The sequence below is a fragment of the Copadichromis virginalis genome, linkage group LG7 (assembly GCF_057382275.1).
Source record: "Copadichromis virginalis isolate Kocher_CV1m ecotype Utaka linkage group LG7, C_Virginalis_male_GT1.1, whole genome shotgun sequence".
Taxonomy (NCBI): domain Eukaryota; kingdom Metazoa; phylum Chordata; class Actinopteri; order Cichliformes; family Cichlidae; genus Copadichromis; species Copadichromis virginalis.
Genome location: NC_140624.1, coordinates 15327055 through 15608301, shown reverse-complemented (window position 1 = coordinate 15608301; position 281247 = coordinate 15327055). Strand labels below are relative to the sequence as shown.

At 40.4% G+C, this 281247-nt stretch overlaps 22 protein-coding genes, 4 long non-coding RNA genes and 1 other non-coding gene across 48 annotated transcripts in view; 12 read left to right on the top strand and 15 right to left on the bottom strand.

Annotated features, from left to right (window-relative positions):
• LOC146704742 (aromatase-like) overlaps nt 1-1574 on the bottom strand; it is a 5541-nt gene extending 3967 nt beyond the window's left edge. For both annotated transcript variants that reach the window (XM_085462065.1, XM_085462066.1), the window contains exons 1-2: nt 1476-1574; nt 615-814 (exon numbers count right to left, since the gene is read on the bottom strand). In XM_085462065.1, coding sequence (XP_085318191.1) covers nt 615-762 — 148 coding nt within the window. In that variant the 5' untranslated portion in view covers nt 763-814; nt 1476-1574. The remainder of the gene's footprint in view (nt 1-614; nt 815-1475) is intronic.
• A 2444-nt stretch (nt 1575-4018) lies between these two features.
• LOC146704740 (AP-4 complex subunit epsilon-1-like) lies at nt 4019-12365 on the top strand. 2 transcript variants are annotated; one of them, XM_085462064.1, is made up of 9 exons: nt 4019-4146; nt 6271-6573; nt 7036-7147; nt 7225-7363; nt 7458-7713; nt 8829-9380; nt 9473-9663; nt 9735-9895; nt 10347-12365. In XM_085462064.1, exons 2-9 carry the CDS (start codon nt 6349-6351, stop codon nt 10505-10507), a joined length of 1797 nt encoding a protein of 598 aa, XP_085318190.1. In that variant the 5' UTR covers nt 4019-4146; nt 6271-6348; the 3' UTR covers nt 10508-12365. The 2 variants fall into 2 exon arrangements, with proteins under 2 accessions (XP_085318190.1, XP_085318189.1); XM_085462063.1 differs by lacking the exon at nt 4019-4146 and adding an exon at nt 4428-4486.
• LOC146704741 (uncharacterized) lies at nt 4401-6291 on the bottom strand. 3 transcript variants are annotated; one of them, XR_014921209.1, is made up of 3 exons: nt 5842-6236; nt 5328-5644; nt 4401-4464 (listed from the first exon to the last, which is right to left on the bottom strand). It is a non-coding gene; the product is annotated as an uncharacterized LOC146704741 (long non-coding RNA). The 3 variants fall into 3 exon arrangements; XR_014921210.1 differs by having other exon boundaries at nt 4403-4464; nt 5473-5644; nt 5842-6229; XR_014921208.1 differs by lacking the exon at nt 4401-4464 and having other exon boundaries at nt 4856-5644; nt 5842-6291.
• Nucleotides 12366-12736: 371 nt separating the features above from the next.
• Nucleotides 12737-17560, bottom strand: LOC146704739 (aromatase-like). Of its 2 annotated transcripts, XM_085462068.1 has the most exons (9): nt 17304-17560; nt 15387-15537; nt 15134-15288; nt 14870-15046; nt 14623-14737; nt 14423-14537; nt 14187-14349; nt 13855-14096; nt 12737-13743 (listed from the first exon to the last, which is right to left on the bottom strand). In XM_085462068.1, the coding sequence occupies exons 1-9, from the start codon at nt 17449-17451 to the stop codon at nt 13513-13515; spliced, it is 1497 nt and encodes a 498-aa protein (XP_085318194.1). In that variant the 5' UTR covers nt 17452-17560; the 3' UTR covers nt 12737-13512. The 2 variants fall into 2 exon arrangements, with proteins under 2 accessions (XP_085318194.1, XP_085318195.1); XM_085462069.1 differs by lacking the exon at nt 14870-15046.
• A 1515-nt stretch (nt 17561-19075) lies between these two features.
• On the top strand, nt 19076-31379 carry LOC146704738 (uncharacterized). 3 transcript variants are annotated; one of them, XM_085462055.1, is made up of 26 exons: nt 19076-19716; nt 20385-20436; nt 20546-20563; nt 20652-20714; nt 22804-22896; nt 23605-23676; nt 23770-23874; nt 23983-24054; nt 24290-24382; nt 24831-24917; nt 25030-25119; nt 26995-27099; nt 27188-27265; nt 27367-27441; nt 27690-27782; nt 27872-27952; nt 28241-28312; nt 28394-28486; nt 28569-28643; nt 28725-28814; nt 28911-28991; nt 29594-29674; nt 29821-29889; nt 29999-30124; nt 30216-30363; nt 30449-31379. In XM_085462055.1, exons 1-26 carry the CDS (start codon nt 19252-19254, stop codon nt 30909-30911), a joined length of 2940 nt encoding a protein of 979 aa, XP_085318181.1. In that variant the 5' UTR covers nt 19076-19251; the 3' UTR covers nt 30912-31379. The 3 variants fall into 3 exon arrangements, with proteins under 3 accessions (XP_085318181.1, XP_085318182.1, XP_085318183.1); XM_085462056.1 differs by having other exon boundaries at nt 19320-19716; nt 23770-23850; XM_085462057.1 differs by lacking the exon at nt 25030-25119 and having other exon boundaries at nt 19320-19716.
• Nucleotides 30942-35199, bottom strand: LOC146704737 (uncharacterized). Its single transcript, XR_014921212.1, has 2 exons — nt 34616-35199; nt 30942-33912 (listed from the first exon to the last, which is right to left on the bottom strand). It is a non-coding gene; the product is annotated as an uncharacterized LOC146704737 (long non-coding RNA).
• Nucleotides 35200-35313: 114 nt separating this feature from the next.
• Nucleotides 35314-45953, top strand: LOC146704736 (ATP-dependent clpX-like chaperone, mitochondrial). Of its 2 annotated transcripts, XM_085462060.1 has the most exons (16): nt 35314-35332; nt 36157-36195; nt 36671-36746; nt 37468-37628; nt 37738-37852; nt 39285-39439; nt 39553-39712; nt 40842-40883; nt 41514-41690; nt 41801-41965; nt 42893-42981; nt 43249-43413; nt 43514-43813; nt 44165-44257; nt 44347-44453; nt 44575-45953. In XM_085462060.1, the coding sequence occupies exons 3-16, from the start codon at nt 36692-36694 to the stop codon at nt 44663-44665; spliced, it is 1875 nt and encodes a 624-aa protein (XP_085318186.1). In that variant the 5' UTR covers nt 35314-35332; nt 36157-36195; nt 36671-36691; the 3' UTR covers nt 44666-45953. The 2 variants fall into 2 exon arrangements, with proteins under 2 accessions (XP_085318186.1, XP_085318185.1); XM_085462059.1 differs by lacking the exons at nt 35314-35332; nt 40842-40883 and having other exon boundaries at nt 35965-36195.
• A 766-nt stretch (nt 45954-46719) lies between these two features.
• LOC146704735 (ubiquitin-associated protein 1-like) lies at nt 46720-50429 on the top strand. 2 transcript variants are annotated; one of them, XM_085462070.1, is made up of 6 exons: nt 46720-46836; nt 46916-47066; nt 47580-48227; nt 48325-48495; nt 49587-49688; nt 49774-50429. In XM_085462070.1, the coding sequence occupies exons 2-6, from the start codon at nt 46944-46946 to the stop codon at nt 49906-49908; spliced, it is 1179 nt and encodes a 392-aa protein (XP_085318196.1). In that variant the 5' UTR covers nt 46720-46836; nt 46916-46943; the 3' UTR covers nt 49909-50429. The 2 variants fall into 2 exon arrangements, with proteins under 2 accessions (XP_085318196.1, XP_085318197.1); XM_085462071.1 differs by lacking the exon at nt 46720-46836 and having other exon boundaries at nt 46885-47066.
• On the bottom strand, nt 50187-57758 carry LOC146704734 (protein regulator of cytokinesis 1-like). Of its 2 annotated transcripts, none has more exons than XM_085462061.1 (14): nt 57565-57758; nt 56601-56733; nt 56389-56511; nt 56056-56289; nt 55809-55979; nt 55576-55725; nt 55316-55463; nt 55082-55218; nt 54897-54992; nt 53971-54117; nt 53747-53857; nt 52066-52173; nt 51502-51678; nt 50187-50640 (listed from the first exon to the last, which is right to left on the bottom strand). In XM_085462061.1, the coding sequence occupies exons 1-14, from the start codon at nt 57573-57575 to the stop codon at nt 50569-50571; spliced, it is 1818 nt and encodes a 605-aa protein (XP_085318187.1). In that variant the 5' UTR covers nt 57576-57758; the 3' UTR covers nt 50187-50568. The 2 variants fall into 2 exon arrangements, with proteins under 2 accessions (XP_085318187.1, XP_085318188.1); XM_085462062.1 differs by having other exon boundaries at nt 51569-51678.
• A 550-nt stretch (nt 57759-58308) lies between these two features.
• On the bottom strand, nt 58309-61148 carry spi1a (Spi-1 proto-oncogene a). Of its 3 annotated transcripts, none has more exons than XM_085462074.1 (5): nt 60975-61148; nt 60437-60560; nt 60189-60361; nt 58995-59127; nt 58309-58895 (listed from the first exon to the last, which is right to left on the bottom strand). In XM_085462074.1, the coding sequence occupies exons 1-5, from the start codon at nt 60999-61001 to the stop codon at nt 58585-58587; spliced, it is 768 nt and encodes a 255-aa protein (XP_085318200.1). In that variant the 5' UTR covers nt 61002-61148; the 3' UTR covers nt 58309-58584. The 3 variants fall into 3 exon arrangements, with proteins under 3 accessions (XP_085318200.1, XP_085318198.1, XP_085318199.1); XM_085462072.1 differs by having other exon boundaries at nt 58995-59160; nt 60975-61144; XM_085462073.1 differs by having other exon boundaries at nt 58995-59160; nt 60437-60530; nt 60975-61143.
• A 1023-nt stretch (nt 61149-62171) lies between these two features.
• Nucleotides 62172-64694, top strand: tmem276a (transmembrane protein 276a). Its single transcript, XM_085462054.1, has 4 exons — nt 62172-62895; nt 63318-63431; nt 63534-63671; nt 63807-64694. Exons 1-4 carry the CDS (start codon nt 62493-62495, stop codon nt 64052-64054), a joined length of 903 nt encoding a protein of 300 aa, XP_085318180.1. The 5' UTR covers nt 62172-62492; the 3' UTR covers nt 64055-64694.
• A 4510-nt stretch (nt 64695-69204) lies between these two features.
• Nucleotides 69205-70442, bottom strand: fibina (fin bud initiation factor a). Its single transcript, XM_085465142.1, has one exon. It carries the CDS (start codon nt 70294-70296, stop codon nt 69667-69669), a length of 630 nt encoding a protein of 209 aa, XP_085321268.1. The 5' UTR covers nt 70297-70442; the 3' UTR covers nt 69205-69666.
• Nucleotides 70443-72837: 2395 nt separating this feature from the next.
• Nucleotides 72838-75749, top strand: LOC146704730 (uncharacterized). The gene is made up of 4 exons (XR_014921207.1): nt 72838-73403; nt 73761-73913; nt 74284-74369; nt 74973-75749. It is a non-coding gene; the product is annotated as an uncharacterized LOC146704730 (long non-coding RNA).
• Nucleotides 75750-87370: 11621 nt separating this feature from the next.
• ano3 (anoctamin 3) lies at nt 87371-135670 on the bottom strand. 3 transcript variants are annotated; one of them, XM_085462049.1, is made up of 25 exons: nt 135445-135670; nt 118162-118368; nt 110834-110964; nt 110554-110709; nt 110362-110462; nt 110193-110237; nt 106045-106179; nt 105363-105469; nt 104690-104745; nt 101563-101684; nt 100624-100758; nt 100446-100542; nt 99877-99937; nt 95551-95633; nt 95300-95440; nt 94752-94916; nt 94538-94574; nt 94315-94426; nt 93908-93965; nt 93504-93601; nt 93086-93240; nt 92792-92944; nt 91541-91691; nt 91268-91457; nt 87371-90790 (listed from the first exon to the last, which is right to left on the bottom strand). In XM_085462049.1, the coding sequence occupies exons 1-25, from the start codon at nt 135488-135490 to the stop codon at nt 90608-90610; spliced, it is 2925 nt and encodes a 974-aa protein (XP_085318175.1). In that variant the 5' UTR covers nt 135491-135670; the 3' UTR covers nt 87371-90607. The 3 variants fall into 3 exon arrangements, with proteins under 3 accessions (XP_085318175.1, XP_085318178.1, XP_085318177.1); XM_085462052.1 differs by having other exon boundaries at nt 106045-106176; XM_085462051.1 differs by having other exon boundaries at nt 110834-110961.
• On the bottom strand, nt 112977-116421 carry LOC146704729 (uncharacterized). Its single transcript, XM_085462053.1, has 2 exons — nt 114498-116421; nt 112977-114379 (listed from the first exon to the last, which is right to left on the bottom strand). Exon 1 carries the CDS (start codon nt 116357-116359, stop codon nt 114785-114787), a length of 1575 nt encoding a protein of 524 aa, XP_085318179.1. The 5' UTR covers nt 116360-116421; the 3' UTR covers nt 112977-114379; nt 114498-114784.
• An 11457-nt stretch (nt 135671-147127) lies between the features above and the next one.
• Nucleotides 147128-152945, top strand: svip (small VCP interacting protein). The gene is made up of 4 exons (XM_085462048.1): nt 147128-147795; nt 148067-148117; nt 149064-149180; nt 151453-152945. Exons 1-4 carry the CDS (start codon nt 147733-147735, stop codon nt 151465-151467), a joined length of 246 nt encoding a protein of 81 aa, XP_085318174.1. The 5' UTR covers nt 147128-147732; the 3' UTR covers nt 151468-152945.
• Nucleotides 152946-153835: 890 nt separating this feature from the next.
• Nucleotides 153836-153922, top strand: trnay-gua (transfer RNA tyrosine (anticodon GUA)). Its single transcript is given in 2 exon segments — nt 153836-153872; nt 153887-153922. It is a non-coding gene; the product is annotated as a tRNA-Tyr (tRNA).
• A 1780-nt stretch (nt 153923-155702) lies between these two features.
• Nucleotides 155703-174318, bottom strand: gas2a (growth arrest-specific 2a). Of its 3 annotated transcripts, none has more exons than XM_085462045.1 (9): nt 173670-174318; nt 171526-171589; nt 169232-169382; nt 166361-166491; nt 163519-163660; nt 162204-162267; nt 161877-162087; nt 161683-161790; nt 155703-156191 (listed from the first exon to the last, which is right to left on the bottom strand). In XM_085462045.1, exons 3-9 carry the CDS (start codon nt 169374-169376, stop codon nt 155982-155984), a joined length of 1011 nt encoding a protein of 336 aa, XP_085318171.1. In that variant the 5' UTR covers nt 169377-169382; nt 171526-171589; nt 173670-174318; the 3' UTR covers nt 155703-155981. The 3 variants fall into 3 exon arrangements, with proteins under 3 accessions (XP_085318171.1, XP_085318172.1, XP_085318173.1); XM_085462046.1 differs by lacking the exon at nt 173670-174318 and adding an exon at nt 171702-173525; XM_085462047.1 differs by lacking the exon at nt 171526-171589.
• Nucleotides 174319-174364: 46 nt separating this feature from the next.
• fancf (FA complementation group F) lies at nt 174365-176223 on the top strand. Its single transcript, XM_085462044.1, has 2 exons — nt 174365-174427; nt 174681-176223. Exon 2 carries the CDS (start codon nt 174733-174735, stop codon nt 175762-175764), a length of 1032 nt encoding a protein of 343 aa, XP_085318170.1. The 5' UTR covers nt 174365-174427; nt 174681-174732; the 3' UTR covers nt 175765-176223.
• A 4057-nt stretch (nt 176224-180280) lies between these two features.
• On the bottom strand, nt 180281-191526 carry LOC146704723 (vesicular glutamate transporter 2.1-like). The gene is made up of 12 exons (XM_085462042.1): nt 190950-191526; nt 189296-189551; nt 188776-188894; nt 187760-187874; nt 186685-186772; nt 186402-186488; nt 185767-185909; nt 185529-185678; nt 183923-184055; nt 183726-183836; nt 183500-183627; nt 180281-183151 (listed from the first exon to the last, which is right to left on the bottom strand). The coding sequence occupies exons 1-12, from the start codon at nt 191033-191035 to the stop codon at nt 182822-182824; spliced, it is 1746 nt and encodes a 581-aa protein (XP_085318168.1). The 5' UTR covers nt 191036-191526; the 3' UTR covers nt 180281-182821.
• A 222-nt stretch (nt 191527-191748) lies between these two features.
• Nucleotides 191749-193484, bottom strand: LOC146704722 (succinate receptor 1-like). The gene is made up of 2 exons (XM_085462043.1): nt 193452-193484; nt 191749-193205 (listed from the first exon to the last, which is right to left on the bottom strand). Exons 1-2 carry the CDS (start codon nt 193470-193472, stop codon nt 192153-192155), a joined length of 1074 nt encoding a protein of 357 aa, XP_085318169.1. The 5' UTR covers nt 193473-193484; the 3' UTR covers nt 191749-192152.
• A 196-nt stretch (nt 193485-193680) lies between these two features.
• ano5a (anoctamin 5a) lies at nt 193681-213962 on the bottom strand. Of its 5 annotated transcripts, none has more exons than XM_085462036.1 (22): nt 213626-213962; nt 211027-211094; nt 210363-210500; nt 210028-210069; nt 206807-206914; nt 204917-204985; nt 203521-203805; nt 203217-203336; nt 202970-203085; nt 202386-202520; nt 202177-202282; nt 201985-202045; nt 201227-201378; nt 200858-200938; nt 199638-199866; nt 199344-199519; nt 199131-199228; nt 197422-197552; nt 196959-197164; nt 196675-196868; nt 195772-195877; nt 193681-195676 (listed from the first exon to the last, which is right to left on the bottom strand). In XM_085462036.1, the coding sequence occupies exons 1-22, from the start codon at nt 213693-213695 to the stop codon at nt 195446-195448; spliced, it is 2922 nt and encodes a 973-aa protein (XP_085318162.1). In that variant the 5' UTR covers nt 213696-213962; the 3' UTR covers nt 193681-195445. The 5 variants fall into 5 exon arrangements, with proteins under 5 accessions (XP_085318162.1, XP_085318163.1, XP_085318164.1 ...); XM_085462037.1 differs by lacking the exon at nt 200858-200938 and adding an exon at nt 200430-200504 and having other exon boundaries at nt 213626-213961; XM_085462038.1 differs by lacking the exons at nt 210028-210069; nt 210363-210500 and having other exon boundaries at nt 213626-213960.
• Nucleotides 213963-221951: 7989 nt separating this feature from the next.
• LOC146704720 (uncharacterized) lies at nt 221952-223170 on the top strand. Its single transcript, XR_014921669.1, has 2 exons — nt 221952-221984; nt 222390-223170. It is a non-coding gene; the product is annotated as an uncharacterized LOC146704720 (long non-coding RNA).
• A 188-nt stretch (nt 223171-223358) lies between these two features.
• LOC146704719 (anoctamin-9) lies at nt 223359-243286 on the top strand. Its single transcript, XM_085462035.1, has 25 exons — nt 223359-223551; nt 223665-223783; nt 224457-224531; nt 224649-224771; nt 224859-224995; nt 225315-225364; nt 225458-225516; nt 226357-226436; nt 230866-231000; nt 231071-231164; nt 231258-231318; nt 237022-237104; nt 237200-237304; nt 237478-237642; nt 237730-237766; nt 238850-238961; nt 239472-239529; nt 239630-239727; nt 239820-240016; nt 240109-240261; nt 240343-240493; nt 240599-240712; nt 240815-240908; nt 241715-241827; nt 242592-243286. The coding sequence occupies exons 2-25, from the start codon at nt 223763-223765 to the stop codon at nt 242605-242607; spliced, it is 2331 nt and encodes a 776-aa protein (XP_085318161.1). The 5' UTR covers nt 223359-223551; nt 223665-223762; the 3' UTR covers nt 242608-243286.
• Nucleotides 243287-245405: 2119 nt separating this feature from the next.
• On the top strand, nt 245406-256612 carry sigirr (single immunoglobulin and toll-interleukin 1 receptor (TIR) domain). Its single transcript, XM_085462034.1, has 10 exons — nt 245406-245665; nt 247162-247425; nt 247657-247864; nt 247956-248083; nt 249177-249317; nt 249406-249549; nt 254457-254559; nt 254765-254915; nt 255558-255735; nt 256167-256612. Exons 1-10 carry the CDS (start codon nt 245596-245598, stop codon nt 256334-256336), a joined length of 1557 nt encoding a protein of 518 aa, XP_085318160.1. The 5' UTR covers nt 245406-245595; the 3' UTR covers nt 256337-256612.
• Nucleotides 256613-257119: 507 nt separating this feature from the next.
• Nucleotides 257120-270580, bottom strand: pkp3a (plakophilin 3a). Its single transcript, XM_085462033.1, has 13 exons — nt 270218-270580; nt 265430-265521; nt 264268-265013; nt 263230-263344; nt 262594-262798; nt 261631-261832; nt 261238-261355; nt 260643-260804; nt 260369-260548; nt 259555-259711; nt 259180-259375; nt 258981-259068; nt 257120-258145 (listed from the first exon to the last, which is right to left on the bottom strand). The coding sequence occupies exons 1-13, from the start codon at nt 270438-270440 to the stop codon at nt 258104-258106; spliced, it is 2526 nt and encodes an 841-aa protein (XP_085318159.1). The 5' UTR covers nt 270441-270580; the 3' UTR covers nt 257120-258103.
• A 10319-nt stretch (nt 270581-280899) lies between these two features.
• The window catches only part of LOC146704716 (CD81 antigen-like), an 11225-nt gene continuing 10877 nt past the window's right edge, over nt 280900-281247 (bottom strand). For both annotated transcript variants that reach the window (XM_085462031.1, XM_085462030.1), the window contains exon 8: nt 280900-281247. This exon is cut by the window's right edge and continues 336 nt beyond it. The gene's annotated coding sequence lies outside the window, so the exon portion shown is untranslated.

Genomic DNA, 281247 nt, shown 5'->3' with positions numbered 1-281247 from the left:
TTTTTTCACATTCTGTCTCTCACAGTTGAAGTGTACCTCTGGTGCAAATTACTGACCTCTGTCATCAGTTTAAGTGGGGGAACTTGCACAATCGGTGGCTGACTAAATACTTTTTTGCCCCACTGTATATATATATATATATATATATATAGTATACACACACACTCATATTGATATAATGTTGATATAATGGAATAATATGTTCCTTATAGAGAGATATTTAGGATGAATAATAGGATTTGATAAATAAGGTAAAGATTTTTTAATTGTAATTTGAAGTGTATTTAGAGTGTAATTACTGTAATTACTGTACTAACTATAAGTATTTATATACCATATTAATTAAAGGCTCCCTGGGGCACACTCTGTCAGTGCGCCCCAGGGCAGCTGTGGCTACAATGTAGCTTGCCATTGCCAGTGTGTGAATGTGTGTGTGAATGGGTGAATGACTGAATGTAGTGTAAAGCGCTTTGGGGTCCTTAGGGACTGAGTAAAGCGCTATACAAATACAGGCCATTTACCATTTATTTATATATATATATATATATATATATATATATATATATATATATATATATATATATATATATATATATATATATATTAGTGCCTACCTGGTATGTGTGACTGTTTTCTTTGTCTCCAGGTGGTGAAAAGCAGCAGCAACAGCAGCAGAAGTAGCAGGACAGCAGTGACTTCTGACGCTCTATCAGCCACCATGGGGCCAGCGATGAGCTCCTCTACCGGCAGCATCCTCTGCATTTCTCTAGCCAGGTACACCCAATGGAGCACTGTGTTTGCAGTCTGCAGCAGACTAAACAGAAGATGATCAACCTGTGGGTTTCCTCCTCTCTTATCTCCTGTGGAGCCTGTCCTTCAGTCTAGGACGTAACATAGCACTGAGCCACATTCAAATCAAAATACACCCACATCAACCTTTATCATTAACTGTTTGTATTACTGAAGTAGTTAGCATCAAATATACAGTAATTACAGACATCATTATGATTTTTTTTCATGATGATCTCTGTTATCTTACAATTATAGGGTCATTAGCCCTTATCTTACTTATTGTCTTTGATATTTTCTAAACTATTTATACCTTTATAGTTATTTTACAATTACAGTATTTTGTCATGTATCTTAAGTTTTTCATCACTGTGCTGCAGAAAATTGAACAACATGAATTTGCTGCTGTCAGACTGCATCAGAAGGACACTGATGAGCAGCGAAATGTGAGCTCATTATAAATAAATAGACTAAATAAGCAAGATGCCAGACGCAGAAACTGATTTAATATTAAAGTCTAATATCAAACACAGTGTCTCAATTCAAGGTCAACATACAAATATATATATATATATATATATATATATATATATATAGAAAATCTAAATTTAAAAAAATTAACAGTCTATGTGAGAGGTTTGCTTCATAAATCTTTGTAACAAAAAAGGTTGAATAATTCTACTTACTTCTCTTTCCTCTCCTGCTCCAGTCCAACTTAGAGTATAATTTGAAGAGGTGCAGTACTTCCTCTACTGGTTTTAAAGGTGACCAGCATCCTTTGTGCAAATAAATCCAGTGTTTCAAGTGTTTATAAATCCTTTGGCTGAGCTTTCACTTTAACAGTTGCCTGGAGACGTGGTCACTTGAGGGTTACAAGCACCATGGCAGAGGAGTGAACCTGAGACACAGCAGTGCATATCTGAACCACAAAGCAGTTTCCAGCAGAACAAAGGAGGTGCTTTTTATTCATAAGAATGGAGAACCTGCAAGGCTTTCACTGGTTGTGCTCTGCATTAGTGTTTAGATGGGCTTACTTCACATTTAGCTTTGTTGCACCCAGAGAAACCCCACTGTCCAATTCATCAACCCGGGAGGCTTTTGAAAGGGAAATTAATTAGCTGGGTCAGACTGACCTGTGTCAAAGGAGACAAGGACTTACTCAGGAGTTCAGAAAGGGAAAAGAAGAATTAAAAAATGTCATAATTATATTCTTAAAAGCTCAGTTTTAATAATTTAATCTAAAAGTGCTGTCAAAGGGATTGATTGATTGCATGTTAGTTAGTCCAGTGTAAGAAATCATAGTTGCAAAGTTGAAAGGAAAAAACACTGTTCATGGAAAGCTTTTGTGAATGAGCTGGCTTTCATGCTTGGTACCTGTGAATAGCTGGTATGCCCTGTTTAAAGATACTGGCCACACATCTAGGGGTGGATGTGTTGGTCTTGCTCTGAAATTAGCAACAGAAGCTACAATGACCTCTTCCCCCCACCCCCGAAAAAGCAGCAAATCAAAAATCAATCAAAAAAAATGTAACATTGACTATTTACGAAACTTTCAATTTCGAAATTCATATTGCAATGAATAGAAAAAAACAAAACCCTTTCATAAAAAGGATATTCTGACACCCACACATGTACATCCGCACACTCGCAGACATTTGCTGAAAGCTCTCTGAAAGTTCTTTTGTAGATCCCAACAATGTGTCCCTTGTTCGAAGCTTATTTATTCCACTTCCATGTAATTTTGAGTAGGACAAGCTAGTGAAAATGCTGAGGAAAACAGGCACCAGAATGATGGGAAGCCCTATGCTGTCTGGAGGATGTGTCATTCTGGAAATATGTCCATTAGCTGCATTTAAATCATGCAAGCCTACAGATTTCAGCAGTCTTGCAGATGTTTGTTATTATGCAATGCATCACGTGTCTCTCTCTCTCGCTGTAGTTCCAGGCAGATTTTGACATGTTTATTCCTCTCCAACTGCTCTACTGTGGTTTCTCTCTGACGTGTCATCTGCTGGCAGGTGTTCAGAAATGTGCTGTATGTGCTTCTGAATTACACAGCCCAGATCACTGTGCAGCGAGGACCAAGGAACGGGGCACAAACATGAAAGAGGGAAGTGTTGTTTCTCCCATGTGGAAAGTGTTGCTGGTGGGGATGTGCGTGCTGCTGCTCCTGAGCACGGCAGGTTTAGTGTTTCTGCTGTTTCGGCAGAAAGAGTTGGCAGATGAGCTGTTTAGGCTGGAGTCCCAGATGCAGGAGCTGACAGAGAGCTGCAGGTTGCGGACGGGAATCCTGCCCATCGACCCCGGAGAGGCCCGAGAGTTCAGGAAGCTCCACCGCCGCAGGAGAAACCAGGAAGAAGATCCAATGCAAAGCGAAGATCAGAAGGATATGCTGATGCTCATGACATACTCTATGGTTCCTGTAAGACATCAGCATGCTTGGATGTTTCTGTAGGACTGTGAATACTAATGCTAAAAGTTGTTTACTCTATTATGACAAAAACTGAATTTTTTTATTTTTCCAGAGTTTGGTGTCTTTAATACGATCACGTGAGGCATCTCCTTGCAATCTAAGAAATCCAGGAGTCTGTTGTAACCATTAACAAATTTCTAGTCTTGAGTGCTTCCTGGAAAAGTACTTTGTGCTGTGAAGAGTGACTGCTCCTTCCTCGGCTCCACTTTCTTCCACTACAAAACTGGCATTTCTTCAAAGCCGTGCTACTGTATATTTTGTGAGGGAGCCGGGGGCAGTATCATTGTTTTTATTAACAATTAATCTTCACTTTCAGTTTGTTTCATCTAAAGCCTAAAGATTAAAAGAACAGCAGACATTTAAGAAGTGAGAAAATTTTAGGGAATTTTAGTTGTTGTTGTTGTTATACTCTAACTGCTTCAGCTCTGTTAACGAGAATGATTCTTTTGCTGGATTTTGGGAATAAACACTGAACATGGCAAAAGATTAAAATATAGACCTTTAGAAAACACCCTGTCCTTTCTGTGTTAACAGGGCCTAACTCAAATGGCCCTATATGTGGTTAACTTACACCTAAATCAAAACTTTCCTCATGCCTGTCTTTTTCTTTATTTCAGGTCAAAGCCTTCACAGACATGTGCAGGAGCTCCAAAGGAATTTGTTTAACAGGTGCACATCATAAAAACATGCATCTCCACTGTTTTCATTTGCGTATTTACTGCCCATAGTTGTTGTTGTTGCATGTCCTCCTCTTGTTGTGCTTGGTATGCAAAGAAGACGTGTTGAACTTTGTTGTCTTCTTTTCACAGCTCCACCTGATGCAGATTTAAACAGTGACTCCTCTAATGGCAGCGAGACCTTCATTAAAGCAACTCTGAAAACTGGTAAATTCAAGCTGTTTAAAGTTCAGTGCTGTTTTATGTTTCTGTAGTAAATGTTTTGGGGTGGTAAGAGCTTTATCTCTTAAACATCATTAATTATGAAAATATATAGTTTAGGCTTTTTATTTTTTTTATCTCATGAACAGTGAGATTTAACCAGGAGTGAGAAACCAATTTTTATATATTACTTGTATACAAATCTAATGTGTGCAGCAGAAATTGTAGTTACATCTTGTGTTTCTTCCTGAAGAATCACCAACAGCGTATCCTCTTCAGAAAGCCACCATAGATGCTTTGAATGTCTCTGAATCTGAGAAACATCTGAGCATGAAAGTGAAAACTGGTAAATCAACCAAGACTGCAAAAGTCTTGAGCTGGCTCAAGACTTTTGCACAGTGCTGTATGAAAACAGGATCATAACCAGGAACTGTTCTTTAGAAATAGGTGGAGAAACTACTTGCTTTGGGTATCACTACAGAAGGTGACACTAGTTTAAAAGAGAGACAACAACAAGTTTACAGCTTTCCTTTGTTGCAACTAAAAGCGTTCTACAGAACTTCATTAATATTTATGTGTAACACCCATCCCACGTTCTATTGAGAGGGGCCCTGGGTTCCTGTTGTTACTTTCCTATTGATACTCCCTTTTTAATCAGAATCAGAATCAGAATACTTTATTGATCCCTGGGGGAAATTATTTTTTGTTACAGTGCTCCATTTTAAACCAACATTAAGACAAGACAGACAATACGCTAACTAAGAATAGTACAATATATACATATATATATATACATACATACATAAGTCACTTATAAATAAATATTTGGAAAAGAAACATGTGTAGCTGTAGCAGCAAACAGTGTGTTAAGTGGATGCGTTGTACAGGGAGATGGCCACAGGCAGGAATGATTTCCTGTGTCGTGCTTATGGTATTAAATATGCAATAAAACTACACTATATGGAAATAAATCACACACAAGCAGGTCAATTATAAAGTTAACTCCACTTTAGTGAATGCTGAATTAACAACACAAAGGAAATAAGTAAAATCAATAAAGTTTGTTAAACAATGGTAAGGTATCTACCTCAACAGAAACAAAATAATCAAATAATATTGTGGGCCCTCACGCGCTCTCACCAAACACACACACACACACACACACACACACACACACACACACACACCTCAAGTGCTACAGTCTTTCTGCTAGCAAACCCCTCGTTGCAGGCCTGAGTCGTGGCTCGGGTGCGTTGGGACCTAAAACAATATGGTCGCTTCACTTGTTGCCAAGCAGTAAAAATAAAAGCACGTGCAAACAACAGTACTCACACTTCCAGGCAGTTCAAGGGGATAGCGGGGAAACTGGGTCACGGCTACCAGCAGGCCATGGCAGCAGCACTCACAGTCGTCCTTTCCACGTGCTCCCACGTGAACACATAACTTCAGCACACCAGCAGAAGGGGCCTCTCTGACACGCCAGCAAGACGTCCGTCTCCTCCTACTGAATCACACAACCCCGCTAAATGCCAGTTCACACGCGTTAACATTCAATCTTAGCATTAGCTTAATAAATAAAAACAGAGCAGAACAAGAGCTTAGCGAATATGCTAGGCTACGCTAGCGGCTAGTCGCGGTTAGCAGTTAGCCTGTTTTACACAATAACATTGGGTTCAAGTGTCAGACAAAATTCACATTTACCTCACAGTAGGGTACAACAGTTCTCGACTCCAGTTAACTATCCGTCAACCCGAAAATGCGTGTCGCCCTTCTATGAACTCTGCGTTCACTCGACACTGTTCAGCTCTCGTCTCTCTCGCTTCCTGCAGAGTGCACACGGCTCCCCACTTACTCCCACCCCTCTACCTGAGACTACTTCAGGGTTCACTGGAGCTGTAGTACATATCAATACCATATCAAAAATAATGACATAAACCTCAAAATACAAATAAAAAGGTTGTGCATTTAACTGACACACATCACATACTTTGCAGGCATTTGTATACATTCTTGAACACATTAAACATTTGCAATTAACTATCAATATTAATGAACAAATTTAAATAATGAGCTACTTATACAGCCAGGGCTACATATGCTAAACCTTTACTTACTCTCTGTAATTCCCAGGTGCTTGGGGAATACTCTCATTTGAGGGAGGATCTTGAACCTGCTGAAGTCCTGAGCCTGCTAGCCAAACTTTTGGACATGAAAAACAGCAGCAGTGAAACCAAGAGCTGGGTCCTCATGGCCATGACCAAACTCTGCAAAGGTGGTGCTGATGCTTCTGTAACTCAGGAGGTTTCTGAGACATACAGCAGCTCCTTGGATACAGTGCTGAGACAAAGGGCGCATGAGTTGCAGTACCTCAGCCAAGACCCTGAACTAAGAGCCAGGGTGTTGCCACGAGGTGCCAAACCAGAGACTCTGGAGGTAACGTGTTTAACTTGTTTGCAGTGAGCAGAGAACCCGGCCACATTAATAACATTTAAATATTAACTCTGTAGCTCTTTTCACAGTAAAAGCAGGTTAGTTGACGGTTGTGAAAACCTGCAAACACTTTATGGAAACACCCCTCAGGGTGCAAAATTGATTAGATTGATGACAGCCTTTACCGTAATCACATTATTCATTTTATGAGTAATCAAACCTGTAACATGTCTGGAGAAGTCTGAAGGGCGGAGCTCTCCAGAGAACTTCATTCAGTATCGGACTCACTTTCATTCATTTAGAGAGCAAGAAAACCAATCTCTCTTCTTTTGGCCAAGAATTTTATTTTAAACACATAAATGAGTAATTATATGTTTTTGTGTAGCTGAGCAAAGCACACAGAGCACTCAGGCGCAACGTCTTCAGTCCTGCGGCAATTTTGCGTGACTGTTTGATTGTTTTTAGGTGGATTCCTCGCTGTCATTTCTTGACAGATTTGTGTCAGAGGCGTTGGCTGCCGGCGCTGCTCCATACAAACCTCCCCACCAACGGCAGGAGGAATTAGATCAGTCAAAAGGTAAAATGTAGATAAATATCTTGGCAGCACATTCGGCATCTTGTTTGGATTTGTTCTGACTTTGTTGTCTATCTCAGCCTTGAGCCTGGAGCCCTATGGCCTTTCTCTGCCTATCAGCATGTCCTCCTGCAGCATCACTGACAGACAGTCTCCTACACTGTTGTCCATGAGCTCGGGTCTGTCAGGGGATAGCGCTGACCTCTCACACAAAGGAGGGTATGTGGACACCACATGCATGCATTTGTTGGTGTAATCAAGTTCCTAGTTTTAGTGTTGAATTCACACTTAAGACTTGCTGTTTGTGTTTCAGCTCTTCAGCTTTGAAGCTGGATGGCATAAAGAGGGTGTGGGGAAGGGAGGGCTATCTGGCCCAGAGAGAACCTGTAGAGGAAGCTGCACAGGTTGAGGTTCCCAGTCCCATTCAGTCTCCCGGCCGGCAGGGCGAAGGCGACAGTTTGCACAGCCAAACTCCAACTCAGACACCGACCCCAGAGCCTGAACAAGAGAAACAGCAGCTGGCTTCTTCGCTGTTTGTTGGCCTGGCTTCCCAAAGCTCTGTGTCTCTGGTGAGGTTATCAGTCCATATACCATATGTGCAAAGAGCAAGCATCAGCTTATGGTTCAGACTGTTCTGATTTTTATGTGGAGGATCACCGAAAACACTTTAGCCACAGGAGTTTTAGGGCATCAGGTCAGAGTTTAAACTGTCACCGGAGTCAGTTATGCTGTAAACAAGCTCATCACTTGTACATGTCATAATGTGCCTACTGACAGCACATTTAACATACAATTAAAATGAATTTTTTTTTTTTGGCCTCGACAACTCAGTCTGTGCTTATCACCCAACTCACCAGATTTGCCTGCCTTTAATTCATTCATTCTTTTGAAGGGTCATCATTTTGAAATGAGGAGGAGATAAAGCATGCATCACCCACAAGGGCAGTGGGGTAGAACAGGAGTTCCTCTGATTCAAAAATAGCAGCCACACTGAAAACATTGGAGTGTTGCCAAAGGAGATGATCTTTAAGGAGCATTTAAATCAGTGACGGTTTTTGATATTTATGGCCAGAGTTGTGGAACTTTATGATCGCACTTCATCCCTGAAGGTAGCCCTGAATAAAATATGTGTTAATCTATTTTTACATTTTTGGCAATTTCAACATAGAGGGCAACAAAGAGGACCGGATGAACACTCGTCTGTTTTTATTATCAAAATTAATGATGATGAACCAAACATTTCTTCCATTTTTGTGAGGCCCATTTAGCTACTCGGTGAGTCTAAGATGAGACAAAAGGTGTTGCTTTTTAGAACATATTCAATGATTGGCTGAACATTTTCTCGGGTGGTAGGATCTACTAATGCTATTAATTTAAGGATGTCAAACTCATTTTACATCATAGACCACATGCAGCGCACTTTGATCTTAAGTGGGCCAGATCTTTGAAATTACATGATAAATGCATAAAAAGTTCTAGTAGTTCTTTCATTTAAACTTTCATTTAAACTTGCATAGGTATGTCTTGAACACGTTTCAAAGTCCATTGGAGACCTTGCAGGGCCAATTCTCATTTAAAACCCCTGCTATAAGTGAAAGTGCTTAACGTGGAGCTATTTGTGCAGCTATTTGCATTGCTGATTCTGAACATTTTTCCTACATATATGTGTTTTTGCTTCTAACAGATGGGAAAATCTGAGCCGATGCCACAGCGATTCCGAAGAAAAGCCAAAGGTCAAGGTCTGGGCTCGTCCTTTATCGCAAACGAGCAAATATCCAGCTCCCTCATCTCTCCTCCCAGTGCTGTAGATAACCTGCTGTGTAACAACCTACTAGACTCCAACAACGCCTCAGAGCTGGCCGAACAGACATCTCAGCTCTCTCAGAGCCTCACTACTGCTAATGGCACCTGTCACGCAGAGGCAGAGTTAACTGAATCTGACACAAAGGGATGTAACCCTGCTCTCCGCAGGGATAACTGTGTGGTAGCTGCTGGTCCTGGTCCACATAACGACCCAGGCAGACTAACAGAAGTGTGTCTGGATTCTTATCTTCCTGCAGAGCTTTCTGGCCTTTCACACTCAGAAATCGCTCCCTTGTGTGCCAACCAAAGCCTGAATCTCTCAGCCTGTCATGTGCAAAAGGAAGATTCATTAATATTAGTTGTTTTTATTATGAACTCCTCCGAGTCTGCCATACAACAGATGCTGCTTCAGGTCGACTCTGAAGAACTTGAGGTAAATTATTCAGTAGAAAATTATCAATAGAGTCGTTTGGTGTCCATTAGTCTTTTATAATGAGGTTGCTTCGTTGTATTGTTTATTTTTAGGTATCCTGCCTATGTGATAGTCCAGCGGGGGAGGTGACAAGCTACAGTGTAGCAGTGGGCCAGTATTCTCTAACTGTGAAGAGGCCTGCGGTTCACGTCGAGGTGGTCGGGACGGTATCTTACCAGCTGCCTGCTGGGACGTCTCAGTCATTGCAGTTTTCATATAAAGTCCCTTTAACCAGCTTCATCAGGTGAGATATGTAGTGCTCGTATTTGAAGTGCAGCATTTAAGTGACATAAAATTAATCCAAGTTTCCTGCAGGCCTTTTGTGGTGTCCACAGAGGAATATGGGACGATGTGGCTTTCCTTCTCTCACGACACAAAGCAGAATCTGACGTTGATAAATGACAACCAAGAACCTCTCACAGCCACTCTGAATGCTCTGAAGAAGAAGCTCCAGCTTCATGTTGTGGAAGTTATAGGTGAATGAACATTTGTTTCCTGCTCGTATTCAAGCTGTTCAAACTGAGAGTATCATTTTATGCTTAATGCATATAAAAGCAGCATTCACATCAACATGTGTGTGTTAGAATATTCACCAACTCATCTGTGGTAACTACTGTTTATTTATTCTTAACATTAGGAATAACTGTTTTAAAAAACTACATTAATTAAAAAGATGAGATAATGCAGCTTGACTATACGTCAAATATGCCTCTAATGAGGTGTACTTAGGAGTTTATGAAGAAAACTTACAACTTTAACTTTCGCTTGTATGCAGCATGAACATCATTAAATAACACGGCGGTACCAATAAACAGCATTACAAAGGGGAAGAAGAAGAAGATTTTAAAATTGCATATAGAAAAGGAGACATAGATATTAATGTGTCCTATACTTTTTGCTGAGTAACCTTCATTGTTTTCTGCTCAGGCATGGAAGGAATCGTAGCTTGCCGTCTCCTTCAGGATCTGCCGTGTCTGATGCATTGCCGGGTGAATGCCGGCTGGCTGGCTGTCTGGCTGCGGTCGCCGGTGCCCGACCTGCCCGACTGCCTGATCTACCACTGCCAGAGAGCTTTACAGAGCCTCTGAGACTCAGAGCTGCAGCACCACTCACCACCACTGAAACCACTGAGGAACTAAACCCACTAGACCCTCACTGAAGAGGAAGGTACACAGAGCTGAAGTGCTGAACAGAAAAGGAGAAACCTGCTGTTGTGGCTTTTGATCTTTATTTTGCGGTCTTTATGAATTTCACTCAAAGTTATTTAGTAAGATTTGGTTTTATTTATTTGGCAGAACTATAACTCATTGAAAGACATGGCAGGTTAAAAGCTCAGGGTCAAATGATGGTGTTTAATCATCTGTGGGTGTTTCATTATTGCCTTTTAGTCGTGAAAGAGCTCCATAATCACTAAACAATTGAAGCCTTCTTCCTGGTTAAATTCTGATGGTATGCTTTGTATAACAGAAAATTCTCAAAGTGTAAAATAATGAAGTTCTCAGTTGTTTCTTTTTCCTGTACACCAGAGAGAAGATATATATTTTTTGTGATCTGAAATACATTTTCTAGGCTACAACAATCATAACAGTGGAGCGAGTAAGTCCACAGTCACTTGTCCCTCTTCCACTTTCACATTTACAACAGATGCATTGAAGAAAAGATAGTGTAGCAACTTCAGTGTATGAATAACCACAGACAAATCAGAAGGATTACATGACGGCCACGGCAGAGAAACTGAAGGATCATGTCATCACTAAGCCACTTTCTATTAGTTCGTTAGCCAAGCATGGTTGCTAAATATGCAGCACTAACCAAAAATGGCCCCTTGAGGCTGATTGATTGCTTCTCTCTCCAAAAGACCAGCACGGTGGCTGATAAAATGCAAACGTTGCGGTTTCAAAATTAGCAGCACCACTATATACATTCTACACCTTTAACATATTAGCCCTATTGAGCTGTGATGGCTAATGCCCAGTAAATGTAAAGCATGCTAGCTTTAATATTTAAAGACGCTTAATGGAGATTATTTCTACTTGATCTAATCATGATCTAGCGATAAATCTCATGGTAAAACCAGCCCAACCACCTTTTCCTGCTTACAACTGAACCTCGGATTTACAGAATTGCTACACTTTTAATTTTTTTTTGACTTTCACCATAATAACAGCAGGCTGAAATGCAAATAAAACTGAAGAAAGATGCTCTCTTGTTCACTTTTTACAGACTTGTCTCATGAGATGCTAAACAGAAGTGCAGTGTTTGATTATTTTCCAAGAATCAGCAGCTTGTCCTCTGATTTTGATTTAGTCTCTTGAATGGATGAGCGCACAGTATATTTGCACTAGTTCATTTTATTTGCAGCTCTTTTGCTCCTTTATTGAAAAAGCACAGGACGATACTGACAACGACTCCACGTGGAGGTTAATAAGAAATTGAAGCATTTGATCGGTCATGTTTGGCATATTCATGAAATTTAAAGTGTTGTAAATATTTGTAAAATATCCAGTTGGCCTGCTCGCGGCTGACGTGAACTTCCCCTTTTTTCTTTCTGACACGTACAGTGAGCGGTCTGTCTTGGACGGTATGGACTGATTATTTAAGCACTCATGTTTCTCATTAGGTGGATGTTAAGGGTTGTTATATTTTTGTATGACTGCAGTATTAAAAGAACATATTTATGCGTTTATATTCTTACAAAATGTTTACATGCATTTCACTGAAAGAAAGGGAACCATTGTTCTTCATGTGCTGTTTGACTGGTCTGTGCCAGATTACACCTGTATGTTTCTTTGACATGTTTTGGCTTGTTTTAAGTAATTCAGCCTGAAGGGAAAGTTTGCTTTCTGCGTTTCTTCTATGCCTGTGTGCTGGTTTGAAGCACAGTGTGATGCTAACAGTGTCTCTAATACTCAGTTTTAACCCTACGCCTTATGTTTTAATGCCAGTACGGCACGTTTGATTTGTGCCTGTGGTACAGAGGAAAAAAAACATCCTTGTTTCTTGGAGTGCCTGTCATTACATTCAGTTAACTTATGAATAAATTCAACATGTGAAAATGACCCTTTGACTTTGACTCATTGGTTATTTAATAAATTGAGGCTCTCATGGAGTTTATGCTTATTAACACATGTATTGGGTGTGAAACAGGAAGTAATAATACGAAAATTTATATGAACTACTGATTCTGCACAATAATGAAAATGAATATTTAAAATGAGCTTTTTTATGTGAAGTTGTTTGCATGGTGAAGCTGAAGTATATACAGCATTATAGCATATTTCTACACTGATTATATAACATAGAAATACCCACAAAGGCAAAGTAAATGCAGATTTTATTTACGGTAAATCATTCATGAAAAGGGTTATTGTTCTTAGCCATAATGTACTTTTTCTATAGCTTTATTTTTAGTTATATAAACTAAAAAACCTTTTTTTAAAATCAGGCATAATGTTGGGTAATTACAAAACCACAGAGTAAAAAGTCTCAAGTTAATTTGACCAAATTTGTCAACACAGCCAAAAATGAGACTACACTGAGTACCCGGAGAGATCATGCCCAAGCCAGGTGGTGGAGTTGAACTCAGGACCAATCACTGTGCCACCATTGCAACAGTTTACTGTAGTTTGAGAAATTTTGAGAAAGCTTCATAGCGTGAGATTCTGTAGCTGAGCAGCTCCTGTAGTAATGTAATGTTTGGGTGACCCACTTACAAAACAACAGATGCTAAATGAGATGAGAAGAAACTGATATCAAACTGAAAACATAATACAAATAAAACTAATGTAAATACAGAACCATTGCTCCTCTGCATGTGATTTTTTTCTTCAGTTATTTCAATCATTGTAAATGCATCTTTATTAAATGTATGAGCTGTGTACACTGTCAAAACATTAATCAGAAATCTATACTTAACAAGTGTACTTTGTTAAAGATTAGTAAAGTTTAATTTGGAGTACATGTGCTGTTAATACAAATTTACTGTGAGTATTTCCTAGTACAGGACTTCATTAAGGCCTTTAAACCCATTTCAAGATGTTTTCATCTGAAGTGTAAAAAGCGCCGTTATGTTTCGCAGCTTGATATTGTGGGGTTATGTCATTCGTGGGATGAAGCGCATGGCCAGGATGTGCTCGTCTTTCACTGGCTGCTGTGACAGGTTGTTGGTCTGCTTGATGCTGTTGAACGTGCAGCCTTGACGAGGACACACAGTGTACCGAGACAGGAGAGTGACCAGGATGGCCTTCATCATCACCATGGCGATGTGTTTGCCCACACAGGAACGAGGCCCGCAGCCAAAGGGCTGGAAGTAACGATTGGGTACCTGCCAAAGAGAGAAAGCAAAGACTCAAATGTGTATGTGTGTGTGTGCATGTTTTTTTTTTTAGTTTAAACCATTAAACATTTATTGCTGAACTACACTCTGCTCACTTACCGTTTTTTCAAAGTTCGTGAGGTTGAACTCTTTAGGCTTGGGGAAGAATTCGGTTTTGTGCATGAGGCCAATGTTGAGAATGATGTTGGTGCCTTTCTTGATTTTTGTACCTGCGATGTCGTTGTCCTCCAGAGCTTTCCTCATTGTGAAATCGACCACAGGATGAAACCTCAAAGACTCGTTGATGAAGCTCTCCATCACTTTCAGACTTTGGTAATCGATATTTTCCACGTCTTTTTCATCTGAAAATGAAAGATGTGTCAGAATACTTCTACTCACCAGAGTGAAACTGTGAATATGGAATATTGGAAACACTGTAAAGCTGCACTAACTCAAGACGGTGTTCATCTCCTCCACTAGCTGCAGCTCTAAGTCCGGGCTCTGTTTCAGCAGCATCAGCATGAAGTAGAGGCTGATGGAAAGTGTGTCGGGGGCTGCGATTACCATCTCTAGCACACACTGCCTGACATTATCTGCTGATAGCTCTCCGTAGTTCTGTTAAACACAACAGACGGGAATAAGAAAAGACAATTGGGGGGACGACAAAAATCCCTCCAAAGAGACCGACCTGGGCAAAGATGAGCTCTGTTGCAAAGTCGAGCTCGTTGTCCAGTTTCTCGGCTTCATGAATCATCTTTTTCTTAACTTCAAGCAGGCTCTCTATCGCATCTTGCAGCTCCTGTCTGTTGGCACAAAAAGCAACACAAACATTAGGTTGAAGAAATCGCAAACCACAATACTGACTTACTGTGAGATGAGGTGTCTTACGCTGCTCTCTTATGCTTGTTGTACAGCCATCCAACCTTGAAGAATATATCTGGTTTTATTAGAACTGTCTGCCAGGTCTCAAAGTAGTTGTGAATTTTCATCAAGAATTCTTTCTCTGAATTATTAAAAAGAACAACAACAACAACAACAAAAAATCAATAGATGCAGCGCCAGAGCTCATGCGTCACAATTTCTTGCAGATAGTATGCGGTTTTAGGAATCTATGTGCAGTAAACACGCAATTGACCATTTAACGGCACTCCTAGGAACAGCCTGTTGGAGATGTCCAAAATGATGGCTCTCAGGAGACTGAGAGTATCCACATGTCCAGAGGGGTCAGTCATATCCTGTAAGTTGTCCAGGTGTTTGGCTGTGGAGCTCACACCGATTCCTACGGTCCTCTGCAGGCCGGGTCCAGTCAGAGCTGCACAGTAACATTCAGTAGCTCCACAGTTCAAGAAAGCAATAGTCTAACCACAGTATGTGCTGTCAGTGTGTGGTAATCGCTCACCTTTAGAAAAATATGTTCTCACTTTTTTCCAAAGCAGGACATCACTGTTGAAAATGATACCATTTCCGTACATGCCGATGCACTCGAGTCCTTTTTTGGTCCCAAATCTGGAGGTGTAGTGGGCACTCCTCAAAACGTGGTACACTTCAGAGGACCTGCAGAAGAAACCAGGCTTTACCTTTATCTGAAAATTTACTGTAAAACAAGTTCGGTTTACTCTAAAAAACAAAAACAAAAAAAACAACCCACTTGCCTGCTCAAAATCAGGGTCTCCTCTCCGTTTATCCACACCCGCACAATGCTCCCATATTTGTTGTTGTAGTAGTTACACGCTGTTCCAATCCCAGACCAGATGAACCTGCTGTAGGAGAGAATGGGACCGAGTCCTGCTAAGAAGGAAGGGCCTGACAGAGAGAAATAGGTTATGATAGTAGACTCCCACTTCTACTGCAAATTAGCAAGAACCTTGTCTGTTGAGTTTAATTTGAGAAAGATAGTGTATTTTTTTGGGATAGCTGCCAGGCTCTGATCTTAGTATATAGGAGAGTGGCAAGTAAGGACGGCACTCTTTGTTCTGTGTGTAACTGTTATTTGACTTCTGCATGAACCATTTTCATCAGTATACAGGAATTTGCACCTGGAGCTGCAAAACAGAGACTGTTTGTGATAGTTTTAATAGACAAGGAACACGCTCTGTGATGGTTGAGTAAACCTTGTTTTGTCATTGATGCAGACCTTCTGTGTATATGAGGGTTTCCCTTTCTTTGTCATTAGATGCTTGCTGACTTTACTCTGTATCTGATTCCTTCGCAGTGGATGGCTAAATGATATAAAAAGACACTTTGGAGCCTTTAATTAATATGGTATATAAATACTTATAGTATATAGTATATATAACTCTATGTGTATGTATATATATATATATATATATATATATATATATATATATATATATATATATATATATATATTATAGTTATTTAGGATGAATAATAGGATTTGATAAATAAGGTAAAGATTTTTTAATTGCAATTTGAAGTGTATTTAGAGTGTAATTACTGTAATTACCGTACTAACTATAAGTATTTATAGTTAGTACATTTATATATTTATAGTTACATATTTATAGTTAGTATTTATAGCTGCTGTATCATCCATGTGCTCTCTGGCAAACTTCAGACGGGCCTGGACATGCACTGGCTTCAGCAGCGGAACACGTCTGGCACTGCGGGATGTGATTCCCTGCCGTTGTAGTGTGTTACTGATGGTGACCTTTGTTACTTTGGTCCCAGCTCTCTGCAGGTCATTCACCAGGTCCCCCCGTGTGGTTCTGGGATCTTTGCTCACCGTTCTCATGATCATTTTGACCCCACGGGATGAGATCTTGCGTGGAGCCCCAGATCGAGGGAGATTATCAGTGGTCTTGTATGTCAGGTGCCATTCATACAGGTAACGAGTGGGGGACAGAAAAGCTTCTTACAGAAGACGTTACAGGTCTGTGAGAGCCAGAGATTTTCCTTGTTTGAGGTGACCAAATACTTATTTTCCACCCTAATTTACGAATAAATTCTTTACAAATCCTACCATGTGAATTCATGGATTTTTTTTTCACATTCTGTCTCTCACAGTTGAAGTGTACCTCTGGTGCAAATTACTGACCTCTGTCATCAGTTTAAGTGGGGGAACTTGCACAATCGGTGGCTGACTAAATACTTTTTTGCCCCACTGTATATATATATATATATATATATAGTATACACACACACTCATATTGATATAATGTTGATATAATGGAATAATATGTTCCTTATAGAGAGATATTTAGGATGAATAATAGGATTTGATAAATAAGGTAAAGATTTTTTAATTGTAATTTGAAGTGTATTTAGAGTGTAATTACTGTAATTACTGTACTAACTATAAGTATTTATATACCATATTAATTAAAGGCTCCCTGCTGTGGCTACAATGTAGCTTGCCATTGCCAGTGTGTGAATGGGTGAATGACTGAATGTAGTGTAAAGCGCTTTGGGGTCCTTAGGGACTGAGTAAAGCGCTATACAAATACAGGCCATTTACCATTTATTTATATATATATATATATATATATATATATATATATATATATATATATATATATATATATATACATATATATATTAGTGCCTACCTGGTATGTGTGACTGTTTTCTTTGTCTCCAGGTGGTGAAAAGCAGCAGCAACAGCAGCAGAAGTAGCAGGACAGCAGTGACTTCTGACGCTCTATCAGCCACCATGGGGCCAGCGATGAGCTCCTCTACCGGCAGCATCCTCTGCATTTCTCTAGCCAGGTACACCCAATGGAGCACTGTGTTTGCAGTCTGCAGCAGACTAAACAGAAGATGATCAACCTGTGGGTTTCCTCCTCTCTTATCTCCTGTGGAGCCTGTCCTTCAGTCTAGGACGTAACATAGCACTGAGCCACATTCAAATCAAAATACACCCACATCAACCTTTATCATTAACTGTTTGTATTACTGAAGTAGTTAGCATCAAATATACAGTAATTACAGACATCATTATGATTTTTTTTCATGATGATCTCTGTTATCTTACAATTATAGGGTCATTAGCCCTTATCTTACTTATTGTCTTTGATATTTTCTAAACTATTTATACCTTTATAGTTATTTTACAATTACAGTATTTTGTCATGTATCTTAAGTTTTTCATCACTGTGCTGCAGAAAATTGAACAACATGAATTTGCTGCTGTCAGACTGCATCAGAAGGACACTGATGAGCAGCGAAATGTGAGCTCATTATAAATAAATAGACTAAATAAGCAAGATGCCAGACGCAGAAACTGATTTAATATTAAAGTCTAATATCAAACACAGTGTCTCAATTCAAGGTCCAAATACAATATATATATATATATATATATATATATATATATATATATATATATAAATCCAGTGTTTCAAGTGTTTATAAATCCTTTGGCTGAGCTTTCACTTTAACAGTTGCCTGGAGACGTGGTCACTTGAGGGTTACAAGCACCATGGCAGAGGAGTGAACCTGAGACACAGCAGTGCATATCTGAACCACAAAGCAGTTTCCAGCAGAACAAAGGAGGTGCTTTTTATTCATAAGAATGGAGAACCTGCAAGGCTTTCACTGGTTGTGCTCTGCATTAGTGTTTAGATGGGCTTACTTCACATTTAGCTTTGTTGCACCCAGAGAAACCCCACTGTCCAATTCATCAACCCGGGAGGCTTTTGAAAGGGAAATTAATTAGCTGGGTCAGACTGACCTGTGTCAAAGGAGACAAGGACTTACTCAGGAGTTCAGAAAGGGAAAAGAAGAATTAAAAAATGTCATAATTATATTCTTAAAAGCTCAGTTTTAATAATTTAATCTAAAAGTGCTGTCAAAGTGATTGATTGATTGCATGTTAGTTAGTCCAGTGTAAGAAATCATAGTTGCAAAGTTGAAAGGAAAAAACACTGTTCATGGAAAGCTTTTGTGAATGAGCTGGCTTTCATGCTTGGTACCTGTGAATAGCTGGTATGCCCTGTTTAAAGATACTGGCCACACATCTAGGGGTGGATGTGTTGGTCTTGCTCTGAAATTAGCAACAGAAGCTACAATGACCTCTTCCCCCCACCCCCGAAAAAGCAGCAAATCAAAAATCAATCAAAAAAAATGTAACATTGACTATTTACGAAACTTTCAATTTCGAAATTCATATTGCAATGAATAGAAAAAAACAAAACCCTTTCATAAAAAGGATATTCTGACACCCACACATGTACATCCGCACACTCGCAGACATTTGCTGAAAGCTCTCTGAAAGTTCTTTTGTAGATCCCAACAATGTGTCCCTTGTTCGAAGCTTATTTATTCCATTTCCATGTAATTTTGAGTAGGACAAGCTAGTGAAAATGCTGAGGAAAACAGGCACCAGAATGATGGGAAGCCCTATGCTGTCTGGAGGATGTGTCATTCTGGAAATATGTCCATTAGCTGCATTTAAATCATGCAAGCCTACAGATTTCAGCAGTCTTGCAGATGTTTGTTATTATGCAATGCATCACGTGTCTCTCTCTCTCGCTGTAGTTCCAGGCAGATTTTGACATGTTTATTCCTCTCCAACTGCTCTACTGTGGTTTCTCTCTGACGTGTCATTTGCTGGCAGGTGTTCAGAAATGTGCTGTATGTGCTTCTGAATTACACAGCCCGGATCACTGTGCAGCGAGGACCAAGGAACGGGGCACAAACATGAAAGAGGGAAGTGTTGTTTCTCCCATGTGGAAAGTGTTGCTGGTGGGGATGTGCGTGCTGCTGCTCCTGAGCACGGCAGGTTTAGTGTTTCTGCTGTTTCGGCAGAAAGAGTTGGCAGATGAGCTGTTTAGGCTGGAGTCCCAGATGCAGGAGCTGACAGAGAGCTGCAGGTTGCGGACGGGAATCCTGCCCATCGACCCCGGAGAGGCCCGAGAGTTCAGGAAGCTCCACCGCCGCAGGAGAAACCAGGAAGAAGATCCAATGCAAAGCGAAGATCAGAAGGATATGCTGATGCTCATGACATACTCTATGGTTCCTGTAAGACATCAGCATGCTTGGATGTTTCTGTAGGACTGTGAATACTAATGCTAAAAGTTGTTTACTCTATTATGACAAAAACGGAATTTTTTTATTTTTCCAGAGTTTGGTGTCTTTAATACGATCACGTGAGGCATCTCCTTGCAATCTAAGAAATCCAGGAGTCTGTTGTAACCATTAACAAATTTCTAGTCTTGAGTGCTTCCTGGAAAAGTACTTTGTGCTGTGAAGAGTGACTGCTCCTCCCTCGGCTCCACTTTCTTCCACTACAAAACTGGCATTTCTTCAAAGCCGTGCTACTGTATATTTTGTGAGGGAGCCGGGGGCAGTATCATTGTTTTTATTAACAATTAATCTTCACTTTCAGTTTGTTTCATCTAAAGCCTAAAGATTAAAAGAACAGCAGACATTTAAGAAGTGAGAAAATTTTAGGGAATTTTAGTTGTTGTTGTTGTTATACTCTAACTGCTTCAGCTCTGTTAACGAGAATGATTCTTTTGCTGGATTTTGGGAATAAACACTGAACATGGCAAAATATTAAAATATAGACCTTTAGAAAACACCCTGTCCTTTCTGTGTTAACAGGGCCCAACTCAAATGGCCCTATATGTGGTTAACTTACACCTAAATCAAAACTTTCCTCATGCCTGTCTTTTTCTTTATTTCAGGTCAAAGCCTTCACAGACATGTGCAGGAGCTCCAAAGGAATTTGTTTAACAGGTGCACATCATAAAAACATGCATCTCCACTGTTTTCATTTGCGTATTTACTGCCCATAGTTGTTGTTGTTGTTTTTTTTTAAATATGTGAATTGTTTTTTTCTTTCCAGGCCCACCTGGACCCCCAGGTAAAAACTGAAATTTAAATTTACTGAGTAAATTTACTCAAATTATGCTAAATTCCTACTGCATTACAAAGTGTTTTTGTTCTGTCAGGTAAACCTGGTTCACCTGGACCCCCAGGTCCACCGGGGCCAGAGGGGAGACGAGGTAGAAAAGGTGAGAACTTTTATATGTCTAAGAAATCTGAGAACCCATCTCCTCTCCCATTCAGCGAAAAGCTGTATGAAAACAACCAAATTTGCAGAACAGAAGCTTCTCGTGCATTTCAAACAGTCTTTCATTGTTCCTGCTGTGATTGCACAACACGAGCATCCCACTCACTGTCTGCAAGAAACTTGTATTTAGCTGCCACATAGCTGTTTACTGCAGTGGGATAAGTGTTTGCTGCACTGATTAGCACTGATTAGCCCAAATTATAGTATTTTTGTTGTTTTGAAACTGAAAATTGCAGTGTGGGCAATGTTTTTTTGTTTTTTTTTAACTTTCACTCATTCACTGTATCTTTTTACCAACTCTGCATGGCTTAAACTCTGAGATTAATCTGAGATTCTGAAGAAATTTAGGTTTTTGAACTAACATGAAGCTCTTGATGAATACTCAGGGAGCCTGACATTACCTTAAAAGACTGTTAACTGTTATTGGTTCCTTTTCCTTCCTTCAACTCTTCAGTCTTTTTGTGATGTGTTAAATTTATGCTAAGTAGGGCTAATCCTTACTTCTCTTTTCTAAACTGAGTAGCTTTTGTCATTTTTCAGGCCTGCTTCCAGAACAAAATAACTGGGTGTGCATCAAATGTTAATGAGGGTAATCTCTGCCCATACAGCTCACTAGGGCTACCTGAAAACCCCAGTGTTCTAATTTCCATCAAAAAACACACCTTTAATATGTCTTGTGTCCTGTTTCCCTTCACTCACTCCCAAACCAGTCATGGCAGAGGCTGCCACTCCCCGGTAGTAGTTTTTCTTTCCCACTGTCCCCAAGTGCTTGCTCATATCACCTGATTTTTGTGGCTTTTTCTCTGTTATTGTAGCATCTTTACCTTACAATATAAAGCACCTTTATTGTGGTCGTTGGTTGTTGTGGTTTAATACGATAAAAATAAAATGTAACTGAACTGAATACATTTGAGGCATCACAAGTCATTACTAAGGTTAAAACAGTCTTATATGAACAGTTAATAGGGTAGCCCACATCACAGCATTCCTTTTTCTTTTATTGTTTTTGTTACTTCTGTGCCAGACTTCTGTACTTACCATACACCTTATAACAGGATGCAGCTGTTCTAAAACTCTGCAGCAAGAGTACTTACAGGGAGTAGAGAGAGGTGATATTTCTGTCATAATAAGGCCCTTTCATTTGTTTCCTGTTAAATCTAGAACCGAATTGCAGTCCTGCTTAATCACACTCTGACACATGTTATAGATCTCATGGTACCATATTCTGTAGATAGCACCAGAGGGCAGACTTACTTCTGATCCTCACATTTTCAGCATTTCAGTGGGAGGCAGAGCCTTCAGATATCATGCTGCTCTCATTTGAAACCAGCTCCCAGTTTGGGTTTGTGAGGCAGACACCATCTCTACTTTTAAGATTAGTTTTAAAACGGTCATTTTTGATAAAGCCTGTAGTTAGGGCTGAATCAGGTGACCCTGAACCATCACTTAGTTATGCTGCTGCGTCAGAGGAACCTCCCATGACGCATCGAGCACCTTTCCTCTACTCTTCTCTCTTTTACTCCACAGACTTCAAAGGGCCATGAACATTGCATGCCATTACCTCCCTGTGCTTTCAGCAGAGGTCTCTGGCTCTGGAGCTGAACATTTCTGACTCAGCCAACCTTCTTTGTTTTAATTGTCTCCTTGACCTATTTTCTCCTCTCTCCCTTTAACCCAACCAGTCAAGGCTGATGTGTGCTCTTCATAAGTGTGGCCCAGGCTGATCTTTCTTCATGTTAAAGTCACTCACCTCATATTTATGCATCCAGTGATATTTATGAAAGTGGCAATAACTGATAACAGCTTCTTTGGCTGGTAACATTCAAAATGAATATAGAATCAGAGCCCCCACCCACCCACCCACCACGTGAAGTCTTAGCCTTACAGTGTAAAAATACTCTGAGATGACTTATGTTTTGACTTTTCACTATATAAATATAATTGGGTTAATATTAAAGAGTCTATATTAGCAGTATTGTTAATTTGGTCTGTTCTGCACATCATATTTTTAATAATCTGTGTACATAAAGGTCTTCCTGGTCCACCCTGCTCCACCTGTTGTTCCAGTGACATGAAAAACAAGATTACTGAAGGAAGTAGTCGTCAAATTTACGCATGGAGAGGTAGGAATAATGCCACAATGAGCCAGTGGACCAAGGACCGCAAACATGATATGAGAAGCTGTGTGATTATTAAAAAAACAGTGTTGGCTGACCTGAAGAGTGTTCAGTTGCTTTTGTTCACTCTATATTCGATTTCAGTAGTAGTTAAAAATCACTTGTTTATCCACTATGATATTAAGCAGTGTAACATTCACAGTTCTAGTTGTTTTACCACAAAGTAAAATCTTTTCACGTCTCTCCTCACAAATCAGACTGGTCAAAGGCATGATTAATGCCGAGATTTTAAAAGCACAGAAGCCATTCTCCTACAGAAACAAGATTTAAGACTGTTATTTAGATTTTAATTGAAACTCTTTGATTGTCTGGATTTGTCTCTATTTTATTTAGTCTCTTAGTTTCAGTCATGTTGATCTTAAAGATAAGTTCCCAACACACTGGTCATAGAGGTGTCCATTAGCCTGATCGACAACTGTTCATCCATTCATCCATCTTCTGATTGTTTAGAGTTAGAGTCAGAGTCAGGGTGATCACTGATGATGACTTAGACCTCACAGGGTTAAAATTAATAGCTAATAAAACAACACAGAAAACAACAAGTTGCAAAGTATATATGTATGTCTGTATGGGTGGATGTTATGGATGGTGTGTGCTTCGTAACTGCTCTGAGATAAGGGTAGCAATTTATGTCTCTTTTTTTCTTCTTCACAGAATCACCGACACCACGTCCAGCTGATAACACAACTAATGTTTTGAATGTTAGTGGCACAAATATAAAATTAGGTTAGTTACCACTCTGAGCGATAAGAAGTCTTGTTTGGCAGACTAATATTTGACTAAGAAAAAGCATCAAACTCAACATCTTTTATTTCCTAGATTTTGGTTCTTTTTATCCAAACCACAGTCAAGACGCCTTCAACAATACCAAAGAAGAAAATGTCACAGAGGTCCCAGCAGGTGAGAGGTCCCAATCATCAGCAGGTGAGAAGTGCTGAACTTCAACAACAGTCAGCGCAGCCACGATCATTTGTTTTTTGTGTCACAACTGAAAATGCTGCAGAATTGTAAATGTCCTCTTTTTCCCTCCAGGCCTGCTGAGTGTAGCCTTAGACAACAACAGCGACTCCTTCAGAAATGTTACTGTTACTACAGTGGAAAGTGGTAAGAAAATGTCTGCTGTGCTTGCTATCAGTATTGCCACATCACTTCAGAACACAAATAAAAATGGTTGAATAATTGCATTTCCCACTCAGTTAAACCTTAAATGCGATCTTTTCTGCTTATTTCCATTTTGGCTCAAAAGGATTTGAAACTTTGGCCACATATACAGTATAATAGTGTATCTGGATTCATTTAAAACATTTATGGTTATGCTGATCATGTTTCTTTTCTGCAGACTGGATATCACCTCACCCAGATTACCAAAGTGACAACCTGACTGAAATCGACCCAGAAAATGTTACAGAAGCACCAATGAATTTATTAGCAGGTTAATATTGGTACTCATTCATTGTACACACAAATCTTATTTCACACTATACTCATTGTACTGGATTTCCTCTTTGATTCCACGGTGTTACCAACACCAGGTGAGCCGCATGATGCTGGAAAAGCTCTCTCTGATGAAACTTTAGACACATATTTGAAAGCTGGTAAGAAACCATTTGAGTGTCAGAGTGTCTCTGCTAAGATATTTAAGAGACGGCTGAATGTTTTAGAACTGACGTTAACAAATTCATTTATATTTCTGCAAACGATACATTTACGATCACCTAATAACTGGAGACACAAAAACTGGTGAATTATGTGATTTTAAATTACACACGATATGACATAAAGATCGCTTGCTGTTTGTAATAAACCAGCAAGTTTCTTCTACAATTATGATAAATTGTGTGTCCAATCATCCAGTGACATCTTCTACGTTCCTTCTGCAGAATCACCAACAGCACATCCATCTGAAAACCTCATAGATGCTTTGAATGTCTCTGACCCTGAGAAACTGGACAATAAGACAGAATCAGGTAAATGATCAAAAAAACTAAATTTGAATATATGAAAAATGTATTTAAACCACACAGTTTAAACCCCCCCCCCCCCCCCCCCCAAAAAAAAAACAAAAAAAACCCATTCTAGACCGTTCACCGTTTTATGAAGATTACAGCTACAGCACAGCAATTCTTAGAAACCCTGAAGTCATCACAGAGGCAGCAGGAAAATTAACAGGTATTAAACTCTAAAACATCCTCTTTCTGTCACTTTAGAAGTGCTTTCACTGTATAGACCCCAGTGATGCAGATCTAAACAGTGCTGCATTTAAGGGCAGCAGAACTGTCAGTGAACAACAGTAAAAACTGGTGTGTTTTAAAAATGCTCCTGTTGTGAGTGTACGGGCTCATACTTGGTTTGATTAGTTTTACTGGCTGCAGATACTTTATTCGTTCACAATCATTCACAAGCTGACGTTACAACTGACTAACAGACTGTGCACTAATATCTTTTAAATGTCTTTGAATACTTACCTTAGTTATATAGTATTATATTATCACTTCATATTTTTAATCCATACTTATTTTACTTCATTTGCTTTCAGATTGTTTTTTAACACTTGTTTTTAATCCTAATGTGATCATACTGTATTCTATGTTATTGAGCTCTATTTATTTAAGCAACTTAATCATGTCTGCAGTGTTTAACTTGATTTTAACTTCTATGAAAAAAGATTTTTCCAATTTTGGGATTAAAATAAACTGCAAATTAAATTTTTCCTAAGAATGAAAAACTGTTTAAAATACTTGCAGCAGAGTATGAAGTTGAGCTCCAAATTGAAGCAATTAACTATTCGAATATATAATTTTTCTAATGTGTGGACCAACTTCTCTTTCTTACTGAAGAATCACCAACAGATGGTCCAGCTGCAAACACCTAGTGATGGGTCGTTCGCGAACGAAATGGCTCTTAGAGCCGACTCTTTGACGTGAACGACGCGAGCCGGCTCCTTATCGCGAGCCGTCACGTGGTTTTTTTTTTTTTTTCTTTCTCTCAGCCTCTCTCTCGCACTTTTTTTCCGTTTCACTCTGCACGCGAGCCTTGTGCTTTACGCTGGGCAGAGGGGGGAGGGGCGGTAGTTACACTCAGTAGCACAGGAACAGAGCCAGAGAGAGAGAAAGAGAGGCAGGGACAACAACATTAGAAAGGTATAGTAATCATCCACAACTATTTTCGGTTGCAGATGATAAAGGATTGAGAAAGTTTATTCATGCAGGTCCATATGACAGAGAATATGCATGTTCTTTTAGTTTTCATATTATAATTTATATTTAATTGTGTTGTGGTTTGCAGTGTTTTGTGTTCTTTTCACTTTAAATTTGTGAAAGGAAAAAGCTGAAAATGTAAATAGTTAAAACTTGAAATGTGAATAGTTGATTTTTGTATTAGATGATTTATTTATTACATTTTATGTGGAGTGAATAAATAAAAGTATATTTACGGTGGCCCCTAGAGACAAAGCACATACAAACTTCAAATCACGTACGAACTCTGAAGCATGTACAAACTCCAAAACACGTAAAAACACGTACAAACTCCAAAACACGTAAAAACTCCAAAACACGTAAAAACACGTACAAACTCCGAAGCACGTAAAAACTCAGAAGCATATAAAAACTCAGAAGCACATAAAAACTCAAAACACGTACAAAAGAACAACAGAAGTGCTCCAGGATGCTGGGCGCAGTGTTGAGCCTTTGTTATCTTGTGGCTACACAAGCCAGCAAGTACCAATGACCGGATTTGGTGTGTGGTAATAACAGGTAAATGAACTTTTTTTTAAATTATTTGAATATATATATGAGTGCCTGTGTATAAATACACAAACAATACACACATGCTTTCAACTGTGTAATTTAAGTGATCTAGTAGCTCTGCTTTGGAAGTTCAGTTCATGCTAGAAATGTGTTTTGGAGTTTGTACGTGTTTTGTCTCTAGGGGCCACCGCATATATTTATATATAAACATATATAAATAAAACCACTTGTTTTTACGTTAGTAATTCCTTTTGTGCATAATTTTATATTATTGTTAATAATAAATTAATTAAAGCAACAAAACAACCTGAAGAGCCGGGAAAGAGCCGAAGGAGCCGGCTCTTTTTAGTGAGCCCAACCGAAAGAGCCGGAAATCCCATCACTACAAACACCAGAGGAGGTATGAACATTTGTAACCCTTCTGACACAAAAATCCAACACAAAAAATTCACCAGGACTGATTAATGACAACATTTTAATTCCTCTAGACACAAAACCATTTATGAACAACTTTAATGATGCCAACACTGAAAATGTTACAAATGGACCAGTACAATTATTACCAGGTAATAAACCTTGTGCTTTGAGTTATTAACTGCATGTCCTCCTCTTGTTGTGCTTGGTATGCAAAGAAGACGTGTTGAACTTTGTTGTCTTCTTTTCACAGCTCCACCTGATGCAGATTTAAACAGTGACTCCTCTAATGGCAGCGAGACCTTCATTAAAGCAACTCTGAAAACTGGTAAATTCAAGCTGTTTAAAGTTCAGTGCTGTTTTATGTTTCTGTAGTAAATGTTTTGGGGTGGTAAGAGCTTTATCTCTTAAACATCATTAATTATGAAAATATATAGTTTAGGCTTTTTATTTTTTTTTATCTCATGAACAGTGAGATTTAACCAGGAGTGAGAAACCAATTTTTATATATTACTTGTATACAAATCTAATGTGTGCAGCAGAAATTGTAGTTACATCTTGTGTTTCTTCCTGAAGAATCACCAACAGCGTATCCTCTTCAGAAAGCCACCACAGATGCTTTGAATGTCTCTGAATCTGAGAAACATCTGAGCATGAAAGTGAAAACTGGTAAATCAACCAAGACTGCAAAGGCAAACATAAGTTTGAATATATTAAAAAACAAAATTCAACCTAATACTTATTTTTTAAAATCATAGAACCAGTAACATTTGATGACGATGAAAGCCAGGGGACCTTGAATGACACAGAAACTAAAGGACCAGTAATGCTGTTAACAGGTATGAAATCATTGCTTTGGATTATGAAATATCCTATTTGACTTTGGTTATTATTTATATAAAATTCTTGAACTTTATCATTTCACTCTAATCTTGAATAAATATCCAAAATGATGCCTGAGCTGCTGACAAAATCAGGAGCTATGCTGACTCAAGGTTCAATATTTAACTAAACCTTAAATATCTTAACTTTTTACATTTAGTGACAAGAAGCTCAAGCTTATAAGGACTGGTTGATTCTAGTTGGTGTGCCAGCTCTTCTAGTAAAAGTTTTCTTTCTTTTTGTAGAATCACCAACAGAACATTCACCAGAAAAATCCAGAGGTGCTTTGAATGTTTCAGATGCAACAACAGAACTTGGTAAACCTCAGATGAGACAAACCTTAGTCTGACTACATGAAGAGAAAATGCTAAAGCCATTTTTTTCTTTAAATTTTCCAGAGTCCTTAAATTTTGATCAAAATGACAGCCAGGGCTCCTGGAATGATACAGACACTGCAAATGTCACAGAGGGGCCAGTAAGAGTATTAATAGGTAGGAAATCATATGCTTTGAATGGTTAAGTTACTTCTTTCATAATAAAAGTTCTGAATGTGGCTCCAATTTCACTCTGCAGCCCCACGTGATGCCAACATAAAGAGTGATACATTTAATGGCAGGAGAACCATCATTAAAACAAGCACAATAACAGGTAAAAAACTGCCATACTGTATCTGATTCTGGTTATACTGTTTATACGTGTACTAACTCACTTGTATCTTTGTATCTGCAGTAACACCAACTCCACATCCAGCTGAAAACACCAGAGATGCTTTTACTGTTCCTGGTTCTAAAAAGGATGCAGATAAAACAATAGAACCTGGTAAAACATTAAGACACTAGAGATAAACTGAAGTCTAAATATATGAAAAAAAGAGAAAAAAAAACAAGAGAGTAAGCACTCTACTTTGTTTTCTAGAGCTAAAAGAGGCTGATAAAGATGTTGCCTTCAATGTTGCTATACGAAATGCTACAGAGGCATTAGTGACACGATTTATAGGTAAGACTAACACACTCGTTACTCTCATAGCGTTATTTATTTATATGGAATATTTCATCCTATTTATATTGGAGTCTTGATTTTTGCTGGAACATTTGGATGGTATGGTTAAAATTTTACGTAAACACCATGTGACAGCATGGATTTTTGGGCCCCTAAGTACAAGTTAAACATCATTAAAGACCGTGGCCTACCCGCGTATTGATCCTGATCATGTCCATGTGCTTATGACCACAGTGTACACGTCTTCTGAATGGCTGCTTCTAGCAAACTGGTTAATTGACATGACTCCTCAAATGGGCTCCACATTCACCAGAACTCAATCCAATGGAGCACCTCTGGGATATGTTGGGTGGGAGGTTCACATTATGGATATGCAGCTGACAAATTTGCAGCAACTGTGTGTTGCTATCATATCAATATGGACCAAAATCTCTGAGTGTTGTTTACAATACCTTGTTGAATCTATGCCAAAAAAATCAAAGGTGTGAAGGAAAAAGAGGGCCCAACCTGGTGCCAGTATGTGCCTAATATGGTGTTTTTGAAACTATAATATCATTAGAATCTCTATACACTCTTTCATTTTTTTTTTCAATTTAAAGGTTCACTTTCTGAAGAACTGGATAAAAACAGAGACACTTTCAATAACAGTGGAAACGTCAATGATAAACCCATGACAACTGGTGAGGAATTGCCACGTGTCCCATTTTGACCTCAATACTGACACTTCACTTCACACCTCACACAAAAATACAAAGTAATGATCACTTGCTATGACTCAAACATCATTAATATTTACATTAAAAATGATCTTTCATTTTTTTTTCAGATTCTTCAAATAAGCTCTGGTCTGATAATAAGATCAGTGTGACCACCGGTGACAAATCAACAGAAAGTGGTTAGAGACTTGCTAATTAAGCTTCAAATCATGCCATTATCTAATTACCTTCTACTGTATAGTTTACTGAAATACAAAAGTGTGTGTGTGTGTGCTTTTTTTTGTTTAGAGTGTATTATTAAAAACATAAAATGCTCAGAGAAGCCCACTGAAATGGAAAGCACCTATGGAGCCTGGATGTCAGACGCGTCGCAGCTGGATGAAGATCAGTACTGGGTGGCCGATCATTTTTCAGGTGACTTACACAACATCCATGAATTCTCACTTCATAACAGACTTTTGAGAGTTATTTGATTGGATTTAACGCAAGAACTTTTTGTCACCAGGTCGACATTTGTGGGAATATCAGGACCTTTCAACATCGCAAAACACTAAAAACACTATAGACACCAAGAGGTTCTACCAGGGGTGTGGCCATGTTGTTTATAAAGGATCATTTTACTACCACAACGGCGGAAAAAACAGACTTATAAAGTAAGTGCTGCACCATCTGCACCTGTCTTGAGGTGTTTGATGCCTGCAACATTTATTTAATGGTCAATCTTTTAAATTTTTACAGATTTGGTCTGAAAACGAAGAGAACGCAGATTCTGACCATGCCAGACACCAGATATCACAACCTGACTTATCTTTTTCGAAACTCAAAGACATACTTCAAGTTTGCTGTGGATGAAAGTGGACTGTGGGTCATCTTTGCCTCAAACGCAGATGACAGCACACTGGTCGCAAAGCTCGACGATGACACATTCTCTATAGAGTCTGTCATAAACACCACCTACCCGACAGCTAAAGCAGGAAATGCTTTCATTGTGTGTGGGGTGCTGTATTTCACAGATGACAAAGACAGAAGGGTGACATATGCCTATGATTTAAAGAAAGAGAGTCCTGTGGATGCAGGTTTTGACATAAGATCAGGTAATGGAATCTTAGCTATGCTGTCGTACTATCCCAACAAAAAGATTTTGTACGTGTGGGACAACAAAAGTGTGAATACCTGCAGAGTTAAATTCAAAAAGACCTAAAAATAAATAATCAAACTCTATGACATCATGCAGTTGGCTTCACAAGGCATTGTATGATTTAGTTTTGTCACAATATACAGGTAAATAATTGCGCAATTTTTTTTAAATTTTTTTATTTTTTTTTGTGTCCCGTTTGGATCTTTAGCCATCAGAATTGTTGTCTTAAGGCCAAGAAAGATGCCAAGCGGATTTATTTTACCAAGTGGATCATCATGGCCTTGCCATATTGGTCCATTTGATTGACCTTTATTATAATTAGGAATTTCTTTTATTTTCAGTTGCTACAAAGCGCAATTTTTCTTGATGTGTGCTTTTCAGTTTAATTTGTTTGTGAAAAACAACAAAAAACCAAGGATGAATAGTATTCATAGCAACGTATATTTTTGTATTTTTCTGTAGACAGACTTCTGTACTGAAAGTCTTATAATCCGGTCAAATAAAAGGTGTGTGATACCTCTTTAATAATAATCAGGTTCTGCTGTGTCAACGTGATATTTAGCATTTTTCACTTCTCTCGAGAGCCTGCCTTAATGAGTATGTGCATGTGATAAAGCTATCTGAATACATGATGGTGGTGTACAGGTGGTGGTGGACGGCAGAAGCTCACAAGCCAAGTTTTGTCCAGGAGCCTTAAGAGATGACACACTGGAACAGCTTTTACAGCTAACTGTGCAGCTGGGTTGAGACATTTGAAATCAGACTTTAAATGTAAATTTATATGAGTCGTTTTTGTTTGCATGTCTTACTTTGTACAACTGACTGGGAGAAAAGTTGTAACCTTACACATACACTCATTGGCTACTTTTATAGGTACAATTTGCTAGTACCGGGCTGGACCTCCTTTTGCTTTTAGAACTGCCTTAATTACCATACAAATGTTGCAGTATAAACTGAGAACCATTCAATCAGGTAATGTTTTTTCAGATCTTCTGTTGTCCAATTTTGGTGAGCATTTGTGAATTCAATGTAGCTTTGGTTTCCTGTTCTTAGCTGACAGGAGATGCAGTCTTGAGTGTTATGTTTTGCTGCTGAAGCTTCAAGGTATGCTCTTCTGCATACACTTGGATGTAACAAGTGGTGATTTGAGTTACTGTTACCTTCCAATCAGCTCAGAGAAGTTTGGCCATTATTCTCTGACCTCACATTCATTCACTTATATTTAACAAGACATCTTGTGACAGCCGTCTGTTTGAATGATAGTAGCATACAGTATTTCTGATGAAACATGTCCCTAAAATTAGTAGTTTTTCCGTTATCCATATAACATCCATGACAAAGTGTCATGGCCCCTTCTTAAAACAAAAAAACAGCTTCTTGTTTGTAGCATACAGTATATTTCTGATGAAACATGTCCCTAAAATTTGTATTTTTTCTGTCATCCATAGATAACGGGCATAACTTCTGATTTAAAGTTCTGTCTGTCTTTTATCAAGCTGCTTTAACAGGGTGAAGAATTAGCTGTGCAGAAACAGCATGACATATGAAACGGTCAAGATAATCATACACTCTTTTTTTTTCACTTCACAGACTCGATCTCATCAAGTGTCCCAAAAAACCTTGTCAGCAAAACAGTGACACAAAGACAACTTTATATAGGACTGCACAGTATTTTTTAACCCTCGGGCCCTTCCACTACATATAGACAGACAAATGGCCCTAACTTTGAGTGGCTCTGGGTTACAGAGGCGGACACATATCACAAGAATCCATAAGTGATGTACTGAACTATAAAATCGCAAACACTATTGGATAGCGCAACAGGAAATACACAAATTAACAAGAACACTGCACAGTATCAAGAACAAAGACAAAATAGTGCATATTTGCCAATAACACGGGTGATGTCAAACCTAGCCCATATTTCTGAGAGTATTTCTTCATTTCTTTCTTTGTTTAAAGTTACATGCATTTGGCTGCGGTCGTGAGGTCTCAGAATCTGCTATGTGAGCAAAAAAGAGTGACAAGACCACAGAATCGACGGCTAATAACATCACGGAGAAGCTCGCAGCTATTAACGGGAGATTGAGAGACCAGTGTCGGAGTGTTAAAAACAGCTTGAAATTCTCAAGTACCATCATAATGCGGCTACCCCTTCGGCGCCAGCTGTGGGCTCAAGGCCGGAGCTCAAGGCCAGAGCTCAAGGCTGGAACCGAACAAAAACTCCCTGATAACGACTTGGTTGAGTCTGTTCCTTCCCATTCCCTACAAGGCCACCTGGGTTGGCTGGAAGACTGTTTACTTAGCCTGGCAGGGCGAAGGACACTGTCTCAGCTGAACTATGGACACGCACACACATACTGATACTGATAAGCACTCACTGATGCATCACCCTCCCCAGAGGCGGAGCCAGACATTTGAAACACCCGGGGCTTAGCCCAAAGAGTAGTATGCATGTGGGATTTTTTTTTTTTTTTTTTTTTTGGGGGGGGGGGTAGAAATGACTAAAAGATTAATAGGCTCTGTTCAAAAAAGAATGACTTCATATAGGGAAAAATATATATCACATGTGCAGGACACCTTAAACTAGTTTTTTAATTAAGCAGCAAGGCAGAACAAGGTCAGGGCTGTATCAAGACACGAGGACTAAACCCCAATTCAACCAGACCCAGAACTGATCCAGAATTAAAACAGGACTACAACAGTTCAAAATCAGGACTACTGAGGACTTAACCAAGACAGAACCAGAATCAGAACTAGATGATAGCACTAAAAATCATCATAGACCTGCACTACACTTATTTTTTAATTCTACCAAAGTCCACTATTTAGATTGAGAAAAGTTTATATAATTATTTAGCCTTGTTGTGCAAACAAGCCTGCAGAACTTAATAAATACAGAATTTGAAAAATAACAAACCTAAAAAGAAACACTAGGTACGAGATACATGAGGACCTATGATACGGTGATACTTTTGGTAAACAACCATTTGACTAACATGTGTGTCTCACCTGCTCTTGTTCATCTGTTCTGTCCTCGTTCTCCTCTCTCTCCCTCTTTGTGCTGACAATCATCAAATATACAGTTGAAACCAGATATTTACTCTTCAGATAAAAACACTTTTTTAATTGTAACATCAAATCAGACTAAATGTTTATTTTTTTAGATTGATAAATATAAAAACATATTTGTTAACTTTAAGAGTAAAGAGAGAAACTATCTGTATTTCTTAATTGCAAATGGCACCAAATTGTATTCAAACTTGAGCCACATTTATGGAGCTCCACAGTTCTTTTCCTGGTGTTTTGGTTGATATCTCTTGATTTTCCCATGTCAAAGAAACAGGCTCTGTGTTTTGCCTTATATGCATCCACAGCTGTGCCACCAATTTACTCACATGGACTCTACTAACCTATCAGAAGCTTCTTCAGCTCAGAATGGAATCGTCTGGAGTTTTCTTATTAATTAACAATAAACTTAGTGTACATGTACTCCTAAATTTGATGAAAGTGATAATAAATAGACAGTTCTGTCTCTCTTTATTCTGAAATTTAACTAATTCAAAATATATTTCAATATTTATCTAAAACAAAAATTTACTCTAAATTGATGTTGTACAGTAAAAATGTTTTATGTTTTCTCCCTAAAGTGTATGTAAATATCTGGTTACAAATGTGAATATCCTGCTGTGTACTGAAATTCCTCTTGTTTTGCATAGAAATATACTGAACAACATAGTAAGCATAATATATAAAATAACATTTACCTGAGTTTTTTCTTTGAAAGAACCCTCGAATGTCCATTCTTATGTTTCAGTACATAACTGAAACCGATTTAGTCGGGGAGGGTAAGAACTGAAAATATGAAATAAACACACGTAAGCTAAGACTCTCTAAAAAAAATAGCATTTGTTCGGCTTTTCATTTCGCCATTTGTTGATTCACTTGAAGAGCAAGTAACGTAATATTGGTCAAGTGATCAGTTTCATATCAATCTTTCGTGATGCACCGTCATATTTACATTATTTGTACGGTACGAATGATTTGCTTTGGTACCTGGTCAAACTTAAGCTCTCCTTAGTATGGCTGGCTCCGTCTCTCCAACAGCGCACTCACGGGCAGCAGCTGCCCCGCCCCCTCGCTCAGTCGCTTAGTGCCTGAGCTTGGATCATACCAATATCAGGGGGGGATTCACGCACAGTCGTAAATTCCCACAGTGTGCACTATGTGCTTCGAATATTGTGTGTACTTTTTGTTTTATACAGTTGTCAGCCAGGCATCTAACTATGAAAAAATTACACTCCAAAATACCCCGGGCTTCTGACAAAACAACCCGGGCTTAAGCCCCGTAAGCCACCCCCACGCTCCGCCCCTGACCCTCCCTACCCCGGATCCAACGCCACCTCCAACGCTTACCTCCCCCATGATGTGGACATCGGGTCAGCTGGAGGCGCAGTCGAGAGATTGCAGCGGTCCCAGATCAGGTGTACACACTGGAACTCTTTCCCATGTTGCTTGTCTGTGTTTATTGTGTTATGGTGTGTTGATACCTGTGCATTCCTGTATTATCCTTTTGTGTTGCACATTTCAATGTTTTTTTTCCCTCGCTACCTGGCCTGACCTGTCTCCCCAATGTGATGTTTGTATTGTATGTACGGTCGGCAAGGTCTGTCATCTCGGTTGTGGGCAAAAGACCTGCAACTGACAAATAAAGGCTATCTCATCTCATCTCATCACATGCATTAAAATGTCAAACTAACTCTCATGAGTACCAAGGCTGTGTTAAACTTCTACATAATAATGCATACTGAATCTGAACTGAGCCTATCAAATAACAAAGTGTGACTGAAACGACTGTTAACAGGTTATAATGCTAGATGTGATATGTCCCTTAACTACCAAACGCAACTTAATTTCACAATATCTTTGTTAACGTTGCATATTACTATGTTGTCATGAACGCACCACGAATCGCGCTATGTTTGAGCAGATCTCAAAATATCTGGATGGGTTTTGAATGCTCTGGCACGAATGAATCCACCATGCTGCTGACACCTTGCACACTGTTTTTAAACGCTTCCTTTGGGGAAGGCTAGTTCGCTAGCCGGGTAACCAACCTAATAACCTAGCTCATAACAGCAGGCGTTACATCACTTTAGTTCGTGTCACACCTGTGAAATAACGGTCTAAAGAAGTTGACACTTTTCAGTCCATGTAACAGGCACTGTGGCATTAGCATGACACACTGACCTTTCTAGCTGTAACAAACGTGCAGAAGCTTTAGTGATTTATCAAATTTGTGTTTCAGAGAGGGGCTGTCAAGACGCGACTGCTTTCAACGCGCACTGTGAGTAAAACTGGAAAGCTAGTTAAATGTTGCTTTGTGTTTCGTAGTTAGTAGTTTTAAATAAGCTGGGAACGATACCTGCAAATTTGTTTTTCTTAGGAGTCACTCTGCCTATTAGCTCTGCAGCGTCGGCTGCTTGTCATTTCCTCTAGAAGAAAACGCTTAGTGAATTTTGTTAAGGCCTAGCATGCGAAGCTAACAGTTACCTATTTACGTAAGCTAACTAGATAGAGTGTTCATAAAGGGTACCTTTATAGCATTAGCATTGCGTGATAGCTTAAAATACCAACACCTTTTCGTGTGGTGTACAGTGTAAATATTTAGACTGTAGTGGCGACTATCTAGTCTCGTCAACGAGCTGCTGTGCTAATGCTAACTGTGACGTTGGAGTATTGAGGCGTTAAACCGGCCTGTCTTATTCAGCGCAGTCTGTTAGCTGCACGATGCTAACTTGACACTTTTTTGCTTGTTTAAGGAGTTTGAGACAGAAGAAAAGATGTCCTGTCCATGTGCTTCGGCTGCCAGGTTGTTCCTAAACACTGCTAACAGAGGTACGAAAGGGAAGACGCACACACTCCCTGCCCTACAGCTGCGTTAAGCTGCATGACATTGAGCTATTTGCTTCAACTTGTGGAATCAGGGCCCCAGCTGACCTAGATTACTGTTTGTTATGACAGTTCTGTAGCTAACGTCAACAGGAGGTAAAAAGGTAATTCATGACAGTTTAGAAGCTAAAGTTAGGACAATGTTGTCACATCACCTACGTTTTCGTATTTCAGATTTTAGACCAACAATACATATGATTTCATGACAAACAACAAAAACATAAGGAGCGATTTTACCCCATGTAAATACAATGCTTGCATCAGACCGTGAAGTACTGCTCTTAATAATATACATGAAATAGAAATATGGTCTTTGGTATTATGGTATTTATGCATTATGTAGCCTTATAACATGTAATATTAGACATGTTGTTAAAATGCCCCTTTTTAAATCTTTAAACGTTTCTAAAAAACATTTTTGTTTTACTTTTAACCTTTATTTGCCCATTTCCCAGACACACGTGAAGCCTAATTGAAAACTAAAAGAAAATTTAAGTGAAAATATTATGCCCTCTTCCCCCAAAATTAATGCTAAGGACACTATGCATTGTATAGGAAAACACAATTAAAATCATATGTAAATGTCATTAGTTTTCAGACTTATGGCTGATAGAAATCTAAAGGGATGTTGCTTTTTTTTAAAATTTTTAAAAAAATTTTTTAACAGGACTGTCGTGCTCTCGGATTCAGTTGTTTTTTCTGAGTCGTCACGGGTTTCGAGAAACTCATTTGCCTCCTCGAGTACGTGTGAGGTCGTTTTCAGAGACCTCTGTCTGTTATGGCTCTAAAGATGGGACAACCAAGGATGGTGGAAGTGATGGTGGAAAGGTAATCTTTATTTGCAACATTTTGTAAATGTGGACGTACACAACCTAGTTAAAGCAGTGGATGATAATACTTTAATTTAACACGTGCTAACACAGTTGTTTTTACACAGAAGAGCCTCAGTGAGGGGAAGAGAATGTCTGGCTCCGGAGGATCGGGTAAGGGTGGAAGCCAGCTACGCTGCCCTAAGTGTGGGGACCCCTGCACACATGTAGAGACCTTTGTATGTGAGTTCACATATTACTCTTCAACAATTATTTACAAATGGTCTAACTGTTGAATGATGTCATGTCATGTTGTGTCAGTTGTGGAAATGTTTGTGTCCCAGATGTTTTCTTACGATATAAAGTTGTTGTTTACCAGTTGTTAAAAAAAACAAACCAAAGTAAATAAACTGATTATAAATAAATACATGGTATTATCACTGCTAGAAAACTAATGGTTGCTGAATAAATGGTTGCTGTTACTGGATTCCTCTCAACATGGATGATGAGCAGGGAGAAAAAAAGATGAATTAGACGTCACTTAAATTCATGATTTAGTGTTAAAACATGTTAACATCAACTTTCATATTTCTCTGTTACACAGACCTTTGTGCATGGAAATAACTATAAACACTAGTGTAAACACAGGAGATGAATAGTGCACCACAAACCACCACTTCAAGTATTTTCCTGGCACAGCTTGTCAAAATAAAGATGTGGATATAAACTGTGTAATGTCGGTTTTATTGCTGTCTCAGGAATGTTTTAGAGTTTGCGGTGCCACATAAACATTTTGACTCATTGCTTTAAACCAAGAGGGGCTGGTATATTTGTTTTTACGACTTTCTGACTTTAAATCGGCCAATCATAGTGAGTACTATCAATTAAAAATCACATTTACATCAGCTGTACCTGCTTTATTAATTTTTGCCAATCTAAATCTACAATACACTTTCCAGACAGAGAAGTGGTTTATGATGTACAGTTCGTGAGCTGTTTAACAATTTATCCTCTTATAGACCACAGGGAAAAGGTGGAGGTTTGTTTTGATGCTCAAATTAAAACAAAAATAAAAGCTTGAGAATCAGGTGTTCCAGTTAGGAGGATAAAACCTGAGTTGCAGGTAATAAAGGTCTTTATAAACAAAGGCCTAAGAAAAATCAATATCTGGGTTTTCATTATTTCTCAGTAAGACAAACAAATGCAGAAAATGTTGAGCTTTTCCTGTTGTCTAGGGGTAGATGGTCGACACCACACTAGTCAGTCAACACATCTCAGAAATATTCATGAACTATCTATAGCTTACAGAGGAAATGAATATGAGCAGCTACAGGAAATCTGATGGGGTTATTGGGGAGTTTATTTTCTTAAGCCTGTAATGCATGCGATGAAGAGAACTGCTTGTTATGTGTTAGATTGTGATTGTCCTTAACTGGATCTTAAATGAGCATGTGTTGACTGTTATTGGTAATCAAAGCTGAACAGTATTCAAAACAACGAAGGATCAAAAACATAATAAGGTGCAGTTTTTCACTTTTTCCATATTTAGTTTAGGTTTCAGCATCAGTGGGATTAATGCATAAATTTATGTTGAAGTGTCTTTAAAAATTACTTCAGCTTGGTTTAAAAATGTCTTTAATACTGTATGTGGTGTTTTTTTTGGTTTTTTTTGTAGCATCAACACGATTTGTCAAATGTGAGAAATGTCATCACTTCTTCGTGGTGCTGTCTGAAACTGACTCTAAGAAAGGGCTAAACAAAGAGCCAGAATCTGCTGCGGAGGCAGTGAAACTGGCATTTGCACAGAAACCTCCTCCACCTCCAAAGAAGGTAAGAAACTGAAGCAGGAAACAATTTGTCAAAACAAGCTTTTAACATTCGATTGGGAATTTGATTGTGTTTTTCTCCTGTTGTGAAAGTTTTTTTTTTTTTTTCCTTCCCAGATATATGCCTATCTTGACAAGTATGTGGTTGGCCAGTCCTATGCAAAAAAAGTGTTGGCAGTTGCTGTGTATAATCACTATAAGCGCATCTACAATAACATCCCCTCTGGGAGCCGACAGCAGGTGGAGGTGGAAAAACAGCCATCTTTAACACCTCGTGGTTAGTGTCAGTCTTCTCTGCAGACACGGCATCATTCTGCATCTAAGGATTTATTTCAAATAATATCGACCATTACTGTCTGATGGAAACCATACTTGATTTTATCTATTTATTTATTTATTTTTTAAAGCTTATGAAAGTCCTTTTTCGGTATTGGTAGATAGTGCCGAGCTTAGTCAAATTTTGTGTGAAATTCTTGTCTTCATTTAAAAGCAGAAACACGATCCATAAATGAACAAGAGCTGAAATGTAATATGAATCTTTAAAAAAAATTTTTTTTTTAATGATTTCAAAACTAAACCTCAAAGTGAAAATAGGCTGTGCTGAATGTCTGTCAAACTTGGAGTAGAGAATTGGTGAATTCTAAGTTGAATTTGGACACAGCAACAGTATGTCCTAAAAGCAAAGCTCATTTAAATAAGCTGGTAATAAATTAACAAAATATGATCATGCAAGTTTTCACTTTGAAATGTGTTCATGCAAATGCCAAAATAAATAAGCAGACTTTAATGTTTGCCACATTGAAAACAATAATGGTAAATGGCCTGCATTTGTATAGCGCTTGTCTAGTCCCTAAGGACCCCAAAGCGCTTCACACTACATTCAGTCATTCACCCATTCACACACACATTCACACACTGGCGATGGCAAGCTACATTGTAGCCACAGCTGCCCTGGGGCGCACTGACAGAGGCGAGGCTGCCGGGCACTGGCGCCACCGGGCCCTCTGACCACCACCAGTAGGCAAACACGGGGTTAGTATCTTGCCCAAGGATATTTGGCATGCAGCCAGGAGGCAGCCTGGGATTGAACCACCAACCTTCTGATTAGTGGCTGACCTGCTCTGCCACCTGAGCTACAGCCACCCCCAATATTAAGTATTGAAAACAATATTAATATTTGCATGTTAAGAGTATCAACGGTTCCTCTTGAAACGTCCTTACAAATAACCGTAGAGAGGTTACAGCTGTGGCCTTAAGTTATAATCTGTATTATTTGGCATTTGTTCAATATTTATCATATGATTTCATAAAGCTCTTTTTCAGCAACTGCATTGATAATGTTATAATGGTAATATAGCAATATTAGTATTAATATTGATTTAAGCACTTTCACCCTCTCCCTGTAGAGCTAGAGATGAGAAGACGAGAGGATGAATACAGGTTCACAAGTAAGTGACTGTCCTACTCGCTGTTGTCTTTTAGCACTTTTGAAGTCACTTAATCAGCAGTTTGTTGTTTTTAAATTGTGCAAATGCCAAAGTGTACAGACCGCTGTGACAGTCAAGGGTTTGTTTTGCCTTTTTCAGAGAGATTACATTTTTTATGCATTTATGGCCGTGTCCAATTTAAAAAATGATGAACTTTGAACTAAAATGATTAAGGCATTTTGTCAACATCAGATAGTAGGGTATATTTCCAGTTTGTAACGGTGACCTTTTGTATAAAATAAAACCTAGAAATTGAACCAGTAAAATTACACTTTTCAATGATTGACAGACCAGACAAGCAGATGAAGTTGACCTTTGACCGACTTTCAGATGTTTGCTAATTTTAGTTGAGCTGTTCTCAGTAAGTCACAGTGACACTGAACAGGGTGTGTGTATTTTTAGCCCATGTATGGGAACTGTTACTCTACACAAATGGTTGCATTCATGATCAGTGAATGGCATATTTGTCTAACAGTGACTCAAAGGAATCCATTACATCATTGCATTGCATTTTAGTGATTTATGAAGCATAGAGTTTTTACAGTTCTTTTTAGTAATGAGGTGACCTGTCCGGTTGGCTTGTTGTTCCAGAGCTGTTGCAGATTGCAGGAATCAGCCCTCATGGAAATGCTCTCGGGGCGTCCATGCAGCAGCAGGCGAGCCAACAGGCACCTCAGGAAAGGAGAGGTGGGGAAGTGTTGGACTCTACACACACTGAGATTAAACTGGAGAAGAGCAACATTATTCTGCTTGGTCCAACTGGTTCAGGTAAGTTTGGTTTGTAATACTTTTAAGCTGATTCTGTCAGATACACTGTGCAATGTGTTTGTATTATGTCCTTCTCCAGACAATTTTATGATTCACATAAATTTTCACAGGAAAGACATTGTTGGCGCAGACACTGGCACGTTGTCTGGATGTTCCATTTGCAATTTGCGACTGCACCACACTAACTCAAGCTGGATACGTGGGAGAGGACATCGAGTCGGTTATTGCCAAACTCCTGCAAGATGCCAACTACTCAGTGGAAAAAGCACAGCAAGGTGGGCAGAGGGACTTTATTTACAGAAGGAGTTTCCAGTGTCAGAATGATACGTATGTTTACTAAGTAAGAAACTGCCTGTTTTGAAAACACTGAGCACAAGCAGCAAGCACCAGCAGTATCTAACACAAACATAATCTCGTTCCTCCCCCTCACATCCACCCAACTGTTTCTTTAATGTTAACATGCAATTAATAATAATATTTCATTTGATATAGGAAGTCTCAAATCATTACCTAAAATTAAGACAAGTGTTGGATTAATGAGAAAATATTTGAATGTCACAATGTTTACCATACAAACCATTGTTGTACAAATTAATGTACCTGATTATTTACAGATTCATTTATGGTGACCCTAAAAGAAAGCAATCACAGTGGTATTTTATAAAAACAAGGCCTCAACTGCGAGACCAAAACTCAGTAGTAATTAGATTAGAGGACTGGGAGTAGATAAGATTAGAGTATAAACAAATTAAAATGGTACCATAGGACTCTTGTATGGAAAATCACTTTGTGAAGCTTAATCATTGAGAAGATTAATGCTGTTTCATTTTCATATACATTACTGAATTACTCTGCTACAACACATCTAAAAACTAGAATGCTTTTTTTCATGTTGCATCCTTTACTGTGCTAAAGAATGTGTTTATGGCTTTACTATGTTGAATATACTGACAAGAAGAGGAACAGGTTTAAATTAATTGGATTTCAGGTTAAATTAACAAGTTAGCTTACACATGCACTGTACTCTGCACTGCATGTTTCCAAGCTTTCAGCATGAATACTGGTGAGGTGTATGCACCAGAAAGCATGAAATTGGAAGAAAATACTAAGCAGTTATCCACAGAAAGCTCATCAAAGACAAGAAGTGTCTCAGGCAGTGTCTTTGTAAGACATTAAGCTTTGTTCTCCTGTTTCATGTGCAGGTATTGTGTTTCTGGATGAGGTTGACAAGATTGGCAGTGTTCCTGGAATCCATCAGCTGAGAGATGTGGGTGGTGAGGGAGTTCAGCAGGTTAGTGTGCAATCTTTATGCAGCAGTTTGTTTAAAGGCTGCAACAAATTATTTTTGATTATACTTTTATTTAATTTAGAGATCATATGTTCGATTTATTCCTCCTTGTTAAAGTTTTAGGACAGTCCAGGTTTTTTTTTTTGGTTTGTTTTGTGCGAACACAGACAGATTTTGTTTACATTTATGACCTTGCGGTTTTCTGTTTGTTGTCCTTTTCATTCTGTATTGGTCAACTGAGACTTACATTCACTTTTTCTGCTCTGTCAGGGTTTACTTAAACTTCTGGAGGGTACAGTTGTCAACGTTCCTGAGAAAAACTCCAGGAAACTGAGAGGAGAAACTGTGCAGGTCGACACAACAAACATACTCTTTGTTGCATCTGGTGCCTTTAATGGACTTGACAGAATCATTAGCAGAAGAAAGAATGAAAAGGTAAACTTGACAAGGCTCAGATGTATTGCACGCCAGCAGGTGTTCAGCCTGTTTGTTATTCCTGCCTTTAAAATGTTCCTTGTGTTTCATATCTGTCCAGTATTTGGGTTTTGGAACTCCCTCTAACCTGGGGAAAGGGCGCCGCGCAGCTGCTGCTGCAGATCTGGCAAATACCAGCGGCGAGACAGACACCGTAGCAGAGATCGAGGAGAAGGACAGGCTGCTGAAGCACGTCGAGGCCAGGGATCTAATTGAGTTTGGAATGATCCCAGAGTTTGTTGGCCGTCTTCCCGTTATCGTTCCTCTGCACAGCTTGGATGAAGACACGCTTGTCCGGATCTTGACTGAACCACGCAATGCTGTAGTGCCCCAGTACCAGGCTCTGTTCAGCATGGACAAAGTAGGAGTTCTAATATTGTAGTTGCTGCAACGCTGTGTGGGTGGTGGAGGTAGACATTCTCATATTTGGGCTGCTGTGTTTGCACAGTAAGGTTTTCTTGAGTCAAAATACAGCAGTGTCCTCTCAAATATCTGCACACAGTCCTTTTATTTATAATACAAACACTTTCCAGAGAGTAATCTGATGCATGTACTTTCTTGTTTCACTGGTACCAAAAAATCATGTCTCTCTAAACACAGCCTCTATTTCTTTTGTTAGATCAATGTACAGAAACATAATACATTTGTGTTTGTGACTTAAATGACTTGATTTTTAGAATTAAAATTAAATGGTCAATATCTGTTGTTTCAGTGTGATCTCAATGTGACTCAGGATGCCTTGAGGGCAATAGCAAGAATGGCTTTGGAGAGGAAAACTGGAGCTCGTGGCCTCAGATCCATCATGGTATGTGATTTTTACAGAAGGTGCCAAACTTAGGTTTTTATTTTTTTGTTGTGGTGTGGTGTAAAGTGAAAACTTGTCTTTATGCACAGGAAAAACTCCTCCTTGAGCCCATGTTTGAGGTGCCCCACTCTGACATCATGGCTGTTGAGCTGGACAAAGATGTTGTCCAAGGAAAATCCCAACCCAGATATGTCAGGTCAGTACCTCTCCTCACAGTTTCGGGGTAGATGGGTCATGCTAGAGATCAGTTTTCTTACACAGAGTACATGGCGACTCAGTAACTGAAACTCGACCTGCATCCTTTATTTGAATTTCAGAACTCCTGCCAAGGATTCGGCAGAAGAGGAATACGACTCTGGCATCGAGGAGGACAACTGGCCTAGGCAGGCAGACGCTGCTAACAACTGAACCATTTTACCCTAAAGGCCACGCTGTCGCAAATCATTAGATCACTATGAACCTTTTGGATACCAAGTTTGGTACCAACTCTTTTATTAAAGCCCCTGACGAATAAGCTGTGGACACTGGTGGGGAGGGTTTTTGTGATGAAGTTAAGAGAGTGTAACAGCCTTGGGTCCTGTGCATCAGATGTAGATTCTATAGTGGTGCACTCACAGGGTGGACCTTAAAATATTTCAATCTCTGGGGATTGTTAACATTTTATCTATATAAAGATAATGAAATTTTATTCATGGAAATATTTGTAGCTAGTTTGTTTTTCCTTTTTGTAGTGAGGGGTTGTAATGGCAAGGGAAGCAAATGGAAATTATGGGATCATACTGTACACTTGCAAACATGGGATGCTGAGAAAAGAAAGACCCGATATGATGTTAACATGTTAGCTGATGCCTCATCAGGGCATCATATTCCATGAGCACATCAATATTTTTGATGTTTTCTTTTTCCTTTACCACCATTGTAATAATGGTGCTCACAGTGAAATCAGCTGTAAATGTTTAGGCACGCTGCTTAGGTAGCATTTGTAAGCAGTTTGTATGACATGACCTCTAATTATTAAAACATATTGTGAGGTATAATGCACCAGCACACTAATTACAGCAGGTGAGACACAATGGTGACCTTTTAAACAGCCAGAATGGTTATTTTCAGTTTTTGGCTTCCTCCTTTAGCACACTTTTTAGGGAATGTATAAGTGTTTACTTACAGACCTGTCTCACAGAGGGCTGTTTCACAAAGCTGGTTAGCCGGGTCACTTTGAAGTATCAGTGAAATAGCTTCTGAAGTTTTGTTTTATAAAAACTGAACCGTGTTCAGATGCTCTCTTTCCTGTTAATGCTGGCTGCCTCTCCAAACCTGCATTGTCAAACACCCCTCAGAGCAGCATGGATATTTTTTATTTTCCTTGTGGTTGCCTGGTTGGTTGTTGGAAGCTCACCTTACCTTTAGTGATGTAATATCCTGTTACTAAATGGTACCTCAGTACACGTCTGTAATCAAGCCTCTACTTAAATGCTCTGACTGAACCATGCTGCTGCGGTCTTTAAAATGCTGTTTGTGCTTTCAAACTAGATTAAACTAGATTTGTTCCCCCCTTTGCTTGAAGCTTCATTTTATTTTACTAAAGTTTTCAGAGGTCTGTTACAGAACCTGTACCCCCCTACCCCCAAAATATTGTGAATCTTAAATTTATTGTGATTGTTTAAAGTGTACAAATAAAATGTATATCTCGGTACAATTTTTTTTAATTGTTCTTTCATTCTCATTTAAGTTTGAGGTGCGAATAAATGAATGCAACAGACATCACAATGTTGCGATGCACTGTTAGGCTGTCACCTTTATGTAATCAGCTAATCTCTGGAAAGTATTGTGCTGTGCTTTGTTTCCTGATACCTCAGCATTTCCCTAATCCTCCTCCTAGTACACAGGAAAGTCACAAAGTGTCCGTACAAAGTCTTTAGTGTGGCCTTGAATACAGATGGAAAATGATACAATCTGCTGAAAGGGATAAAATAGTGAAGTTTTAATAATAATACTTATAAATGTTAGACAACTGTATTTGTTTTTCAAAATATAATATGTATAATATGTTTTGGTGTTACATGGTTTAATTTTGATATGTTTGTTTGATATATTTCTAATGGCTGTATGACTGTGGGATTAACCTCCTAGGACCTGGCGTCCACATATGTGGACATCACATTTTGGGTTATTTAGACCAACATACTCAATTTTGCTCTACAAGGGCCTGATATCCACTTACGAGGACATTATACTGCTACTGTTCTAAAATTTTAAACGAATATCTTCATTTGTGGCTCTTATTTTTCTAAAAACAAAAATAAGGTTAAAAAAAAGAAAATCTGGTAATTCTTTGTTTTTACATTCATCGGGCCCTAATATGCCCAAATATCAAAGAGAAATTAAAAATGCATGCCGTTTAAGAGTTCGGGTCTTAGGAGGTTAAAGCAGGCACCTGAGGTATTGGTAAACAAACTCAATGATGTCAGAGGCTTAGTGGCGAAGGGGTTTATCGCGTCTGCTGTCTGTGAGTCATTTACTCCAAACACTTGCCGATTGTTTCAGAGGACCGTGGACCTGGAAGAACATATCTGACCAAGGTAAAAATGTCAAAAGGTAAAACTTTCTTTTAAAACTTAAAGCTGAAGATACAGGAGATCTTCATGTCTTCTGATGCAGGTTGGTGATTTGAAACATTTTGGTGGTGATGAACATGCTGGAAGATGTCCCGTTTCAGACCGAGCTGGGTCCACTGGAGGAAGAAATGCAGCTGTTGCCTGCTCCGGACATTACTCTACCAGACTGCCGACAGATAATGAAGGAAACTGAGGTCAAACATTAAAAAAACATTTCAAAAAATTTCTCAATATAGAGCCTGTGTGTTCTTTCTTGTTCAGTATCTGCTTGCAATTTTACTTTCTCAGTTTAATTACTTTAAAATCCAGGGTTTGAGTTTTGGAGTTTAGCAAAGCTTTTTTTTTTCTTCTTCATTTTAATGCACTTCTGAAGTTACAGATTCTAATAAGAGTTTAAACAGTGCTGAAGACAATGTTCTCCTGAAACAATATGCACACTGTAATGAAGGATTAAGTTCAAATAAAAAAGCTAGATTGGGCTTTTACTGTGAAGTTGAAAATGGTTTTTATTGCACCTTATTAACATTACTGGTATAGGTCTTTTTCCCCTGGAAGAAAAGCACAGGTTGTATGATAAAATTTGTATATTTAGGGTCATGTCCACACTTGAATACTACACAGTTATTACGGTTTTTAGTAACCTCCACACCTGTAAATGTCAGCTGTGGAAAAGGCTAATGCTCCAAATCTTTATAATTTTTCTGCAGTACGGATTCAACCTGGAGAGATGGATTTTAACTGGCCAGCAGCCAGTCTGCCAGGCTCCATCCTGCCCACCTTACTGGTTGATGTTCAGCAGCCCTAAGGAGAGTCACAGAGTCACTCCCAGGAGCAGCGATCAGTGGGTCCCCAACCCTCGGCCCCGCAGCCACAGCTTGAACTCTGCAGACGCTCACTGGCTGCGCCATCGCACCGTCAAGTTCCTTGTATCTGACTCTGATGATGAAGATGGTTATCATGAGGACAATGAAATGTCCTCTACTGAAGATGCCCCTCACCTCATCAATTGCAGGGAGCGGCCCCGGAGCGCTTCACTCAAAGGCCCAATCTCCAGAGTCAAAGACATGCACTTTGTTGCTTCCCCTCACAACTGTAAGACTGGCTCAGCTCAGTGTTTCAGAGGTCACAGGGGCACGTCTTCTCCCCAAGAGTGCAGACAGCCTCTGCGTGTGCTCGAGCAGCACAGATCACAGCAAGCCAGCCCGCTCCCTCAGGGCCAGAGGAACATCAAGAAGAGGCAGCGCTCTTCAGGCAGGAAGTTCTCCCAAAACACACCACCCGCTGGACCTTCCCCACCAAGGCAGCAACAACGACCCTCCTCTGCAGGGCCTGTTTTAAAAAACCGCAGAAAGAAGGTTGGTTTTTCTGAGAGCGTCACATAACAATATAATACTTGAAGCAGGTAAAGCTGTTTTCTATTATTTGTGCCTGGTCTTCCCTTGTCATCATCAGGTTCTGACGAGCGGTGTGTCTCGGGGGGTTTTCTTCGACTGTGCAGCAGAGCTTTTGACAGCCCTCAGCCAGGAAGAGAGAGAGTTACTTGAAACAATCACTGAGAAAGGCTACCCTTTAAGAACAGCTATTCTGGCGCTGCAGAAGACAGGCTATAGGAGCCCTGAAAAGGTACGTAACACACTGGGGCTAGAACATGCCGTTTAATGATTGCATTTTTCTACGAAACTGTGAACTCTTAAGTCTGACTGAGTAAATTCTGACTCGAAATTAAAACTTTTAGGATAGAGCGGCACAGTGATACAGTAGTTAGCACCAAGAAGGTTCAAATCTACTAGCCAGCTGGAGCCTTTTGTGTTGAGTTTACATGTTCTCCTGCCTGTGTGGGTTCTCTGGCTTCTTTGCACAGTCCAAATACCTGCATGTTGGGTTAATATGTGAATCTAAATTGGCCATAGGTGTGAACGTGAGCATGAATGGTATCTGTCTCTTTGTTAGCCCAGCATCACAGTTATGAGTGGTGGGATAAGATATATGCTATTGTATTTTAATTAAAGACACTGGGCATCAAGTCTGGCCTCAGGTGCTCTTACTACTGAAAGGCCCCAAGGTATATGTCGAGTCCCCAATATGCTTCAATCAATCATTCAGTCCAGGTTTGGAGGACTGTGTGTTTAAAATCTGGAGGCAGAAGGGTATAAGTTAGTTGGGAGACATCTATAGAGGGCTAGCTTGCCCCTTTCCAAAAATTACAGAAGACATTCAAGCTTTCCATTGAAAAACTGAAAGACGTGCGCAAACTTGAGACATGTATCCTTTTTAAAGATGAACAGAAGCCCAGCCACGCGGTCTTGGATGGTCTCCTGAAAATTAAGCTATTTTCCAAATGAGCTGTGTCTCAACTCTACAGCATCCAACCAAATGTAAATGATCCATCCTCAGTCATTCCAGGCAGATTGGCATGTAAAACTGGATTGGTAAACATTCACAGTATCTCTATAAATGCTCAGCACACCTCAATTCAAAGCTGTCCATACTTCTATCCAATTAGATTAAGTAAAATATTCAAAGGCACTTCACCTCTGTGTGTAAATTTTTGAACAGAGCAAGGAACCCTATCTAATGAGTTCAACAACATCTGTAAAGTAATAGTATGTAGGTCAAGCTATATCCTGTATTCACATTCCCAAACGTTAATGAATAGACTTCATAAAATTATACACAGAAATGGATAAAATTCATGCTTTTTCTGCTATCGACAGGTGTTAAAATATCTGGTTACCTGTGATCGTCTGTGTCAGCTGGGTTATGACCAAGCACAGGTGGAAGAGGCTTTGGAGATGTTTCAGAACTGTGAAAGCAAGGTAAATCCAGTTTTTCCAAGTCAGCACCTGTCACACACTATTGTACCTTGACGTGAAGGAGCAAAACAATATCTTCTTTTTCCAGGCTGCTGAGTTCCTACGCCTGTTGGCTCAGTTTAACGAGATGGGCTTCCAGCAAAGCGCAATCAAAGAAGTGCTGCTTGTTAATGAAAATCACCGTGAGAGGGCTCTTGAGGAGCTCATGACACGCATGGCTTAAATAAGTCATCACATTTCCAGTGAAAAGAAGGGAAGGACTTTTACATCCACTCACTAGAAGAGCACTCGTGAGAGCTCAGTTCCTCCAGACCAGTCCCCTACCTATAGTTTTATAGAAAGAACAATACTTTACAATTACAATGATAACTCTGGCAAGGATTTACCTCTGGCTGAAATCAAATACTGCGTTTTGGCTTACACTCAGCTGAAGTAAAACCATGTTCAGCTGAAAAATTAGGGGCAGGAATGATGGGAAAATAATAGCCACAGAGAACAAACTGCTTTTAAAACGTTTATTTACAGGTTAAAGAAAAGAATAAAACCACCCTATGTTTGGTTTCTGATAAGCAAAATTAGCTGTCAATCCAGCTCGAAAAAGAAAATCATGGTGCCACTTTCCAATTTAGTAAAACAGTAGTGCCGTAGATAACAGATAATATTTAATCTAAGCCAAAATAGGATCAAATAAAAAGACATCGTAAAACTTTTAAAATGCCAGAGAAATGCAAAGAGCAGAGGAAACCCTGGAAAAAATTCTAATAAAGAGAAATGTTGACAAAATATTTACAGTTTTTTGTAAGAAGTTCCCTCTTGTTCATTGTGTCACCAAACTACCCCTGAGGTGGGCGACCCTCTGTGCCAGAGCAGCTCTGTTGAACCATCACTGATGACTGACAGTCGAGTTCAGCAGTCCTGACTTTACATTCGATTTAGAAGACTTCGTGAGGTCCCTCTGTAAGAAACAGTCCAAATTAATGTTTTCATATTTAAAAAAAAAAAAAAGAAGAAAAAAAAAAGATCAAAGGTAAAATATTTGTGTATCAACATGGTTTTCTCACATGACAAATTAAGTAGATGTATTCACTTTGGAAACCTTTAACCTCATGATGACCAGATTTGAGTCATGTGGTGGAAAGTTTTAGCTGCAGCTCAGACAAAAAAGTCATTGAAACTTTGGCATGACAGGATTTTTTTATTTTTTATTTTTTATTTATTAGTTATAGCACAGGGCCGTAGCCATTTCAATATTTTTTTTCATAAGACCTAGTGTACTTTGACTTTTTAAATTTATACATTCATTGTAGACAGATTCTTTTGGCTGTCCCTTTATTAACAGGGGGTTGCCTCAGTGGATGAATCAGTAACTTTGATTGTATGCCGGCTGCCCCTTCTGACGCAATCCCCCTGCCCGCTCTCCCAGTGGATGTGTCAAACACTATATGTATACTTATATGTAAAAGGTGGTGGTTCGTGTAAATCTCAATACAAATAATCAACATTTTCTATATATTAATTACTGCTGACTGTATGACGAAATTTGGAATAAATGTATTCAAACATTAAAAGATGGCAGACAGCTTTGTTTCTTAAAGTCTTGTCATCATGTTATAAATGATTTTTGTAGCTTTTTCTTTGCATCACAACTGCATAATGTGGGAATTTCATCTGCATTATAAAATACATGTACACCCACATAGCAAGAAATTAAATAAGTTGTACATTTGGTGGTAAACTTAAACTGTGAGCCAAATGTTTAGTCTTACAATAATCTTTACCACTGAGTTGACTAAACAGATGTAAAAACCCCATTTACCGCAAATTCCGAATAGGAGCCAGCAATAGAGTTAAAGGTGAAGGTGTGATCTTGAGTATCCTGAGACCTTAGTGGTGTGCCACTTGGAGTGTTTCTATTAAGGTGGGAGATATTTTCCTTGTTTCGCTCTAGCGCACGGGGTGCCTTTCCATGTCCAGGGGTTCGCAGGCCAAGACCCTACAATGAGACCAACTAGAATGATGATGTGTTTTGGCAAGCCCTTTCATTTTAAAGACTATATAGGACATTATGACAGATGAGCACTTTCACCGTGTCCAATATCTTGACATACAAAATAATGCATTTGATATTATGTATATTTATCTTAGTTAACGACACTGGACTTGACTAGTTGGGTAGAATGATTATCAGTGTCAACGTCTGCATCATATTCAGAGCACACTAAACTCAAACGTTGACCAACATTGAGTCTAGATACAAACTAATGTAAGAGGTTTTACCGTTTCAATATGAAAATAATGATGATCAAACCTGTCTAAGATACTGAACAAGCCAATCTAATCCTGATGGTTTGACTGTCAAAAACAACATGAAGCACAATACCTTGCTAGCAGACAACGGTGGTTTCTGGGTGGACGACAGGCACATGGTCCCACTGAGGCCTGAACTCAGGAAGCTGGTTGGAGTGGAGAAAGTTGAGGTGCCATTGAGCTGAGTGGACAGGGCACACAGGCGTTTCAGTCAGTGCTCACGTTTGACATTAACACAGTTACAGAAAAACCACAGAAATATTTTTCTTCTTCAGCTCTCAGCGAAGGCGGTCGCACTTTTCTCCTCTCCTCCTCACCCTTATCTTCCCTACTTAGCCTATGTCCTTGTCTTGTGTGCATTACTTTCCCTGGAATAGCCTCACACTGTCGTTCTCTAAAACCTAAAAGAGAATTATGGATTTGATCAACTGGTCTCTGAATGCTATTGACACCCTTTTCTCAACGAGAAATCTGGGCTCGGGAGAGCCTGAGTGCCCTGGAGGGACTTTCCCTGCCGGATACACGATGGACGGGTGGCAGAACTGGAGGATCATGTGCCTGGCGGGACTGTCTATCGAGGACGCTGAAGATATCCATCTATTCGGAACCGTGATAACAGGGTTCATGCTGATCGGAGTTGGCTTAGCCCTGGTTTATTGGAGAAATAAGAGAGCGGAACCAGCTGTTCAAACCCCCCCCAAGGCTGCCCGCTGGAATCGAAATGGAACGAGGCGCAACCTCTCACAACGAACGTAATATGGTCAACACCTTGGAGACGCTTGCAGCTGCTGTGAAGGCTCAAACAACACCATTGAGCGTATGGGGGGAAACATCAGAGAGAGGCCTGCTCAAAATGAGACCCTTGAGTGACAGTTGGAAAACATCGCGGAACGGATCACTGCAGTTGTGAGGTCTCAGAATCAAAAGAATGATAACACCATGGAACAGAAGTTTGATACCATCATGGGGAGGCTCGCGACTCTCCAACGGGAGATTGAGAGACCAGCGTCGGAGTGTTAAAGAGCAGCCTGAAAATTCTCCTGGGCTGCTCGCATGGAAATTAACAAAATCAACATGAACATTGCGGCGCCAGCTGCAGGCCCAAGGCTGGAGCCGAACAATCACTCCCTGATAACGACTGTGTTACGGCTATTCTTCCCATCCCATGCAAGGACACCTGGATTGGCTGGAGGACTGTTTACTTAGCCTGATAGGCCGAAGGACACTGTCTCAGCTGAACTATGGACACGCACACACATACACTTGCACTGATAGGCACTCACTCATCCCCCCTCCCTTTCCAACGCCTTGTTTCCTGCGAGGGAACACGGCGGGTCTGTGTGCCGCGCTGGAATGGTAGCGCTGTGCAGGGCGGCTGCTGTGTTCGCTTCGGATTACTCCTCACCCCCCACCCACCCCTGTGGCTTGTCATGTCTTCACAATGTTGTGCTGTGGACATTTATGTGCTTTTTTGTGCAGAGGAGTTTTTTTTGTTTCCTGTTCTCATGCTGTCCTACCATGGAAGCACAGCATGAGTAGGGGTCTCTTTTTTCCCCTCTTGTACTTTCCCCACTGTAGTGTACATTTCAATGTTTTTTTCTCTGATTCTACCAATCTCCGACCTGTATCCCCATGTAATGTTTGTGCTATATGTGTAAGGTCGGGGGGGTCCCATTTCACTGCAGGGCAACCTGCATGTGACGAATAAAGCTTTGATTGATTGAGAAAAACCACAGAAATATCTACCCATTTACCTTTTTCATTTTTCCAGGTGTTGGAGTCCCTCCTATCCGCCTTTTAGACGGGGTTTTCACCATCGTTCCATACAGCATTTCCTCTTGCATCTGCTTAGTTTTCTTCATTTGCTATTTTCCAAAGAACAATGCATTTAAAGAAAAAAAAAAATGCACTGGCAAAACTACTGCTACAGGGAAGTGAAAGTCACGACAGAGTGTGTCACAGCAATAACCTCACATACCCTTTCAAGCTTCTCCTTCTCCTTTTCATTGTGGTGTTGATCCCACTGCTGCTGCACATAATCGAGGAATTTCTGTCCATTCACCAGAAAATCTTTGCCATGCTCCTGCTCCCAAACGTCGATTTGGGCTTTCAGACTCTTTTCCAACTGAAAACAAGCATAAGTTTTTATGTTGTCACAAAAAGGGGCCTTATTACACTTACTTCTCTTATATGTACACTTTAAAAAACAAACAGACACCACTGTGAAACAATACCAATACTTAATAATGAGGAGGGAGTCTAATGTGAGAAAAATCCCTGTGAGCCAAAACTCAAGGCTTCAAACTGCACTCAACTGGTTTTTTAAAGACCGTGTGGGCCTGAAGTAAGGTAGGAAAGATTACATCCAGTCATCACGGACATAATGTCAGAGTAATTTTGAGCATTTAATGATTTGCTCTGAACTGTTCTTTTTCCAGAGAAAATCCCAAAGCAGTTGAACTCACACAATATACAGTTGACCATAGATTGCAAGGCAGAAATGCAGGGCCACCCACCAGAGGCCCTTTGCTGCATGTGTCCCCTGACTAGGCTATCTAAATAAAGCCCATTTTGAACAGCAAAATGTGCATTTTTGGATTAGTAGAGCTCAGCCGATTCCCTTTTAACAGCTTCTGCACTGACAGTGGACTTTCAGATTACATCAATTTCTGAAATGCTTTTGATGAACAGACATATGCACCTGAACCAGAGAGTGACAGTCATTTAATATCCCCATCTGTTGGACAAAACCTGCAATACAGCAATGGAGTTTTTCTTCATCTCCTTTTATTTGCCAATTCATCCAATATGACATCTTTGAAATGTCTTCTAAGAGAATATCTTACAGGCTGGCATCTGCTTACAGTAATGCTATTTTTACTGAAGCAGCATAGAAATTCTCACCTTAGGCAAACTTTTCTGCAGGTCAGTTCTCTGCTTCTCTTCTTTCAGAAGGTTCCCACCCCTGTTGTTGAATCTTGAAGGGTCATTAGCCTTTTTCTAAAAGGGGAAGCATACAGCCACATGTCACCATGCCCAGAGATAAGCATTTTAAAAGCTTCCACAAAAAACTTAGAGACAGCACTCACGTCAAGCTCCAAGTACAACGTCCAGTTGTCCTGCCATTTAGTGACTCCCTCAAAGAGATCTTTGTGGTCCTCATAACACTTCTTCAAGGTCGTGATCTTAGCCTCATGTAGATTGAGGAGCTCTTCTGTGAAATCATCTGAGTAAAGAAAAGATGTACCAGAACAGTAACGCCCTCTGTGACCTTTGGTGCATATGTTTGAAATAAAGCAGTCGTTATTAAAACAGACATTCACCATCATGGAATGGAGCAAAAGCTTGTTGCTGTTCGGGGCTGTAGAAACATTTATTCCATAGGAGGGCGATCTCTGCTCGGATGGCCTCAATGACACTTTGCATGCTCTGCATTTTCAGCACCTCTAGACGCTGGACCTCAGCCTGGAGCTAGAAACACAGGATACACATTATCAGAACCTTTTACGAGGGCTTAGAGGATCTGGGTGGAAAGTAAACAGACACATTATTTAAAATTATAAATCAAAAGGTAGGTTTGTACCACTTCCATGTTTCTTTTCTTTGTGTTGATCATATGCTCTGAGAAAATTTCCCTGTCCTCTTGGGGAATCTGAAGCCGTTCCCAGAGCTCCTGGATCTTAGTGCGGTAACCTGAACAAAGGAGCTCATTCTCAGCCTTGCGGTTTTGCAACTGGAAGAAGAAGAAATCACCCACGTTATTCTATGCAATACCATAGACGGATCATATTAGAAAAGGAAAGATCACAAACTCACTTGACCGAGGAGGAGTTTGAGAGCAGCAATGTTGTCATTCGACAGGCAAAATGCCTCTTCATCCTCACAAATCACATCAGTCTCAAAACTCGTCTCTGGCTGCTGCTCCAGATCATCCATGCATACAATGATCTCCTTTTTGATGCTCACAAATTCTTTGCGACGATGCTCCTGCAGTGACGAGACAGGTTACAAACCAAAAGCAAAAACTGTAATATTAAAGAAACAAACAGAAAATCAAAAACACCTTCTCTTTGGTGAGATCATCAACGTAGGCCCGATAGCTCTCTAGCTGTGTCAATGATGGAACAGAGTCCTGGTTGATGCAAAATGGGGTAGTGCACATAACATCACACAGCTCTCGGTCTTTGACAACGAGGCCTTTAAGCTCTTCCATTCTTTGCTTTTTGTGCTCCTTCATCACCTCCAGATGTGTGCGGCAGTTCTTCTCCATCTGCAACATGCTGCAGCCATCCTCCTCCTGCAAAGAAATCCAAAAGGTAAGGCCTAACACAGATCGTCTTGTTGGTTATAAAAAAACAAAAAAAAACACTCAGACACACTTCTCAAATGTAAATACCTCAAAAGGGGCCATCTGAAGCTCACTATACAAAATACTGAGTTCCTTGCGACAAGACTCTATACTTTTGAGTACTCTCTTCTTGAGCTCCTCTTCTTCTGCAATCATGAGGTCCAGCAAACCCTGAAGGCAAGAACAACCAAAGAGGCAATTGTATGATTAGTCCTACAAGGCCAAAAGGTACCATAATGTACACCAGTGTCAGAACTCACTTTAATGTGCTTGTGAACATCATTGGTTCTTTGTAGGCGCTGCTCTTCAGGAATCCCTATCTCTTCCCAAATATCCTGCAACCTGACCAGGGCTCTGTTCAGGTAGGCAACAGACTCAGCAGCGTGGACTTCACTGGAAGAGAACCAGATCCTCAAGTTTGTTAAGATACACTTTACCACAAAAGTTGAGCAATTCCTTTGTTGCAGCAGTTCAAAAATAAGCTAAATACAAAAAACATAACAAAATGGCATAAAAAAGTAGAAAGGTATACATTTCAATGAAATAAAATACAACATGACAACGCAATACAAGTAAAATTTTAATTTCATGAAGTAAAAATAAAGTTCAAGAGCTCATCAAACGGAAAAACGTATCCGCTCACAGGTTCAGGGTAACCGAGTGTAAAGTGTGGTGGATACTGTAATAAAATAAGCTGGTGTACACAGAGGTTACGGGTGTGTATTCGGGGCTAACAATCAAATCAGACAGGTTTCACTGGGTTTTTCCTGACTCAAAGTGGCCCTCGGGGTGGGTGGGGGGCGGCCTGTACGTTAGCAGGACTTTGATATTTTAACTAGTGTTTCAATTACTCAAAATGTAAACAAAAAAGTATATTATTTTATACTACAGTAAGCCAGGGATTTTAAAACCAGACAGGAAACAGCTGTGTTAGCACCCGCAAAACCAGACGCAACAGCCCTTCCACCATCGACCGAGCAAACTAACATTTAAATAGTTGCAGACGGCGTAGCATATCCGTGGTATCCCTAATCCTGAACAATATGAGTGACCAAAAAACCCCAAATAGTAATGACAGCATAACCTAACGACTGCTCCGTCTCAATGTGTGAAACAGGCTGTGCGACCTTTGTCACAATTAACATTAAATGCTAAAGCTAATCAGCAAGTTTAGAACACAACTTACATAAACCGCTAAGAATTATATTTATATTCAGTACTAACCTCACTCTCATTTCGCCACCGCAGACAATTGAAATGTTTTAAAAAGAATCGTCCTGTTCCTGCAGACGGTCTTTTGACTCCTCAAATAAAAAAATCTAGGTTAAAGTCAGTGTAGTTGCCCGACTGCTCGTTCGTTTGTCGAGTGCATTTGAAATTTGGACCGAAACAATGCTTGGACTCTGATTGGCCGGTGAAATGACGTAAGCGGAAATAGCTGTGGAGCGGAACCAGAGAACTTGTAAAATAAAAGCTTATGCTGTACGTGCAACTTCTCCCACTTGTCCAAACGCGGGGCTGCAGCAGTCTTCAGCAAGAGGTAAATGGGGATACATTGCTTTAATGATTCATACAAAAGTGTTTGAAATGTCTGCAACAAACAAAATAAAACAAAACAAAGAAAAATAAAAGTCCTTCCTCTTAAATAGCCAGGTATAAGGACTATACTGACGAGTGAAGAAAAAGTTTTGTCCAAGGAAGGACGTTACATAGGTACAGACTAAATACACCTTTATAATTTACTCGCAGGTCATTTCGTAGCAACTATTGTACTTAATCTTTTGCACGAAGAGTGTTGTTGCGACATCTATTTAATTTAATATTCTAATGAGTTCTCTATCTTTCCAGAGAGGGACAGCTCTATTCTGCCTTTTTAACAAGGCTAGGAAGATTTTTATTTTAAGGAGTAAAACACATTTTTTGTTTGTTCAAAGACAGACCCAGTTCATTTGAATAATTTGACAAAAATAGCAGAGCATTATATTTATTTACAGCATTCAGAAAATTACAATATGCATTTTTAAAACATTTATTTGCAGCTGTCACTGATCTTTTACTCTTAGTTTTGTTCTTATTCACCCATAATTTGAGTTTAAAATTAAGCTGTTTATATAGACATTAGCAAATGTCACAGATTACAAATAAATAAGGAAGGAAACATGGTAGAAAAACAAACTGAAATTGTAAATCTACAGACAAAATTTGAGTAGTTTAGCATGATTAAAGACAGCGTTTGTTCCCTTGTCATTGAGGGTACTGACGTGAATATAAGTTTCTCAACACATTCTCACTGAACTGGTAGGTTAGCTTCTTCTTCACTTTTTTAATCTCTCCGGTTTTACCATAGTTTCTCAGAGCTCGAGCCATTTTCTGGTAGGTCATTTTTTTGCGGTTTCCTTTCTGAATACCCCAGTGGTTCGCCAGGGCTTCCTTGTGTTTGGTGGAGAACTGGAAGATGCCCTTGTCCTGGTCCACCCACCAGATACTCTCACTCATGTCGCCGTTTCTTAGCATGTCCAGGAGGAACTGGTACAGACGGATTTTCTTCTTGTTGTCTGGAGTGGAAAGTATAAGAATTGCTAAAGCAATTTTATTCAGTTTACAAGGTTTATGACTGAATGTAAGAAAAAAAAAAGAGGTTTGAAAATACCCACTAGTGTCTCTCCTGAAGGAAGAAGGGTTATGACCTTCATATTCATCCTCGCCCTCTGATACCTCAAGCGGTGGACTGATTCCTCTCTGGTCCTCCTCTGAGTAGTACTGTCCAGGTGAGGCCGAAGGCGGGTACTGGTAGCACAGGGGTGAGGTGTAATATGGGATCTTTAGGGGAAATTTAAAGCATGTTTATGCACAGAAGTGACAGACCGGGCAACATTTTTTGTTTTGCAGTTATTCATCACCTGACATTTTCATTTAAACTCAGTCATTGTGTTAAAAGAGGAAGTTGCCGTGCCAGAATTAGAATTCAGTGCTCAGCAGTACCCAACAGTGCAGATGACATTTCAGAGGAAATATCCCAGACTGTCCACATCATGTGCTGTATTTGTGTAGATAAAATCACATTATAATCTTCTAAATCCCCGATTCAGTTCACAGCAGCACAGTTTGTTTTCATTTCTTGGCAGCAGTTGAATGATTCTGAAAGTCAGGAGCACGTACAGTTTATATACACAGTTATGTGTGAAATGGCTAATCCATTTGTTGATTAATCTGTCAACTAAATATGTTCATTACAAGTGTGTAGTAGAAAAATACCAAATATTGTCTGGTCTTCTTGGCCTGTGATTCTGCTTGGAGTATAGAAAATTGTTATAGGCAATTTTCTGACATTATGTAGGCTTCATAGTGAACGTGACCCTTACATGAGGAACATTTTAATGTCAAATGAATCAGAGTAAAGTCAAATAATTTACTGTTACTTCAGACATGGCTGTGTTCAAGACAGTGAGAATAATTACCAAAGCTTTAGGGTTTGTTTTTTTTTTTTCTGAGTTTCTTTTAATGTTTGAGGTCTTTTTAAAGACTCCAGTAAATGTATTCTCCCTCAGGGAAGAAATAATGAGCAATCAGACTGATGTGAGTCACGCAGTGTAGTAACAGTTGAGTAAATGTTTTTTTCATCACTGCCTAACATCACTGCTACATGTTAATACCTCAATCACAGTAAAACAAATAAAAAAAAACAACCCGGCAGTACACTTAAAAGGATTTCTCTACTTTAGAATAGTAGCTTGGGCAGTGAGTGTATCCTAATAGAAGGGGGTTCGTTACTTGTCAGGCCACTTGTCAGTAATTCCAATCACATCAATGGAAACTGTGTTTTTTCAAGCTACCATACATGGACTTACTTGTGGTGATGCAGACAGAGGAACGAGTGGAGGATCAAGTTGGAGGTACAGTGACTCACTGCCATAGCGGTAGGGTGGTATCAGCTGTGGGGGAGACACGGCCTGAAGCTCCGTGAGGGGATTCTCAAAGTCTGACGCCTGGACCCGCTCAGATTGGAAGGTCCATCTACGTTCTGAAAAGTGACCGAGGTTTAAGCACATGGCCGTATGATGAGTCACCTTCTAACACTGAAATCCAGTCTACTAACCATCGCAAATCTCCCCCACGCCGGTGAGGTAAGGGTACAGCTCCACAGACGGTCGATAGTTCTCTGCCTCATTTGCAATAACCTCCTCTGAAGCCTTTTGGGGGGGAAATATGAGATGTTGTTTCTGAAAAATTAAAAGTTTGAGTCTCTTTGTCTTTCCAAAATGTTTTCAGATATGATTTTAGAAGAACATAAAAGAGACAAAACAATCAAATCAGCTGAATAAAGCAGGAGTGCAGATTATATACTGGACTTTACCATATGTTAACGGTTAAAATGCAATGAAATAAGTATATCCTGTTTAAACACAAACAAAAATTATCTTTGCAGACATTAATAACAAATAAAGTACCACCTCCAGTGTCTTAAAGCTCTACTTTGGTCACTAGAATAACCTTCAAAGGTAACTGAAAACTCAATCTAACAGAAACCCACATGGAAAACAAAATACCTTCACGATGTCGCAAACTGAAATCAAAGCCTTATCTCCTGGTGTATGACATATACATGGTAAAAAAATCAAAAGAGATCCACTTACAGATGATATAACATAGCCATCCATCATGTAAACAAGGCTTCATGAGCTTCTTGGTTCTTTAAGCTTGTGGTAATTTTTAACTTTTTCTTATTGCTTCACCGATAAATACGGAGTGTCGCCAGGCACTGACTGCAGCACGCAAATGGGAACTGAAAGTGAGAAATAAGCTGGAACATATACAGTCTGCATTCATATCCAGTTGCTAGGTTCATATGGTGAGTTAGTTCCTGATGGCCATACACCATGTTTACATGCATGCATTAAAAGTCTAAAGCCCAGTGTGCTTTTTTTGTGTGTTATAGCACACTCTGAGTGCAAAACATCTCCACATGTCTGTGAAAACATTCACACCCTTAAAGAAGACGCAGTGAGAGGAGAAGGTTATCACATATTAAATGACGAGCCCTTCCCTGCTTCAACTCTTCTCTCTCATCAGTTCAACTGATGTGATTAGAGAGACATTAACTCTAATCTTTGCACTCATTCCTAACATGATTAAACTTAAAGATAATGCAACACTTATTTCATTTAACACATCATAATTGAAGAGGAAAGCAGGCTTTATGAGATTCTAACTCTCAATTACAATGAGTATGGTTTATTCACACAGGAATTTTTTAATCGCTACTGCAGGCAGCAGTCGAAACCAAAAGTGAAGTTTGGACCAGCCTTGTTCCTCTTTTTGTTTGGCATTATGGTTTCAATTGAGGAAGTTCTGACCATGAGATGAAACCAGTGAAAAAAAGACGGAAAGAGCTGGACTCACTTTGTCCCTGTAACTTGTCTACGTTTTTATACATACAACACTGAGATTTTTATAACCACCTTCTGACTTTTTTTTTCTGGCATGGAGGTGGATTTTTATGACTTCTTTTAAAATAATCGAATGAGTCAAACATTATTACGCTGTGCTTTGACATCTTTGCCTCTGTTTAATGGAAACTTACCAGAGGCAGTCTGCTGGCTGTGATGAAACTGTTTCCTGTGAGCACACCACAGGGAGAAAAGCAGGTTGTTTGTCTGCATTTTTGTGTTTCACGGAACACATCAGCTGAGGTGCCTTGAGACATGGTCTATTAAAAGACGGCAAAGGTTCCTTTATTTTGTTTAACCCCAGAAAATCGTGTTTATGACGACTGCAAACCGTGACCCACGGTGCGTAAAGTGCAGGTCTGGGGCTTCTCGTGCTTTCAAATATTTGCTCTGTCTCCATCTACTGGAAAGAAACGTTGAACTGGCCAGTATCTAGGCTAGACTGAGTTCAGAGGCATAGAGGAGACAACCAAAATAGCACATCGAGGCCCAAATCTATTTATCCTCCGCCCCCGAATATGGCTCTTTTAGGGGATGCTTGACAAATTAGAGAAATGAGGGCTTCGCCGATTGATCAGCATTTCCGATTTCCAAGTATTGCCAAATTTCCTCCCCACCTTAGACACTGACATCAGCAGCAGCCAGGAGCGGAGTCCCGCTGTCCCGTGGAAATATCACGGCACAGAGGCGAGATACGCATGGAACATGGCTGCTATGAGGACTTTAACCGTGGCAGGTCTGTTTTTGGCTTTTTGCGCTTTGGGACTGATCGCGGTGGCGATCAGCACCGACAACTGGTACGAGACTGACGCCAGGAGGCACCGGGAACGCTGCAAGAATTACTCAAACAAAAGAAACGACCCCGGCTACATTTACATCTCCAACAACAACCTTCCGCTTCGGATGCTGCCAAAGGAGAAAAACGTTGAAAGAAAGGGCTCCAGTGTCAGCGGCGAAATGCTGCTGCGGGCTAAGCGGCACTTCTTGCCTCCTGCCCCGGCAATGGAGTCTCTCTGCAGTCGGCATTTCAACTCCACCGTCACCGGACTGTGGAGGAAGTGCCACAGAGAAGGGTTTGACTTGGAGACGGAGGATTTGATCTTTAAAGGTTTGGTGTCGGGCTTCGTGTTTTTGTGCTGTAACGTGTTTGTTTCGGAAGCTTTGTGTCGAGTGACAGGCGCTGTCGGTAACAATACTTTGTGCACGAATGCGCTATCCAAGGTGCTGATGCTGAGCAAAGACCCTCGAGGCCTACGCAGTATCGCACGGAGTACAGTTACAATGCGATCGACGTGCTGTTTTTTTCTCTCGCCCCAGCACAAAAGGGCAGCCTGTAGTAACAGAAGCCTCGGGATGCGTACAATAAGCTACTCCACAGTGGTGTGGGTGGATGGGTGGGCGGTGGTGGAGTGGGGGCTGGGTGCGTATTTTTGGGAGGTGGGGGGTGGCAGGAGCGAGCCTTGTGATATCCTCTTCATCTCGTCTCAGTGCTAATGTGAGACATCCTTTTTGTGTTGTTTACATCCACAGGATTGGTTCCACGCTGCACACCAATAAAATACTACTACTCATCATCAGAGCTCCCCAGAAATCTGCCAATCAATCTGACGAAGACAATAAGGCAGGATGAGTGGCACGCGCTTCGTGAGTTACCTTTTTTTAATCTGATGAATTAATGTAGAAAAACTGAGCACGCCCCCTGACATACACGGTGTTTTCTGCTGTGCCTTTTTTTTTTTTTTGCAGATCTCCAGAGGATGACTGCCAGTTTCATAGGAATGGCCATATCCATCATCATGTTCGGCTGGATCATAGGCGCTCTGGGCTGCTGTCAAGACCACGATCTGATGCAGTATGTCGCCGGACTTCTCTTCCTCATGGGAGGTAAGAAGTTCTTTACATAAAGAGCACTGCCCCGACTCACCGCAGAGGGGCGGTGTGGTCTTTATTAACCGTGGCGCATCAAAACGGGGGGATCAAATCGGGTTGCTGACTTGTTTCATCCTCGCTCTCTGGCAGGGACGTGCTGCATAATCTCCCTTTGCACGTGTGTGGCCGGAATCAACTTTGAACTGTCCCGCTATCCGCGCTACATGTTTGGCATACCAGAGGACATCAGTCATGGTTACGGCTGGTCCATGTTTTGTGCGTGGGGTGGACTGGGCCTCACGTTGCTGGCTGGCTTCCTGTGCACACTCGCTCCCTCCCTCTACCCCCCACAGGCCAGTGCGGTGCACAAGCCCAGACAGGAGAACGGCTGTGTGTGACAGGCCGCGGGCATACCAAACAGACACCTGTCTCATCTGTGAAACAGTGACGAGCCCTGTTCCAGAGACAGCTTCACCCAGGGACTCAGAGAGAAGAGAAAGCCTTCACTTAGCCAGGCACAGAGAAAGCATGGGACACTTGCTCGCACTCACATGGGAAATGATAAAGAGGTGACATTTGACTGAAGACGGTTTCAGTTCCTCTGGTGCTTTTTGATTTTTTTCTTCTGTCCCTCTTTATGAATAAACTGTTGAGTGTCATTGCTTGCTCTTCAAGAGGAGAATATAACAATTTCTTCTTGTAAAATCTGCTAGTTTGAGAAGAAAAACAGAATAAAAAAGAGAAAAAGATGCACTGGCAGGAGGTCAATAGCACAACTTTCAAATGGGAACTGAAGATCAAACCATGGACTTGTAATTCACATTTCAAAGGGCAACTGTGTATCATTATGTACCCATTCAAAACAAGATATGTACATGTACTTTATGAATTGTATGTATGCAGATGCATTTGTGTTTATTCAAGGAAAAAAAATAATGAGCATTAGACCAAACTGTGTTTGAGGGAAGTGTTTTGTTGTTCTTGAGGTCTTACCCCTGTCGGAATATTTTTGAAAAATAAAAGAGCCATGCAAAAGTATTTTTTTCCCTCCCCCCTCATGTAATGCACTGAACAGACATCATATAAAAAGAAACAAAAGCAAAAAAAACCTTTGTGGTTGTCTTATGTCTTAACATGTGTTCACTGTTATGCCAGCAGGCAGAAGAGGCCTGCTAACCGAGTCAAGGCGTTTACAGCATTGTTTTAAAACTGCAGCTGAATTTATTTCTCTTGGTGTTGGAGCTGCTTGCAGGCCACCGTTTTATGCAACCACTTCTAAATGCTTAAATGTGCAAATGTCAGTGGCCAAAATGTGCATCAGTGACCAAAACTGAGTGACAAAACTGACAGAAATAAATCAGTCCAAATTTAATAGAACATGAAAGTGAAGTAATTTTTTTTCCGCCTGCACGCTTCAGTGGAAATTCAATCTATGTTTATAAACAGCAGGGCCACATAAAATGAGGAATGTCCGGATAACTTCATCCAAAGCTCTCGGATCACAACATGCTGACAATTCACAGATTAACACACTGATGTTGCTGATAATTTTTCAAGGTGTTTTTTTTTTTCATGCGTACTAGTTTTAAGAAAAAAATTAATCGTTCTGACAGCTAATTCAAATATTGGCTTCACTCATTTCCTGAACTTTTGCTGCTCATCCGTGCTATTCTGTTGCTCAGATTGTGGCAATCTTCATCTGCAGTCTTCAAATAAATCCCTGTTGTTGATTAGGCACAGTGTTTGTTTACTTAAGTCACTGGAGATTTAAGTAAACAGACACTCTCCATCATAAATGAACAAAATATATTCAGTGATAAAATCATTTGCCAGAGGATGCACAGACTCTCTTAGTGGACCGTTAATTCATTGCAAAGAGCTCCTTTTTATTCCGTTAACAGCCCCTGGAAACATGAAAACATTTTTCATGTAAACAAACAGTAGTCCTCTGTTGTAAATGTATCTAACTGTTCAAACGAATTGTGAAGACTGGTTTGTTTTGCAGTGTTACAGTGTCTGGTATCAATGATACAAAGGACTGTGTGGTTAATGAGGAGGAATCATACATGTCCTACATGTGCCCACATCATTAAAAAGTCATCCGGTGCTGTAGGTGGTCTAATTATGCTACATACCCATGGCTTGTTGGCCAAAGTGCATTCAATTGCTTGAACTTTAAGTATGCTTTGCATTAAAAACCCCAACCCCAACAGTGACTAATACCATGTCAGATAAGTGGAGTAAAAAGCGTGTATGCTTTTCTCTATATAAGGTCAAATGGGACTCTGTGGAGTCTTGTGAAAAGAAAAGCTAAATGCAGCCCATGATTCAGTAGCTTGTAGCCAACTTTTCTTTACAGCGTGGCTTCAGTTCACTGAGGGACTCATTTATGCACAGCTCTCTTAAGGTCCTATCACAGCATTTCAAACAGGTCTGGACTTTGGGCCATTGCAACATCTTTGTTCAGCCATTCTGTTGAAGATTTGCTGCTGCGTTTGGGACCATCGACCTGTTACATAATGCAGTTTTACACCAAGCTTTAACTGTCAGACAGATGGCTTCACATTTGACTATACAGAAGAGTTCATTGTCGACTCATGACTGCAAAACAAGCCTAAATCATCACTTTTCCACCACCGTGCTTGACAGTTAGTATTAAGTGTTCGCTCCAGGATGAGTGCTGTGTATTATGGCCAGGCATCTCCACTTTGGTCCTGTCTGTCCAAAGGAAATTGTTCCAGAAGCCTTTTGTTTTGTTCAGATGCAGTTTTGCAATCCAAAGCTGTGCCGTCATGTTTTTTTCAGAGAGAAGAGGCTTTCTCCTGGCAACCATTCCAAACAAACCACATTTGTTTTCCTGATTGTGATATTCATGAACTTTTACATTTAACATGCTAACTGAGGCCTGCAGAGTCTGAGATGTACCTCTTGTTTTGTTTTTGGCAGTTTCTCCGAGCATTGCACAGTCTGAGCTTGAAGTGTCTTGAAAGCTTTCCACGTGTGAATAATCTTCCTCACTGCACAATGATGAACTTCAAATTGTTTGGAAATGGCCTCATAACTCATCTCAAATTGATGGGCAGGAACAGTTCTTGGTATTCCATTAACACCCACCTGAATGCTGCAGACATCAAACTGCCAAAACATCTGGTTTTACAAGGGTGCTCACACATACAGATGATTAATTAATCAAGTGTACCGGTAATCAAGTAATTAGTAGCACCTCACTGTGCCTTACTCTTTGAATTTCAGTGGAAGCAGTAAGAGTGTACTTAGTTTTCCATAGGCCTGGATGCTGAAAGTAGCAAGGACTATTTACTAAAGTACAGTTTGAAGGCCATTGTACTTAAATGTTGGTATTTTATTCTGGTTTATACTAAAATATATTTTTGAAAAAAATATTGTACTTTCCATTTCTCATCAATTAAGTAATGACTTTACAAATATAAAAAAATAAGACAGACTGATATACATAAATAGTTATAGTTGATCACCAGCTACTATAGAGTAAGGAATCAACTTTTCCACTTACAGCAAAGTAATGCTTTTTCATTGCAATTAAGCAGTGAAAGAGGTCATCCGTCCCTTCCGAATGGGCTATTCTGCATTTTGTTTTCTTTAACAATACTTCCTATACTAAAATTAATTTTAAATGTAGGATTTTTGCTTACATCCCTGCATACCACACTGGTATAAGTGTTTCTTTTTTACTGAAGTTAAAGCTCTCACTTCTTTTCGTCTTTGACTTAGTTATGTTGTCTTGTTACATCAGCAACATTTGTTAAGGATGTAAATTAATTCTGCTCCTGAGTATGTGAAAGGGGGGGGGGGGGGGGTTGGCCTTCAACACAGCAATCTGAAAAAAAGTCTTATCTCAAGGTTCACTTTCCTGCTCTTTCAAGAGTCTTTAGCAGAAGGCAGACTTTGCTCAGTGGGAAATTTCTCTGTTGTCATGGAGCTGGTCCACTGAGATGTGTTTAACACACTGAGATGTGTTAAAAAACTTGAGAAGTTAAACAGTATCTCTATTTTTATTGAACAAGAGCTCCTTAAAAGAGCGTCAGATGCAGTTGAATCATATTAAAACGATCAGTCGTTTCATTGCAGTAATAATAACGGTAAGACTAGTAGCAGATGGAGCACTTAACAAATCTCTCCTTTCTAACAATAGCACCCCAGAGGCCTGTCATTTTCGGGTCAGAGTAGTTTCAGGTCGACTGTGGTCTGCATTCTTGACCTTTCTTTCTTTTTCTTAAGGAGAATAAATTCTTCAACAGCATGCTTAACGCTCGGGCAGTCGTGCCTCTAAGCAGCGTGGATCTGAATCTAATCTTGCGGGAAAAAAATATTTTCCTATAGGTGGATTTATATCAGAGCCAAAAAAGACAAATTAACTATGATGGGCAGGTTGCTTATGAGAGGTTTTGCGAATAGCTCCACTTTTACTAACACAGTGGAAATTTTGTCCAAATATTTTAATCAAATCTTGGAGCCCTGTACTGTGCCCCTGGAAATTAAGAGCTGTATAGACATATAGGGTTTCTCAGGAGCTCCTGCAGCTCTGGGTTTTTGCTGTGCTGGTCTGCACTGTGCTAAGAAAGAAAGAGCTGTTTTTTTTAAAAAGGGGTCCCTCAGGGGAAGCTGGACTGTGAGGAAAACCAGACAGAGGAAATCACACCCAGTTGCGCCCATTGCAGCCCATCTGGTTCACTCACATCTGCATAGACATCATCTCTGTTAACAAAAAAAAGTAAGAAAGAAAAAAAGTGGGCATGCTTGTAGCTGTTACTTTGTGGTTGTTGCAGACGTTGGCTGGAATAAGAACATTTTACGGTAGTCAGAGAAAGAAAATACAGAGATTACCACCAAAGGCATTTGTGATATTAAATCCAAGGCACTTCAAATGAAGACTGCCTAACAGATGTGTTTATGTGTGACCCTGTTAGCCAGGGTTAATGCTTATTTTGGAAATTCAAAACAATTTTCCATCCATAAACAGTGTCTCTGAAATAAACTCAAGAGCAAAACAGGGCTTTTTTTATAGGCATATAAACAACTTGCCAGTTAAAAGCCTATTTTTAGTAAAAATGACATAATCCAAAACAGCTCAGAGTTTAAACACAGTAACATCTCATGTCAACCTCGAACTGCGTGGATTATGACAGACAAAAGACTAGATAATGATGACAGTGACGGCCTTTGAAGAAGCATATTTCATACTCGAGCAGATTACTTCCAGATGGAAGTGGGAGGCAGTGACAGACTTCAGACGCCAATTAACCACGGCCACTTGAAGGGACAGTCGAGCCTGCCACTTGTAGTGCCAACAGCAAACACGGTGATGTCAAGACATGAGGGAGGAGGAGGGTCACATGAAAGTGATGAAAGTGAAAAAAATTACAATTTCAAAGATTTCGAGTTCTTATTGCACATCGCAAATTTTAAAGGATGGGAGACGTCTCACATTGAAAAAGAAAATACCTGAAAGTCCTGATGTGGTGAGAAGAATGAAGAACATTTTGTCTTGCTTGAAAGAAAGGGAGAAATATCAGATATTTAATATTTATTTGATCAGTTATGACAACCTAACAGCGTGAACAGCATAGTTAAAATCATACAGAGTTACATATTTTACTGACAATAAATCCATGTTGGGGGAGGGGGGGGGGGTTGTTTTCACACTCTCTCTTCTGGATAAGATTTCTCCTCTGGGGTGGCACTGAGGGTTCCTTGCAGACATAACTTATGTCCACATTTCTTTGTTCCCTCCTGATTCAGAGGAATGTGCTAATATTTCTGTTAGAGCTCCTTCAGTGACACAGCTCCAAGGAATGGGAACAACCAAAGGTCAGAGACGTTCAAATGCTTAAGAAGGATATTCATAAGCCACAATAAACTTTCCAGTTGGTTAATGAACTGGAGCGTCCTCGCTCTTTCTTTTTCCTCAGTCTCTCGCTCTCTCTTTCATACACACATACACAAACACACACTTAAAGCTCCCACAGCCCCACTAAGAACCAGCATTAAGATACTCAGTCTTTAGGCGGCTCAGCCTGGTACCGTGACTGCGAATTATGAGAGACAGCAGCTCATGTTTATCTTTCAGGCCCAGCGAGATGTCGGTGGTTTCCTTCAGTGCGTCCCTAACGTCACCCACTTGCTTCACCACATGCCCGTTCAGCTGTTGCTCTTCCCTTAGCTCAGTCTCTTGACTTTGTTTAAACTTCACCTCCAGCTCCACCAGGGACTTGTCCACGTTTGAAAAAGCCTCGCCGATCTGGGAGATCTCCCGCCGGAGGAACTTTCCGTAGCTGTCCTCTCCGTCCAGATCCTGGGCCACAGTCCGGCCGATGCCCTCGAGCAGGCGCGCCGAGTCCTCCGCCTGCAGCTTCGTGAGGACGAAGTCCTCCCTCACTACAGAGTCACTGTCCTCTAAGGCCGCGCATGGATACACGTCTGAAAATTTAAACAGCATCTGGCACTTCTCGGGATCTTCTGTCTCCTCGTAATCTCCATCCGGGACGAAGAAGTGATGGAAAGTGCCATTGGAGATCTCGGGCTGCAGGGGCCCAGTGTAGACTGCCGAGCAAATTGGCAGAGATGTGACGATGATGAGCAGCAGTGGGACGGGATCCATCATGCACCTCCTCTCTCTCTCCAGCGAACAGCATCTGGACTGGCAGCCGGATTCAGCGCGCAGTTTTCATCCCGACTCATATTACACAGTCCCCCGTCACCTAAAAGGCGCAGACTGCCTGTTTTAAGGCAGAAGGGCCCCTCTGCGGTGGCTCCAGGGTCAGGCAAAGCGCGCAGCACCAGTGCAGAGTCATGCGGCTGATCTTTGAGCGTCTGTGTTTCCGACCGCAGAATTTTAAGGCATGGTCCCCCTTTTGTTACAATCAGAAACCTTGCTAGACACTTTTCTGGGCATATTTGCACTTTTAGGTAGAACATTTGCACACTGAGAAGCATAAACTTACACACGAGAACCATTAACCATTTATTGATTTGATATTGATCCTTTTAATGCTCTTCTCTCAGGCCCTTGAGCCGCTACTAAGTGCATAGTGAACAGACGCTTTAAGATAAAGAGACAGCATTGGCCATAAATGTAAGTGATTGTCATATGATTAGAAAAGGGTGCAGGTAAGTGTATTTATGCAGCTCTTGTGAAGAGCAGTGCTTATTTCAATACAAGTGCATTCCCACTGTTTGCTTTTTGTCCTTTGTGGGGCGTTTTGTGGGCCTGAACATGATTTAAAGGGTCCAGGAAACAACAAGAGCAAGATTTTTGTGGGGAAAGTTGCATGTGATGTTTAGGTGTTTAGCTGGTTTTTACACGGATATAATACAGACACAGTTTTTTGTGGCAGCTGTTGGTAATAAGCCATAACATGCAAAATTGTTACATGTCTTAATTGCCTTTTTGGAAGCATGGAAACATCCATGGCATATAATAAGCAAAGCGTGGCTCACCAGCAAGAGGGTACAAAGTGCTTCCTTCTACATTCACAGTGACACTGTGCTGCTGAGAAATTGTGGGTTTTGGGATTCAGATGGATGTGACTTTGACATTTACTAACTAAAGGCACTCCTCAATAGAACAAACCTCCTACAGGAGAATAATTTCACACACCACGTGACAAATCCGGTGTCAGAAATATCAAAAGGAAAATGACAAAGAGCCAAATACAGCGATGGAGCATTAGACTTAAATTGGGCGAGCACACTCAAAAAAATAACTCTTTGAATGAACATAAAAAAATCATGGAAAGAATTTCCACATAATTAAAATTGCTTTATTTTAGCATTATGCAATTCTGTTATTCCAACTTAATGCACTTGATTAATTAATGATGAATCAACTGTTTCACTACATTTGAGTCCAACTTAATTTAATTGAGTTGATCCAACCCATGCAAATTACGTTAGTGTGACAAAAATGCTTAATCGTAATAGAAAGCCATTTATTAATGTGCAAATCCTTTCCATGATTATTTTAAGTTCATTAAATGAGTTATTTTTTTGGAGTGTTCAACAGTCTAGGGTCTGGCTAACATAAAATGTTAAGGCATTTATCATAACTTCCACTCCATCCATCCTCTTATCTTTACCAGGGTTGCAGGGAGGTTGGGGCCTATCCCAGATGTGATAGGGTGACAGTCAGAGTACTGGACAGGTCACCAGTCTATCACAGAGAAACAAACAACCATCTGCACTCATGTTCACAGATATTTTAGAAACGACAATTAACCTAATCCTAATTACTGCGTGACTTTTAACTGTGGCAGGAAACCAGAGTACCCAGAGAGAACCCACTGCAAACTTGGCCAGATTACAGATTTATACCCAAGACCTTTTTGCTGCGAGGCAACATAGCTGGACTGGCCATCGGGCATGCCTGGCATTTGCCCGGTGGGCCGATGTGATTTTTCGTTTTTATGGGCCGATCTTTGTTTGTTTTTCCGTAACGGTATAAACACTGAAAGGTGGTGGATTGGCCAGATGCTGGGAGATGTGTAAAAATAACTCAGTTGTTTGGTGGTGGCTATCGCGGAGCTTCCACAGATTCAGTAACATTAGCAAGTGGTGGAGGCCAGTAGGTGGATGAGAGAAAGGGGAGGCAGGAGGAGGACAGACCCGAGGCGGCCGCCAGTCCGAGTGTCAGGTGAACTGAATTTCAGGTAAGAAGTTATGAAAAGCTTGATCAGCTGTTGTTAGAATTTATTTGATATTAATTTCTAGTATCAACTGATGTTTGCTGGAGCCACAGCTGTAAAAGCTGCTGGTCATGATGTCGGTTTGGATATGTGGTGAGAGGGAAACATGAAGATGCAACCAGGAGATGTCCTTACTGGATCATCAGAGCTGAACAGGTGATGGAGAAACAGATTTACCTTTTAGGTGACATGAATGAGTTGAAGGGAAGTTATGAACTGTTTCTGAGAAACAAATAACACCAGGATCCTTTTCTAAGTACACTGAAAAAAAGGGACTGGCCATCTCTTGGATTTATGTAAGCATCTTGCATGTATTTAACACAATTACCTCATGTTTTAAAGATAAATGTAACTATATAGTGTAAAAACTACATGATATGCAGAAAGGGTGTATTAAATTGTTCATATCATGTTCAGGTGAAGTAAGTCAATAAGATAGCAACGTTGAATCTCGTGAAACCACGCGTGATTTCATCTCGCGGGCTTTGGATCGTGGTTCAAAAAAGGCATCCATCTCAGTTAAGTCGAGCAGCCAACTCTACGTTTTTGGTATGTCTTGATTTTTTGAATTAATATTTACCATATTTCAGCCAAATGTAGTTAAACGTCTAGAGTGTCGCCATGTAACATGCTAAAAAAGAGCCATTAGCTTATTTGCTGTTTTATCTGTTATCAAAGAATTGGCGCTTTTTCATTTGAATTTGTCTTTGGCACAAGAGCCGTAATATCACATTAAACCTAATTACGAGGCACTCATAACATAATTTGGTTTTCTGTGTGAATAGATTTGCCAACTGACTCTTCAGTTACATTGTGTATTTACTGCACCGTGGTGTTAGTGAGATTTTGGACATTGAACAGCTTTAGCTAATATCATCAGTGGCATTATGCTAGCTTACATCCCTACCCCTCCTGCCCTCACCTGCTGTCCTTTTGTTTTTGTTTTTTTTGCTGCACATTGAGAGACCACATCTATTCTGCATTTCACCAGGAGTCAGCTGATGGATTGTGGGTTCAAGGTGTTATGGTAAGAAAGTATATTCTATTTTCGTTTCTGTAACTTAATTATAATAGGTTTTTTATAATTATTAGGTGCATGCATACTCACCCTATTAATACAACTGAGAAATCCAAAATCTGCCATAGGTTTAACTTATACCTGTATGTATTGTCAGAAAGGTGATTACTGGACTCACATTAATGCACACTTGAACTAAAATGAGGTTGTAACTTGTGGGTTCTTGGGTTGCAAATCAGAAACAAACATCTTTGGATTTTTTTAATCCCATAAGATCTGGAAACACAGTTTTTATTCAACAAAACATTACTGATTAACCAAGCACAGTGCCTGCTGTTATTTCAAAATAATTTTATGTCATTTCAGATAAAATGCAGCATTCCAGTGCATCCCAACCATGCCTTTACAGTCAAGGTTTCTGACGGAGCTGAGTTTCTCTCTGACAGTCTGCTGAAAGTGTTTGCAAAGTGATCGGGGGAACAGTGCACAAAGCTAAAGGATGTAGCTGCCATGATGACAGTAAGAACTTTAAAATTCTTTAACTACAAAGTGTATATGTATTGCATTAGGTCAGTAAAAGATTTTTATGCTGCATCCATTGAAACAGTCAACTATTACCTGTGAGTAATGATTCCACTAAAAGGATGCCATTCTTTTTCGTCATGCATTTACTGGCCCACTGAGAAAAAATTATCTTTTTTTAAAAATATATGTTCTGGAAACTATATATCCATAAAGTTGATGTCAAACAGGAACTTTTGATATTGCTTTGTAGATGCTGGTGTTGCATGTTGACTGGTTTAAAAAGTCAAGTTTTTGTCTGGGATCATTTTCTTCTGTGCTACTGAAAAGTTCACAAATCTCTGTTTTCTTTGTTATAATACTTTAGGATGACATTAATGCTTGAAGTCCCTCATCAAAGTGCTCCGCATCTGTGTGAAAGACAATTGCAACATCTTGGTGCAGGAGTTCATGGTGAGTGTTTTATGAGTAGATTGTGGCTTTGCAACATTTAAAAATGCATTTAGTTATCCACTTGATCCTCATTGGACTGGTTAGGACCAGTAGTCCTCTTTAATAATTTGAAGTTCACATGAGGCCTGGTAGTGAACTCGGCCGCCGGCCCTTGAGGCCCCACCCCTACCCCTGTATTAGGGGTCACATCAGTGTGAAAAAACTTTAAATTTGTCATTCTAGTGAACAAAGAAAAATCCCCCCAGTATTTACATTAGCTTTTGTTTGAAAAAAAAAAAAAAAAGACCAACTGACCAACAGCTAACCAAATTGTGGGGCTGAAAGTCTAAATTCTAACATCTTCTGAGTGACATAACCTGGATTTCTGATGGGCCGGTGTCTTTCTAACAAAAACTAATGTAAAGCATTTGAAATTATTATGTTTTTCACCCTCTCTTAGAAACTCTGTTAGACCATGAATGGCAGCATGGCAGGCCACTCTTTGGCTATAGCTATTTACTATGTTGCTTGCATTGGTTTAAATTACTCTAACATTAGAACTGGTAGATTCAAAAGAGATGAGTTTAAAAGGGAATCTTAAAAAAATGTTTTGTGTTTAACCAGGACTTGACTGAGGCCACTGCACAGATTGAGAAAACCACAATGAACATCTGTCTCCAGAGATGCGCCAGGCAATGACTTTTCTGATGTTGGCATCATCATCGAGGGTATAGTAGTTCTTCAAGATCTGGATAACGTGACCTTTGCAGTAGCCATGCTGTTTGGACCTTTTTTATTCCTTCAATATGAGTTACCCATCACAACTCTGCTACACTTTTGAGGTGATTCAATGGGTGGTAATGGAGTTGGATGCAACTCAGCTCTCAAGAAAAGCTCACAACTAAGACAAAACTGCTCCTGCAACGAAGCTCACTGTTATGCATGTGAGGTGATCAGCTCTAGGTGAGAGGACATTTAAATCTCACACTTGTTCTGCTGCATTTTTGAAGCTCAATTCCAGGAGCAGATCGCAGGGTTCATTTTTATATACTCTGCAACTGCCATGAGGACGAGCCGTTTTTTGTTCTTGTTTGTTTTTCCTTTTGCTCTGTACAAGTTCTCTGTTTGTCTGTTTGGCAGCATTTTTCAATTTCTCTTTGTATTTTTTCTTTCTTTTACTAGTGAAGAGATGTAGCATGAACAGTTATACAGTCTAAATATCCCATATGGGTCGTGTGAAATGGTATTTTCAGTTTCATTCAGTTGAAGTAAGGAACGTTGAATATTTCTAAGTGTGCTGTTTTGAACCAAGATGTCACAGTATGATCAGTGCTGTAATTTTTGACAGTCACTGTATCAATGTTATTTTTGTGTCTCTTGAATAAAGGTTTTGACCTGCAAGTGCTAATTTCTTTAGTTATTGGGGTAAAATGGGTAATGTTAATAGGAAGGTGTTTGCCAATTCAGTAACCTAATTTAATGTTAATGGAAACTAACATTACCTCAAATTGTTTAGTTATAATTGTTGTTTAACTGAATCTTGACGTCAGAGGCCTTAAATAGAATGTTTTGTATTGTCCTGTAACATTTTTCAAAAGAAACAGTCTAATTTCTTTGCTGTGATTGATTCCAGAGAACACGGAAGAACTGACATTATTTAACTGTTGATTTATATAGATTCAGTGGAGGAGTAATGTCAGTTTAATTCTTTACCTACTGCAGTGAAATTAGACATTTTGTTTTGAAAGGTTACTGGTGGATGCCAGCAACCATCTTGGAAGAGAACAATACAATCTGTTATAAGGCCTCCATTTGAAAATTGTGTATTTGATACTAGAATATAATAGCAAAATGTAATTTGAAGATAACATGTAGTATTTAAGTGACCAAGTAGTATTGGGTAAAAGTTATTGAATGGTGTTGGGATAAAGTGAAAAAATTGTGAAGGATTAAAATATTCCAAGAGCTCAAATTACTTCATCAAAACATGTTTAAGTCACATTTTATCAACACAAATTGCACAGGTTTATTGAACATGAATAAATTGTGTTAATTTAACTCAATTGTTTAAGTTGCTGCCAAAGCAAAACATCTGTGTGCAACAAATGTCCACCATTGAATTAAGTAAATCCAACAACATATTTTTTTCAGTGTAGCTGACAGCTGGTAACTGTGCAGGGGCGGGTCTAGCAACGTTTGTCCAGGGGGCCAGGTAGGGCATTAACAGGGAAGGGGGGCACAAAGAAATACTTTTCTTTGTTATGTCATTTAAAAACTTTGAATACATAATTATCTGAATCTTACAACAAAAGTGGTCATCTGACTAAATGTATAGAAATCCATTATTGTTCATAGTAATTTTTTTTAGGGTCCCATCATAATTTCTTCAGAAGTAGCTAAGTACTGTATATGATGCCAGTATTTTCCCACATTTTCTAGATTCTGTACCAGTACTGTGTGTAAAATACCATCAAAAAGTCAATTAAGTTTTATTCTTTCTCACCTGTCTTTCTATCTCCTTTCACTTTTTAAAGGTTATGTTAGAAAAAATATCTTGCCCTGCCATGCTGATTATTGATGTGGTAAATGAATAGTTTATGAAAATATCCTTAAATCTGTCATTTATTATTTTTAATATTCACTAATGGTCATGTCTCACCTGTAGTCTTCTCTGTCTTAATTTCAGGTTTCCACCATGTGTTTCCACCATGTGTTGTAGATATATGCCAACAAGACAGTGTATATCACTGTGACAACAGCGTTTGTTTTCATTCAAAGGCTTTATGGTTTTTCCTATAATACCTGGTGGGCGGGTCTCTAGTCAAAATGCCCGGGCTGATTTTTTGTCCCAGTCCAGCCCTGCGAGGCAACAGTGCTAACTACTGTGCCACCGAGCCGTCAATATAGACTTCAAAAAATAGGGAGGCTATGATTACAAGGCTTGATGTAGAATTTTCTGTGCGTTTTTGTCCTTTACAGGTTAAACCACAATAAATAGTAAAGGCATGTACATAGTGTGTGTATGGTTGTCTGTCTCTTCTAACCCCAGTGATTTTCCTGTGGTTTGAACTCTTGGGTGATCTTGTGAATTTTGTGAGTCCAGCTAACTAACCACTCTTAGTAGATTGTATCATGTCAGCTCAACAAGAATAATTTAAGTTGCTGAATTTCATGCAGATCCTACATGATTTAATTACATTCACCACCGAAACATGAAATTATTTTGTTCACATTACAAGCTTGAAATTTGTAAATGTAACAACCACCCAATTTCATTTTTTTGAGTGCAATGTAACAAGTCCGATCCACGGAGGCATCACCCCACCACCTACTGAATCCAAAGGATCAACTGTCATTTTCCAGGTGCCACACTAGCAGGGGTGGGCAACATTTTTTAGAAATGTATTTGCTAAAGTGAATGAAGAGCTGCATTTTGAACAAACTGAGTAGAAGCATTCTGTACATAATGCTCAACTCTATGAACATTTGTGGGGAAAAGAATGAATTCTTAATTCAAAAACAAAAATCTTTGTGTTAGAAATTGTCTACTTTTCCTCAGTATGGTGTATTGTGGCACAAAACAATCCATTTAAAAGCTATATCAATTTTATTTTTCACAATATAATTTTAATCTTTAGAATAAAGGTGCTGAAGTTTATTGCAGAAAAAACATTTGGATTACCCTGTGCTAAAATCAAGTCATAGGGCAGTACAGACTTGCTATAGTCAAAGACGTCACGGTCCATTAATTGGAGGCTGTGTTTTATAGATTTTTTAAATGTTAGCGGATGTTTAATTTCCCATTGAAGACATTAGGGGTCATATTGAGATAGCGCATGGGTCAGTTCTGGCCCTCTGGCTGTATGTTTTCTACATTTGCACTAGAGGTTACCTCCAGAACCCCCCTGTCTATACACTGATGGGTTAGAGCTGCTGTGGTGGTGGGGGGGCCTCCAAATTAATATGTAGTTTTAATGTTGTGCTGTGCCTCCATGGGGATAGGAGTGTCTCAAACAGATTTAGTAGTTAATGCATTTTTATTATATTTTCAGACTGTGAGAATATAGTGAGCAGTGAGCACTCACTCTGATGACTTTAGTCAGGTGATTACATTACTGTAAAGGGGAGAGTCCCCTGGGCTTCGATCCCCTCTAATGCACATCCTGTCCAAGATAATTGCATCATCACCGGGTGGCCTCAAATATGGCTCACAGCTTGTCAGCAATAGTCACCCAAATTGGAAACATATGGTGAGTTGTAAACACAAGGCTGGAAATGTCTTGTTTGGTCCTGTGTTTGATCCATATAGTATTTGCTATAGAGGGGATGCATCTTTGTCACTAAACAATGAGGTAGAGCGGTTGGAAATGCTTTTTTTTTTTTTTTTACAATAATACAAAACAGACTGGATTTATTCATGAACTAGGACCATGCAAAAATATTCAGTGAGCTCTAAATTTGCAGTATTTCACATTCAGCATGCAGGAGTTGCTGTTCCTTCACTTGCCTTTCTTGACTGACACCAACAAGCAGTTTAGAGCAGCAGGATAAAAGCAGGATTTATAGGATTTGTCAACAGGAAGGATATAGGTCAGCAAGATGTAAGCTGACAGCAGCAGCAAACAAAACCAAAAAAATAAAAAAAAAAGGTAGGAAAACAACAGTTGAATAGAGATTGGGGTTACTCTTATGGACAGAAATGGACTGATGGAAAAGTGGAAATACAGGGGGGGCAACTGCTGCAGAAAGAGGTAATGGGCTTTTCTGCATTCTGCTTTTTATTTAATAATTAATGCTAACACAGTCTAGGCTCCTTCTAAGAGTATCAGTAAGCCATGTCAGCATACATAATGGGAGGTTTCCCTCTCTATAATGTTAAAGCATCTCTTAAAACCTTGTGGCAAGGCAGACTGATGCTTGGATAAAGAGGATGATTAATCAGAAGCAGATGTGCTGTTTAGTCAGAAAACCCACATTTGAGATGATTTATGGCCCCAGAAAAATATAGTTAGAGTTCCCCACAGTTATGTCACATATAAAAATCAGGGAGCCCATACAGGTGGATGTTGAGGTGGTGGAGGGGCTGACACAGCTGGTGTCATTATAGGGCAACAGTGGCAAAGAGATTGAACATATGGAGCTTAAATGCACCCCAAAAGTGGGGTGGGGATGATGGGAGGGGACAGAGATATGATGTATATGACACAGTGCAGCTTGAGATGACTGGTTGAACTAGCTCACAGGCCTCCCTCCAGATTAAGCTCATTGCTGTAACTGTTCTAATGCAGGGATTTCCCATAAATGAAGTGTATTCTATCTCATCTTAGTCTTCATGGAAATATGTTTCAATTGCACTTTGAAATACATGTGAGAAATGCTACAAATGCACATGTTTTTCATTTCCCGTCAGCTCTGGGTCATCGGAGTGTTGCTTGTTTGTTTGAAACTGCTGTTGCACTTCTGAACACACTGCTGAATGAGGGAAACAAGCAGAGACAGCTTGAGGCTTCTCGGCATGCAGGCCCTCTCTGTTTCTTCTTAAGTCACACACCTGAATAAATACAGCGTCTCTCAATATAAACACGAACAGAATAAACTGTCCTGCTCGCAGAGGCAGAGCGGGGTACCATGGGGTAAAATAAAGCCGCCCAAAAGCAGATGTAACAACACATGCAGAAACAAATATAATTTAGCGGAGTTGGAAGGGATGTTCTTGTTGATCCACTATTGTTGACTTTGTGAGTGTGTACGTGTGCAGTGCATGTGAATAAGAAGGCCCAGAGTCTATTGTTTCTAGCAGATCCCTATTTGATGGTGATGGGCTTCCTCATGGTGCATAGGTCGAGGCCCTGCGGGCTGCGTGGGAGACTGCAGAAACAGCGAGCTGACTCACTGTGAGACTGTGAGTCAGCTCGCTGTTAATGACTTCATGCTCATTTCATTCCATCAAAAGGATTATTTTGATGTGATCATTCATATCAGGCTCATGCTCACATGTTTTATTAAAGCAGAGGATTTAAAACGGTGACCTCCGCTAATCAGCAAAAAAGTTTCCAAAGCACGCAGAGAGGACAAACCTCAACGCAACCCTCTAAATCTCTCTATAGCCACTTCAAATCTGTACAGGACCCCCTCAGTCCAGAAAGCATGCATGTTGGGTTAGGCAGTGATTCCAAATTGGCCACAGGTGTGGATGTGAGGATGAAGGGTTGTTTGTCTCCCTGTGTCAGCCCCGTGACAGTCCTGGTACCAATCTGGCCTCCGCACCCTCTGGCTACACACTTGACTCCTTTTTTTTTTTTTTTTGTTTTTTTTTTGTTTTTAAATGACATCAGAAACAGCAGTATGCGACATTACGTGATGGCAGAGCTTCAGTTCATCCTTTGTCATTTTTTTTTTTTTTTTTTTTTTTTTTTTTTAATAAATAGGACAGGGGGAATGAATGAGAGAAAGAGGGGGAGAGAAAGAAAGAAAACCAAAGGGGAGAAGAGACGGTGAGAAGGGGGGGAAGAGAGAGAGAAAAAAAAAAAGAACTCCTGGGTCACCTGTATGGAGAAAAAAAAAAAACAAACAAAAAAAAACAAACAGAGGAGACAGCAAACAACAAAGAGCAACATAATAATAGAGAAAACAAAGCACCATCACAATAAACTAGCTAGTCATAGATATCAATATTTACTAAATAATAAACGATATTGTGCAGCACGCAAGATAGACAGCGCACAGTGTGCTTTGAGGTAGCAGCCAAGAAAGCTTTAGTCCGCGTCTGTGAATACCCATGTGTACACACTTGACTCCTTTTGCAAACCAAACAGCCTCAAGCAGAAGTGGGTTATGAATCTTGCTATTGTTAGCTGATTACTTAGCACGCCACCTTCTCATCCGAACACGATCACTTGTGGCATCAAAAAACATGTTAGCAGCCAAATTGATGGATGACATTATGTGACTCCATCTATTTGTTTTTATACAATCTATGAACTCCATAGCAGAGACTCAATAGAGTTACACCATAGTGGAGTAGGAGAGGGATTGGATTTGAGCCTGTGGAGACCTGTCTACTGTGAACTGGGAAAGGCTCCAGCCCCTCTCACCGCCCTAGTTAGATGAAAGATTAATGAAGGACTGTTGCTGCAGTTCTGTGAGAAAAAATGCTATCTTTGGAGGACTGCATCAGACTGGCATTTTGGCCATATGCCCTTAAGTGTTTTTTCATTAAATATTCAAGAGAGGTAGTTTTGTAAAATGAGCTAAATTTGGCAGCAACATACAGGAAAACAAATCAGGGTGTTGAAAAAAACAAAAGTGCCAAACAGAAGTGTAAGAAACTTTGGTGAAAAACTGGAAATAAATGTAACATTTTAAATGAAAAAAAGATTGTTTTATATCTCATGCTTCAGTAAAACAAGTTGGATCTTCATAAACACATGGGTAAGCCTTTCAGTCTTGACTGTGCACCACCACAGGACAATCAAGTATTTGTTTCAAGCTGTGTTGGTTTGATTTTTGCAGATCACATGCCGAGTCAGATCAGTCAGATCTCACTGCAGCTGCAGTTGAAATTGATTAGCATCCAAAGCGTGAACTGTAAGGGGTTTGGGAATTAACCGTAAAGTCAGAAGGCTTTTCTCTGGCTTGCTATTGATCCCAGTTTGACAATCTTACAAGCAAAAAGAAGAAATCCACTGAAGCCAATCAAATAATTGTTAAATAATTGTCAGCAGCCCCAATAGACTATTGTTATAACTACAAAACATGCCACTGTCAGCTGTAGCATTATGATCAGTCACAGTAGGGTTTATGCCTTTATGTTATGAACTGCGCATACTCATCACCGAAAGCAACAAGGTCTCCAGCCCATCTGTGATGAAGGAGCATTAAATTATTAATCCACTGGAAATCCACCTGCTGAAGGTCACATTTATATTCAAAAGTCTAAACGAGGGAGATTTTTCTCACACTGCCCTTCCCTCCTGTGCACTGTCTCTCTGTCGTCTCCCCGTGCTCATCACTCGTTTCCTGCGTTGAGTCGCCCGCTTTAATGATGACTTTTCATGTGGAAACTCTGCAGATTTCACCTCCCACGCAAGTGTTGACACGGAATTAAGTGCCCCTAGTTCCACACAGCTACACAGCTTCCACTGCTTGCTTTACTAGAGTGTGCTTTACTGAACTTCTTGTAAAAGTTCACACATTTTTCTGGACTGCGTTCACTTTTCATAGATTTTCTGAGCATTGTGTTGCAGCTTGCACCTTTAAAACATAAAGAGAACCAGTTTGCTAATGATTATCACACCGGCATTGAGACCATCAACAGCAGCGCAACAGTGACTGACATCAGAGCTGTGCGGTATGACTGTCTTCAGTGCTACCAGCATAAAAGTTTGTATAAACACACACGAATGAGAATAATCAGGATAATAATCACAAACATGAACCAGTAATATGTTAAAGTGGCCAAGCAGATGCAACATAACACATTTTTACAAGGTAGGACCAGATGTTGGATTAATCTTTTCATGTTTACTTTGAAGCAGCATGCACTTCACTGTCAGTTTTCATGTTCTCTAATAGGAAACGACCAAAAAATGCTTTCAAAAGTAAAATGAGTTCTGGTGTGGGAGTACACCCACTCTCCTAATACTATTACTGCTAACTCTATTATGAGAATAATAGCATGATGGCATAAAAAGATGGAGTCTGCTCATTAAGGTCCTGGTGCTTCAGAGACGCAGGTTTTGCTTTGTCCCTCTGCACAGCCGCCAAATCGTTCATCCATTGAGCTCTGTGAAGTAATTTGAGGCTGCTTCTCTGTGCAGGAGGCTTTACCTAGGTCCACTCATCCATCATCGCTGTTATTCACGCCTCATATCTGAGTCTCACCTCTTTACACCCAGCTCATTTTCCCAACGTGCGTGCTGCACATCTATCTTCCCCTCGTATGCTCTGCAAAATACCAAATTATATTCTTATAAATGTTACTCAAAGTGGTTCAGCTGCGTGTCTAAAATTGTCTCTCTCTGATAGGTATTATGCCACCAGATAAGAAAAAAACTTGCTCACGATGACAAAAATGGCTACCATGTATCCATTTAGAATGCGTGTTGCTAACAAAAAACCCCAAAAAACCAAAAATGAAGCTGATGGGAACGCTGTCTGGATTGTTTGGGCTACTGCATGACCTTTAGGAGCAAAAAAAAAAAAAAAAAAAACCAGACTATGAGCCCCAATTTTTCTAATGGTGTGACAGAAGAAAACTTGTTACTTGATGGAAACTCTGGTGAGCACTTAATCAGAAGGTTTGGGGTTCGATCCCCTGGCTCCTCCAGTGTCGTTGCTGTGCCAAACAGTGATTTCAAATGTTTCTGTATATTTTCTGTGTAATACTTTTGCTTACACTGGCACATAGACTGGAGTCAACAGGAATTATGAAGGGCTTATATATAAAATAAACAAATGACCTGTTTTGTAAGTATATTCATGACTGCATTATTGTGCCTACAGTATAATCAGTCCAGTCGTTTTTGACCACAAAGAATATCTTTGCAGAGCTGTGATGTTATATTTTTTGCAATTTCTGCTGCCCTCCTGGCCACATCTCTCTGGAAAAAGACATTTTAAATGTCAATTACACTTTTAGTCACTGATTGCAGCTTCTACATCGTGACATGAATGTTCTTTCTGGTTCAAAATGGCTTGATATCATTCATGAGAGATATGTTTGACAGATTATAGGCCAACAAGTGATTTGCAACAGTTCAAATATGGGCAATCATTTTTGGCAGATGGTCACGTTTCGACACAACAGTTGTCGCCGATGCATTCATTAGCATGTTAGCTTCTGCATTAAGCACTTAAACTGCATAGAGCGTGTGTCAATGGTTGAACACAATGTAAAAGGCTTTTGAGTGGTAAGCGAAAAGCCAGACCAGTAAATACCAGTCCATTTAGCTGGTGAGAAAACTCACTCGGAACATCCTCCACGCTGACGCAGAGGGTGCAGAGAAAAATGTTAGTGGGCTTTCAACCTGTGAGGATCATGTCTGCACAAAATGTCATGGCACACTGACTAAAAGATTGTGAGATCTCTTTCTGGAGAACGACCATGAATCATCTTTGAATCATCTCTCTAGGACAACTAAAACTTAACTACCAGATGAAATCAGTGGAAATTCATAAATATTCTGACTTGCTTGTGAAAACACATTTTTCCATTACAAATCTCATTAAGTACACATTATGGAAGAGTAAACACCTCCCTACATAATGCTGAGAGCATTTTCCTGCACTGAGCTATCTCAGTGCTCTGATTTGTTGCTGCTGGTCTTTATTTACTCGCTGTCCTGTTTACACATCTGTGCTGGTGGATTTATGACGGCAGTCTCAGGGGATCTATTGATTGCCTTTCTAACTTGTAGTGTAGATCTGTGTTGTATCAATAACGTCAGTCACATGGCGCTGCTCTTGGAGACCAAGAACTGATGTCTGCAGTCAGGGGTGGAAAGATAGTTAAATCATTCAGTATATGGTTGCTCAGCCTAAAATGTGAATAACCTTTCTGTTTTAGTGGCAGAGCTACTAACGTGCTTCTCAGTGGAGAATAAATATTGTATTGAACCAGAGCATCTGTCGTTTTGTGGGGAGCAGACATGTGAAAAGATTGCTTGTCTCTCTGGAGCCTTTTCATCCATTTGTTTGACTTTCTTACATTATTCATTCATTTTTTTCCTTCTTTTTTTCAGCAGAATCAGAATGTTCTCAGTTTGTTTTATTCGATATATGACAACAATAATAATATAAATGATAATCATGGCACCCATCACAGCAATATTTGGACACCGAGGGTCTCTTTTGTCTTTTATTTAATCCTCAGTTTGAAAACAGCCACAAGAGCCTCACAGTAATCGGAACTGGTTTATATGGTCAGTGTTTTCCATCAGACTTGGACGTGCTTTAAAACTGAACAGTGAAACTTTTTGTGGCTAAAATATAAAATAACAAGTCGAGCTTCTCAAGGGTTGACTGTTCAATCAAGCCTTGAAAAAAAATAACTATGTATATAACTTTTTTCAAAATGTGAGAGAGCCACTTTGTTAGGTACACCTTCATAGTACTGGGGTGAACCCCCTTCTGAAGCAGAAGCTATCTCCTCTTCCAACACAGGTTCTCTATTGGATTGAGAGCAGCTAAGCATTTGAGCAGTGCACAGTGTATTCTTTGTTATGTACTGTATATAAAACACAGTTTGAGACCTTCCTGCTGTCAGAAGATGGGTACACTGTGGTAATAAAGGAATGGACATGGTAAGCAACAATACTCAAGTAGGCTGTGAGGTTTAAATGATGGTCAGTTGGTACTAAGGGGCTCAAAGTGTGGCAAGAAAATATCTCCCACACAATTACACTGCAGGCCTGAACATCGATACAAGAGGAGTGGCACTGCGCTTCTGCTGTAGCTCATCTGCTTGAAGGTTCAGCATGTTTCAAGTTTTATTTGTCATGTACAGGTAAAATGGCACATTACTACTGGAAATGAAATTCTTGGGTTCAGAGCACTCTCAATATCGCACATAAAAAGGTAAGTAAGTAACACTTGGATAAAAATAAGATGAGGTATATAAATAAAGAAAAAAATATAACAGAATAAAATAAATAAATACAGATTACTAAAACTACTGTAGGCTCTCGTGTAGAGGTGTAGACTGATTGTACAAAATAAACTGCCCAGTGTTTCAGTAGTTCAGTAGACTGATGGCTCGTGGGTAGAAACTGTCCCTGAATCTGCTGGTGCGGGTCTTTATGCTTCTGCCAATACAGGAGCATCCAGAGTGTAAGATCAGTGCATTCATGTTGTGCCTACAGACATGCTCTTCTGCATATCTTGGTTGCTTGAGTTGCAGTTACCTTCCTCTCAGCTCAAAGCAGTCTGACTATAATAATTGCAGCTCACTGAATAGTTTCTCTTTTTCAGACCATTCTCTGTAAACCCTAGACACACTTGTGTGGAAAAATCACAGTGGATCAGCAGTTTCAGAAATACTGAGACCAGCGTGTCTGGTACCAACAACATTCAAAGTCACTTACATCACCCTTCATGCCCCATTCTGATGCTCAGTTTGAACCACATGGTTGTGTTGACCATGTCTACATTGCTGACATGTGATTGGCTTTTAGATGTATGTGTTAATGAACCTTTTCACAGGTTTACCCAATCAAGTGGCTGGTAAGTGTATTATTACTACTCAAATGTATTTAGAGTGCTGCAGGATAGTAGATATCTGTTACTGCTACATTGTTTCAGTCGCTGGTTTTTCCCTCGTCTATAATTTGATTCTGTTTTTGGGTGTTTTGCTTCCATTTCATTAGTTTTTTGTCCATTAGTGGCATTTTTTTTTTCCTTCTATAGATCTGAGGCTTTAAAGTTTTTCCATTACCACATGGTCTAGCTCCTCCCACATGGAGCAACAGTACTAGAAGATAAAAATATCTGTATCCACTTTTGAAATGCTATTCTCCCTGAAAGGCTCAACACTGACATGAAAGTCAAACCACAGCTTTCTAAGTCAAAGAGGTGAAAGGATATATGTCAGTGTGGGCGCCAGAAGAGAGGAAAATACTCAGAGTATAGAATATCAGTCATCGGGGCTCAAAGTAAACGAAATCGTACCATGTTTCTTCTGGACTGTTTAGATTTCATTGTAAAAAATGAAGCCTAATGTTAACCAAGACGACATAAACGGAAAAGCAGATAGAAGAGAAGCAGCATTTAACAGTAACATAGTTGTGGGGGGAAAATACCCCTGCCATACTCAAATAGTGGGTTTGTTACAGAAATGCAATCTTTTTTAACAATATGTTACATGAACACTCTGTGGCCAGAGGCTTGGTGGTTTATGATAATAGTGAGGAAAAAAGAAAGAAAGGGGGAAAAAAGCACCCTTTGGTGTGTGAAGAATATCAGCTATAGGCACAAAGGCCTTTTCTCTGCTGTTTATAAGAGAGACAAGAATGAAGCGAGCAGAATTGATTTAAAAGATACAATCCATGATTTATTACAGAAAAGAGTGATATCCAAATTAGTTTATGTTACATTGTTTCTTTTTTTACATGTAAACAGGAACAAAGTAAACAATGTTATTGATACACTTCATGTCACGACTGCTATCGTCCTATTATACAAATAAATCTACGGGCTTACGTCACTGGGCTTCAAGTACATCATTGCTCAAGCACAATCCTATTAGGAGGCATAGAACAGAAAGCTTAATCCCCCTCCAGACTGCTATATTTTCAGAGATGCGCAAGGTCACGCTATTATTACTTATTATACAATACCCAGATTGTGCTATTGCCAACAGTAGAAAGCATGAGAGACACCTTTCCACCACTGTACAGCATTAGTATCAGTGAGGTGAACTGATGAAGATCCACCCAGAAACGATTAGTAACTGGGCAAGCCAAACATCCAAGGTCATGTAATTTTTCATTCATAAAGTGCCCCTATTCCCTTCGGTTAAATGCTTCAGCTGTTAGAGTGTAAGCGTGATTATATGTCCAAGCGGAGGAAGTCTGAGGTTTCACATGTTTTATCAGACTCTGCGTAAAATTCCCGGACATATTTTTTAAATGAATCAGTCTGGAGATCATGCTGTTATTTTAGAAAATACTGCACCAGTATAAAATCCTGCCACATCTAGAAACACACCGGTCCTTCCAGAAACGATCAACACTAAAAAAACAGGGAAGTGATATGTTTAAGACGCAACTTTACAGAAGTTAGCTCTGCTCAAAGCAGTAGTTAAGTCATGCATACTCCACAGCACAAATGTACCAGTACATTTATGACTGTTCAAAATAAACATAGCATTCAAGGATAACAACATGCATAGATTTTAGGTGTTCACATAGCAGGGAGGATACTCTGAAAACACTGACTACTTTCCTAAGTATTGGAATAAGATTTGAAAGCAAATATCTCTCTCTCTGGTGAATGAAATCGTGAATTGTTGGACTGAATGTGACCCGAAAGGAGTTTTTTGACCAACAACCTGGAAAAAAAAAAAAAAGCCAACTAAATGAAGTATGTGAGTGCGTTCCATGATCTTTGATCTGCTCTAACATACAGCAAAATAATAAAAAAAAAAAAAAACATGCTTATTATTGTGAGTGCGCATTTGAGTCATGCAAAAACATGGCAGTGCAAAAATATATATCTAAAAAAAGCAGAATACCTTTGATTGCATCTTAGAAAATATGATAAAAAAGTTGATCATTGCAGACATTCAGAGGACACCTGAGACAAGTGGACGTAACGTTTTCTATCTGAGGGTGAGAACAAGTGAACTTGCACGTGATAGCGCAAAATCAAATGTATAAAAACATTACGTATTTCATTAAATGTATATACAAAAAACAGGCAAAGTAAAATAAAGAAAGGAGGACAATCCTTGCAAAATGAAGAATGTTGTCATTGTTGTGCAATGCATTCAGGGTAGAAATTTTCCCTTCAGATGTTAGATTGGTGCAGCTTTTACCTTTACAGTGCATAACATTTTTACATTTAACACCACATGATCAATATGATGCATTTAAGTGTTTGAAGTCCCCATCTCAGTTCACATCACACACCCTTTAACTCTTAAACTCAACAGCACAGAGAAAGGAAATTATCCCAACTCAACCTCGCAGGTCCAACTATACCTGCCCCGATGCCTATTTTCCTGAGTTCATTAGGCAAAAACACACTTCTCTAATCCATGACATCAAATCTGATCACAATATAAAAAAAAGGCAATGTCACCAGTCTGCAACTGAATAAACTCTCGCGTCCGTTTGATCAAAGATCAGACAGCTGCTGAAACCGTGTGTCTCACTGTGTGTTTAATAAAAGTCTGCAACAGAAGCTTGTAGCGTATTATGCGAGCGAAGAACAGTGGATAGAAGTTCGTTTCAAAACTGAACATCCAAGCCACAGGTATTTCTAAGTGATCCAAGTTTTCAACCACGCTTTGGGGCTTCCAGCAGCAAATGAAAACCAGACTGCGAGGGTCAGAGCGGAAGAGCAGATTTGTGGATCCTGCATGCGAGCGTACACGTTATGTTAGGGCGTGCGCTGCTGACGTCAGCCGAGATCCGAGTAGGTACACTGCGGCGTGACTCATGTCCAAAACAAATCCTAAACGGAGAGTTCAGAGAGTCTGCTGCAGATCAGGACAACAGGATGAGGAGAGAGAATATTTCTTGCACTTCAAAGAAAAACAAAAAAAAGCACGTGCTGCACAACACAGGCACACGTGATGTTCGGTGACACAAACTGTGGTACGCGGCCATGTTGTTACACTGTAGGCACAGTCAAATTGCACAGAGTTCACATTTCCTCAACTCGAGACAGTCAAGCTCAGCGGTAGCACAGAGATTAACACACAGCTCACACTGAGTACAGACACGTGAACCAGGCCTCGAGACAGGAAGTTTGTCTATCGAAAAGGTACAAAGCAGGATTACCATGCACTTCTTGTGATGTCTGAGGGAATACTTTGTCAGATGTACTAAATGGATGCTAACATCCTTTACAAGGAGTGCTTTTCAGTTTTGTTTTGTTTGTTTTTTTTCCTTTGCAAATATTAATCAGCATGCTTCAACAGCAAATATACATTTAGGAAGCAAGAACAGAGTCATTCTTATTTGGTAGCCACATCACCAGAATCACTTTGCAACAATAAAAATGCCACTGTAGTTCTGTCACACAGAAGTGGCTCTGCTGATGTTCACGAAGGGTTGGGGCGGTGGCGGGGGAGGGGATACACGGCCATGCTGCGAGCTGCACTGGACTGCAGAGTCAAAGCAAAGTGGTAGCTGCCACACGGAGAGAGAGAGAGTGCAGGATGGGACAGTGAACAGTGCTGATCTGCAGCCCTTGATCTGCATAGTAAACATTACAATTGCAAAGTTGTTTTGTTTTGTTTTTTCCCAGCTAAGCCACAATGCAGCACAGACCCAAGGGCACCCTGTTGGGTGAAGCCAGGTAAGGGATGAGGGCGGAGGCAGAAAGGGTCAGAGCCAGAAACCGGGAGGTGGAACAGATGGCAAGGGAGTGGCCAGTGCCAGATCTGGAGAGGATCTCGAGAGGGTGTCTTTGGTGTACAGAATCAGCCATCAGTGAAGCTAGACTCTAAAAGCTAACACATAAATAAGCAGGCAGGGGAGGTGGAGCTTGTGAGCTGAGGATCGCGTAGCGGAGACAGGGTGAGGGGATTTAAGCTAAGGCCACTCGTGGTGATAACGCTTCCCATTCTTCTTCCTCTCCTTCTGCAGATGCTCGAGTTCTGCTTCATACATCATCTCTTGCATCAGGTACTTTTCCCTCCTCATGCGATCGCAGAGATCCTTCGGCATGTCTGGAATGAGGTACGCTATGAAGGACTTGATCCCAAACACCAGGTGCTGAGGGAAGATTAAATTATTCATAAGTCAACATCCAGAGAAATCACGTGCTTTAGATGCCAATTTTGTTTTGGTATTAGTGGCGCATGCAAGAGTAAAAGTAAACCCAAGGAACTTCATATGCCCTTCTATCTTTTATATGTAGTGTAGTGTAGAATGTGCAAGGCAGTGTTGTCAAGGGAATATCTTGCATGGCAACCATGTAATTTGTGATGGTTTTTATTTTATTTTTTTCGAATGGTAGAATTTTCTCAGCCTTCTCCAGGACCTTGATTTAATTAACCCATGAAAATCACTTAAATTGCTGCTGTGAGGTTTCGGTTTCAGTCTCAGCACATAAAATAATTAAAATAAAACATTTGCAAAGCTACAAAAATATTGAGGCTGACTCAAAGTGGCACAGCGTAAGAGGATTTAGCTTCAGCTGTTTGTCCTGCTTGTAAACATACAGAAGAGAAATGGCCAATGGTTACAAACCTCAAAGACGATGATGAATGCCAGCCTGGCAGCCAAGACATGCCAGAACTGCAGAGTGAATTCGTATGGCACTGTGTTCCAGGGCGGCGCTCGGTAGTCTCTATACCTGCAGTATCCCGAGTGGTTTCTGTTATTCAGCTCACCCATGTCAAACACGGACAGGCTGCTGTTCACGTAGCCTTGCAAACACCTGCGAAAGCAGACGGCCATCACGTAAAACGCATAGGCTACATACAGGGCACTTAAAGGTTACACGCTGTTTTTAAGGCTTACTCATTGCCATGGTGGTGCCTCTTGTTCACACATGGGCCATATTTGAAGGCGTAAACAAAGCGGGGGATATAGTCTGAGGTTATGGCAATGACGAAGGCGTTAGTGATGACTGCCAGCACACCAATACCTTCGAGAATCCCGTGCCAGATCCCTGACAGACAAAACAAAGAAGAAAGAAAAACAGCTGGTATGTTGGTTTAAACCTGGGTGCCTTTATCTGCAATGGCTGACATGACCAGCATACCGTATTTTGCTTTATAAAACACAGACTACATCAAATACTGTAGGCACCGATAAATTGATATGCTGATTAAACATTCATGCAGTGAATATGAGAATGCAGCTGATAGATTTATAATAATAAGGACGAGGCCATCTTATTCAGTTGTTCTTGCTCCCTTTTTAACCAATAAACTAAAGTTTAAATTGCAGTAAATTTATAGGTTGCACAGGTTTTTGTTTAAAGCTTCTCCCGGGGTGAACAATCCTGCTCCTTCTCCACCTACCGATCGTGCGCATAGTAAGTGTCATCTAATTGGCTCGCTTCTGATCAGAGAAACTGAAGGTGTGACAAGACTCCATATTAGCGATAAGGTCACAAATAACAGAAATGAACCTTTTATGGTCACAGTTGTTAGCAGTTCCTGACATGTGTAGCTCAAGCTCTATAAGTAACAATTTTCAAGATGCCATTTTCACTTCACTGCACTCAATTTACTTCTGCCTTAGTTAATAATGTCCCCGAATGCGATTGAACAGCTTCCGGTAATGGAGCATATTGAATTACACAAAATGTTTTGTTTTGTGGCAGTTGAATGAAGACAGAGACAGTAGATAAAAAGAATCTCTCCTCCTTATCTGCCTTAGATCTGTGTGTGGATGATCAGGAAATGTCAGCCTAACTCTTCAAAGGAGCTTAGCTTGCTGTGTGACTGACACATAATGTGTTCATTACAGCGGAGGAATTTCTAAATGTTTCAGGGTGGATTCCTCCTTTAATTACAGGGAAACATGCCACATGAATCACTGGGTCATATGGCAGTTTAAGGATGCAGTTTGTAATCGTATGGGGAGATGGGCTGATGAGAGGGGAGGTGCAGCATATGGAGTTGCAGAAGGACAGGATATGGAAACATATCCATCACTGTAGGAGAGGTCATGTTAAACTAACACAACATTTTACTGCTGGAAGAAAAAACAATAATTAAAAGTGACTCTGATCCAAGAAGATGTCGTGTGAGCCGCACAGACCTATATCAGTGGCTCGAGCAGGCATGGGTCTCCTCCACTGAGTGACAAATTTGTAGGCGTCAAGACGAATCTCAATGATGTTGTTGAGCAGAGCGAGGAGAGGAGCCAGCGGGAAAGCTGCTACAAAGATGGTGGTGAAGCCAAACTGAAGAACTGCAGCGGAAAGAATCATTCGGATGTCAACACTGGCACGAAAAAAAAATGCTGAGGTTTGAATAATAGCCTGCATTTGCATGGATTATTTCCTTCTCCAGAAAGTCAAAACACAATTCTTAGTAGGAGTGCATTTTTTACCCATTTCGAGATATTCATCCACAAGCCCATGGGCGTTCATCGGCTGCAGATTCCAGTCCTTGTCCCACTGAGGAAGCTGGGCCTTATTCTCTACATTCTGCCCTCCACCACCTCCTTTCTTCATCTTTCTACGAGACCACCAGTTCTGCAGCAGACTGAAAACATAGAGAGTAGCGATAAACCCTGGCAAAGCACTGTGCTCTGCAAGAACTGTTTTACTGAGCCACATGCGAGAGGATTTGATGTGCTTCTTCAGGAGAAAAATCTTTTCACATGCAAATGAGCTGAAAGAGGAAAAGCCATGCAGAAACTACATACGGCCTGTTAATTGCCATCACTTGAATTCACGTCATTAAGCTTCATGTCATTTCTAATAGTTCATAGACAAGAAGGCGTGCGATTATAATGAGGCACTTACGGATAACCGAGCTCCATGAAGTTGTTCCAGATTTGCTTGAAGAACATGATGACTCCCATTTGCAGACACAGATCAATCAAACACCCACTTGGGTGACACTGAGAAAAATAGATTTCAATGAAAAATAATAATAATACAAAAACCGTATCATTCATATTTCGTGCCTAATAATTCAGAGCTAGGAGCAAACTCTGGGACACACTTGATCCGATTCCATTTTTTTAATCATTAAAATTGAAAATCACAGTAATTATGTGGTGAGATTAATGGTTCACATGCAGGCGGATCATTAGAAAGATGAATTACTCGAAATTTCTAAATATATCCCAAAACAGAAGGCACTAATCAGCCCAGTCACTGCTGACATAATCACCTACTTACGTTTGATGGCTAATTGCACTCACCTCCTCCAATCTCCATCGACTAAAGAGTTTATTGTATTTTCCAGGCCTGCCAGCAAACCTGATCAAATTAAGACGGCCAACATTAGCTGTTGATTCAATCAATGTAATAATAATAATAATAATAATAATAATAATAATAATAATAAACTTAGAGTAGAAAAAAAAGACACTTAGAGGTGCTAATTATGTGCAACAATCCGTGACCTAGTTACACTTGTAGGCAGGGCAGCATTTTGTAACTGCTGAAAGATGAAACACCCAAAAAACACGATTTCCCCGGCTGAGGAGGGGAAGGGAAGGAGTCTTGGCTTGGTCATGACTGGGAGTTTGAAAGGAAACATCTTTGCACAATCCCTCATTAAAGTCGGTGTAAACAGTCACTGTAAAGTTTATGGCAGTTTGCCTACCTTCCAAGGAAGAAGGCGATATAAAACGTGGAGCTGTTTAAATTCACAAACTGGAACAGAAACATCTTCAGAGCAAAGCTGTTCTCCCACTCAGACTCCGTCCGTGGGTGCTCTAAAAGGGGAGGGACAGGGGTTTGTTAGGCAGATGGGTGAAGAGAATAAATAATGTTCAACCAGCTGGGAAGCCAAAGATAATGAAGGCATAAATGCATGAAACACTCACCTAAATTAGTCAGCAGATAGGCCACCTTTTCATACACCTGACAAAATGATAGTACACATCAGTGTCAACAGGAAAAGGTTGAGGAGGGTAATGATTATGAGAAACAGAGGAAGGCTGGAATGAAAAAAAAGTCTTAAATAAGTGCTGAGTGAAGTATTTATGGGATAGAAAATGCGAACGTGGGATGTAGGATGATGCTCGTCCGGGCACCCACCACATTGAGAGACATGATGATCATAAAGTTGATGCAGACACCGGTGCCAGAGGTGGCGAACTGCCAGTTCTTCTTCACAAAATACCAGTTAAAGGAAGCAAACTTCTCCATCGCAATAAGGCGGAAAACCACTACAGCAAACACTGCTGTCAGAACAAGGGAAATCTAAGCAGAGGTGATGGAGAGAAGACAAGCACAGCAGAAAGGATGAAGAACCAGTACGATTAACAGGGTGAAAAAAAGTTTTGAATTTATCCTATAAGGAAGAAGTGTGCCATAAATATGAAAAAACTGTAAGTTTAGAAACATTGAACTATTTAGATGATAGATAATCAGAAGCAACTTATATGTAAACAGGAGAAATTAGGCCATGAGAAAGGGCTAATACACCATTTCCTTTGAGTATGGTCTTTGTCCAGCAGGGGGAGATGTTACACCACTGCAAACGCATCACACTGTTCTAATAAAGATGGCACACAAAATAACTGTGAGCTTACACCGAGCCCGATTCCCAAAAAGACAGATTATTCAAAGGTTAAAGGGTTTACCATGAAGAATATTCCGGACACAGACACCATGAGCCGACTAAGCTTGTCTGAGAAAGGCTGGAAAGGCTCGGGCTTGCCGGAGATGGGGTTAACTCTCTCCATCCTGGAGTACTTGGCTTCAAACTGTGGCCTCAGCTCCTCCTGATTAACAACACATATTCCAGCATTGTCTACTGAACTGTAGCTCTCTTACAGCATGAACACCTTAAAACTGTGAGGTAATCATATATTTGAGCATATGTCTAACATACCTCTTCCTCCTCCCAATCAATAAGATCCCAGTCATAAGTCAGTTCTGCCCTTCTTCTTTTCCAGAACTCAAGGAATACAGTGGCTGCAGAAGGGATCATGAATCAATCACGTTATTGATCATTTTTGATGTATACACTATAGCACAGCTAACTGCAAAGAGGAAGAGGCCATGCAGAAGCAAACAGCACATCATAGTCAGATATCCTGGGTGAAACAGGCTGCAGTGATGTGCACGGCCCAAGATGGAGACTGATTACAGTCATCAGTTCACACTCACACTGTGGATGTCAAGTTAAAGGAGACTGGCAACAGCAAATAGACTTTTTCTTGTTCAGTGCACATCCTCAAACTGTGTCTTTGTCGAGCAAGATCCATTTTGGGTTGAGAGACTTCTAAAGTAAAGCTTTTTGTGGGATGACTTCAGACTGGAGGCATTGTTTCCTTTGTGTCAGGCTCTGTTGTGACTTGAGGTAAAAAACAACGTCGGAAATGATGTTCTCTTTCTGTCAAGGCTTTTTATGTTTTCCGCCTTGAAAATGTGACAAATGTGTAACAGAGAAACGGGGGCTTTTATAAACGTGCACACAAAGGAATCATTTACATAAATCCACATGTTGGAAGAATTTGGCTTCAAAGTCAGTAAAAAACTGAAACTTTATCATGTATGATGGAAAACACAATGTAATTCTATACATTAAGATGCACAATTTGCTGGATTAAGACGCAATTGTTGCAGTTTTACCTCTGTTAACATCACAGTGGATTTTAAATAAAATAACTAAGACTGAACTGCAGACTTTCAGTTTTAATTCAAGTAGTTTAACAAAAGTGTTGCACTAACTGTTTAGGAAATTTAAAATATTTTAGACAGATGTCTCCATTTTCAGAGGCTCAAAATTAATTCTACAAACTAATGTAATTTGAAATATAAGGACTGTTTTTATTATTTTGGTGAAAATCCTGTACACTCAACGACTGCATGAAGTCTAGAACCCATGGACATCACGCTGGATTGAGATGGGTCTCTCTGTCGTCAGTTTTGCATTCAGCAACTGAAAAGCGCCTCGGCTGGGTTGAGATCATGTCACCTATTTCGCCATTGAAGAATATCCTATTTTTATAAGTATTTGGCTGACTCTAGGCAGAGAGTACAGCCCTGCACACTTCACAGTTCATCCTGCTACTTCTACCTGCAGTCAGATCATCATGAAACACCAGTGTCCCAGTTCCAATTGCAGCCATACATGCACATGCCATAGCACTGCCTCTAACATGTTTGACAGATGTGGTATGCTTCAGATCATGAATTGTTTCTCTCCAGCTGTATAATTTTCTGTTCCCATCATTCTGGTACAAATTCATCTTTCAGGTTTCACCTGTCCAAATATTGTTTCCAAACTGTGAAGGCTCTTTTTTAGATGTTTCCAAGTCTTTCGAGTCTAATCTGGCCTTCCTGATCTTGAGTGTAACTAGTGGTTTGCACTTGTTGTGGTTTGCACCTGTTGTAAACACTTTTATTTCCTTTTATGAAGGCATCTCTTGAGTGCAGATCTTGACAGTGATAGTCTTGCCTCGTTGACAGTATTCTTGGTTGGATGTTGAGAAGTTGTTTTTCTTAACTAAGGACAAAAAAAAGTCTGTCATCACTAGGAATGGGTACCGGTATCGGTTCTGACATAAACGGTAGTAAACAGACCGAAAAGCAGCGCACATTTCGGTGCTTTATTTCGGTGCTTTATTTCGGTGCTTTTCTTTCCTGAGCTGTGATACATTTTGGATTCTAGCCAATCATTTTACGTTTCCAATGATAGTAGGCGGGCCCAGGTACGTACGTTCTTTTAGAGCAGAGCTACAGAGTAAAAATGCCCAAGGCGAAGCGGTCAAAAGTCTGGCTGTACTTCACAGCAAAAGATGCAAACTCAGCAGCCTGCAACAAGTGCTTTAAGGTGATACTGTGCAAAGGAGGTAACTCCTCGAATCTGACGACGAACCTGGCGACCTATAGCCTTTTGTTAAAAGCCGAGAAATGCGCCGTATTTGATAGCTTGCTGCGAGACCTCACACCGAGCACATCTACTGCGGGTGTGGTGCCTGTTATCGGACCCGGAGTTAGCAACATCCCCCAAAAACCCGAAAAGGAGAGTCCTGGCCCCTAGCCCTGCCAGTGTAGCAGAAATGATGACGGATGATGATGGCAGCAGCAGCCGTTCTTCTCTGCGTGAGTAGCTTAATGTTGTTCGTGTGTAATTTACGTTGAGTACGCTAACCGCGTGATTACATTAATGCACGTAAGGTGAACTAGCAAACACCGTCGTAGTTACACGAGGCTGTCTTCTTGTTTGATGGCAGATACTCCCTTCACCCTGGCCAAAAAGGCTAAAATGACCAAAGGAAAAGTGAAAAACAGCTAAAAATGAGAGGTTTTTGGACAAAGTTTGTGTTTTTTCCATTGATTAAGCACTGCTTCCAGCCAAGAGTGATACCATAAATCCCCTATAGCTGCAGAAAAGGCTAACATTGTTATCTTTTTACAAAAAAAACAGCTGCACATGAGAGGTTTTTGGACCAATTTTGTGTTCTCCATTCTTTAAGCACCGGTTCGAGCACCGTTTAAGCACCGGCACCGTTTCAGAAGTACCGGTTTGGTACTGGTATCGGATAAAACCTAAATGATACCCATCCCTAGTCATCACAGCCTTTAGTAGTCTTCTGGGGTCTTTCTTGTTATTTTGGTGTTGCTGAGCTGACAACACCATCTGTTCAAGTATGTAAGATTGTTGATTTGGCTGCTCCTGAAGTTTTTGTCTTTTCAGTCCTCCCTCACTTGCCCTGAAATCTCATCTCATATTTAAGAAAGACAAAATACAATATTTTCGAATGAATTTTGAAAATTATTTGTCATGAAAGAACAAGAAAACCGATCTTGTCCAGTTTATATTGTAAAAATGAGCGATGCTTAATTCAGTGCTTTTGTTAAACCCCTTGAATTGAAGCTGAACGTTGGCTCTTCAATCACATCTCGATTGTTTGATTTAGAAGCCACTGTGCTGTAGTGCAGAGGCAAAACTACACAAATTGTGTCTTTGTCCAAAATATTATTGACCTCACTGTAGCAGTGATACAGTTTGTGTATTAGTTTGCATTAGATATGCACACAATGTGGTTTTTATAACAGATTTCCAATAAAATATATAAATATGTGGTTGGTTCTTTGTAGCCTCACAATGGCTCTCATTTATCTATTAAAATGTTTTATCCTTGGGGATTTTTTTAAACCTCATGTGGTTTGTTTTGCTTTTTTTCCGGCACTGTTTTAACTCAAATTATTAAAAGCCTGCAGATTAATAAGTGATAAATCAAGCAAACAAAGCAACCAAACAAGTGATATATTTTCTGTGAACTTATTTAATGTAGAGTAAAATGAGAAAGACCAGAGGCAAAAAATGCACCAGAGTTTGAATCCTCAGTCAGAACAACTTTAGCCGCTCGTAAAGATGTTGAAGTTTAATATAGCTTGACCCACTTTTGTTTAAAGAGAGAGAAAAGCGGCCTTCTCTGATGCCTACATTCAATCCCTTGGGCTAACCAATTTTTCATGTCTATCTCACACACACTCACTAACACTAACTCCAGACTTTGAGTGCACTCACTCAGTGGTGCAGTGCTGCTAACTTTGGTCCAGATAGCCAAAAGCTTTTATGCAGGATTTGGAGCTACAGACCTCAGTTAGTGCAACTGTGTGGACATTCTTTGGCTTTTGAGCTCTCATTATCCTTCACTTAGTCCAAATAAAGAACAAATTGTGTCAATTGCTCCCTCTGGCACAAGTGATTATTTACCTCCTTGACAGATAGATGGATCTGGGCCAGCCGATGCACTCTAATGCTCACACTTCACGTTACAAAGTTATTATAGCTGTGGGAAACGTAGCTGCAATATATGAATATCACGGTGCAATTCTACAACCTTGACAGCCGAGTGATATTCTGCCCCTGGAGAAATCTTTAATTATCAAACTAATTACATCAGAACTGCACTGGAAGTACAAGTGTGGAGTCAGAGAAGGCGGACTGAGATTTACTTACTGAAAAACACATTACAGACTGACGATCTCTTGTTTGTCTTGTTTGTGTACTGCAGAGTGTCTTGTGGACTAAATTCTCAGTTGAAAAACTTAATACGTTTGGGAGAGATGAGTGGTGAGTGGAAACACAAGCACTCGAGTATAAATAGAATCAAATTCCAGTAGGGTTGGTATCAGGCAGAGAACAAAGCTTATGTGGAACAACAAGAAAAAGCCACCAACACAAACTGCTTCTACGCACCCCAAATAGCCATGAAGATAGCGAAGAATACAGTGCCACCGTTGTCAAACAGATAGGTCACCTAGAAGCACAAGCACACGGAGCGCTGCTCTTAAAAACACAAAAGTGAAACAGAATACATTATCAATATCCACAGCCCCAATTTTACCCAAAAAGATCTCCAGGCTCTCTGACAATCAACATTTTTGAGTTCAGGTCCCAACGCAGGAGATTTGTTAAAGAAATCATGGTTTTAAAATAGCATCAATAATAATGATCGTACAGCTACAGCTACCAACTGATTAGCTTAGCTTGGCATGCAGACTGGAAGCAGGTGGAAACAGCTCACTGGTTATTGTCAAGTGGGAATAAATCCACCTAATACTTACTAAAAAAAGACCTAATTTATTTAATCAACATTAAAAAAGTCAAATAAAATAATAAACCTAAGGTTTCACCTGAAGAACCAGGTTCACTGTGCCCCCGTTTCTAGTCTAGATACATGTCTGCTGGCATCTTTGTAACAGTTTTGAGAAACTCTAAGATCATGTAATGTTGTGCATATGGAGAAATACCAAAGCTGCACTGACCTTTGCATATACACAACTGTCACTCAGCGTCCAAGGCTCACAGTTTTCCTCACACATGGGACACATGATGGTAGTGTTGGCCTCGCAAATCTCTTTACTGGGGAGAGAGTAAACCAATAAATGCCATCATCAACCGACACGATGTTCGGACTTACATGGCATAGTTGTGTGAACTGACCTGATTTGGCTCGCGTCCATGGTTAAAAGACCATAGAGGAAGACAAAAACCCCAACCAGGGCAGCGGGGATTAACATGCCCGTGTACCAGCCCAACCACGCAAAGTACAGACCGATTTTCTCACCAAAGTATCGCCTGGGAGAGACACAAAAAAATAGAGTGGAGAAAATTCACCAATTAACTGTGACGACTTAATTAGACTTGACCGTGCCCGTTCAGCGTGGAGTTGTGGGCGTCAGTGGTGCACTGTGAGATGATCACAGCGGCTTAATGGATAGAAGGTTGAACGCTAAGGCTGGAAAATAATCGATGATCCCAGCAAGCTTAAGCAAGACATTTATTTCAAAACTGCTCTCGTAAAGATCCAATACAGTGTAAAACCAAAAAACCTCTCCAAAGTACTTACTAGAACCTCGAAAACCTAATGACTTTCACGCTGTCTGTCACCTGTTTAATGCATACAAAGCTGTGAATGTGAAAATGACAAGGTGTGCTTCAGAGACAGTCATCATTTCAACTCCCTCTTGACAAGAAAGTGAAAATAATATTTCCCTAAATATGAAACCATTCCTTGCCACTCTCATGTTCCTCGTAATAAGATGGATATGACAGACTTGACAGATGGTGATGAAATGCAGAGCTACCAAGGAAGCCGGAAACTAAAGCGAGTTCATCATCAGCTGTTAAAATAGCTCCATCACTTCAGAAATAACAGACGTGCTGCGATGTCAAGGAGTTGTAGATGAGACTGCTCCTCGTGAGAAATCTGTGATCGTGCAGACTTCAAACTCCATTTAAACAACATATCTTGACTGTGATCAAAGAAAGGATCGGCAACATAATCAGGACGCGGTATCTCGCGTACGACGCACACACGTACACAATGTATGTGTACGAAAACAGCTCGTGATTTGTGTCACCTGCTTCAAAGCTGATTACCTGATGAGATCCAGAGGCTGGTATTTGTACCACATCCCCCAGCGGGCCCAGCGCTCATACAGAAGATGCCTGTGGTTCTGGGCACCGTGCGTCTTGATTGAATGTCTGCTCTTGTAACCGCCCTGATGAGACAAGAGAAGAAGAGTCTAGACTAAAAAATTTTTTTATATCCTTCAGATATAATCAGCCGATAAGAAACACAAAACATACCAGATTTGAATTTTCACACTATCCCCTGCATTGTTGTTTTTTGTGATGTAGTGAAGTACTACCAAAGCTACTCCTATATTTGCTGCCTTTCATGGAAAGTCAGGTTCTCTCCACCTGCACCTCTGTGAAGGGCACCGGAAGTCTTTCACAGTGTAAAAATGATGTACAGTACTGTGTAATAATCTTGAGCCGCACCTCATTTCTTTACATTTCGATTCAGAGGTGCCAGACTTGCTCGTAATTTTGAAAGTGGTCTTGAGCAATTGTTTTCCAGGCTTTCTGAAGGTCGAAGGTTTTCTTTGTACATTATCTGCTTTTTCAAATATCTTCAGTCCAGTTTTCGTACCTGACTATTTTCAGAGGAATGTTTTGTTTGTTTTGTGTCTACATACAACAGCCAGTTAGCAAAGAACCAATTTCTTTAGGTCTCTTTGGTGAGCCACGTACTGTCCACAAAGGCCTCATCAAAATCAGTGTCAGTGTACAACACTTAGTGTCTACAGCTAATTGTAAACTGTGGCGGAGGCTCTGTCTTGGTTTGGGGCTGCATTTCAAAATTGATGGATTTATGAACTCAAAAAGTATCATCAGATTTGATCCACCATGCAATACCATACGGAAAGCATCTTATTGGCAGCAGCTTCATTTTTCAGCATGACAATAGTTGTAAACATAGTGCCAATGCAGTAAAAGAATGCCTGGACAGAAAAACACACAATGTCTCACAAACTGTGTAGGATCACCTTTACTGAAAACAAAACAAAAGGCAGACAACATTCAAAGAAGAGATTTGAATGTGATCTGAAAAAAAATCTGTAGCAATATTCCTGAAGATGGGACAGCACGGTGGCAAGGTGCTGCCTCACAGTGGGTAGGTGCTGAGTTTAATTCCACCATCAGGCCAACGTCTCTCTGTGTGGAGTTTGCATGTTCTCCCCGTGTTTGCGTGGGCTCTCTCTGGGTACTCCACCTTCCTCCCACATTCTCTTGTCCAAAGTCAAGACATGCAGTTAGTGGGGTTAGGTTGACTGGTAACTCTAAATTGCCCATAGCTGTGAGTGTGAATGGTTGTTTGTCTCTATTTGTTGACCCTGCGACAGATGGGTGACCTGTCCAGTGTGTACCCTGCCTCTTGCCCTAAGACAGCTTAAGGCAAGAGGCCCTTTTCAGCCCCCCTGTGACCCTGAAAAGGATAAGCAGAAGAGAATGGATATTCCTAAAGATGACTTTATGGAAAAGTCATCTTCAGATAGAAATTCTAAGAAAGTTTGACTAAGAGTTCAAACTTTGAAGTAAAGGTGGTTATGCCAAATACATATATATATATATATGTATTTCTATGTATTATTGTGAGTACAAGAAAATAATTATTATAATATGATGTGTTAAATTTGTTTAGATCAGAGGAATAGGGAAGGATTTGTCTGCGTTTTAGTTTGGCTTAGCTGTAGGCCTGAGAGTGTGTATTTGTTTAGAGAAAAAGGAATTTATGGACACTGGGGGTCTGCCTGCCATAAAAGGAGACAGGAAGCTACAGTTGGGGATTGCTGATGCTGATGCTTGTACCTTTAATAAAACTCATAATTGTTATAAACTTAGAAGTAGGTTTGTAGGAGACTCTCCACCTTATCTGTAAATGTAAGACAACAAGAGGCCAATGGCCCATCTGACCCATGCAGAGTGGGGGTCTCAGTGTTTGTAATATGTTAACTCTGTTTTCTATGTTGTGTAGAGGAATTTGGTGTAGCTTGGGTGAGATTACTTTTATGACCCCCAGGAAGTCACGTACGCAGAGACACACACACAGTGCTTAAACTGTTACACTCACACATCCACACGCACATTCACTCACGTGCACTCACATAGACATACAGGGTACACGCACACACAGGCACTCACGTGCTCGTGCATACACACAGACACAGAGTTTGCAGCACACCATGGGGGTTTTATGATGGGGTCACTTCTACAAAATTGTGTTTCACAGACAAAGGAGTGGAAGATCTGCAGAGGGACACCGGCCTTGCACGTCTTCCCTTCTAGAAGATGCATGCGTAAATGAAGATGAATAAAGATGAATAAAGGTTTTTGTGAAAATGACTACTGAGTCCGGTGCCGTCTCTGGATGCTTCGAGGAATAAAAAAGAACCGGGGTGAAACTGATTTTGTAACAATGTTTAAATAAAAATTAACTGCTTTTCACTTTCTTAGCAAAATTTAAAGAAGTGAGGGACTGAGCTCAAGATGTTTGCACAGCCTGTGCAAGCAATCTGAATTTAATTTTAGCCAAATCTGGGACTCGCGTCAGGGTTTGAATCCACCAGCCAGCCAGTCAGACAGCCAGGACATTTCTGTGTGTGTTTGCGTGTTCTACCTGGGCACACATTGGTTCTTTTCGGGTACTCCAGCTTCTTCCCAGAGTCCAAAGGATAAGTTAATTTCTGAATTAGCTTTTAGGTACAACCCTGAATTGGAACTGAACTGGAACTGAATTGGAGCCACAAGTTTAGGTTGTTTGCATTGATCATTCTCTCAGACACCTCAGTTGTAGAGCTCTGCATCGATAGTCTGACATCAAATGGTAAAATTGCAATTGTGAATATTCATGTAGTAAGTACAAGACCTGGCATGAGTATGCACAGTCTTATAGCAAGACTTCTGGATGAGGTGCATTACCTTGTGAGGAGCGAACTTGGAAGAGAATAGCAGCCAAATTTATATCAGGTATCTCATTTGCTCTTTATGGATTTGTAATCAAACCACGTAGTTTAAAGACTTTCTCTCTCTTTGAATGAATGAATCAATGCAAAAGGTCTCTGAATGCCTTTAAAAACTCTGCATGAATAAAAATGTGATTACTCATATTAGTAATTTGTGAGTCTCAACATCTTTTCAGTAGGAATTAAAATCATCTCACCTCATGTGGAGGAAATGCAGCCTCATACGTATTGTTGCCCAATAGCCGGTTGATTCCTACAGTGGAATAAAGAACAAGGACGCCACATTAAAAATTTAAACCCACTTGTAATTGAGAGACAAATCCACAGAGTGGCTCATTAAAACCGTTATTTCTGCAGGACAAAAGCGCAATTATTGTCATCCATTTACTGAAACACCAGACAGTGCGATAAGGTGGAGTATGGATTTGAAAAGGGTTGCTCCATCTTGTGACTGAGCTGATCTGATTTCTTGGAAAGTAAAGTGGTCAAAGCTATTAAAATATTAACGTGAAACCCATTCCAAGATGCTGAGGCCAAACTTTAATCAGCAAATAATGTTGGCAGTAGACAGAGAAGATGCTGAGATAAAAAGAAAAAAAGAAAACCAATTGCCCAGAAGGAGAAGAGAGGAGAGGAGAGATCAGACACAAATTAGACTGTACCACTTTTGCATCGGCAGCTCCCCCTATCACTCTGAAATCAAATTAACAGAAACTGACGTTTTCCCTTTTAAAATAAATGTAGGCTCCGTTCCTTTCTCAGTGGATAAATTGTCCTAAATGGATCATTAAGATGGTTATACGGAATGGCATTTGTGCGATGCTGCGGGAAACATTGTTCTGAACGTGAGGAGAAAGCACGGTGATTTACCCATCTTTGATTTTCCGTCCTCATACTTGGTGCGCTGCAGGACATGATGGACTATTCTACTTCTGGTAGAATTGGAGAAGAAGGTCTCTCTGTTGTTGATCGTGAAGCTGGGAGGAAATAATGGCACACTCCTTCAGTTATTCATAAAGCAACAGTGTATCAATATCACTCAGCAGAGGCCTTTAATGAGAGCTGAGTCGATAACGATGGGAGGTTATTAAAACACAATTTATGGTGCAAAGCTTGTATTCATCCCAACATTATTATCCCCTTTCCCCTTAAAAAAAACGGCCCAGGCTGACAAGCTAAGGGAAAGTGGAAATGATTCACTGATAGACGAGATTAGATGATGCCTTTCATCACAGGGAAGTGTTGAAAATATGGAACAGCAAGCAAGTTATTTCACGCACATCTGCTGCTGTATTTCAATTTCTTATTTATGATCAACTTGTCTTTATCATCATGGCTCCCAAGTTCAAATGCAAAACTATAAAATATACAAGACTTTAAAGTGCAAACTTCATCGCGTGGTTTCTAAATTCCACATTAAGACTTCAGGACGTGAGTGGAAGTGATGGTTAAAAAGAGGGGTGGGGGGGCTAGGAATGCTGTTGCCCGGTAAAAACACTGTGATCCTGTTTGTGTGTCCTGGCATGCACGAGTGTGTATACATCCTCCTTACTGATGCATGCGTGCTCTGCTGAAGGGAGCTGTGTAGCAGTCGGTTTCCTCCAGGTCAGGCAAGGCCTCTTTGTCCAGCTTCATGGGATTTCTGGGAAGCCAGCTTTTGATTTGGCGACATCTCAGATGAAACCTGCTGCACAGGCGCACGCAGAGAAACGAGATTAACAGCACAGATTAAATGAAGATTGTTTACTTTGGTATGAGACGGAGTTCCCTGACCCTTTTCTCCTGACCTACCATGACGACTTCGCGCTAGCACAAAAAAGCATGTTTGCACACACATGTACATGCATTGCTGGACAGCACGTCTGATTATCTTTTTTCATTCTCATTTCCATGACCCGTGAGCCCGAGAGAGACTGATCCAGGATAACAGCTAGCTTAATCCAAATCATAGCATCACTATATTTTTGCTTATGCTAACAAACACCTACCCAAGTCAATTGAAAAAGGAAAGTTTTTGTTGAACTCCATGCGGTCTCTATACACACAAACTTTTTTTTTTATTGTTTATTTCATGCCAAATGTTTTCATTTGGTGAAAGGTGTAGGCCATTACATTTTACAGCGTCCACAACCCCCTTTAGCAGCAATAACGTGAAGCAATCATTTTCTATATGACTTTATAAGTGTCTCACTTATAAAGAATTTTAACCTACTCTTCTTTAAAACGTTACTTTACTTCATTGAGGTTTGCATGCAGCTAAAGCATTTCAGTTTGGTTGAGCTCTGAACTTTGGGTCATTGCAGCTCCTTGATTGTTTTCTTTTTCAGCAATTCTGTTGTAGCTTTGCTGCTGTGCTTGGCATCATTGTCTTGGTGTATGACCCAGTTTCAGGCCAAGCTTTAGCTGTTGGGCAGATGGCCTAACATTTGACTCTATAATACACTGATATACAGCGGAGTTCATACTCGACTAAATGACTAAGCTGCCCAGGTCCTGTGGCTGCAAAACAAGCCCAAATCAACTGTTCCACTGTGTATTATGCCAAACATCTCCAATGTGGTCCAAAGGACACTGCAAATCTAAGCTGGGCTGTCAGAGAGATGAGGTTTTCCTGGGTATCTAATTGCAGACATCTGGCACCAACTTAGCCTCTGAATTCCTATAGAAGTAGTAAGTAGTAGGGCGATCGTGGCTCAAGAGTTGGGAGTTTGCCTTGTAATCGGAAGGTTGCCGGTTCGAGCCCCGGCTCGGACAGTCTCGGTCGTTGTGTCCTTGGGCAAGACACTTCACCTACCGCCTACTGGTGTTGGCCAGAAGGGCCGATGGCGCGATATGGCAGCCTGACTTCTGTCAGTCTGCCCCAGGGCAACTGTAGCTTGCCTCCACCAGTGTGTGAATGTGTGTGTGAATGGGTGAATGACTGGGTGTGTAAAGTGCTTTGGGGTCCCTAGGGGGGGGACTAGTAAAAGCGCTATACAAATACAGGCCATTTAAATGTGCACTAGTGTCTATCTGTATGACTGTGCCATATATACATATATTCACCATTCAGGAATAACCAAATGTATAGTATTACGTTAGCACTGAACCCAGTTCCAAGTATGGTCATTTGTGGCGCCCAAAAAAAGAGAGTTTAAAACAGAATTTAACAAACTGGGTGATACTGTTGGATATCTTTTATATCCTGTCTGAGTTTTACATTGCACACTATCTAATTTTAGGACATTAACTTGTCATAAAAAAAATACAGTGAAGCATTAATTTTCAGATATTTAGTCAATAACAAGTTAACTGAATTATCATTTTCATCAATGCAAAGAGTACATTTGAAGATATTTCAAAGTTTAAAAAGGTGAAAATCTCAGAGCTGCTGCCGATGCCTTGGTCTGTATAAATGTAAAAATTTGCATATAAAATTTAACTGTAGTCGACTCACAATTATAAAGAAATTTAAGTTAAAATCTAATAAATTGAAACCTAATGGTGATGACATAAGTAGTAAGAAGCTGCAAAAAGAAACAGATGTAAGGATCTAAGGGTAGAGAGGACATCACAGTTTTTGATACCAGGCTTTATTAATAAAATGTATCTGACTTTAATATCAGTCCCAGCAGGAATTATCCTCAGGCAGCCATCAGTTTCTGTACAAAATGTCCTGACAATCCTTCAGTCTGGACAAGTGTTTGATCAGCCTTCAGACAGACACTCTTTCAGTGACTCTGCTATGCAGCTAAAAATCTGCTCGCTTGGCAATGCATCCTTCTCCAGATTTGTTGGAGAGGCCTCCAGTAATTTGTGAGGCTGCTGTTCTTGTATGCATTAAATAAATACAAATAGCAATTCTGCTGCAAAACGTACTTGCTGACAGATAGTGTTTAATGTGTTGTTATGAAGGCTCCAGGTACTGTATGTAAAGATACTGATATCAAACCAACAAGCAGTCGCCACAGCCCATTTGTTCGGCATTACAGAAATGTGAGTTAGAGACAAACCATTAGTTAACACATAAAGCTCATTTACTGCTCGGGTAGATTTTTCTTTTAAGAACAACAGCTTAGCGAAAGCCTGCAGGAGCGCTGAGGAAAACATAATGATCCTCTTTCTTCACAATGACTAAGATCGCTCTCACACAAGATTTAATTTAGTTCCCTGAAGTGCTTTGTTCTCAGTTGGACAGGTGGGCGAGTGATTCTTGTCTGTCCGTGTGATATTGTCTGATTTTTGTGCGTGCGGTTAGTGTGTATACACGGTATGTGAAAGCGTAACAAAACAAGCCTGCAGTTATCAGACTACGGTCAACCTCTTTAATTTTCTACTGACTACAGTCTGTCTATCATATGTCATTGTGTTAGTTTATGGCTACAACGCAGTCGGCATTTAAGTAGAATAAAACACTAAAGCGGGCACTTATACTGCAGTTAGTGTGTCAGGTCCACTTAGCCTTGTTCAGCTATGCTAATAAGCTGTGTTCAAAACAGCAAAACAACAGCAACGACAACACTCCCAGCATGTTCATAGTTTAATGGATTGAAGCGAACAGTCCTCCACCACCAGCAGTATCACACTTCACTAAATGTTACCTTTACAGAGCTTAACAAAGGCCCTTTCATAGCTCAGACATTAAGTGTCCACTTTGCTGTTGCTCAAGTATCATTTTAGTTCTTTCTCATCAAGTGAGTAAAGCCATTGAAAAAATAGCTTTCAAATTTTATGCATTTCTCCATAATGTTAAATAATTATAACAAATAAGCCATGACTAAAGTTATCAAACATTTTGGTGCATGAGTGAGTATATATTTTAAAGAAAATATTGTAAATCAATATATTTGACCATCAGTTGAGAATCATTTGCATTTAATGAAAACTATGGCTGTGCACGACTCATTCACGAGTGATTAACCACATACTGATGATCTATCCAGCAATTTGATGCGACCTTTACATGACTGGGAAAATAAGTTTGGTGTACAAAAATCTAAGAACCAGGTGTTTTGATTTTTAGTATGGTGGTTTTTAAAACAGTGTTCTACCACATTTTCTTTCAGTTTCTGGTTATTTCTGTCTGCTTTCCAGTGAGAAGAGGAAATGGAAATTTGGAGTTCTTCAAAGAACTTGGACAACACTTGAACACCACATCAAAGCGCAAATGCGGCTCTCTAAAAATAGCATGCAAATAAGTCTGTGGGGCTCCATTTTATCTTTTATGAAGAGTATTTTATAGAAAAGCAGTCAGAACTGGGTGAGCTGCTTTACTGGACCTTTAAAAACGTGCTGTATCGTAAACTCATTATTTTTTAAATAAATAAAAAAGGCCATGTATTTGGAAAACCCTGAAAAATTAAGTACCGCACTTAATCAGTTAAGAATAGTAGTTGATATTGTTAATTATTGTTAAAAGCTTTCCTTTTCAATTATTTATTGCAACTCATCTTTACTGCATACCTTCCAACTTTAAAATTCCAATGTTTATAAATACTCTATATGTACAGTACACTCAACTTTCACATACTTTATCACTATGAGGGCTGCAAAAGGACAAAAACAGGCTTACTCAATCTTCCACCGTCTCTGTTCCTCACAGACTCATAAATTCAGTCCATCATCCAACTTACTACTGAATCCCCCAGACACACCTATGCCTATGGATTTGATTAGAGACACAGATGTATTCAGAGTAAATTATTCCTTAAATCGACTTACCTGCCCAAGGTTTTGCTCTTCCAGTCTGTAAAGTAGCATTTTTTTCTTTAATAACAGACAAGAATATAGGTTAGAAAGACTGTGTAAAGTTGCTTGTGGCTTAAAAAACAACAACAAAAAGATCTACTTTTATGTTTTTTCAGAGTTAAAAGGTTCATTCTTTATTTACCTGAAAGGCATTCGGATATTCATCTGCTCAGCGTACTTGCAAAGCGTGTCCCAGGTAGCATGGATCTTCACAAACATGATGTCGTTGTTCGTCAAGGAAGGCTTTCGAAACAAAAAAGGAGTGCAGGGAACTGAGAACAAGGGAGATTTAAGTAAATAATAAAGCAACTAAAAGTCTCCCAGGTATATTTACCTCTTTCTCCAGCATCAGACCTTCAGCTCGTAAATTCTTCTCAAACGTGCACCTCTTCTCCACCTGTGGACTCGACTTCTTATAAACCAGGATGTAGTCGATGCGCTTTTTACCATCTCGGAAAAAGAGCCCGGATGAATCCGTTGGTTTCTTTCTCTGGAACAACAAAGTTTTATCCAACACAAAGGACTGCTTCTCAGTGTGCTAATGCCAAAATAACTTGGAACATCATCAGTTTACATTTTGTGATGATTCAGGTGGATCAGTGAAAGTGTGTTACCTGAACTGAATCTGTGCGGGCCTCTAATTTAGCACGGGTGACAGGCTTTTGCAGCAGAAATGACTCGTCTGCCCTCGTTTCACACGTACTCACTTCAGACTCCTCCACAAAGTGATCCTTGCCATCCTCTGCTGCACACAAGTCACAGCAGGACCAATAAAAACACTACTGAACTGGTAAGAAACAACTAAGAGTACCTGAAGTGCAATAGGTCTTTGTTCTTGCTAAAGTCAATATTCTCCCTAATCTGGCTGCCAACGCTGACATTAGATTTTTATTTCGCTAAGAGCTAACTTATTTAAACGTGGGTGTCAGGTTGAAAACGGCACCTTGATGCAATTTAACAGATCCGAGCACCGACGTTTAAAAAGCCCCAATCTTATTTCCTGCCTTGATATGTGCAAACCAAATAACATTTTGTCCAGCCCACACAATATAAACAGTAAATATTGTGCCATAAATTCATTTTCTAAATGTCCCAGCATTGCTTTTTTTTTTTGCCTTGCTGATTATTCATCTGGAGCAAAATGTGTGTTAGCTTTTCAGCTCACCATTTTATGAGGGCAAATGTGTTTGCTGTGCAAAACAAAATGATTTATTAGTCTCAAGAAATACTTGTTGTGTGGGTTGTTATGACACAATCTAAACTTCATAATACAAGCTCTGTAATTGTGTGACATGGGAGATGAGGCATTTCACAGCACAGCACAGCACAAGTTATACTTTCTCAGGTACATGTGACAGCTCATTAGCTAATTTCTTCAGGCAGCTGTATCTTTACCTCCTTATCAGTGTAGTGTATTGTTTGATACTGATGTGCAGAAACCAAGTATAAGAAATCCATATTAAGAGAAGCAATGCTGCTGTATGGGTTCTACTTATTTTTCTGTAGCTAACCTTGCTCCTGTGACCTGGAGTTTTCGTCTGGATTTTTATAGCGATCAGAATGAGCCAAAACTTCAGTGTTTGGAAAAAAAAAAGAAGCATAGGGTTCATTTATACCTGCTGTGGCTAACAACCTCCACGTTTTCAGCTCACCTTCACATGTGTCAGATGTCGAATGCAGGGAGGTTATGGAAGGAAATATCTGTTCCCCAGCACAAACAGGATGAAACTATAATAGTATTAAAGCATTTCTTCCCAAGTCTACAAATCTAGTCCAGAAAGAGGAGCTAAATTGACAACCTTCTTTACACCTACTGGTGTACACAGTTTGTATACAGTTTGTTTTAATTCTCTATTTATACTCACTTTATTAGGTACACCCGCTCAACTGCTTGTTAATGAAGTGGGGCAGGTGTAGAGTGTGCCTTCTGCTGAAGTTCAAACCAAATAACAGAGGGAGGAAAGGTGATTTGAATGTGGCATGGTTGTTGGTGCCAGACAAGGTGGGTTGAGTATTTCACAAAAAGCTGATCTAATGGGATTTTCACATACAGTTGTCTCCAGGGTTTACAGAAAATGGACCGAAAGAGAGAAAATATTTAGTGAGCAGCAGTTCTCTGGGTGGTGATGACAGAAGAGAATAGCCAGACTGTTTTGAGCTAACAGGAAGGCAACAATACCTGACATAGCCACTCGTTACAATCAATGTATGCAGAACATCTCTGAACACAGAGAAGCAGATGGACAACACAGAAAGTCACTGTTGTCAGCTAACAACAGGGAACCAAGGATATAGCTTGCACAGCCTCACCAAACGTGCACAAGAGAAGACTCGAACAACATTGCTTGATTTGATGAGTTTCAATTTCTGCAGGAGTGTTGGGAAGGTAGGCTCTGAATTTATCATAAACAACATGAAAGCATGGATCCATTCTGCCTTAAATCAGTAGTTCACGATCATGGTGGCATAATTTTGTGGCACACTTTAGGCTCCCTTAGTACCGACTGAGCATTGTTTAACCACCACAGCCTGCCCTTTATGACCACAGTGGATAATGCTTCCACCAGGACAACACATCATGTCACAAAACTCAAACTGGTACAACGAGTTCACTGTGCTCAAAACGCCCCCACAATCACCAGATCTCAATCTAATAGATCACCTTGGGGATGTGTTGGATGTTTCCAGCACCTTTATGAATATACGCAATAATGAATTAAGGAAGCTCTGAAGGAAAAAGGGGGTCCACACTCAGTACTTTGTAAGATGTACCTAACAAAGCAGCTAGTTTAAAGTTTCCCCACAATTAAAGTTAATATTTGTAGTTTTTTTATCATTTAGAAATAAAAGTATTGTGCTGAAAAATGACTGACGTCTGGCTAATATTTGGTAGTAAAACAAATCCAAAAGGAGACGAGATGTCCAATTACACTGTGAAACTAATATGAATATTTGAAGCTGATCAGTTGCGATGATTCATGAAGAGGCTCAGAAGTAAAAAGCGAGCGGATTTATCTATTTTATTTCACATCTGGAAAAAATATCATTATAATACAGATGAGCAGAAATACTTGCTACTTAATGTGACGTTAACTGTCAAAACCTTTTTATCTTTAAGGGGGACCGGTTATGTTTCTCCCTGTTTTCTGTCAGGTGTACTGTTACAGGGGGAAGAGAGGTAAAATAGCTTCTTTCTGTGAGTGTATTAACTGAGGTGTTGCACCAAGAACCAGTCTGAGATAAGTAAGGATTACTTTGGACTGTTAATAATGCGGAGTAGAGTCAAACAATAGACTTAATGTAGAAAAGCCAGTGTGTTAGTGTGAACTACATTACCCAGTGGCCTCTGGGCAGTGATGGGATTCATGGGATTTCTGAGCTAGATGGTCTTCGTTCGTTCCTGGGCTAACGATTGAGGAGAGAGCTGCTGGGAAGGAAAGCAAATAGCCCATCCTGTATTTGTTGGGGATGGTGTGCGTCACATAAACAAACCACACCATATTACCCCCCCACATCCTCCTACTGTATGCCATACCTCCCTGTACCATCCATCTGACCACCAATAAACTCCACCTGCGGTAATCTAATCCCTGGATGTCAGCCTCTCCTTCTGACCGAGGATAGTTACTATTGCAGCACCACCCAGCATTAAACTGACGTACACCATTCTGTACAAAGTGGATAGCCCGCCTTCTCCAGTTTTCATAGCCGACGCTCATTGGCCCTCAGAAGAGCCATGACAGCTTCTTGAGGTGCCTTCACCTGAGGAAACTCCGTGCGGCGAAGCAAGGGAGTAGCATATCGGTGGACTCCCTCTACCTGTACGCGGACTGTCCTTGATTCAAGAATGTCGATTGCCTGCTGGTCCTCCTTTGACCTGGTGGCCTCCTTTTCATTCCTAAACGGGAGGACGTCAAGCTGCCATAGCCTCTAAACATCTTTGGAGAGCTCTGAAGTCTGTGGGATGAATGATGAGTGCAAGCATGCCTGTCCAGCCGCTGGATGAGGAAGACTCTTGGCAGGTCCCTGCAGCATCAACCCCAGCTCTGTGCAGACTGCTACTGTCCCTCCAGGTGGTCCACGAATCACCGGGTATACTGGAGTGATAAGGTGCGGGTGATCTGATCCAATCAGGATCATAGGTTTCACCTTGCTGAAACCTGTGAAGGGAAGTCTTTGTAGATGACTGTACTTCCTTTTGAGTGTTTCCACTGGGCTAGATTGCTCCGCCCGAACCAGTTGTTTTGTTGTGAATGCATTTAGTATTTGATGCCTCACCTTCGGCTTAGCTTTAGTGGACACCTCCAATGATATGCTTCCCCCATGCAGCTGCAGGACATCCTGTCTGATGGTTCGGAGGGCCAGAGCCTCGTCTGTTGGGGCTAGGCCGAGGAACTTCACAGCAGCAGGCAATATTATGGTTCTCTCTGAACCGTCATCCAGCACAGCATAGGTGTCCATGGTTTTCTTCCCATTGTGGAGTTGAACTCTTACCACCTTCAACATCACTCTCCCAGAGTGACTGGGATGGTCAACATAGATGACACTGGATGCTGTGCACATGGTCAGGATACTGAGGTTCTGCTCTTTAGCCTTGGCGAGGCTATGTAATACAAGGAGGTGTTGCTCACCACAGGTGCTACAGGGTTTCTTGAGCGTGCAGTTGTCAGCAGAATGGTTCCGGCCACACCTCCAACATTTATTCTTATCTTTGATCCAGTCCAAACCGCAGCCACATCCAGCCGGGAGAATTCATTACATCTACTCCAGTAATGCTCTGTCCCTTCACAGAAAGGGTAGTAAGGCTTGAAACGTTCTCTTTTCTTCTGCATCGCAACAGCCTTTGGACCTGGATGGGCCACAGCAGGTGGTTTGGTGGCTGTGGTTTCAGGTCCATAATAAACAGAGGCCAACTTGGGTTTGCACAGGATATCGCTGAGTTCACTCTGTACCAGTTGTCTTGGCTGACCATACTTCTGCTCAAGAGCCCTCATTGCACTAGTATATGGAGTTGGGTCATGGATGTAGCGTTTAGTCACTTGGAATGCACTTGGGAACTTCAAGTGATCTAGCAAGATCTGATACTTATAATCCTCGGACAAGTGCTTGTGAGGCCCAAGAACACTATCCAGTCCTTTCTTCAGTAAGGCAAAGTCACTCTCCTTCCCAGAACTGAAAACAGTGAGCTTGGGCTTAGGGAGGCCATAGAATGATGCAATCAACATTTCCAACATATTGGGTTCTGAACTCACGTGGTTTGCTGCTGGGGGCATACCTGGCTGAGGTCTAAGCTCCTGTGCAGATAGCACAGGCTGGAATGAAGCATATCGAGGCTGTTGAGGCAGAGGGCAAAGTGGGGGGATCCATGGCTCGAAACCCCGAGTGAAATCCTCCTTTGCAGTAGAAGGTTGCATAGTGGCTGGCTCAGCCACTAAGGGAGGGTCTGGTTGAGGTGTCTGCGATGGCACAGGAGGCCCAGACATCTGTATTGCTGGTGGAGCTACAGTGCTGGCTACAGCAGGTGGAGCAGGAGTTGCTGGATGCACTGGTGTGAGAAGATAGTAAGGACATGGCGAAGTGAATCTCGGGGCAGACGCTGATCTATCCATAGAGAGCACTGTGGGTGGCCCAACGTGTGCAGTGGAAGTGCCAGGGACTGGGGCTAAAGGAGCTGACATCACACGGATGGGCTCTGTAATTCTCTCCCCCTCCTGAATTGATTCGGGCTCCCTGGCTGTAGGATTTGGTGTAGAGACAGCTGAAGCCATTGGTTCCACCTCCATTAATATCCCCTTTGGCACTGGAGAGGTGAGCCGCTCAAGTCGCTGCACACGTTTGTTAAGGTCGCGGGACTCTGCTACAGTCACTTGCAGAGATCGCGTCTGATGCTGGATATTAATCAGACAATCCTCCATTCTTCGCCATCTTATCTCCTCCACATCCGGCCTCCTTGTGTAGTGGGAGTCTGACGGTGCCATCATAACCTCCTCTGTTAGATTGGGTGACAGCCTTGGCCCACGGATATGGTAGGACAACTCATAGTCCACCAGATGTCCAGGGATTCGATGGATCCTGCTAGGACTGGGACTTCGTGCATCATCCTGCTCTCTGGAGGCAGCCATGTCATGCAGGTGCGGCATATCCGGCTCGAAGGACCAAAGTGGCTCACCACAGGTGCTGCAGGGTTTCTTGAGCGTGCAGTTGTCACCATTCTGTACACGTAAGGAGGTGGAATAATGAGCAGAATGTGTCCCTTTAAGGTGAAGTGTGATCTAATTGTCTTTATATAATGTGGGCACTGTTCAAGTTCTCATTCAAATAAAAATTGTGTGGATTTTTATGCCTGTAGTTCCTGTTTCAAGGTGCGATAAAATGATAACAATAGCAGTAAAATATAACCCGCTGTACATTTTCAGTTCTCTAGCAGTTTGTCTTCCAGCTTGAGAACCACTGAAAAACATCTGTCACTTTCCACAGGTGGGAAACTGTTGATGGATGATCTTCCTTGTTTACCAGCTCCTGCTTTTTGCTCTGTCTACACTCTCTCCTTCTGTCTGCACTCTGAGCCAAAAAGGAAAAAAAAAAATTCAGACCTGCTCCTCACACGAAGAGACGGTTTACACCAGAATAGAAACACCTCGTGCAGACAGTGTGTAATTCTTATATCAAGTCCCACTTTTGCACACTGCACTCCGCACCAAAATAACAAGTATGCAGACAAAGGGCATTTCAAGGTCAGGAAAATACCAATATGCTGAAGTGCTGCATGCACTAGTTTTCATGCTGTGAAAAAAATAGCACTCTCACCGTCTGTGGCCTCTAAATATTCTTGAAGCTGTTAATGAGACCGAGTAATTTTCGTCTCCAGCAGGCACATCCGTGGTACTGGCCCATAACAATAATATACTGTATTTATATTACCAGCGTTTTCCCATGCTATCGCATTCCCTCGGAACGTGCTCCCAGCAGCTGCGACTTTGCGCAGTTTTCTAAATCCCCTGCAGCATTAACACAATCTGTTCCATCAATATTACACACAAACCTTAAGTACCACCATCAATATAAAAATCCGTGTAGTGACCAGCTCAATTCCTGTTGAACCTAAAGTTCAATACAATCAGTCCACAGGACAGAGAAAATAATTAAACATGCCATTCAGACAATGAAAGGTGATAATGGTGAAAACATTTCAGAGGCTTTTGTTTTTTTGGAAATATTATACAACCTGTGATGTATACAACACAATTACTTCACAGAAAACACTTACACTGGGGGAAATAATTCTTTAGGAAGAGCAATGCTGAGTATAAACCCAAAGAACACTATCCCCATCAAGCATGGAGATGTAAACGTTATGTTTTTGGGCCGTTCTTGTGCTAGAGTACGTGATAACTGTACGTCACTGTGGGGCCATTAGACGGGGCCATGTACCATAAAATCCTGGAAGAGAACCTCCTTCCCTCAGCCAGAACTCTTGGTCTTCTAGCACGACAGTGATCCAAAACATGCAATCATACCACCAAAAAACAAACGAGTGACTAAAGAAGAAGCACATTAACCGGATCAAGAAATTATTTCCTCCACTGTATATTTATTAGGAGGCCCTGCAGACCATGATTGCTGTGGATCTTTAAAAAAATTAAAATAAAAAATAAAGCTTCGTCAACAAAAACAAGAATTTCTTATTTCAAGTTATTTTTTTTTATTTATTTCTTTTTGGCCAGCAAAGAACAGCAGAAGTCACAAATTAAAAGCAAACAAGACACAGTGATTAAACCTACAGTTGTATGATATTGTAATGTTAAAGTGTGCACATACTTTCATGGTGAGCTTCAATATCTCGCAAGATCAATTTAAATTGATGTAGGCGCTCTCTAATAACTGAAGCATCTCGTCCACTAATGAGTATAGAAAACATGTGAGTTACTGACAGCGGACTGACCTGTCTGTGGGGGGAGGAGGCTGCAGGAAGTGCTGATGCTCTGACTCAGACCCTCAACCTCTGGTTTAGGCTCCGGGCTCAGAGGCACAGACAGGAAGTGGTTGAGGTTGGTTGGATGAGTCTGACTCTGGGCCAGGCAGGGCAGACTGCGGCGAGATGGCTTTAGGCTCTTCTCCTTCAGGATCTCGCTGATGCTTGTGTGCATACCTGAGGAAAAAGAAACGGAGGAAAAGTTCATGCCAATAGTTGCTTAAAAGAAAGAAGAGCAGTCAGAAATCTCTCAAGCCCTAGCAGGTCCTCCTCCTGAAGGTGCCTGTGTGGGCGTGTCCCACCACTTCTTCTGCCTGAGGTGCCACCTTTCCCTGTAACGCAGCTGACTCACATCAGTAATTAAAAGTATTTAAGCCCAGGGAAAGGTGAGCTCTGGGCCAGAGTGCCATTTTGTGTGGTGTTTGCAGCTAGTGAGCTGTGTGTGTTTTGTGGTGTTTGCAGCTAGTGAGCTGTGTGTTTTGTGGTGTTTGCAGCTAGTGAGCTGTGTGTTTTGTGGTGTTTGCAGCTAGTGAGCTGTGTGTTTTGTGGTGTTTGCAGCTAGTGAGCTGTGTGTTTTGTGGTGTTTGCAGCTAGTGAGCTGCGTGTTCCTTTTGACTTTTTGCCTTACTGACCGACGCCTGAGTTTTTGTTTGTTTCTTTTATGGTGATAACGGCTTGTCCGTCTCTTTTAGTTGAATTACTTCAATAAAACTGTTTTATTTAACTGTTTTGCCTCCCTGACTCCTTTTTCTGACCCGGTCGATTTTGTTACTTCCCCCTCACCGCCTAGACCCCTGCAGGGGAACGTAACAAGTGGGGGCTCGTCCGGGATCGTTGAAAAGGGAGTTTTGAGTTGGAATTGGTTTTTGATTATCTGGCTGTTTTTTACCTTTGGAGATTCAACTTCCCAGTTTAGTTAGGTGAGTGCCCAGCTGAGCTTTGTTTTAAGTTCTTCCTTCGGGCACTCTTTTGTTGTTTTGCCTTTTTTATTTTCGGAGTAATCCTGGGCGGGGATTAGTTCCCTGTTGGGGGTAGGCAATTCAGGGCTCCGGTCGCTGGAGTTCTGCCTTTCAAGTTGCCTTGAGCCCAGCACGCTCCAGAAGATAGGTAGGTAAAGTTTGTTGTGCTTAGGAACTGGGTAGGTTGTATTTGTTAATGTGTGTGTAGCAAAAGGTAAGTTGGTCAAGAAGAGTAAGTTGTTCGGTTACCATTTATTGTTGGCTAGCCTGTGAGAACTGGCACAGGTGTGTGTGGTGGTTTTCTTCAGGCTGAAATGGCGTTCCAGTTGAATCAGCTGGAGCTGACGAGCACTGGGCCTACATCTGTTGGTGAACAGGTGTCTAGAAGCTCGTTTGTAAGTAATAACATCCACCTGGTTCCCGTTTTCTGTGAATCCAGTGTTGAGAGCTTCTTCAGTGTATTTGAAAGCATAGCAACTGCATTACAGTGGCCTGAAGATGTGTGGGGGGTGATGTTGCTGTGTAAATTCACAGGTAAGGCTCAGGAAGTTTGCTCTGGTCTGTCTATGCAGGACAGCCTAGTTTATGAAAAGATTAAAAGTGCTGTCCTCCAAGCCTATGAACTTGTGCCTGAGGCCTATAGGCAGAACTTTCGAGGTTTGGAGTTGGCACAGGGTCAGTGCTACCTTGACTTTGCTCGGGAGAAGGCAAAGCTTTTTGGTAGGTGGTGCTCTGCAAGCCAGGTTAAAAGTTTGGGGTCGTTACGTGAGCTCATGCTTGTGGAGGATTTTAAAAACTCTGTTCCTGAGTGTATTGCTCTTTATTTAAGTGAACAGAGGGTTTCCACTTTACAGCAGGCTGCCATACTGGCAGATGAGTTTACCCTAACTCATAAAACAAATGCCGTAGAATGTGACATCCCTTCTCACTACAATACATCTTGGAGAGCTAGGAGTGAGCCAGCTAACGAGGCTGAAAAAGTGGTGGTTTCAAGTTCCAAAGCAAAACTGTGTTTCTTCTGCCACAAGCCTGGCCATGTGGTTGCTGATTGTGTGAAACTGGCACTTAAGCGGAAAGCGTATCGAAAGGGAAGAAGGCCTGATTTGAAAACAGTCACTCATGGTTCTCAAACTAACAAGGTTGTCAGGCCCAGCAAAGGACCACACTTGGGGCATAGTTGTTTAAGGGGCTCCTGTGGTCAGTGTAAGGGATCAATTAACCCTGAGTGGCTGCTGGTTGACAATTTCCCAGGTCCCCAAAATGACCTGCAGGGGGACAGGCTGTGTATAAAACCACCAGTAAGACCCGCAACCCTGGCTAACAAACATGCCTGTACCGGTGACTTGAGGAATCGTCTGCAAAGTGTTGCAGAAAGGTCTTCTGACTGCCTGTGTTCTCCACATGTGATGGCTCAAAAAAGCCCTAGCCATCACATGAGACATTGTTTTGAGGGTCTGGGGCCACCTTCAGTAAGTATTTTGAACCCATTGAGATGGGGTTGGCAGCTTCCGCTGACAATGCCTAACCGTTGCTATGGGGTTTGGTAGGTGGAAAACCTGCAATTTGGTGATGCAATGGTTACGGACTTGATTAATCATTTTGGTTATCGAGATAATTTGACAAACCACGGGTTTGTATTTATGGGAGGGGGTGTTACGGCCCTAGCAGGGCCTCCTCCTGAAGGTGCCTGTGTGGGCGTGTCCCACCACTTCTTCTGCCTGAGGTGCCACCTTTCCCTGTAACGCAGCTGACTCACATCAGTAATTAAAAGTATTTAAGCCCAGGGAAAGGTGAGCTCTGGGCCAGAGTGCCATTTTGTGTGGTGTTTGCAGCTAGTGAGCTGTGTGTGTTTTGTGGTGATTGCAGCTGGTGAGCTGCGTGTTCCTTTTGACTTTTTGCCTTACTGACCGACGCCTGAGTTTTTGTTTTCTTTTATGGTGATAACGGCTTGTCCGTCTCTTTTAGTTGAATTACTTCAATAAAACTGTTTTATTTAACTGTTTTGCCTCCCTGACTCCTTTTTCTGACCCGGTCACTTTTGTTACTTCCCCCTCACCGCCTAGACCCCTGCAGGGGAACGTAACAGCATACCTGAGGAAAAAGAAACGGAGGAAAAGTTCATGCCAATAGTTGCTTAAAAGAAAGAAGAGCAGTCAGAAATATCTCAAGCCTAAAAAAATTCCATGCATGAGTTTTTCAGAATAGCTCATGGAGAAAAAGAAAGTGTTTTATACACTTAGTTTTATGTCATATTGTACAATTTATACACAGATCCACTGTGAAATTTATATTTCTATATACGGCAAATAGAATAATACAAATATGTTTTAATCAGATGCACTTGCATTAAAGGATGGATTGGCTTTGGCTGCGCTCGTTGATGAAGCTCTCAAAGAGACATCAAAAAAACAAATTATGCAGAGAGAACTACTCACCACTACATCAGCACTTCATTATAAGTCAGCAATACTACAAAAGTGGTACTCTAAAGTCCATGTGGTATGTGATGGTTACACGTATTACCACGAAAGTCTCTGAAAATAATCAGGGAAGAGGTCTGCTCACAACTCACACCGTTAGATTACATGTTGACAGCTGGTAGCATAGTAGCTAATGAATGAGAAAGTGATAAGAAAATATGAAAGGCGCAGAAAGTAAGCTTACTTGTTATGGCTAAGTGGACAACAGTCATGTAATGCTGTTCTCCAATTTCAATGCTTGTACAACATTGTGGAAATCACCACAATGATGGCATTTCAGTTTGGACATTTGATGTTGCATCAGTTTGGATAATTCTTTAATAAATCCAGCTCTTCTGGGTCAGCCAGTTTTATATAATATAATAAACACCGCATGACTGGATTATCTCTTCAATAAAGCAGCTGAAGTCAATAAACAGTAAAATAACACCCCTGGTAAGATGTTAAAGTAAGAAGAACTTGACATGCTGTACATCAATTATAGCATTAATGAGTTTCTTTCCGCTGTTTCCTATCAGGTTTCCATCCATTTTCTTAATCATTTATCCAACCAGGGTCACAGTGGGGCTGAAATCTATCCCAGCTGACATTAGGCAAGATGTAGGGTTACACCTTTAACAGCTACATCACATGACTAACAGCCCAATTCAGAATCAACATTTAATTAAAGTGTTTGTCTCTGGACTGTGGGAGGAAACCAGAGCACCCATAGAAAAGCAACACCAACACAAACATGCAAACTCCCCATGGAAAGCAGATCATGAATCATCACTGAGGCAACACGAGAGTTAGTCAACCTGCTACAAGTTTATATAAAATATTCATCTTATCATTTTACTTCCTTGCTTGTATCTGCTTTGCATTCACCATTTTTATATTTGCTTGTATCTTACAAAACAGCATATATGACCAGTAATAATAACAACAAAACATAAAAAAAAAAAAAACTGAGTGCCCTGAAATCATGAGAGGGGATGAAAAAAAACCCAAAAGAAAGGAGAAATCTCTGTCAAAAGGTCCACTTTTAATGTCTGTCCTTCATAGTGCATTAAAACCATCAGCACTCCCTCATTTCCATCAAATGACGCACTCCAGTACCTCGAGACCAGCAGTGCCTTAGCACTCCAACCGCCTGAACAAATAAACATTTAATAACATTAACTTGTTCTACACCCCGATTAGCTTTGCGCTAACAGAATATTCATCACTGTGACGATGAACTGTAAAGAGAGAAGTTAATGAGAATAATGAACGACCATCAGTTGAAACAGAACACTGTAAATGACCTTCAGCCTCAGCTCTGCAGCTCCTGACTTATTTATTAACGAAATTAAGGCGTTGTCTTTAGACGGGAACGTGACTTCTTTTCACATCCAGTGATGAATTCACTCACTGACCTTCCTGAAACATTCAAGTGAAACATGAATTGATCATTTACTCTCTGTACAGTGAGGGCCCGAGCTGCAAGCTGTTCAATAATTCATTTTCATGACATTGAGCTGAATGGGATTGTCATGGGGAGGCCCTGTAAATTAAAGAGGACGTGGCACGCAGTGTTCGTCGACCGCAGTCATCCTCATCCTTCCATCGTGCTGAAGGTTAAGCATTTAAACCTGTGAGTGTTATGCTGAACACAGGGTCATATATGAGATCTTGAAGAAGATTTTAATTCATTTTCGTGTTTCTCACCTGTCTTCTAGGCCGCACTTTCTCTGGTTTAAAAGCAGGAAGGACCAAACTGACCCCCATGTGGTGTGGGCTTTCCTTGATGACATAACGAGGAGGAAAGCTTGGAGGCAGCTGGAGACCAAGTTTCCACTATTAGCATGCTTAGTATTGTTTAAATATAGTCTGTTAATGAAAGAGCACCGCTTTAAGTTAATTGATTCTTTTTTTCTTCTGGACTGGTCTGCACAATCTTAATAAACAGATATTTACATGCGAATATGCAGAATTTACAAGATGCTTGGTATCAGACCTGGTTTCTGTTTAGAGTCTGCTTGTAGACTAAATTTAAATCAGTGATGAGGTTTAAGAAGGATTTACTTGTAGTTTTTATGGATGAAATAGAAAAATGTAGGAGTGTAAAAAATAAAAAGTTTGAATGGATTATTCAGAGTTTGGACTGAAGCGAGTTATGTAGAAAGCAAAAGAGGGATTGAATTTGCTGATATACAATCTGAAATCCATTTGCTGCTGCATGACAACAGTTTCGCCTCTTATAAGATTTTTGAAATCATCTGCATTTGTAAACAATGACTAATGCACGCGGCAGGATGTCTTGAGCCAGACATCCATTTTTTAACTATCTGGAGATATGCTGGCAACACTGGAGTCTGAAAAATTTGCCTTTGCCCCGTAGGCTAAGGCAGCAGACTGCTTTATATAAACAAGGGTCATTTTGGTAAATCAGGCCACAGTGGCTGCTCTACCAAGGGCCCAACTTTAAAAGGTTATAGCCCGGTGCAAAGTTGTATGTTATAGTTTCTCCTTTTAAAGTTTAAAGCATCCTGTTGCTCTTCATTTTTTACAGTTAATGAATTTAACTGTAAATGTGCAGCATTAATCCCCAGCTCCAAAGACAAAGGGAAAATAAAACAAAAATGCAAGCTTCGAATCGGAAACAACTTAATGACCCCTGATGCTTTTAACATTCAGCCAACCATCACGGGATCTTTCAGCACTGAGTGAGAATAAAGCCAGTTTAATATGCAAGCTTGTCGGCCAATCATGGTGTTCGTTCCCCCAATAACCCCGCAGATATGAAATGAATGAAAGTCGTAAGCTCTAGCTAACATCTACAATGAATTATTAAAGTGAAAAACTTCAATGCATTAAAGAAAAATTGTGCTTACAGCTTAAAATCCACTCCATTCAAGAGCGGGGGATTTAAAAATAACTCTGAATGGTCAGCAAAAACACGACATGGGGGCTGGAAATTATTTTTTTGTTTTCATCATGTAATTTGTCCTCAGGCTCATAACAACATGGGATCACAAAGGTTCCTCCTTGGCACGCTTAACGTTTCAGTCAGTTTCATCAGAGGCATTATCAGAGAGAGTCATTACATGCAGAGACTGAAATCTGTGGGATAAATCAATTCAAAAGACAGTTGTAGAGGCACAACTTCCAAGTTTTAAAACATTATTTTGGGGAAAAGTTTTCAAACTTTTTAAGTGTCAGATATGACTGGTGATCCTATACAAGTTGTCCCAGTGGCCACTAAAAGGCAATGCTTCAAAATAACTGAGCAACTAAGTTCCCAGAGGCATTTCAAGATGGCAAGACTAGTGACAAGACTTGTTTCTGGAAGGACTTTTGATATTTCTAATCAACTCAGAGCTGTAGGTTGTCAAGCACTTTTTTCTGTGGGGAGACTTCTTGTGACAATTACATCTGCACTAACATTTAAAAAGAAAACAGAGCTTTTACGGTCCGGTTAGCAAAAAGGCTCAGCGCGTGTTTTGCTTTATGACTGGAGTAAATCATTGAGAGCTTAAGTGGCTAGAGGCCTAAAGTGTACTGGTCACAGTGGATTAGATTAAAGAGTGGCTGTATCCTTATACAATGTAACTGTCCAATAAGCTGACTCTGTGTTGAATCGCTTATGTTTATGCATAAAGGTTAAAAAAGTCAAACAATGTCCCGATTATTTTAAAAGACAGCAGCAAGACTCAACATGTCTGAGATGATACGTCAGAGCAAAGTGAGCTAATTGGTCTGCGGGGGCACTGCTTGGTGGTCTCGATGGGTCCTCAAAGTTTAAAATAGACCCACAAATTGGAGTTGGTGTTGTGTGAAATTGCTTCTGTGGAAATTGAGATGATTTAGAGATGATAAAAGCACCATTCAAATCAGACTCTGTGGATATTAGGGATATGATAATAGTTATCTGACAATCACTGGCCTGATCAATAATATTGGCCCAATTTTGTCATGCAGGATGAATCTATGTACTCTGTTGTCAGAGCATCTGAAGACGGTGCACTGTGTAAGACATAAATATAAAAGGGGTTCATCTAGTAATGCTTAATCTCGCTGTGTTCTGGCTTAAACTGGTTTGTGAGGAGAAAGTTAATCCCATGTGCATGCTCAGACTGTGCGTGCATGTGTGCACGTCCGAGTTTTGTACGGGACTCGCCCACTATTCAGAGAAAATGACGCTCGCTGTGAGGTGATAAGGTTAAAAAACACCTCCAAATTCTCTCTGCATCAGCATACAACAAAGTCTCTAAGACAGTTTCTGTGCACTCTCGCAAACACCCACTCAGGCTCATCTGACGTGAAGCTGGACGAGCTTCAGGGAGGGTCGTGATCTGGGATTTGGATCTCTCCTGTGCAGCTTGTCCATGACGGTCTTTTAATGTGAGATTAAAAGGATTTTTCAGGTCTGTCCATGTGTGTGGGTATGATACCGTATACATGTGACTGTTTGATCGTATACTGTGTACTCTATTACTGCCTCCAAATGTTAGTGACAAATGCTAAAGCCAAGAAAGGAGGATGATTATCAGATCGTTATGCTCCTCTTGATTAATTCTGTCATAATATGATAAGTCTGGCGTACGCCTGACAGCTTCACAGCACTGTGTCTAGGTGTGAATGCAGCGATTCTACTCTGAGCCAGCTGGAAGAGCAAGCGGTTGATTTGAAAAACAGCAAGGATTTGATGATCAGGTACAAGCAGTGAGATATTAAAAACAGTGCGGTGAAACAGACGTAAAGTTCTGCGGGATGTCACTTTGAGTCACTTTTGTCCGCTATCACTGAAAAGGGCTATGAGGCATTGAGGCTTTATGTGAAAGGATGTTGCACAAAGAGAATTCAGGTCAGTGGGCTGTTTCCCATCATGCCTCTAAGTTTCCTTGCTTTACCCTTTGAATTATTCATCCTTGTTCAGCTTATAACACTTTCGCTGTCACAGCTTTCAAATTAGGAACACTGCATCAAGGCCTTTTCAAACAATGCTGGGGTTAGGTACTTAAGGATTAAACATCACTTGGATTGTGTCATCAGATTACAAAAGAAAAATATTAATTAGACCAAATTACATTTAAAAATTCGATTTTTTCATATTGATTAGTTTACATTTTCATTGCATCCTAAGATAACACTTTTTACATTATCAAAGCGAGTCACTCCTCCATGCTGGATCACCATTATTTTCTTCATGATGTTTAATTAATTTTTTTTTTCAAGACGTGGTGATTTATAGATAATTGAGTTTTTCATTATTTTTTTCTCTATTCACATTTGACACACAATCACTTTGGTTAAGTGCTATGTGTGGCCTCCGATGAAAAAACAGCAGGAGTATCTCAAAAGGAAAATACACTTCACCCGAAGGCACTTCTTTTATTTCATCTCTAAAAGCAAAACAAAGTAAAACTCAGACCAGACGTCAGGCACTGGATAAATGCTGTCAAACCCTCTCTCTCACAGAGAGTTGGTCAGAATAGAGATTGAAAATGTGACGTCATTCAGGGGTAAAACCGCAAAGAATTCTGGGAACTCGTGGCAAGAGGTACTAGCGCACGCAGGCTTTCAATTGAAATCAGTTATACAGCGATAAAAAGAAACACAAAAAATGGCAAGAAGCTGTTGTATTATTAACTGCAATAGCCGGTCGCATGACAGCCACGGAAAGCCGACGGGTAAAGAGATCGGTTGTTATCGGATTACGTCGTTGAGGAGAAATTGTTCGAGCCATGTTTCCGAAGTAACAAAGAGGCGACAGATGGCCTGGATTGCAGCCATTCAAAGACCAAATATAACGTCTCAGAACCCTCCAGCTCACAGGTTAGTCTGCTCCAAGCATTTCCACAAAGGTCAGTGTTTTGTAGTAGTTAATACGTCATTTTTCTTAACATAATTGGTGATATAGGTTACAAGCAAGTCTGAAATTGTCAGATATGACTGGTGATCCTATATAAGAAATTGTCGCGCTATGCTCCTTTGTTTATTGTGCATAAATAGTGAATTGTCCTGACACAATATTGTGTTTCGCTTCTGTTATTATGGTACATTGACAAAAACATATACTTTTATTCACAGGATAAAACAGTTTTTTTGTATCACTAATTGTCCAGTACGATTACAGCATACAATATTATTGTCACTGTTACATTTCTGTGATGCTACCAGAAATTATTTCCACTACTAATTAATTACCGTTGAGCTCAAAGGTCCTATTAATAAACGGTTAACGAATGTGTATTTATGAAGACGATTTGTGAGACTGGTAAACTTATGATACGTACGATGGTCTTTCGTTCTACACAGTGTATTTCAAGGTCCGTACCTGGGCTTGTTGCAGTGACCTGAAGTTACTAAACTTCATGAGTGTATGCACTCACTCCAAGAACCGTGTAATTATAAATATGAGCGTGGTGAAAGTTGGGCAGCACGCTAACGTATTTTGTCCACTCTGTGTGCTCGTAAGGGTCTAACCCTTTCACTCCTTTGATTTTTTCCTCGTATCTTTTCTTTGACTTTTCATCAAGTCTGTCTTTGTACGGACCGGCATTGTTCTCCTTCGTTTTGTACATACCTTTTTTGGGGGGCAAAGAAAAACCAAGAATTTATTGGAACCGGAGAATGAATGTTTTGCGGTGCTGCAAATGCTTGCATTTGATGCGGTACTTGGATTGTTTCGCCACGAGTTCCCGGCATGCAACGCGCGAAAGTCACGTGGTCTGTCAATCTCTATAGATCACTGCAACTGTGAACATGTAACCTTGTTTGTGTTTTTTTTATGATGAAGCTTTTTTCTTCTTCTTCCGTGAACGTCCACATTTATTTTCTAGGATGTGAATTGTTTTTAAATGTCAACTCAATGATTTATTGGTCAAAAATGGATAAAAACCCTGAATAACCAAGTGTGGTGTGTACTGTTATTGTAGAAATATTTAAAATATCATGTCACATTTGACCTTTGACTTTTCATCTGAGGCCACTAGATTGATGTGATGGTCAAAGTGATAATACTGCTATATACAGCTTTTCAAAACTATGTTTCTTACTGCCGTTCAACAGCATAACATTACTTTGGACCTCTGACCTTTTCTTCAAGGTCAAATAAATTCAAATCTTCATAAAATGTCTTTTATCTTTAAAGCTATGCTTGAAATTCTGCTGCCTTTGCTTGTTTGGGAACATTTAGAAAATGATGTTGGTATATGGTGTTTCTAAATATCACATTCAAGGATGCATTTTATACACATTTGACCTTTGACCTCACTTTCACATCTGCGTTTCTTTCAAAATACATTATTTTCCTGCACTACCACAAAGAAAACAAATATTCCCTTAAAAGTAAAGAATACCCAGAGAGTGAGCTGCCCGGGGGAGATTTGCACTCTCGGAGTGTTTCTTGTTATCATCATCACCATTAATGTTATATTTCACTGTACTTTCTGGGTGTGTAATACTTCATGTTTTTCTTATATAATAAAATCTTGACAGAATCAGTTCAGATGATAATAATGTGACCTGAGTGCTCTCTCTGCTAGCTGCTGGGACAGACTTATTCAGAAGTCTGTGTTAATGTGACTGATGTTGTCTCTCGAGAGTTTGGCAGCGTGTTTCAAAGCCCACGTGATTCTTAACTGTAGCGTTTAGCTTGGTTTAACTTCAAGAATAGAATCCCTCCATAAAACAGACATACGGAAGTGGGGCAGCAACGAGAAAAGCTCATGTAGTAAACCATTCATCAGTTTCATTTTTTAGAAACTAATTGCATTTATGACTGATGACAAACACAGTTTTTTTTTTGATTACCATAATAAAATGACTATGAAATAACAACTATGGCCTCTCCCTCACCACCACTGTGGCCTGGATTAACGTTTGTGACCAACACAATTAGCTTTTCCTCCAAACACCTCACAAAATAAACAGTACGGTTCTAGATGACTCAAACCTACTCATGCATAGGTTTGCAGGATCAAGCACCATCAGACTTGACATTTGCAGTAAAACGCCGAGGCAACAGCACATGGGAATGAACAAATGCACCTCCTCTAAGGAGCATTAAGTATGTAAAAAAACAAATATGATCGAGGTCAGAAAATCTGCAGGCTCAGATCAAGTACGGGCCTGTGCGCAGACAGAATACTCCAATACTCCAGCCAAGTGGGGCCTCTGTCTTGTTTTAAAGACTTCACGAGGTTCAAAGAGCCTTTCAGGGTGAGCTGTGAAGGGAAATCACATGTGTTCATTATCCAACTGGTTCTTGTTCATCCACATCCGGTGAGAGGACTTGCTCAGTGTCTGTAATATCCTGTACAAGTCCACATGAAAGTCCACAGTTTCCCCAGGTAAAAGCTTACTTGAACAATACTTGACATGAAGCCTGGCCACAGTAGAATATATTCTGAAATCATTTGAAGCACTACCTTGCCCAGCTGCCTCCATCCTCCTATAAACTGGAAATGATCCTGAGTGCAATGTCAGAGTGTTTTTGGTGAGTAAGACACTGTCGATACTGTAGTCACCTAACTGCCTGCTAAAGTTAAAGGACACAGATCTACAAAAAGCCGTTTTGCTTGTGAACACTGGAACACAATGGGTCGAAGCTCTCTGCATTAGGGTGGATGATGGGTGGAGTGACTGGTAACAGCTTCCAAATCACTGCAAATTTCTGCATGCAGCCCTATTACTGTACTCAGCTATTATTATCATCATTATAAGGTTCACATTATATTTAACCTGCTATAGTTTCATGTCAGCATCCTTGCATATAAATAACTGACACTTGCTACAGAAACCTGTCTGGGCACCCACGCAGAAGTTCAAGCTCACGTCTCTCCTCTTTGAGATGAATGTGCGTCTGGAGAGGAGTTACACTGATCCATCATCATCAGGACAACAGCAGGAGTGCAGTTTGTGTCTGCTGGCTTGATTTGAAGCTTATTGCATTTGAGCCTTTGCAGAAATACACGCTCATCCTCCGTCTTCACCTTCAAAAACTAGGCAGGTGTCAAAGAGTCTGCTGTGTGTGGGGATTGCTCATTTTATAGATATGAAAACAGAGAGGAAGACATGCAGGGACAAAGAAAAATAAAGAACCGAGCAAATGTTATGACTTCACAGGGTTTTAGCTGTCCGGCCGATATATCCATCCACAACAGTAAATTAAATCATTCACCACTGTATGCGAAGGAGGCTTTCCCGCTGGTATAGCCTCTATTCTTTGTTATCATGCTGTGAGTGGGAAATAAACTCCAAAACATGTGTGTGTGTGTGTGTGTCAGCAGTTCTGGTGAGAGTGTTGTTTGCGTTTTTTTGTGATACACCCCCAGGGATGATGGCGACAGTTACTGCTGATCACACAGGGGGGCGATATGATGATCACACTGTGGAAATTGCCCAGACCTCAGGAACACAATGACACTACGACCACAGACACACATTTAAGTTACTGGGAGAATGGCACACTGGTTTGAAGCACAAAATGATGCCATCTTTAATAAACCAATACTTTTTAAGTTTAAAGACCTGCAAACACTGACTGAAGACACACAGATTACCACATTTCTTTTTCATACACAGTTATGACTCCCCACTTCCAGATGATGAGAAATTCAGTCTTAAAACATTGCTGAGTAAAGTCCGGAGAGTCTTCGAGTCTTGTTTTTCTTCACAGTATTTAAGATTGCCTTAACTCTAAGCTTCTAAAGCTTAATGCTTCATCAGGCATTGAAGATGTATCACCTCTTGGAAAGTTCATTTAATTAGAAGGACCTGAACAAGAGCCGTAACACATAGAGCAAGGGCACTTTTCCCATTCATCCGTCCCTTATCAGGCCTAGCCAGTAAAACATGGTGTGAAGGCTATTCTAATGATATGAGTCATATGAGAATTTTGGTGCAAACAGCTTCCTTGAACGATCTTAAAAGCCATTAGATGGCAAAGGGTGGCGGATTGTTTTCAGTGCACACCTGCCAAGTGATAGATTCACAGCAGAGTGCAATAACGCATCCCTAAGCTTGATTTAACACGCAGCAGTATTCAGTGCATTTATTCAGCTGTCATAAAATTGCAGTTTTGGCGACTCTGTTGTGCACTAATAATTGATTCAGCCCTCAAACTTTTTTTGTGTAATGAACCGTGTGGTTAAACAGTGGCATTAGGCTACAATAGCTTTAAAAGCATTTAAAAAACAGGCAATGGAGCTAAAACTATATGTCATCTGTTTGAGCAAGCGACCCATATGCTGAAAGGCTGCAGGGGCCTAGGCCTGCGAGTCCATCACAAAACAATTAGTATTTGCAAAATAAAGGCTCAAATAAGGGCTAAAAATTCTCAAATATCAAACTTTTTCTATTTCTGTATTTTCTGTCAGTGAAGTTTAAAGACTGTAAAAGGCCTCAATCCTAAAAAAAATCGGCAGGTCTTCATAACCTCCCTCCATATTTCTTGCATCTTACTGCTGGTATTATAGCCCAAACAGTGTCAAATGTTCTTATACTGTTCCTGATATTTGGAGAAGAACTTTTGTGTTACCTTTACCAAAAAGGTGGTGATCCCACTTTATTAAATAACTATCAACCCATTTCTGAAGTTTGCATCCCAGCTAAAGTGCTTGAGAAACTGGTGAATGACCAATTAAAAAAAAAAAAAAAACTTGGTCTCTAATCAGTCTGGTTTCAAAGAACAACATAGCACGGTCACTGCTTCGATTAAACTTTTAAATGCCAACAGCAAAACACTTTGAAATACATGAATTCATAAATGGTTTCTAACATTTATAATTAGCCCCACGGACACGTCTGTCAGTCACGTGCAGTTGAGCCGGACAGCCTGACCGTAAACGTACCTCTGCACAGATGGCAAATTTTTACCCACTGTTTACACAATTCAGGATCCTATTATACAAGCCTGGCAGGACCTCTGGGTTGCATCATTATAGGAGATTAAACATCCTCTTTCTCTTCCAATCTGCATCCTCATCGCTTTAACGTCACACTATCCACTTATGCCTCCGATTGCTTCTGATTCCACTACATGACAGGATTTTCTGCAAAGCCTCTGTTGCATTTCTGCATACACACCTGAGGAGGGAATGGATACAAGCTACAGGATACAATATGCAACATCAAGCCTATATTGTACAGAGGTTTGGTTTGGTTTAAAATGCCCAAATGCTCAGACTCTGCGGGGGTTTGTGGATGTGATTAAATATGTTTTGGGCTCCAGCAGAACTTCTGCCTGCATTGTTCTTATAACCTAGCAACCAAACAAGCGCCGACTATTTAAGGACTGTGAAAGTGTTAAAGCCGCTAACTGCCAGACAACACACACACATGTGCGCACACACATTGTTTTTGTTATTTTGTTTGTTTCAGCCAAGCATGCTGAATAAGTCATCGTACATAAAACTGATGTCTGCCTACTATCCTACAGTAGCCTGTTTAAATATATAATAGACAGATAATATTATCTGTTCTGATATTAGTGTCTGTGGCAATAAACTCATCTGCCTGCTTGCATAAGAGGACAGGTGGTCAGCCCTGGACTGTGCAAGCAAAGGTTTATGCACGTGTGCATGCACACACCACAACAACAAATACACAAAAACTTCAACATTTACTGTAGAAAACTGCAAAGAGAGCACAGCCTCAGTCCTACAGATGCCATCTACCACTGACAAGCACTCGCAAACATCAAAGTTACTCCCTTTTAAGCTAATGAGGGCTTCTGGGTTAAAAATAAATAAATAAATAAAAAAGCAACACCCATGATGAAGATGAGCAGAATATCATCTGATATAGAACATACAAACTATAATAGAAGCCGGCTGGAAGGACTACACACCTCTCACCAAAGTGCACAACGCTATGTAGAAGCATGGAGCTTAGACTTAAATCTTTGATTGAAGAACCAGGTTACCTTTAAATTTTTATTCGCTTAAAGCAAAAAAAAAAGAAGAAAAACTTTCTGCAGAGTGTTCAGGATTTCAACATGATCCACCAGCATGCTGCAGACAAATCTGACTTCATGATCAGTCTGCCAAAGAGCATTTGAAATTCACTCAAATCTTTGAAAGCACAAATCAGATGAGTCATTTTTGCCAAAGACTAACTGTAGCTGTGCTTTTTTTGCTGTTCATATCACCCGAGTGAGATATTTTTGAAGGCAAGATGAAAAGGACATCTCTTCTGTTAAATTTCAATTTCAATTTTTTGCTGCAGGAATCCTACTAAAGCTTTTCATATGGATTCATATGGTGAAACAGCATTTCCAGCTCCAAGCCTTTTAATGCATATGGCGCAATTGATTGTGTTCCAGGAAGTGCAATATAATCGCTGAGTTTTGCTTTAGCAGGCCTTTGTGAGCCAAAATTCACCACCTTCGCGTTTATTTTAATGGTGCACTTAACAGCCACTGAAATATTGAGTGGGTCCTCTGGGTTACAAACTTTAACATAAATCTGATATAGTCCTCTGGAGCGCTGACTGAAGTCACGAGGTCATTATTCTGAGCTTATAAAATTGTATAATGTAGGATTTTCTCTGATGCATTAATACAGAAGGAAATAATAACTGAACAGACGAACGATTTGCACGATTAAACAAAGAATCCAAAATAAACAGAGAGGTGAACAAGAGCAGCCTTTCCCAGCAGGGCATCCCCCACTCATGAGGTCGAGGTGCTCAGCAATGTCTCATCAGAAGCCAGGGGATGCACCTTCCCATCTTCAGCTGGGTACGCATAACAAAAGAGGTAACTGTTCCACATTTATTAGCCTAGCTCAGCATGAAAAACAAGATCTTTCTTCATCGTTTTTCTAAATTTAGACAGCAAGAACCGCAAAGCATTGAAGAAGCACTAATTTCCCCCAAGGAACCCTACTTAGGGTGTAAAATCAATACTGGCCCAGCAGTGTAATCAAGCTGCACTTAGAAGCTGTTGTATGTGGCACTGTTTTTTGGGTTTTTTTCCCTCACAGATTTGCAGCAGTGTGCAGACACGAAGTAGTTTTCTTTTACAGAACAGTTTGTCCTGTGTGTAAAAAGAGTACCTGTCCGAAATGCAAAACAACCAACAGCACACCAACATGGAGAAATTAAATCTGACTGTTTTCCCCTCCATTTTGACTGCATTACAGGAACTTTTAACAGCTTCATTAAAAAAAAAAAAAAACAACTGTCAGAAAACGCTGAGGAAGCTACTCCTCGCAGGTTTCAGGGCACAAACATATCACTTTGTCACAAACTATCTGGCATGCTTCTGAACAGATCTAAACAGAATGGTTTTTATTTATTTTTCCCCTTCAAAGCACAGCTGAATATTAAGTTTGGTTATCAGCTTCTTGTCCTACTCATTCATATGAGCATGGATACGAACACAAGTTTAGAAACTGGGCTATTTTTTGTATGAACTGCGCAGAAATGTGTTTTCTCTGAGAACCCGCAGCTTTCCGCTTAAATCTACCAAACGTGCTTCAAGTTTCAAGTTGTTGATCTTTGTTTTGCATTACTGATCATTTTGACCTGTACGGTTTTATTTAACTAGGCTGGACCTTTATAATAAAAACGTGGGTATGACTGTCGGTGCAACGTCAAGTAGCGGACAAAATACCAAAAGTGCAGGTTTCAGAAACAGGCTTCTTCCCAGGAGGACGAGGCTGCAAAGCTTCCAACTCTGCGTCACACTAACAGCAAGTGGAGAGACCATTACCTCCGAGCACCACTTCACACACAAACTGTTCAACAAGAGGAAAAAAAGTAGCCACACTCGTCTAAAAACAACGACAAAAAAGAAAATCACATCTTGACACCTTGAATTTCCCCTGACGTTATCCACAAACCTTTCTGCTGCTTGAAGGACTGGATTGAGCCCGAGTGGTGCACCATGGCGGCGTTCAGTTGGTTCCCAGCGCAAATCAAATTCCGTATTTAAAAAAGCAAAACTGCGGAAAACATGGGAAACTGTGGCGGGGTTGTGTAGGTGTTCCCTCAGCTCCCATCCTGCCAAACGAGCTCACTGGCGATGCGCAAACGCCAGCAACACCTGTCTCCTCTATGCAAGCTCCCACCCCCCTACCCCAACACCCCCCTCCGCTCCCCTATCGCCACCATCCACGGCTGTTGTCATGGCGACCGGAGGTAGGGGAGGTCCTGAGATGGACGCGTCCACCTCCTGTCCTCCTCCGTGCTGATTTACTAAAGCTGCGGGAAATTACCACGGACGGCAAATTGCAAATGGACCGTCGACAAATTTGATTTGCTCTCCAGTTATCCTCCTGCTGAAAGCTGCACTTATCCAAACAGAAAAAAAACCCCACAGCCGTGGACCCAGTATTAAGTTAAATATAATGCAGTACAGGCTACTGCTTCCCAAATATCACAGATAAAAATATGTAATCATGGGGACGTTGTTGTTTGTTCTTTTTAAGTTGAATTCACATTTGAGACACTGCAATCAGCCTTTTTATAACAAAACGAAAAATACGAAAATGTAAAAATACTTTCTTTCCCTCTCTAATTTTCTCAAGCCATGGGACACATGATCATAAAAATCCAAGACCAATGATGGCGTAAAGTTGTTGTTAGGGGGGCGACCGAGGCTCAGGGGGGTTGGGAAGCGTATATGTAACCGGAAGGTCGCCGGTTCGATCCCCGAGCTCTCTGTCCTGGTCGTTGTGTCCTTGGGCAAGACACTTTACCCTACCGCCTACTGGTGAGGGGCCGATGGCGCGATATGGCAGCCTCGCTTCTGTCAGTCTGCCCCAGGGCAGCTGTGGCTACAACTGTAGCTGCCTCCACCAGTGTGTGAATGTGAGAGTGAATGAATAATGGAATTGTAAAGCGCTATATAAATCCAATCCATTATTATTGTTAGAGGAAGCTGCAGCTACAGTCAGGCTTCAATTCAAATTTTTTAACACTAAAAGAAATAATAATAATAATAAAAAAAATAACTAAATGCAAAAGCAAAAGGTCTGTAAAGTCAATATCTCAGCTCACACAGGCCTCACAGAGCCCAGGCTGCAGAGGCAGGGGACCCCTTGTATGACAGTAAATGTTTCATCAGTCATGAAAACTAAAGCTGAACAGGGCACCATGTAGCTGCAGTGCACTTTGATTGCAGACTATTAAAACTGGAGGACTAATAGTCGTGCACTGCACAAACAGAAATCCACTTAAATGAGAGATTTGTTGTTTATTGCAGATTTGGGCAGTGAAATACACAACAGTGTATATTTCATCAGGAAATCATTCTCTGCTTCTGCACGTTAACATTTTTGTTTTCACCTGCACTGCTTTTGACAGTGTTAAACAGTTATATTACAGTTATGTGGAAAATAAAAAGTGCAACCGCACTAATTTCTAGGCTATTACTATCATATTTAGTATAATTTAAAACTTCATTGGGTCCTTAAAATAAGGTCTTAAAATAAGGTGAATACAAAATTAGATTAACAATAATACTTGAGATATTACACTGTGCCATTATTTCTTTAACAAACACTAAAGCAAAATGCAGTTCCTGCATTTTTAGGAATTAAGAGGGTAAGTAACAGCCAACTATTCAAATGCAACTGTTAATTGACAGCAAGTCAAACAGTTAAGTGTGAGTACCTCTATCTAAGCAGATGCTTTGATAGCTGAGTTTGCAACGTTGCTTTTGAACAAATGTGTTTTGGAGAGATGACACCACCGTGGAGATGTTTGCCCATGATGTGCCACATTAAGCACATTAAGGAGTCCTTCAGTTGACCATGATGCCCTCTGTATACCAAAGAATTCTAGAGGCAAATGTGAGACCATCTGTCTGACATTGATGCCAAACACAGTAATAAATCTACAACAGAATGGCCAACAAAGAAAAGAATCACAGTGTTGCAATTGCCCAGTCAAAGTCCTCAACTCAAGCTGACTGAAACACTGTGGTGGGATCCTAAGAGAGTTGTGCATAAAGAAATGCACAAAAACGTCAAAGAAGAAGAAGTTTAAAGAAGTGTGGGTCAAAACTCCTCCTATGTGATGTGCAAGACTGATAAAGTCATACAGAAAATAACTTCAAATAATTGAAGTAGGCGGTGTTTCTGCAAGCTACTAAATCATGAGGTGTGCTTAGTTTTTCCACACACTGCTTCTGCATTTTGGCTTTGTTGTCATGTGCTGAGATTGTATTTACAGAATTGTAAGACCTTCTAAGGACTTAGGACCGAACCTTTAAACTAAGACCACACATGTTCTTTTTAATATAACTTATTGACATTATATACTGGCAAACACGATAATGATATTTAAAAAAAATTGTACATTTAATCAAAGACTGCACGTGTTACCTTTTTATCACAGGTGCCACCTTCTTCCTTTGGCATTCTCTTTAGCAGCTGTAGTCAGAGTCACAAAATAATAGTAATAATAATGGAACAAATCAGGAGATTATTTTTATTATTTACAATCAGGTTGTTAAAAGTGAGACTGTACGATAGATTCAGTTGATATAGTAATAATAATATTTGAGTAATGATGCAATCCTATGTATTTTAACCATGAAGTATAGCAAAATTCAGTGTATATGAATTACCTAACATGTCAATGAGGATCGTGATTATCACGGTTATTAGTAAAACATGCAGGTAGTTTACGGGATAGAAAATAAATTCTTTTTAAGTCTCCAGTTTTATAGTATTAACCAAGCTGCCAGTTCATCGAGGTTTATCTGCAAGGTCACTGGTCTTATTTCAATGTCATCCCCAGAGAGTTACAGCAGCAGACCACTAATCTGGATCATGAGAGGGAAAGCTCTCTCATGGGTGTTTCATGCTGTTTCTGTGCAAGCAGACACTGAACTGACTGCTGTTATCTGGTGACTGTTTGCCTCGGGAACAATAACATAATCTTTATCTTGGTCTTTGGCCTTAGTTTTGTATATTAATCTACGTCTGTGGGGTTACTGAGAAAAGAAGCCTGGCATCTGTCATAGATGCAAATACCATCTGTTTTCTTGCAGCTCGGCATGCTTTTACTCCTCCCACTGTTGTGATGTTTATTAAAGACTGCTATCAGGGCATTGTGTGCCAACCCCAGCGACGCGACATTGAACTAGCAAGCTAATGCATTTCTTCTACTGGGGTGATTAATAAATAAAACTGCAGCTCTTATCAGTGGGTCAGTCCCACTTTAAATTCTATCTTTTCCATTCCTGCCTGGTAGTTAGAGGATGTAGGTCAGATGGGAGCACTGCAAAGGGATGAATTTAGACAAATGATATACTGCCACCGTGTGGAAAGTGTGGCTAACTGTTATTAACCTCAGCTCATGAGCGCAAATACACACAAAAAGAAGGACACCCTTGAATCCTTGAAATTAAATGGCCAGCTGCATGAAATGTTTACATTTTTTAAAAAAAGCAGGTGCGTCATAGTGCGGGCAAGAGTGGAAATGTGTACCCAGGGCCTCTAGAAATCCTGGAATGAAAAGTTTTTATTTGCAGTTTTTATTTTTAAGTAATATGTGTTATAACTAAATTGCCTGGAATAATCAGTTGGGTGACTGAGTGTTGGTTTCTGGCCAATTACATAAAAATGTATGTAAATGGCCAGAAAATGTGGATAATAAAGAGGAAATGCCAATAAAGCCATAATGAAAAATCTGTTAGTAACAGTAGTCGGCACATCAATACATTTTTATTGAGCTGTGATTTGTAGTTAGACCATTATTCAGCCTGTATAGCAGTGGCGTAATATAGAATAACAGATACTCAACTCAGAGAAAACGTGAAAAACAGCCACTCAGAAACCATCAAAGCTATCTAATATTCAACACATTACTCGCCCCTCAGGAAGGATCTGCATTAGCGTGCCATTCGGAGAATCAAAGAAGCTGCTTGAGAGGCTCCTGAATAGTGAAGGCCTCTGGCATCAACACTTTCAGCTAAATTAACTATGATGGTTTTGTTGTAAGGCTTAGCAACTGAGAGATCTGCTGATTAAGTCAGTTTAAAAGTTCATTTGAAGCTCAAAACTTTTCCTCTCTGGACCGAAGTGAAGCCAACCACTCCCAATGTGTGCCTGAACAACAAATGCTTTTTAATTCTCATTGATTAATCTTTAGGCTTTAGACTTTCCTTTTTGAGAAAGCTCATAGTTAGGGCTGGATTGGGTGACCCTGAATCCACCCTTAGTTATGCTGCAATAGGGTGCTGGAGGATTCCCATGATGCACTTAACATTTCTCCTTCTCTCAACCTTTTCACTCACCATGTTTTTATACACCACTCTACATTTAATTATTAGTTAATATTAATCTTTAGTTGTCTTCCACAGCATGTCTTTTGTCCTTTCTCCCTCAGCTCACCCCCAACCAGGCGTGGCAGATGGCCGCCCCTCCATGTGCCTGGTTCTGCTGGAGGTTTCTTCCTGTTAAAGGGGAGTTTTTCTTTCCCTCTGTCGCCAAAGTGCTTGCTCATAGGACGTCATCTGGGGTTTCTTTGTATTATTATAGGGTCTTTACCTTACCTAATATTAAGCAGCTTGAAGTGACTGTTGTTGTCATTGGGAACTATATAAATAAAATAAAACTGAATTGAAATAAATATTACAGTAACTGATCTTTCATATTATAAAAAATATGAAACAATGAAAATAAGGGCTCAAAATATTGACTTTACTGGCTTTAACTTTGGTTCAAACACTTTTTGTGCTGTTTGTGCTGTTTTGGCACAAATGTGTGGAGCTTGCTCTAGACTGACTGAGTCAGCCACTCACTGGGCAACACGAGGGAGACAGCTTCAAATGTCATAAACCGCAAATTTATACACACAATTTAGATGTGGAAAAATATGCTTATCGACAGGAGGCAGTGCTTGGATTGTTTGTAAACATTTGGCTTTCCAAGACCTGCTGGCAGGCTCACCAGACTGCTGGTCGGTGTCTGTGCCTCCAGAGCGGGAACTGCTCCAGGATGGGCTGATGGTGGGACTGATAGTAGCATGGTGTCTGATGCCACTGGAGGAGCTGGAGACCTGACTCTCCAGCAGGGGGAGGTACACAGAGTTTTCCTGATGACATGATCCTGTGAAACAAAGAAAATATCAGAAATCAGTGAGTGGTAGCATCCCGAAGGCTTTTTCCAGCTCAAACAATAATATCACTTGTGTAAGTTGTCCACAGGAAAATTAAGCTTGCATGTCCACATCAGTTAATTTTGTTGATGATCAGAGAAGCCCAGCTCTCTACTTATCCTTCTCAAGTGACTACGCTCATCCATTATTAATGAGTCTGTGATATTCCTTTTTGTCTTCTGATACTTGACACTAATGGGGACCACTAAACACTCTGGCTTTCAAAACTCAACTGTGGGACAGTTAAACTAACAGACAAGTCCAGATGTTTAATATCAAGGCTTTGTTAAGGGATCATTTTCACTCAAACCAGCTTTGGAAAACCAGATTTTAGCCAAACTAAAATAACTGGAAGACACTGATGGTTTGGCCTACACCGTTATGTAAAGTTACCTTTTCATCTGCTCGCATTTTAAATAATGTGGATTTTCACAAATATACACGAGCAGCATTATTAAATCCACTGGCTGGCAAAACAAACGACATCTGTCATGCATTTTCATCTGGCATTTAGCTGGAGCTTCCTTTTGACACAGAAAAATATTGTAACCTCATCCAACCGCTAAGCCAACATGATTTCTGCCAAAAGCAGCTCCAGAGACGACGTGTCCATGCCCCGACTCGCTAGAACTGATTCTTAGAGGGACTCTTCTCCTTTCTAGCACCTCATTTTTAATCTTAGTCTCTACTAGAGTTCAACAGTATAAATGAGGACATCACTTATATTGTCAAACACCTCTATTCTTCTTGTGAACCCACCCATCTGGAAACTAAGTGGGACTGTATTAGAAACCTTAACACCAAAACTTTGAAGCAGGACTCGGGAGAGATGCGTGAGGGGGGCCTCTCTCTTTGTACCCTTGACTCCTCTTACTTACTACTCTGGTAAATGGACTGGTTCTTATATAGTGCTTTTCTACTCTTCTGAGCACTCAAAGCATTCACCCATTAACACCAGCACATTTTTTCTAGGTGCCTTCTAAGTAACAGTCACACACACATACTCCAATGGATGCATCGGAGAGCAATTTGGGGTTAATATCTTGCCCAAGGATATTTGGAATGCAGGAATTGAACCACCAACCTTCCGATCAGTAGATGACCTGCTCTACCGCCTGAGCTAAAGCCACCCCAGAGTAGCTATGCATGATACACAGTGCATTATGGGCCTTAGTTCATGAAATCTACAGGTATTTCTCCCTTGAAGCCAGTTTTATTCTTCTTCCTGCCAGCATTACATTTGAACAGCAGGTGGTGGAACTGTTCCTAACCTCAGCTGTGTAACCGAGATGACCACAGTAAGGATGCGTGCTCTGACTGATCTTATATGAAACAGAGCTGTTAGAGCACCACGAAGTCTGAACTTTTGACTCACTGGAATTATTTCATGTCCACACTGACTGCACTGACCTCTATATTTGAAACTCTGACCATGTTTGATTTGAGCATCCTTAAAATGGGAAAAATGGGAGAGAACACAAAGAAAATTTGCAGATCTAATATTAACAGAAATTTGCTCTTTTTAAAAAGAAAAAGAAAGAAAGAAAAAATAAGACTTGCATAGAGTTAGAGTACTTTCAAAAAAATATTTATCTTTATTTGTATTTTTTTATTTTATCAATTTTAAAAAAAAAAATATGTGGCTTTTAGAAGCAGTAAATAAAACATAGTTCACTATAGTGAAAGTATATACTGAATATCTGAATACAGTAGATAAGAAAAAGCACAATAAGTGACTTTTTAGTGTATGAAAATTGTTTTTTTTTAACTCAATTTAATTGATTAGAATTCTTTATGCTCAGTGTTTGCTCTTCTTTGTGTGAATGTGTTGAATTGAAATAATGAACACAAGGTGAAACGGCTTAAGGCCTCTTAAACATTACACTATATTTAACCAGTTTATTATTATTTATTCTATTTAAACAAGTTAAACTGAAATAATTGCTGTAATCAGTTAATGTGGAGGCTACGATTCATAGTCTTAAACAGGTCACACCAAGGTTAACCACATTTTAATTGTAAAAAATAACAATTCTGTGTGTGTGTGTGTGTGTGTGTGTGTGTGTGTGTGTGTGTGTGTGTGTGTAATGAAGGGAGATGTGTATATTTAGCCTCATTAAGACCAACAGGAAGCTCACAGTCCAAACAACATGACTCAGTAACATTAAGAGTTTTCATGTCAGAAATGACTCTTCACAGATTTAATGTCTCATTTTAATGAAGCCCACAAGAAAAGTAAACTTTGGTAAGCAGACATGTTGAGTACAGTTTGTGACTGAAATGCCAAATGTTAAACTTTCTGCCATTAACGAGATCATAACACTTTGAGGGGATGATCAAAGAAAGTGCAACATCCAGGTCATCAAAGCTCTGGAAAACTAGTAGGGAGAAACATATTGCCAAAATGTGCTTGCGTCCATTAAAGATGTGCGTGCTAAGTGCAGCAGTATGTTCTCCTGAAGGTTTCAAAAACTATAGAGACATTAGGTATCGATTGATGAGCAGGGAACTTCCTACTCAAACTTCCTGGAAGATTGATTATTTATTTAAACAAGTGCGTTTCAAAGCTGACTAAATCCCCGTCTCAAACAGACGCGAATCTGCGATGAGCTGTCGAGGAAAGAGTGACTCCATTAAAAGCTCACAGCTCTGTTCAAAAAAACAATTTGAATGTCTGGCTCATTTTGGATTTTTTTTTTAAGTGTTTTGGTTTATTTCCGTTTTACACGGCAGCCAAACTTTCCTGAGGGCTGGACTCACAAGCATGACCGAACACAACAAATCCCAGAAACACATACTGGACTTTTAACTGCTTAATGTGCTCGCACTCAAGCCAGCTAAAACTTGTCAACGTCAGCAGCTGATAATGTAATTTTTCGTGATAAGTGTAGTCAGGTGCACATCTTCCCCTGCTGTTAATTCAATAAAAAGGGCCTAAGTGTTTATCATTTTAACACATGTAAGCTAAAGGGAGGTGCATGTCCGCGTATGGGAAATTTACTGTGTGGTATTTGCATTACACGATGACCACTCCAAGCTGTTATGAGCCTGGACAGCTTACATTAGTCTGTGTGAATCACTTTAGGCCACATAAATGGCTGTAACATGCGTGCTTCTTTCTCTAATCCAAAGTGACTGAACAATATACTGGCCTTCTTCAGATTTATTAAAAAATGCATTATGAAGCAGCAGGTCTGTATGCATGGCCTGTCAACACTATAACAAAAAGAACAAAAAGAATCAAGTGTAACAAGAGGGCACAGGGGAAACCTCCTGTTGCCTTTATTATCCTTACTTTAAAAAAAAAAAGAGAAGAAGAGGATTTCAGAAAACACCTGCCTATGCTGGGTCATCAGTTTGTTCCTGATTTTTGTGTTTTTCTTTATATAAATTGATTGATATATGTTACAAAAGTCAGCAAGGAATCGGGTGTCCAGTGCTGGAAAGTTGAAAAAATACAAATTGTCAGCAAAAAAGGAAAAAAAATGTTGCATATTCACCTGAACACTCATGTCACTTTAAGCTACGGCCTCGTTTTTCATACAGAAGTTTCAGGTTAAAGTCATCCAGCTTCACTCTGTCATTCTGCAGTATTGTTTTCGTTACAGTTCATTGTTTTCAGCAAGAGATAACATTTTGCAGCGACTCTCGGAGCGTGAACTAACTGGGATTTTAAAACCTGACATTTACAAAATAAGCATCGTGGGCACAGTTACTTGGTCACGTCCCGGGTCGCTCGCTATCAGAAACTGTTTCTGTGACATCTCTGCTTCATGTGAGGCAGTCACAGGGAGAAGTGACCCAAATGGACCAGAATACACTCACAGCTTTGAACTCCTGATGACTTGCGACCACTTCATGACACTTCCTGCCGCGCCACCACGTCACGATTTGGCCCCCGCGCCCTCCCCCTCAAGAGCGCCTGTCCCCTGGTCATACATCGCCCACTCAGCACAGATGGGATAACCACAGCATTTACCATTTCCCCGATTGCCTGTGGCAGAGGTGATTTAGAGCAGCTAATAAAAGCCACTCCACTCGTGCGTTAGTTAGCCGCCTCATTGAACTGAATGACACAAGACATGTTTGTTGGATTTCGCTAGGAAAAAAAGAAAATAAGTTTCTTTACTTTTATCAGTCTGTGGCTTACCACTTAGGTTTTCAGTACAAGATTACAATGAGCTTTCCTGAGTGCTGTGCAGACACTGATAAGTTAGCATGCTCCAAGAAGGCGCATCAGTTCTAGTCAAGCACAAGCTGGGCCACTTTCTCTCTTCCTAACTTATAGAAAATGACATGAAGAACACCCACCTCTCCAAGGAAAATTATTATTGACCATGATGAAACTTCACTTCCAAGTGCTATTCATTTAACATCATGCTTCATTAATAAATTAACCCACCAGTATCAGTGTTCATCAGGAGCATTACCAGCATGTTTCATACATATGAAAGATTCATGCTCTCATCAGATGCTCATGTTGCAAGCACTGTGAAAAGCATGCACTGCTACAGCATGCAATGTTATTGAATGACTGCATAATATTAGCGTTTGTTTATTCCACACAAAAAAGAGCGGGAAAACAGCTGAATATTGAACAGCATATACACGAGAGTATAGCCAGCAAATAGGTTTGTTACCAAAGGCAAAGCCATTAAATAAGCAAGCTGGGTGAAATAAGATAACGTTGTATAACAGATCATATCAAGTCTATCAAGTCAGCTAATATTAAGCCCTTTAGTTTTACAGCTAGCTGCTCAGAAGTGAGCTGAACCTACCTGAGGAGGTGCCTAGAGCTTGTGACGCCTTAACTTCCATTGCATTTGCTTCCACCTTCAGTATAATTCCCCCATCAATAAGTTTCTGAATGATAACTTGCACAAACTGCAAGCGCTGTGCAGCCTCATGGACCTGTCAGTCCCACAGTGCAGCACTTAAAGCTGTGAAATAGCCCAGACGCTGCAGCAGGGATGAATGGGTGGAGTTTGAGGTTTGGTCCGACAAAGAGGGGTACAACATTAAACTCTCAGACTATTGACTGTAGCATATTGAGTGCTTTATGGAACATTACTCATTTCACACACAAAGGTTTCTCGGGAGATTGTGTAAGTTAGAGTGTAAGTGTATTAAGAGAACATACTGTGAATCTATCCACCCCTTTAAGGGTCTTTTTTTTTTTTAAATAAAAACTTTTTAGCGTTTTGTTGTGTTAATTCATTTTTGCTTCAAAACAAGATTTATAGGGAATAATGAACCCTAAACATTTGTTTACATTTTTGTTGATCTGATCATTTCAACATTTACTGTGCAGGTTATAGGGGGTGAATTCTGCTTGCAAGGTAGTTATGTGTACACCACGAGAGTCCTTGTGGGAATGAGAATAAAAGGATATAATATCCTGGTATTATAATATCTTATTACAGGGGAGTATATCCAGCAAAAACACTTGTTACCAGAGAGAATTACAATCTGTGATAAAAATTCTCAAAAGAGCAAAGATGATGTTAAATGCATAACTACCATTGGGAAACAAGAGCTTGTAATACCTTTTTTGAGTGTAAGTCAGTAAACCTTTATCAGATTTCACTGGACTCCATGCAGATGCCCAGATGACAATTGGATTTCACAAGTTAGATAACTAATTTACATACTTTCCCCAGGGATTAATAAAGTATTCTGATTCTCATTCTGACTGACAATAACTACCAAAATAAGTGACCGAAGACATTTTAAAATTTCTGCTAAGTAACGAGGCTTGTTTGTAGATCTGAAAGGACTTTTGTCGTATATTTTGTTATTATTTTGATTATGCGCATCCACATTTACATCAGGCTGAAGTGGAAGATCAGCACAGATGCCATACACAAAAAGGGGATGAGCAAGATCTAATTTCCTGAGATTCTTCAAAGTGTGCAGCAAAATCATGGATATTTTCTGTCACTCAGCTGTGGTGAACACAGTGTACTTTGCAGTGGTCTGCTGGGGAGCTGGTGACACCAGCATACTACATAAACCGATTAGGAAGGTTGGGTCTATGACTGGCTGCAAACTGGACACTTTTGTCGTGGTGGAGAATAGGTCTGTTATCCATCAGGGAAAATCCCAACTGCCCTCGGCACCCCTTACTGGACAAGCAGCAGAGCACTTTCTGTAACATATTCAACTCCACTCCCACCTGCTATCACTTGAATAAAACAGTTTATATATCTAGCAGAAATATACCTGCTAGTTAATATTAGTTATTAGGTTTATTATTATTATTATCATTATCATTACTATTGTCGTTGTAACAAAAGAATATAAAGTATTTCTCATTCGATTCGTTCCACTCTTCGCCACAAGGCGGTGCTGCTGACCTATCTACAAGCGAAGTATCCGCCCCTTGTCAGCTAGTTATGTTCAAAGTCCCGCTACACCTAATTGTTATTCAGAGAGTAAAAACTAAATAAGACTACAACTACTTACTGTACTGTCAACTGTTAAAAACAGTAGTAAATTTTTTGTGTTTTTCATGGTGGTATTGCAGTATGGTTACTCTTGTTTTTATTGGAGGCGAACAGTAAAAGAGTGTTTACTAACCTATCGCTAGTGAACATACTTTGGCTGACTCGTCAGCCAGTTGATCTCGGACCAAAACAAACTCAAAGGAGGAAAAAAAGCATTTGACTGAGGCGTCTGACTTCCACACTGCTGTTTTCCAAATGTCGCGGCGATTAAACAAGAGGTGCGAGGAGGAGTAATTTATCATGCGGCTTGGAGACGCAGCTGGGCTTGTAGTGGTAGCCGCTAGCTAGAATGCTAATGTTCCGTAGCTAACGGTAACGTTATGCCAGATGACCCAACAGCAGTAGTAGTAGTTGGGAATAGAAGCTGCTGCTGCTCCTATTTTATTTGCCTGAACTCTCACCCAGCATTATAAACGGGCCTGCCATCTAGTTAGTTTTGTAGTTAGGCACCACGAAAACAGAGAAAACTAATTTTCAGCGTTGCCTTTTACTGCCTAAATTAAAAACTGAAGTATGGGGATGTGCTTACCGTGCCTTGGTGGAGCAGCGGACGACGTTGTGGTCACTCCAGATCCTGTAAGTTAAGTTACTATGATTGTTATTACACAGCTTTAACAATAATTCGGTCAGCTGTATAGTAGTAATGAGTACGAATTGATATAGGAATTAGCTGAGCCCACGTGAATTTGATTAATCACCATTAGGACACCAATGGGCCCTGGTAGGTAACGCAGAGGAGGCGTTGACTGTATGTGAACAGCGGCATGTTAATAAGTATGCTTCAGGCCCAACATGCTTAGCTCAGAGAGGACAGCTTTAGCTCACAAGTTTCCCATGTTTCCAACAGGAGACCCGGAGACAACAGTTAGCTGAAGCCGCCGAAAAGAGACAAAAAGAGGTAAGTTACGACGAGTCGCGTCTTATTGTCCATTTTTCAAGTACTAAAACATTGTTACACGTGTGTAGTACATTTACCAGGTTACTGGGTGCAGCTCGCTATAGCAGAGGTGTGTTATTCAGTACAAGTACAAACATGAACTCTGCCATCACTCATTGAAATCAGCAGTGAAGTTGAATTGTGTTGTTTTTTGTTTTAGCTTTTTTATAACATCACTAGAAGTGCATTTTTGGTAGTAGAATTAAAATATGAATAAAAGTCACCATTCTTAAAGTGAGCTCTGTAAAAAAACAAACAAACAAAAGTTTCACCAAAAACTGAACTTCACAAAATGTATTATTTACCGGTATTTATGTATTGGACTGTGTCTTTGGCGCCACATACGTACCCAGTAATCTGGTAACTGAGTGCAGTATTAAAGGTGGAGTTAGTTTACAGTGTGGTGAGTATTTTTTATCGCACAGAAAACCCACTTGAAAAAGAGACGCACTAGAGTTCTCTCAAGGTAAGTAGACCTGGACCAGGGTGAAAAACTCTACCTGGCCAGGTGAGTCTTCTGGATTGGCTTAACTACCACAACCTTGTGCTCCCAGTCACCGTTTTCATCCTTAAATCTTCCAACACCATGACAGTTCACACTCTGATGCAGGTCAAAGCACTGGTCTCTAACAACCCACAGTCGTCTCAGTTGAGCAGCACAGCACTGCTGAAAGTAGCTGCTTCAACCTCCAGCTGAACTGCCTTATTTGGCAGTTGAATGCCCCCTCGCTGGTTGTGGTTGAACAAGCCTTGTGTGCACCTGAAAGGTTGTGGTAAAATAATTTATTAAAACCCACATGCATGCTTTTGAGACTGTTTGTATATGCTGAAAATATAGACAAAACAAAACACTTATTATCAAGCTGTTGCATCTTGGCACTTGATTATACCCCACACTTTTTTCCAGACGGCGTACAGGGGTGTTAAAAATCCAGAAGCAGTCGAAAGGAAAAGGAAAAAACAGGAAGAAGCTGAGAAACAAGCGATGAGCACCTCTGTGTCAGGTGGTGGTGGCGGGCTGAAGGTCAGTTGTGTGTTTATCCTCAAACTTAGCGGGTTAAAAACAGAAGTATCTGTTGTAGATAGTGGCAGTGGTGGGCCATAAACTCATGACTCAGAGGGAATCAAAGTGATCAAAAAACGCTTTGGTTATACTGAGAGACACAGGATTGCACATGCTCGATACCTCTCCTTGACCCATCTCCTCAGTAAAGATATTTCAACAAAATGAGACATCCTGCCTTCAGAGCCTCATTTAAAAGTTTGTCTTGAGTGCATCATAAATCTTATAGATGAGCTATACCTGTATTTTATCAACTCAGGTGTAAAAGTCCTTATGGCATGTCTTATTTTTAGGGCTACATTAAATTGAATTCATTAACTCATTAAAAAAGTTTTTTTTGCATCTTTAATAATTGAAACATCATATGATTAAAAAAAGAACAAGTTGCCCTTTTTAATCAACACTGAGATATGAAAACACAAGGCTAGAAAAGCTACGAACACAAAGTGGCACAACCAAGCCAACATAACAACAGGACCAACACACTATCAAACACAGTTCTGAATTATGTATTGGCATATATTTTTGTTCTTTAGACTGTGTGCTTATGCACTTTATCTTCAAGTAACATCATAAAAAATATTCACACTTCAATAAGGGGTAAAAAGGAATGGGGACACTAGGCTGCAGAATGTTTTTATTTATTTTTATTGTTTTAACGTAAATTCATGCACAAAATGTCTGAAACACAGCAGGGAGTTATTTGGAATTTGAAATATGAACTTTGGGTTGACATGGAGTTTATGTCAATCCAAACCACAGCAGTGAAGAAGATAACAGGGGTGTTTATGTTCCGGCCTGTCTGCAGAAACATTCAGCACCAGCATAGTTTCCATTGTTTTACTTTAAGTAATAAAGCAGAAACGCAAAACCTGAACACAGCTGCACAGCATGTAGTTACTAGGGGTGCAACGATACACAAAATTCACGGTTCGGTTCGATACTTTGGTGTCACGGTTCGATATTTTTTCGATACAAAAAAAAATGTTCATGCCTTTTTAATTTGTCATTTATTAAAATTATAAATATATATTTTAACTCAAAAGTACAGTTTTTAAATTTAATGTTGCTGAAACAACAAAGTAATAAAAAAAATAAATATATCTGATTGAGGAATCACTCATCTTTGGAAAAGAGAGTTTATTACAGAGAAATGGCTCTTTCCAAAATAAAAGCTATACTATCCGCTTCTTCTGGGCTATATTCTCAGCAGCATATTAAACATATCAGGTCCCCATAAGGAGAATCATGTGCTAACGGCTGTCTAAATGACTCGGGTATGACTCGGGTTTGTAGCATGCGTGCTTGTTGTTTTTGTCTGCTTCCACTTGTCTTTGCACTAGGATGCTGTCGGAGTAAATGTGCAGTCATATTCGTTGTGTTCCCACTAGCGCTGTCAGCGTTAATCTCGTTGAAATGACGTTAAAGCCACAACACGGCAAATCTCCGTTAACGAGCTACCGTGGATCGCCCCGTGCATGGGGCTGGACGGCGTCAACACGTTAACGAGCTAACTGCGCTAACACACTAGTTCCCACCAATGTAATTGAGCATTGCGTGGTACATCCAACATACTGTTTTACTTTAGTCCATGACGCGCTTACCTTCAGGGTCATACGTCACATGAAAACCAAAATAGTTCCAAACGCCACATCTGAATGAGGGTGGGGGGGGTTCAATTTGCCATGTTGCAAGGAGAGCTTAACTTCTGTCTCGCTAGCTTGCCCTGCGCTCAGTGAATCTGCATTCGACTACTCCGCCTAGGCTGCACTGTCGAGCGCAGATCCACTGAGCGCTCAACACAGACAGCATTGTCAGAAGGAAAGTTGATAAAATAAATTCAAAATTTTGTATTGTTCGATACATATGCGTACCGAACCGAAAGCACTGTATCGAACGGTTCAATATCGATACGAGTATCGTTGCACCCCTAGTAGTTACCCATAAGATGGGTTAGAAATCATTAAACACCACTTCGAGCATGTCTGTGTTTGTGTTCTTTTTTCTGGCCTGAACTTTACCAGTCAGCTTTTTAAAAAAAATTAAACTAGAAAAATCTTTGACATTTGCAAAAGAACTTTTATAATAGTTTTGAAGCTAATTAAAATGTGACTGTATTTTGAAGTGATTGGTTATTCTAGAGGATAATTTCATATCAATGATTGCTATTTATCATTGTGAATGATAAACATTGTTGTAATTTGTTGTGTTGTGTTTTTCTTTTTTCCTGTAGTGGCAGGTGGGCTGAAAATCCTGATGGTAAAGTCTGAACTCGGATGTCTAAATATATAACGTATTGCTGCAAGATGACTTGAAAGATGTTGGAACTGCTGTCCGTTTTTACTTTTTCTTTCGTTTTCTTTTTTTTCTTTTCTTTGCTTGTTATGTATCTGTGTCATGTTATGAGTCTACAGTTGTCAGGTGCAAAACAGTTAAGTTATTCCACACAAAACACAGCAGAATTTGCCAAGTTATACAAACCAGTTTGTACCTTTGGTCGAGTCAGGGGTGACACAGTAATGTGCAAGCAAACACAATTATGTGAGATTTGTGTGAAGATTGATTAGATACAGTGTTGCAGTACAGTGACTCCCATTAGGTAACATGGAAGAACATCGCTATAATATGCAGTTGTACATTAATACAGAGCTTCCCTCAGTGTGTTTGGTTTTCCTAGTCAGAGTATTCCACGTATATCCATTAACAGTTGGATATACCTTTTTAGCATGAACTCACTTTGTGATGGGCTCTGTTATTTGGCAACTCAAAGACTAGTGCAAACAGTGCAAACTTGACTATCTTTACCCAACTCATAATGGGCTCCTTGCTCATCACCGAGGCGAGTCAGTGACACAGACCACATTGGGGTCATTATTTTGTGTGTTTGTATTGGGGGGAAAAATGGGTGTTTTGTGCTGAGAATGTAGGTGAACTCTATGTGGCGCATCTAATGCGGCGATTCCTTGGTAAGCACAAACTTTATACTTGACAAAAACTGCAGCAGCTAATAAATACTGCTGAATAATGTAGAGCACAGGTGTCGAACTCCAGGCATCAAGGGCCGGTGTCCTGCAGGTTTTAGATGTGTCCTTGATCCAACACAGCTGATTTAAATGGCTAAATGACCTCCTCAACATGTCTTGAAGTTCTCCAGAGGCCTGGTAATGAACTAATCATTTGATTCAGGTGTGTTGACCCAGGGTGAGATCCAAAACCTGCAGGACACCAGCCCTCGAGGCCTGGAGTTCGACACCCCTGATGTAGAGCAACTGTAGAGCACTCTCCAGCCAATAAGAATGCCCTAGTTCTTCGCACTAGTCTTTGCCCTACTTTAATAGAGCCCTTTTTTAAATTACTTTGTTTATCACGCACAGTTTTTGAGTTTGTTGCATTGAATTGTAGTGTATGCAAACACGGATGGAATGGCTGCTTAATCTAAATGAGAAATGTTTGTGAATTGCCATACTACAACTGAAGCTTTTGTTACACACTTATTTGCACACCATCAGCCAATATGCTCACTTTCGTTCGAAGGTTCAAGTCCACTACAATGGAAACGAGACTGAAGGAATATGAAGGAGAAAACGGATGTTTTAAGATATTTTCTTTGACTTACTTGGCTGAGTGCGTTTCTTACAGCCTTCCTTAAATGCTTCTGGTGCTCTTGTCATTTTGTAGAAGAAATCTAGCCAATGTTATTTGCTACAATAAATCACATTTCTGCTACCCTTGTGTCAATTTCATGCGTAGAATCACAGTTTTAGAGGTAATACTTAGTGGTAGAGTTTCACTGTTAATATAGTTGACAAAAATATAAGCAAATATTAATATTTACAGTTTGTGATGTGTCTAGAGTCGTTCAGGTGTAGCCAGAGATGTGCAAAGTCTTGAGCCACCCCCAATTTCTTTATATTTAAGGATTTTGTTTAATGTTGTCTGTGCCTCTTTTTTTTAAATGTATCTTTGCTTGTGTTGCTAAATAGACTGATAGTATCTTCTACTTTGTCACAGGAATGTTGTTTGTGGCTCCAAATGACTTGATATCATTCATGAGGGATGCATTTGACATTGTTTCACATATTATTGGCCAACAAATCATTTACAGCTGTTTAAATACGGATAATCACTTTTTGGCAAATACCGGAAATCACTTTTGGTCAGATGATTACTTTTTGACACACCACGGGTGTCTAATATCCTTTTGATAAATAGTCTGCAGACAGCAGGATTAAAACTGGTTATACAAATAAAGAAATAACCTGTTTTCTAAGTGTAATTACGACTGTCTTCTACTTTGTAATCAATCCGGGTCCGTTTGGACGCTTAAAAATATATAACTTGTGTTATAGATGTTGCCGTTTATCCTGCACTCCTGGTCTGATTGCTCTTGAAAAAGACTTTTTAAATGATTTTTTTTATTTAAACAGATTATCACGTTTTGCCACAACACCGGCTCACGTGGCTTCGAATAGCACATACGTCATCTACCCGAACCGCACGCGCTTCACAATCTTGCTGCCTTAAGGCGTAACTAATGACGCAGGCTGACGCAGAAGTATTGTTCCGGTGTGTTCGTTAGCTCATCCACACACATGGATACGCTAACTGTCAGCGTCCCTTCGATAGCTCAGTTGGTAGAGCGGAGGACTGTAGACGTCACAGCTGAAATCCTTAGGTCGCTGGTTCAAATCCGGCTCGAAGGAGACATATTTTCACAATTTTCTTTTCGTCTAACTACAGTAAAATATCCTGAACGTTACAGGTCAGTGTCGTATTGAAACATTAGCTCTGTCTCCCAGAGTATACTGAAATAAGTATGTTCAGACATAAGCAAAGTCACAAACCAACATCATCGTTGCTGTGTTTTTATTATGAATATTATCCTGGACTCTTCTTCAGCTTCTGTGCAGACCTCATTATAACATATGTGCAAACAGCAACATGTTTCTGTATCTCTCCAGACTTAACAGTAACATTTCTTTTTTTAAAAAAAAAGGCATGCCCTTCAGCAACCTCTTATTAACGCCAGATTTTAATGCAGTATTAACCGGAGATGAATTACTGAGGGGACTGAAAATCACACAGTGTTCTTGGCTGACACACAAACTGCCTGTAACATCAGTTCTAGTTCCTACCGGACACGATGTCCACAAAATAAAAGAAACAGTATTAATGAACAAAACCAAAACCTCGTCTCATTAGAACAGCATGAACTCTGTTTTTACCTGATGGACTCTATTTCCACTTATTTTTGCACATTTCACCGAATCTGTGCACATGACGGGCGGCTCGGGTCTTTTGGACGTAACTGTAGGATGATCAGATAAAGACGTACGTACATTTTGTTTTTATACATATGGAACCCCCCCCCCCCCCCCCCCCCCAAAAAAAAGCAGCCTACTCTTAAAGTGATAAGCAAACTAGTATTTCATTAACAATTTAAAATACAACGTGCAAATATCAAAATGAGAAGTTTCAACTTTTCAGCATTTATTGGAAATGTACAACTAAAATCTGGCTTGAAAGTTGCTTTCCACAACCAGTGAATATAATACCAAACCGACATATTTATTCTCCAGGAATAAAAGCAAATTAATATAACATGAGTTATTATGCAGTGATTGATATTTCTCCATTGTAAGAACCCCCCAAAAGTAATCAATAATAATCGTATTTAAATCACTGCACCACCTGTAGGGGTCAGTAATACGACACAGTGAAGAACGTGAGACCTTAAATGAGTAAATCTATTTATAAATCACAAGCTAGTGAAACTGATTCGAACATATGATTGTCGGATGAAGACATTATTACACACAGGATCTATTCTAGTAATGCATAATACAATCAAAATGCTAATATATAAATGTACTGCATAGAACAGTTATGCAAAATGTAAACAATATGAGCATTGCTTTATTTTTTTTAGCCTACTAAGAAATGCACAAAGAAAAAGCTATAACATTTTGTGAATAAATTTAGGTTTTATGAGAGTTTTTACAAGAATTTAAATGTATAAAGTAAAGCATTTAAACTTCATTGGGTTTAAATAATTCTTCTAATGTGGGAGATAAAATCCCATTTGAGCCACAGCCCGATAGGGTCTGTGTATTATTAAAAAATTAGATAAGAAGATCAGTTTGATGGGAAATGAAAAAAAGTGGGAAAACAACACTAGCACAGACAAATCAATAGAATCCACATCAAGGTACCAAGGAATACTGGCTTCATAAAATTGCCGACATCTCCAGCACCCATTTCATTTCATGTAAAAAAACAACTTGTGTTTTTACCTTGTACAAATACAGATATTTATATGAGGAGCTAAAAGATGAAAGTGTTCTACCTACCATATGTGATATTGCTTCAGATGCAATAAAAACAGGAAAATCTCAAATCTCAAGAAAATCTACACCTTCCCTTTCACTAATTATGAAACCAATTATACTGTTACGATAATAATGAGCATGTTTTTCAAAGCTGTTTGCTGTTATGTAAAAGTAAATAACACCCAGAGGCCTACTAACATGTGTCCAGGCCCAATCAAATGAAAACACCCAAGAATGACCTTTAACCAACAAAACAAAATCATCACTATGAGAAAAATGTGCTTTCTGTGAATGGTGTTGCACTACAGCTTTAATATTTACTTCATGAGAACAGGGATATGTTGCATAGCTACGCCCCCTTCTCTACACAGTAAAAAACAGCACGAAGTCAATCTGTCCTTTTATTAATGGAATTTTTTTCAGTCTCGTGTCTTCACTTTTTGCTGCGGTAGTGCGCTGCCACCACCAGGTAGCTGTCAGGGCTGAGGTCCTTGATATTAGGGGACTTGCTGCTTATAGGGGATATCTTGCCCTCCACCCTGGAAATCTGGAGCATGCGGCATGGGTCATGTTTCAGCAGGTAGCTCTCAAAGGTCTCCCAGCCTCCACCGACTCGCACCATCACGTGCTTATTGTGCAGCATCTGCGGAAGAAAATAGGATTATGTTGTGATGCTGGTGTGTCAGAAGGGGTGCTTTAATAGATGTGGGTGAACCCTTCTATAGGACTAATGTCATTACCCTGATTGAAGCTTTGGGTTTTAGCTGAACGAACATGTAAGCGCGGCTTTGATGTCAAAGCTTGTTGATTGATGTGGGTGTCCCAAAAGTGGTTGGTATCCCTGGAGGGATTCTTTATCAACCCTGCTGCCCTAACGTCTAGGTGAATTGATTACTAAGAAACTCTTATTTCTTAACTCTAACAGTGATGAGACTGTGTGCAGATGCAGCACTGCTTTGACCTTATGCTCATATAAAAATAAAAGTAGCCCTAAACACAAATGCTTCTGTTAGTAGCAGGCATTTGATGATAAACTAGGCCCATTAAAATTTCCAGTTTTTGATGATGATGGTGCTACAGGAAACATCAAAGGATTAGGTTATTAAAATTCCTTCTGAGTGGGACCTTATGGTCGGTATGAGAAATTATTAATTAATGAGACATTCCCTCAAATAAGTCTGAGGATTATCTACTGGGTCATATATATTTTGTCATGCAAAAAATGCAATGACAAATAGCTGTTGGTGGTAGAATAAAAGTCAAGAGAACACTGATATTTGTCAAGTGGGAATTTTTGTTTGTTCTGTTACTGTACCTTCTGCTAATTGTGCACTAATTAAGACGTGTCGGTGTGTAGTCCCCCTAGAGTATATGTAACAAGCAAACCAAGCTTGCCAGCATTAGCTAATAGACAAGGTCTTCCAGTTCTAACTTCTATTGTTATTGGGCAGTTTGTTGAATTTGAATGGGTGCTTAATACTGGCTCCAAAACAAGTTAGTGTTCTTTGACACCCATGTTACAATTTACAACTTCAGAGCAGAAGCAGACACTTTTACAGGCTGTTTTTTTTTTTTTTTTAGCTAATTACCCACTTAATGATTGTACAGCAGGGTTGAGGTGCAGCAACTTTATTAACATCCAAGAGGTTTGTGCTTCAGTTTTGGTGAGTGGTGTTCTATTGTTTTATTACTGTTACTTTCCCAATTACACCACCCATAAAGTCTACAGGTTAATCAATAAGTGATAGCTTAGCCCAGTAGTTCTCAAACTGCGGGGTAGGCCCCACTGGTGTCCAGGTGGGACATAGATAATCAGGCAATAAATATGAATGGAAGTTAAGTTGAAGCATGTCTGTAAATATAATCAACCTGCCAAGGAATGCTGAGGAAAATTAGCCTATGTGGCTAAGTCTGACACATTTACATCACTGACTCTAAACAAACATCAGCATTACCGAAAAATTTACAGATGTTCACTTTTATATGGTAAATGGACTGGTTCTTATATATCCCTTTTCTACTCTACTGGAGCACTCACGGCACTTTATTTAACATGTTTCCTACACATACACATCCGTGCAAGCACATTTTTCTACGTCTAAATGCTTTCTATTTACCACACTGTGATGAACACATTTGGACCAACTGTGTGTTCAGCATGTTGCCCAAAGATAGTTTGGTATGCAGGCTGTAGCAGCCAGAGAAGCACCAATCTTTCAATAGCTGCCCGCTCTAACTCCTTAACCACAGCCACCCCAATTTCATCGTACAATTTTGTTGACTGATAATTCATACACATGAATTTGCATACAATCTGCAGTGTTAATGGGATATCTTCTGGTAACACTGAACATTTTATGGGTCTGAGTTGACAAGCTGGAAGATCAACTTCCCAACCTACTAGGATAGCTAATAAATATTCAGGTGATTTCATCACTAAAAAGCATAAAACCTTAAATTATATGTCTGGTTAAACAGACACATGCAGTGTTTTTTTTTTCCTATCCCTTTTCTACAACATTTGCTTGAAAACGATGCCACCTGCCACATCAGGGCACATTCCCAAGGTTGGCTACCATGGCAACGTCACCGGTTATAATAAAGAGACGAAATAAAAGGCGCTGGTATATTCGATGATCAGAAGCCTGCATTCCCCAGAGGCTGCACACATAAAACATGTCTGCCTTGCTATGGAGGCTTTTTGCCCCTCTACCTCATTAACACACCATTACACCTCTGAGGAAACAAGCTTGTTTGCTGAATGGCCCTATCTGAAGAAGAGTAAATCCAAATCAAGTTATTATAAAGATTATTTACTCAACTCAAAAATGATTCAGACAAATAGGAAAGCAATACATAGTTAAAAAGGGCAAATTACATCATGCAATTGTCACCTCAGTTTGGCCAGATATGACGCTTCTTGCCCTGCAGCAGCATAACATACAACATTTATAGGCCTCTTAAATGAATCAATCGTGAGGGCAGGAGCAGGGCAGTAGATCCAATCATCAGCACCAGGCCTCAGGCTTTGTGATTGTGGATTTAATGGACCTGTGTGATGCAGAGGGGTTTTCAATCACGCTGCTTTGGGACGAGACCCTTGCTGGACTCCAAACCCTTCTCAGTAGGCCAGAGAAGGGCAGAGGCCCGGGGCTGAGCTGGGACAGCACTTCTCACAAAACCACTCTGGTGTTTTTCTGCTCTCTCATTCAAGCTACAACTAGCTCATTTATTCCAGCAGAAGGTCAGCCTCTCCAGCGGCCCAGATTATTGTGAAGTGAGATCTGCTGCACGTCACTGCTGTCCTTGCTCCCAGCTGCCTACAGACAGTGACTGGGCTTACTGTATTCATGCCTTTTCAGTCGACCCAGCTGCTGGGGGGGAAAAAGCCATGTGAGGAATTTTAATTAAAGCATGTTCAGCATGAAGAGTGCTGGCTGGGAGACAGAGGAACAGAGGCTTAACACTTGCTTTGTTTGTCATCCTAAGCAGTATCGCACATACTGAAGGTGTGACTAGTATCCACGATGACACATGGTAACGGATGTTTAATAATGTTGTTATAATTTAGCTATTTTTCAGTATGGCTGCCCATTTATATACTATACGGTATATATTCATCCTCTGCTGCTTGTCCTGAAGCTTTTTTCCCCATTTTTGTTTAAGACTTTTTTGGTTTGTTTTTTAAAAACCAACTACTAACTATTAGTAGTTGCAATACAATGGACAAACAGCAGAGGACATCCAAGAGTAAACTCCCTTTTGCTAATGTACACATACCGCCAGCATGAATCACATCTTTGGAGGTGTAAATCCCGGTTGTGGGTTGCCAAGTAACCAGGATCCCAAGGGGAGAGATGCTACTTCTCCGATCTGTTATTCTCCATTTATCTTTCACGAATCGCCTTTATCTCTCCACTCAGAGAAAGCTGAGTAACATTTCCTGAGCTTAAAGACTGATTGTGTGTGATTATGTTAGTACAACAGCCAGTTCTGGGTCAGACGTATTCCAAGTGGTAAGTTGGTTGTGAGATCATAGGTGAATGTGTGGATGTTGCTTTCTCTTTACAGCAAATGAAAGTAAACATTGTCAAGGCAAAGGCCATTTGTAGACACAATGGATGACCTTCATGCCAAAACCAGCCCCACATATCTGCTATACGACTGGAAAAAGAGTTTGCTTTGCAATGTGAGACGTTATTGTTACAAACCGCAAAGTGGAATGAAAATAAAATGAATGGAATAATTAAAAAATAAGAAAACGGTTACTGTCATTTTCCACTGCTAGAAATAGACTATTTACTCTTTTTGCCAGTTTGTAAAAGAAGGTTACAATGTAATGTATGATTTACTTTATTTGAACAATGATTTCATAGAGTCATTATTGTATAATGTGTAATATTTGCCTCTGAAGCTTCAGTGCTGGGACTAATGTCTTCATTATTATTTGGACTGAGACTTTATAGTAGTGCATAACAGTGTAATAATAGCAAACTGAATGTGAAACATTCAGAACAGTGACCTGAAAACTAAGCTTAAGGATAAGCTCACCAGTAAAGAACTATGTCCGTTGGGGCCTTCCCAACAATAGACTTTTTCCACTGAACAGTTTTATGCTAATATCCAAAACCTGATAATTTGATAACCTCATATGAAAGTGATACAAGTGAAAAAACGATTATGTTAAATATTATATACAGTACTGTGCAAAAATCTTGAGCCATCACTCATTTCCTTATATTTTGCAAGGAAAATAGGAAACATTGAAAATAGAATATATAAGGCAAAAACAGAGTTTGTACAAGTCTAACATGATTGAAGGTCAGTATTTGGTATGACTACGTTTATACTACAACACAGCCTCAACTCTCTTAGGGAAGCTTTTTATAAATTTATTTAAGCAGTCTTCTTGAAGGACATCCAAAGATTTTATCTGGATATTGGCCACCGTTTCTTGGATTCTCTGTCAAGATGATCCCAAGCTGCCTGAATAATGTTGAGGCCGAGCTCTGGCAAGGCCAGTCCTTGACTGATTGCATCCTTTTACTGCACTGACAGTGTATTTGGGATCATTGTTATGCTGAAAAATGAAACTGAAACTGTCAGTCAAATGCTTTCCAGGTGGTATTGCTTGGTAGATCAAAATCTGACAGTACCTTTTTGTGTTCATAATTCCATCCACTTTAACAAGATCCCCAACACCACTGGCTGAAATGCACCCCCAAGCAATCACTGTGTTTTTAAGATTGCTGTAGTTGTATCTCTCTTGTGACCTGCCCCATACATATTGATGATTTTGATTTTCAGTTCAGTTTTGTGGCATACCACAGCCATTTTTCCCTGATTCCCTTCCTCTGTATCTCATTGTACAACTGTATAGTGACAATAAAGGCATTCTATTCTATTCTTAAGAATTAGCCACCCTTCCGCTGAGAGTATCTCTGATGCGGCTGCAGTGAATAGTGGATGAATCAGCTCAGGTCCTGCCTCAGGTCTTTGGTGGATTTTCCCCCCCCCATTTCTTAAGGACGGGACTTTCAGAACCTGTTCATATGCTCTAGATATTTTTCTTAGGCCTGCAACTTCATTTCTCCTCTATTTGTCCATTTTCCTCAAAAATTTTAAGGACATATTGCACACCACATGTCAAGTGTTTGGCTAATAGCTCTTTGGGAATCACTTTGTTGTTGCAAAAATACTATTTTATTCATGTAAAATGGTGACATTTTCCTGGATGCAACGAAAGAAATGGGGACAAATTATGTTTTTGTGACAGACTGCTAATAACAAGGTGCCTAAAGATAGACGATTTGCTAAGGTCTCTGTCGCGTGCAGACGCAAGACTGGGCCATCTTTTGAGTTATGTGCGTTTTTTATGCTTCAATGAGTCATAGGTTAGTGTTAAGTGGCATAACAAACCAAAAAAACATTCTCCTGAAACTGGTCGGGTACAAGGACTGGACTCAAAATGAGGGAAAAAACAGCCAATATCCAAAGAAAAACTTGGAAAGACTTGCAAAAAGCCTGGAGAAGTATTCCTCAAGACTGCTTTTAAAAAATCCAAGAAAGTCTGGCTCCTTGGAAGCAAAATACAAAGAAACGAGGACTTTTGTACAATACTGTAACACACTCACCCGAATAAAGAGCATCTTCTCCCCAACACGATATCGACCCTGCGACTGTCTCTCTACACAGAACTTATTTGCACATCTGCAAGGTGGATCATTGGCGATATGTCTTACCTGTTTTGACAAAAACAAACATTGATGTTTTTCCTCTGATAAGTTAAGTAGAAACAGCAAACAGAGGTGAACACTTGCTAACTTACGGCATCATCCAAAAGCTTCCCTGTGCTTTTTTTGATAGAAGTCACTTTGGTAGGAGTTGGGGATGGGGAAGGGGATGGGGAAGGAGATGAAGAGGGTGATGGAGGGACAGGCTGAGCTGGAGATACAGGTGACGGAGGAGGTAGAGGCGCTTTCTCTTCTTGCTCAATCTCTTTCTCCAGTTTTATAAGGCCAGGAGGCTCCACATTGTACCTAGATGAGGAATAAAAGAGACACGGAAATTATGAAAGGATTTGCAAAACAATCCAAAGACATACACAGGAAAATCTAGACAATCAAGGAGGAAAATGTAAAAACCAAGAGCATACCGTGATGCTATCCGGCCCAGCTCTAAAAGACAAAGGCAGACTTCTCGTGGCTGCTTATGAAGAACTGCAAAAAGAGATCACCTTTTAGGATTTGGTGATTAAAATACTGTACTGTATCTGGATGAAGGTGATGAATGAGAATGAGTGGCTGTGTGATGGTGAAATGGACATAAAAACAAGCTTATGAACTTCATGCAATCACATGGTCCTCTCTAATCCTGTTCATCCCAAACCAAATGGAAAGAATACTGCTCACATGTTCATTTTAACCACTTCAGAGGGTAACGGTAACCACGGCAAATAATAGATCAAACCAGACTGTGGACACACAAAGCATGAATAATGTGACACACCACACCATGCAATATAGAAAGAATATATCCACTGCGTGATAGCAAACCTGATGTTGTTACACCTACTGCTGAACTGACAAATCCATCCAGAGAAAGTAAGAGGGAAGGAAAGAAAGAAAAAAAAGACATTCGTCAGCTGGATTGTTCACTGAAGCATTTTATTACAATCACATGTCCACTGGATTCGAAGGCGATTATAGTTCACTGCAGCTAGCTCACTGCGTGTGTGTATATCCTGGAATCCAGAAATGATTTACATAGCTTGAATATTTTTAGCAATGGCTGATCAACCTTTTAGTCAAAAATATGGCAAGAATTTATGACTATTCTGCGTATTTGTGCTCTTGTCAGGGGCACATCTGATTATGAGGGAAATATTTCAGTCCGGGCATATCTTTGCTGCAAGGACACTGCAGTGAAATAACGTGCAAGAAAGCTCTGCGAAAGATCAGAAAGACACAGATAAACACTGAGAGAGCGAATGAGGAAGAGAGAAAAATATCCCTACTGTGCGCTGAGGAAAACATTTGCATACTGTTGGCCTACTTTCTCACCATCTCACACCTTTATGTCCACGCTCCTGTAGTTTTACTTTAGATGTTTTGTGCATGAGTGCATTGTCTGAGATTCCCTTATTGTCAGGTAGAGCTGCTCCCATCACTGTGCTACCCGGACTGTGAGCTTTTTGAGCACGTCAAAGAAGGTGAGGCTCGGTCTGGTGATGTGAGGCTTCTAATCCTCAGAGGGGAGGAGAGGGAAGCAGGCCAACCTGCATGTCACTGTACCTGTACAATCAGGCCATTCACAGAAGATAGAAATCTGAGCCCACTGCCCCAGCAGTGCCAGGGATAACCAAAGCCTGAGAGAACTGAATCTTTGTGAGGAAAGTGATGCCTGTTTATGTACCCGGTCTGTCCTACATCTTGACATTTTCGCAGGGTGAGAAATAAAAACAGACTCACCTAAACCCTCTGACTCAAACAGACATGTTTCTCCAACTCCGACCTCACGACACCAGGCCAGGAAGTTGGCTGTGTTGTCCCGTGCAAAGAAGGAGCCGGATGGAGCGCTCCGCCGACACGGTATCCTCCGATTGGGAATTCTCTGTCACAGACACAGAGAAGAACCCCCTTACTTTCACTTAAACAAGATCGGATTTAAACATCTTATTCTGCAGTTTAACAAAGAAAGGACAAAAGTCCTCCAGAGTGACTTGTTCGAACCAATACCCAGAGCTCCACCAAAACACAGAGCCACATTATCTACATCTACACTGATGTCTGCTGAGGCTCTGATTTCAGCCCAGGATCAAGAACCCTTCCCATTGAGATCAATATGAGAAATGACGGGTTTGAAAACCTGTGCTACTTTACCAGGCTGTCTATGATTTGGGCTCAAATGACATGCTTATGGGTTTCAGCCCCCACACGGTCTGTTCGGGGAGATTTATGCGCTTTGCTGTGGTTTTATACAGGATATGTGTGTCTGTGCTTTGAGAAAGGTGGAATGAGCTCATGCTGGAAATATGCAAGCTTTTGTGGGTATTTTTCTTTTCATTCCAGACTCTCCTTTTGACTTTTTTTTTTAGGGGATCTTTTGTGTTAAATGACTTTGCATTCCCGGATAAATATTCAACTTTGCCAAGGTTGTTTTTTTTTTTTCCATCTAACAATCAGATGAATGTATTATTATTTCTGCCTTGGCTGCCAAATGATCTGCACCTTTGAATGTCTAATGATTGCACAGGAGGTAGGGGACTTCTGGAAAAGATTATCTTTAAACATATGTGAATAATAATAAGGAAAAGGAACTGCTATGCTTGAAATGAGCAACGACAGCTATAATCAAATTATTTCATTCAAAGAATTTAAATACCTCAACATGCACACACGAGATGAGCAGTTTGACACTTTAAAAATACATTTACTTGGTACTTTCTTACTTTAAGAGGTAGATGAGAAGATTATGCTATTATCACATATGTTAGTTGGAGGTTGAACTGTCTTCGACTGACATCTCTGTTTTTGCACTGGTTAAGCAAATATGTGGTGTGCTTTATGGGTGCAAGCGGACAGATTTCATGAACTTTGTACAGAGCCGGGCTACTTTTTCCTCTCCAAGCCTTTCTGCTGAGATAACCAGCAGCTGCGTCTAGCTTCATGGCCCTTCCTTTCCCTGTAAAAAAAATCCCTTTTGGTCAATGCTACTTATTTACGATGTTTGATCTTCTCATCTCACTCTCCTGCCGAAACCAAGTCTTGAACATTGCACTTTTGCTTAAAATTTCAGTGCTATAGCAATAAGTTCCCCCAGTTATTGAAATGACTGTACAAAAATCAGCCTGTCAAAGTGTTATGACAAGAACGAAAACAACCTTTGCTCATCTGGACTTAATACTGATTGATATAAACACATGGGAAGACGTCTGGAGCACAGCATCTGCAAAGTGTGATTGATGGTACCCCTGTGCTGTAGTCACAGGCCCACTTCACACACCACATCGACTTATAACAGGGCTTGAACACAGATGGATGTCCTCTTTTAAGTGGTGAAATCTGATAGCAAACAACTAGAGCTGATCAAATGCCACGACAAGCATAAAGACTCATTGGATGACATACTGTGTATCAGACATGAATAACACGGTTAATCTTTTAATGAAAACCCTTAATTCAGACAAACAGAATCAAATCACGCTCGCTGCACAATATCATAAAGCAGCTTTGTTTCATTTTAAAGCCTATCCAAGGACTCTCTCTCTCCCTCTGTTGGCATTCACAATCAATAGACTCCTCTATTTCGGCAGCTCCTCTGCTGTCTCACGGTCATTGACCTCAAGTATTTCCTCACATCTGTGCTGCTGCGCTCACACTGAGATCAGGAGACCCACTGACATCAGCACAGTAATGCTTCAGTGCAAACATCAACAACTCTCACTGAAGGACCAACAAACATCTTTTACTTCTTGCCTTCCGAACAGAGGCACGAACATGACCCAATCACAGTTTTTGCTGCATGCCACTGAGACCAGCTGTCACTTCAGCATTTAAATATCTGCAATAAACAGATACTGAAGGTAAATATCCATCTTTTAACATATATTTTTGAACTTTTGAGGATGTATCCATGGGGTTTTTATAATATATGGGGCATAAATAGAAACATTTTTCTTTTGCCTAGTTGTTTTTGTTGTTTTAGTCACCAACCCCATAAATATACATCTGGACAGACTGATTGGGTGAAATTACAGGTAACCACTCTCAAGGCACCCGTTTTAATGAAATTCATTAAATCCTCAGTCAAGGCTCACAAGAAAAGAACGTTTAATGCTGTTCTCCCAAATCTCACAGGGGATGTGGGGCCCCATCAGTTAACGTGTCCTTGCTAGCCTTATTTTTTTTTCTTTTTTGCCCTGTTGAAGGCAAGAGGCCCCCATCCCCCCATCCCACTTTATGTGCACTTCTTTCTAAAATTGTGGAGTTCTTTGCAAAGTAGGAATTCACGGGCGCAGTCATCAAGAGCGTCTTTCTGCCTCTGTGCTACTTTCCAAATGTTGTGTTGGGATATCCTTTTGTATTTAGATGTGAAAAAGACCATTACATGTGGAAGTGGTTTTAAATAGTGACTGTCAGTCAATCTGACCTAATAAGTGTCTGCTCAGATGATGTTTTCATACTCAGGAACAATGCTCTGTGAAATCGTTCAAGCTGATAGTCTGGGAAGATTTTCAGCCAAGATTTAACTTTCAGATTAGTGTTTTCACTGTAACCTGTATCACACAGGACTATTGCAGTCTCTCTGTACCTTGCTGTTGCCAAGGGTAGGCAGATCTCCATTACTCTGCCTGAACTTCTCCTGCAGTGTCTCAGCCAGCTGGCACAACAGGAAGCCATTGTCTAAGCGGTCCATGAAGCTCTCAGCAGTGATTTCCAGACCTGAGCAGGAGACACATAAAGAAAGAGCAGCGCCACAAGTTTAAAAAATATACATATAGCGTAAGGAAATAAAATTTAATCTCCACTTCACTCCGAGTTGCGGTCAAACCTGACGCAGTGCTGTTGATTCCTAAAACCGTTTTAATGACCGAGCGTCGCTTTTGCTGCCGGGTTTGTGGCGGCTCTGGAGGAGCCAAAAGCTGAAATAGTACAACATGATTTGAGAGGATCTGGGGGATTTCCTGGTCACACACCGTGGGATGGCAACTACGGGGATGCATAAAAAAATCCAAAAAAAACGTGGCATCTGTTTGTACACAGTAATGCCTCATTATCCTGTGCATTTGCAGAGCTACGTTGGTGATCAACATGTGGTGTCCAGTTGACTGACTTCCAGAGGACCATTCTTTCTTAGTTAGATCATCGTGAAATAGGAGGTGGTGGCAGGGGGGTGTCTGTGGAAAGAAACTGGAGATATTTTTTTTTATCCCTTTTCTCTTTCTTATTGGAGGAGGGGTTTAGGGGTTCAATGTTTAATGAGTTCCAAATGTTGCAATTGAGCCCAGAAAAGAGAGATTGAAATCTTGAGAAACACTCAGTGAGTCTTATACTCTACTCGTACGACCCTCGTTCCACGCTGTGAGAGGAAAATATCTTTCACTGGGCTCCAATAGAAGTATAGTAAAATTAAATATTTAATCATACGAGTTGCCCAGTTCCTTCAATCTGACTTGAGATCATCTTACACTGGGAATATATTAGGATCAGTGAGCTCTGACCGTTTGCAAACTCAGCCTTCTCCTTGCATTAAAACTACAATTAAACACCTGTTAAGTTTCTTGGGTTTTTCTTGCACTGCTAAACAACTGAACAACTGTCCACAGACAAATGCACAAAGACAAACATAAACACCTGCCAAGTGCTTTAAACCACCTTTGTGGTAGTTCCTGCTTAAGTAAGTGTCTTGAGGAGCACATTTTGCCATGATGACAGACAAAAAGACAGACTCGGGAAGTGAAAACAATACGAGCCAAGCTGTTACCGCTTTGACAACAATGACTCATCAGTATAACCAAACATATGCCTCCCACACGGCAGCGGGCCACACGGCAGGTCTCACCTGAAACTGTAATCAAGGATGTCAGCATCTTGTTTCACAGAATAAAAAAAAATACTGAGCAAATACAGAACTTGGCCTAAACCAACAAATTAATTCTGTAGTGTTTATTCACTGGAAACACTTGCATGCTCCTGCTTCTGAACCCTTTAGTTCCATGGCTTTCTGGCTCAGCTGGTTCCAGTGCAAACACACACACAGCCAGAGATAACGCGGAAGACACTGAAGTTGTTTTAAGTTGTTTACACACAGACATGAGAGAGTCTCAGGAACCTTATAGTTGGTTTGAAAAGTGTCTGTTATATGCATCCAGGAGTAACTCCCAGTCATAACACATACAGTAGTTCTTAAGCATATTTTAAACAAAAAGCACAGTCTATGAAGCGTTTAGCACCAGGGCCAGCGGAGGCCCTTGGTTTTGTGTAACAAGAAACAATCAAGCAGTTCATACTTATCTCTTCTAACATATAGGTGCGACCTTGTTAATAACCTAAAAGCAGTACAAACATGATAATTACAAACACAAACCAACATACTTATGACAAAAGCTAGAGTAAACGTGCTGCATGTGTGTATTTTTGTGTGTTCACTCATACACTGGCTTCCTCATTAGCACTCAGTCATTGAAATTTTGAGAACTTGACTCTAACAAATTTAAAATTCTGATGAAACACTGGTTAACAGACAGTTTACATCTCTGAAACCCAACTAACAAATACATAATTCTTACTCTGGTGGCAGCCTTTGTAAGAATATTTATGAGCTGACTCTGGTGAGTCATTGGTGCAAGAATGCTTAAGAAAACATCATGGAAATGACTGTAGGTGTTTCTCTAAGGTATTTCACTAATGATATCCATGTTTAATACAAATTTTTCCCTGGCTCTAGGAACAAACAAAAAGAAACAACAACAAAAAAACCATGCAAAACTCATTCATACACACCCATTCAAATCAGATCAAAGTGCACTGTGCTTTTGTTTTGTGGCTGCGCTGTTAAAGAAGTACAGCGCAGAGAATTGTTTATTATGCAACCACATCCTTGCACAGTGCTGATGCTCCCACCCACTGTGCATTATTTAAGAACAGTTAATGGTGTCCATTATTCATTTAAAGTAAATCTATGAAAGAGCGTTGCAACTGGAACAGGTCCACACAATCTGGGGACTTTAAAATAGTTTGTAATGAGGTGCGGATTGATCACAATCCCCTGCAGAGGTGTTTACATCAGCAAAGACCAGTCGAGTTAATTTTAGACACAAAGCAATGAAATGTGCAGGATTTTTTCAAAGCCAAGCTATTTCTAAGCCTGTGTATCCAATGAATCTACAAACCACACCCTGATTTTTTAAATTTATTTTATTTCGCACAGCTAGCAAAACATCTGAGAAATGAATGATTTAAAACACATTTTAACCACAGTTCAGGAATATAACTGTAACTTTATATATGTAATAGTATTACTACTCCTCAAGGCGATTGTTGTTATGATTTGGCCCTATATAAATATAACTGAATTAAATTCGCTTTGCTTAGCGAATTAAACCATGTTATAAACTATAACTCGTGGTAATAAATCCTCACTGTTAATAGCATGTGTTTCTTGCTCGTTAGTGTGACTTACCAAGAATATTAGTGAGCCACAGGGCCAGGTCTTCCTTCATAGGCAGCAGGCTGGCCTCATGTCGACTGGAAAGCCACTGTTGGTACTGCTGCATGTCTGTCAGGCCGGGCCCGCTGGGCTGTTTGGGGCTCAGGGAACTGCACATGGTTCCCTATTCATCAGCAGGAGAAGGTTAAGACAGTCCAATGATATAGAATTCATGAACATGTAAGATATCTGTAATATTATGCAAGCAGACACAATGTGCAGCTCCAGTGTGCAGTATAGCAGATCTTCAAAACATTAATAAAGGAGGTACATATTATCCAGATACCTCAGCATATTAATTGGACTCCATCTAAGTCCTGCTAATAAATGCTTTGTTGTTGTAGCAGGCAACAAAACCATCATGTTCTTCTCTATACATGCATATGTTTGAGTATGCACCCATGTATGTATGTATATACATACATGAGCCCCAACATTAAAACCATTAAGTGGTGAAGTGAAAAAAACATTGATCATATTGTTAAAAAGCAGCGTTCAGCTGGAAAGAACTGGAAAAACTCTGCCAGACATCAGCAGCAGCCTCCCCCAGCGGGACGATGTACCTCATCAAATGGCAAAAACGGCTCAGGAATGGCTCAAAGAACATGACAAAGAGTCCAAGACATTCCCTCCAACCAAGTCCCCTGATCACACTGTAACGCAGACCCACTCCTGCACACTTCACAGTCAGCATTACTTAGATTACAAAGGTTCTTCAGTTATCTGCACAATGAGCTGATTTTCAACTTTGCTGTTAGCTTTGTGTTAATACTTAAACAATAAAAGAAAGATCCTGTGTCCTCACTAGGATAGGGATTCATGCCAGTGTGTGGCACTGTAGTTCAAGGTTGATACTATTAACTGGTAAATGGGACAATTCATCTCAGGCAATGTTTCTGAGTAATGCTAAAGTAATGTAACAAGTACTGCGAGGAATTACTCTCTCCAGGGAATAATTAGGTGATGCAATGCATCACTTAATTCAATTTAGAGTTGCCAGGAGGTGGGCTGGAACCTATCTCAGCTGTCACAGGGCAAGAGCTGGGGTACACTCTAGGAAAGGGCTTCTTCAATTCATTTGATATCAAAAAGGAAAAAAACAAAAAACAAAAAGAGAAATTCCCAGTGTTATACCCATTCAGTTGACAGTGATGCAAAACAGAGTGAATCGGAGAATTCTCATATGTAATAACCTTAAACCAGAGGTTCATTTACCTTCAAAGTAGTTACACATTTTCTGGAAATATACTAATCCGTCATTTCAGCTCTAGTTAGCATCCTCCAAATATTGTGCAGCTCTTTTGAAAGCTTAAACAAAGTTGGTTACAGCGGTCATGATATGTCACGATAACAGAAGGAACCTCTGAACATGTGTGTGTTTTATACTCGTGATCTAAACGGATCCTCACAATAAAATTCTTCTGTATTAGCTATCATTCATGTTGCATATTCACAAAAGGGGCAGAGGAGGAGCAAGCTGAAACAGGAAAGGAGAGCAGCTTTGTTCTCCTGGTCAAAATCCTGGTATGGATTACAATAAACCTGATGACATTAGAGAGCACCATTTCTTTCCACCCCTTCTTTGGACAAGAGACACTTTTATACCAGCCAGACTGGTACAGTAGGACTTTTATTCAACCAACAAAGAGCTCCTTCAAATTACTCTGCCATCTATTAAGCAGTCTATCCAGCGGTGCATATCAGCCCATCACAGTCAACAGTGCAGCAGGTCTTGCGTTACAGGTTGATGGACAGATTGCATTTGACATCAGTACTTGGAACAATATTTAACTGCTGCTTATTTCCTTGAAAGTGAAGTCACTGAGTAAATTAGCATTTGGCCCAGTCTTTTCCAATACCAGGCTACAGTGCGCCAAGGGTGCACCGCATTAGCTGCAATATGAAAATCTTTCAGATATCAGTCCAGTGTCACTCCATTAACGGATTTGCGGTGGAGAAGAGTGAGTGCCTGACAAAACAACTGGGCACCAGATGCAAGACCTGAGCTGTGTAACAGGGCACATCAGCAGCACTGCAAGCGTCAATCTGTTCTCTAAAGTACTCTGACATAGAAAAACGATGCAATGCAGACAGAAAGGAGACACCCCAACCTTTAGAGCATAGAGGTAGTGGCATAACGGGGATTTAAAGGCTCCCAAAGTACTCAAGAGTTTCTATTTTAAAATAACAAATAAGATATGAGCAAAATGTCTTTTCTCTGTTACATACAGAACAGACATCTTAAGTCTGGTATCATTACAGCTTACCTAACAGCCAATGATGAAGTGACTTTGTTCTCCTTTTTTCTGGTAAAGTTCTTTGTCCGGGGTTCTTTAAAGAAACAGAAAGTTACTTGAAGAGAATTCACATTCTTGAAATCTTGTTGTTGCATTTTAAAGGTTTTGCCTCCACCGCTTCCTCCAAGCAGGAACATTTCACATACCCTCTGGCACGCAAATAAAAACAGGATATCGGATGCAAATTGCAAGAAGAGCTTATTTAAACAAGGAAGCTGCCACGAACAAGTAGTTCAAAGCACGCGGTGGATGAAAATTTCCTGTGAATACTGAGTGAGTGCAGCACGATATGAGGAATCTGACCTTTAAAGCTGTGTAACATTTCAAGGTCCGTCTGGAGTTGGCTGCAACTAAATGGCACCGTGATGCAAAACTGGACATCAGGACCTTGATGTCCGACCAAGGCTGTCAGATCTTTGAGAAGGCAACTTCTACTCGCTTGCATACACACACAAAAGTCTGGAGCTCGGCGCTCACACACAGGTGCTACATTCCCATGTCCACTGGTGAAGGCTGACAGACAGAACAAGGGCACTAGGATGTCTCATGTCTCCCAGTGCAAGAGCTTAACAAGCTCATTCCCTGTGCTGCGTCAGTGGGCAATGCATCAAGCTGCTATTTTACGTATTGTTATTGTACATTTTCCTTATTAAAGCTGTATGGTATAAAAACTTTCTGAAAGATTCTTATGTGTCTTCTCACATGTCACTTTAAATTAACTTAAAATTCACTACAATTTTCTTGCTTTGTTTGAATTCGCACATACTAGTCTCTGTTCAATAAATCTTCATGTCAACCTTGGTTCAGTTTTATTGTTCTTGACAAGATCGTAAACAAACATCAAGCTCAATTTTCACCATTTTTTCCCCAAGAAAATAGCCCGGGCCAGCTGTTGTAAAACATACCTGGTTCCTCTCACCATACTGTTTCCTGACATGTTTTGCTTCAGCAGCCTGCACTCTGCTAAACTGCGTGTATTTTAAGAATCTGGTTCATGATCGAATGCTAGGCTTTGTGCATTCACAAAGAGATCCCACTTTTCAACCCAAAACATTAAAAAAAATATATATAGAAATACAAAATTTACATTCATCCTGAGTCATCTCGTGACTTCACTAAAGCCATGCTAATGTGCCACGGTTGGCTGCAGATTGCTTCGGGAAAGGCATATGGATGGGAATTTTGACTGATGAATCACATTAGAAAGTACAAGAGCGGCTCTGTCCTCGTAACCCTCTTTGCCCTGCGTGCCCTCCTCCACTACAACAGTTAGCCAATCTGGAGGTTGATTTGTCCATCTAAATAAGGACACTCAGCATGTTTCTACTGCTGACAAGTAATCTGTTGTGTTCAGGTATCAGATTGCTTGAGGTGCTACAGTCAATGAAGCACACTGTCTGTATGGGAATCTGCACTTAAGTCTTACAAATGAAATGATTTCATAATGGAATATGCAACCTCAGACCTTTGATTAAGGAAACATTTGAACTGTCAACAAACCAAAGTTCAGGCTGACTGTATGTCAAGAAAACAGATAAAATGAGCTATTTTTATAGTTTCTCTGAATTTGGTGCCAGGGCTTGGTTTTGGGTAGAACTGTATTGGCCTCTCACTTCATTTACAACTGCAATAAGGCTTTTTAGGTTGTCTCCTTCTTTACAGCTGTCACAAATAAAGCGCCCACAACAGACAATTTACCACTCTTGAAATAGGTCCAAGGGAGGACGCTTGATGAGTTATGACTCAAATCCAGCAGAGCGCCTGCTAATTAAAAACCAATGAAGTGACTGAGAGCGGCTAGTACACAAAATATATGATATTCCGTTTAATTACAGATGTCTGGTGTTAACTCTGAAAGGAGTAAAAAGGCAAGCACCTTCCTGTCAACTGTCAAGAAGTAAGATTCAACCAAGCCCCCCTCAACTGTTAAATGAGTTTCATTAGATAGTACTGTTCTGCAAAGCACACAAAAGGAAGAGATTGCAAAGGGTACTTTCTAAAAATGATCTAAACCTAAAACAGAAATGCAAGTATGAATAGTCTGACAGTCATACAGCAACAGTGTAAAAGTAGCGAAAAATGTCCTGAATGAAAAGCTTCTCGTGTGTGCTCACCCTGAGGGTTCAGCTCGCTGGTGCGCTCCTTCCTCTCACTCGTCCTGTGAGATGCTGGTTCCCAATTTTCATGCTTTTCACAGTGGTGCACCGACCCACAGGTTAGCCTCCAAAATCACAAACCAGTGTGTACCGGGGTGATCTTTCTCGCTGCACAAGCTGACTGCACAAGCACACGCATACGCGCGCACACATATACTCACTCACAGCAGGCTACGCTGCTGCTGCTGATCATGATGATGGGAGGAAAGTTTGGTCGTGTTGGCACTGCCTCTTCTTTGTGTTCCCTCTGTAACATTTTTTTCTGGCCTGAGTTTCTATTCTTCCAAACGCTTTGATGTAAAGTTTTTGTCTGTGTGTGCAACTGTGCTGTTTGATCCATCTAGTCGCATTGTTATTATATCAAGACTGGTTCATTTAGGCGTAATTTGACACTATCTTGCATTTGAGAATAAATTGAAATAATGAATGACGATCATTATTAATACATTAATTACGTGTTTCAGGTGTAGTCTTCCTAGTCAGAACACCCTTATGATGCTTTTTAATGTAAATGTGTGTGTAATCCATATAATAAATACACGTAAGCACAAAAATTCCGAGTTTGTGTGTACCGAACTCATTAACTCATTTTGTGGCGCTAAGATCACTTGATGTGCTTTTATTTTGAAGGGGATGAAATTATATTGGCACACTTGCGCACTAACGAGCGGTATATTCAACCGGAAAATCAAGCAGTAGAAACCGGCAACAGATATGTGAGTTTCTTCAACTTTCTCCGTGCTGTCATATTCATTTTTTATTGTAACGTCAGCTGTTATTGAAACCCACGTTACTCAAGAGGAATTATTTATTGAAGTGCGGCACCGGAAGTCTTGTTTTGCCATGCTAGTATGTTGACATCTTAGCTAACATGTAGCTAAACCGCTACATCTCAAATGCTATAGCAGTTTTTCAGCAGCATAGCGAAATTCAGATGATTCAGGTTCAGGCTGTAACCTTTCTCCTCAGTGGGTTTCCGAAGCCGGACTGAAGGCTGAACTCTGAATGCTGAGAGCGCCACATGGAGGCGGTGCTGAAAAACTTAGCTAGCACGGTGGAGATGCTGGCGGTGGCGGCGCAGAGCGATGCGGTGAATCACTGGGATAAACAAACTCTGTCCAGGGCGTTTCACTGGGCCCGGTACTGCGAGCACGTCTTCTCCAGGTTCCATAATAACGCCGCTATTAGGAGGATCATGGAGAAACAGCTGCAGCTCACAAACCAAACTCTGCGAGATACCATCCCCGGATACACCGAAGTCTCCTTCTCGGACCTCCCCCGGTGCCAGCACTTGTTGCTCGTCAGGTTGTTGAACAACCCAGAACTTCCTAGTTCTCTCATGAAGATCCTCTTTGACACAACGCGTCCTGTCAAGACGATGCACGGAGACTATGAGGACGTCACAGGTCTCTGCAGTCACATAGTTCAATGCAAATCAGTTTATAAGGTCCTGAGCCCCCTAGCTGATATGTCAGCCCTTGGTGCTGATGCTGAGGTGCAGGGGGAGATGCTGATGGAGAGGCTGGAGGCTCTGCTGAACCAAGGCAGTGAAACCTGCAGGGCAGAGCAATTTTTAGGCTCTGTTCTCCAGGGATGCGAAGGGGCATTGCAACAATTCTGTCTAGTCATCGCTGCAGCTCTGCTGACATCCAAAAGCTGTACTGCACAAACTGCTGCACATGATTTTCTCTTAGACTGGTTGCAAAAGAAACACAGCCTGCTGCAGTACATGTGTTCTCTACTGTCTCCTACACTTTTGAAAGACCTGGCAAAAGAACATCAGAAACTCAGAGATGCATCTTGTAATGTACTGAAAAAGTGGGCCTCGGAAATGGAATACAGCTTAAGTGACGGCGAATGGGTTCTAACCAGCACGGGTCCCGGAGTGTCCTTCAAGAAACTTACTGAGCTCTTTCTGGCTTTATTCGATGCCAGTCCGTCTCTGAGGGGGGATGTAGAAAAAGAACTAAATGCTTTGAAGATTTCTGATGGAGACTTTGATGTCACAGGGCTGAGTGTGTGGGGAGACCTGCTGTCAGCTTTAAACATGTGACTGATGGTCTTGGAGCTTGAAAGATGATCAAATTGTGGCCAAATTCCTGTTTATATCTTGATATTGTCTATATTTTTCGGTATCAGAAAAAGCATATTAAACAGCTGACATCAGTTTTTTTTCTTAATGGTCACGTTGTTCTAACAATTGTAATGATATTTCTGTCAGTTTTGTTTAATTTTACCAAAGTGTGAGCATGACTGTGGGTTTATGAAATATTTAACATGTGAGAATTTAGGCTGGTGATGAGAAGAATTGTTCTAGCAGAGCAAAAAGTTTTAGGTTCTTCTTGAATGTTTTCCACCTTTGTTTACAGAAATGTGTTTCAGTACAATATTTGACTCATGTTGCACTTTTCCTCAGTTCATGTATCTAGACAAACACATAACTGCTAATTACAGATGCAGTAGAAAGATATAATAAAAATGGTCACTGTGGTGGCTCCTCTCAGACTGAAAATTTGTTGCAATATAGTAATTCTTGTTGAAATGTAAACATGTTTTTAATGATATATTGTGATAATTAGAATATTTGTGATGACTTCACTGTTGGTGAAATTGGCCAGATTGCTTATTATATGAGATTTTAATCTAGAAAAGTGGAAAAAGAGGCAGGACGAAGAACAGGGTGGGGCATATGATACAAGAACAATGGCAAATGAGATCCTGCTCTTGATGCTTCAGGAGTTAATCTCTATCTCTGGATTTATTGTTTTTAGTGTGTGTGTGTGTGTGTGTGTGTGTGTGTGTGTGTATATATATGTATATATATTAGTCAGTCCAGTTGGCTGTTTGTTGAACTGTTGAACTTACTTGTTTGGACACATTATAGCTTTTGTGCTGCTTTGTAAACCGTGTCAGCACACGATCCGACTCACTTAAACTGAACGTACTTGTGAGACAGTAAACAGATGCCATGGGTCTTTGGAAGCTCAAGGTTTCATTCAGCCTCATAAATTTGATCCTAATACCAAGCCATTAGGAGCTGCGTTGTTTAAAATTATTCTGCAGCGGCTGATTTATGAGGACCTAAAAAGAAATTAAAGTTTAATTCCACATTATGCAGATCTGTGGAGAGAGATGGGTTTGATAATAAGCTCGGGGCTATAAGGAAATAGCAATAAGCAAAGCCAGCAAAAGCGCTGTGCAACCACGTACCCTTTCCTAACTCTACACACCTCAAATGATTTTCACTTTTTTTCACACCATCTGTCAGTAAAAGCCTCCAGCAGTGCTTGATCTAAACCTATACATTTGGATTGGCTTAATTCCAGTCATGTGACCTGACTGCCAATTTACACATCTCAGACCTTGCCCATGTGTCTGAGCGCTTGTGCAGCGAGGGATCAATTAGTCAGATCAGGCGTCTTCAATCAAACTCTGCACAATGGCTGGTGTGTGACATAACCCTGTCAGCGAATTAGAGCCCGGGCCACCGTGCGGAGGGAAACACCAACACAGCCACGGCTCATTTAACACACCATGAAAGCAATTCTCGTAGAGACGGACGAGGGTCACTGAGTAAAGGGCAGCGCATACACAACCAGTTTATTTCCAGCCAGTGAAGAACATATGCCAACCAGCAACGACTGCAGAGATCTAACCTGCTCTTGTGTTATAAATGCATGCAAAAATAATTATGAATTTGTTGGGAGTGTGTTTAATTTACAAAATCTACAAAAATGCAGTTTCAGAGCACCATTCCACAAACTAACGAGAATTATCCACCTCTACTCTTTTAGCATGTAGCCATCGGGTGCTTCCACCCACAGTTATTTTCTTGTGTAGACTTTGTGGTTCTCACTCTGATTCACAGCCTTACACGTTACTGGCAGGGTGAGAGAGCTGCCATGGTGATGATTCAGATGTGTTACCATCTGACTCCAATAAGCCTACAAGAAAAGCAGCATTTTTAGTACTATGCCTATGCCAATCTAATATTTAATAAAACCATGTTTTACCCGTTATTTATAACAGTCTAAATCATACCCACATGTCTGGAAACCACTAAGAAGAAACTGCTTCTTTTGGCAGTCTGTAACACTATTTAGCTATTAAACATCCACCTATCCATCTATCTTCTGAATTGCTTATTTTATATTTGACCTCCAGCTGTTTGCAGCAAGCTAGTAAGCCTTTATTAGAACAGACTGAGAGTCGAAGTCAGCCGCTTACATCCAGCTTATTTAATTTAAATGTGTCATGCGCTTTATTAATTCAAAAGGACAAATGAGAAAACTTATAATTTCATACATGTGTATCAGTTCTGTCTGTTATAAAGAACATGCTCTAAGCAAAGAGTTGGATGATTGTCTTATCCTTCCTTATTTTACATTCCATCCGTCCAGCGTCACGTTTGTTCTCCAGCAGCGTGGGGGTAACAAACTGCAGTGAGACGTGCTGAGAGCGACTGCTGTCCTGCAGCTCCTGGAGGGTCATGAAGGATAACATTCATTAAAACTCAGATCCAGCCACCATCTGGTGGTGTAAATAGGGAGTCCTCTGAGGGGGTGGGCGCAGGAGGGTAGAGCCCTCCCTCGGCACGTGCCTAAGCCGCTCCAGTCTGGCCCCTTTTGTGTTTTCAGCGATGGATCACAGAGGCAGGAGAAACCCCTCCGCACACCTGTGTCCCACTCAGAGGATGACGACGATCAGCGACCACCGTCAGCAGGCACGCTGCTTAAATGGGTTTGATTATCATCATAACATCTTAAACTAAACATCTCTGAAGGTTGAACAAAGATAGTGGCAACAAATTTATTTCTTTGAGCGGCATGATGGATTATATAAATAAAGAAAAATTGTGTGCAGAAAAGCAAAGTGAAAATAAACCCTGCAAAATATTTTGTCTCATCACCTGCAAATTCTTCCACTCTCTTATTACGATTTCTTCCAGAGCTGACGGTGCTTTGTCAAAACACGACAAGTATCGTATTGGATCTTATCTTCCTTTGTCTGCTTCTGATACTATATCAGCGTGTATGAAGCTGTCAGTGTAATCCGATATGGAGGGGTGGGGGGTAGGGAAGTGGATGGACCTGTGATGGATTGCTTCAAATGTGACTGCACTTCCGTGGAAGGTGAAAAACAAAAGATAAATTAAATGTAGCAGTCTCTGTCTACTCCTCTCATCCTGGAAAATTCTCACCTTTGCATCCCCGTTTCTCTGACTCATTAGAGCAAATGCTATCAAATGTAATGCTAATGGATACAACTGGAAAGTACAGCAGAGATGATAGCACACCGTTGTAAAGCCGTTTTGCAGAGGGTTTCATTTAAAATCGTTTTTTTAATATAATATCTAAACGTTTAGGAGTCATGGTGGAAACACACCAGTCTTTTTTTTTGTGTGTGTGTATGTTCAAATTACATATGGTTTGTAGTGGGTGCAAAGTAGTGATATATAACATGTTATTTTGTGCAAATCCAATTTGAGCCAGCAAGATCTCCATTAATAAAGCAATTACCAAGAGAGAGGAAGGAGGTGTGTGGAAAAACCACTTGCCCCGGGGATGTGTATTGTCATGTCGGGGGGTGTTGTAAAACAGTAATTACTCCAATCCTGCCTTGAAATTTAGGCCTTAATTAATACCTGATGTTTTGGGGTATGAGGAATGTGAATTATACGTTAGGACTAAAAAAATATTGAGAATGCAGTGTGGAAAAAGAAATTGTCTGAGCTGCAGACTAGACGGGAGGATGGAGCAGGAGGATAATTGCATGCAGGGAGAGTCCCACAGGAGGCGTGCAACCCCGTCATCAAACACTCATTGTGGCTGGGCCTCATCCCATTACAGTCCCCCAGGAGCCAAAGTGCACCTGCCCCACAGACTGACAACTACTCAATCCCCCTCCACTCACCCTCCGGATTACACAACCAGACGAACATCACAGTGACCGAGCCGGAGATGCTGCAGAAATATAAAGAGTCAGTGATGCAGGCAGGTGAAGGCTGACAGACTTTCCACCTGTGAAAGAAATGCTGACAGAAGCTTTTTGCCCAATTACTGTGCATCCTAACGGGCACGTCACTGGTGTAACAGCCATGACGACTCCGGCTGGTTAGGCATGAGAAAACATGTTCCACGTGAGTGGTGACACAATTGTGTTTTCTGTCAAATTAACGTGCGCCAAGCAGGCATGAGGGTTAATGGTTTCCCTCCTCGGCTGGGTGAATAATCAGGGGAGAAACTGAGATTTATTGTAATTGCTCCCCCTCCTGACAGTTGGGATGATTTAGACATGAAGCTGCTTCCTGTGATCCAACCATCAATTAAGGCGGTGAAAGGCTACTGTACTCTGAATGTCCATCACGGGCAGGAAACCAGTGCTTGACACAACCCTTCAGACGTCACGCCTTTCGAACGTTCCCTTCGGGTAAGAGGAGCGCTCCAAAGGTTTCACGTGCACGAGGCTACAGAGGTTTTCCCAGGACATTTTCACCTTGTGCTGCAGTAACAGGACAATGGAAATTCATACACTGCCATTCTTCAAGAAGCTGATCAGACTTCTGATGATGGAGTCAGTCATTCCTTTTATTTTGTGCTTTTCATAGTCTTATACACCAATAAGCTGGAGACGTACATGAATTATTTACCACAGTTATCAAGATTGCTTGCTTTACTTAGCAAACAGTTAAAAGAAAAAAATCTGTTACTGTTCAGTTTATCTTAAGAGAAAGAGAAGATGAGTCAGTGTTTATATTTTTAAAAAGTTGATCTTTAGAGCATTTTTCTTAGTACGAGTTGATTGTTCTAATCTGCATTTTTTTCAGCAACTCTACACAGATTATCTCCATAGATATCAATATGTCACTTGTTCTAATGTCATTGTACATTTTTATTCCTTTATGTTTTTATGCTTTAATTTTCCCTACCAGAGCTACTTATTTTATTGAGTTTTATCAGGTAAATTTTATGACAACAATATAAATATTTTTCAACCTTAAAGCTGCAAACAGTGACTACGACTACTATTGCTCTGTATATATATGTTTTTTTATTCTAACAAAAATGCATTAATAACTACTAAGGCGAATCATCAGTGCTGTTTAAATCTTTTAAACAGGAGCATTTTTTATCTTAAAATGCTAATGAATTCTAGAGCTAAACAATATTGATTCGTCTTGTGATTGGACATAATGAAGGAGCTGGGTCAATACCTTAATGTGCTACAGAGAACAGTGTTGAGCTCAAATGTGCAGAGAAGGAAATGGGTGTGTCTGAGACCGCACATTACAAACATTAAAATGTCATCACCTTTCCTTTCCTTTTTTTGTTTTTTCCTGATCTTTTTTCCTCTGAAACAGACCCAACCTGACTCCACATCAGCTTATTAAAATCAGAAGTCTCTGCAAAGATGTTAAATGGTGGTGGTGTGCATGGATGAAACAGTTTAGTAATGCTGTATCTCTTGCCTCTTACCAATTTCCAGGCTACAGGGTCTAGTGCTCTCCCCTAGACCCCAGAGACCTTTGCCATTGATTTACTAATGAGAAACTTGGAGAGAACAGGAGATGCTTGGCAGTGATTGGAGAATTGGTGGTTAACCGATTTGGCAGTCTGTCTCCCGTCAATGAGGACTAATGTATCATCCCATTTACACACGAGATAAAAATGACAAAAAATTACCTTTTTGATTACTTTTTTTTTTTTTTTATAAAATGATATGAGTATTTTTTTATAACACCTTTTGACATCAACATACCTCTTCATTAAACACAATATTAGAAGCCATAAAATCACATTTATCTGTTTACATAATCTTTAGGCACAAAGCCGTAATAGCATCTTTTGGTCATCATAAACATTCTTAAATATTCATATATTTTAAACATCCTTGCAGATTTTTCATACAGCAAAATGAATCAAAGTGTTTAAACAGCAAATAAAGTCAGGTGGAAGAGCCATCTATTAATCCATGTGGTCCACTCATATGCGACGATATCAATGTGTCAATAAAGTACTTTTTGGTGACAATGACAATAACCAAGGGACACCAGGGGCTCACAAAACGTGGTTGTTCATACACAGCAGTGCATTCCTCCTGCGTCATGAGCACTAAAGCTGGGGATCTCCAGACACTAATTGTAATTTGTTAAAACACACACCTTAATGTTGATCATCACATGACTCCAAAAACAATTACAGTTAAGATACAGCAAGCCAGTGTCACGTTACAAAACAGAATGTAATGGGTGGCAGCTGGTACACAGAATTTATTGCAGTGCACACCAAACATCAATAGTCAATGTTTTCTGAGCAGCAGTTGCCTTCACAACTTTTTTGATTTGTCTCACGTCACGACCGGAACCTGATTACGAAAATTCCTCTTATTATTTATAATGGCGGGAGACGCTTGAATCTAAGAACAAAGAAGTAGGCTGAATGAGGACTATCGGTGGCTGTGAGGCGGCCGCGTCTGAAACATTGATCTGAGCAAAAGTCATGCAACAAACACACACTAAAACTCTACGGTTCAACTTCACTCACGCTATTTTTGTCTTATGTGTTACAGGCCTCACTCGAGAAGAAGAAGACCTTTTTTGCAAGCAGACGTCTCCCTGAAGAGGTACTGTCCATGAAAAATATGGCCTTTTATATTAATGTTCACACAGATCAACGACCCAAAATTCACAATAGTCTCACAGAAACAGTATGCAGGTATATACAGTACATAAAACATATTTGAGAAACAGAATCTTGTTTTTAGAATACTTTCATAGTTTCAGTGCAATCAGAGTAGTATTTCAGAGAAAGACCCTACATGATGGTCGACTGCAGTTTCGTCTGGCTTGTCTTGTTCAAGTAGATTGATGAGCTTTGGGTCCTAAATAGTACGACTGCTGTCTGTATAGTGAAGCCCTACTGTAGGTACATGTGATGAGAAACATGAGGCTCTAATGAGGATTGTTCTGCATTGCAACTACTTCTTTACAGTGGCTTTTGAATCTTCTTTTACTTTAACATACAGAATGGATTTAAACATCTAATATAATGCTTGTGCAACTGGTGATGATGAGTCTGTTTTCGTGGGCAGACTCACCACAACTGTCTGGTTTAAGAGTAGCCGCGCTGGGTGTACATCTTTCCCGCTGGCTCCTGTACGTATTCCTCCGTTTTATCCCAGTCCTGCACCCAGCCTCCGTTCAGCTGCCCCGTGGCCCCGTAGCTTTTAGCCGGACCTCCCATCGCACCGTATCCCTGGGTGATGTCGCCCGTCTCCTCTGCCAGCTCGTCCTCATCTATAAAACCGCACTTCTCTTCGCTGGTTTCTTCAGGGTCAGCCCATGGCTGTTTCTCCCCCGATGCGAAGAGCCCGTAAAATATCACGCCTCCGTAATGCACGAGAGAAGCAATGAGGAAGACATACTGCCACTCTTCACGAGTCTGGGAAATGGACAAAGGTTGGAGCCAGGCTGAGTCCCTTTGTAAAGTTTTAGGTTATATCATAGAACAGATGTGCTCTTCTAACTTGCTCAGATTAGGCAGAACAAATACGCCACAACTGCACCAGTGGTTTGCATTTAAGTAAATAAAAATATGAGGGTAAGGATCAGGCACAGAGGGGATTGGTCATATTTTGGGCATAATGAGAGGGTTTGCTACAGTAAGGAAAGCTCTGTGATCCAGGTTTAAATGATTACACTATTAAACAGTAGACTAGGATCAGGAGATGGCTGTGGGCTTTAAAAACTCAAACAAAAATATGTTTGTTGTTGCCTGATTACGACTCACCTTGTTTTTTGTCATTGCTCCCACTATAAGAGGGCAGACCATCCCTGACAGTGTTCCCACGCCATTGGAAATGCCCATGAGGATGCTGGCATAGCGAGGGGCGATGTCTAGATGGTTCACGTTGAAACCTGCAACCAAACGAAACAAGGAGACTTCCTGAGTCTGCTGCTGATTCACATTGAGGTGGGATCAAATATGAACAATACATCGTTGTTTTAGGACTCACCTGATATTGCAAAACCGCTAAATCCCACCGCCAGAACTAAGAAAGAGATGGCCACCCCCTTACTGTGGGAATACCCAACCACTAGTAAAAGAGTAGCCTCCATGCCAAAGCCTGAAAACAGCAGGAAAAGAGTTAAGTCATGAACTGATGAGGAGTACTTCAAAGAACTGACAAAAATCTCACGATTAAGACCTCACCTCCACAGTTCATGATTTTGCGGACCGTAGTGGTGGACATGATGTTGTGGGTTCGCAGGTAGTCTGCTAGCTGACCTCCTAAAGGCACGATGATGGTCATGACCAAGTGAGGGAGAGCTGACACGATTCCAACCTGGGAAAGCATCAAATACTTTTCTGAAGCAGCTCCAACAGCAGCAGAGCAGCTGTCACAACAAGAAGGGGATTCTCTCAGTCTCAGAGCAAATCTCAGCCTCTGCTGTAACCTCTTGGCTCCTCTATCACATGTCAGCAATAATTCACCACATTAATATCAGAAACTCATCCTCAGCCTGAATTGCATCTGTCAGAGCAGCCTGAGTGATGCTTTACACTCTCGCTGGAGCTCAGAGGACTGGGGTAATTTGAGACTGGCTGCTTTCTTTTTACATGTATGACACATGAGGACAGGTAAAAACAACAAATCACAGCATTTTCTAAAGCAAGTTGTCCCAAAATTGCAAATGTAAATATCCATTAAACTTCAGAATTATTGTTTAATTTTTATATATGTTCTTTTTTAAATATAAAACAAAATATCTTTTGTTTTATATTGTTCTTTTTTTTTTAAATCCATGGTTATACATTTAAAATTAGGAAATTATTTCCATTGAGGTTGAGCAAATATAATAATGGTTCAACAGAAACAAACTTTCTTCATATATTACTTTTTAAGATGATATCGTTTAGCCTGCTGCATTGTATTAGCAGCTAAACGTACAATTATACACGTGGGTCTACCATTCCAGCCTAATTTAACCCTGGGGTGACAATTATTAATACAATCTAAAATGCAATAGTATTTAAAAGAAACCAGGAACAAATGTTGCACCTTGAGGCAACTTTTGTTGTGATTTGATGCTATATGAATAAAACCGCATGGCTTTAATTACATTTATACCATTTAGACCCAAACTTTCTTTTAAACTGAGTTATTATTTACTTAGCTGCCAAAGGGAGTCGTTAGCGGCTGAAATCTAATCAAAGAGGTTGATGTGCCAAGTAGGGTATAATATGTTTTAAGTACTTTATGGCTGCTTTAAACACCTTTGCCCATCTGTGAGTGAAAACTATAATGAGAGTGAACTAAAATAGTAAAAGCTGTGGGTGAAATTTTAAGCTTTTCACCCACAGCTTTGTGGGTGAAAAGCTAAAGGAAGCCAAAAATTCTCTGTAGGTTTCTAAGTATAAACAAAATCTTTATTATTGTCACACTGTTTTAATATTTTCATCCAGTTATGTTACTCGAATAAATTTCAGTTATGGCCAGTTTGGTATGTTTATCCCTGTGGTTCTGAAATCATGGGTTGAGCCCCACTGGTGAGGCATAGGGTCACTGCAGTGGCTGCATGGTGAACCCTCTTTTTGGTTTCCGGAGTTGGGATACCTTTGTTCAGCTAGAAAATGAAAACATTTAGTCTTTAAGAATAAATACATGACATTAGATGGCTGGCATAACAACAAAATGGACCTGTTATGCCTTTTTTAGAAGCAATTATAGCATCTTTTTTTTTGGAAATTTGATGGTGAGATCAGATGAGACATTTTAGGCCTAATAATAGACTTTATGAAGCATAAATTTACTCACCTTGCTGATCTCAAAGCCAAAAACTTCTTCAAAGTATGCAGGCTGACTGATGAGAAGCAGATAAAAGGTCCAGCTTCTGCAGAAGTTGGCCACAATGATTGCATAGACAGGCATAGAAGAGAAGAATTTCCTCCAGGGAGTCTTGAATTTCTGTTGAAGCAACGTGACAAATGCTAAATCAGCCTGAGCAGTGTTTGGTGTGGCATCAGAAATCAGAAGATACAGACTGAGCACCCACCTCCATCGCACCCATGAGCTGGGCACTTTCGCCAATGCTCTCCTCGATGTAACGGCGCTCCTCCTCGGTGATTGTTGGATGTTCTGCCGGGCTTTCATAGGACACCAAAATCCAGAACATGTACCAAAATATCCCAAAGGTTCCTGAACAAATCAAACACATCAGTCATTAAAAAAAACTTCAGATGATACAGATCCACAGAACGTAAAATTCAAGCGGAGATTTAGCTGCTGTCAAAATCAGAATACAAAAGTCTGAAGTTTGGTTAATTCTGTACAAAATAATGGAAAACAAACATATATACTATCTGATTTAATGGGTTAGTCATAATAATGCTTGGGCTTATTTCAGAAGTTTAGAGAGTATATATTAGTTAGATAGTTGCATGCATAGACAGACATGGGAGAGGCAGTGAACTGACTCACCGGTGTCAGTTATATAACATTGACTTTGTAGACTTTGCTAACTTTATCTAATAAGCCCACATGAGACTGTAGCAGCACAAGAAAAATGCACAGAATTGAACTGTATGGCATTTATGGCTAAGAAAAAACCCAACTGTTACATTATTTCTACCTTTACATGGAACAGAGTGTCCTTTTAAGGTGAAGTCAGTCAGATAAAGCAGTACTTACCATACACATAGAAGACAGAGGACCATCCAGTATACTGGACCAGGATCCCAGCCAGAGGCATGGCGATCACTGCGCCGGCGTATGATCCTGAAGAGGACAAATTGTCATGACTGAGCAGAAAGCGATCTGTGTTTGTATTTAGTTACAAAGGTGTTCACTTCTTGTTTGCACACCTTTTAGGCACAGTGGTATGTAACCCTAAACCTGCACTCAAGTGTATAAAGTAACGTGATGATGCATGATAATGACGAGCCAATCTTGCTTTTGTGTGTCTGTTTTGTACCACAAAACGAGATGGTTGCCAGACGACTTCTTTCCAGCGGCGGAGCCCATTTACTCCAGATCCCGTGGCAGGCCGGGTAAGTCACTCCCTGTATGGTGAATGAAAAACACAACATTACAGCAACAGTAAGATCAGACAGCGATTGTTTCCCACCAGCTTTAACATACTTGTTTTGACAGCGTAAAAGCACAACATGCTTAATTTGCTAATTTCATCAAAACTGTAGCTGTTTTCACAATTAATGAAAATATATTCTGCTTGATTGACGCCGTCTCTTCTTTTTTGCCAGAGACTTACAAGTCAAATTGCAGTTAATAACAAACAAACTGACATGCATTGTAGCTGATCTTTCTAATAGAGACTAATGGCTTAGGTGTGAGTCAGTGCAAATTCAAGCTGACTGCCCACTTCATGAAAAAAAAAAAAAAGAAGCCCTGGATTGTTCCCATTAAATCTTCATTACACACTAAGTGGCATACAATCAACTATTGATAGACACAAATTGCTGAGGCTTGCAGTGGGAGACACCCTGAAATGCTAATGTTTAATTTGTAGTAATAAGCCATGGCGCTGAACGCAGGCAGCTCCCTCTCTGAATGGTCATGAGCAGCAACTGAAACTACAGTTTGGAGCTAAACAAAACAACAAAAGAAGATGACCTTCAAACTAATAATAGCGTCTCTCCCTCTGAAATCATTCCCCTTCTTGAGCTGCGGGAGCCGCCCGCATCAAGTGGTTTTTATCTCTTTTGTTCATTGTGTTTCTATGTGAACATGGAGCTCTCTAAGCCAGGCAAGCCAGTACACATAAGCCCTGCTATTCAGGGTTTTACTTTGTTTGACGATTGTGTACTAATATGTGTACAGTATAATGAATAGAGCTTCCTTTTTTTTCAGCAGAAATCCAAATAGAGAGCAGCAGGCTTGAATAGAAACAGAAGATTGCTGTAAAACCTGGCTGAAAACAGAATGTCAGGACAATTTCATTAGGAAGGGGTCAAACTCAGCTCCTGGTTTGATAATGAGGCATCATCCTTGAGTGTTTTAAAGGTCAAAACCAAATTGTGCATCAGTACCTCCACCAACCCTTGTAATATCCTCACAAAGATGACACATCCGTAGTGGACCCGGGCGGCAGAGGGAATGAACATGTTCAGGGTAGATGTCAGCACGATGGCAGCACCAAAAACTCTGGATAAACAGCATTACAAGATTATTTGTCAAATTTGTATCAAAATGAAATCTGTATGTGGCTCAAGGAAAAGAAAAGTGGGGTCTGCATCTTTTTGATCAACTGCAAATATCAGTAAACAGTAGACTGAATCCTATATTTTAAATTTTTATAATATAGTGGAAGAATAAACACTCATAATCAAGACAAACCAGTCCTAATTGGGTGCCACACACAAAAGCGCGCACACAACAGGCTGTTATTCGGTTTCCAGGGGAGTGAGGACAGGAGGTGTTTGCAGCAGAAGGCGTCAGAGGGCTCAGCTGACTTGGTATGATGAAGCTCTTCAAAGATTCATTTAGATTCAGTTTTAACAATCCTGTAATGTTAATGTAATAAGGACCCATGCTGCGAGCTTAGCGCACTTTATTTTTCCTTGCATCTCCTTCTTTCTGCAGTATCTGTCTACACTGCGCTCTAATATTGATCGATAGTTTAACCGTTTTTTTTTTTTTTTAAAGAATGATCGTTTTGTATATTTATCTATATTTCCAGTCAGCTGCTAATGAAATAATAAGGTATAGAAGTGGGACGCGGTGGTTGAAATCACGCTACAATCTTTGCTTAGAAGCACTTCGCACACAGGGCTTTGGCCGGTGTGGTTGCCATGCCTCTGAACATAAAGGATTAGACACGGTGGTCCCGTGGGAGCTCATTAACATGAGGAGGCACGCCTGGCGGGCATCAGCCAAATCCCCAGTTTATCTGCAGGTTTCTCCAAACCTACTGGTTTGCCAACAAGTCTGCACACTAAATTATACATTTTTTGTTCGTAGATACAATGGGAAATCAGTAGGAAACCGATATTTCCTAAATATAATCTCCTCAAAGACCTAACTCAAAAAATGTGTATAGTTTTACCTGTTTGCAGCCAGCCTGGAGGAGATGTACCCTCCTGGAATCTGAGTAACTATGTAGCCCCAGAAGAAGGAACCGTGAATCATCCCCACAGTCTCCGGGTCCCAGTTGAATTTCGCTTTCTTTCAGGCACATAAAAATAAAAACAAAATTACGTCTCTTTTAATTCGCTGTAGTGTGTATCGCAGTGAGATCACTTTTTCGTTTTTTTCCCTAAGTGGTAAGTGTTACAGGAGAGAAATATTTGCAGAAAGGTGTATATAAAATGTAATGCTTCGCAGTGAAATTGACCTCTGTGATTATCTAAAATGATTTTTTTTTAAATCACAATTTCCAATAAATTTACAACAAAAAAGCGCAAACTATACTCATTTTGCTAATTACTCTGTTTAACACATGAAAGGCACTTGAAAGGGACAACAGACTCAGTTCTATCTCACCACCTATCACACATAAGAGGGTGGGGTAGGGTGGGGTGCAGGATGGGGTTCATGGTGAATGAAGAGGCGGGGTTTACAGGCACCTCTTTGATGATTATCTTCCCGTTTTGGTGGATTGTGCTGTTATTGACCATGCTGACGATGGCCACACCCAAGTTACACCGGATACCGAAGGAGATGCAGAAGCCGAGCCCGCTCAGCATAGCGATGATGTATCTGCGCGGCAGCCCGAAGCACGTGCAGTCACACAGGGGCGTCTTCCGCTCCTCGTCCGCTCGCGGTCTCCCATCCTCCGTCAGCTCGATCGCTTCACCTGTTTGCTGCCGCTTTTCGAGTCTCCTGCATTTCGATTATATAATACTCATTTTTTTAGGTGATTCATATGTTCAAAGCCGGCGTGAAGGGATGATAACAAAGTACCAGCCAGATACTGTGTTTAAAGAAAGAAAACAGTATTTTTTTTAAAAAAATATATATATATATATATTTTTTTTTTTTAATGGATTTTTAAGCCAGATCAGCAGAAATAATTCCCCTGGAAATACCCAACACTGCTTCTTCGCGTTTATGAATGAGAATTTCATTTCAACTCCAGGCCCTGTCAGTGGCTCTAATTTATTCTTTAATCTGACACAGGCCTCCAAACGCCTGCACACTCTTCATGAGGGGGGAAATATCCTGTTATAATTTTTTCTTGACTTGTTGAAAGGAAAGGATGAATGGAATCGAGGAGAAAAAGATGACCTTCATACCGCATTGCAGTATCATCTGCATCAGCGCTGTTTGCAGTTAAATTTCGCCCTATATATGTTTTTTATTAAATATTTAATTAGCTGCCATAAATCCGGTGTAGGGATTTCGCTTTGGCTCCAATTCGGGAATTTTCACCGAAATTTAAGGTGGATTTAAAAACCCTGACATGCGAAGGCCTCATCCGGTGAAATGACTGGCCTAGCTACAGCTTAAATCAAACAGATTTGAGTCACGTTTTTTTTTCTGTGCTACAGCTTCTAAAAATCATTTCTGGTTCAGCAAATAAACGAATAAGGCTCAAAAGAGTTCAAAACATATGCAGACCCAGATTAAAACCTTCGTATTTCTTTTGGAATACTTGTCGAAGATTTGTTTTTGCTGCCATAATATAATTTATGTGCATTCCCAATGAGAATTAAAAAGAAAAAATAAATAAATAATAATTCGCTTCTATTCCACCACATCCTGCTTCCCTGCTCCAAATCTAAACGGGTGCTGTTTCCTTTGTAGTCAGCCATCAGTTTCACCCGAGCCACGTTTCATGCAGCTCTTCGTGGCCGTTAAAGAATATAGGAAGTCAGTTGATATGAAGTTCATCTATCTTGAAGTAATACAGATGAATACGTGAGGTAATAGATATCCTCCGACCTTGTGTCACGACTCGTTCTGTTTCATTAATTATTAAAAAACACCCACAGCTGCTGGTGGAGGGGGACCGTCCTCCAGGGAAATATCTGATCCTTAAATATTCGGGCCACACGACTCTGCTCTCAGCACCCTGTTCGTGATTCACCTCATAAAGATGAGATTTACCTTTTTTCTTTAAAAAAAAAAACTGTAATAATTGTAATGCAGTAATAAGCACATTCAAAGCCAGTGCACGTTTTCTTTGTCTGTGTCATCTAATCATTTGGACGTATTTTCTATTTTAATTGATCCTTCCAAAACTAATTCTGCGATTAAAAGAGATGTACAATTTCTTACCTGTACAGAGCCCCGAGGGCCTTTCCTGCCATTTGTTTCATCCCCTCTTTACTGGTGGGGAGAGCTTTCTCCTTTCCTGGCTCCATATCCAAATTATCTTCTGAAAACAATTTCTACAATACTATAACAAATATAAGTGCAGCATTAAAAAGCATATTGTTAAGATATTAATCCAGAAATAAGGCGCCTATTTCTCTTCAGCGAAAAGCATGTGTCCAGTAGAAACAAACTAAAAAATAAAATAGATGCGCCAGAAAAAAAATGGAGAAAGACGAGAGAGGCGTTCAGTCTGAAAGGGTTGCTTTCACAGTCACAAAACAGCAGTCAAATAAGTCCGCTTTTGCCTTGCGCAATGTTAATCCGTGCAGTGCCATCTTAAGATCCAGCCCGCGATAAGAAAAAGGCACCACCGAAGATCACAACTTGGATTTTTTTCTCCTCCTTTTTTATTGTTCTATTATTTGAGAAACTGAGGTGGGATTGTGGAGAGCTTGAGCCGGCGGAGATGATCGGAGCTCAGGTCTAACCTGAGGTGGGGGAATCTCCGGTGTGGGTGCAGCTGGAGGATGTTTCAGCACCGCGGACAGCGCACAGCTCATCTACCTGTCAGCAGCTCCGCGCAATGCCCCTCCTCCCTCCGCTCCCACCGCTCGTCTCCTCTAATTCAATTACAACTTCAGATCTGTTAACAGCTACGGCTGTCAACTGCATAATCGTTCCCCACCCTTCCCTATTTTCTAATTCAGGAGAAGATAGTTTCAAGATGATTCCAGACAACTTATAAAAGGGCAAGCTCTCGAGCACTGGGCTGGTCTTCGTCGGCTTAAATCTGAGGCTGAGATAGTTTGTGAAAAACAAAACAAAACATGCTGAAAGCCTTGCTTTTGCTAAAATCCAACAAAGATATCAGCTCACTATTTGTATTTGAATTCATTTGTTTATTTAAAAGATTTGCTATTCACGCACGCAGAACCAGAAGAAAGTACAGCACGCAGTCAACCACGCAGAGGCAGTGTTGTGTAAGAAGCAGAGCAACCTTCACAGATAACAGACAAGATAAAGGAGACCAGAAACCATTGTTCTTTGCAGTGTATGTATCCGATATTGCCACTTAAGAAAGGGAGGGGAGGGGAGGGCTCACAGCGGTTTGTGATCTCTGACACATTTACACAAAAAAAGAAAAACATTTAATCAAATTCCTCATTAAGGTCTAGGTGCAGGCAGTGCGCGCACAGGTGCAACACTGGACACCTCCTGCCTTTTCCTAAGGTTCATCTGGGTCCCTTTAGATGTTGCCTGCATGCGTGGACAACGTGGAAACATGGCAGCAATCGTGCCGTAAAACTCATTCCTAAACTGGCGTCCTGTAAGGCAGCTGAACAAGGGGTTAACGCAGGTAATGAGGCCGCAAATACACATCTCCAGGACGAAGGCCGTGTCTGCGGGTCGCCAGGAGGCGGGGCTGTCGGGGTAGATCGCCCGTATCACGACGGCAGCGTTGCGGCTCAGGTGATAGGGCAGGTAAAACGACGAAAATATGACTAGCACTGCGCCCAGCAGCCGCCTGAGCCGCAGTTTCTTGTTGAGGTGATCGGGGTGGAGAGGTCGACGGCGAAGCTCTCTGATGCTGCGCAGGCCGCAGTAGCAGATGGCGAGCAGCGGGAAGAGGAAGCCGATAATGGAGCATATGAGGGAATAAGGGAGGCTCTCCCCTGTTTCACGTAGCAGTACGTACAGGGTGCACACGGTGCGGTTGCTTCCGGGGCAAGTCTGGATCAGAGTCATCCGGGCAACAGGTATGCTTAGGAGCAGCGTGGCCGTCCACACGGCCGCGCACAGCAGACAGGCCTTCCGCCGATCGAGCAGCACTAGAGAGCGCAGTGGGTGTACGATGGCCAGGTATCGGTCCACACTGATGCAGGTGACGAAGAAGATGCTGAGGTAGAAGTAGTTGTGGTAAAACATCCTCACAGCAATGCAGAGCGGCAGCCCCTGGTTCCAGTACATGTGGTTCAGATGGTAATGGATGAGGAAAGGCAAGGCCAGGAGCCAGGAGGTGTCAGCTAAGGTCAGGTTGAAGAGGAACACCGTGCTGCGGGTCCATCGCTGCAGCCGCACGGTGAAAACCCACAGGGAGAGCAGGTTGAGGGGAAGCCCGAGGATAAGCACAGTCAGGAAGGAGGCGGGCATAATGTAGAGCTCGACCACAGTTAAACCATGATGGGTGTCCAGATCACAAAGGTCTTCCTCTGGAGTCTGGATGACCACAAGCACAGTGTCCAGCTCATTGGCATTTAAATACATCATCATCTAAACTATCAATCCGATTTGTTTACTGGGCTCATATACAGAATCTAGGCTACACTAGAAGTATTCATCCTCATCGAACAACATGATAGTCATATAAGCCCTAATCACAGAGCTGAAAAATATTTCAGTTGATTCACAGTTTCATCTTTAATTGATACACATTTAAAATCACATTGAGTCTTTACAACCTACCTGAACCGGACTGTTCCCCATGTCTTTGTTACAGTAGGATCTGCACAGTGCCAAGTGAAACAACCCTGCCAACATATTTTGGTGTAAAACACACCCACCAGTGCGAGCAAACACTGAATAGTTATCAGTGCTCTCTCTCCGGCCATCTGTTCTGTGAAAAGCAACTTTGATGTCCTCGGCACAAGAGCTGCTGGTCGGCAGCATCGGTCCAAACGTGTCAAACAAATGCTCAAGTTTAATTAGTACTTTCTTTATTTTTTTGGTACATTACACATTTTGGATATAGGACTGGTTTACAAAAATAACATAAGAAAATAGAAAAAACAAATTTAAACTATAAGGAAACAGTAAACTCCTTCACCTTTTTCTGTAAGCGTGGACATTTGACCTATTATAGCAAAACAAATGAAATACAGGAGGGAAGAAAGTGAGCATGAAAGATAAATAAAGGGGAATTACACACAAAAGGGAAAGTACTAGATGCATTAAGGCATTAACAGGCACTGGTTCAACTAGGAAGACATAATAAGTAAGGCAAAATGTAACAGTAAGGTGGTCACAGGTAAATACACCTCAAACAGAGTCTACAGCACAACCAGTCAGCTACTTAAATTCAAATACTTCAGAAACAGATATTTCTCATGTCTCTATATAACCACATAATGTGAAATGTCCTTCATATCATCTCTAATCTTCTTGTTAACATTTAAAAGAACATTGAACTCCTTACCTACAGCACGACTCCTGTTCCATTTAAAGGAACAGTTACTCGCACACACTTCAAAACACTGCTCATGAATCTGTAGTGTCATGACAAGAATTACATTTACATGTTTATATCTCGGTAGTCATGTTTCATTAAGTGCTTTGTGCAACAACAACCAAAAAACAACCAAAAAACAAAATGTGTGTCTTTCCTTCTCTACAAAGACACTGCTGAGGAAGCCAGAAGCACAAGAAGGCGGTGATGGCTGATGTGCTTTGTGTAATGGAGCAAACATAGTTCAGTAGGTGAGGCCCGGCTTTCATTAGCTCTGTGTTGGTAAACATAGGCACATTAAAAAGGGATCTCTTCACTCCCATCTCCAAGAATGGGGCGGACTGTCAACATTCAACATGCACCAGCTGCTGCTTCTGTGGCTGAAAAACTGGCCACTGCAGGACAAAATCTGTCCATCGCCACAGCGGTAACAGCAGCACAGAGTTCCGTTCATTTAAAGAAAAAAAAAACAAAGTAGCTACTTCACATGTCAGGTTTGGGCCTGCAGAAACTGTCGAGGCCAATGTGAGCATATAGCAAAAAATGTGCTTGGGCCTCCTAACTGCCAGTGGCGTGAAGAACAGGAAAGGTTTTGTTAAAGTTGTGCTGCGACCTTGATGCAGAGAAATAAACAATGCTCACAGTAAAAACAGAAACAAACAAACAATAGAGCTGAACGTGAATTTCTATTGTGTGGCTCTACAAAGCTGCACATACAGTAAAAAATATTCAAGAATAAGCAAACTCTGCCTTAAAACTACATTAGTTATCATTTGACTGACACACCAATGACAACATATGCTTTACACATTAAGGCATCGAATCTTTGGTTACTCATAGTGGCACTTAACAATAAATAGGCTTGTATTTAGAACATAAGAAAGCTCTCTGGTTGACACACAGTGTATAAGATTTTGTCTTTCCTTAAACCAAATTTGTGATCATCCTCAACACCACAATTAGAACACAGAGAGTGAGAAATCATAAATATGCGACAGACGTTTAAAGTCAAGTGTCTCAAACTTTCAGCATGCATGGAGACTTGGTCTTTCACCTGTGTGATCTTCTGCTATTGCTTGATTAGCAGAAGAGGGATGGCTGTGAGTAAAGAACAAGAGGTCTAGCACTTTAGCAAGTGTCATGGCATTGCAGCAAACTGGTGGTCAGTATCAGAAAACACAAGCAGGGAAATCTATGTCACTGTGTTCGACTGACTGACCAGCAGCTTGCTGGGCTAGAGGCACTCTGATAGCACCTCATGTTTGGATAAAGATGGGTAGATCATGGGTGTGCAGGTGCAGTCACTGTTGCTGTTCTGGCTGAGCTGGATCTTCAATTTCTCCACTTCATAGTTGTGGAGGTACTCCTGGACCAGGTAGCGCTCTCTCTTTACTCGAGCCCTCACGTCAGATGGAACATCAGGAATCATCCAGGCCACAAAGAACTTGACCATAAACACAACATGCTGCAGAGGAAGAGGACACAATCAGTGAAATAAGACCAGGTCAAGAAGAAGCTTAAAAATGTGAAGCTTAAAAGGTCATTAAGTGCTGGTGTTACCTCCATGATGATGATGAAAGCCAGCTTGGCAGCCAAAATATGCCAGAACTGCATGTTGTGTTCGTACCTCTTCTTATCGTCAGGAGGATAGCGGTAATCGCGATACCTGCAGAGCAGCAACACATCACGTATTTTGATTTCTTGCAGATTTTTAAACAAACTGTGATTCCCAATTCAAGATTATTTATTGTTATTCACAAAGGAGAATTGTCACACTAACCTCCAGCTTTATATTGTTATACTTTAACTCTCAAAAAAAAAAAGAAGCTTTTTGTGCAGCACTTTAGTTCATTTACTGATTAAAACACATTGTTTTAGCTTCTTTACCTTAAAAACCACATTCTCTTTAGGCCAACTTTGATCTGACTGGCTGCCAGAGTGCTGCACTGTAGATGACCATATAAATGATATCTGCCGTCTATGAAATTACACAGAGTCAGGAGTAGAAAAAAACCTTTCCAAGCCTGGTGTTTAGAGCAGCATAACATCGGACTTTTTGCTCACAGGAGTTACTTGTATATAAACTCAACTCAATATTTGGCCATCTTAAATGTCACTAACGTTCATTATTGTCCCACCATATATCTATATCTATATATCTATCTATAGATATAGATAGATATAAGAAAAATAAGAAAAAAAGAAGAATGAAATAATATTATGGTACAAAGAAGCAGATCACATTACGCATTTTCAAGAATTAAAGGCCCTGCATACCAGCAGGTGTCTTGTATTACTGTCTAAATACAGTCAATACTAACATATCACAGGTATATTGGTAATATTTCTGCAATGTGACTCAACTTTAATTTTAGTAAAATAATTGTAATATTTGAATATATAGATTACACAAAAGACAATAAAGCCACAGTCCTGCTCTCTCCATCTCGTAATTACACACACCTGCATGTTGTGATACTGCTGTTGAACCAGGATGGATATTCCTCAGGCCTTTCTTCTTGGGAGAACTGAGAGATGTTAAACACTGACAGGCTGTTGTTTATGTAGCCTTTCATATTCAGCTCATCGTGTGTACGGTAGGCATACATGTACACTAGCCGTGGGATCATATCAGAGGTGAAGGCCACGATGAATGCCTATAACAAGCAAAGAAATTATGTTAGTCTGTTTAGTTAAATAAACATAATGTGTCTGCCAAAACATTTTGAAGTAAGACCAGCACTCACATTTGTGACTACAGAGAGTACGGCTATCCCACCAAGGATTTCCTCCCAGGCTCCTATGCTGTGGGCCTTGGCTGCTACAGGGCGTCTGAACTGCGTCGTGAGCTTCCAGGCATCCACTCTAACCTCAATGATGTTGTTGATAAGTGCCAGCAGGGGTGCCAAGGGAAAGGAGGCAACGAACAGTGTGATGAAACCAAACTGGATCACTGAGACACAGAGAGGAATGAAAATGGGAAGAGACACAAATGAAACAGCACCATCTGCAGGATGACGTGGATCACTCCAGTCCACCAATCAATCCATACATCCACCCTATTCTTTTACTGAAGGTGAATATATATTTTGTAGAGCTCAGCTTCTTGTTGAGGTCAATACTAACACATCACTGGTATAATAGTAATATTTCTCAATAATCTGTCATTAGTAATGTGTGTAATAGTCTGACTGTGTACTGGATCTTTACCCATTTCCAGGTATTCATAGAAGAGGCCTAGTTGCCCAAAGCCCTGCAGGTCGTAGTCCTGCTCCCAGCGGCTGTACAGACTCTCCGGGTGACTTCGTGCCTTCCTGCTGCCCCACCAGTTCATCAGCCACCTATGCGACACAAGGGGGCGATAGAGTGCTATTAGGAAAAAGTAATCCCTTTCACACAGCCAAATTGGAGGTTGTATTGAACCACAAACAATGGTGGTGAGGAGAGAACTATATTTCTCGAAGTTTCATACAGATATGATTACACTGCAAGGAGCTGAGGTTGTAAATACGTTTTAATATCCTGAGCTCACTTTGGACTCTAAAATAACATTTAAGCATCATGGTAAAAACTTGTCCAGCATTATAAAATGTAACCTACAGAATTTCAAGCAAATCAGACCACTCTTATGCTGACAACACCCAGATTTATCTTCGGCTCAATAGAAACACCTCCACTCTCATGGAATCTTTATTCAAATGCCTTGACGAAGTTAAAACCCAGATGGTCTCAAATTTTCTTACCTTTAATGAGGACAAAACTGAAGTAATTGTTTTTGGACTAAGCTGTAACTTTAATGGCCCAGATTTAGATTTTTGTAACTTATTAAAACACACGTAAAAAACCTGGGGGTTTTCTTGGATAACAAACTTACATTTGAGAAACAAATTAATTCAGTTGTTCAGAGGTCCTTTTTTAAACTAAGGCTCTTATCCAAGGCGAGATCATTTTTATCCTTTAAAAACCTGGAACGAGCAATCCATGTAGTCCTCCACTGGACTGCTGTAATTCGCTATACGTTGGTGTCGTTCAGTCCAGTCTGGCATGGCTCCAATTCGTACAAAATGCTGCAGCCTGCCTTTTGACCCGTATGAACAGACCCCAACATATTACCCCGGTGCTTGCCTCTCTTCACTGGCTTACGGTGCGTTTTAGAATTAAATTTAAAATCTTACTTTTGACTTATAAAGTGCTAAATGGCCAAGCACCAGACTATTTGTCTGACCTTTTGCAGATTTATACACCCTCTACAGCCCTTCGATCAAGTGGTCATTTGCTCCTTACCTTACACAAGTCTAGAATGGTTCATAGAGGGGGATCAGGCATTTGCAGTTGTGGTGCTGAAAATGTGGAACGATCTAACCCTCCACATTAGAAAGCCCCCAACTGTTACTCTTTTTAAATCCCATCTTAAACATATTTTTTCTCGCTGGCTTTCTATCCTGTATAAGAGTTACCAATTTTTTATTCGAATTTTCTTACCTGTTTGATGATGTTAATGTTATTGTTTAATTATTACTTTTTACAGCACTTTGGTCAACTGTCTGTTGTTATTAAATGTGCTTTATAAATAAGTGAAATAAAAATAAATAGTAATGTAAAAATGTTTTTCTCTTTATTTGAATCATGTAATTAGTAACAATCTTTTTTAGGTTAAAATCACAGCACAGTTCACACATCAAATTCTGGACCAGCTCTTGAGTACTATTTAGTGGATTTATGTTGACATTACTTTGTGTACTTTGTTGAGCCAAATTGCAAACTGGTTAGGTAAGATAAAGATTAAAAAAAGTTCTTATTTGGAGAGATCACTCTAAGCATCGAGGCTACATTTACAGTGGCCCCACCACCGCAGATTACAAGGCATTTATTGTGGATGCCGATGAACTGCGTACTTGCATGTATTTGTTTGTACTTACGGAACGAGAGCTTCTTGGATGTTGCCCCACACCTGTTTACCAGTCATCACTATCACCAGCTGGGTGGTCAGCTCAATCAGACAACCACCAGGTTCACACTGAGTGCCCACAGGTCGAGGTAGAAAAGAGATGGAAAAGAGCAAACATTGACAAAAATTCAGGCCGAAGCTCAAAAACCAGTATGATTCTATATAACGTAGATATATCTAGTACCTCTTCATTCCTCAGTTTGCTGCTTCCAAACATATAGGTATAATTTCCAGGATAGCCAACAAACTTTCCCTTAAAGAAGGCCACGTAGAAGCAGGAAGAGTAATAGTTGACAAACTGGAAGAGGAACATCTTCACTGTCAGTTTGTTCTCATACTCCACGTGGGTCTTTGGAATTTCTATAAAACAGTAAACATTTGTTTTTAATACACTTCCACATTTTATCAGTCGAAAACTTTGATGATGTGAACTGACGTGTGGACATATAGACACAGAAAACCTGCTGTGGCCCCTCACCCATGTCAGTGATCTTAATAGCCACTCTCTCATACAAGAGGTTGAGGATCATGATGATAACAAAGTTGATGCAAGAGGCAGTGACAGAAGTGGCCAGCTGTGGGGTGACGTAGGGGGCAACCACGTCCAGGTTGGTGGCGGTATTGTTCTTCATGATGCTAGCAAAGGATGCGTATACCGCCAAGCGGTATGCTATGACCCCAATGATGCAGGCAATGATCAATGAGATCTTCAGGACAGAGAAAACATGAAAGCAAAATGAAAGACAACTACAACATGGCACAGGAAAATCAAAAGACAGAACTGGAGTGAGAACACCAAACGAATCATGCAGACATCTTTGCAAAGAGCGAGAGCTCGTTTTTCCACAAAGCGGGACATGTTAGTATTAAATGTCAAACTTGAAGTGTGCACACATGCCTCTTGGAAAAAGTCAGGCCATATTCTTCTCATTAGCTCAGTGACATATTACAGGGCTTTACAAACAAAAATACAACAGTAATGAGGTTTGGACCAGTATGTATAAACTTTCAATGGCTCACAGTTCAAACATTCATATAATTTTGCCAGTATTCGTAAAATCAGACCATGCACAAGTACCAAGAAACAAACAAAGTGAAACTGTAACAGCCTGAGCTCCCAACTTGTCTTTAGGGCTCATTTTATACATACTAGCCTTGGTAATAATGATGATTATAATGAACAGTTTCTTAGTAAGGACAAATGACATCAGGTTGATGCACAGATGGAAAGATGGAAACAGATAAATTGTACCAAAGATACTATGCTCACCCACAACAGGACGGTAGCTCCAGACAGGCATATGCGTGCACACTTGCTTGTTATGGGTAAGTAAGGCTCCATTTCCTAAATTATAAGCAAGCAAAGCACGGACACAGAAGTCAGTCACCCTTTGTTATATCCTGAAAAGGAGCTCTAAAAGGCCACGTTCCTTGAATTACCTGAACCCTCACTAGTGAAGCAGAGCTAGTAATTGTAATTGTATTAGCCTGAGTCCAATTCTTTCATTGAGTGATTTTCTGCTCTTAAAAACCTCCAACAGAATAATCCACCAGCAGACAATCAGTAAATGTGGTGGAGAAGGAAACCCGTGCCTCCGAGTCTTTCCAGAAATATCTGTTATCTACAAACTACATCACAACAAAGCCTTCTCCTCATCAAGCTGGCATTTCACGTTGAGTACCCCTCCCCCCCCTTACCCAGAGGATCACGCTGGCCCAGCACAGAAACAATTTTCCCATTACATCTGTAGCAGTCCTTTCAAGAACCCACTCTGATTCCTAAAGACGAGCAGGATGTGGTCATGGCAAATTATAGAACTCTCGTAAATTCTGTGTCACAGCCGCTAATAATTTAGCTAAATAACTATGTTCTCAAAGAGTTTTGATTTAAGCCATGAAAGCACCTCATAAATGAGTGCAACCAGTTTATAAACAATTAATACAAGGGGGTTTGAAATGTGTCATCAAGTCCTACCATTCAGGACACTTAGCCTGGCAAAACCTTGTGTGGCTTTATATCACAACAGGATTATACAGGATATTAGTGTTTCATGAGCACACAAACACCTGAGTGATGCGGTTCAGCTTGCGGTTGGTGCACTTGGTCTCATACTCTGGCCGAAGCTGCAGCTGTTGTTGCTCCTCCTCAAAGTCAACCAGATCCCACTCGTACTCCAGACGCGCCTGCCGCCTCTTCCAGAACTCCAGAAACAGCGTCACTGCAGAGACGTACCAACGTCACACAAACTTATTTCAAATTAATTTAATCAACTAAGAATATTGCCTGGCTTACAAAGGCATTTTGTTTAAAGTTTTGCTTACTGCTTTGACAACTCATTACATGTGGTGTAAAACTGCTCATTTTAGACCTAAAAATTCTGACTAAAAGTTTTTTGACACGTCCTTTAAATTCAGAAAAGTTAGCAGCTAGCAGCTATTTTCATTCATGAAGCCAGGGCAGTGAGCAATAAACAAGTCCAGACATTGACAAGTGGCATGTAACAGGAGACAAGTTCTTCCTCACTGAAAATACCCCACATGGTTTTAGCTGCTTGCCCAGGTAGAGCACACAGAAGGCAGGACATGATGGCATGCATGAACTCACTGTGAAGTCTCTGGACAGTTACCTGCTTTATTCTCACGTGAGCACAGCTGCACATCACCCAGCTTTGTGTTCTCACATACAACTACACTAGCTAAAAAGTTTAGGGCTGCAGTCCAAGCATGTAAATTATTTAACAGTTATTCTGAACGACTGATAATCCCACTAGGTGGAGCACTGGACTTAAAAATGCTAAAAGCAGAGAAGCGACACATTTACTCACCCCAAATCCCCATGAATATGGCAAAAAACACAGTTGCCACATTGTCAAATAGGTGTGATTGCTGAAAGAGAACATGTTGAAGAAAAAGTGAGGTAACTGAGAACTGATTTGATGACATTAAGCTGCATTCGCTCTTTAAATGTCACATATTGTGGGTAGAGATGAATCATGATAAGTACAACAATTACTCACCCACGAGGAGTTGCATGTTATGTTGAGTCTCCAGTAGGTACACTTTTGGTCGCAAAGGGGACACATGACAATATTGCCTCCGATTTCCTCACTACATATTTCTTTACTGTAGAGGAAACAAAGGATATTTTAAATGAAAGAGATGATTATATTATTAACATAAAAAAAACTAATGATGTAATTGAATCTGTCTGATGATAAAAACTCACCTCCATTCATTGTCATCGTATGTCAGGAATCCATAAACGAAACAAATTGTCCCAACTACAGCAGCGAAGAACAGCATCTCAGTGTAGAAACCCAGCCACGCAAAATAAATACCTATCTTTTCTCCATAATATTTCCTGTTGAAAGTTGAAAAACAGTAATTATTGCATTCATTCTGATGTCAGATTGGATAATGAGTATTTCTGCTTAGTGTGTATCCAAAGAAAACACCGTTTTTGAAAAAAACTCATTTTTGGGTTTGGAGACCCTTTTAACTTTGTAAACAACCAATCAAACAGAAAGCTGGTCTCATTTTATCCTCATGCTTATTTTAACCCACGTAGTGTTTCATGTTTCTGTGCAGCTTTTATGGATTTTGAATGAACAAAATTCCCAACACCTGCACTCTTTTTAAAAAGAAACAAGAGTTGTTTGGCTGTGCATTAAATTATCAATAATAGGCACATTTTTTGCTTGCTTCCTTTTTGTTTGTGTATTCCCTTCTTTACTGTGAATTAATTTTTTGAACATATTAAACCAGATATTTTAAGAAAGCAAAGACAAGTACTTTGTGTTGAGGGCTTACCTCACAAGATTGAGGGGCTGCTCCTTGAAGAAACAAAAGAATTTGGCCCAGTATTTGTAGAGACTGAATCTTTCACTTTCGCAGTTGGGATCCTTTGACTTTGTCCAGTACCTTGACTGAAGACACACAGAAGACACAGATCACTGTCATTCATTGTATGAATAGATGTTACTATTCAAAAACAATAGGCGTATATTCCACTAAAAAATGATTAAGAAATGTCTAAACTGGAGTAGAAAAAACTCACATCATGCAGAGGAAAGGCAGCAGTGTAGGTCCCATTGTTGAGCAACCTCTTGATTCCCTTCTTGTCTCTATCCCCACATTCATCCTTAAAGTATGGACAGCGTGCCAGGATATAGTAGACCTGTTCATGAAGACAGAAACAAAATAAATTGGTCTTATAAAACATAACCTTCTATGCTGGAAGGTTAGTTACTTAAATAACTCTGTTGGAAAAATGTTATTGTTGCATTTTTGAACCTAATTCAGTTCTGAATGCCAGAGTATTTTTAGAACTTCAAGGTGACAAACAAGATAAGCGTGCTTACGATCCTGTTGCGAGTAGAAGGAGGGAAGAACGTCTCTTTGTCTTCGATAAGGAAGAAGTCAGACTTGCTCTTGTTGAATGGAGCTGTGAAATAGTCTGGCTCAGGGTTCATGATGTGCCCCGGCAGACGGAAAGGCGTCGACAGCCAGTTCATGGGGATCTCGCTGTTGTCTGGGATATCGTTGACCTTGAAAGGAACCTTGATTTTCAGCACGTCTGCGTATGTGGCCAGTACTTCCCACGGAGCATGGATCTTGACAAAATAAGTCTTTCCATCCTCTGACTCCTGATAATAATGACAGTAAGTAATATTAGCACTGTGTTTGTGGTGTATAGAAATGTATATTACAGTATAATGAGTGTAAAAAAAAAAAAAAAAAAAAGGACATCGCTGAAAAGTGACAGGTTTTATATCTATAGCTCTTAGTTTGTTCACTAAATAGCATTAAGGTCTTATGACATATTGTGAGTGATCAAAAAGCAAAACAATCTGGGAATCTGCCCAAAAAAAAACAACTTTTGTTGTAGATATCATCTTTTCGTCTAAATGGTTTTCAGTGCAAGTGTGTGTTTTTAGATCACTCCGTACAAGTCCCCTCAAACTTATCCCTTTAAAGTCATTCTGCCTCTTTTGTAGCGTGTGAACTTGATTCTCATTTTCAAAAAGTGGATGAGATTACAGTGAACCAAATGTGGGGAGCAGCCGACATTTTAAGTGAAAAAACTCAGCGTGAACTTAGCACACACTGGTACACACCACACTTCAGGTGGTTTCCCTGAATGCTGTCCCTGATAGTATGTCCATAATCGCACTCTCTGGACAAACTCAAGGTTCAAAGCCCCCTGAAAGATGAGCAAATACCTGATCCTACTTTTCACTTAATATGCTGCTTTCAAGCTTGTAAGCTTTGGACATCTTGATTGAAAACAGCTGGTTATAGACAGAGACCCAGCTCTCACAGTTTATAACCGTCTACAATAAATTTGAGTGTATTTGATGCACAAGTTTATGTCTGTCCTCTGTGCATGTTTATCGTAGCCTGCACAGTGCAGTTGGTCATAATGGGACTTCCAGTGAGCCATGCTGGACGGAGTTTGGACAGGACAAAGAGATGATCTTGAACAGGAAATGGCCATATTTACATCAGGTGAAGTTATTGATTTTCATGGACGCGTGGACAGAGCTTTTTGATCACACTGTGAACAACACACAATTGGATTGTGTTTATCAGCACATTCGCCGTATAAGCAAAAGATCCCTGGAAGAATCCCTGGAGCAGACACAAATCCCCTTTGGGTTGTGCAAGGTGTACACACTCTGACAACTCATTAATGCGGAGCTACCCACTGTGGTGACCCCTTGTGAATAAGAGCGCAGGCGAAAGTAGGTAGCTTACAGTTTTATCTTCTGTCTCCAGCTCCAGGCCGACTTTCTGTAAGTTGGATTCATACACCCTCCTCCTTTCCTAAAGCAGTAGAAGAAGAAAACGGCAATACACATGGACAAAATATTACCACAAAGCCAGTGTAGGGAATATTTGCATACTATTAGAAGTAATGATAAAATATGTCCTCATCTAGATAACAAGTGAAATAACAAAAGCCGAATAATTTAAGTATGTTGAGCCAAAAGCAAAATATAAGCAGAAAACAATACATTATAAAATAATAATGAGAGAAAGCGGCTCATATGTGCAACATTAAGAGGAAAATCATGGAAACATGGTAAGTAAAAAAGACACAGGTGCTACAAAACAGCTACAAAAGTGATATATAAACCATGGTGGACAAGGAAGTATCAGTTACCAGAAAGAACAGGTAGTGAAAATAAGCTAACAGTAACATGACAAAAGCTTTCACGGTATATGACACTTAGTTATTTTCTACAAGAGGATTTCTGATACATTAAACCTATCTGAATCACTGCAGAAAAAACTGACAAAAATTGAATAAATAAATCCGCCTTGTTAGAACTGAATTTTAGAGTCACGTTTAACAATGCATGCAGATAACACACAGGAACTGGCCTCCGGTTTACCCTTCCTCATACAGTGGAAAAAATTAGTGGTTTCCTGACCAGGCAGGAGGGTTAACTGTTGACTCACCGACTGAGGCCGTAAGCAAAACTGGGAGTCAGCTGTGGAGTGTTGACACTCACATATAAAGCTAGCAGCTCAGTGTGAAACAATGAAAGCCTTTCAGCACTCAACAGGTGACAAAGCAGAGTTATTATATCTTTGAATTTTTAATTTCTTTTTATTTGTACATCATTAATTCAGTTTAGTTTCAGTTAGCCTGCACAGTGGGCCTGCTCTTTTCAATTTAGTTTTTAGTGCAGGAAATGTTTTAATATTTATGAATTTCAGTGTTAGCTTTGGTTTTACATTAAAAACATTATTGTATTTGACAGATGCAAGATATATGAAAAAGTGTTAAAAAAATAAATGTGACATCCCAGTCTCAATAACCCTATGAAGCAACACTGCCTCAGACTAGTTATGCTGACAAATTTCAACCACACGGACTAAAAAAATAAATGTAAAGATATTTCCTGCATATATTTTTTTTGTTAAGATGTTTTGCAGGTAAATATTTATTTTGATTTCAGTTTTAGTTAACTATAATAATCCTGGAGACAAAACCAATTAAATTAAATACAGTTTTATTTACACCAAAATACAACAAAAGTTGCCTCAAAGCACTTTATATTGTAAGAAGTAGGAAGGAAGTGGGAAGGAAGAACTCCCTTTTAACAGGAAGAAACCTCCAGCAGAACCTGGGTCAGAGAGAGGCTGCCATTTAACTGGACTGGCTATCGGTGAGGGAAGAGAGACAGGCCACAGACAAAAACCACAAAATAAATAAATAAAACAGGCCACTAACCATATGGACTTACTTTAAAAACAAATTATTTTTATACAAAAAAAAAAAAGACTTGAGAATGGATTTACATGTCAAAGTCACCTTATTAGAAAATACCTTGACAGGATTATTAACAGCTGACAGCAAAAGTCTTCCTAGCTTTGTCTGTTTTGTGGTATTTATGGTATGCTGTGGAGTCACAGGAACCCACAGGATATCCTGTATGAGCCACCTCGGACTGTTAAAATCTAACAGTGGAAATAACGTCAACATTTAAACTGCGCTAAGATATATTGAGTGCAATTGTATGGGACTCTTTTCAGTTGTACATACAACTGTAACAGCATTGTATACGCAAAACATGAAAAAAATAAGTTAGTCCAGTTAGTGATAACTGAAAAAAAATGTGATTGAAAATGTCTTACCTGTTTCCTTTGATCATCTTTATCGTCAATATAGGACAGAACAAAATCGATCCTGCGCACTCCATCACGGAAGAACACGGAGTCCTTACTGTATTTTTGCTTGTCAATCTAGAACGAGACAACACAAAGGAGGTGAGATTTTAAACACACATAAATAGACAGGGACTGATATTTTGCAGTCACCACAGCAGACCAGAAAGTCAAGCTTTGCATCTAGTAGCTAATGCAAAAAATGCAAAATACTGATAATTATCACTCAAAACACAAACAACATGCCAAATGGAGGGTAGCTTCTTTGATGTTTATTGTTTGTTGTCTGTTTTTAAGTCATACTGAACAAGACGATAAACCTGTTATATCATAGGGCGAAACTAAAACAGATATCGAAGATCAAAACTAGCCATACTGACTTAAGGCTCCAACATTGCTGCAATTTAATAATCTGTTTTTCTGTAATCAGCACTGACCTCCAAAGAAATTCCAAGTACGTGTATCAGCCCCACAGAGGCAGTTGCTTAGCAAGCTACAAAAACTGGACCGCAAAGGAGTGCTTAAGGAGAGGACCCATGACTGGTTGCTGCTTCAGCTGTTCAGAAAGCTAAAAATAACTATGTATAGTGTGTTTCTCTCTGCCACATTACAGCAGCAGTAGGACTACAGGCAATACACAGAACCATTAAGCAAAATAAAAACTGTAATATCCATTTCAGGCACATATTTGGCTAGTGTCTTTGCCCCGTGCCATCACGGCAACACTCTGGAGGAAGGGAGGAAAGGAAGTGCACTTTACCTTCATGGTCCACTCCCTTTACCGTTACGATGCAGCAGCAAACAGGCCAGCTGCCTGATAGAGCTAAACTGCTTTACTCCTGGGAGTAGAGTCCAGGCCAGCAAGCACTGCCTTTCTCACCCTCACTCCACTGATCCCCATCCAAACGGGAGCCAACCAGTCCACTCACCTCCCAGGACAATCCCTCACTTCTTGCTCAGTCATCCATAAAAGAAGAGGAGGGATACTGGGAGAGAAACACAGCACAGTCCTAGAGATGACATCAGCAGAGGGGTAGCATAGCTGCCGCCAGCTAGCTAATCTAATCAGAGCACAGCATCAGGAAAGGGGGGAGGTAATGTGACTGAACTGTATATCTGTCCCTCAAATTACATCATCTCAAGTTTTCTTGGTGCAAAAGTCAAACAGTTACATGAAGAAATCTTTTCTACAAAGGGTGATAAGGGGGAGATAAAGAAAACCAAAACTGGTAGCTACTGTGTAGCCTTGGGTCAACAGCCTCAGACAACTTGCACAATTCAGCTACAAAAATATACTTTAAATGCTTCAGCTCCACAGCTGTATCTACCACCCTGTCTGGCCACTGAACTACGTGTTCAACGTGTACAGCTTGTCGTTTCCAACACCGTCACAGTCTCTTATTCCAAATTATGCATACGTTCAAACTGCTGGTCTACACTGCCTCCCAGCCTGGACTGGAACGTGCTGACCAATGCAGGGTGGTACTTTCTGTAACTGGGATGTTGCTACAGAAACTCTCTAATTTACAGTAATTACAGATCAGCCATATGGAATCGGCGCATCAGCTGGGACGTGCCCCTGCTCAGAGCCACAGACTTCTATACATTTATGAACTAACCCCTAACTACTGGGCGTATCGACGTGTCCCTTTTATCTTAATGGTGAAGGGTAAATGTAGAATATGGTGTAACACAAGAAGTCTTCCAATTTCAGGGGGTAGAAAAGTAAGTGGAAATTTTCAACTTACTTTCAAGGTACTATTTTTTTTGTGGAGGGATAATTTTAACCATGAATTCTTATTTTCAGGTCACTTAATTAGTTTGGAATACACAGGAGTTGCTGAACACACTTTAGTTGATATTGAAACGTAATTGTGTTATTTTTACTTTTTATTTCTTTATTAAGTTATTTGAAACATTAAGAGGAAGTAGGAGACCAGCAGAGAATGTTACTCCTATGCTGTCCAAACCAAAGTATGTTTTAGGTTATGGTGTATATCAACTTCAGTGATGACTCATCTGACAAAGAACACGCCCCCGTCTATCCTCAGTCTGTGTTTTTAATCCACCTTCTCTAATGCACTTTGATTTTAGTACCACTCAATCTAACATCCAGGCGGTGTATTAGCTATATTGTTTAAAGTACTTTAGGTGCCCCTTTTTTCACAGGAGAATGTAGATGGTGACTGCTGTATCACTGCAATGGCTTCTCTGCTTGCAATAAAGCATCGCAATCTGCATGTTTGTTCTGAAACGTGCACTTTTGTGCAGAGCTAGATGTCCAGCTGGATCTCCAGATTTGCAGAAAATTACATCTGGTTTAGCGGCATAATACAAGTATGCACATAAACCAAACCTCTTGAAGAGTTACATGTAGTTTAAACCGTGTTGTCTGCAGTCAAACAAGATTTCTATCCCTGTAATGACTACAGAGCCAGTTTATACATGTGCTGCCTTTAAAACTCCTTGATGTGACCTTATGCTCAGCTAAGTTGTAGTCCTAGAATGTAATGTTCTTTTTTACCCTGCAGATTGGCTGCTCTGAATAAAAGGTCACACTTTTCATTAACATGGGTTGCACAGTGTTTAAACAAGGCCATATTGAAGAGGATTCAAAGGCAGAAGCCTTCAGTACAGTATATGGTTAGCCACACCACAGTGCAGTCCTGTCATGAGCAAAGGGTAGGGCCATGATTACAGCATATACAGTTCTGTACCACACACACACACACACACACACACACACACACACACACACACACACACACAAAAGAGTTAGGCAGGTGAAAATCTGCATGTGCAGCTTCTATTATGCTGTGGCACATGGTTGGGTTGTTGCTCTCTTAGTGAGGCCAACAATAATCACAGGTGAGAACAAAGCAAGAGAAAAGGCCTTTTTCACCTTTAATGAACTCTCACGATACATCAACACGCACAACAGCATGTTTCCATTTCTCGCAGCAGGCAAAACAAAACATGCCTTCAAAAAGCCAACATCAGCTCTCTACCAAGAAATGCTTATTGATTTCTCCGATGTCCAGGTTTAATAGCCTGAATGTCCAATACTGCTAGAGAAACTCGACCATGAGCATACACTCTGAGCAGCAGGTAGGAGATAATGGGTGGCTGGTAGTCACACATATAGCGTACATTTCTGCATCATAACACAAGCTTGTTTTACCATGCCATACCCTGGAACGAAACTTCAGGAATAGGGCCCGTTTTCTCGAAAACTGTGGAGGAACCGAGTGCACAGTGAGAGAAAGCCTGACAAAACGATTCAAAACAAAATTCAACAGCATACCGCTAAAACAGAAGCGGCACCCTTTTAGAGGGGAACAGGCACTTCACGCTTACATTACATCTACATACATTTACAGATTATGTCCAAAAACACTTCATACATGAAGATTCAGGCACAATCACAGTCAGTTAGATGTTTGAGGCTCAGAGATATGAGACACGACAGAGACATGAACACACAGACACAAGCAACAGCGACCTGTGCCCCCGACTGGTGTCTTACCCCAGTTAAAGCATTGATTTGCTCTATGGTCTGAGGCGCAAACTGTGGACTGTCGCTGTGGTCAGAGGGAGCCAGCGAGGCCAGGCTGTTGTTGAGAGACTCACAGCTCTCTACACGCACATCGGGCGTTAAAGCAAACTTTAATTAGAGTATGAAAGAGGAGAATACATGAGTATTAGAGTTATACCTAACTCTCTTCTGCCATTTGTATGTTGTGAAACAACAGCATGAATGGACTGAAAAGATGGAAGTAAACTCAGTACAGTTATCTCTAGTATTATACACGCAAAATAAACTGCTTTGGTGGGTAGGTAAAAAAAGAAAAAGAAGTGGATAAAGAGCAGGAAGGAAATCTTGATTAATCTTTGTAATTATACACAATATGCTTCCTGCAACCACGATTATAGGCAGGGAGCTGAATGTGAAGCTTGGACCTTCTGCTCCATAAATCTGCCTGCAAAAGGCTTTTTTTCCATAACTTTAAATAGCAGGTACTGCAAAACAAATAAAGCACCTACAATCATAAAAATGCAAAAAATAAGGTACCAATAATAACAATAAAAAATCCTACTTAGAATTGTTGTGAAAAGACTGTCAGTGATGGAGTTCTTGCTTTGTAGAATTGTCTGTGTGACTGAGGGCATGCTGTGAGTTTGGTTTTTACCTCCGATCGTCCCTGCTCCGGTGAACCTGTGCTGGATGATGCATGATGGTGATAGCCATTTACATCATCTGCAAGACAAAAAGATAAAACACAAAATTAAAAACACAGTTAGCAGTTAAGAGACGGCTCTCTTACCAGTGTAAAAGAATAATAAGAATCAACAAAAAAAAAGTTATCTCAGACAGCCAGGATAATGCAGAAACAACTGCCTGAATAATGACTTTGGCCCATGTTGTGGTCTATATGTTTACAGCATTTTGTGGTCTTGTGGGGCAAACAGGGTGACTTAACAGTGAACGACGCTACTGAGATGAATATGCACCCATTTCAGAAGTGACTGCAGGAAACATGCCCGAAACGTCTGGAAAGCCCCCCTACAAGTCTTTTTTTTTTTTTTTTTTAAATGAACGTTGGCTACACAATAAAACTGAAACTGAGTTGTACTTTACCTACTGCTCACTGCTTGGCATGTAATTACAACTTTCCAGATCATTCTGAGAAAAGAGTTACATAAACAAATGGAAAGACAGATGAAAAAGCAAGACAAACATGGAGCCCTGCTTGCACCACTACAGCTAAAAAAATATAAAGTGAAAGGTCTCGGGCTCTGTGTCTGTGTTTTAAAATAGAAAATGTTCTAATTGATAGTTTCTCTCTCTCTCCGGTTATATTTAGTCTGGGTTCAGCACAGGAAGAGTGTCTACACAGACCGTTGTCTACATTATTAAACGCCAAGTTAACAAAGTAAAACTTGGTGGTGCAAAACTGAAATTACAAACATTTATTATAAAAGACACACTTCAAAAGTGAAATACAAACTCATTTCTCAGCTTCTGAACAACAGCTTTAAAGCCTTTCAGCTTCTCACAAAGAGAGAAGATAGCAAGTGACTTTCATTTGGATAGATTTCTTTTGCAACATATGACAACGCCTCTCAAACAGCTGAGGATATTCTTTGCACAGTTGGGCGCAAGAATGTGTGCAATATTAGCCAGTTCATTCATGCCAAGAGTCGTTTCCCACTAAATATCCTCTACAGTTGAGGCTTTGTTCAAGTGTGAGCAGCTGATCAGTGGAAATGCCACAAGGCTGCTTCCCTCCCTCTTTCTCGCTCTGTTAGCCGCACAACCATCAGAATCAGAATCAGAAACTTTATTGTCATTGTCATGAGAACAACGAAATTATGAGCCCATGAGCCATAAAGGCTCATGGGGTCAAAAACTGTATACGTTGATTATTTACACGAAAGCTACTTTGCAACACAGCGCATGCTGACAATAAATGGCAAATGAACTGCAACATCGGCGACAAATATGGTCAGGCAACAACTCCCGCCAAATCAATTTTACACCAAGCCCAAGTGTCACAACAAAAAGTCAAAACTGTAAACAACTTTCATTTGACTGATCTAGCTTCTTAGAACTGGTATAGCTGAACTCAGGTGGAGGCCATATTTTAAAGCTGTTTTTCTAGACTAAATGAACAGTTTTAGACTCAACTCAAACTGCTACATTTTGCCCATAGTGAAAGTAGATGAGTTTGTTTGGTTTCCTCACACGCACAGGAAACCAGTAGTCACCTGCCATGTTGCAGAGGGGTTGGTTTCAGATGCACACATACACCTACTTTACAAAACGTAGCTCACATCTTAAGGCAATGCTGCTACAAAGCAGTAACGCATGTTCGTGTGAAACCCACAATCGTGAACAGCTCTGTGATTTTTACGTACAAACTATAAAAGACACAATCTGTACTTCTATATTGTAATAACCAAGTCATCTGTGACTACTGTGAGATATGTTTTGCTTCTGTTACAACGTTATCTCAACAAACCATAAGCACACAACACCAAACTGACAGAGGATGGCCCTGTGGTTATCACTTTCATTTCAGACTGTTTGAATGACACACTTCATTTTAATATTGTTGGTAAGGTTTTCTGCATTCAGGATGATTCACCTTTTAATCATCAACACACATTTTCTTTAAAATATATCCCTAAATGGCAAAAAATTTAAGTAAATAAAATCCGTGTCCGGCCACTGGTTTAAAATTTACATAGGCGGGGAACAGAGATGGATTTGGGGGTTGTTGCTGGTGGATAACGTGGTTGTCTGTAAGTGACACAGTATTTCCAGTAAGCAGGCCAGCTGCCAGAGCCCAGCTGCACATAAGTCACTGTGACTTCCATTAAGAGAAAGGCAGACTGTGAGCTGGCTGGAGCCTTAAAGGGGAAATAACCAGGGTGGAAACGCTTTACAACAGTGAAGCAACGGCTACATAATTAAGTTTTAATATACCCTCTGTATAACTGACGGTGAGAGTGCTAACCAAAGAACAATTGTATTTGTCAGCTGACTTAAAGGCTACTTAAAAATGCTGGAAAAACCCATTCTGGAAAGTTTCATTTATATTGTTAAAATATTAAAGGTCTCATATTATAGCTGTAGTTCAATTTTAGCAAGCTTGTGAAAGTCTGGCGTACAGACTTGAGAATACTTAGCTCACTCCAGTAACTTCTCGGCAGGCTGAAAATCTCTCAGCTACATTTTAAACGTTTTTTTACATGGCCGACCAGCGCTGGCTCTCAGCTACTTACCGCTGAAAGAGTCTGTCGGGCTCATCTCAATTAAGCTGTCTTCTCCCGTTTTCCCCGTTAATCTGTGCATTTTGAGACACTCGCGAAGCCAAGCCGTTCTAATCCGCTCTGGTCTGGACTAATATATTCCGAGCCAGGCGTGTTATGTCTCGCCCGAACCGCTCCGCTTCACAGTCGATCCCCCTTCGGGAAGCCAAACGGCTGACTCACTCGCCAGGATGCCTTCCTTCACCCACTGACCGCTCACTGGCGCATCACCACAGCCTCAAGGGAGGCCCATGAGGGAAGTGCCTCCACGCTACTAGCCAATAGTCTTCGCCCGACGGTGAACAGACACTGCACCCAAGTGTCCACGTGCTATGTACACTGAACTAATTCAAGAAGATAGTCCAGGTGACAATATTACTCTTACCGTAGATAAAACACAAAAACAAAGAAACAAACTAATGGCTGTGAAGGTTCTCAGTCATCCAGGTCATCGTAGTCAAACTAATGGTAATTTAACACATTTACATTCAGTTTTTGTGTTAATAGCCTGAATCTTTCCATTGTTCTTGGTATATAGTGTTAGATTGAATTGTATGTATTTGTTAAACGTATCTCTATGTATTTAACCTGAACTTTGCGCAATATGACCTTAACTGGTTTCTTTGTATTTTTCTAATAAAATCATTTGCACTTGTTTGTTTGTTCATGCTATTTCCCCCCAAACATGGGACCCATGTCAAAATTGCTAAAAGTTGTTGGTAAATTTAATTTTTCCAGGACTGAGCAGCAAAAGCGTATAACTCTGTGGAAGCACCTATTTTGACTGTATGGAAAAATAGTTACATAATATTATTAACCTGGTTGTTTTATTAGATATATTATGTAATTCAGTTCAGTTTTATTTATATAGTGCCAAGTCACACGGAGAGTTACCTACAGGCACTTTATGCTGCAAGGTAGATCAACAATCATCAATCATAGAAACCCCTGTGATCAACCATTTTAGCGGCAATAGGAAGTAAAAAACTCCCATTTAAGGGGAAGAAACATCCAGCAAAATCAGGCTCAGGGAGGGGCAGCCAAATAAGGGAGGAGTCACCTGATCCAGCCCTAACTATAAGCTTCCTTAAAATGCAAAGTTTTAAGTCTGATCTTAAAAGTAGAAATGGTTTCTGTTCCCTAAATACAAACTGGGAGCTGTCTCCACAGAAGAGAAACCTAAAAGCTGAAGGCTCTGACTCCCATTCTATTTTTAAATATTCTAGGAACCACATGTAAACCAGCAATCTGAGAGCAAAGTGCTCTATTGTGGTGGTATGGTACAAGGAGGTTCTTAAGATAAGATGGGACCCAATTTTTCAAGACCTTGTATGTATATGCAGTGCAGAATTATGTTTATGTTTCTCAAAGTCTCTAAAATGTGTATCAACTATTAAAAGCCAGTCAGTAATTAAAATTTACAAGGAAATGTTTATCTGGAGAAGTCTGTGCTTGTTTTCTTTTATACACTGTTTCTATGTTTATATGATATGTACGATTCTTTGATGCATTTTAAATTTTTGGAAGTTTCCATACTATGCTGGTCGCTTTCTCAGCTTTTATAATAAACAGATGATTAAAAAAAAAACAACAAATAGCTGAGACATTTTACTTTTTCATAGAAAAATATGATCTCTTTTTAAATTTGAGCCAGCTACAAGTCTCAAAAAGTTAAGTTGTACCAGGAGCAATGTTTCCTCTAATTTTTCATGTGTCTGAGCAAGCACACAAACTCCCTGAGCGATCCCTGGGACCACTGTGAGCGACATCAGACGTGTGCACTGTGGTGATGCCAGCATCGAATCCATCCAAGTTACATGGTTTATTAAAATCAAATCAAATGACAGCATTTACATTTATGTTAGACTACCTTTAATTAACTACTTTAGCCCACTTACAATGAAAATGTAAAAAAAAAATCTAGTCATTGACATGTTAAGACTATTGGAAGTAAAAATAACTTGAACCCCAATTTCGAAAACACAACTTTCTTTTTTTTTCTTTTTATAAAGCTCTGACTTGTATCATGAGTATGAGTCTGTGGTCTGGGAGAGAGTCATGTAACTCTCTGTCTGCAAAATACAGTATATAATGACCAATGTTGGGCAATTAATTATATAGTTACTTCTTCAAAAAAAGTAACTGAGTTTAGCAAACAACGTTTTTTGCAGCTATTTTTTAAATGCAGCCAAGGCGTTTTTAACTAAACATCTCAAACTATTTACTGTTCTGCATCAAATTTGATGCCACACAAATTTGTGCTACTCCAACAAATAATTTCTGTCCACTATGAGATAAAGGAGAAAAACAGCCTGATACCTGCAGGCCTGACAACAGGAGATGTATCACTCCTGTAACACCTGTAACATTCAGCAGTCGCCTCATTGTTCTGACACACACAACAAAACTACACTACACACTAACTACACAAGATTTGCGCTAAATGTCTCAAATCTCTCACATCTCAAAACACTGCCGTCACTCCTAAAACTTCCCCCGTTTCCTAACAACTAGATGCCAGGTTGCCATATCATTTTTTGATTGGTCGGCATGGTACTTTTTTGGACGAATAGGAAAGGGGCAGCGGGGGAGAGGGGGCGGGGTTGTTTTTGCTCACAGGCGGAGAATGCTTTCAAGCTTTTTTTCTTATAAAACGCAGTTTTTACCGTTTCTTCCCGCAGTAAATATAAACAACGATAGTATTAAGGAAGAAAACCAAACATTGCATTTCTTTTTATCACAACTCTGGTGTTATGTGGCCTATCAACACAATTTAAAAACTGTTATAAAGTCCACACTTTTCCCATCAATTTTTCGTCTGTCCTGCTCACATCTCCAATGGTTGTACACGTTGGCTTCACTCCACATCAGCCACACCGCTTTGCTAGCTAAAACACCAGTGTCGGCACATAAGGACGCTGTCATAGCCTGTCAACTACGTTGATTGGCTGCGTATATACGAATGTGAATCGCATAATGAATTAATTAAATACACCATTAAATAATTAATTAAATGTGGCAATAATTAATTAATTACATGTGTCATAACTATTTATTTAATTAATTAATTCCAATTTTAATTAATTATTGCCACATTTAATTAATTATTTAATGGTGTATTTAATTAATTCATTATGGCAGTCCTGGCGTTCCATAGACAACAGGTCAGTAACATGAATATGCATAGATAAGAGGACATTAGAGAGGCAGAGATTTTCAGAAGTGAGGATGGACAGAGAATCACCAGTCTGCAAAAATCTACATTTACAACATTACTGTTCCTCAACATAAAAATTGCAAAGAGATGGACACTTTTTACAGACTAAAGATGAGATGAAACATCTGACTTGCATTCAGTGGCTGCATCTCTGACCCATTATACATAGAACTGGAACTTTATAGATCGGAAAAGGCACCACAGGCGCTGAAAGATATTTACAGAGTGTTGTCTAAAGAAGAGGGAATGCTACACAGCGGTAAACATGGCTCTGTCCCAACTTGTCTCCTAATCATTGGTTCACTTATTCACACACTGAAACCAATGAAAAAGCTAAAAATAAAAGAAGAAGAAGCCATAGCAACAACCCAGCCCTTGTGATAAGATCTGTCAATTCACAATGAAAATGCTGCTGCTGCTTTAAACCAAAACAGAGGTCACATGGTCACAAGGATTTTGTTTCCTTTTTTAGTCAGTGATGTCTTGTAAAACTTCATTTGTGTAATTTGTTTAGCAAAATGTCCAGGGTTAACTTTGGGAAGGCACTGTCTCTTTCTCACACAAACACTCATGTGAACAGACACAACACATTTCCCAGTATGTGTAGGATCCCACAAGCTACTCTGTCTTTCACATAAGAGGGTGTTCAGGTAGTTAAATGGGTACACGGTGACCCCATTTTATCACCTCATGTGCCATGAGGTGATAAAATGATAAACGACCAGCTTCGTCAATGATGAATGCCGATGCTTCACTGGCTGATGAGCTGAACACGTTTTATGCTCGCTTCGACGCCGCAGCAATTAAAACAACAAACGGCTGCGCGCGCTCGGAGTGCACCAGTGAAGAAAATGCATTCATCATCACAGAGCATGCCGTGAGGAACACCTTCAGGAGGGTGAACACCAGGAAGGCAGCAGGACCAGATGCAATCCCTGGCCGGGTCCTGAGAGCCTGCGCTGACCAGCTAGCACCGGTGTTCACGGAGATCTTCAACCTCTCCCTGGCCCAAGCAGTGGTTCCCACGTGCTTCAAACAGTCTATCATTGTCTCTGTTCCAAAGAAACAACAGCCCTCTTGCCACAATGACCACCGTCCAGTAGCACTGACTTCAATTGTGATGAAGTGTTTTGAAAGACTGATGAGAGATCACATCACTTCTTCACTTCCTGCCACCATCGACTCACTTCAGTTTGCTTACCGGACTAATCGTTCCACAGACGATGCCATATCTCACCTGCTCCACACATCCCTGAGTCACCTGGACACTGGCAGAGGGAATTATGTTAGGATGCTGTTCGTGGACTACAGTTCAGCATTCAACACAATAATTCCCTCTAAGCTTTTCACCAAGTTGATGGATCTAGGACTCAGCTCATCACTGTGTCAGTGGATCCTCAACTTCCTCACAGACAGACCCCAATCAGTGAGGGTGGGAAAACAAGTCTCCCCCTCCATCTCACCCAGCACTGGAGCGCCTCAGGGCTGTGTTTTAAGCCCCCTGCTGTACTCACTGTACACTTATGACTGTGTAGCCACATCAGACACCACCTCCATTGTCAAGTTTGCTGACGACACTGCTGTTGTGGGCCTGATCTCCGACAACATCGAGACGGCCTACCTGGAGGAGATTAGGAACCTGGAGAACTGGTGCCAGGAGAATAACCTCCTCCTAAACATCGGCAAGACTAAGGAGCTGATCGTGGACTTCACTACAAAGCAGGCGAGGAATTACAAACCCCTCATCATCAGTGGCACGCCAGTGGAGAGAGTGGACAGTTTCCGATACCTGGGTGTCCACATCACTCAGGACCTGTCATGGTCCTGTCACATCAACACCCTGGTTGAGAAAGCCCGTCAGCGTCTCTTCTTCCTCAGAAGACTTAGAGACTTCCATCTGCCACTGAAGGTGCTCAAGAACTTCTACTCCTGCACCATCGAGAGCATCCTGACGGCAAACATCTGCACCTGGTTTGGGAACAGCACCAAGCAGGACAGACGAGATCTGCAAAGGGTGGTGCGCTCAGCCGAACGCATCATTCAATCAGAGCTCCCTGACCTGCTGTCCATCTACACCAAGCGGTGCAAGTCCAAAGCTAGGAAGGTTATGATGGACCTCTCCCATCCCAACAATGGACTCTTCTCACTGTTGAGGTCTGGGAAGCGCTTCCGCTCCCTTAAGGCCAAAACAGAGAGAATGAGGAGGAGCTTCTTCCCCCAGGCTATTCAGGCCCTGAACCAGGTGTAGGACTGGACTCTCCCACACACATCACTATAAGACTGGACTCTCACACACATCACATCACCACACACACCACCACACATTTCCTATAATTTATAATCTTTATAATCTCTTTCTGCTGTTTGCACATTTTTTACTGTAAATTCCTAAGTTAATTTGTAAATTTTGTAGTAACCTGTAAATTGTAAATACTGTAAAACCTTTTTTCTGTCATTTAATGGTCGGGCATTGTACAGCTACAAGCATTTCACCCCCATGTCATACTGTGTATGGTTGTGTGTGTGTGACAAATAAAATTTGAATTTGATTATATATATATATATGTATGAAATATAAGACTTTCACTTCTTTGTTGAGCAGACATTTCCTGGAACTAATCCCCTCAGCAGTGGATGTTTGTATATATTTGCTTAGATTTGTTTAGAGCAGGACTTTGTTTGGCACGTCTTTTCCTCTCTGGCGTGGAGTTCAGGAAAGAGACTATCTGCAGCATTTTCACTCCACCTCCTATCCACCCCAGCCAGTCTTCTTACACTGGGGTCAAATTTAGTAGCAGTGCCCCCACCCCCTCCATCACCCTTGAAGTGGTTCTACAATCCTGTGTGGGTGTAATTATGATGTCCTCCTCTTAGGGGTGTGGTGGAGTACAGAAATACAGCAGCTTATTTTCGCAACCACTTTTTCTCCGCCCTCATATCGCCTATCTTCCTTGAGATGTGGGTTTTCCTGGGTGAGCGTTGCCTTTCCAGGATTCCAAGACTAATGATGAAAATCCTCCTTAATAACAAGGCACGGAGGACCACCCATTTGACATGTTACTTTGCCTTTTCTTTAGTTAAAGTTTAAGAAGAGGGCCACAGAAATAGATCCAGACTGGAATCATATCCCCATCATCTCACAAAATCATTAAAACAGAATGAAAACATAGCTCAATAAAGTATAGCTGTAATGACACCAGGCAGGTTTAAATACATTGAGGTGACACAGAATCTAATTGTAGTATCAGATACATACATTAGTCAAATTATGATAGGCCAAATGTTTAGTCATTCAATTTTATTGTATGCTTAGTCATGGCTATCCTGTTGATTTAATCTCATACTGGCTTTAATAAGGTTTTTATGTGACATGACCCTCCATACGTGACAAATATAAAATAGTGTGTACATAAATTGTTGATAGAGACTTAAAAATGATTTCAGTAGGTGATTGTGCTGTAAAAACGTGTCTCTGCAAGAACAACAGTAAAGGAAGTGCTCATCAAAATAGTTGTGCTGGAGGGGAAAAGCAGCCACTGGATGTTGTGTGTGTGTGTGTGTTTGTGTCTAGCTTTCTTTGTGAGGACAGAAATCTGCATTCTACTATCCTTGTGAGAACCAACAGCCATGTGTGTGTGTGTATCTGTGACTGTGTGTCTGTATATTGGAGGGGGATTGGGTGGATTATTGTGTTTTTAAATCAACAGAACCCTAAAACCAGCTTTATTTCAGTTCTAAGTGATGCAGACCACATGATTGATATTGACCCCTGTTGTCGCCCATTTATGAATAAAAGGTCTATCATTTTTAAGGTAAAATTTTGAAAAAAATAATCATAATCATAATAAAAAAACATGTTAATCTTGAACAATTATGTTTACTATCTAATAAAACATCACAGGTGAACAGGTTTGCGTCCACCTATATAACTGTATCAGCCGCACTGAACAAAGAGCCAGTTTGTGCCAGCTTATCTGAGATTTGATAAGAGGAATCACCCTTTTATTTTGTCTCTGATTGCACCACATCAGCAGTCATACAGGATGACTCATTTCTTTGCGAGCAGACCATTCAGTTTGTGTTTTTTAACTGATGGCGTGTCTCATTCTCATCGTTAAACTCACCGTCAGACTCTGACAGGGCTTAGATTGCTCACCTGGTTGAGCAGGTGAGCCATGAACTGAAGGTAAGAGCTCTTACTGAAGGGGGCTGGGTTTCAGTCTACCCCAGACCATTTCCTTTGTGTCATTCCACCTTTCTCTCTACTGTCTGCACTGCCCCATCCAATAATGGTGAAAGGACTCTATTCTGGAAACTCTTTCTTTGTGATTTTCCAAATCTTCTTTCTGAACTAAAATCTCTGAGGTTCTTTGAGCAGAGACTCTTTTTTACAATCTTGATTGGTAAGGAGCCACAAAACAATTTTATTTGTTATGTCTGATGCCTGATTTACAGCTAGGATAGAGTGTGAGAAGATAGATAATGGTTGCTGTAAAACAGAGGGTAACGTGCAGGAATGCTGGAGCAAATACGTGCAGGTACTTTAAATATAACAATGTTGGAATCTTGTGCAGGAATAGCAAGTACATTGAGGTGAAACACAGTAATTAGAGGTGTGAAGTCAATGAAAATGTGCTATTTGATATATTCTTCACAGAACATGAGCCAAAGGCAAGGAATCTGAGATTGAAAAATCACTTTTTTTCATAAACATTGAAAATAGGTCCCACACAATGGTAGTAAGTAAGCCAGAAATCTAAAATCAAGTTCACTACATAATATAACCAAATCAATACAGAAATCAGAAACCACACAAATACAGTGCTTTATTGAAGAATTTTTGAAGTGGTCTTGTGCAGTCGTTCTTCAGTCTTCCTAATGATTTTTTTCTTTGGACATTGGTTGTATTCACACACATTTGCAGTTCACTCCTTTAACCTGATCATTTTTAGAGGAGTGCCTATTGTTTGTTCATTTGTTAAGTTACAGAAGAACTAGACCTAAAACAAAAGCTATCAGCAAACAAACAGTATCCGAAAGTCATGCTCTCAATAACCAGGACAAAAATCCAGCCAACACCCTACACGGGACCTGGGATGTGGATCTGGCCCTCTGGTTGGTCCATTTATTGTTCCCTGAAGCTTCATTACAGATGCTCTCAATGGCTGTTAAGAAGTCATTCTTAAGGAAAGCAAACATGGAGTAAAGGCAGAGATATGCCAAATTACATAAATTAAACTGGACTGAAAAGAAGTGCTAACAGATCTTATGGACTCATGAATCCAAATTTGAAGGTTTTAGTTCAAGTCATCATTAATATGTCAGGAGAGAGTTACAATGGTGAGTGCCTACAGCTATCTATAAAACACAGTGGAAGTCTGGGACTCCATTTCAGCCAGCTGTGTTGGGGATCCTGTCAAAATTTATGGAATTGTAAATTTAGAAAAGTACAATCGTATTTTGATTCACCATGTTGTACCATCTGGGATGTTTCTGACTGACAATGGTTTAATTTTACAGCATCATAATGATCCCAATGCAGTAAAAGCATGCCTGGACAGAAAAACACAGAGCAGCCTCCCTAGACCTCAACACCACTGAAGCAGTGTGGGATCACAGAGGAAGGAACAAAAGGTTCCCAGTATCCAAAAAGAGCTTTGAACACGTTTCAAGAAGCCCAGAGAACTATTCCCGAAGACTACTTAAAGAAACAATAATAAAGCTGCCTAACAGAGTTCAGGCTGTGTTGAAGAATAAAGGTTGTCGCACCAAAGCTTGTTACAATTGTATAAACTGTTTATGCCTTATACATGCTGTAATTACCCAGTTATATTTGCACATTTCAATAAATGGTTACACACATTTCTTGTTTTTCCTCCCAAAATAAAATGAAATAAAATGTGCCTCAAGTCTTTTGCACAGGACTGTATATCCAGAGAATCTCAAACCCCCAGCACAATGAAAAACACCAGAACATTGACTATACTAATCATTGAAGCCTTTTAGTACTACCTGTAAAGATGACAGGTTGTTGTAAATAGGTGGAATAGATTCAATTATATCCAGCAAACAAAACAAGATGCCCATTACAATGTGCCGCTTAACACATGTGCATAGATATAATGATCTCATTCTAAACAGGGAACTTAACTATATTTGTCCTAATATTTAGAATGAATGTGCTTCCCCCTATTGTTTTATTTTTCCGTATTGCCTTTTTAGTAAATGTTAGCGAACCTGCTTAGTCCTTCCATTATAGACTCCAAAATGTTTTTTTAAATTTTGTAAGATTTTTATTTATTTATTTATTTTGTAAATGTCACAGTCAGTGCTGACAATGGTGTGTAGGACGATTTAGTCACAGCCAAGTCAGGGGGTTTAACAGGCGGTTTCAGCCAGTGTGTTTGCTTCCATCTAGCGGTGGATAAATGGTACTTTGCTCATAGGAGAGAAGGAGGAGGCATAACAAAAAAAAAGAAGAAGAAGGAAAGCCATTCCATCGTATCTGTCAAGTGAAAAGGAGGTAGTTCAACTGGCTGGCTGTATGTTCTTTGTCTCTGGGGTTATTCTGTATCACACTGTGTTTTTTCCTGTCTTGTTTTTTGTTGGATTTCCCCCTGGACTGAGTGATCACAGAAGAAGGTGGAGGCTGTAAAGATAGATGGCGTGACATCAGCAACAGGTAGAGTCGGTTTTTATACATACCTCTGCTGGTGAAACAACGTCGCAGTTCATCTTAGATGCAATCCGGAAGTTGCCTACTGCTTGTTGAAGAGACATCATATCATTTTATAGCTGGAGAAATCGCTGAGCTGAGGCTTTGGTGTCACTGAATGGTGATCGAAGCTTTATTGTAACCGGAAAGTCACTGCTTCATTCAGTACCGACTCATCATGCCTCTCCACAACAGACAGGTAGGTGATCCGATTCATGAATAATAATGATGGTTCTGGGTTTTTTTTAATCGTTACGTAGTGAAGATGCTCTGAGGCCGCCTCACACTTTAACAGAATTTATGTTATCAGCGGCCCTGCTGTTTATCATGACTGCACATAGCTTCATCAAGCAGTCATTACATCAAACCCACTACAGATTCACTTAAATCAAGTTAGTCAGATGAGGTCAGAACATATTCACGCTTTAATCTGCCCTGCGTATGAATCAGGATGTTCAGGTGCTACTGCCTCTGCCATGACTTCACTGTTTGTGGATGTACGTGTGTCAGTGAGAGAATCCCCTGAGGACTTAAAGAAAGCATGGATTTGGACTGACTGCTAGACTATATGAGCACGCCATGCTTTTCATTCAGGTTAGATTAGCTCTCTGTGCTTTGCTTTCTCAGCGCAGTGGCATTCATTGTCACGCCCCCGTGTTATCGTTAGACAGGATTCTTTTGGAGGTGATAACCTTCCTGCTTACTTTCACAAGCACAGTATCACAAAACAGTGGCCTCCTGAAACTCATCTGTTGTGACAAAAGTCTTTACCACATACTTTTCATGCCATTTTTAAAACCACGACTTAATGTATTTACATCAGCATGGGTGATTTCATAATGTAACATTGTTCATTGTTTTTGATGCTTCAGTCCAGTATTGAGATGCTGGAGCTGCTGGGAGTGGTAAAAGAAAATGGCAATGAACAGCAATCATTTCCGCCTGTGGTAAGCCATTGTCCACAGTTATAGTTTAATATAATTATAATTCCAGTCCTGGCCATGTTAATGCATATATTAGAGCATATAATGTCTGATTTTGGCGTATTGTTTTTTGTCACTCAGCACACTCCACTCTCTTATGACTACGTCCTGGTTGCCAAAACGATTAATAACCAGGAGAGAGAGTCTTTCAAGAAGCAAACTGAGTACATCGAAGAGCTAAAAAAAAAGAACTTCAAAGTCACGGTGGGTGTTTAATAGTACACTTAACATTTCTGCTATAAAATATACATTTCATCCATACAGTCATTCATCTTAATTTCCTTCTGTTAGAAAATCATAGATGATAATCACGTCTTCTATGGGATTCAAGCGCCCAAGGAAATCTTTGAGAAGTACAGGTATCTGCTCAAGGTGTCCGATGCCTGCAACTGGAGCTCAGATCAGAGCGCAGTGTCTCTCAGTACGAGGTAAACAAGGCCACTGAAACTATTTTTGGCATTTTAAACATTCCTTGCTGCTGTTTTCTGACACTTAAAGCATCCCAGTGTTTATTTGCACTGTGTTGTGTTATCATTACAAAGGACTTGTTCTCAAGCAATTTATTTCCAAATTTTTCTAACCATGTGGTATTTAGATTAGGTCTTCGCCTTTGTGTTTTTATGAAAGTGGAATGCCTAGTTGTCTCTTTAAAATGCATTTTTTTTAAAGAATCAATAAAGATGCACTAATCTAATGACATTTGTACTTTATGATCAGCTGCATGAGTGATTCTTGTCCTTGTTTCAGGATACGGATTGTCCACTTCATCTTAGGTCACACCAGAATTCATTCAGGAGGTGAGACAGAATTATTTACAACCCCGATCCTTTGCATTTAACCAGACCCTGAATATTTTTATTATTATTCTCTTTACCTTTTAATCTGCACAGAAAATCTACGGGAGCTCATAAAGATGAAGGTTTTTGAGACCAAGTTCTGTCTACATGAGGTGAAATGTTTTGTTTGTTTGTTTTTAATTCTGGGTTTTAAGTCTTATCCTTGTATATGAAGTACTATGACAAAAGTGACATGATCAGTATAGACATGGGAAGAATGAGGGCTGCTGATTGCTTTACAGTATAAAAAAGAAAGAAAAGAAATGGTCTTCTTCCTCTTCAGAAATCACATCCATGGAGAGTGATAATGATAGCCAAGAATAAAAGCAGTCACCGTAGGAGTAACAATGATAAGAAGTCAGATAAGAATGATCACATAAATCAGTATTTGCCATTGTTTCTCTATGTGGGTCCACACATTCCTACGCTTAAGATAGTGACACTAAAAACTGTTAAACCATTGCCTTTCACATGGCTGCTTAGGTGTTGAGGTTTTCTCAAAAGCTTAATGAACTGAAACTTGGCAATGGCCTCTCAAAACAGAATAGTGGTGCCAAAAAAAAAGTATTTGTTGGCAGAGACACTGCGAGTCATGTTAATGCTGTGAGTCATCTAATACCGAGAATAATTGGGTATGTGCGTGTACATGATTGCTGATGAATACTACATGTTACTGTGTAAGCACGGACATGAGCCACAGTCTGTTGTGTCGCCTTTACAAGCACATGTATGTTAGATAAAGTATCTTACAGTTTCAGCTTTGAACTTGTAAGGTCGAGTTGGTTTTAGAAGCCCTTAATTGTTGAAATCTGTTTTTTAAAAAGCCAGCAGATTACATATTCACACAAGAAAGCTTCTGTTCTCAGTGTAACTGTGTGTTTTGTTAAGCAGCTTGCAGAAAGATTTTCTACATGTTGCTGATTTGCTTTGATTTTGTGTGTTTCTGCTTTCAGAAAAAGAAACAGAGAGAACTGAAGGCGGGATGGGCACGGTGGACAGCCTGTCTCCAAGGGCAACCCATAACTGCTGTCAGGTTTGGACTGCAGCATAACAGCCTATTTATTATTCTGCACTCTATACTGTTCCAGTTATTGCAGCATAATTGGTTTCCAAACAAGACAACAGCAAACATGTCATGAACATGATGAATCTGTTGTTTGGAGCCATGATTTTAAAATAATGTACAGTAATTCGTGGAGTTTTGAGTTAGAAGAGAGCAGAGATGTCTCTGTCTTTAGATTCAGGTGTATCTAAAACATAAACCACGTGTCACAGCAGCAGTTTTGTCTATATGATATCTTTTATACATTTAACAACCCTTAGTAAACATTTTTAGCTTCTTTGTCAGTTGGTATTACAGATACAATTTCAGAATTTATTTAGCTCTTATAATAATAGTGCAACAGATAAGTTAATATTACAGGGAAATAGTTGATGGGTGCACCATAATATGTGCCTTATTTGAATGATCCTAATGTTCATCCATGTGGGTGCAGTATGATATGGGGTGTAGTTGCAGAAGTAATACTGTTTCAGTCGAGTATTATGGATGGACCTCTTATTCTTCTCACTGGTTACTCAGTTCTCAACCCCTAAAATGATCCCCCTAAAATCTTGTTATTTATGATGGTCGGTTGTTTGATCCCCAGCTCTTTCATCTGTATGTTGAAGTGTCCTTGGGAAAGATACTAAACCTGGGCTAGCCCCTTATGGATCTATCTGGGTTTGTGTGTGTGTGAGCAAGAGTATTAAAAAAGTATCTGTGGATGCAGCTTGCAAAAAGTGTAAAAAGTGCCTCTATAAATTACAATTCATTTGTGCAGTGGTTCTGGCACTGTCCAGATACCTGCTAATCAGATTAACTGGTCACTAAGATGTCTGTTGGTGCAACGGTAAATGGTCATCTGTCTTTCTATGTTAGCTTGTTAATAATTTTAAAAAAATTGATGGTAGGGTGCGCGAATGGGAGAACTGAGCCAAGAATCAAGGAGACTTTATGCACGCAATACATGAATTTTATGAAATTGCACGAGAATAATTTAGCACCTGATGAATATTGAATGCCTGAACCAACGTCTGGAATGAGAATGCTCTGCCTGAAGTGAGTTGCATTAAAGTACTACAAGAGTTAAAGGATTATCCTTTAACTTATAACATATTATGTGGCACTTCAGTTCTTTTGTTTTGTTTGAAACAAAGAAAAATTCTGAAAATAACTTTAACTTACTTCTTTACCTGCTCAGAAGCATATCCAGTAACAGTAAAACATCTGACAATTCACCAGTGGTTGAAATTCTGTGGTAAATCGGTAATTTGAGCCTAAAATTGGTCATGTGATTTTTCCAAATGAATAGCTCTAAAGTTACAAACGTGCACGTTTTGATGCTTGTATCTGCTTTTCAAAGGATTTTTCACTTATGTGTTGCACCATAAGCTAATCAGCTAACCTCTGAGACAGAACATCACTGCAGTACTTGTTTCTCTCAGGACTGTAATTATTTTAAATGCCATTTGGCAAGAACACATGCATTTGAAGACAGGACTCTACACTTAAAGAATCTACAGCCACTTCATTAACTAAGTGAGGCTTAGCTGCATGGCAAGGATGCTAATCTCAGCGAGTTGTTGCTAGCATCCTGCAGTTTACCTGGTTCAAGGTTTACTAAGGTGTTGGAGTTCAGTGTATTTTCTAATAAACACACACACACACACACACACACACACACACACACACACACACACACACACACACACACACACACACACACAAACACACACACAACACTGGAAGTAATTGGAAATGCTAAATGCTAGAATCACTAAAGCTTTGACCTGTTAGTGACATAAAGGGACCACTAATGTCAGTGGAGTTCAGCTGTGGTGCAAAAGTGAATTATGTCTTCCTTGCAGTAAAAATATGTCATGCTGACTATTCTTACCACTGTGTATTATCAGAACTATACACAGTGCATGTTATATCGTGTTATGTTATGCATAGCATAAACTGTACACTGACATAAAGTTTGCCAGTAAAGTAGATAAATACAGTGAGGAGTTATTATAAAGAAAGTCTGTCCTATATCAGTAATGCATAGAATTGTTAAGAAATGTGTTACTGTGAAGTGAACATTTTTATCCACATTTGTTTCAGAAGAAATGATAAATGTATATTCCAAAACGTTGATTCTGTTCTTCTGGACATAGCGTTTTTGATGGGAGAAACGTTTCTCACTCATCCAAGTGACTTCTTCAGTCTGCTGACCGCAGGTTTGCCCAACCTTATAAACAGTACATTTGCACAATAACTAAAACTAGACCACTTAATGAACAATGGGCTGGGAGGTCAGTTCCTTGATCATTAGTGTGCAAATTGTCATGACCATTGATCAACAACCACTGATCAGTGGCCACTGATCAATGGCCACTGATCAATGGCCACAAGTACCATTCACAGAGAGTTGGGGAATGGCTGCAATGACAGCATTGTAAGATGGTGAAAGATGTACCCTTAGGCCCCCTCTTCGATTCAGAGATGGTCGTTCCCTTTTCACGTAAATCAGTCTGCTGCCCAGCTAGTCTGACTCCCCGCTCAAACCAACATTCCTCCCTGTCCAGGATGTGTACATCCTCATCAATGAAAGAGTGTCCACTGGCCTGTAGGTGTAAATAGACTGCGGAGTCCTGGCCTGACAAGGTTGCTCTTCTGTGTTGTACCATCCGCTTCGCCAGAGGTTGTTTGGTTTCCCTGATGTATAAATCCTGGCAATCCTCCTGGCACTTAACAGCGTACACTATGTTAGTCTATTTGTGTCCGGGGACCTGATCCAATAGTTCAATATTGGTGTGTTTAGGGGTTTATAAGCCACACAGACTCTGTGTTTAGAAAAAATGCATCTCAACAGTTCTGATACTCCTGACACATAGGGGGATCACTAAGGGTTTTTGCTTAGGCAGGAGTTGTCCTTCTTTCTTGGTTAGGCTGGAGATTTCTTTAGGTGCCTTCCCAGCTTTGATAAATGTCCAGCTGGGATAACCACATTTACTCAGAGCCTTCTTAATGTGATGTTCTTCTGCTTCCCTGGCCGCTGTGTCTGTGGAGATGGTGTTCGCTCTGTGTTGTAGCGTCCTGATGACACCCAGTTTATGCTCCAGTCGATGATGAGAGTCAAACCTTAAATACTGCATAGATTTGGGGTACACATCAGCTTTTAGATGTCCCCCATTACTGATGGAAATCTCACAGTCTAAGAAGGCTAACTTGCTACTTTTCATATCCTCCCTGGTGAATTTTAAGTGTTGGTCCACTGAGTTACTGTGATCCATGAATTGTGGTACGTCCTGAGATTTGATTTTCACCTAGGTGTCATCCACATATCTGAACCAGTGTGTTCCCGGGTAGGATAACAAGGCCCTCTTTTCCACTTCCTTCATGTACAAGTTAGCGATGATGGGTGAAACTGGGGAACCCGTGGTAAACCCATTGGCTTTGATCAGTGGTTGTTGTGTCACGGTCTGTGTGGCAGACCGTGGGTGTGTGGGGAAGGAGGACCCAAGATGCAGGACTCTGCGGTGCAAACAGTGCGTTTATTTACAGTGAAGTAAATAGTACACAATAATGAATCCCCGTGTGTTTCCAACTCCCGTGACGCGTCTCCTTCCCAGTGCTCGTGATCCGTGTCTCTGCTCCCGTGAAACTTGTGCTCGCTGCTCTCCCGTTCCCGCACTCCTGCTGGAAAATCCACAGAGGCAGCCGGTAACACACAACTACGAAGTGACAGACTAGAACTCACTGATTTTGCTGGGAACACTGACGGGTAGTCACTCAACGATCCAGCGTCGAGAAGTTCTCAGCCACACTGTTTTGTAGCTCCTCTGACGAGGCTCGATCGGTGCCAGGTGTGTGTGGAGATCCTCGGGTGTGACCGGTCAACTGGCAGGGCCACACCCACCAGGCCTGAAGGTGCCTGTCACGACCGCGCCCACAAACACACACACACACCTTCCAAAACACAAACATGGAGTGCAGGAAAAGCAGCAGAACAGAGTACAACCATATAATAATAATAATAATAATAATAATAATAATAATAATAATCATCATCATCATCATCATAGTCCACACTGCAGACCCCGAGTCCCTGGAACCGGGTCCGTGACATGTTGATCAATTGTCATGACAATTTACATATTAATAATAAGGAACTGACCTCACAGTCCATTGTTTATTCACTGGGCTATTTTCAGTCATTGTGCAAAATATACTGTTTATAAGGTTGGGGGTACCTGCACTCAGCTGAGACTAAAGAAGTCACTTGGATGAGTGAGAAACGCTTGTCCCATTGAAAATGCTATGTCCAGACGAACAGAATCAACTTTTTGAGATTTACTTACCTGGATGATTGAGCATGCATCAAGACATAAATGTATTTTTTTTTCTATCTGTCTGTGTTTTATTGTGTCAGGAACTACTTTGGAGAAAAAGTGGCCTTGTACTTTCTGTGGCTGGGCTGGTACACATTTCTCCTAATCCCACCTGCTATCATCGGGATCATTATCTTCCTCTATGGCATCTCCTACTACAAACACTCACCCCTCCTGTAAGTTTCTGGCTGTATCCTCATACAGTACATCTTTCCTTTGTAATGACTTAAACTTTAAATCTTTTAGAAATGAGGTTTGCAACTCCAACACAACCATGTGTCCACTTTGTGACAAGGGTTGCAAAGAGTGGAAGCTCAATGACACCTGCATTTATACCAAGGTAAATCATTTTACATCATTACATTTATTGCGAAATAGATTAACAATGTGATTGTACATTCACCGCTTACTATGGCTTTTTTTCTATTTACAGGTGACCTTACTGTTTGACAACGAAGGGACAGTGTTCTTTGCGATGTTCATGGCAATATGGGGTGAGTTTGTCAATATTCACATCCATATTTGAGATAGACACAATCATGCAATAGGATCTTTTAATAATAGAAAATAAGAATGCAATTATGTTTTTTTTTAATTTGCTTGAACATACAGGACATTTTGTACAGACAAGTCTTTCATCAGCCTCAGATCTATTTCATTCAAATGCCAGTCTTTTTATGATTGCTCAGACATGCACTGCCAAGAGATGCCACATCACTGAACCTACTCTCCCTGGCTACTCATATCTTAATCAGCGCAGGCCATCTGGCCATGGGGGTGGTCGAGCATTCATCTATATGAACATATAAATGCTTTTCACTGTTCTGCTTTTAGTATCTATATGTTTTTATAGATGCTTAGAGTCTGTAATCACACTTCATCTAATATTAAATTCTAATGTTTAAGCTAAGGATTTATCCGATCATGCTTCAGGGGTGTTAAGTAGCACAGGATTTGAAGAGAATGAGCTAGAACTGGTTTGTAGGGAGGGGTGGGAAAGGGCAAAAGGAAGTGAGACATGATATTATTTGGATTATGCTGAATGAAGGTCACTTTTCACACACAATCCAAAACTAAATCAAAGAAAAGTAATGCACAATTTTTCATTGAAAAACACTTCAAAAGCTGAAATAATAGAATATGACAGTTTATAGGTAGATATAAGGAGTTTATCATAAGACAACTGACATAGAGAATAGCTAGAGTTTTCAGACATTCTTTTTATTTTTAAGTAAAGATTTTGTAAACTAAACCTCTTTCAACAGTAGTTCACATTCAAGTTAGTTCAACCTTGAAACTGTCCTGTTTATGTAAAAGTTGTTAAGGTGGACTCAGCTACTAACACAAAAGCTGAGACTCGTGTCTAAGTGTTCAAATGAATTGTTCATAAAAGAAGACTTTAATTCACAATCAAATAAAAGGCACTGCATATAGGAAGAGGCAGAATAATCCAATAAAAACAACAACAAAAAATACTTCCAGTGAGCTACACACAGTGTGTATTACACTGTGAAGCAAGTTCAACACACCTTTCCATTATCTAGCTTCACTTAAACTAACATCTTTAATCATATGGAACGCCAGGACTGCCATAATGAATTAATTAAATACACCATTAAATAATTAATTAAATGTGGCAATAATTAATTAAAATTGGAATTAATTAATTAAATAAATAGTTATGACACATGTAATTAATTAATTATTGACACATTTAATTAATTATTTATGTATTTCACATTTTAATTAATTATTGACACATGTAATTAATTAATTATTGACACATTTAATTAATTATTTATGTATTTCACATTTTAATTAATTATTGACACATTTAATTAATTATTGACACATTTAATTAATTATTTAATGATATATTTATTTATTTCATTTTGGCAGTCCTGACGCCTGGCTCTCGTCATGAAATAATTTTATCTGTCAGCCTCACCCATCAAACTCAGGGGGCGGGGTTAACGCTGCCCATGCAGCTTCTCTAACATTTGATTGGTTGCCGTACAAAGTAAGTCAAAACAGGTCGATCCTAGAAAATCGATTGCTTGTGTAGACTTGGGGCAGCCAGTTATCCCAGAATGCAGATCAAATCACAAGCAGCAATGGTGGTGGTGTAGTTTTAAAATACCCCGTTTTTCTGTCACCAGCTACACTTTTAACAGTGTTTTAGCCGCGAATGTCGCGACGTATGTCTGGTCAGGTTGTCAACATAGAACATGTTTGCAAAAGTGCTCAGATGTTTTCAGAGATTTCACTAGCTCTGCTAACAGTTAGCATGCAGAGTGCACCGAGGGGGTTACGTTAACCGGTTTGTTTACATATTCCACTCTCCGTGTTCCACATGTTGCATTCGCAGATTCTCATTTTCACCGAACGATCGTCTCTTTCCGCCTGGTCTTGTGTCTCTGTGCTTCTGTAACATAAAGAACGAGCTGACATTTTTCTCACGAAACCAGCGATCAGCTCAACAGACCCTCAGTTTACCTGCATGCATCCTCCTCCTCATCTGTCAGCTGTTTAACACCTGCTGCTAATTCAAGAAACACGCCTAGTTACCTGGTGATAGTCACAGTTTAACTGGGCAGCCGGTGCTCGATATAACGCAATGTCAGCGCATTTTTCTGCACAAGATAAGTAAATATAGTGTTTTCCCCGAGCGCAGAGCTGCTGGAGCTCGTTTCCTTACAGAGCACTTTCTAGGCGAACCAGCTTCATCAGCGGCTGATGTCCAATCACCGGCACACAGCTTTCAAACCTCAGCTGAGTTTTAGCTCTCAGTGGTTAAACGCTGGACTTCATTCACTCAGGTTCTGTCTGTCGGGTCACGTTTACTTCGCTGTTTTATTTACAACTGAGCAAATCGGTTTGGCTGAGGTTAAAGTTACGTTTCATAACTGCATAGTTTCACAGACGTTTAATGGTTCACTGGCACATGTGTTAGACTGAACTATCATCTAAATATCATCTGTTTTTTAATAGTTATTCAACTGTATTCTAAGCACCAGCTGTCTGTTAGAATGTGATTTTTTTCCTCTCTCTGTTGGCAGAGGTATAAAAATGCGCAGGAAAATCTGACATGCATGGCGAACTTCACCGACGATATTTAGGGAGGAATAAACACACATCAAACATAAATGAACCATTTGTCTGTCTCCATAATTGAGAGAATTTTCTCTTCTTATGTCAACACTCTCTCTCTTTTTTTTTCTTTTTTTTTGCTTTTTCGGTCATGTTATGTTTACCTGTCAAAGGCTTGTTACAAACTATGAAACACATTGTGCAGACTTCTGGATGTTAGAAGAAAACTAATACTGCTCATGAATGAGACTAAAGGCAGGAAGGTGTCCTTTAAAACTAAACATGTTAATAGGACCTCCCTGTTTATATCATAGTTTATGATATAGCACGTGTATTTCAGTAATAGCCTGCTGAGGCCACTATACGTGCTGGCCTCATATCAAATGTGAAGGCAGACTGAGTCTATGTTTGACGTTTTTTATATCTAATCTTCCTTTTCAAACATTTAAACAGCAGCGAGTCTGCAGCTGAGGGAATACAAATTCAAATTGTCGGAACAGGTTTGCTCGTTTCTTGGATTCATTTGGTGATTTATTAAATGTATAACTGTTATTCTAATCTGCTGCTGAGTCTCTTACACTTTTCTTTATGCTGTATATTTTCACGTCTCTGGAATAGTTGGCAGTTAGATAGTCAGCTGGGAAACTTTGTGTTAACTCATGGAGCTGAGGATATCGTGGATATGCTGACCTCGCTGCGTGGTGTACAGAGCGAGGTCAGCATGATTAATATTCACAATAAAAATATTAGCCGAACATCATGAAGTCTGTATGTGTTTCATAGTGTCGAACAACCTTTGTACAGTTAAAGCCAGCAGTTACTACATGACGGAAACACCAACGTTATCTCTTTTATGTGTTTATACACAGGTCACGCTGATTACTGAACAAAAACCCAAAGATCAGATGTTAAACAGATTTATTTGCTCTCTCTCCTCCTTAAACATGTTTTTAATGTTAGTTATAATTCAGAATTGGCGACTGAAACACGTAGGACACATAAGAACATCAGGAAATAAAACATCGATAAATATAACCTCAGTAAAAGAAGTCAGCGGGGGTTACTACAGCTGTGTACCGGGGCCTGCGCTTTGTCGGTGGGATTGCTTGCGAGGCGAGCGGGTCTATCCCACGCTTTGCCGTGAGACTGGGCAGACATCTCCGAAATCATCGAAACACTTTTGCAAAGAGGCTGTATCTTGACAAACCGACCAGACACATGAAGATTAAACCACTACATTCTCGGCTAAAAAAATATTAAAACGGTATTTGGTAACACACAAACAGGGTTTTTCAAAGCTCAGTTCTGTTAGCTTCCACATGCCGGTTGTTGTGTGCTAGAAACAATGGCCACCAGGCCAAAGCAATGGTTTTGACTCGATCAGCGTTAACCCCGCCCCCTGAGTTTGATGGGTGAGGCTGACAGATAAAATTATTTCATGATGAGAGCCAGGCGTCAGGACTGCCAAAATGAAATAAATAAATATATCATTAAATAATTAATTAAATGTGTCAATAATTAATGAAATGTGTCAATAATTAATTAAAATGTGAAATACATAAATAATTAATTAAATGTGTCAATAATTAATTAATTAAATGTGTCAATAATTAATTAAAATGTGAAATACATAAATAATTAATTAAATGTGTCAATAATTAATTAATTACATGTGTCATAACTATTTATTTAATTAATTAATTCCAATTTTAATTAATTATTGCCACATTTAATTAATTATTTAATGGTGTATTTAATTAATTCATTATGGCAGTCCTGGCGTTCCATATAATCAGGCTGTATAGTCACACAAAGGTAATTAGCAACTTGATAGCTTATCACTGAATTAATTGCTGGTGTTGGTAGTATCTGGCCAATCACAAACATGGAGAACTCTGTTATGAGTTTAAAGGGAAAATAAAAGTGAATGTGTGTGCACTTTAAGTGTGGCCAGGAAAACTGGAAAAGACCTAGTATATTATAATGTTTAGCTTATTTGAAGCTTGGAAGGAAAGTTGGCAAAAATGCATACTGAGTAACTTAACAGAGATAGAAAAATCTGATGGATTAGAGTTGTTCTTCCCTCCAGTTAATGTTTAAATGTCTTTAAGGTAGTTTTATTGTCGGAGAGTAAAGATTGAATATAAAAACAGAATTCAAAGTAGGTTAAATCTATGTGAATATTTGATCAAAGGTTCACAAGTATAAATTGTTTTAGTACCCTCTTTATAGACCCTCTGTATAGACCACTGAAAGTGTCAATGACTTTGCAGTCACTTGGAAAAGGAAATTGAAGTAATTACTTCTTAGATTTTATCGTTCTTACTGATGCTTTTTATTGACAGATGCAATTTATAAAAAGTTTTGACCATCTTACTCACAGAGGGAGCCACAGATCTCACATGAATGCTAAGATCTGTTGATATTTTGCAGAGAGCTGACTGGTCACTGTGCTTTGTTCAAACCTGTTGATCTCGAATCTCAAACATAACCTGCTCTCTACCACGTGAACCGTCTTTGTAATACTGACACCTTTATTAGGCTTGGCTGGATAAGTAAGAATCATGCTTAATAGAGCCGACACACATAAACAGACACACACACACACTGGGTGAGGGATAATGTGGCATGGGGCAGCTCAATCAGGAAAAGAATAAAGAGAGTGAGAAAAGGAACAAAGCGGGCCAGTAAATACACCGAAACTACTTGAACAGCCTTCAAAAAGTAGAAAGAATTGAAAGTAAAACTCAAACAGACAAACAAAAACACAGACAGGGGAAACCCAGGAGGGACATGGAAACGAAAAACAACAACAGCAAAAACTAAGGATTACTACAGAAACCATTTCACAAATACTATGTCACAGACAGCTGGCAGAGGTCAAATAAGAAATAATAATACGCTTTTCAACCTCAAATTAAAAGCAGGCCAACACTGACATATTTTCCACTCAAAGTTATATTTAAAACAGACAAACACCTAAAATATTCCCAACGTTGGCAGAGGTTATTAACATGTGGTGATCAAGAACAGTCACTGTTAATTGGTGCAACTATTTGGTGCATAAAATGCTCTATAAATCTCACAGAAACTCCTGTTTTTCACAGCAACACTGTTTTTGGAGTTCTGGAAGAGACATCGTGCTACCTATGTGTGTGAATGGAAAGTGTCTGATTGGAGTGAGGAAGAGGTATTTGACAGTATTATCCACCAATACAGTGTTTATTACTTTTCATGGATGTATGTGTAAGGATGTGTTTTTTTGCTTTTCAAATCAAACTACAGGAGGAACTGATCCTGGAACTTGTGAATGATGTCAACTGTGAACCAAAAAAATTTAAGCACTCCTATTGGACCAGCAGTCTGATTTTTATCTGTGTAACAATTATGGTAGGATATCTTTTCTTCTCTTTGTCTAAATGCATTTAATAAGGATTAATAATGATTTAATAATGTACTGCTTAACATAAGAGTCAGGCTGGTTTGAACGTTTTGGAAAGAAAAATGATGTTGTTAATCGGAAAAGTATGGTGACCCAACTTAGTGTCTTTGTGTTTCTACAGATATTAGTGATCATCAGCCTAACGAGTGCTGTGGTGGTGTTCAGGGTGATTGCAGCAGATTTTTTGGCAAAGTACAAATTGAAATCTTTAAGCCACCACTCCAACATATCTGTGATGGTGCTCGGGGGTTTCCTCCATTACTTCATCATCACTATCATGACACGGGTACACAGATGTCTTAAAGTACATCTCTTTATGTGTTTAATGATGCTATCTGTGACCATTATCATACTTTTGCCTTTTTTTTTGCAGGTAAATTGGATTGTGGCCAGGAAGCTCTGTGACATGGGTATGTTTAATGCACCTAATTTTCTTCTGAATTTGGAGCGAGCAGAACACAAAAAACTCTGGCTAACCTTAGAAATATTTTAGCTTTACAGTGCTGTTAATTTAGTTACATGAGCTAGGCAATATAACAAACAGCTTGGCAGCAGAATGATGCATTGGTTGCCTTGCAGCAAGAAGGCTTGAGTTTGAATTGTCTGCTGGTGTGATGGTGAATGGTTATGTGTCTCTGTGTGATGGCCTCTTAAATACTACTACTACTACTAATAATGATCATCATCATTATCATTATCATCATCATCATCATCATCACCGTAATAAACTGATGACAGGGTGTGGGCATAGAAAAGCTGAGCCAAGGGTAGTGGAGTCTTTATGCAGTGAATACATGAATTTCACTGACTTGCACAGGAATAAATTGACAGTAGATGAATGTTAACTGTATGAACCTAGTTATATGTGTCACAGTATCTAAAAGGTAATGTGTCTTTGCAGTATTCTTGTTTTACTTGAATCAATTAAGCTCTTTTATGTACTTGTGCTTCTTTACAAAAGCACATACATTAAAAGTAAATCTCTGACAGTTAACCAATGGTTGAAATTCTGCAGTAAAACAACAATTTTCTAACATGGAAATGAAGGTCCTATCGGAAAATTTTGAAATTCAAGCGGCTAATGGGATTTTTTTTTAAATGAATAACTCCAGAAGCATATAATTCTTTCCCATTCTTGTTTCCATTTTTGAAGGAAAGATTGTTTCAGCTATCTGATGCACTACCTGGTGATGTTGATAAAATCTGCACACCAAGAGAAGCCACATTCCAAGAAATCAAAACACTTTTGCGATAGTGTTTCTGCAGCTGCCCTTGTTTTGGTGTGATGAGGCTCACAAATGCACACACATGTGCATGTACACACAGGCATGCAGGGATCAAACATTATCAGTCACGCTTTTGCAGCAAGTAGATACAATCAGAGAAAATTGATGTGGCTCTTTTGTAGGATGTGCGATTGTGCCATCTATTGGCCAAACAGTGAGATGCATGCATGCTGACGTACACTAACACGACTTCTGTCTCTTCACCAGAGGAGATAAGGTCGTTTGCTTCCACTGAAAAGAGCTTCACAGTCAAAATGTTCACCTTCCAGTTCTTCACCTATTTCACCTCACTGTTTTATGCGGCCTTCATTCTTGGCAGGTAAGAACTGCTGTCTGAATGCCTTTCAAAATTTATGGTTGTGCTGATTTGCAGCATCTTCATTTTTCAGTCCTCCTCAGAGCCTGGACCTCAACATTATTGAAGCAGTGTGGGATCATCTTGACAGAGAATGAAACAAAAGGCAGCCAAGAAGCCTGGAGAACTATTCCTGAAAGCTATTTAAAGAAATAACAAGAATAAAAGTAAAGAATAAAGAATGAGAATAAAACAAAGAATAAAAGTAAAGAATAAATAAAGAATAAAAGTGGTCATACCAGATATTGACTTTACAGCTTGTTAGAGTGGTACAAACCCTATGCGTTTCCAGATGTTTCATTAAATCCCCCTTTTTCTATCAAATTCTTCAAAGAATTGAAGGATGGCTCAAGATTTTTGCTCAGTTCTCTATAAATCTCATTGTTCTACCTTTTCAAACATGCTGTATGTCTTTGATCATTTGGACTTATCTGACTAATAATTCACATTTTAATGATACATATATATTTACAGGATAAATGGCCGTCCTGGGAATTATGTAAAAATTGCAGGCCGTTGGAGACTTGAGGAAGTGAGTATGGCTCGGTCCACACTTAGAAACACAAATGTATTATTATTTTTGTGATGTTTTACATAAACTTTCTGACTTTATTTTAAACTTTTTCGTGCAGTGTCACCCTACTGGTTGTCTGACCGACCTGTTTATCCAAATGACCATTATCATGGTACTAAAGCAAACCATCAGCAATGTCTTTGAGTTCACTGGACCGTAAGTATAAAAGAGCTTTGTAATCTCATACAAACTTGTACATATGCCTCAACCTTGTATCTGTGCTGACATAAGCGGTTTGTTTGAATTAGCTGGTTATGCCGGTTGTGGAAAGGAAAAAGAACCCAGAAACTACAGAGGAAATGTGCTCACTGCTATCTGAAAGATGACTCAGACACTAAAGATGGGGATGAACTTTGTGAAAACTGCAAGCTCCGAGACTGGCTAAGCAACTACCGCCTAAATGATGTCGACTCATTTAGCCTGTTCAGAGAGTTTTTGGAAATGGGTATGTGCTCAGTGTCATGCTTCAACAGCAACAGTAAAGGATAAACTAATATTGGGAAAAAAATAAAATTGATCTTTACTTTCTGTTCTCAGTGATCCAGTTCAGCTTTACCACCCTGTTTGTGGCAGCCTTTCCTCTCGCTCCTCTGTTGGCCTTCATCAATAATGTCATAGAGATACGTCTGGATGCCATTAAGATGGTCACTCTCGAGCGGAGGATGGTTCCCAAGAAAACCAACAATATTGGTGAGAACTGTTGTGAAAAGGCAGGACACTGTGGGTCTTGTTAGCATGTTGAGCATTAGTAACACTGCTGCTTCTCCTTAGGTGTGTGGCTAGATATACTAGAGGCTATTGGTGTCTTAGCAGTCATTGTCAATGGGCTGGTCATTGGTGTATCCTCGGACTTCATCCCCCGACTTGTGTACCGTTATCACTACGGCCCGTGTGCCCTAGGCACAGCTGCACCAGATACTGAGTGAGAAGTGCATTCCTCTCGAAATTCTATACATTTTGCAATTGGCTGTATGGCTTATATGGTTATATGGCTTTCTTTTATGTTTTTCTTTTTCTCATGTTCAAGTTGTATGGTGGGTTACATCAACAACACTCTCTCCATTGCCCCATTTCTTCGTGTGAATGGTTCATATAAATACAGCGAGAACATCCCTCCTGGTGAAGAGCCTTTCTTGTGCAGGTTTGTTTTCCTTTAGTTTTCTCTTACAGATTAAGTTTTTGAGTTAAAAATAAATAAATAAATAAAACATCTGATCAAAATCTAGTATGTTCCTTTTGACAGATATAAGGACTACAGGAGCAAAGATGACTACACTCATACCCATCAGTTCTGGATCATTTTAGCTGCGCGCTTTGCGTTCGTCATCTTGTTTGAGGTAAGACCTTTGGACTTTTACAAAGCACGGCACTACATTCACACATTCACCTCTTTCCTGAGCAGTTTTTTAGCATTCTGTTACAATCTCTGGGTTTTGGGTCCAGGATTTGGTACTTGTAACTATTAATTATTAAGGTTTTTGGGTTTTGTCATCCTTTAAGTTTGGGAGAATTTTATACTTTTGTTGGCCTCTCTTTGTATATTTATTTGACTGATAAATATCTTTTGCATTTTCTGTTACATTCTGATTTTTATTCTTGGTTTTATAATTCTTACTTACTATCTTTCTTCATCCCTTTGTTCCCCCAGTTAGTCACCCATATTTGTGATCTCTGTGTTTGTTACAATGTGTTTCTGCTGCCCCTCTATCAAGTCTGTATGTCATAGTGTTGACAACATTTCCTGTTTTATTGTGATAGTCTGTTACCCAGTGTGTTGTACTTTGGTTTTCTATCTATGATTTGCTTCAGCTGTGCTCCCTGTGTAAGTTCCCATCTTCTATGGATTATTATACACCTTAAATTAAAGGTTGTTGCAAGTTTCAAGTCTGTCTTTGAGTTTGCATTGGGATGCTACTTCTTCCTAACTACAATGTATTCAACACAATGATTTTCTAACTTTGACAGCTTTGAAAAAGTTTTCAGAGCTTAGACTCGGGCTGTAACAAAACCAAGGTGTATGAAATAACCCATAACCTCCTTTTTTAATTAAATAATAAATTACGTTTTTTTTTTTAGTTAGTTAGTTTGTTTGTTTGTTTATAAAATGAGATCCACTTCCTAACCATGTACCCTCTGCTTGCAGCATGTTGTTGTCATATGCAAGTTCATTGCAGCCTGGTTTATACCGAGTGCTCCCATGGAAGTGAAGAACTGTAGGCTCTCAGATAAACTCAAGAGGCTAAAAGAGGAACTCCAGTGAGTCTTTGATAATACATGCTTACGTGTGACTGCTTAATGCAAGAAACCCCCCCAAAACTGTTGTGCAATAGTGTGACATGTCATGTATCTTCTGAAATGTACCTGTAAGTAATGCTTGTGTCCCCAAAGGTTTCAGAATGTGTCTGAATCACTATTAGCTCTATTAAGTCATGACATGAGACACTAAATATGTCAGTGTTATCAAAATGCTTTGTTACTACACGTTACTTTCTTTCAATTACAGTAATATCATGAGCTGATATGAGCAGTGAAAAGGTGGCTCATTTATTGCCCCAAAGTTAAACTGTACACTTTCCCTAAGTCTCTGATTTTCAGCTGAAACTATCAAGTTTAACCATCCTGGCCCGTTTACACAGATTCGGACAAGTAGGACAAAGGGCTTCTTTGTCAAGTATTTGGTCAATAAGCATAATTGAGTTGCTTTAACACAGTTTTGTTGTTTAAGATCTATTTAAAAGCTAAACCTTTATTCTGCTTGCAGAACTAATAATATTGATAGTAGTGCTACTAAAAAACTAACGAAGATTTGTTTAAACATGCCTATATTAAAAAGGGTGTATTTAAATTTGGTTTTTCTCAACATTTTTCATGTAGACAGCCTGACTTCCTTAGCGATTGCCACGTGATATCTGTTTAAAATAGTTTTCTACACAAATTCAACAGTACTCTAATTTGAAATGTTTAACAGTATTGTTGATACATGATGACTTATAAAATGTGTTTGTTTTTATTTCTTGCAGATCATTTGAAGCATGACGGTGTAAACGGGATACATGTTACCCGAACAACACAAACCCAGTGTTGACTTGTGCATTAAAGTCTCCAGACTACTGCAGTGTTGCGTCAACTTCAAGGTTCTTAATCATCTCTCTGAGGAGCTCAGATGGAGGCCTGTGGCTGGATTGTCATCCATTAAAAGGACTGTAAAGGCAATTTGTCTTGAAGAAAACCAGTGTACAGCAGCTGATGTTACTGACCGCAACTTTCACGAGATTATTCTTATTCTGCATTGAGAATCCACCACTTGCTTGCTGTAGAAACTCCATATATACGAGCCTGTGTTTTGTATTGAAAGACTAAAGATAATTTATACTGATACTGTAAACGGGGTGTTGACTGTGTTATGCCTTAATGTATACTGTTTTACACAAAAAGCGCTGTGATGATTGTTGCTTTACTACAGGCAGAATCCAATTGTGTATTTTGTAACTCAGATGCAAAAATGTTTTGCTTTATAACATTTTATATCATTAAATACAAAAGAGAAAACATCTGTCATTGTGATTGTCTATTAATTTAACATGTGAGCATTTTTGAATTTGCAAAGCCATGGATAGGAGTAGAAGCAATCTCGATTCAGTGGCAAAAAAGCCACACGTCTTTTGTCTTCAAGTTTGATTTTCAAGAAAAATACATTTTAAAACAAAAGGTTTTAAAGCAGTAGCTTAATCACAAAGATATTGTAAATATTACACATTTGCAGTTTACATTTTGTGTGCATAAAACAAAATAGGATTTGTACTACCAATATAAGAAGAGCTGTTGATTTAAAACATTCCTTAATGAATTCCTCTGTGTCACGGCATGAATTGGAGATGGTTATTAATACCTTTATTTCATCACGCCTGGATTACTGTAATTCATTGTTTTCTTCCCTTAACAAAACTTCTTTGACAGAGCTGCAGGTTGTTCAGGACACTTCCACGAGGTTTCAGACTAATTCTTCACATGTCACACAGTTGCTGACTCAGTTGCACTGGCTCCCCATTAACTTATAAGTCCACTTTCAGATTCTGATTTCTACTTTTAGAGGTCTGCATGAAGCAGCAACATCATACATCAGTGAACTTTTACATCCCCAGCATGCCCCTGAAGTCATGTGATAAGGGGCAGCTGCAATAAGGTAACCTTGTGTTTCTAGCATTTTGTTGCAAAACATGTTTTTTAAAAAAAACAACAAAAAAAAAAACATGTAAGTTGTAAAATGTATGTATATATTCATTTAATAAAATTGTGTATTGTAGAATGTTGGTGGACAGTTAGATTTAGAAAAACCTCAACCTCAATTTTACCTGACAGTAAAAAAATGGTTTAGAACTTAAGAGCTGCGAATATTTAAGGCTGCCAGTTGTCATCAGATGAGTGTGATTGTTCGTGCTGTGAGAAGGCTTGACATGTGAGTAACTGTCATAGCCAGAGCTAAATGGGCAAATAAATGCCTCTTGCTTCCAACATACCTTGTCTTGGTCTTCCTCGCTGTAAATTCAGCCGCAAAAGGTTGCAGTGCTATAAAAATAACATTTTACTTAGTTACTAATGACTTTATTTATGACATTTAGACTTATGGTAAGGTCACAAAAGAATGCAAACGCAATCAAAAGAACTGCAGGCCTCATTTGGCTCAGTTAATATCAAAGTTCTTGATCCAACAATAAGAAAGAGACTGGGCAAAAATAGCATCCAGGGGAGTTCAAGGAGAAAACTACTGCTAACCAAAAGCAACACAAAGGCCTCCCTCACATTTCCCAAAAAACATCTTGATGAACCCCAAGACTTTTGGGAAATATTCTACAGTGATGAGAAAAAAGTTTAACTTTTTGGAGGCTTTTTGTCCCGTTATATTTGTCATAAAACTAACACAACATTTCACAAAAAGAACATCATTCCAACAGCAAATGTGGTGGTGGTAAAGTGATGGTCCGAGGCTGCTTTGCTGCTTCAGGAAGACTTGCTGAAATTAAACCATGAATTCTGCTCTCTGCCAGAAAATCCTGAAGAAAAACATCCAGCCATCAGTTCATGTCATGAAGCTCAAGTACACCTGGAGTGGATGAGTAGCTGTCCAAAGTTAAATTCGATTGAGATGCTTTGGCATGACCTTAATCAGACTATCCATACTTGAAAACCATCCTGTGTGGCTGAATTAAAACAAATTCACAAAGAGGAGTGGGCCAAAATGCCTTCACAGCGCTATGACAAAGTAAACACCAGTTATTACAAATACTTGCTTGTATTGTCTTTGTCTTTGTCTGAATCAATGACTGTTTTTCTACAGTCATTGGTCTGAATAATAGAAGTCTGAAAAATATGCACAAAAAAAAGAAAAAGAAAAAGGAAACTGTGAAGGGGTCAAATACTGTAAATTTTATTTGTAATAAAAAGTTATTTTAAAGCTTTAGGTAATACATTTACCGGTACTAGGTTGTGACAAAGTAATTCAACGCACCTTTTACAAACCCTTTGTTAATAAACAACTAATATTATGTAGGTGTTTATTCATTTCTATTTTACCAGGCATTCAAAATCTAGAGATTCATAATCTCTATTGCCAGAGCTTCTCGGGCCCAGATGGCGCCTGTATATTAGGTGTCATACATCTAAACAGCAATACTAAAATAAAAAGTTGACAATAAACCATTTTGGTTGTTCTCTCTGTTACAGTATTCACATACATCCCTTTTTAGCCAGTTTTCTTCCTGTACAGGAAGTTAAAGTGCAAGGCAGGTAAAAGTCGGTGTGTGCATCACATGACCAAGGGCCAGCCAATCGGCAGGAGAGCTTCAGGTTTTTCCAGGTGCAGTTAGTGAACCGCAAGGCTGTCGTTTGCATATCCGCCTCGACTCTGTTTGTAACCGTATAATAAGCCAGGAAAGTTGTGGTTTAGTGATGTAGTTAAATAGAAAACTCTGCACTCGGTTCAGTGTTCACCTGAGGACGGAGGAAGAGGGAAACAGCTGCCCGCTCATGGCTGTGATTTTAGTGGCTTTCACTTTGATGTGCTCCGGGTTATGGGACAGAGGTTTACTCGCAGTCGGTAAGGGTGTTATTTACTTATCACTTTTTAAGGGCAGGTTTAGAGTTTGCTTGGAGCACCTGCTTAACAGCTCCACAGCTGGGAGCTGTGGCTGTATTCAATGTATTCATTGTGGATGCGTTTTTATTATAAACTATTTATCGCGGTCATAGATGCTGATGAGTATGCTAAACAACCAGGTCAATGCACATGTGGTCATTGCGTGCACGCATGTCAGTGTCACGCAGTCACATGCTGTTGCCCGGCAACAAGACCAGAAACGGACTTTAGACCCGGACGGGTTGAAAGAAAAACAGAGAAGAAAAGGAGGAAAAGTCAAAAGGAGGAGCGAATATTTGTTGGTTTTTCCTTAACGTCACAATGTGCGCATGCGCTGACCAACTTGACCGACAGGTTAGGATTTAATAGAGCAGCAGCTGACATTAGTTTATCCGATGTGTTTAATTTGGTAAGGCTCATTTGTTTACACTGAATACGCTGTTGTTTTTCTTGATTATTATTATTATTATTGTTTGAATCTATTATAATCTAAGTCAGGGAAACACTCCTTTGCTCATCGTCTTCATGGGTGAAAGTGTAAACAACTTCACCTTCATACATCATTAACCTCTTACTCCAGGCCCTAAAAACTACACAGTGTCGCGTCGCTCCACAGAGTCTGTGCAAGCTGCTTGTATGCACAGACTGTATGCAAAATGTTTCTTTAAAAGGAAGTAAAGCCAGTTTCGGGGGATTTTGGCCTGCATCCATTTGATCATACCGCATGCATCAGGGGTAGATTTGTGCTAATACTGTAGCCTTATTACATTGTGGTTTGTTTATGGGCCAAAATAACATAAATCCCATTCATACTAGATTGTTGGGCATCTGATTCAGTTTTTAGTGATGCAACAGTGCGTGGTGTCATGTTACCTTACATAACATGATACCTGATCAGGAAAAAACAGGGGATAAAGGAGGAAAAAAAACAGTATTGACCATCCTGATCATGTTTTGTATGCTTTGTGGTCTCATTTCAGGAAGCTGCTCTCAAGTCACTGCTATGTCCAGTATAGAACAAATGGTTCCTCAAAAATCCTCAATTCCCTCGGCTATTTGATCACTTAACCCTGACAGGATCATTTAGATTAATTTTTCCATGATTGCTAGTTTTTAAACAGTTCTCCTTGTTAATCTATTAATTTATTTTATTAATATTTTTTATTTAACTTCATTGTTTGTTGATCTGTGTCTTCTACTGGAACAATGTTTGTGAGTAGTGTTTAAAGAGTGTAGGCTGTGTGAATTTGACTGTTAAATAGGTTGTCTTGGTAAGATGCAAACTAACTGCCCTTTTGGGGATTCATAAAATTAATTGAATCTAGATGTAAATATAAATATTAAGTCTTTCAATACTTTGAGGTGTAGCCTACAGATTTTATCTTAGGGATATGAATGCACTGACACAGACTGAATACTCTGTCCTAAGTAAACCTCTGTATTTCTTCTCTACGAAGGTCAAACTTGCGTGGATGAGAGTAGGTTTAAAGAACAGGCGGCATTTGTCGGGCATCCATATCAACTACAGTGCCCTCTGAAGATTGTTCAGAGCACATCTCAAACACAGCTGACCTGGCAAAAGGACTGCGTGCAGCTCCCTACAAATGAGAGCAAAATCTACCTGGACTTTAATAGCCTAAATTTGGAAGACCAAGGAAATTACACCTGTATGCAACAGAGCAACAGCACGGTCACATTTACTGTGCGTCTCCTAGTTAAAGGTAAAGTAATGTTTCAGTGTGCTAGAGTAATTAAGTTATTTCGAAATCAATGAGCTGCTGTAGAGTTTGTGTGTGGATTTGAAGGGGTTAATTGAATGGATATACCTGCAAACAGGTATTTTGTTTCAGCATGCCTTCTAGTAACAGGCTCAGGTGCTACCTGGCATGAAGGCCCCTATTGTCTGGAGATCTTGCAGTGAACATGGATAACAGCTGTGTGTCTTTACACAGAGTCTCAGTGCTCCAAGGCTCCAGAATTTAAACCTAACGGGGGCTCGACAACACTCTGGGAAAATGTGGGATCCACTGTGAAACTGAACTGCACTGCTCTCCTCTTCTGGGACCCAGCAGAGAAGCAATGTGACACCACGTTGCAGTGGAGTAAAGATGGTCATCCCCTCAATAACCACACACTTTCCTCGCTGAACACATCATCATGGTGATTTGAAGCCGTTGAATATTAGCTTGGCGAAAGTTAATAATGTACCTGTGTTTAGACCTGTGCTTAATCTTCTGTCTAACTATATCAGGTCCCCCGGTGCCAACCAGCTGATAGTAAATAGCTTCCTAGTGATCACCCTCAGAGAGCTGGAAGATTTTGGGCTGTACAGCTGCACAGTGAGGAACATTTCTGCTGACTTCAGTCTGAAGAATCTAGGTAAAAATAAAAAAACAAACAAGTTTCTCAAATAGGAGTTGAGGCTATTCAGGATACATAATGGGTCTATTTTCCATATTTAAACATATTCTTTAAATACTAACTATTTAACGGAGAAATTCCATCTACTCAGCTAAGGGTGTTTTCTTTTAAATGGGGTTCTTTGAAATTTTGATCCACAGTCAGTGGGTTACTTCCAGTGGATGGCATTAGGCTTTGCATGTACTGCTCTGGACACAGTCGGCAGCTAAAAGAAGTTAGTTTAAGCGTACACTATATTTTCAGCCCTTTCCCTGCAAACTTAAATATTAAAGACTAACTAAAGTGCTTACACAGGACCATCAAACTCAACAAACACAGGAATCTGACTTGATATGCTTGTGTAGCTCTGTCTTGATTGAATAATTTTTGATAATGAGTTAGTTCAGGTCCAGACTGATGCTTTAAAGCACTATAGTCACATATTATGTGAGCAGTAACTACTTTTTTTTACATGGTAAGAATAAAATAAAAAAATGGGGCAGGGATAGCTCAGTAGGTAGAGTGGTGCCCCCATGATTAGTAGGTCGGGGGTTCAAATCCACTGAAAGGCTACGCTAAGGTACCCCTGAGCAAGGTATCATCCTTACACACTGCTCCCCGGGTGCCTAATGGCTGCCCATTGCTTCACTGGGTGAATGGATTAAATGCAGAGAGGAATTTCCCCACGGGGATCAATAAAGTATACATTATTGTTATTTTAAAAAAAAAACAAAGACTGGGAAAGAAACTATTTCTGTGCAGTTGTGGTCAGACATTCACATATACTCTATAAATATAATGGTAATTTTGTTCTTTTAATTCTTTGAGCTGTTCTTTTTCCGGGGTGGAATAATTATATAGCATTCATCTTTAATCATTTAAATTGAAAAAACTGTGCTTTTTTTTTTATCTTGGATTTTCCTCCAAAAGTTTACTTGCTGTCTATGCTGTATATTAAAAATTGTGCCACAATATATGTTGTATAATATAAAATCTTTTAATTGGAGTATTACCTTTATATTCTCCATTGATTTCCATTGATTTTCCTTTTGCTTCTGGTATCTATGTCCAGGCAGCCCCAGTCACACAGGTGCCGTGATTGCAGCTGTCATCCTCCTCCTGTTCCTGGCTTTAGCTGCTGTCATTTACTCGAGGTGCCACCTGAACATCAAACTCTGGTACAAGAACTCGTATGGAGACTATGAACTCAATGGTGAGACCTCTCTTGAATTTAAATTAAGTTGCCGCACTGATATTTTTGTATTAACAACACCTGGATGTTTGTGTCTGAACCTTTTCAGATGGGAAATTATATGATGCCTATATCTCATATGTGAATAATGACTATGACAGGAAGTTTGTCAACTTCGTACTCAAACCTCACCTGGAAAATATAAATGGGTACAAAGTGCACCTCAATGACAACGATATACTACCTGGTGCAGGTATGATTATATTCCCACACTGCAGCGCTACTATTGCTTCTGTGTTGCTTCCCTCATTCATGCCTGCTTCATGATCAGCATATATAATTTTAAGTAACCCACTGAAATGAACAATCATGAAAAACATCATTTTTATAGGACACTCTGAATCAGTAATTTTCAGAACCACATCAGAGCAATAACTTCTTCACAAGTTTATCAGCCTCTCACATCGTTGTGCAAGAATTTCGTCTCACTCTTTGTTGCTTTAGTTCATTGAAGTTTGTGAGTATTCGTCTATGCACAGCTGGGGCATTGTAGCACCTTTATTCTTTTCTTTTTCAAGCTTTCTCTTGTATATTTACCGCTGTGCCTGTTGCATGACCCAATTTCATACCAGGCTTTAGCTTTCAGACAGATTGCCCCATATGTGACTAGATATGGTTAAAGTGCTGAAAGCCAGCACTCTGTATAAACCATAGAAAATCAGTTGTCCCAGTCAGAAAAAGACCAAAAATATAGGTCTCACTCTCTGTCAGATTGCCTGTCACACCTGTAGACAGAGTGAGAGTTAATGTATAACAGCTGTCTTTGACTGTCTGAGTTCACATCTTTCAGGAATGTGTGAAATTGAAGAAGTCAAATTCATCTTTAACCTCCTAGGACCTGGTGTCCACATATGTGGACATCACGTTTTGGGTTGTCTAGACCAAAATACAAAATTTTGCTCTACAAGGGCCTGATATCCACTTACGAGGACATTATACTGCCACTGTTCTATTGAAATTTTAAACAAATATCCTCATATGTGCATCTCATTTTTGTCAGGAACAAAAATCAGGTAAAACAAAAAAAATCTGGCAATTCTTTGTTTTTACACTCATCAGGTCCCAATATGCCCAAATATCAAAGAGAAATTAAAAATGCATGCCATGGAAGAGTTCGGGTCTTAGGAGGTTAACTACACTCAGGCCATACAGTGTTACAATAGTTAGAAATGTTAGAAATGAAACAGAAAAGGTTTATGAGTTCAAATCCACTGGTCAGCTCTCTGTGCTAGCCTTGCCAGCCTCTTAGTCACTAAACTCCAGCACCATTGGTCAACTCAGAGACCACAAGGTGCCCAGGTTCTGTAGCTGCAAAACAAGCGCAAATCACAGCCCGTCACCACCGTGCTTCACAGTTGGTATGAGGTGTTTGTGCTAATATGCTATGTTTGGTATTCACTATATTTGGTGCTTTGCGTCATGGCCAAACATTTCCACTTTGGTCTTGGCCGTCACAGATCATTGTTCCAGAAGTCTTGTGGTTTGCTAAGATGCAACTTTTCAAACATTCCAAACAAGCCACACTTTGTCAGTCTTTTTCTATTTGTACTGTTGTAACTCCATCCATCCATCCATTTTCATCCGCTTTGTCCGGGGCCGGGTCGCGGGGGCAGCAGCCTAAGCAAAGAGGCCCAGACCTCCCTCTCCCCAGCCACCTCCTCCAGCTTATCCGGGGGAATACCAAGGCGTTCCCAGGCAAGCCGAGAGATATAATCTCTCCAGCGTGTCCTGGGTCTGTCCCGGGGCCTCCTCCCGGTGGGACATGCCTGGAACACCTCACCCAGGAGGCGCCCAGGGGGCATCCTTGTCAGATGCCCGAACCACCTCAGCTGGCTCCTTTCGATGTGGAGCAGCAGCTGCTCTACTCTGAGCCCCTCCCGGATGGCCGAACTTCTCACCCTATCTCTAAGGGAGAGGCCAGCCACCCTTCGGGGGAAGCTCATTTCTGCCGCTTGTATCCGCGATCTCGTTCTTTCGGTCACTACCCACAGCTCGTGGCCATAGGTGAGGGTAGGGACGTAGATCGACCGGTAAATTGAGAGCTTCGCTTTTACACTCAGCTCCCTCTTCACCACGACGGACCGGTGCAGCATCCGCATTACTGCAGCTGCAGCCCCAATCCGTCTGTCGATCTCCGGCTCCCTTCTCCCATCACTCGCGAACAAGACCCCGAGATACTTGAACTCCTCCACTTGGGGCAGGAACTCATCCCCGACCCGGAGTGGGCACTCCACCCTTTTCCGGCTGAGAACCATGGCCTCAGATTTGGAGGTGCTGATCCTCATTCCCGCTGCTTCACACTCGGCTGCGAACCGCTCCAGTGTGAGCTGGAGGCCCTCACCCGATGAAGCCAACAGAACCACATCATCTGCAAAAATCAGAGATGAGATTCTGAGGCCACCAAAGCGAAAGCCCTCCGCCACTTGGCTGCGCCTAGAAATCCTGTCCATAAAAATTATGAACAGAACCGGAGACAAAGGGCAGCCCTGGCGGAGCCCATCACCCACCGGGAACGAGTCCGACTTATTGCCGGCAATGCGAACCAAGCTCTTGCAACGGTTGTATAGGGATCGAATGGCCCGTAGCAATGGGCCAGACACCCCATACTCCCGCAACACCTCCCACAGGACACCCCGAGGGACACGGTCGAATGCCTTCTCCAAGTCCACAAAACACATGTAGACTGGTTGGGCAAACTCCCATGCACCCTCAAGTATCCTGGAGAGGATAAAGAGCTGGTCCAGTGTTCCGCGACCAGGACGAAAACCGCATTGTTCCTCCTGTATCCGAGGTTCGACTAACGGACGAACTCTCCTTTCCAGCACCCTGGCATAGACTTTCCCAGGGAGGCTGAGGAGTGTGATCCCCCTGTAGTTGGAACACACCCTCCGGTCCCCTTTCTTGAAGATGGGGACCACCACCCCGGTCTGCCAGTCCACAGGTACTGCCCCTGATCTCCACACAACATTGCAGAGGCGTGTCAACCAGGACAGCCCTACAACGTCCAGAGCCTTCAGGAACTCGGGGCGGACCTCATCAACACCAGGGGCTCTGCCACCAAGGAGTTGTTTAACTGCCTCAGTGACCTCGCCCCCGGAAATTGGCGGGTCATTCCCCTCATCCCCAGACTCTGCTTCCTCCTCGGAAGACGTGTCAGTGGGATTAAGGAGGTCCTCGAAGTATTCCTTCCACCGCCTGACAATTTTCTCAGTCGACGTCAGCAGCGCTCCGCCAGCACTATACACAGTGCAGGTAGAGCACCGCTTTCCCCTCCTGAGACGTCTGACGGTTTGCCAGAATCTCTTCGAGGCAGCCCGAAAGTCTTTTTCCATGGCCTCTCCGAACTCCTCCCACACTCGAGTTTTTGCTTCAGCCACTGCCCGAGCCGCATTCCGCTTGGCCTGTCGATACCTGTCGGCTGCCTCCGGAGTCCCACAGGCTAACCAAGCCCGATAGGACTCCTTCTTCAGCCTGGTGGCTCCCTTCACCTCTGGTGTCCACCATTTGGTTCGGGGATTACCACCACGGCAGGCACCAACCACCTTGCGGCCGCAGCTCAATGCAGCAGCTTCGGCAATGGAGACGCTGAACATGGTCCATTCGGACTCAATGTCCCCAGTCTCCCTCGGAATGCTGTTGAAGCTCTGCCGGAGGTGTGCGTTGAAGATCTCGCGGACTGGGGCCTCTGCTAGACGTGCACCAGGTCTGTCCAGCGTCTTCCCCCGCCACCTGATCCAACTCACCACCAGGTGGTGATCAGTTGACAGCTCAGCCCCTCTCTTTACCCGAGTGTCCAGAACATATGGTCGCAGGTCTGCTGATACGATTACAAAATCGATCATCGACCTACGGCCTAGAGCATCCTGGTGCCACGTGCACTTATGGACACTCTTATGTTCGAACAGGGTGTTCGTTATGGCCAAACTGTGATTAGCACAGAAGTCCAATAACAGAGCACCGCTCGGGTTCAGATCAGGGAGGCCGTTCCTCCCAATCACGCCCCTCCAGGTCTCGCTGTCGTTACCCACGTGAGCATTGAGGTCTCCCAGCAGGACAACAGAGTCTCCAGGTGGAGCACCCTCCAGCACCCCCCCCCCCAGGGACTCTAAGAAGGCTGGGTACTCTGAACTGCCACTCGGCGCATAAGCGCAGATGACAGTCAGGACCCGTTCCCCGACCCTAAGGCGCAGGGAACAAACCCTCTCGTCCACCGGGAAAAACCCCAACGTACCGGCAGCAAGCCGAGGGGATATTAGAATACCCACCCCAGCCCGCCGCCTCTCACCAGGGGCAACTCCAGACTGAGACAGAGTCCAGCCTCTCTCCAGGAGACTGGTTCCAGAGCCCAAGCCATGCGTAGAGGTGAGCCCGACTATATCTAGCCGGTACCTCTCAACCTCACGCACTAACTCAGGCTCCTTCCCCACCAGAGAGGTGACATTCCATGTCCCTATTGCCAGTCTTGGCAGCCGGGGGTCAGTCCGCCAGGGCCTCCGCTCCTGGCCGCCACCCGGCACACAATGCACCCGACCCCTATGGCGCCTCCTGCGGGTGGTGGGCCTGCGGGAGCATGGGTCCATGTCTCCTCTTCGGGCTGTGCCCGGCCGGGCCCCATGGACTAAGGCCCGGCCACCAGACGCTCGCCCTCGGGCACCCTCCCCGGGCCTGGCTCCAGGGCGGGGCCTCGGTAACCCTATCCCGGGCAGGGTAAACTGTTCCCTCGATGTCCTTTTCATAAGGGTCTTATGAATCGCTCTTTGTCTGGTCCCTCACCCAGGGCCAATTTGCCATGGGAGACCCTACCAGGGGGCAAAAGCCCCCAGACAACATAGCCCCTGGGATCCCTGTGACACACAAACCCCTCCACCACGATAAGGTAGCGATTCAAGGAGGGGCTGTTGTAACTTTAACCTTTAATATGCTGACTGAGGCCTGCAAAGTCTGAGATGCAGCTCTTCTACTTTTATAGAGGTAGCAGCACATGGCTGCTACTTACCCTCCTAATGTTTATGGATACAGTAAGAGTGTTCTTAATATTCTGCACTGATTCGTGTAAAAAACATTAATTTTTGCCTTTTTAATTGCACCATCTGTTTTCAGATCCTTCTGCAGAGCTCCTAATGAACATGAGTCGCTCTCGGCGCCTCATCGTGCTGCTCTCTTTTGCTTACCTTGAACAGGACTGGTGTTCCAGTAACTTCAGGTAGGACGGAATACACAGAAATATCACTATTTAAACTTTGCTTTATAAATAAAAATGATATTGAATTTATATAGCAAACAGCCAAGTTATGAAAGTGTGAAAGCAAATGTAATAATTTGTGTATTAGTACATCGTACCACTTGAGGGCAGAATTGCTCCAATATGCAGTGTCCTATGTTTAACTGGAGCTCTGTGTATTTTTTAGACAAGGCCTCCTGCACTTGTTGGAGTTGTGTCAGCAGCCCATCTTCATCTTGTTGGATGCTCAGTATAAGCGCATGAGGCCAGAGTTCAAACAGCAGCTTAGTGAGCACCAGCACTGCCTCACCATACTTACCTGGAGACACAACTCTGTGGTAATACTCCAGCCATATGTTGTTTCCTTGCTAATATGATGGATAGTTTCGACTGACATTATCCGAAGGACACTGTGGGTGTGGTAGATTTGATTGGTTGTCACGATGTTTAGGTTTAAAATGTGGGGAATTTTAATGATTGGTTTGCATTTGTACATGCCATTACATTTTCAACTGTAGCACTGCCCACTTCAAACCAGGGAAAACCAGGAAGAGGAGACAATAACAGAGAGTAACAGTGCAGATAGAAATCTGTCAGTTACAAGTCAGAAGATTTTTGTGTTCTTCTACGTTCTCAAAAGTTTATTGGAAGGTTCAAGGCTAGAATAATAATAGTGATAAAGCTAGTGTTTATTTTACAGGACCCCCCCCCCCAAGAAGATCTGAATTATCACTAAGTTAGCTTGTAAAAGTGACTGCCACAGTCATGCATTTTCACATATTTTTCTCAGTCTTTCATAAAAGTTGAAACATCTTTGTTTTCACTTTGCTATCATGCATTATTGATATCAAAAATGAGCAGCTTTATCAATTCAAAATGAAATGAAAACTATAGCATTGCACTTTAGAAGGTTCGTTTGACTTTGTAGCAGCTTGCTGGGACGAATGTTATTTGGTGTCTTTGTGCTTGTGTTTGCACAGACGCCTTCATCTGTCTTCTGGAAAGAGCTAGCTTTAGCAATGCCTCGCAGTGTTGTCTTCCACAAGGAGTCTGCTGGTGACCCTCAGACATTGCTGGAGGATGACAAAGACCCGATGCTGACCCTTCAGCCGGACTACCTGAACTGCCGTTCAGATACGGACCCTGCCGGTGATCTGGGTAAGAGGTGCAGTCTAGGTTTTGTGTGAGAAACACACACAAAAATGTTAAAATTTTAATATCTGGAAAAAATACTGAGGCAAGCATTCACATGTTTAACAAGCACCTGTTAATGACTTTGATCCAGTAATGCAAATCATCAACTATTCAGCAGTTCTTGTACTTGTTGTCACAAGAGTGCAACATAAAATGTTCCAGCCTTCATACAAGTCTCAACCTGAAAGACTTAAAAAAAAAAAAAAAACACGTCAGAGTCGAAACTCTCTTCATTTCACTTAGTTAGTTCCCAATTTGAATAAACAAATACTGACTAAGCTATAGTTAATACTTAACTTCATAACTAAGGCATTATATCACAATGGTCTTTCACATATTTACTTTTCATTTCACTATTGACATTTTGCATCGCTCTCCTTCTCTCTGTGTCGCAGGTCTTCGCCTCCCTGTCTACAAAGCTTTGTCCTGCAAAGCTCCAGTTCTCCCCGCTGCAACCAGCTCAGCAGCTGAGCCAAAACCCTCTGACATCGACATCTCGGACCTGGGATCACGCAACTACGCAGCACGCTCAGACTTCTACTGCCTGGTCGCTGAGGACATCTGATTCACACTCCTTTCTAAAACTCGACGCTCTGTAGAGATCGCTGTCGGCACGTCTTTTCTTTGTTTTCTCCATCGTGTAGCCAACTGTTTCCATTCTGTACAATGTGTTATTAAAATCAGTGTGTTGCTTTCTGTTTCTACATGCCATAGATGATTTTTAGCATTTTTACATTTCATACTGATGTGTAACATACTTTGTGAGAAATTGTCTGAAGTATTTCAGGGAAGTAAGTGTAATTAAGAGTGTGTGTACAATAAATATTTTATTAATTGCCAATTTACCCTGTTGATCTTTATTTTAGTCTCCAACAAAAGACAGTGTAATGACGGTGTCTTAAGGATTTTCTTTTTTAATTTATAAGCACTCGATCTTCCTTTTATAGTTGGCAGTAAACAAATAGTTGGCAAAGACATAAAAACTTACACATGACAGATCAGATATCAGTCCAGAGAATCCAGGGAATATGCTTTTTTTCCTAGTCAGGTGAAGGAACGGGACTCCCACACAATAGGATTGTTTAGCTGGAAGCTTTGCACGTACTGGAAATCAATCACAAGGTTTTCTTCCTTTGTAAACGTTGATGTTCTCTCTCCTCATGGAGGTCCTGCACTGAGGTAAGAGCCTAAATAAGGGTGCAGCAGGGAAGGTCTGGTATTGTTCCTGTCTGAGCAGGAACAAATATGCAAACAGGGTGTGGCTGGCATTTTACAGTGTTGGTGTGAGTCTGTTTCGGCAGCAAATGGTGCTGTGCGCACACGCTAAAGAAACGCAAACAAAATGTCATTTCATTTCCAAATGTTTCTCTTTATTAGATGTTAAATATGCAGATGACACCTCTGCAAAAAGAATCAAACAAAGTGTCTTCTACTGCACACACAGAAACACAAGGTTACCATTTATGCCACTGAGCAGCAACTGCTGCAGTTCAGGGATTTAATTTTTATACAATAGACTTTGCAAAATAGATTTACTGCACAATGGATCCAGGTTTGAAAGACGTTTACATCTACAATTTGCCACAGCTAATAGCTAAAATGACAAATACTTGGTTTCATCTGTCCTGCAACAAGTAATCAAGCCACCCCAGCATTAACCACACACCATTAATTACAACAGAAAAACAGTGATTACAATAACAACATTGCATAAGAATAGAAATATGTATAAACAAAATTCCACATTGAATGACACCCCCCCCCTTAAGCTAATTTATTTACATCCAAATTTCTATAAATCTATGGTTTACATTCAAATATAACAGACATCATCTATCTGAAAACTACGAGTACAAAGGACTGCTGTCTATAAAACACACACATGTCATTTCGATGCAAAAGAAAAAGCAATATTTACAAAAACAAGGCTATCTTGCATCTGAACCGTAAACGAGAGAGACAAAACGGAGTTTTGTTAAAACCTAAGGCACAAGTGTCCATCAGATTGTCCATCAACTGCTTTAAAACCTCTGTGACCGAAAATAAATCCCTGATTATACATAAAACGCATACAGTGATCTAACAAAGAGAGTAAATGCTTAAGGTGCAAATATGTGTATTAGAATCCATAAATTCTTGCACTGCATTGATGCCACTGACATTTCCTTTGGATGGATCCTCTGTTACTTGTGTATTGATATCCATAACATAAATGATTGCAGGTGAAGACAGAGCAGATGTTACTGTGGTATAGATTTCTGCCACTGAGTGCTGGTAGACTTCAGGATTGTTCGCTGTTGTAGAATTGAATTTGTCCCAAGTTACCTCAGCTTTAGATCAATAGCGTTGATTGATACTGTTTTGTGAATCCTTTCTGTAGCACAAAAGGTACAAACAAGATGTTATGATATTAAATATACTTCAAAACACAGAAAAACAACCTGCCGTGATCTTAAGATCATGTTTAATCTGTGCTCTTGTACTTACAGTATTATGCAAAATGTAAAGTAACGCAATGGAGTGCGTATCTGATTAATAAAATGAAAACTCTAATCAAAGCCAACATTAAATCATGTTTCCTGTTGTGTGAACAAGTTCATGAAGAAACAAGCTGTACGCCACACCTTTGGGTGGGACAAGCTGCGATCTGCAGAAGGCAGTAAAATTACCTTATCCTTCTCAAGCCCTGAACCTGCCTGACTGGATATGTTCGCGTGTGTGTGTGTGTGTGTGTGTGTGTGTGTGTGTGTGTGTGTGTGTGTGTGTGTGTGTGTGTGTGTGTGTGTGTGTGTGTGTTTAAAGAGTAGCAGTGTGAGGTGTTAAACGTGTCATCTAACTGAGAGAGTTTTGCAGAGAATGAACAGAGTTTGTCATAGAATTCCCGTCACTCTCACTCTTTCACACTCAGACATAATGTGCATGTACACACAAATGCACACAAGCTGATAAGAATGAGGGTGGGGCGGCGAGAAAAGAAACTGTTTTCAATGAATATTCACTTTTGTGTGGACAGGTCAGGAAACTCTTTAAAAGGATTTTTTTTTAAGTGTCAAAAGCTTGGAAAAAAATAGTAAACTGAAAATGGAAAGATTGGTGTTTGTCTAAATATATGAGGAATAGAAGGAAATTAGATGCTCTATCTTTGATATATTATTGATTTTTTCTTGCATGTCATGATTAGAAGTGCAGAGCTCAAAGCCATCTCTTACCGATTGGTACTGTCTGTGCAGCTTCTTGTAATGATACATGTTGGACAGAACTGTGGCTGCTGCTGTGGATGCCTTATTTTTTTCAAGGCTAGAAAAATATTTCATCCAAGGTTATTAAATGATACAAATGACTTCACACACAAAATTTTGGATAGCAACATTAAAATTGAACATCAGGAGTCTGGAAAAATGTTCCAACCTGCTGGTTCGTGTGTCGTGGATGCTTATCAGTTTTAGCAGGCCATCAAATTGGGCGATGTCTCTGGCTGCACTCATGCTGCCAGTCACCAGGTTATTGAAAACACCGCAGATGTTGACCACCGATTCGCTGGAGGGAAACTTTTGATTTCCATCCATAGGCAGTTTATCCACCAGTGTGTTCACAGTCTTTTTGGCTAAATAAACCGATACAAATTACACATCTTATAAAAAGAAATGTGAAAATCAATTTTGACAATCCACTAATTCTTAAAATTTTGCAAAGACAACAGTTTAGGGTTTTATATTCTGTGTCTTAGAGACATCAACATTTCTACAGAAGGGGAAGAGAAAAAAAAAAAAAAAGAAGACTGACCCATGTCGTCTTTATCGTCGGTATGGCGGGAAAGGTTTCGTAGGAAACCTGTGAGCGAACGCAGCTCTGCATCTTTGGCAGAACGAGGTACCATGTCTATGATGGTTGGCAGCATGCGTTCTTTGTCCAAAGCCATATCGCTCAGCACCGCAGGCCACTACAAGTTAAAGAGACAGAGCAATTAATGTATGAGATGGACTAATTATAGCCAATTATCAAACAACCTTTGTAAACTTTGCATTGTTAGAGATCTTTTATACCGAGTCCTTCATCTCTGTGTCGCTTGTGCTTTGATTTGTGATGATGTTATCACTGTGTTACTCAGCACTTCCTTGTAATATGTGTAATGTCCGTAACTGTGATGTCTTTTTTTCCAGTTGTAGTTGTATTTCCCCGAGAGCGGGCACAAGACAAAAAATGTAACTACGGCTGACATTAGTCCCTTATCCGGACAGTTTGGCCTTGTATGTACCAGCGACTCCTTTGGAAACATTTTTAATGGAATTAGCGGAAAAAGCAGTTTTGGCTTTCTCTGTGTTACAGTGCATCCAAGAAAACTTTATTTCATTTTGGTGAGTGAAATTCGACTGTTTTACTTTTCTTTTAGGTAATTGGACCTTATTAAGATAAGATGTACTCCATTTGTCTTTGATCTCTGAACGTCTTTATTACATTAAACACAACAAACTCTTTATTAATGCAACTTGTATTCCCACCACTCTGGGATGCTGGGTGATGCCACTGTAGCTGTTTACATCTTTTATATACAGTGTATGGTTACTACATTTGAATCCCTGATGAATTTGCTGCTCACCCTTTTGTCTCCAGCTGTGATGTTCTGCAGTGCTCCAGCAGCTGCTTCGCGGGTGTTACTGTTGATTTCGCATTTTTTCAGCAATTCATGGTACACCTTCAAAATATCAGGATGCCAGAGCCACTCCATACCATTTGGCATTTTGGCAACTTGACCTAAAATTTGAAACTGCTTCTTTTTCTGTCAGTCAAAGAAATACAGGAGAAGGCAGAATTAAGATGTGCAGGATGGTCTATGTGCACTTGCTAATGGAGCGATTCTCACACGTGCTTACAGTTTTGGTTTTTCGGCTCTGAGGTGTAAAGCAGCCGATGGATTTGCCCAGCCCATTGTCCTGATCTCTGTTTGGTTCAATGCGGGCTAAAACAGAAGATGGAAGTTCGCTGTAGAGCTGGTAGGAGAGGTTCCTCAAGATACACACTGAATTCTCCACCCCCTAGAACAGACATACACACATCCAGACAAATAAGTACACAAAGGAAATTAGGCCTGTGTATCATTTTGGACAAAAAAACAAAACAAAAAAAACAACATATATAATATACTGCAACTCAAGTTGTCTTAGGGGAAACTAGACTGTAGGCGTTAAAAACAACAACAACAAAAACAAGCCTGTAAGAGGTCACTTATCAAACCAACTTGAGCACTATATATATAGTTTAAAAAAGAGATAAAAAGAAGGGTTTCACCTGGAGGACCAGGGTTTGAATCCCACATGAACGCCAACGTCAACACTGACTTACTTTTAGTGCTATTGAAGCATGTGGCAGTGCCTCGCCTCCTCTGGTAGGAGGGGCTTATTAAAAAAAATGTGTATTTTATTTTTTGCCTTCTCTGGATTTCTCCTTATTTTTTAGCTATTCTCCCACCTTTTCATCGGCTCTGTTTGTTTTGAGGCAGGCCTTGATGTAGTTCACCAAAGACTCCACAATTCCAATTGTTTCTCTCATCGACCGGCGGGTCTTTTCGTTCACGGAGCTCAAATTCCTAAGAACACAGAAAATAAGCAAGTGATTTCAGAGAACTTCTTCAGGTCAGATTGAGTGTTGTGCACATATAGATTACAGGACTCCTGGCACCAATGCATTAACAGAATAGAGTCAAAGGTAACTGGAGGCTGGAGTAATCAGCAAAAAAAGCGCTGGGTGTGAAAAAACAAGCTTGCCAAATGCAAATGCAGTCATGGGAAAGGAAAAGCATACGCATACATTTTAATCAATCATGTAGCAGCTGCAGATGCAAGACACATAAATGAGGTGCACCTGAGGCATCCTGTGGCGTTGCAGAAGATTTCTGTCTCGGAAGGGGACTCAGGAGGGATTTCTGTGTCTGAATCGGTATGCGCAGTCCGACCCATCTCGTTTTTCGAGAGGGGGACGAGGATCTTTTGAGCAAGTGTAGGAAGTGTCGCTTTGGCTAGTTTCTCCTTAAGGTTTTCTTTGGATGAAAGGTTCCAAAAGATACCTGCACGAATACGGACAAATAAAAACTGGCATTTAGGCATACTATTGCTTCTTTTTTTTGTCATCAGCTTTTCTCAAATATGATTTCAGGATGTTTTTATTGATTGAGTTCAAGAAGTATGGCAACAGTTAACCAAAAAATTGGGGGAAACTATGTTTTTTCAGGCCAGCAGTGAGTTAAATGAACATTAACCAATTTAAAATGATTTCACAGTAATTATTTAACCTACCATAGCTTAGCAGAAATATCCCCCCCAAAAAACACATGCCATTAAAATAAAATATCCATTTGAGGATTACATTGTGCTCCATGAATCAAAAACCTGTCATCTGCTGTCACATTTTGGAAGCCCACTGATGTTAATAAGTACAGGTAAAAGTTATTCCCTATGCCAAGGCGTTTTACTTAGCACTCTGTGTTGTGGCTTAAAGGACAAAAGTGACAAGGTCTTGTCTCATCAAAGGGGGCGGCTGACATACTGCTGCTTCACGGGCCCACACAGCTCCCATCCTCACCTACACAGTCTATAGACATGACAGCAGTTCCCCATCCAACTCTCTGTGTATTCAGACACGCCCCATTGCCTCTCCACGGTGTGCTCTCGTTTGTTTGAACAATATCAATTTCAAAGACTGCTCTTTTTGACAATCTGATCACTTTAAATCCACACACTGACTTGAACCAATCTGTAGCCACTTCCTCTTGTGGGAAAGCTCCAAAACAATATTCTAGGTGCTTCTCTGGTGCATGCGTTGCAATACCTGTGATGTTTTTGCGGAGCTCGTCATCGTTCTCCTCAAGCGCCTTGACGAGCTCTTGGATGCCATCCTTATCGATCAGGGCCGACTTGTTTTCCTGGTTCTCGTAGATGATGTTGCGTGTGGCACCAGTGGCGTAGCGCCGTACTTCTGGGTCTTGGCTGTTGAACAGCTGCACCAAATCACCAATGCCACCCAGTTGACGCACCTAAAGAGGGAAGGAAAAAACAGTTGGGCATTTGGGTATTTATACAATCTCTAGGACTGGGACAGGGACCTAAATGAAATTATAAAAACTGAGAGTTGCTTCAATGTGAAACAATGTGAAAGGGTCATTTAATTCTTGAAAAAGTCAGAAAATTCCCTTTAAAAATTATTTTTGGAGAAGTTAAATCTGCCGACAAGAGATTGCCGCACTATCTCAAGTTAAGAAATGGAGAAGAAGAAGAAAAAGTAGAAGAAGAACTAGGACACACCAGAACCGAAGCCCCAGCTTATATAAAGTCACCAGAAGAGGAGAAACATCTATCAGTGGATGCTGGCACTTGAAGGAAAACAACTTTCATGAATGAGTTTCTTAATAGCACAGAGGAAAGAACTGAAGGAATTGTAACCATGAGTTTAATCAGTGCAAAGTACCAGGTTTTTAGAGTCTTTGTCATTGTAACACTGATGCTGGATGTATGCGGCACCCAGGGCCTGCAGGCTGGGATCTTCCTCTGTCAGGTACTGCACTGCTGTTTGCATGTCCAACCTGACAAAGAAGCAAATAAACAAATTCAACACAGGAACTTAAAAAAACACTTTATTACATAACTTCCCTGCTGTTATGTTTGGTAGCACACAAAGAGACAGCTATTCGCAGGCGGTTTGTTACTTGTGTGCAAAATTGTGTTGTTGAACTTCTTCCAAATCGCACAGTGTGCTGCAAATCAGCTCGCCCTAACCACACGATGTGGGATGTGTGAAATGTGAAGCTTGACACTGAGCTGCCACACCCGAAACCAGTCCTGCCACTATGGAGCCACCTCCCAATCCACAGCTCTTAGGAAACTCACTTTTCACATTGCACACTCCCCTTGTGAACTTAGTGACACGTGAAATTTACGGCACATTGGTTCATCACCTTCACTAAGAACGTCAGTGACAAATACAACAAACTGAGTCATGAGGATGACTAGAGAGAGGAGTGGAGAACCACCTCTGTTAAAGGACTGCTTCCAAATTGATCAATACGCCTCTGAGCTCATCAATTCCTTTCATCAGCACTTAAATGTTTTTTTTTCTAAAGGTTGTGTGACATCACACTCATGCCAGTTTTCTTCATGCTAGCGTTGCTTTCTTTGCTTTCCGTTTTCTCTTTGACAGAAAAAAATGATGGGCTGAAGCTGAAGACCTGTATACAGTACACACACTAAACTATACTGAATTCTTAGAAAGACCAATCGCTGTTCTGTTTTTCTAGGATTCTAGAATTCCTCTTACCCAACATCATTGGTTGTTGAGGTTGATGATGTTGATGACTGATAAAACCTGACCTATCAAATGTAAATATGGGCATTTTTCCAGACACTGACCTGCACCACATCATACAGTTATCACAAACTTCAGTACAGTACAGGAAAATCAGTGCTACCAATGAAAACACTGATCCTATGAATGTGAAAAGCTTCTCACCCGCTCAGGTTGCCCATGCTGGCTCCCAACTCCATCTGCCCGTCGTAGATGTCCATGCCCCTGCCCACACTCTGCATGCTCTTCACCGACATGGCACGGGACATGGTGCCTTGACGCTGCATCCTTAGGTTCCCCTGGGAGCCAGACATCGTGGACATCATGAACCCTCCGTCCACAGTGTCTCCACCTCCCCCGTAGACGCTCCCACCTGACGTCTGCTGCATGGTTCCAGACATGGAGCCCACGCTCATCCGGTTACGGTTTGTAATCCTGCTGATGGTGCGGTGGGCCGGGCCTTTGAAGGACTGCTGTTGGACAATCTCTGTCCCACCTGCTGGCACCCCTCCGCCACGGGAAAGAGTGCCGCTTAGAGATCGGCGCATGGTTGACTGAAAGCCCGAGCTGCCTCCTCCTTGCATCATCTGGCTGGTGTAGCCATTGACCGCGCTCTGAGCATACGAGCGACCATAGGTGGCGTCACGTTCGGAGACTAAACTGCCAGCATCGCTGTTGTCGACACCCCAGCCCCTCATTTGCATTGGCATTGGCTGCATTGAATGCGTAGAGATTTCTGGGTCCATTCGTTTCATGGTCCCCATGCGCATTTCTTCTTGATAAAAACCCCCACCACCCCCACCAACAGCATAACCTGGACCTCCACTCCTCATACTCATCCTCTGAAGGCCAGCCATGTCTGGGGCAGCAGAACGGCTGCTGAAGCCTGACCTTTGAGACAGTTGCGGACCCTGAGGGTGGAGAGAGGAGTTACTGTTACAAACAGATGTGTAAAGAGAGCTACTCAATATATTTCACTGAACTGTAAGTTTGGATGAATCAAAAATATTTCTAAATCTATTCAGGGGACTGTTACGGAAACAAAGGCGAGGACACTGACGTGCATTAATCAGCCAGCGTCTTTCGAATTTAATCACTAAGATTGAGGAATCTAGTGAGTGGACAAGAAAACTCAGAGCTGATCTAATCACAGCCTACTGTGAAATACCACACACGCTGTGTCCTACGTGACATGTCAGCAAAGCCATCAGCTTTTTTAAGATGGGAGCTTCCAGCTAATATAACGTCTGGTGTTAGATTAAAGACTCAGTTTAATCATTTGTGTGTGTGAATATTGGGCTGAAAAAGTGAGAAACACTCCACTCACGATTGTTCTGGAACCAGAGTACATGAAGGATGATTTAGAGCTGAAACTTGGGTTATGGGTGTTATATTTCATTGACGATGAACCACCGTAATCTGAAAAGAAGCAAAAAAAAAAATTTAAAAAAAAATGTAATCCACCATTTGTCAGTGAATAACACATAATTACAACACATTAAAATATATTTATACACATTACAACTGCTGTATATAATTATGGTGTTTTGGAGCAGTCTTTATACAACACGTCTCATTCACACAACCACTTGTTTCTAAAAGCTTTTTCTATCCTCTACCTCCTGAGCTACAGTCACAAAAATGTTTTATAGAACCTTTATAATAATAAATAATAATCATTCTGTTTTATACAGAAACGTAAGCGATTTCTTGGTGACTAACGTCTCTGTTAAACCGCTGTTCCACCAAGTCAGGTAAGGAATCAGTAATTTGAGAGATTTATGACTTAACAGCTCGTCTTTAGCCTAACCCTACTGCTACTAGTGTCAAAGAAAATCCCTTCTAAACAGGTCTGGACAAAAATGGAACAATGACAGCAGGAAGTGATTGGACTACAAAAATAGTTGAAAAAGTTCCCTTTTTTTCTTAAGAAACACTCTCCCATTTTTCAAAAAGGGAAGTTCATTTATACAGTACTTTCATTCTGAAAGTTGAATCAACTGCTGACTGTATTCTTGCAACTTCTAAGAGGCCAAGTGTGATTAAAAAAGAAGTTCAAAGAAGATATTGCATGTCATAAAAAAGGCACTTTTAGGGTGGGATCAATCGCAGACGAAAATCCCACAATAAGGTGTGCCTCTTTAATTTACAACAATGTTTTACATGAAAGACATTTCTGTCTAAATAGCCGGTGTCGTGTTGCGCCGAAGCCCAAAGGTTTGATTTCACACGGTGTGTTGCAGCAGGACCTGACCAGTCAGCAGGGCCGATGTCTCCGGTTACCTGTCCTACATACAAAGACATTTGCAGGTTTCTGTCAGCAAACACAGAGTATGCGAATGTTTTTTTGCTCTCCGTCCAGACTCAAATGGCAAGTGGTGACTCCACTAGCAGCCATGGAGCAAGCTATTTACAGTGTAAGCAGGCTTACAGTTTGTCGACCCACATATCTAAGCTGAGAGGGGAATATGTCAGTGACAAAACTACGTTAATTATAAAGTAGCATCTATGGGTGTAATTATGTTTATGTGATTTAGAATCCCTTCCCAAGAAATTAATTCTGCAGCCTGTAATTTACTGAAACACAAAATAGAGCCATGACTTATTGGAGAATCATTAGTTTTGCAAGGATTTGGTCATAAATGTTGACCTTCTGGTGGCTGTAGGGAAAATGTAATTTAAGGGATATTTATGTGTTTATTACACTTGATTGGGATCAAAATGGTGACCAGAATGTGTCATTTATAAAATAAAATTTCAAAACTGAGGTAGTGGCAGAGGGACATTTATTAATATTATGTAACAGTCTATGGACTTGTTTACAGGCTGGACTACTAACATGTCATAAAACAGTAACTAGCTGCCAGTTTTCAAACTGTGATGTCTTCAACTCACCTTTTGAATGATCTAAAATGAGGTTCAAGCTAATGATTTGTATTAAACCCGCTCATTCTGATTCAGAGTAGTTTTAACGCCTCTCCCATAACACTATTTATTTCCGCCTGGCTGCACTTCATACAATGAGGTGGTAAACTTGCAGAGATCGTTCATGTAAGCAGAAGTACATATACAAATAAAAGTACAGACAGAAATGTTGTGCTATAAAGGCAAAGGAGAGCTCTTTAGAAGGCATTTCTACCAACTCTTTTTGCCTGCTAAATGAATCTCATTTTAATGTTAATATCATAAGAAAATAATATTAACACACGGTACTACAAATTTTATTACAACTTAAATTCTAATGAAAGGACTCAGCTTGAACATCTGTTATGCAGAGAAAAAGAGAATTAAAAGAAAATTATCACAATACATAAGATATAAATTATAAGTTTGTTTTTTGCCTCTTTGATCTCTTTGAGTGTCAGAAGCACAGGTGATGGACACACCAATAGGACTGCCTTTTATGTGCTATTGTTAGCTCCATTTAGGTTCATTTTGGTTTGGTTTGATGTTTGAAGGCGTGTGGTGACATGAAACTATAACTCCCCTAAAACGTCTTAAACTGGGGGAAAAAAACCAATCTCATTTAGCAAAATGTTAGGAGTATAAGGTAGAGATGTTTGTGTTTAAATTAAGGCAGTAAAAGAAAAATGCTGTCAGAGAAACACAGACTCAAGTCATGTACCTGAAAAGTCTACTTAAGTACAGTAAAGATGTATTTTCATTACTTCCCACATCAAAGACAAATGATGTGAAATGCATCATCTGACTGCTCACAGTCAGAGATGTCTCATCAGAGATGTTTCAGTGTATCTGAAACATGTCTATATAAGGTATATCCGTTCTTTATGACATCATACTGATCCAAGAGCAAAAAAACTGTACAAAACCTGAGCTTCTGGCTTGTAGACATTATTTTTTCAAAAAAAATCAGGTTTGTGTGTTTTTGTTGCCATGCATTGTATCTTAGTGTACTTAACATGCATGTTTCTGCTGAACCTGAGCGGTTTTACACCTACCATATATGTAAAGAAAGGTGGGCTGGACCGCCCTTTATGCTACTTTATTGCATACCACAGGTATAAAAACCAGACTGACACATTCTCGGGCCTGACCCCTGTTCTACCTTGACTACGCCCAACACACCTGAGAGCAACAGCCGTTACAACACACCCCCTGAAAAGTCCTTCAGCGAGGAAACTTTTTTTCCCTTCCTCTGCTGCCACTCAAAAAAAATGTACTTTGATTACCAAGCCAGGACTCCTTGTAAATATTTCCTTTTTCACCCTCGCTTTCTGCTGAGACTTGTCCACATACAGCTTGAACACTGTTCACTCACTGTCATAAATGCATAGCTGCAGCAGTTTTTAGAATTGGGACGAAGTAGAAAAAACATTCCTTGCAGAATCCATGAACCAGAAACCATGTGCAAACACTTACGCATTCATAATGAACTTTTCTAAAACCGCAAACCACTGAAACAGCAGCATTCCCTGTTGTGTGGTAAGGAATGTGCCTCTTGTAGATGCTTTCAGAAGATGATTAATATGAAGTCACAGTTAATGACAATAAGTTTTCTTCCAAGCTAAACCCAGGGCAAAGAATGGCACACAGAAACGCAGGCAATGACATATTTATCCGACACGTATGTTTCTGCAGCTGAACACAGCATGAACGTCATGTTCTCTCCGCTGAAGCAGGCGAGTAAAGGCTCAGGTAAACAAAGACCCAAGCCGTCAAGCTCCTCTGCCGTCTCCTCGCAGTTTGGTCGCACACAGAAAATTATGGAGTGCAAAGGTATGCACGGGATGATATACTTTATGGTCACTTTGGGCGAGATATGCTTTGGCCTCAAATGCCACTGGCATGTAGCTTCATGCATCAGTCACGTGTGCGGTCATGAGGTTTAAGAGCAGACACAGGCCATGACAAGACTGTGAGCATGAGTAGCTCAGCTCTTTCACTGACGTCTTATCATAAACTTTGATGTAACTACTGATCATACTAATTCCCAGCGCTTCAGTATTGCCTTTCATTCCCCTTGTGGGAGTGTTGTCACTGCTTACATAACAGTCCCACCTTGACTTTGACTGCGTGTCAACATGCCTCCGACGGACCAGTTATGATAATGTATCAACTGTGAACGAGCCCCTCTGGTATCTCTTGAACCCACCTACCTTTAAGCCAAGCACTACCTGAAACCTAATCCCACGGGTGGGGAGAGGGGGGAGAGGTTTTCACCATAGTCTGCTATCAGTGAAGTTCATGAAAGGAGCACTTGTTCGGGCTTGTTACACATTAACCGTTTCTCCTCTGCAGAGACATGACATTGAGTAAAATGGCTGCTGCTGGAGCTCATCTCAGAACAAAACGCAAATTCCTCGAAGAGCTGACGAGAAAAATGAGTCCACAGGAATTCAGACAAGCATGCAGAACACCCCCCACCCCCCAGGCCATATCAGTTGAGTGTCACTCTTGCATTTGAAACTATTGGCTCGGAGTCAGACTTGGAGGTCTGAAAAGAGTTTAGGGAAAAAACGAATCGAAAGAAAAACAAATTAATTTTATCATTAGGTTTCTATTTATTAGACAAATAAACAAGTGGTGAAGCAACAGGGAAGTAGTTTCTCTTTCAAGCTGTATTGATGGGATTAATCATCTGGGTAATTTTCACAGTAAAAAGTGTAAAAGAAAATGAATGCAGCCTCTTAAATGTCAGCATTTTAAATTTCCTATGGGTGTTGGAGTCTGTAGATGAATCCTTTTATAGCTCAGCGTGAGCTCTATGAATATGTCTTGTTTCAAAACTCAAACCAAGCCTTTCTTGGCTGGAGTTTGATATGTCTGGACATATAAAGATCATGCTTTTATTACCTGGCATGTTTACTACCTGAGTCAGTGTGACAGATCATAATGTCGTCAAATAAGACCAAAGGAAACATGGTCACAGGACTGAGTGGTCTGATTAACAACTCATCTGTATCACTCAGCACTGCTGAGCACCTGTGCCCGCAGCGCCAGGCTGGAAACTTGGATTGTCACACTTAATTCCGCCACTTGTCCGCACTGAACACAGACCACCTCACACAGCAGCTCTCAATTGGAAATGCAGAGCAGTGAGAGAGTGTAGGTGTAACTCCATGTGAAAGCGACTTAAAAACTCGTTGATGTTTACCTGACATGGCGTAGTGTGAGGTGGATCCATTCTGACGCGGAAGTGTGGACTTTTCCGCCAGTCTCATCTGGATCTGCTGCTGGACGCGTCGCGCTTTCGCAGAGTCGTCAGACACAGAGCCCCCATTCCCGACTTTGATCTCGGACGGGAGGGCGTAAGTTGAGACTGAAGTGTTGGGCTGTAAAGCAGTCAAAAACACGTGCTCTGAGCCGACTGTACTCATGGTGAAAAGTTAAAAGAGAGCAAAAATAGGTCACACACTGCCGCGGACAGGGTGCCTGCGCTCTGCGTCGTGGCAGCTCAAACTGTCTGTGGTCAGACGCACCGAAAGAGCCGAGCTCTGCAGCCGGAGGTGGAGCCTCAGAGACGAGTCACACTTACTACCAGATTCACAGGTGAGCTGCTCCCCCTTTAGATAAGAGTTCGATAAGATGGAGAAGAATCCAAATTCTCGCTGACTCAGTCAGTCATTTGAAGGTTTTTCAAAACAGTCATGCGAAGTTGATTGCATTTTTTTCCCTACTTCACTGGAAAATACCAGAAACCGGGACAAATATGGAAACAACTCTTTAAAACGGTTGTGGGAACGTCAGCTTCCGTTTTTGTTTCGTTAAGTTGTTGATTTTCTTTTTGGTTTTGTTTTTAAATTGACTCATTTTTTTTGTAGTAACGATTTTTTAAATAGAATAAATAAATTAAGAAGATTTATTCAAATACTATAAAGCTGAATATTGTATTCGAGTATTTCTATTTTAAGTGGTGAGATGACTTTCAAATTGACACTTTTTAGCGTCAAGAGTTCACACACAAAATATAGCGAGCGATGCATGTAACAGTAATCGAGCAGAATTATTAAGCCAACTTTCATTTTTCAAATTTTGGTAGAAAAATGTGAAATAGCTGCAGTGATGTATTGAAATATGCAAATACAGTATATAAAGGCAAAAACAGTCTGTGGAGTTCTGGCGAGCTTGAAAGTCCAGATTTGGTGTGACCACCTTTATTCTTTTTAACACAGTCTGAACTCTCTTAGGCAAGCTTTCTTATAATTTCTAAAGTAGTCTTTAGAAATAGTTCTCAAGGCTTCTTGAAGGACATTTAAAGCTCTTCTTTGGATGTTTGCTGCCTTTTCATCTGCTCTCTGTGAAAATGATGCCACACAGCTTCAGTAGTGTTGAGGTCCAGGCTCTGGACTCCATGACTGACAGTGTTCTACTGTGTGTTTTTCTATCCAGGTTTATTTTTACTGTACTGGCAGTATGTTTGCAAATAAGACACTCAGCAGATGGTAAAGCATGGTGGATCCAAGTCTATCTGTGTTCATAATTCTATCAATTTTGACAAGACCACCCAAGACCTTTGGCTAAATTACAGCCCCAAACCATAACAGAGCCTCCACTGTTTACAGATGACCGTAGACACTCACTGCTGTGCCTGTCTCCTGACTGGTTTCATACAAATAGGTGATTATTTGACCCCCCCCCCCCCCCCCCCCCCCCCGCCACAAAAAGCTCCCGTTACCACTTGTTTTCTGTCCAGTTCTTTTATACAGTAATTTGACATACCTCTGACTTTTGTCCTCGTTTCCCTTCCTTTAAAATGACTTCTTTACAGCCATCCTTCCACTGACACCATTTTTGATGAGACTGGTGAACAGTAGATGGCTCAGCTGAGGGGTCAGTTCTCTTGCATCTCTACCTTTGTCAGATCTTTGCTGGATATTTTCCTGTTTCTTAAGAACATATTGTATCTGCATTATGTTTTAGGACTTCCATTTTTTCTTTTGTCCTCCACTGGTCAAGTTTCTTCCAAGCCATGAAGTTTTTGGCTAATGGGTCATCTTGCTAGTGTAAAAATAGAATTTTATGCCTGATAACTGTGTTATCTTTGGCATTTTCCTTCATCCAGCTAAAGAAACTGGGACAAATTAGGGGGTTTGTAAGGATGCTTGTAACAAAGTGTCTGACAATACAATTTAAATTAGGTTCTTTGCTAAGTTGTCTGTTATGTGCTCATCCCTTGAGTTAGGTGCATTTTTTTAAATGTTTCATAGGTCAGTGTTAAGCGGCTCAGCAAATTATAAATCATGGTCAGGTACTGGGACTGACTGAAAATTGTTGAAAATGTTAAAAAAAAAAAAAGTAATCAAATCAAATTTAATCTAATAAAAAAATATTATGTGAAAGCTTTACATAGAGGGAGATGTGATATATTAAGAGCATTGTTTTATGTCAGTGAGGGCAAATAAATTGCAACAACCTAAATGTGGGACAAAAATTGTTTGTGTTGGAAATGTTACTAATAGCTTGAGGCATTTGGCATGTAGATCCACTGTTCTCAACACCTCACTAAATAAATACTGTGAGCATAAAAGTTCTTTTTTCCCCTGCCGTGATAGTCTCCTGTCATGTATTCTTTTTTTTATCCCAATAACTTTTAAAAAATTTGTTATTTCAACTACCTTATACCTATATTTTGTTTGGCTTTCAGTGTGAGGCATGCATCATTTTGCTACAGGTTTGTGAGGCTCACACTGTAGTTGTGATAACCATCCACAAAAATCCAATCTGTGACTTTGTGGTGACTCACAATGTTCCACCTTGAGCATATAGCAAAGGCAGAAAAACACGGTGATCTGTTAACGAGACTCGTGATGAGAGTCACTGGATTTTAGAAAAATATCTGCTGACTTTTGAAAACTAGTGCCAGTATAAATATAAGCCTCAGTGTAAGACTAGGTTTAGGTCAGGGGTACTTAACACACAATAAAATACATGGATCAGATAAATATGAATAAATAACAGTGACATTTTTCAACTTTTTTTTTTTTAAACAAATTTTCCTTCAAAATGAATTATTTATAAATGAACTAACATGTTAGTTACATTAGCCGTATACAAGAACTGACACTCACTGATGTTCATTTGACAAACAAATAATTTATTATTTTGCATTTGAAAGCTGACACTTGTAATGACCCAGCTTTGTCCAGGCCTGTTGAGTGTGTGTGTGTGTTCCCTTTGTGTTCCTTTAGCTGCCTGGTAGGTGGAGCTAACCAGTGCAATCTGAATCCCGGCCAGCCCCTTCTGCCATATTTATGCACCAACTTTCTCAGTCTGTGCTCTCTCTACTGATTGGCTTGTAAGTTTAGATTTTTAAAACCATGCATCACTTTCCCGTCATCAGCTAAGCACACGAAACTGCAGACACGCTATAAACACCAACCGATTTTTTTGTTACATTTGAAAGCGTTCACACATTAAACCTCTTCAGTCAGTTCTATTTACTGAATTAGAAAATGATTGGTGGGTCAGCCAGCACCAGATGTCATGTGGGTTGTAAATTGAGTATTGCTGATCTGGAATGCTTCAGTATAATGACCCTTGAGGAATACTGCTATTTAACATTTAAACCATTAAAATAAAGTTATTCTTAAACATGATGTCAGAAGATAATGTGACAGTGTGTATGTCAGATGGTGGGACAGAAAAATGTCTGTGCAGCAAACACGTCTTTCACCTTTTTCTTTTTCTTGTGTTTTTGTCAATTATTATGCAGATTTGTCAACATATCCTTATATATTCTAAATAATCCTATTTGTATGCTTGTAATAATCATAGTATTACTTCGTTGTACTTTTTTAAATACACTGGGTAGATTTACGTAGCGCTTTGTTCTCTGTGATTTCACAAATTGGCACGATATTAAGCTGAGTCTCGCAAATGACGTCATGTATGAATGCAGGACTGTTACAAGGTGTGGCACAGTCACACTCTGTTATTAAGCTGAGCCACACCCCAGTTTTATCTAGTTTGCTTTATTCCAGCTCTTAGCAACTATGAGTCACTGTATCCAAAACAAAAGTGATATAGAGCGTGATAGTAAGACGCGTTATCTCCATGTCGGCACCATCTACCTACCTAAATGTGATAAGATTAGGGGAAAAGAAAAACACAGGATAAACACAGTAATGGTTTCTATCTGACTGTACAAAGACATTACAACTCTTATTGCTTTGTCTGCTTCCTCCTATTGTGTGAATGCATTTGGACATATAAGAAAAAGAGGAATATTACACTTCATCTATCTAAAGCTTATTTTTCACTGATTTTCCCGTGATTATGCAATTTCATCTTGCTAATAACGTTAAAGATTTCATTTATCCAAAAGCAAATCAATCTCAGTGCATTTACACTGAAACACATGCAGCAGGTGATCTATGGAAACATGACCTCCTTCCTCAGATTAGTAACTGAAAAATTACCTTTTACATATTTCCTCACACACTCTGCAAACCCGTTCTCTCTGACTTCCCCTCTATTGTCAAAGCACATTTATAAGCAGAAACAGTTGGCCGCTTCACATGTAGGAGATAAATGAAGCTCCGAGTGATGCTGCAAATCTTTCAGTTCCACAGCTAATGAAATTCAAAAGAATATTACTTCATGGTCCAAACAGCAGGAAACATAATGCACTGAGTATAAAAGTCTGTTCATAAGTTCTGACTTACCATTACCACTGAAGTGGAGTTGAGTGTGGAGGTTCTCTCTCTGCAAACGTTTACCTGTTCTGACCTGATCTGGGGGCAATTAGAAAGTATAAGTTATATCTACTGTCACCGCCCAGAAAATTCTAATTCCACCAAATGCAGAGGTACAGAAAACAAAGAGGTGAGTCAAATGGGAGTAAGACATTGTGGGGCGTGAAAAAAATCGACAGTGGTCAGTGATTCCGAGGAAGAGCGGCAAATGAAAATGAAAGACTTTTTTTAAAAACTGAACTTTTGCCTCTGCTTCCGAGGCTCCCTGAGAACACAGAGCAGGTTTTGTAATGTGAATTGCTTTTAAATATCTCTGTTTATGTTGCTTTACGGCTCGATGTTAGTGGAATTTTTTTAGAATTTATTTTAGGATGTCGCAACAATTCATTGATGAGTCAGTCAGTAATTAAAGCATTGGAGCAACTGTTACACTGAATTCTCAGCACAAACCAGAGGTGCTGAGTGACAGAAGTCTACATAGAGGGTACTGACTCAGGGCAGTGCATGTCTGCGTGTGTGCGTGTGTGCATGTGTGCGTCAGAGAAGCTGATGGTAAGAGCAAGACACCCTTGCTCTGCGTGCTGCCTCATGTATTAGAAACCATCTGTTTGTTTGTGGTAATCTCTGAAACCTATGACTAGAAGAATGAAGACACCCAGACATTAGGAAAGCATAGAAAAAAAAAAATAGAAACCAGACATTCAGACATGAAGATGCACATATCGGTTGTCATGGCTGCATCATTTCTGCTGTGGTCGTCTCTTTTGTTGGTATTTTTCAGGTCGGAGCAAACTACAGGTCAAATTTTATTTCATTTGTGAATTTTATTTGTAAAGATTGTAAACTCAAGAAAAGTCAGTTTATTGATTGACCATGAAAATAATCTATTATAATCTATTATTTCTTCATTATAAAGTTTTGACCTCAAGTGTTTGGACAGCTCTGCTACTGCAGTTCAATTCTGCCAGGGTCTGTGCATATTTAATGTGAAATGAATAAACTGACACTAGACTGATGTCTCAATTTTAATTTGAGTCGGTTTACATCACTATTCACAGGTGAGATAGGTGATACCTGTAGGTGAGACATAGTCTTTTAAACACCCAAAGCTTCAGTGGAAAAAATATCACAGCTGTCCCAGGGCACACACTGGACAGGTCACTCATCTATAGCACGACTAACATTGATAGACAGATAACCATTAACATCTTTGCTCAATTTAGAATCACGTGTTAACCCAACCCCAAGTCTTTGGACTGTGGGAGAAAACTGGAGGATGTAAATTTTAACACAGAACCTTCTTGTTGTGAGTTGACAGTGCAACAATCACCCCACCATGCCACCTGAAAACTGACATGTACATATTAGATAAAGGAAAACTGACTGATGACACGATTGACTGTGATCGATAATTCTCTTTCGGATCCAGGATGTCCGCATGGGAAGACTTCAGGATCACAACCTGAGAGGATTTACCACACGAACCTAAAAAAACTAGTCCCTAAGGACCCCAAAGCGCTTTACACATCCAGTCATCCACACATTCACACACTGCTGATGGCAAGCTACATTATAGCCACAGCCACCCTGGGGCGCACTGACAGAGGCGAGGCTGCCAAACACTGGTGCCACCACCAGTAGGCAACGGGTGAAGTGTCTTGCTCAAGGACATAACAAACGAGACTGGCTCAAACCGGCAACCTTCCGATTACAAGGTGAACTTCCAACTCTTGAGCCACGATCGCCCCATTGCAGCAATATTCTTAACTGGCTCGGTTAAGCACCTGATTTCAGTTTCATCTGCAGCTGACCTGCTGAGGATCAAACTAAAGAGAGAGAGAAAATAATCTATTATAATCTATTATCCAGAAACAAACAAAAGTAACAAGTCTGATTTTTACAGGAAACAAAGAAATAATTATAGTGTGGTCACTTCCCGGATCGATTACTGCAACCCTCTTCTTTTTGGTCTTAGTCAAAACTCTATCCATAAGCTTCAACGTGTCCAGAACTCTGCCACTCGTATTATCACCAGAACCCCCTCTATGCATCACATCACCCCTGCCCTGCAGCAGCTTCACTGCTTAAATACCGCATCAATTTCAATATACTTTTGTACACCTTCAAGGCTATCCATCATCTCTCGCCTTCATACCTCTCTGACCTGGTTCAAGTCACCATTCCTTCTCGGTGTCTCAGATCCTCCTCCTCTCTTTCTCTTCCCATCCCTGTCCCCTGGCTAGCCACCATGGGGCGCAGGGCTTTCTGTTGCTCTGCCCCTCGTCTTTGGAACTCCCTTCCTCCTGAGATAAGAAACATCACTTCCCTCCCTCTTTTTAAGTCCAGACTCAAAACTCACCTATTCACATTAGCCTGTTCTACATACATTTTTCCATCCTGCTACTTTGAAATATTTTATTTATTTGCTAAATGTTGTAACGTGTTTGTGTACAGTGTCTTTGAGTGTTTTGAAAGGCGCTTTCTTAAATAAAATGTATTATTATCATTAATAATGATGATAATGGATTGGATTTATATAGCGCTTTTCAAGGCACCCAAAGCGCTTTACAATGCCACTATTCATTCACACACTGGTGGAGGCAAGCTACAGTTGTAGCTACAGCTGCCCTGGGGCAGACTGACAGAAGCGAGGCTGCCATATCGCACCATCGGCCCCTCTGGCCAACACCAGTAGGTAAAGTGTCTTGCCCAAGGACACAACAACCAGGACAGAGAGCCTGGGGATCGAACCGGCGACGTTCCGGTTACAGATACGCTTCCCAACCCCCTGAGCCATGGTCGCCCCGACCATTGCTTATTATTAACATAACAACATTAAAAGAATGCTGTGAAAAATTAAAGACATAAAAAGGCATGCTAACACACTCCATGCTAACACACTCCATAATATGTCTTATGTCCCAAAACATGCAGTGTACTTCTGATGTATGAAGGGGAAAGGTTTGATTGTTTTTCTGCAAAATTACCAGGAAATTAGGCTGTACTTAAATTTACTTACAGTATAATTATTTATTTTTTCCTATGGAAAATTGACTTGTTTACTCCCTTATTCTAGTGTATCTATTTCAAATAAAACACACTAAAATTGCCTTTCAATTAAAGTTGGATTACACCCTTGGTTGCAGGCCGTATTATAAAGTGTTAGCTTTATCTGTGAGATCTGTCACAAATGCCCAGGTTTTTGAGTTTCTGTGATGAATTATGATACATTTTAGTTTGAAGGATCATTTGTGTTGTGTTTGCTCCTTTTGTATAACGGGTTGTCTTGTTTATATTTTACCTTTATCTTCCAATTGTCTTTGTGTACCTTGGTTAAGTAGTATTTAGTTTATCCACTTTTGTGGGGGTTTTTTGTCTTTCTGTGCTTCCTGTGTGAAGTTGTTCTTGTGGGAAGTTACTCCCCTTTCATTTGTGTCCATCTAATTTTCATGATTAGCTTCAACTGTCCTCCCACCTATTTCCTATCTCCTCATTAGCTGGCATGCGTGTGCATACATTGTCTGAGTCTTCCCTTGTTCTTCGTTGCATCAACCTGCATGGTTGGGTGTTTCCTTGTTCTGTTTCCCCCCCAGATATTCCTAGTTTTCAGAGTACTTGCTCCTGTTTAACTGCACTTTGTATTTTTGTTCAAGAGTTCAACATTAAAAGTCCTTTTTTAAGTTTATGTTCCGTCTCCTGAGTCCAGCGTTCTAGTTCATATCATGCCTCTCAGCCGTACCTTGACAATAATTGGTCACCTCACTAAAAAGTAAAAACTTTCAACGTCCTTTAAGACACACACACACACACACACACACACACACACACACACACACACACACACACACACACACACACACACACACACACACACACACTCAAACTGTCCATTTAAAGAGAGCCCAGGGTCTGCTGAAGCATTTAAACCTGAGTGACGCAAGAAGGAGGTGTGAAGGTTGTAGGCGTGGATGATTTTTCTCCAGGTGAAAGTTAATCTAATTTGCTTGCCAAACCTCAGTGCTGATTCAAACATCCAGCCAAAATGTGAATAATGGCCGCTGATTACACCCATGTGTGGTAACTGAACATCCCAGAGCAAACCCATGGGCATTGCTGTGCTTCTGTCACAGCTTCCACTCCTCTGCCTTTCCATGAAATTTTGGGTGCAAGCGTCAGGAAGCAGTTTTCAATCAGCCACAAGATCATTAATGAGATCAAAGTTTGATTTTTGATTTTTTTTAACAGGAAATGCAGCTTCCACATATTGTATCCTCCACTCTGACTGTAACGCGCTGTTATCTAAATATTATTGCATTGGTTTTTCTTTCAACTTGGAACCAAAGTACACGCCCTCAAGCAACAGACCAAAGTCAGGCCAAATGTGTGGGCTTGCACATAACAACACACGATGATATGATAACAAAAATCAAAGAACAACATGCCAGAGATTGTCAACCAGCAAAATGTAGGTTTAAAAACACGTGAGATGAGCACAAATGCTTCGTTCTCTGATGAGAAAGCAGCCAGAGCAAACATGTGTACCGGGTGTGTCTGCCAAAAGGGCCAGAAAGACAAGTCAGTTCACTTTTTAACTGAAGTGACTCTGCTGCTGCTGCTGAGGATGGTGGTGGGGGGGTGCTGAGTGAGCAAGAAGCTAACAGTGCCACCCGGTGGTGACTCGCATCAAAAACGGCAGGCCTGTGAGCAGGTTTGAAACAAGGCGGCAATCAAGAAGAAACTTAAAGAGCGAGATGGTTCAACAGAGCGGAGTCCTTAATGTTGAACAGAGAGCTCACGCACGGCATGTTCTATACTGAAAAGCTCACAGTGTAGAAACTGGATGTTTTTATGAAGATGTGGATTCACATGGACAACCTGGACATGGCTCAAAGATGGAAACTTTTTAAAAAATGTCCGAGTTGCATATTTTTCCTCCTGGATAATTATCAATAATAAAAATAATAATAAATTTTTATTTATATAGCATCTTTCGAGACGAACTCAGAAAGTGCTGCACATAAGATAACAAATAATAAAAAGGTAAAACAGACAATATAAAACAGGCAAAAATTAACCAAAAACAGTTTTAAAAAGGTGAGTTTTGAGTTGTCTTTTAAAAACAACTACCGAGTCCACGGTTCTTAATTTATGAGGGAGAGAGTTCCAGAGTCTCAGGGCCACAGCGGCAAAAGCTCTGTCAACCTTAGTTCTCATCTTAGTCTGTTTTATAGCAAGTGAGCCCTGATCAGATGACCTCAGGGACTTGCTAGGGACATAGGGCTGTAGCAGATCGGAGATGTAGGGTGGTGCCAGTCCATGCAAGCCTCTGAATGTCAAGACCAGGATCTTAAAATGTACTCTAAATTCAACAGGAAGCCAACAGTGATGCAGCAGTGATGAATGTAGTGGCTGCTGGGTAGGAAATAAGAACTGAGATATTACCAAATGAGAGTAATAAGATTAACTTTAGTTAAAAGAAGATGATTTTTGACCTGCTGTGATTTAAATTTGGAAGTGTGGCTCTGCTCTGGGACCTTGCTCCTTATTCCACAAGCATTAGCAAATCCTTAGTCAGGGAGAGCTCGACAAGGATTCAGACACAATATAGTAAGGAGGAGCTGGGTTGCCAAGTGGCTTCCAGAGGCTAAAGTGACTTAAATACTACATCTTTTATGAGACTTGCTCATACAAACTATTTTGGAAGTGCGTGCTATCACTGAGATTAGCACAACCAGTCACATGGAGTGGCAGCTATCTGCCATGACCGGTTGGGCGTGACGGGAGGGAAATAGAACAAAAGACAGAAACGACAGATGTGTTTCTCTTTTGTTAAATGTTGTTATTTTTGTTTTTAATTTAACTAATGGGAAGCAATGTGACAAAATCCCTAAGACATAAGAAAGCACTTCAACCTATAGATCACAAGCAACGATGCAAGAAAGCAAGCCCCTGAGGGCCAAAAGCCAGTGCACTCCCACTGCCAGCCCGAGCCTGGGTAAGTGAGGAGGATCGCGTCAGGTAAGCCATAAATCTTTGCCAAGTCAAATATGTGAATAAGAAAGTTAATCCTCTGTGACAACACCTAAAGGGAGTAGTCAAAAACAAAAAAAGAAAAGAAAAAAAAGACAAAGATGAAGACGAATCAATGGTACAAGAGAGTTAGCATAATTTATTACAGTTATTAAAACCGGTTATGAGCGAAGATATTGATGTTTTATCCTATTTTTTTTTAAAGAAAGGTGTTTAGCAAGTTCAAGTAGGAAGAAACACACAGCGGACTGAAAACATGCTCGTCGATTCTTCTTTTGCTATTTGAGCAAAACAGAATATTTCCTTCAACTATTGAAAGCCTGCCACTTAAATTACTATCACACTGAAGCAAGATGCAACAATCAATCAGGGAATACACTAACTCCTGTCATGAACATATGAGAAGTATATGTACAATTTATACATCTGTAAAAACAGAATTAATGACTGACAGATAAAT

What these genes read in the sequence shown, in the direction of transcription:
- LOC146704740 (XM_085462064.1), top strand. Translation starts at nt 6,349, where the DNA reads ATGAAAAACAGCAGCAGTGAAACCAAGAGCTGGGTCCTCATGGCCATG. An exon ending in TCGACTCTGAAGAACTTGAG is followed by an intron (nt 9,381 to 9,472) that starts GTAAATTATTCA and finishes GTTTATTTTTAG; the next exon opens with GTATCCTGCCTATGTGATAG. An exon ending in TCATGTTGTGGAAGTTATAG is followed by an intron (nt 9,896 to 10,346) that starts GTGAATGAACAT and finishes TTTTCTGCTCAG; the next exon opens with GCATGGAAGGAATCGTAGCT.
- LOC146704739 (XM_085462068.1), bottom strand. Translation starts at nt 17,451, where the DNA reads ATGCAGAGGATGCTGCCGGTAGAGGAGCTCATCGCTGGCCCCATGGTG. An exon ending in GAGACCCTGATTTTGAGCAG is followed by an intron (nt 15,289 to 15,386) that starts GCAAGTGGGTTG and finishes TTTCTTCTGCAG; the next exon opens with GTCCTCTGAAGTGTACCACG. An exon ending in CAGAGCTCATCTTTGCCCAG is followed by an intron (nt 14,350 to 14,422) that starts GTCGGTCTCTTT and finishes TGTGTTTAACAG; the next exon opens with AACTACGGAGAGCTATCAGC.
- LOC146704738 (XM_085462055.1), top strand. Translation starts at nt 19,252, where the DNA reads ATGTTTATTCCTCTCCAACTGCTCTACTGTGGTTTCTCTCTGACGTGT. An exon ending in GGACAATAAGACAGAATCAG is followed by an intron (nt 24,918 to 25,029) that starts GTAAATGATCAA and finishes AACCCATTCTAG; the next exon opens with ACCGTTCACCGTTTTATGAA. An exon ending in TAAAGCAACTCTGAAAACTG is followed by an intron (nt 27,442 to 27,689) that starts GTAAATTCAAGC and finishes TTCTTCCTGAAG; the next exon opens with AATCACCAACAGCGTATCCT.
- LOC146704736 (XM_085462060.1), top strand. Translation starts at nt 36,692, where the DNA reads ATGTCCTGTCCATGTGCTTCGGCTGCCAGGTTGTTCCTAAACACTGCT. An exon ending in GCTTGGTCCAACTGGTTCAG is followed by an intron (nt 41,691 to 41,800) that starts GTAAGTTTGGTT and finishes AAATTTTCACAG; the next exon opens with GAAAGACATTGTTGGCGCAG. An exon ending in CTCTGTTCAGCATGGACAAA is followed by an intron (nt 43,814 to 44,164) that starts GTAGGAGTTCTA and finishes CTGTTGTTTCAG; the next exon opens with TGTGATCTCAATGTGACTCA.
- LOC146704735 (XM_085462070.1), top strand. Translation starts at nt 46,944, where the DNA reads ATGAACATGCTGGAAGATGTCCCGTTTCAGACCGAGCTGGGTCCACTG. An exon ending in AGATAATGAAGGAAACTGAG is followed by an intron (nt 47,067 to 47,579) that starts GTCAAACATTAA and finishes ATTTTTCTGCAG; the next exon opens with TACGGATTCAACCTGGAGAG. An exon ending in TAAAAAACCGCAGAAAGAAG is followed by an intron (nt 48,228 to 48,324) that starts GTTGGTTTTTCT and finishes TGTCATCATCAG; the next exon opens with GTTCTGACGAGCGGTGTGTC.
- LOC146704734 (XM_085462061.1), bottom strand. An exon ending in TTCAGATGGCCCCTTTTGAG is followed by an intron (nt 56,290 to 56,388) that starts GTATTTACATTT and finishes ATTTCTTTGCAG; the next exon opens with GAGGAGGATGGCTGCAGCAT. An exon ending in AGAAAAGAAACATGGAAGTG is followed by an intron (nt 55,464 to 55,575) that starts GTACAAACCTAC and finishes CTGTGTTTCTAG; the next exon opens with CTCCAGGCTGAGGTCCAGCG.
- spi1a (XM_085462072.1), bottom strand. Translation starts at nt 61,001, where the DNA reads ATGATGGATGGCTATGTTATATCATCT. An exon ending in CGTGGGGGAGATTTGCGATG is followed by an intron (nt 60,362 to 60,436) that starts GTTAGTAGACTG and finishes GTCACTTTTCAG; the next exon opens with AACGTAGATGGACCTTCCAA. An exon ending in CTCTGTCTGCATCACCACAA is followed by an intron (nt 59,161 to 60,188) that starts GTAAGTCCATGT and finishes TTTCCCCTAAAG; the next exon opens with ATCCCATATTACACCTCACC.
- tmem276a (XM_085462054.1), top strand. Translation starts at nt 62,493, where the DNA reads ATGGCTGCTATGAGGACTTTAACCGTGGCAGGTCTGTTTTTGGCTTTT. An exon ending in GGATGAGTGGCACGCGCTTC is followed by an intron (nt 63,432 to 63,533) that starts GTGAGTTACCTT and finishes TTTTTTTTGCAG; the next exon opens with ATCTCCAGAGGATGACTGCC. An exon ending in ACTTCTCTTCCTCATGGGAG is followed by an intron (nt 63,672 to 63,806) that starts GTAAGAAGTTCT and finishes GCTCTCTGGCAG; the next exon opens with GGACGTGCTGCATAATCTCC.
- fibina (XM_085465142.1), bottom strand. Translation starts at nt 70,296, where the DNA reads ATGATGGATCCCGTCCCACTGCTGCTCATCATCGTCACATCTCTGCCA.
- LOC146704729 (XM_085462053.1), bottom strand. Translation starts at nt 116,359, where the DNA reads ATGCCGCACCTGCATGACATGGCTGCCTCCAGAGAGCAGGATGATGCA.
- ano3 (XM_085462049.1), bottom strand. Translation starts at nt 135,490, where the DNA reads ATGGTGCACCACTCGGGCTCAATCCAGTCCTTCAAGCAGCAGAAAG. An exon ending in AGCAGAGCACGCATGCATCA is followed by an intron (nt 105,470 to 106,044) that starts GTAAGGAGGATG and finishes ATTTCCTCCCAG; the next exon opens with CTTCACGATCAACAACAGAG. An exon ending in GGACGGAAAATCAAAGATGG is followed by an intron (nt 104,746 to 105,362) that starts GTAAATCACCGT and finishes ATTCCACTGTAG; the next exon opens with GAATCAACCGGCTATTGGGC.
- svip (XM_085462048.1), top strand. Translation starts at nt 147,733, where the DNA reads ATGGGGATGTGCTTACCGTGCCTTGGTGGAGCAGCGGACGACGTTGTG. An exon ending in TTGTGGTCACTCCAGATCCT is followed by an intron (nt 147,796 to 148,066) that starts GTAAGTTAAGTT and finishes TGTTTCCAACAG; the next exon opens with GAGACCCGGAGACAACAGTT. An exon ending in CCGAAAAGAGACAAAAAGAG is followed by an intron (nt 148,118 to 149,063) that starts GTAAGTTACGAC and finishes ACTTTTTTCCAG; the next exon opens with ACGGCGTACAGGGGTGTTAA.
- gas2a (XM_085462045.1), bottom strand. Translation starts at nt 169,376, where the DNA reads ATGTGCAGTTCCCTGAGCCCCAAACAGCCCAGCGGGCCCGGCCTGACA. An exon ending in CTGGGCCGGATAGCATCACG is followed by an intron (nt 162,088 to 162,203) that starts GTATGCTCTTGG and finishes TTCCTCATCTAG; the next exon opens with GTACAATGTGGAGCCTCCTG. An exon ending in AGAAGATGCTCTTTATTCGG is followed by an intron (nt 156,192 to 161,682) that starts GTGAGTGTGTTA and finishes TTTCTTCCGCAG; the next exon opens with ATGCTGCACAATAAGCACGT.
- fancf (XM_085462044.1), top strand. Translation starts at nt 174,733, where the DNA reads ATGGAGGCGGTGCTGAAAAACTTAGCTAGCACGGTGGAGATGCTGGCG.
- LOC146704723 (XM_085462042.1), bottom strand. Translation starts at nt 191,035, where the DNA reads ATGGAGCCAGGAAAGGAGAAAGCTCTCCCCACCAGTAAAGAGGGGATG. An exon ending in TCCAGGCTGGCTGCAAACAG is followed by an intron (nt 187,875 to 188,775) that starts GTAAAACTATAC and finishes CTGTTTATCCAG; the next exon opens with AGTTTTTGGTGCTGCCATCG. An exon ending in TTGGCTTTGAGATCAGCAAG is followed by an intron (nt 184,056 to 185,528) that starts GTGAGTAAATTT and finishes ATGCTTTCCCAG; the next exon opens with GTTGGAATCGTGTCAGCTCT.
- LOC146704722 (XM_085462043.1), bottom strand. Translation starts at nt 193,472, where the DNA reads ATGGGGAACAGTCCGGTTCAG. An exon ending in TGGGGAACAGTCCGGTTCAG is followed by an intron (nt 193,206 to 193,451) that starts GTAGGTTGTAAA and finishes GTGGTCATCCAG; the next exon opens with ACTCCAGAGGAAGACCTTTG.
- ano5a (XM_085462036.1), bottom strand. Translation starts at nt 213,695, where the DNA reads ATGCACAGATTAACGGGGAAAACGGGAGAAGACAGCTTAATTGAGATG. An exon ending in TCCTGAAGTTTCGTTCCAGG is followed by an intron (nt 206,915 to 210,027) that starts GTATGGCATGGT and finishes GTCTCGTTCTAG; the next exon opens with ATTGACAAGCAAAAATACAG. An exon ending in GCAAACTGAGGAATGAAGAG is followed by an intron (nt 199,229 to 199,343) that starts GTACTAGATATA and finishes GTGGGCACTCAG; the next exon opens with TGTGAACCTGGTGGTTGTCT.
- LOC146704719 (XM_085462035.1), top strand. Translation starts at nt 223,763, where the DNA reads ATGCCTCTCCACAACAGACAG. An exon ending in CCAAGTTCTGTCTACATGAG is followed by an intron (nt 225,517 to 226,356) that starts GTGAAATGTTTT and finishes TTCTGCTTTCAG; the next exon opens with AAAAAGAAACAGAGAGAACT. An exon ending in GATGTTCATGGCAATATGGG is followed by an intron (nt 231,319 to 237,021) that starts GTGAGTTTGTCA and finishes TGTTTTTCACAG; the next exon opens with CAACACTGTTTTTGGAGTTC.
- sigirr (XM_085462034.1), top strand. Translation starts at nt 245,596, where the DNA reads ATGGCTGTGATTTTAGTGGCTTTCACTTTGATGTGCTCCGGGTTATGG. An exon ending in CAGAGGTTTACTCGCAGTCG is followed by an intron (nt 245,666 to 247,161) that starts GTAAGGGTGTTA and finishes TTCTCTACGAAG; the next exon opens with GTCAAACTTGCGTGGATGAG. An exon ending in TGGTGTTCCAGTAACTTCAG is followed by an intron (nt 254,560 to 254,764) that starts GTAGGACGGAAT and finishes TGTATTTTTTAG; the next exon opens with ACAAGGCCTCCTGCACTTGT.
- pkp3a (XM_085462033.1), bottom strand. Translation starts at nt 270,440, where the DNA reads ATGAGTACAGTCGGCTCAGAGCACGTGTTTTTGACTGCTTTACAGCCC. An exon ending in GCTCCGCAAAAACATCACAG is followed by an intron (nt 261,833 to 262,593) that starts GTATTGCAACGC and finishes GTATTCGTGCAG; the next exon opens with GTATCTTTTGGAACCTTTCA. An exon ending in CGACGATAAAGACGACATGG is followed by an intron (nt 259,376 to 259,554) that starts GTCAGTCTTCTT and finishes CGGTTTATTTAG; the next exon opens with CCAAAAAGACTGTGAACACA.